The sequence below is a fragment of the Chlamydotis macqueenii genome, chromosome 12 (assembly GCF_036417535.1).
Source record: "Chlamydotis macqueenii isolate bChlMac1 chromosome 12, bChlMac1.mat, whole genome shotgun sequence".
In the NCBI taxonomy this organism is placed as follows: Eukaryota; Metazoa; Chordata; class Aves; order Otidiformes; family Otididae; genus Chlamydotis; species Chlamydotis macqueenii.
The window spans coordinates 2,563,546-2,814,104 of record NC_141567.1 but is presented as its reverse complement, the minus strand read 5'-3'; the positions used below and the strand labels follow the sequence as shown (position 1 = coordinate 2,814,104).

General features: G+C 42.8%; 2 protein-coding genes, 1 long non-coding RNA gene and 1 other non-coding gene across 4 annotated transcripts; 2 read left to right on the top strand and 2 right to left on the bottom strand.

Annotated features, from left to right (window-relative positions):
- Positions 1 to 16,849: 16,849 nt before the first annotated feature.
- TRNAQ-CUG (transfer RNA glutamine (anticodon CUG)) lies at positions 16,850 to 16,921 on the bottom strand. Its single transcript has one exon. It is a non-coding gene; the product is annotated as a tRNA-Gln (tRNA).
- Positions 16,922 to 17,161: 240 nt separating this feature from the next.
- Positions 17,162 to 35,884, top strand: RAB11A (RAB11A, member RAS oncogene family). Its single transcript, XM_086756929.1, has 5 exons — positions 17,162 to 17,300; positions 25,185 to 25,380; positions 26,322 to 26,515; positions 27,504 to 27,584; positions 34,156 to 35,884. The coding sequence occupies exons 1-5, from the start codon at positions 17,261 to 17,263 to the stop codon at positions 34,293 to 34,295; spliced, it is 651 nt and encodes a 216-aa protein (XP_086613055.1). The 5' UTR covers positions 17,162 to 17,260; the 3' UTR covers positions 34,296 to 35,884.
- Positions 35,885 to 38,388: 2,504 nt separating this feature from the next.
- MEGF11 (multiple EGF like domains 11) lies at positions 38,389 to 242,156 on the bottom strand. The gene is made up of 26 exons (XM_086756994.1): positions 242,081 to 242,156; positions 237,998 to 238,121; positions 235,398 to 235,499; positions 233,903 to 234,003; positions 215,204 to 215,296; positions 164,040 to 164,114; positions 136,568 to 136,814; positions 134,822 to 134,942; positions 130,261 to 130,397; positions 125,855 to 126,067; positions 116,176 to 116,350; positions 96,736 to 96,856; positions 95,050 to 95,213; positions 94,542 to 94,644; positions 80,912 to 81,058; positions 78,104 to 78,238; positions 73,902 to 74,030; positions 71,493 to 71,621; positions 70,658 to 70,786; positions 68,045 to 68,173; positions 67,667 to 67,900; positions 60,915 to 61,033; positions 53,722 to 53,788; positions 48,014 to 48,070; positions 41,461 to 41,667; positions 38,389 to 40,930 (listed from the first exon to the last, which is right to left on the bottom strand). Exons 2-26 carry the CDS (start codon positions 238,111 to 238,113, stop codon positions 40,770 to 40,772), a joined length of 3,411 nt encoding a protein of 1,136 aa, XP_086613120.1. The 5' UTR covers positions 238,114 to 238,121; positions 242,081 to 242,156; the 3' UTR covers positions 38,389 to 40,769.
- On the top strand, positions 42,361 to 54,711 carry LOC147599214 (uncharacterized). The gene is made up of 3 exons (XR_015259859.1): positions 42,361 to 42,439; positions 44,874 to 45,223; positions 51,664 to 54,711. It is a non-coding gene; the product is annotated as an uncharacterized LOC147599214 (long non-coding RNA).
- Positions 242,157 to 250,559: the final 8,403 nt, after the last annotated feature.

Sequence of the window (250,559 nt, the reverse complement as noted above, 5' to 3'; positions counted from 1 at the left end):
GCTCCTTTTTCATGTAGACATCATTTTTAGGCTTCAGCATTAACATCCAAGATTAATGGGTCTCTTCCTACTGCTAAGAGTATTGTTTCAGCTGTCTGTAAACTGAGGCAAAATCACTGCATTGATGTATGAATATATGTATGAATATTTCACCTCTCAGAGTTTAGGTTCATAACCATTAAAATACTCTTGACTATTTCCAATGGAAACTTTAATTTCACAGAAACATAATTCTTAAACATTCTGTGGCAGTTTTCATACTTTTCAGCTTGTGTCATAGGTAAAACTTTGTGTAGACGTCTTTGATTTGCTGTTAATTTATAGCCCGACCTGTTTATTTCCCTCCACCGTTTCTGTCCTTCTAGGACTTATCTGCATTTAATTACATCTTGTGTCAATGTCAACAAATCACAGTCAGGGATGTGGATCTCACCCTGCAAGGCCTGATACAAACACCAAACAAAATAGTTTCTGCCCAGTCCTACCATCGCAGCTAACAGTGCTTATCTCTGTCCTGTCTTTCTTGTTCTTACCTCTCCCCCTCCTTCCCACCCTATTCCTTCAAGCCTCCTCTGCTTTCTCTCCGTGACCTACCTGCTGCTCGTGCGCTCTCTTGGCTGTGGCACACTTTCTTCCCCACCAGCACATTTAATTGCAATGTGCCATTTCATTATTAGCTTGTCACCACCTCTATCGAGTCACCTTTCCTGACCTATCTAGCCACGGAGCTTTCCTGCACAGCTTGTCATCAGTTTTCCACATTAAGGCTTTAGAGCCATGTGCGAAAGGGTCTACGAAAAATAATGACTATCGTGCTGTATTCATTTCTGAATAAAGAGCAGCATCAGTGAATAGTGTTACTGTAGAGGCAGAGACAGATTTACTGTGTGCCCAGCTCCTGCAGGCTCATTGCACAGAAATCTGTCTGTGTGTCAGTCAAACAAAGCCTTTCCCCTCATGGGGACTTGAGGGATCTCTGGGCCGTGCTCTCTGTGCGCGTATGGAGATGGACCCCAAGATCGTGAAGTCAACAGAAGTCTTCCTATTAATTCCAGTCAGTGTTGGATCAGATTCTTGTTATGCATAGCAAGTTAATTAAACAAGTTAATGACTGCAGGTGGGCAGGCATCAGGCATGCTTAATGTGGTATTCTGCTGCCTCTCAAGTGCAGGGTGGAGCACTGTCAGCCAGATTTAGCCTCCCCAGGAGTGCGGCCAGGGAGACGTGCAGCATTTCTATGGACTGGCAGCCACAGAACCATTTTTTCCCATGTTGCAACCCCAAATTTCTAGCTTGTGGCACTCCAGTCATTGTCAAAGTATGGTTTAACTTATTTTAAGTTCATTTTACACATGGGTAAACTCAAGCAAGGCAGAGGACAAGTGGCAGATGGTCAGTGACAGAGCCAGGAATGGAATGGAGAACTTCCCTGTCTCAGGACATGGTTTTAACAGACTTTGTCCCAGGACTGTGAGATTTGAGTACTTACTGCTCATAAGGCTTCAACAGTGCTCAAAAAAAAAAAAAAAAAAAAAAAAGCATAGCTATTACTATTCACAGTATTTCCTGGCAGAGACTGGCTTTCATAGGCAAAACTATTTCAGATTCTTAAGTGTGCAATTTGGGGCTTCATCTGTTCACTTTCTTACCAATTTTATTCCTTTTGAACTCTCTTGGCTGTGCTGTGTGTGCTGCTCATTTATGTCTACGGGGGGGAAGAACGAGGCTCCAGAAGAACCCAATAAAACATCTTTCAAATAGACACAGCATATCTGTAACCTTGGTAAAAATAACTGTAAAGATAATGATAATGGATAATTATAAGCCATGTAACTGGTGAAACGACACTATGCATTTCAGAGGATAAATTGCCTTACCCTGTCCAGTAACCCACTTTACGGTACAGTAATGGATCTGTGCCTGGAGGGTTATGCAAGGCAATGGATCCTTTGGCAAACTGGAATCACATTGGAAATGAAGCAACATACATCTTTGTGGGGTTTTTTTATATATGCATATAAGAAAATCTGGAACTCATCCCTTTTGACATAAAGAGACCATCCCTGCTTGAACTGAATAAATTCTAGGACAGATGATGAAATAATAAAGTTTTAAAATATTATGATGCAGCACTACAACAGTGCAGTTACCCTTCCTTTTACTGCTTCAAGTATAGTATTTCTGAAAAGCTTTTGGCACTCCAGGGAAACTACTGATTATAAATTATAAAAGAGGCAATAGAATATCATGCATATATGGAAAAAAAAAAAAAAAAGAGGTTTCAGAGCCTTCTCTAGATAAAGAACTTACTGAAGCAGCAAAAAAATTGGGAAATGAAGCGAACATAGGGCCTGATCCAAAGGCTACGACCCCAGCAGAAGCATTGCAGGGGGTTCGTTAGGCATCAGAGTCATGCATGTCATGAGTTACAACTCACAAAATGCAAATAAAGAATATTACTGTATTTGAGTAAGGATAAAGTCTAATGGCAGTGTCTAGGTATTCCACTTGGATAAAATGAGCAGATTTTTTCTCTGGCAGGTAGACTTTCTCAGCAAGGATTTATTGCCAATATTTATGTGAGAGCTTGTAGTCCCAAAAGCACAGAAATGCTGGGAAACAAAAAGAAAAGAAAATGTATCCGAAGAGGAGACCCAGATGTTTCCTAGTCGTTTCTATAAATAAAAATCTGATGCAAACTCATTATCATTTCACTTTTCAGTGCTGATGTGCTTCCTCAGGATTTCAGAGCGTACATCTGAGAATTTAGACTGTGCATCATAAAATTTCCCTCAGCAAATGCTAAAACTATTCACAAGGCATTGCAGCAACTATCAAACGTCGAATGAGATGAGACCCACTGGATGGCCATTGGTATTAATCAGTGAGAAAACGGTTAACATCGTGCTTTGCTATGTTGCTGTGGGTAGGGGTATCGAGCAAGCGATGCCATACCTCTTCTCCTGTTGTTAGCAGGCAAATAAATATGGACGGCTGGAGCATATTTCTGGAATGGCTCTTCCTGTAGACAATGGAAGCTCCAAAACAAGTATTTGCAGCGGATTTTTTGAGAATGGGACGGCAGAAGGGTTTCTTGAGGATAGTCCAAGTCCTTACGCATGTACTAAACCCAACCTGTTGTCTGTTCCAGCACTAACCCGGTTTTAGGTATTGCTCTCATCAGTAAAGCAAGATAACAAAAGCTTCTCTTTGTGGAGTAATATCAGGAAGGAAATTATGCATGCAGATTCACTAGCAAAAATAACAGTCTCGGGCTGTAAATGTACGCACCGGTGCTGCTGTTTTGTCCCTGTTTTCAGCAGTCCCTGTACTCTCAGAGGTGAGAGTAAGGATTTAACTGCTATCGCTGCTGTTCACACATCAGCCTTACAGGTTCGATTTGAACTCATGCTCTTTGGCCCATCTGGAGGTGATTTCTGCAAATTGCAGTCTTTTCTCCGAGTCAGTCCAATTCATCACCCAAAGTCACACCACGTGATACTGTGGGTATCTTCTCTCACATCAGATAGAAAATGACTTTCCTTCACTGAAAATCTCAGTTCCTTGTTATTTGCACTTTATTTGTCTTCAAATCATGCCTAGGCCAAGTAATTGCATTCCACATATCTAAACGGTCCCCACAGTTTTGTCTGGCTAAGATCCTTGCTTCAGGCTCTAAACTCTTGTGTAGTCCTGCTCTTTAGAGTTTCTGTATTTTGTTCTAGAGATTGCTCATATCATGGTGGGTTGAGTGAAGTACATCTATCAGTTAACCACTTCTCAGGAGTACTATTAGGCTTAATTAATGTTTGTAGTCCACTATCGAGATTCTCAAGAGAAGCAGCTATCGAAGTGCAAAGGATTATAATTAATTTAAAGCTACCTCATTTTTGAGTAAATGGCTAACTACACTTAAGCTGAGATTCTCCAAGTAAAATGAATTTATCTGATTCTTAGACAAAAACATTCTGAAATCTGGGTTTCCATTTACTACTACCACTGTATGATGCATTTTGATTTTTATTGTCCTTCAGTATCCTTTGAGGTATCCAGGCCTAAAGCATCACTTGCTTTAGTTCAGAAAACACTGTCCAACATATGTAAGTCCGGTTAAAAGAAAACAAACCACCAAAATAACTAAACTAAAACTCAGAGACAATCCACATCACCATTTGCCTTTAATATAGAAAGTATTTGAACCATAAAGCCTGTAATTAATATTACAGAATAATTTCCATATTTATTTATAAGGCATCTCATTAACATAAATAGTTATTATCTGGAAGTAAAACCAGATCATTAAAATGCAGAAAACTGCCAAGCCAGATTGAGATCAGTCAAGATGTACCAAAGAGATTTGCTAGGCTCCCTGTTTGAAACTGTTCGGAGAGAAAAATCTCTGCTCTCGACAAGCTTAAACAGGACACCGCTTTGGAAATACAAGCGGTGCTTCATCCACATGACATCACCGAACAGAACAATTATTTTGTACGGTGAGAAAACATTGGGTCACTCATCTCACTAACTGTCATGGAGCGTTTCCAAGAAAATGCATCTGACACATCTGCACTGAAAATCTGACACAGATTATAGCTGATGTTCTCATAACACAGCTTTTCTGAAACTCTACAGCGTTTCAAAATACTTCTCAAAATAGTTCTGTCTTTCAAAATCCTTTCAATACTTACAGTACTTTAACTACTTTCAAAATTTTGCATCTAGTCTGAAAACACATTATGCAGAAAAGAAAAGGAAGAAAAAAATGGCACTTCCATGTTCCTGTTTGCAATCAGGATTAATCACTCCTCAACTATTAGCTAGAGAGTCACAAGGATTTAAAAATATGTCCTAGTTGACTAAAAGAATGCATCTCAGGCCCTGCTGTCAGTGCTTTTGCCATTCAAGATCCAGAGCATTCATTATTAGATTTTTTTTTCTAGGTAGAAATAAAACCACTATCTTTTAAAAGCTACAGAACATACTAAAAAAAATATTGCAGTCACCCTGTTAAGTCAGACCGCGTCTCTCCTTTTCCAGCGTAAGATACTTCTTTGAAGTGTAAGCCCACCAGAGGGAAGCGATACACCTACCCTGTTTGGACGATTTTCTTGCTAATTCCCAGAGAATGGAGGTTGGCTCCAGTGCTGAGTCATGAGGATTTCATCTCAATATAGATATTTTTAGTATCTGTTATTTTATCTCAGGTACTTTTAAAATCTGTATCCCTGCCCAAGTCCTCTCCTAATTATCTGAAATTCTTTTCTTCTGTAACTGCTTTGGAATGTTCACGTTTATTATTACAAATACAGGCCTTATTATATTGGGTCCTAATTATACTCATCTATCGATTTGGTTAGGTAAGAGTGTACTTGTTTAAAATGTGAGCAACCGCTGAGAGACAGAGGCAAACCAAAGTAACAACATTAAATCTCACCGGTGAGTCACCGCAAATGTAGGTCAGATCAAGCTTCTGCCCTTTTCTGAGCTCTCTGTGGATTTGGTCCAGCTTACCCGAAGGAGCCCCTAACCTCAACAGAGCCCTCCTGCAGTCAGAACTCCAACTTAGGTTTGTATTCCGTTGCCGTAATAGCACCACCACTTCAACACGGAAGTTCAGAGGAGATGATGAACGCTTTCTTAGCAACTGGTCCATGACCTGGAGCTGAAAAGGAGATGAGAGTGAACACAAACCAAAACACTGTGAGAGTAAAATACAACACCTACCTGTTTAACCCAAGCTGCCCCAAGTAATGCTATGGATCTGCTCCATCTCATCCGCTTAAGTCTCAAAATCAATGTGCTAACAGGAGAAGAGGGAGAGTGACATATCTGATCTGATTCATACCTGAGGGAGGCCGTCTGCAGCAACAGTAAGCAGCTGTATATAATGAGGTAAGCAGAGACAACTGTGGCTTAATTAAACTGCTTGATCGCCTCCTTGAAAAAAGTATGACCAAATGTTGATGCAATGGAAGTAATTCTCGTAACCAAGTTTGAATTTGACTTATAATGACAGTACAAAACTATCTTAATATACAGCAATTCTTTAAAAAATCACAGTCTGACTCTTAACACAAAAAAGAATACTTCCAGTATAAATAATGAGATTGGAGGAAATGTCCTTGGCAAGTCAATTTGTTCCATGCTGCTGATGGTTCCTCTTAGTGACAAGGATTTTTTTTTCAAGAAGGAAACAATGGAAAACAGATGCAAAAGCATTTACCAGAAGGCCAAGCAATGGCAGCTTTTCCAAAATGTTAAGTGTGCAGAGTAGGGTCAATTTAAAAGAGAATGAATTCTTTAAACTGAATTAATTTGACTACAACGAAGACCTGTTAAGGCATCTCATCCCTCCTGCCTCCTACTATGCTACCCCTTACAGCCTGAGTCTAAATACTGACCTCTGTTTTCAAATATTTCAACTGAAAAATCCCTTACCCAGTCATAGCACCACTATGTTGCTTTTAAAATATATTTACTGCATCCCTTTCAGGAACTCACTCAAAGAATTGTGCTCACCTCCTCCACATTCCCAGCTCATAAGGGTTTAATCCTCGGGTCCCCTTTTTTCCCCTTTTCCTCTTTCAGCTTTGTATTTCTTGTGGTGTTTTTGCAGATGCTTCAGGCAACATCCCAGCATTCATCAAACCCATCTTCTGCCTGCAAATCTGTCCTTTGCATAAAGCGTGTCCTTTGCATAACCATGTCTACCTCATATCTTAATTTTCAACAATTTCTCTCTTTTGCTTCATGTGTTGCCGTGTCATTGCTTGCCTTTGGGGAGAGGAAGGTGACTTCATTTTACGTCTACAGCTTTCATATGGAAGCTCATTTCCTCAAAAGAATATCCATACCTCCTTCCCCTGGAACCAGTCATCCCAAAGGGCTTAATTTCCTTCAAGGACGTGGGCCTTCATCTTGTAGTAGAACAGATTATAACCTTTTGTTTTCCACTGGAGTATCTATAACCATGTCTACCAGTGACAGGCCAAAGCTGTCACTTTTGGTTTGCAGTTTCAACATGAGTGGAGGAACTGTTCCAAAACCATGCTTTTCTGTGACTGTTAAAACCTTAAAGCAAAAATATCTGTGCTAGGATTTACGTAAAGTAAATTTCTTTAATTACTTTATTTCACAGAGGAAGAAGAACTCCTGTCTATTAAGCAATAAAGCCAGTTGCTCCGGATCTTGCCTGTACTGGGAATGCATATCAAGTTAAATGCATCAGTGTAAAAATCAGTCTCATTAAACTAGCTCAGAGCCCTAAAATAGACAGAATACTGTTTTAACACTTGCATATAATCGCTCATATTAAAGTTGTAATTTACAGGAGCTCATCATGAATATAAACAGGAATTAAAACAGCTGAGGTGCACCTAGATTACTCAACAAAAAATGTTTAGTGTAACTGATTTTTAAATTAACAGTTAAGAGCTCTCTTCTGTAGCATAGTCAAGGCCTCGGAGGAACACAGCTGGTTGGGATATACCACTCCTTATTTCATGGTGTACGAGAAACAGCATATCAGATGTGAACACACTGAGGTCAGACCAGCACCTTCACTCTGCCCATTATAAAAGGGATGGGAACTGAAATCGGTGAGGAATTTCACCGCAGAAATGTATCCCAGCAGATGCTAATTCACTTTATATTTTTTGAACCTAAAGTCTGCAACTAACATCAAGCACGGTGTAACATAAATACATCGCATGGACTCCTCTCTGCAACCATCCCCGCCGAAAGGGCAGGTCAAACTGGAAAGGATCCTGTGGAAGGTCCAATGAGCAAGAATTCATTCATGATATTGAAATTAATCCTTATAGAGCTGCAGTAATATAGTATTTCTTAAGTTATTTTGCACACTGTCATTTTCTTGTTGTGCAAGGGGAATGACTAATCTACGTACGGAAAAATTTGAGGGAGTTCTTAGAAACCGTAATATTTCGCTTGATCATTCATAACCAAATACGTAGAGAACTACTCACCCGATCGCTCTTGTGCGGCTTCTATTAGATCTCCATAGTTACACTTGGCATAACAAGTACAAAAACGAAGTGTCTTTGCGGGGCTGATAAGCAGACAGGAAGCAAGCGAACATCTGCTACAGCTTTAGATGGTTTTGCCTTCAGCGACCGCTGAAAAACTTCAGGCTCTGCATTCCACATAGCGCTTGCTTGGCCTTTGACACTAGCAGCTGTTCAACAGGAGACGTAAAATGTTATACCTACAGAAAAGGAAGTGCATTATTTTCTAAAGGAATATTGGGATATTTAATGGGATTTTTTAATTTCTATTTTCTGATCACTAGAAACACTGGATAGCAGACACTGCAGATGGAGTTACCTCCTGAAGGTCAACCACTTCCTATTTTACAATATTTTTTTTTCTAATGCTGTGTTTTCCTTTCCAAAACGGCTTTGTTTTGTTTTGTTTTGTTCTGTTTTAAACACCAAAAACAATTGCACCGTATACTGAATAGTCATTATAATCATCGTAATCGTTGTAAGGAAACCATGTGCTTCCCTGAATCAGGGCTGGGGCTTCCAGTCCAGGCAATCTGTCTTCTTGTAGCATAACAGCATTTCTATAGCACAGACAGCCAAGGAACAGAGTTATACAAAGTAAATACCAAACAATGTAGAGCAAACTATTTCTTTGTTTGAAGAAAGAGCTGTTGAACCTATTGTTTAAAAATGAGCTCAGCCATACAGGGTACGGAGGAAACCTCTGCTCCAGTTACTTCAGCAGTTCTCCCCCTACATCGTATTTTTATTTGCACGGAAAACTACTAACGGAGAATGAGTGACAGCAGCATAATTCTTGGAGTATTGAGGCCCATGCACTGTAAATGCAGCTTTATGTACTTCCTCTGAGATTGTAATTTTGCCTAGGAAGTTACAACAGTTGAGATGAAACCGGGTTTAGCCATATATGGTCCTTTGGGTCTGCCACAACGAAATGAAAATGGGTTTCAGAGTAACAGCGAGAATGATGAAGACACTACTCCAGAGTTATGTAAGTGTAACTGAGAAGAGAATTTTGCCCAGAAATTCTATATTCTGTGCTTTGGAGTCGTATGCGGCTTTTTATATGTTCTATTCTTAAACTGCAGATGGATGCTGTTTTGCCAGAAAATAAATGGAACACAAAGATGACTTCAAACATTTGCAGGAACCATGCTGACACTCAAAATAAAGAAACATCAAGTAACTTTCCTAGTGAGATCATAAAAGCAGAGCCACAGTGATCAAAGCAAGAAAATACGAGACTCTTACTCCATCCCTCATACAAGATGCTTTCTCTGTCTAGGACCAGGAGCTTACTTGGCACAGAGATGTTCCGATAATCCACAAATACAGTATATTACACGGATATTTTGGCAGTATTTAGTCAGTTAAATATGGGAATATCCACAAAGGCAGTTGATTTTAACTCTTGAAACTGGCAAATGACTGACTCAGGTTATTATTATTTAATAATAATAACAATAATAATAAAAATAATAACAATAATAATAATAATAATAATAGTGATTGCAGTAGCATACTCATTTTGGTAGAGCCCTACTATACTCCTGAATACTCTCCAGAAACACAGAACAGCAGATTGCATTTGCTCTAAAGAGTGTACTCTCAAACAGATAAGAAAAAACAAGATGAAAAATTTGCACTAGTGGCAAATATCTTAATAATTCTGTGATTTTTGGAGGGGCTTTTGGAGGGGTATTAAGCCAAAAGGAGCAGCTGGGCATGAAAACAGGCTATATAAAGCAGGAATGGCTGCATTATTTGCACAATAATAATGCTATTATATTCTAGATTTCACAGGGAACTGAATTTAAAAAACTGTATTCATATTAGAATAATTAAATATCTGTCTTGAACTGTGTGCATATTACATCTAACCAGCTTGGAAACAGGCCAAAACTTGAAGCAATTTTTAGAACTGCAGAATCAATATGTCAATTCCCATTAATTTACTGTCGAAGGAAACAAATGTGTACCTGTCTGAAGCGTATGTGTTCCCTGCAGAGACGTCCTAAAATAGGCACCTTCTGTCTGCCTTCCCTCCCTGTGCCCTCCAAACATCAAAAACCAGGGTCAGAATAGGGGGAACCTGGTCTGGCTCCAAAATCTAATTAAGCCGGTTTTAGTAACCCAGTATCCTGGCCAAGTTATGTGCAAACTCTTGGCCAAATCCAAGCTATCCCAAACTCTACCCTACCCACTGTGCCGAGTTCCTTGTTGCTCCCCTGGTGCTCCAGTCCCTCCACAAAACATCTTCACTCCAGGGCTGAGAACATCTAGGCAAGCTGAGACGGACCTCCTTTCAGTCTATCAAAGCCATAAGCTGGAATTCTGCACAGTGCTAAGATGATATTAATGACTAATCGTCATCGAGAGTGCATTGTAAACCAGCCAGAATTCTTGTTCAATCCAAGCTCCGTAAAATGTGCTGCGCTCCAGACATCTCGCACATCTTGTTCACTGCGCAGCTGGCTACTGAGAAAAATCTTCTCCCAGAAGGTTTGCTCAAGCACACGGAACACATTTTTAGCATCCCAAAGGTGCGTGTACTCACAGAGCTGAGACTGCAACCTGTCTGGCAGCAGTTTTCCGGAGAAAGGAGCTGGAAAGAGGCAATGGGTGATGAGATTAGCACCCTACGGAAGGAGACTCCTGCTTGGAATATCAACACATCTTTTCAGTCTCTCTCATTGTGACTGTTTGTGCTTTCATTGAATTTTCAGTTTGCTTCTAAAGCTACGGGACCAGATGGCTCCCATGCATAATGCACTGAATCATGGCAAGGCTTGAGGTGTTTGTTACGTGTAACAGCAAACGCGCGCGCTGGACCAGGTTAACCCCTTCCGCAGTCAGCATATGGCGCACACTGCGTGTGGATGGTTCTGCAGCAGGTATCCATACATACAGACAGCTGGAGGATCGCAGTATCTTTTCTTCTTGCAGGTTGTCGGGAGAATGACTGCCATACCTTCCACACAAACAGCAAGAAGTAGAGGCAGCGCGGTAACACACGGCAGGGGACAGATGCTAGGTACTTCCCGCGATGCGCAATGCCTGATGGCAAGGAATCCTGATGGGCCAAGGGCAGGAGGCTCTCGTTCCCCCTCTGATTTCCCCCTGCGGCTTGCAATTAAGCTGGTGCTGACACTTTGCCCAGTGCCTGTTTGCACAGCCGATAGCCGTGGGCAGTACTTCTGGCCATGAAGCACCTAGCGAAAAGGAGATAACCTCATTGTTTGAGAGCAACTTTGCCTCTGGCCTTTCTTAAATAGAAAACAAACCTAATTTTCTCCTCACTCGCCTCATGTAGATCTGGGGTAAATTCAAGACGCGGCACCCCTAGAAACTAGAATGAATGGGAGGGATGTTTGCAAATGCGACAGTGACGGCTCAGCGGAGGGCGAGGCTGTTGGGTTTATACAGAATTTGTGCTTCAGTGACAGGACCATAGAAATCACCCTTTAGCCGTCCCTCGCTGATATATCGCAAATACCCATTTCTGAGCACTGAAAGACACTGAAATAATGAAAGATGGTTTTTGGATACCTAGGAGACGGCTGTTTCAGAGAAGTCGAGATTGCCATTCTTGTACTCGGTGCAAGTAACAGATCCCAAGGCAGCTGAGGGATGTCCCAAACATGACCTGATACAGTCTGTGTGCTCTGGGCTGTGCAACAAAGGAGCAGCCAAGCAGCTGGCAGCTTTCCGATGGCCACACGCCACCCCAAGTATTTTCCAGGATGAGAAAATTATCCTTTGGCTATTTTTCAGCCAGCTTTTCTTACTATGTATTTGACATGCCCTCCGTGTTCGGAGTGACAGGACGCCTCGCGAGCGGGTGCCGTGCTGGGCTTTGCAGACGGGCGCGAGCGCTGGCAGGGACTGGAGCCGTGACCAGGAATGTCAGAACTGCAGCCTGTGCAGAGCGGCTCTGATGAAGGTTAACGCGCGTTGCCACCACCTTTGAGGTCAGCGTTGGGCTCGCTTTAGCAGTCCTATAAATAGATGCCCAAGGTTGACTTAGAAGGGGATTTGGCTTTGATGCATCTTGTTTAGCGCTCCCAAGAGAGGAAGGCAGATTCTTTTCCTTTCTCTCTTCCAACCTCTACCCTTGAGTTGGTCTCTGTGGGAAACATTAGCGGCATTTGCCAAAAGAGCTGCCACTGTGAGCCAGACGTCCTGCTGTGTCGCACAAACCATACGTACATGTTTCTTCAACCTGCAAACCCCGACCTAGTTCCACTAAGGACTCAAACTCATTTGTCACTGGCAAAACCAGGGAAAAAACCCAAAGCAATCTTGAGCCTAATTGCTTGAAAACAGTAGGACACCTTGTGGATTTATGGGGAATATCTTCGGGATCATGAGCAACATTTTTTATTTTCTTGGCTAAACCAACTATGAACCTATTTATAGAGGAACCATCGCAATATCAAGGTTTCTATTAATAAATTAATCTGGTTATAGCTGTTACAGCCTACAGTTTGCCTGAAGAAGTTATTTCACCCTATTAAAAAAACAATGAGTATTGTCTGAATGCCTTGAAGAAAAAAAATAAATATGGGGAACTGGATGGTTCCCAAGGTCTGGGAACAGGAGGAAGGGTATTCTGCCAGATCAAAGCTATCCCAGTTGTTCCATCTGACAGCTCTCTAATGATCTTAACGAGCAAAGTTTTATAGTCTCAGCCTGGCTCCCCAGATAATTGTACAGCTTCACAACAAGCACCGCCACGCTGAGCACAGCCAGCCAGCTCCCTTCGTTGTTTCAGCAGTGAATGAATTGGCCACAGAAATCAAACTGCCTTCTTCATTCCCTAGGGCTGATCTTTTGAGTCCAAATTAGAAGATGATGGGACATGTGATAATGCTTGCACTGCTGTTGTTGACATTGTATTTGTCTGGTAGCATCACTCCTATTAAAAAGGCCAACATCAGGCAGATTTTGGCCCTAGATAGGAAATAAAACCCTGTGGCAGGGTGTAGTAAGAGGAAGAAGATCTTGAGCCATGTCTCAGAAATTCTATCTTGGCCAGCAGCTGTCCTGGAGCTGCCAGTATTATCTTGCTAACCTGTCTCTGGAGGCAGCGGACACAGACAAGGAGACCCGTGTCGAGTCCAAAATGGACGCAGGAAACTGATGACTTCATTTTGACAGTCATAGCAAGAAACACCAAGTCATCAAGTTGGTTGCATTCAATTCCTGTTCCCAAGGTGTGCTGAAAACCTTCCTTCCTTTCTGCTTACCGTAATATTGGAGTAGCGAAAAAATGACTCCAGATGACGGTTAATTTTTCTAGAGCTGCTCAATGCTGCAGAGAACAGCAAAACCAGGATGAGGTTTCATTTTGGATAGATCCCTGTTCAGATCCAGGTCCTTTTTTATTCCAAGTCCAGGCTTAGGAAAGAAAAGGCTGATTTATAGAAAATAATTTTGATTGGGTCCATGTCTTCTTATATATTCTTTTCTGCTTAGAGCTGTAGAACTAGAAAAATAATATAGCAGATGCTGGAATTCAAACGAGTTATCAACAGAAAAATTCCTATTGACTCCACACATTTTTATTACTCATACCTCTGGCATGGAATTACCTGAAAAATAGAACTCCTTATATACCGTAGACTCTGTAATTTGGCCCAGGGTTTTAAAAAGAGCATTTTTTTCCCCATGGATTGATTTTATACTTTTTTTTTTTCTGACTGACATGTCAAACTGGGGGTACTGAGTGCTAAGACTATGCTTTTCTCTAATTTAGCAGCTAGATTGGAAAGCTTGAATTATCTCTGCATAATTGCAATGATTCATGGATTGTTAGAAAATTGCAAAGTATTGATTGGATTTCCCCCTTAGGAAATATTTCTCCTCTGATAAAACAGAGTAGGTTTTGGGGCTTTGCTTTTGTCCTTCCTGCCTTCTGCTGCAGGGAAGCCACTGGCTCCTTTCATCTGGGAAACGGGAATTTGGGTCAACAGCCACTCAAGGACAATTTTGAATTATCGCGATGTACAATTCCAAATCTTTCCCAGGGCTTTGCTAAGAGATGGGCTTTGCAAAGTGTGACAGGGAATTCAGAGCCAGAAAAGCTAGGACCCGCAGCAAATCCTGGCCATCCCTTTTTCACATTCTTCTGTTTCTGTATCAAATCCAACTGGTGGATTCTGCAAAGAGACTTTGACCTTGTTGTGGGAACACTACAGCCATCAAAGATAGTGGCAAATTTTCCGCTTTATTGGCCAAGATTTCTCTCGGGGTCTCAGGAGCCAGTGGCAGGAGGGAAATGGAAGAATGAAGCGAGAATCAGGCGTGGGGAGAGCCTGATGCACAGCGCCTGGGGCTGAGCAGCTCAGAGCTGGTAGCTCTGACATACATCTGCACATTCATGGTGCTGCTGAGGCAGAAGCTGGGGCCTTTTTGGCAGCTGCTGTATGAATTTCCAGGACAGAACCATAAATATGCAGTTATGAGTGTGACCTCTGCTTCTTCTCTTCACTAAATTGAACATCCAAGGGCCAGCTGAGTGTCGTTCCTTGTCTCTGCTCCAGTTGCTTGGAACGTGCTGCCTCCACAAACGGTTGTGCCTAAGTACCAACTGAAGAATTACGAGAGCCCGCTAATTCAAGGTTTGCCATGAATTTAGTGTTCCCACAAGGATGACACTAATGGCAATTAATGCAGCAGGAATGCCGGTGCTGAATGACTGTTGTCCCATTAAAAGCTGTCCGTCCCAGAGCGCACAGTCCTCTGTTATTTCAGGCCTGACCTCTGCTTTTTGGCCGTGTTTCAGATGCACGGGAGGTGTCCCAGGCCATCCCGTAACTACAGCAGCACGCTTGGGAGGGGACACAGAAAGAGCAGAGCAGCCAAAACCAGCCTGTGCTGACAGCGATGTTTCCTGAGGGTTTGTATATCCTCATCTGGGCCTTGCCTAAACAGGAACAAAATTAATCTAGGACTGAGCAGAACGTAAGACTTCAATTTCTGGAGCTCCTTGCTAGTCCAGTGCTATCATCATGCCCTGCTGTCGGTTGACTCCTCTGTAGATTCAGAGTTCTTTCTGCTGTTTCTCCGCACCGTGAAGAACCTGATTATAAACGATCAAATGCATTTAAACGGGCTTGCCTAGAAATAACCCCCGCTGCTGCTCATATACATGGCAATCTGCAGAAATTTTCACGTTACAGTGCACGATTGGTGAAAATGGCTCCGCTTCCTAACGTCTTGTTGAAGTTCAACAAGCAATAGCGGGTATAGCAATGTAAGGACGGTGATTTTCAGCTCAGCTAAAAAAGGCATTGTTCTCACTTTGTGCCCTAAAGTCTTGCGTAGGACAAGCAAGTTCCAGAGGAAGAACATCTGCAGTTTGGAGCAAGAGGAAGTAATGCTTACACGTATGAAGAATGTAAAGAAAGGGTGTCTCCAGGCTCACAAGCAAAATCCAAAACACAAAAAGGAGAACAACTCTTACAGAAGGATAACTAAAACTACTTCATCTCTGTTATTTTTTTAGAATTAATAGCATCTCTGGAAGATGAAACCAAGCCTGAGAAACATCAACTGAAAGTTAATTGTTTTTTAACAGCAATTGATAGTTTTTTAACAACAAAGTTCAATGGAGAACTAGAAATAGGATGTGAGAAGGAAACCTTAACTGCAGAGCTCTAAATATACGCCGGCCTCTGCACACACAAGTGTCCATTATCGATTTGGACGCACTACTCAATGCAGCAGGATTGAGAAGGGCGGCAGGAGCAGGACGAGGATTTTTAGTCTCAAGTTTTGGGTGTTACTGAGTCTGTCTGGAGTTAAAGAAGACGAATTCAAAGACGACGCAGCCTCTCTCCTACAGACCTCGGCGCTACACTACCGGAGTGCTCCCTGCTCCTGCGAGGTCTGGCCTTGCGATGCCCTTATGGGACCAGCACACGCAATGGTTCCCATGGGGAGTAATTCTTCCTGGGGATGCGATGCCCTGAATGCCGGTTTTGTGCACCTGTAAGAAGCCGGAGGTACATGGTCTGCCAGGGCACGCTGGAGGCTGGTGGCAGGACATGGGGCGAGCCCAGACGCCGATGCGCCGACCTCACCCGTGTGCTCCCAGAGAGCCTCCGCTGGCAGCGTCGCACTCCTGTGGTGTGACACATCGTGGTCACACATCGCGCGTCTTTGTTATTAGTGCTTTGTTTTCTCCACTCAGAAGCTCTGAGGCAGCGTGAACTATTTATTTTTAAACGCAGAGAATCACGTTATGGTTCGTTATCGTTCCAGCAGATGGTAACTGATGCACAGCGCTGCTGCCGATGCCCGGGGGTTACTTTCCACACGCAGAAATGATAGCACAGCCGCTGACTGCAGAGATGGCAAACATACTGCTGCTGCTAACGGCAAGCTGGTGGAAAAAGAGCAGTTTTAAAGGCTTTGGTTTAATGATCTGGACACAAGCGCTATTTTTATCCTCTTCTATTTAGGTCTCAAGCCTGCGCCAAGGGAGGCCGATGACAAAGCTGGTGTCTCCCGCGGCACAGGGGCAGATGAGGGGGGCACGCTTTTGGGAAGGGAGAAGAGGGGTGGGCAGTGGCCTCCATGCTCATGGCCTCTGCACCTTGTGAGCTGAAAGAGCTTCTTGGCGTCTCAAACACCTCCACCATGAGCTCCATCGGCTTCGCATGCCCCTCTGGGCCTGGTTCACAGCATGGATCGGTGAGACACGAGGGGCTCCCCGGCAACACACCCCAAACTGCAGTGCGGCCGCGGGCAGCTCTGTAATTGGCCGTGATTTGGGCAGAGGAGGTTGGGAAAAAAAAAAAAAAAAGACAAAAAGAACCAGGTTCCACCGAGATTTGAACTCGGATCGCTGGATTCAGAGTCCAGAGTGCTAACCATTACACCATGGAACCGCTCTGCAGCCACCTCCGCCGGCCGGCACTAGGTCCTTCCCGCCGCCCACTCCGCTCTCGCGAACCCCGTTCCCGTGGCCGTGACACCCGGGTGGGCGAGCGGAGGTAGGCGCGCGTGGGTGTCCGGGCGGGATAGCCCACGCACCGCGCCCTGCCGCCGGCACTGTCCCTTTAAAACCGGAGCGGCGTCTCTGCCCCGGAAGGAGTTTGCGGCGCCGCGGCGCTGCCCCGGAAGTACCTGTCCGTGGGCGGGCAGAGCGCGGAGGGCGGAAGCGCTGCGGCGGCTGCAGGGAGGGGTCCGGTTCCCGCTCCCAGTCCTCGGCCTCGGCGCACCCCACCATGGGCACCCGCGACGACGAGTACGACTATCTCTTCAAAGGTAACGGCCGCGCGTCTCGGCCCCGCCGCAACGGAGGGGTCACCTTCCGCAGGGGGTCCCGGCTTGGGCGGGGAGCGGCCTCCGGACGGCGGGACCCTCCGCGGGGGATGGGGGGGGTGCGCTCCCCGCCGCCTCGGCCGGCCCCCGCCCCGCCGCCGCTTCCCTCGCAGCCCCGGGGAAAGGGGCCCGGGCCCACGGGCGGGTCCCGGTTGCTCCCTCGGGAGAACCGCGGGACGGTGGCGGGGTGGGGGGGGGGGCTCCGAGCAGCCCCGCGTCGGCCTTGCCGGTGTGGGGCGGGGGCATCGCCAAGCCCTGCTCGGATGTTTCTGGAGCCTGGTGGCCGGGGGTGTCCTGGGCCTCGCTGTTCTGACCTCGAAATGTCCGATTTGGGCCGGTTTTCGTGGCGGGATCTGGCCTGTCTGTGTCTCGGGCAAGGCTTTTGCTTGAAGAGGCTGAGGCGGCGGCCGGGCTGCTGGGCCGGCGAGCAGAGATCAGCAGTGAGGATGCCCGCGGCTGGTGAGGGCTGCTTCCTTTTCCAGCTCTTCAGTAGAACTGTAAAATAAATGAGTTATGCTTAGTGTCGCTACATGATGCAGCTAATTTGATAAAGCAGTGTTATTTGCCGCCTTCTGTGCTGCGAACCCTTCACGAGCGGTGAAGGTAACTCCTGTTTTACACCCGCTCCCGCCCTGGCACCTCATGCGGCACCCAGCAGAGAAGGACAGGAACACCTTGTTTTCCAGGCCCCACGCCCCTGCAGTCAGCCACACAGCAGAGAGCTGGGTTAAAACGTTGCGGGCTGCAGCTAACTGCTGGGTTTTCAGTGCCCGTGGAGGTAAAACGCCAGCCTGCCGGAAAGGTTCACCCGGCACGCTGTGAAACGCGTACGCGGTGCTGATGTTTTGAAGTCGACTGTCCAATTTTTAAAACCCGACTGCAAAAGCAAGCAGAGTGTTGTGAAAGCCAGTTGTTTATTGCGATATGTTATTGTAAATTTGAATTTAGGATTTAGAGCATTGCTGGTTGTGTTGTGATGATAAGACTCAGTACTTGTCATCATGAAACTCAGGTGAACAGTCATGGTTTTTTCTGTACCCTTAAGCTCCTGTAATAACTTTGAGGAATTACTTTTTTTTTGTTCCTTGTTTTATCCAACTGCCATGTAGAAAGTGGCATTATCTCTGGCTATAAATCAGTCATCTGTGACTGATACTAAAATCAAATCAGCAAGTACCAGGAAGGGCCTCTCGTCTCAGCCTGGAGCATTGGCAGGGCCCTTGCTGACCACGGTTTAACCACATCAAGCAACCTTGTAGGTACTTATGTGTACAAGTTATCAAAACCATTGCATTGCTCGTACTTGTTCATACAGTTCTGTCAGTGTGCTTAGAATTAATATTTTAGCTGTGAAGGCCTGGGAATATCAGTGACACAGAGCTTGGCAGAGGCCCTGTCTTTTATTAGACCTCCTTCCTTATATGATTGGGAAAGTAAAGAGTTGAGATCCAGTTATATAGAAAAGTTCAAAGCTAGTTTAATTGGTTGCCCTTCCTAAAGCTTTTTCTGTTTAGACTGTTGGGAGTGCAGGGAGTGGTAGGAAAATGGTGGCGTGAAGATGAGTGGTTCAGGTTTTGCAAAGCTGAAGTGGACTGCAGGAAGTTGATGCAATGTCACGTAACTGGGATTAATGTGGCAGCTGAAATAACAAATGCGGAGTGATACAAATTGTGGAAACTTCTGTAACTTCCCAAAGGTGATGGTGGTTCTAAACAAGCTGTCGCCGATGTGGAATGATCTTGAAATTATTGTGAGTAGGTCTCTGAAATGAATGTCTCCATACAGGAGACAAGAAGAAGGTAAAAACTCTTGGAGAAGGAAATGAGAAGTCAAGTGGAACATCAAGCTGATGTTTGAATCCAAGACACGAGCATCTTGGGGACTGAGGGGAAATGTAGGCAGGAGAGCCATACGCATTTTGAAAGGGATATTGTACAACTAAAAAGGTGGAGAAAGGCATCAAAATAATCAGAAGAGACCTAATGGATTCCGATCCCTTATACTGAAATGATGTGCAACTTCATGAAAACGAAAACAATGGGTGATACGTGCAAAGAGGGAAAGTATCTACAGTTTGTCATCATTTCTCTGGGTGTCTGTAATGCTGCTTTTGTCGAGCAGCAGGCAAAACCAAAAGGATCCAAAATCTCACCGAATGTGTATGCAAATTTTGGAGTGGTGCATTGCCATAAATGCTATAAATGGATCTGAAAGACTGCACACATTTATAGAGGAGGAAAAATGCCTGTTTGAGCGTTTCAGCGTGGTGCTTACAAGGGCAAGTCTGAAGGTATTGCTTGTTTGAAGATGCAGGGGCTTGCTAGGGCAAAGTTCAGCCTGTTCGTTCTGTGGCACGTAGCGTTTCTCAGCCAGTCAGACTGCGTGTTGGTCTCTAAGGCCACTGAACCCAGTAGGACAGTTCTTCTGGGTTTAGGAACTTGGTAGGTTGGTGGGACTGAGCTCAGAGTTTGACTTGATTTTAAATAATTGAGTGATACTCTCTAGTCTAGCTGGTTTACTACTCTTGAGGTCTGTTTGTGTTTCAGACCTCTGGTTTTGTCCTGTCAGCCACTGACAGCAGCTGCACGTCAAAATCTCAAAATCTGGCTCTGCTGGTGGGTGTAAGCTGAGCCCACCTATGCTGCTGTAGGAAGTCACCATCCCTGTTACAAAGTACTCCTCTCCTGACTCTGTTGCAGCACTTCAGCATGTGCTAAAGCCCAAGCCTAGCCTGTAAAAAGACAATTTTTGGTAAATTCTTCTTGTCCAGCTAGACTTATCTTTGGATTCTTCCATACTTTTTGGTTTTAGCTGAGAGCAGGGCCTACTGTTCCCAGCACTGCACTTGAGGAAACACAAGACCTATTCTACCCAGTTTGTAGAAGTCTTGCTGCAGTTTTAATGGGAGTAAAAATATAATGCTGATATAAGGATATTACTTTGTTACTTAGTAAATTAAGCCTGGCTTAAATGCAGGAACTTTCACCTCTTTTTTTTTAATTAACGTGATTGCAGTAGATGAGTAGTTACAAAAGTACCCCTCGCTCATAGAAGATGTCTTCTGTGTTTTCTGTGGACAAAGCTCAAGAGGATTATATCTGTACCTTGACCGTCTGGAACTCTGGATTTGGGGTCAGACTTCTCATTTCGGAATGTGGACCGGACTTGCGGTGACATTCAGCTTATTTCTTGGGGAAAAACTCCAGTTTCAGCTGTCTGCTTCCTACTTGGCATCATGTTCATTTCTCCAGCTTTTCCCTTTGATATTGAAGAGATGCTCTGAAACTGAACAAACTTGTTGGTTTGGGTTTTAGAAAATGTGTATTTTCTTGTGTGTTTTGTTTAGAAAAATTTGTAGGGAAAAGTGGTTGTATGACACCTTGATTTTTACAACAATAGCAAGCCCTGTGTGTTAGATGTGGAGGCACTTCTGTGCTGTAGTAAACCTGCTCGTGTAGCCATTTTACTCCAGAGGCGTTGGAGGCCCAGCTCTGCGTTACACGTGTACATACGGGTAACGAACGACCCCTACTCCAGAGCGCCTTTGAGATGCCAGTTCTCACTGTGACAGGGAACGGGTGAATAAAACAGGGCAAAGATGAGGAGGTACCTTGATATAAGACCTGGTCGTGTTAGTGTTATCACCAGCTACCTGCAAGGTGTAGCTCATCTTATTTGCGTTTTCTTTAAATGCCAACTGAAGTGGGCAAGAAGAGGTGTTCATCAGCAGGTTCTTCTGGGGGCCATGAAGATGTGTCCAGGCTCTTTATTGATTTGCCTCTTGATAGCAGAGTTCAATGCAGAGACGAGTGCTTTCAGACACTGTAACCCCTTAGTGCTGGTGTACTTGTTTTAAATTGTGGAATATGCGACGTGGAATAAGTTCTGCCATAGAAAATAGAAGCTAGTGGTGCTGGACTTCTGTTTTCAGCCTGATTAGGTTGTCAATAACATTATCCATGAGACAGTTGAAATCTTAATATAATACTTTAATGAAGTTAAGAGGTTTAACAGAAATAAAAATAGGGTGAGTGAGCTGGAATGTTGGTGAAAAATTAATAATTCTTTCTTGACGTAGTTCTCTAAATTGCTTTTCATGCAGCTTAGGAAATTGAATTCTTATTTTGGTCTTCTACAGAAATAAAACTGGAATTACAGAATGAAATTTATACAGTAGCAAAACCTTTGGGGTGGTAATGCTGTAGGTAGTCAAATGCATTGATTTAAAGCACGTGGTTGCAAGTATTGAACTGGCAGATCACAAAACCAGTAAGAATGATCTGCCTAGTAGTAGTCACCTGGGAGATCACCTCAATGACTTTCTGGATGTGTCAATACAAATCTCCTCTGCTTGCCAAGCTTTCTAAGGTGCTGCTCCTGTAAGGGAGGTGCTGGTCCAAAGAATGTTATTGATGGAGGTTTTCAGGAATGGGTCTTGTGGCTGAACTTGCTTAAATGTGTCCTCCAGATGTTCCTCCTTCCAGCGCTGATGTAGTAAAGGAATTTGCTGATGATACAAATTTGGGTGGTACAGGAGAAAGTCAGAGCCCAGCACTGGAGGGGCTGTGTGCTGATGAGGACTGCCATCCTCCAAATGAAGTGGGATTCCCGGTGTAAGGTTTTATGCCTGGCAACTCCTAGGAATTTGGTAAAGTAAGAGCTTGACCACTGAAAGCTAGAACACTGAGGTCTGACTGCTGGCAGGCTGAGCCACGAAAGTGATATGGTCAGGAGAAGATAATTCCAGCTCAAGGTGTGCCTACTAGAGATGGAAATATTAAAGTCCCTGAATACATCACAGGGAGGTCTCACCTAGAATAATGTGTGCAGTTCTCACTGTGTGGAAGGGAAATTGGCAAACTCATAGGGAAGATATTTGAGGAAATCAACAGTCTGTCTGTAAGGAAACGTTTGAGAGACTGGCCTATTTAGCTGGTAGAACAAAGCTGAGAGAAGATGCGATTGCTTTCTGTAAATACCCCAGCATAGACACCTCTGGGAGAAGAAACTAATAAGCTAATGGACAATGCTGGCACGTGAACACTGCCATCAGCTGACTGCTAATTTCTTCTGAAAATTAGAAGGCAATTTCTAACCATTAGGAGTGAGTTTCTGGAAGAAAAGCCTAATAAAAGTCTGTGTGCAGGAACAATTAGCCTTAACATGGGACTAGATAGCGTCATTTCCCTCCCAGAAACTGTTTGCCTGGGATAGATAGAATGGGACGCAGCCATCCAGGGTCATTCCTACTGTATTTCTATGCTAAGAATATAACACATGGGAACATGGTGTGTAGTAGGAAAGATAAAAATGAGGTGGCTTGATAAGGAAAGCAAAATTAAAATGAATAATGCAGTCTGAGTGGCTGTTAAAGCTGTTTCAGTTCATAATTGTATTCAAAGAGCAATACTTGCTCAGGCTGGTAGAAATGCAGAAAGTGTGAGGAGTCTTGGGCACCTGCTGACATTTCAAGCTGTTCTTGTGTCTGTGTTTGAGAGGAGCTGCAGTGGCCCAATTAAGTAGAGGAAATAGCTGACTTCAAGGAGGAAAGCCTAATATTTTCCTCTTTTAATTGGGATGTATTAATCTGGTGCTGGAAACCATTCAGAACATAAGCAGCATGGGATTCAGACAAGGTAAGGAAAAAACCTGGCAGAGGAATTAAAATGATCAGTCTGTTGTTAAATGACTTAAAGCTGTGCTTTGAAATATGCACTGAGCAACAAAATTCTGTTTGGAGGGAATGCTTAACAGGTATATGATGCATCCTGGTGGGAAAAGGAAACTGTGTGCGTGGATTGCTTTTCCTGTTTAGAGAAGCTTTGGCCACTGCCAAAGCTAGTGCTGGGTGACAGCAGGACTGACGTGTGCAAAGAGAGCTGAGAACTTTTGCCGCCTGGGAACTCGTTGTTTGTAATACGTCCCAGTGAATACAAGTATGAAAACGTGGCCTAAGCTTGCCAGAATAGTACTGAAGAGCTTATTTGCCGATGGAAAAGGAAAGCCATGGCAGTTTGCCGAGGGGTGATGATGCAGTTAGGTGCTGTGTCCACTGCACAAAGTGTATGATGGTTTAACATCCTCTGTGCCAGCGAAGCTGTTCGGCTGTGTCAGGGCAGCCGGCGCTGAACAGTGCTGACCTGTCACCTAGGAAAGCAGAATCCCATTTATATTCACCGTACGTGCTTGCCACCTACCTGCACTTGTGTTCTTCGTAAACAGAAGTGGCTAACAGACCACTCTGCTTCATGCAGCTTCTGTAGCTTGGCTGGCTGTGTGCTGAGTCAGCTGGCAGAGGGAGCTGGGAAGATGTTTATTTTGATGAAGTGTTCTCTCCAAGGCTGTGTTTGAAGCTAGCATTTGCTGCAATTTTCATTTTATGGAGGGCAGTTAAAAGGCGCTGCTCTGCCCTTCCAGTCGGAAAATCCCATTTATCAGAATTGTTTTGCGTTATTTAAATAGGAGATGGTGTCCGGTGGGCTGCGGGGTGGTGCCGTGGCAGATGGGAGTATTTGCGCTGCTAGACTGAGACTCGGTGGGGGGGTTTCTCGTGTGACTGAAGTGTGTGCTGCACTCGTTCCTCTGTTGTACCACACAGAATCTTTTAACACTGTCGTGCAGTGTCTTAACTGTGAAATGATGTATGTTAGTGAGCAAGTATTTCTGGTTTTTTGTAAAAACAAGCATAGCTACATTTTTTTTTTTTTGTCACCCAAGCATGCGCTTTTTTGCTTTGACTGGCCTTGATTCACTGCTGAACTTTAAGATTATTAGCCATTCTTCTCAAGGATCTCACTGGTCCTCTTTTTCCTCCATTTCCTTCTGCAACCAGTTCAGTCCCTTATCTTCGTTAAGGGCATGAGATCATCCTGAGAGGCTCCTGGTGCTGTGACTCAGGGGTGTGAATGTGTTTCATCCAGTGGTCTGCATCTTGGTAGGGAGTTTTAAGTTACACCTAAACTTACACCTTTCAACTCAGCGTTACAGGGCATTGCAGCAAATCCTTGTGACGCTTTTCTTCCTGTAGGAACTGGACTTTAAACCTTCTGTCAGTCTCTTGTCAAGCATAGCTGAAGCCTTCCAGTTAGTTTGCTTGGCACTGGTGCTGTGATGAATCAGGCTGAGCCGGGGAAGGGGGAGTGGATAGTGGTTCTAATTCTGAGGGCCAGCAATACCCTGGCAGCATTTTAGAGTCAGGCTGTGGCCGAAAGTGAGTTGCAGCAGCAGTAAGGGGCTGTGGAAGGGCAGAGTGCTGTGGCTCGGCTAACATTTTTAAACTGTCCATCAGGGTGATGGTGGTTTTTTGGGTTTGGTGGTTCTTTTTTTTTTCCATTCACAAATTTTTCTACCCCGGTGAGGAACCTTTCTTCTGCAAAGGTGTGAAGAGTGCAACATGCAGGCAAAGTCTGCTGCCTGCCCTGTATTTTCTACTTTTTTAGCAAAAACTATTTCAGTTGCATGGTGAGGTGGTTCTTGTTTTTTAGCTGTAGTGTTGTTACAGGAATGTGAAATCCAAACTGTCTCTGACTTTTGCAGTGACAACCATGTATATTCTTCCTGGAGGAGGAATGTTTTTCCATGTTGGGTAAAGGAGACTGAAATGTAACAAGTAAAACACCAGTCTAATGTGTTCAAACTGCTGGTGAATGTGGCAGCTCTGGTTCTCTAGAAATGCCAAGACTTGAACAGTAGACTGATGACAAGGGCGGTGGTTTTGCCATTTTTTTCCCTCATGCTTCATTCTGGAAAATAAATGTTTATTGCAGGTGATTGTCAATGTATTGCCTACATCTAGAATCTGATTCTCATGTCATTTTTGTCTTGTAGTGGTACTTATTGGAGACTCTGGAGTAGGCAAGAGTAACCTTCTGTCTCGATTCACTCGCAATGAGTTTAACTTGGAAAGCAAAAGCACCATTGGAGTAGAGTTTGCAACAAGAAGCATTCAAGTTGATGGGAAGACAATAAAGGCTCAGATATGGGACACAGCAGGGCAGGAGCGATACCGAGCTATAACATCAGCGTAAGTGATAGCTTGTATGGCTGAGGGTAATTTTGGGCCCTTCCGATTCTGCAGAAATTGCAAACAAGAGGTGTTTGTGTTTTATCGTGTAATATCCATGACCTATGGTGGAAGGAAGCTTAAATATTAATCAGCCCAGAAACTCGATATAGTGTGTCCCTGCACAAACTGATTTACTTCTCATGACACCTAGCTGGAGGCACTTCAAGCCTAGAATGCTTGAAGAGAGAATGCTTGAGAGACTCATTTCAATGCAAGCAATTGATAAAGGAATATCAGCGTTCACGGAGGTTTTATCAGTGGTAACCTAAGACCAGAAACTCTCCTGTAGCAGCAAGAAAAGGCTGTTCACTTTGCGTGCTTATTTAATTGGAAAAAACCAGCATAGCAAAAGCTGGATTTAAGTAAAGCTGGAGGCAATTGTGGGGTGGGAGAACACAGCCTGTTTCTTTTTGAATGCGTTACTGTGCTTCTCTCTGGTCTGAGAGGAGACCAGCTGTGGTGTTTTGTAAAGGGAATAGATGAGGCTGACATTTTTATGATCCAGTGAGTCATTCTAAAGTCTATCGCTATGGGCCGTGCCCATACTGCACCCACAGTGATGGGTGGGGGAGGTTTTTCAGGAGTGGATCAGAGGTTGAAGGTGACAGTAGCTTCAGAGATTTCAGAGTTTCATTTTTGGGATGCAGGCTTCTCCCCACAAGCGTGGGGCTTGGCTTACCCCATAGACTTCAAGCCGTCCTGGCTGCTCTGATGGTCCTGTGGCATAACCCGAGTCTGGATGCTCTGCTTCACTGCTTCAAGTCCCACGTAGCCTGCTTCTGGATATTTTTTATGTATAGCTATCTTAGTAATAGCTATTTCCCATTATTGCACAGTAACTTGTCACTTTTAATCATGATGTGTCTTGCTGGTTCTCTAACACGTCTCTTCACCCACAGGTACTATCGCGGAGCTGTAGGGGCGTTATTGGTGTATGACATTGCTAAGCACCTTACTTACGAGAATGTAGAGCGATGGTTGAAAGAGCTGAGAGACCACGCTGACAGCAATATTGTAATCATGCTTGTGGGAAACAAGAGTGACTTGCGCCACCTGAGAGCAGTCCCTACAGATGAGGCCAGAGCTTTTGCAGGTTAGTGAACTCAAAATAATTTCCTGATGCTAACTGTCTGGGGATCTGCCTGCCTGATCTTAGACACATGACTGTGCTGGTAGGAGGAAAAACAGTGCTGCTGGTGATGTTCCTCAGTGTCACATACTGGTGTTTGTCTCTTTTTAATTCAGTCAAAAAGGACGCTGTGTAGAACATGCACACTGATGTGGTTTCAAGAACCAGCCAGAGGCACTTGAAGATTTTAAATCAGATTTATTCTCTTGCCTATGTATTCTTTTTCTCGCCGAAACTGTGCCTGTGGCTTTAGGTTGGAGTTTCTTGTGTGGTGGTAGCTTTGTACCTTTGTATTGCCTTCTTTGTACCAACTGATCTGCAGCCCTACACAGATGCCCGTGGCTGAACGGATTTTCATTAAACTGGCTTTCTGACTCTTGTTACATAATTAAGATCTGAGAAAAATAATTCTAGCTTCTGTAAATCTAGCCTTGTTTTAGGCCAAATTTCTTTCATCCAGGAGTGTCGCTGGGTTTCTTACATTAAGGCTTGCTGTAGCTGCATTTGCAGGGTTTATGGCCAGTGAGGATCCCTGCCTGCAGGCGGAGGACTGTCATTCCCCCACAGGACTTGTGCTGTTAAATAAGCTTCCATGACATACTAGCAGGTGGGAGGTGGAGAAAATTGATGAGGTTAAAGAAGATTCCAAGAGCTTCCTTACACAGTTCTTGAAAGTACAACAAATTTTGACTTTCAGGGATGCAGGAAGATGCGGCCCCAAGTAAAGCAGCACTCGACTAATCCCAGTGCTTGGGGATGAGTGCGAATTCTAATGTTGGTGTTGGGATGGTGTTACTTTCAGATCACATAAGGGGGGAAAACCCACAACTTCTTATACTTTTTCTTGATACCCATGTGTCTCATCACAAATACAATCTGGTACAGAAGTTCTTCCAGATGGGAAACAGATATGTGGTGTACCCCTCTAATTATAGCATTTCTGTCCACACAGAGAAGAATGGTTTGTCATTTATTGAGACGTCTGCTTTAGACTCTACAAATGTGGAAGCAGCTTTCCAGACTATTCTGACAGGTGAGTCATCTAGTGCTTTGTGTTTCGAGGGGGAAGGGCAGGAGGCTGCTCAGATATGATGCAAATAGGCATTTCCTTGTCTGTAAAGTGTTTTAAAAATTTTGCTATTTAATCATTCTTCACACTCAGAAGATTTGGAGTCTGGTTTTGAAGTGTCACAGTTGAAAGGCCAGCCTTGAACTCAGGAATGAATCCTTGTTCTCTTTGATCTGCCCCAGGTTTCTAGTCAGCCTAGTTTATGTTTCAGATTCCCATGTGTGTATGGATAGGGAGTGCCCACAGGAGAGCATTCTCTCATGCAGGCATCAAGTTCAAACAGCCATAGTTTATCAGAGGAGAAGTCAATTTAGTTTTTTTTTTTCCATCTTTAACAGTGACCATAGCAGTTGCCAAGGGGAAAGGAATGAAAGGGTAGAGATCATTCCTTTGAACAATGCCTGTAGTCTGGGACTAGTGACTCCTGAGCTGCAGGGTAGTCACTCTTACTGCATTTAATAGTCCTGGCTGGACTTCTGGTCTTTGTAACATATGATGTCAGTGAGTGCCGCATTTTTTTTATGCTCTGTGGATAAAAGTACTTCCTTTTTGTTTAGACACGTTTTAGATAGGCAAAACTTGCCAACAGTCTAAGACCTTCAACTTGGAACTACCTGGGGGACCGTAACTTAGCCATGGATATAAAGGATGGGGTAGGAATTCACAGATTGTTGTGGAAATGACTAGCTGCCAGCTAATTTAGACATTATTTTAAAACACACACCAAAAAGAACTTGGTAGCCATACTGGAACATGCAGGTGAGGAGACAGCTAGGAAATTATTTACTGTAATAAAAGTATGAATTCTGTCACGCTTTCTTGAAATGCTTTATGAACACCCTAGCAGTGGAGAAAGAGAGTTGTTAGGCTGCTGGAGTATTATCTGCCTGTGTCCATCTGTTTCTTGCCTTATCCTGGTAAAAGGCCTCTGACAGGTTCTGGTTCTCTTGTGTTTTTTGCAGTGGGTTCCTAAGCAGTAGTGCTCCTGTCCGTATGCTAGCAAGAAAGGAAATGTGTCCGTGTTAGATGAATCAGTGGTGCGTGGGGATGCTTTTCACCTCGCTGCTCTGTGCAATGCTGGGACTAGAACTGGAGTTCCTTTCCTCTTCAGCTGAATAATGTGGTTCCCTTTTAACTTCAGCGTAGTCATTTGGTTGTCATTTAACATTGCACAAATGTAAAAAAACAAAAAAAGAAGAGAGAAGTTATCTTAGCTTCTACATTTACTCCCTACATGACTCACTGCCAATGCCATCAGGGGGTGAATGGCAAAGGAGTGGCTGAATGTGATGGTATCTGGGATGCCTGCTGGATTTCCTGTTTTCTTCACCTACCTAAAGGCATTCCTGTCAAAAATGTTCATGAACTTGAACATGAATTTTTCAGGAGAAAAACATTTTTATTGCTTGGTTGTAGCTGCTAAAACCCCCTTCCTTCATGCTTGGTAGCCCCTCTCCTCTCAGGAGCACCTAGACTGAACTTCGAGGTCAGATTCTGGCCAAATGTACTGTGTAGTGTAGAGCAACTTTGGTGCCTGCGCTTTCAGTTTTCAGAGGGGATCAGGGCTCTCAGATGAAGGTTAGTTAATTAACTTTCATACTGCTTCAGCACCAGCACTAATAAAACAGAACTGGAAATATATTAGACATTGTTTATACCCTCACAGCGTGGCTGTCAGGCAGCCATAGCCAATGTAAACTGGTCACCTCGTTGCCCCCATCTCCTCTTAGGCTGTTTTGTTCTGTAACGGTGATGGCTGAAGAGGTGGAAAGTTTGCTGCGTGCCCTGGGCTGCTGCCTTACTTCCCCGCAGCTGTGTGACACTCGGAGGATATACTGCCGTTGCCATGGGGAAGCAGTTCACCTCTTGGGCACAGTCTAGGCTGTTTCTTTATCTCTCCTCACATGCTTCCAACAGTACCTTTTATTTCAGAAGTTATTTTGGATTCTAATTCACAGAGGTTTGACTGTTTGTTTTTTTTCCTAGTTAAATTTTGCTGTGAGAGAGCAGTCTGTAATGGGAGAACAAGCGATTAAAACTTGCCCTTGGTGGACTCTGACAGATTGTTGAGGCTGTTGCTTTTCCACAAATGTCGATGTTCCCCACATGTTGCTCTGACAGTGCTTTGGGTAAAGAGCTCTTAGGTATGCGGACAGGATCCTTGTTCAGGAGGGGGTGGTTCAACTATGCTGGAAGAAACACTTCTGCTGATTAGTGGGCATGTGGCTCGCTCCAGACGGGAGCTCTGTTTCAGGGAGATAAAGATGAAGTAAATAATGCATTAGCAGCAGGTTGGCTCCATCTCGGCTGTGACTGGCATGCTAAGGACAAATGTTCTGCCAATAAACTTCTTGATAACATTTCACAGCTGGCTTTTTCTGTTAATGATTTGCTTTGAAGGAAAGAGGGGAGCAGTCATCTGAGGAATGTGGTTTTCAGAGTGACCCTGTAGAATCGTGGCTAGCTTGTATTTGGCAAGGCTGCCTCCAAGCATAGTGCCTGCGGGTGGAATGCTGGCTGTGCTTTGATGAAGGAGGTTGGTAAAGCCAACGGGCTTTGCCACAGGCTGCAAGCGGAGGTGGCTGACAGAAGAAGGGGCAGGGCATGCTGCTGCACCAGCTCTGCTAGTATTTACCGCGCTGGGAACTGCACCGCAGAGACATCCCAGGCTGCTGCCGATGCTTTTCACACAGCTGCCTAGATGTCTCCTGAACAGGCCGTCACAGCTAAGATCTGAGGCAAAGCTCCTTTCTTCTCCAGCCCTACTGAAGCTGTCTGGTTGGGGCAGCGTTGGGAACCTGTAAGAGTACTTCCCTTGGAGGTCTAGCAGGATCCACGTTAAGCTTCTCCACACCTAGATTCTCAGATTAAGCCACTTTGAATAGATGGCTTTGGGCATGGGAAATAGGAATCCATTACAGTTGGCACAGCCTAAGTGAGTGTGTGATTTGCTGCTACAGGTGGAAGAAGAGGCAGAAAGCTTTTCTTTCCTCTCTCTGTACTATAGATGACTTCTAGAGATGGGGTATATCTTACATCTAGCGGGCTTCCTGCCTGCTGTGGATACCGGATGAGGTTTTGGGGACCTTTTCCTTCTGTGGTTTAGAGTAGTGGTCTACTGTTGTAGATGTCTTGATATTGTAGATGTACAGTGTCCAAATTCTCCTGTTGCAAGATGTCTAGACTTTCAAGGACTGATTGTTGTGCACACAAAGCTGCTTTGTATCATCTGGCAAATAGGAGAGACTGGTATTATAATCCTGTCCACTCTGAGCATTCACAGCAGGGTAAAGCATCCTTAAAGTGGAGTCTGCCTCCGTTCCCTGCCTGGCTCTGTGCTGTCTCTGTTCCTGTACTGCAGTGTCATCTCTAAGGAATCCCATCTCCAAGGAAACAGCATCAGAGAGCATTAATGTCAAAAAATGTAGGGATTTCCTCTTCTGTTAGCTCTGTACACCTGAAAAATCAATGAAACACTAGCGTGGGCTGAGCAGACAAGGACTGGACAAGCTCCTCTTAGGCAGCCGTGTCACTTTGCCCCAGCCCTCTTACAGTGCAAGGCCTGTCTCCCACAGTTACCAATTATGCAGTGATGCATTCTGCTGAATGTGCTCTTAATAAGGTCTCATTCAGTTACTGAGCAGAGCATAAAGTGCAGCGTCTTCATTAAAAAACACGTGTCTTCATTAGCCTGGCGTTCCTCCGCGCAGGCTGGTTTCAGCGCAGGCTTTGCCGCTGGGCATTTTGCCCCAGGGAGAGCAGATTTGTGCTGTTCCCACCTCCCCTTTCGCACCAGCACAGCTGTGTGTGGTGAAGGAGTGTGCAGCTGATCCAGGGAAAGGCAAATTTTAGCCATTTAGGCTTTCATCAAGGACAGTTTGCTGTGGCTGCCCAAAGGCTCGCACTGCAGAGGAGGGAGAAGCGGCAGCGAGCAACAAATTTGAGGTTGCTGGAAGTTGATTCAAGCAGCGCAACTGCTAAATATCCTTGCAGGACTGCTGGGGAGGCCGTGGGAGCGGGGATCAGGGAAATACTGTCCTGGAGTCGGAAGGGATAGACCCTTTATCAGCAGAGAAATCAGTGCTGTTAAGATTGTTTTTTAAGGCTTCGGGGCTGTTTAGTGAAGATGTTTGCTGTAAGATGAGGGTGTTAGAGAGAGGGCACCCTGCTGCTTGGTGAAGGAAGTGTGTGACAGCTTGTGTTGGTGACTAGTATGAACTTGTTCAGGAAGCTCTCTGGAAAACTGAGATTTGCTCTTGCCGAAGGTGCTAATAGAGAGTTTCCAGTAACGAAGGTGGCAAGAGCCTCCTATTGAATAGGAACGGGCAGAATTTTGCAACTGGAGGTAAACTGGCTGTCCACCCTGAGCTGGGGCAGGGTAGTGGAGCAGAAAACTTCTCCTGAAGAATGCAGAGCAGATCTCTTCCAGCTGTGCTCCTTCCACCCTGCACACAGGGACTCTGCGGAGCCTTGCCGAGTGGCCTGCCGCAGGGCGAAGCTGATCTTTATCTGCCGATTCCCACATCGGTTGTAGGTGGCTTTAAAGACCTGATTTCATGAGATTCTTTAACTTGTGAAATTGTTTGTGTGTAAGACTGTTGGAAAGAAGAGTGAACTCAAGAAAGGGTGAAGTCAGAAAATCCTTTTACACGTGCAGCTCGTTTGGTTGCCTCAGTGACTTGATCTGTAACTGAATGCGTACATAAAATCCATTTTTCTGAGCAGTTTAGCCCTATCTGAGTCTGAGCTGTCAGTCTGGAGGCCCAACAGGCAGATTCTTTCAAAGTGCCACTTGCATTTGTTAACGTTGCTTGTACAGCCATCGCTACAGTGCAGTATCTACGTGAGGGATTTTTATTTTGCCAGCAGTCCCGTGGGTGCGTGCAGCCCTGCTCTTACTTGTCCTGGGGAGCGCTTGGCCTCTGTTTATGTTGGCAGGGTAAATCAGTGCAGGCTTGTTCCATCAAGGGCGAGGTTTTCAAGCCTTGTTGGTCAGGGACCAACCTTCAATGCCATCTTTTCCTGTTGTCGTAAAACCCCTTGGCTGCAGAGAGGGCTTCTCTGCGCAAGATTGCTTGATTTCCAGTCCTGAAATGATGTCAGGATGTGCACTAAGCAGCAGCTCATTAAAATTCTGAGCAAAGGCTACTCACTAATGACAAATTCCAGGTGAAAAAGATGTGTCTTGGTTTTGGGTGAGGTGAGGTGTGTGTTTGGGCAGTCATTATCCAGCTGATAAGAGACATCAGACCTCAGAAATAACTCTGGACCTTTGCTTTGGGTTGCCAGTTGTGAGCTGTGCTCTTCCCTGCTTGCTTTGCAGGAGGTGTGAAGTGCACCCTCGTGTTCTGCTGTGTGGTTTTATCTGAAACCTGAGGGCAGGGCAGTGAGCTGGAGCATGCAAATGGGGTGTGGGCATCAACTCCCTTCTCTCAGGGCTCTGCTCCTCGGCAGCGCTGGTGTCGTTGTTGCCAGCACGCTTTTCTGTTCTGCAAAGCAGAAGATGTCATGGTGTCATTTCAGGGTTGGCTTTTTGCTGAATCTGAAACATTTAAAAACTTTTGTTAAACTGAGGTTTTTTAAAAAAAAAACCCAAACAAATCTTTAATGGTTTAAAACTCGAATTTGCGAGTGAGTTCCCCATGTTCTATTTTTGGTAGCCTTTATTTCCTTTCCAGGGGTGAAGTGCTACACATGCTGTACTCTTTCTTCTGTGCAGCTGAATTAAGAGCTCTTGTAGCTACTCTGAGTTTATGTACAGCACGGGCAATCAGCCACCAACGAATCCCAGGAAAGTGGGCAAGGCTTTTGGTGCAGGCGTGCAGCATTCCCCAGGTGGCAGCATGCTGGGGAAGGCCCAGGAGTTTAACCCGCACTCTCCGATTTATGCTGGAATTTTTTCATCTGGAGTCCGTATTTCTTCTCTGTAGCGTCAAAGCTTAGCTGCACTAACACAGTGACTTCTGCAAAGGGCTTGGGTGCTGCTTAAGGGGCGGGGTCTCCCCTTTTGGGCCCCAATATTCAACCTTTTCTGAAGATGTAAAACCGCTGGGATGATAGACGAGCTATTGGATGTGATAGCCATGCTGAGAGAGAAGAAACTGCCCTTGCAATCCTATCAGAGAGAGAAATTTGGAGTGGTTCTTTTAAATCCTGCTGTTGTCTGCGGCTACATCGACAAACATGTCACTGCTGTCCCCAGAGCCTTGGGAACCATCAGAAGGAATTAATGGGGTACATAGTTTCTGTTTCCTAGCAAAAAATATTGTGAATTCCATCCATTTACGAACTCTTATCTCAAGGGGAGTAAAACAGTTGTTAAAAATTTAATTTATTTTTCAAAAATATAAATATTTTATTTTCTGAATATAGAAAACATCACAAATGAACTTCTTGTGAATGCTTCTGCTCGTTACCTATGTTTCCAAAACTTTGGGAAATCTTCATCTATTTGATGCCTGGTTTCCCCCAGACTTAACTTCTGATGGTGTTTTGCTGATGTATGTGTAATGACTGGCTCTTTCTCATCTTCCAGAGATCTATCGTATTGTTTCCCAGAAGCAAATGTCCGACAGACGTGAAAACGATATGTCTCCAAGCAACAACGTGGTTCCCATTCACGTCCCTCCAACCACTGAAAACAAACCAAAGATGCAGTGCTGTCAGAATATATAGAATCCTTCATTCTTTCCTAAAAAGCTGTGTATATTCCCCAGGTCCAAGATTTAAATATATTTGTAATTCTTGTGGTTACTTTCTTGTGTTTAGTTACTGCTTATTCCTTCTGAACTTCTCCATGTCTTAAACACTTTGATTTCAGTGTTTATAATCTGTTGCTTCTATGTGGCTGCAGTATTTTCCCAACACCGACTTGTCGGTTTGGGTTCAGTAAATTGTTTGGAACTGATCTGATCTCTTTCCGACATGATGCCCGCTAGTCAGAGCACAGACCCCTTTAGTGAGCACTCGAAGACGTTATTCTGCTTCTCGCAAAACAGTTACTGTCAGGTTAACTAGGAAAATATCTCTGGGCAGGATAATCTTTCCTTGTCTGAAGGTGTTGTATGCTGCATCTAAAGCTTGATGGGATGCCCGTTGCTCTGAAGTGCAATTTTAATGTAAGTTAAATGTCTTTGGCTACATCTTCAGATTGTCAAGTTAAGGATTTTTTAAAATAGAATATTAGTGGGGAGAAAAGATAATTTCTTGCGAACAAGCAGCGGAGTGCTTGCTACCTGTGAATGAGCTGTAGTGGTTTGGCACCTGCTGCAGAGGAGGTTGTGCTGTGAGGCAGAGCTGCTGGGAGGCTGGCCGGGGACACTGGTGGGGCTCTGTGTGAGATGCCTCTTGTGAGGAAAGCAAAGGCACGAGCTGTGTGACTGATGAAGGGTCACTAGTGCTGGAACCTGCAGCATGGTTTTGTGCTGCCTGGGACTTGGTCTCCACAGTGCTGGTGGTATCAGGATTTGAGGATTTTTTTTTTTTTTTTTTTTTTCCCATGGTACACAGACTTGAAGGGTGTTGTCATGTATTACATATCACATGATTAATACACGCCACGTATGTTAATATATTCAAATGCTTGAGTTGATGAATCAATAACTTTCACAACCTGGTCTTAGTTTTCAGTTTGGTTTCATCTGGTATTCTTAAATTATTCCAGTGGTTTGGTATATGTTCTGTAACAAAAACATCTGGAGTGGTTTTCTTACTGGATGCCTTCCTTCTGTGGTCACAGATCATCTGTTCGATTCGCTCGTTCAGGGATACGTGAACTGTGCCTTCTGTCACTGCACTCCCTGCACATCACTCAACGTGTGCTGTTCCCAGACACGTCATTAGGACTGAGATTTGGGGGCACAGGCACTGAATTCCTGTAGTGTTTAAAAGAACTGTTTGTTGTATAAATGCCTGCAGCTGTTGATACAATGCAGCGATCGTGGGGGACGTTTCTCAAACTCTGATATGACCCACTTGGAACACTCGGATCTGGGTAGGCGCTACCAGCTGCGTTTCGTACCCAATCTTTCTGTCTTGCGGTGCTCATGATGTGTAAGGCACACGGAAGGCATTGCTGTAGTCGGTCACTTGGTTTTTTAAAATCCATTTCTCCTCCTAGTATTAGTTCTGAAGATGCTATTTTGATCTGTTTGTAAATTACTTTGTATTTTATGCATGTACTGTACTTTGATTCATTATTTTTTTAGATTCATTTAAAATATATTCATCCATGATTCTAATAAAGAATTACAGGGGACGACTCAGTATGGTGTTGGGTGCACTTTTTGGGAGAACTGGGATTTGATCGGAGGAGTTTTTACTTACTGGAAGCTATTAAGCTGCTTGGAATAGGCTGTGAGCAGACACTGAAGTGGAAGTGCCCCCAGAAAAGGAACTGAAAGAGTTGTGTAACACAGTTGCTGCCTTCACTGAGACCAGGCCTGCAGCTTTTTGGGGCTGTTGCAGTTCATAGCCATGACAGTTTGGCAGCTTCAGGAAGCTTTTACGCCCTGAAAGGTCAGTGGGTCCGCTCTAGTCAAATCCCTCACTGGCTTTTACAAACTTGGGCTTTCTTCCACATTGCCGCCAGTAAGAAAATCCTGTGGGGCAGGAAACTACTGCGTTCTACAGGAAATAATTTAAGCTTTGTGATCCCATGTTGGTGTCCTGCTGGAGAGGTGGTGCACAGGAGCTGGATGGCCAGTGAGTGCCACGTGCTGTGTCCCTGGGAGCAGTTGCCCACACTGTGCGTGGGGCGGCGCTGCTGGCTCTGGGGATAATTTACAAAATTTAGGGCCTTCTGACATGGCAGGAGGGTCTGAGGATGAGGTGTAAGACTGGGCCCTTGCTTTCTGCAGAAGTTCTTGCAGAACTTTCTCTGAGCAGACTGGAGCACGTTTTGCAATTAACCAGATTACCAGGGCAGCCAAGTTCTAAATTTGTCAACTGGAAATGCAGGATGAGTTTCACTTTGCTTCCTTTTCTGACTCATGTAACCAGGCAGCTCGACTCAGCTGTCACATCAGGTTTGGGTTTCGCAGGGTTTTACGTGAAAAGCTTCCTTCTGCAGCAAATGCAAAGCGAATGAAGCCTGTGGGAGCACAGATCGCTGTGAGAGGCCAAGGCTGCCTCTGCCCCACGCAGAGTTTACATGTGTGCGTGTGCTTCTTCCTGTGCCTCGCAACAGAAGTGCTGTGTTCACGTCCCGGGTAGCTGTGAAATGGCTGCATGTGCTGTCAGGCAAAGTAAGAACTTTAATTTTTATTTTTCCCCACCAGAACTTTAAAATTAATAATCATAAAGCAGCCCTGAGACAGAAATGCTGTGCAGAAACTGGTGGTGTACTTAGGAACTGCTGCAACATGGATCATGAAATTTTCATGCTATAGTTTGCAAAGCCTTCATAAGCCATCGACTTCTAAAGCAAAACCAAGTGGTGTAGGTACACAGACGTGACTCTTACCTGTTAAAGCCTTTGCCCCATGTGCTCTGGTCTGGTACTGCTTTTTACTGGCTCAGCACCACGGTGCTGCGGATCCTGGGCGGATCCCCGCTGGCCCTGGGCTGTGACGCTCCTGGGATGAGAAGGTACTTCACTGAGTGCTTTGGGAGAGACAATGCAAGACACTATTCCGTCTGAACACCGGCCCAACCGGGCACTGTTCCTGTTCAGCTGCTGCTGAATCATTCTCTCCTGTAGCTGGCATTGCTTCTGGACTGAAGAGACAACTGATTATAACAGATACGGCTTCTGGGCCCTGAAATGAGCTTTCTGAGTTTCCGGGAACTCCGTACAGCGCTGCGAAATTGGCTTTACTTGCCTAAAGCTTCAGCTGTTATTTACATATTTGAAAGTCCCAACCTTAACAATTACGAAGCTGTTCAAGTGTCAGTGGTTCTTGTGCTTGATGGGAGCCGAGGTTCTGACTCTGAAGCAGAAAGGACATGGAATTGTTCTGATTTAAAGACATTTTTATTAAGCTAGAGTGGCTTATTCTATCAGTTCAAACCTGATGAATTTCCAGACTTCAATAGCTTAAGTGTGGCTTGTCAAATACGATTACATGCTGGGCTTTAGTCAACAAGCTTTTTAGAAATATGAAGCACAAGTATTGAAAAAGCTTCACCGTGTGGCAGTCCACTGCATTGTCTGGGAGTCATCAATTCTGAAGGTGTTTCTGCTGCGCTCGTGGTTTAGCGATGAGGCTCCCTGGGAGGGGTCAGACCTGTGGAGACAGCTGCCCTGTGCCCGGTCTCATCACTGCTGGGTGTAACATGGTGACAGTGCTGGCCTGGGTCCTCCAGCGCCCAGCTGAAGGCACCACCCTCTGGTGTCGCTGAACGCTGTCATGGCACTCGCCGAAACGCATCGTGTGAAAATCAGGAGTGACCTGGTGCTGGCACTTGCCCCAGGTGCTCTCGGTAGGCGTGCAGGAATTTGTCCGCCCGGGTTGGCGCGTCACCGGGGTCTCTCGCTCAGACCCACGGAGGTCAAACTGCTGGGGAACGAGAGCTGCCAGGGGAGCTGTGCATGTACAGAGCCAGTTACGTTTGTTTTAAAGCTGAGCCTTACTTGAAATTAATTCCAAATTACAGCCTGAATTACAGCATTATGCTTTCTGAGAAATCCTCCAACTTCTGGCTTGTAAGCCTGACACTCGGGTGTTTTTTTTTGTTGAGGGCGACAGCCCCTTCGTGGCCAGCCCCGTCGCCTGGAGAACTCGGACTGGAGGTTTGAGGCTGCAAATGAGTACATTTGAGAAGTACACACTGAGAGAAATTCAATTTATTTTGTACAAGGTAGAATACCTTTGCACAATGAACAAATATATTACAAATCTGTCTTGCCTTAAAAAAGTATTGCCGTTTTGGTGCCTACTTCCTAAGCTAATGCTAATATACAAGAAGTATTTTTTTGTTGGTTTTTGTTTCTTTGTTTTTCCTGTTAAGCTCTATGCACTCATTGCATTTGGTTTGAAAATTCAGCTGTGAAAAAAAAAAAACCCAACCAAACAACCGAGCACATCTCTGCTCTCTGGAGTCTCATTGCAAACGTCACAGCAACACACACACAAACACTGGTCAGGCCGGCAGCTGGGGCTGCTTGTGCTGGGTGTCAAGGTCTCCAACAAGAGTGTTCCTTATTGAACTGCCTTTCCCTTGGTATTTTTGAGGTAAATCTTTCTATTAACGTACATAAAATATATTTCTACTGGCCCTACAAAATAATTGTCTACTTACATCTCGAATAAGGCTTTCCTGGAAAATAAAATTGCTATTGCTGATCAGTCGTTGCCCCCATGCACGCATGCAGCATTCATGGAACTACTTATGCCTTATCCTGCGACGTGGGAACCTGCTGCTCTGGGAGCCTGGGGGATCGCCGGGCTCCGCTCGGCTGTCTTGCTGCAAAACTCCTGGTTTCCACAGAGGGGTTCAGAGCCAACCCGACCGCTCAGCGGGGTGCCGGCTCCTCCAGCAGCGCATCGCTGGGGCTGCCTGTGCCCTGGCGCAAGTGTGTTGCGGGCGCAAGCCGTGGGGTGCCACGTGGGCTGCCGGTGGCTTGGTACCACCGTGCCAGGGGCTTCGATCCCTGAGGCAAGGGCTGGGCCCATCTGCGGGGCCACGGGCTGGGCCCCACCACGGTGCTCCCGGTGATCCAAGGCGTGGTCTGGCTCGGAGCTGGGATCAGGCTGCTGCCTCCATGCTGGAAGGCTCCTCTTCCCAGTTCCCTAGACCCGCAGGTTACGTGAGTGATCATGCGCTGAGCAAACTGACTGGTTCTGGTTTTGTTCTCTTCTATTTCCATCAGACTGGCGAATGTGCAACAGATCTTTTTATATATATATATTTAAAAGGTGATCAACTTGCTACTTCCACGTTTGCCTAATAAAATTACATACTTAGAATCAATAGTACTTCATGCTCAAAATCTACAAGGAACTGCTTAACGGCAAGTATTCTACTTTCTAGGTCAACAAAGATTACCAAAAAAAAAAACAAAACAAAAAACCACCAAACCAAATCATGGTGACTTAAGTAAGTCCCAAACTTTACCATGGGCCAGGCCCTTGATAATTGCTTCACAAACAGCTGCTGAAAAAGAAAACTCAGTTTCAGCCCAATTTAATGACACTTCAGGTAGAATCGTCACCGGATAAAGTTGCACTACATGGTAATGCACATCAAATGGAAGGGTGTGAGAAATGGCATGCTGTAAAGTGAATCGCGATGAGATGGGTTGTGAAGATGGGCTAGAGAAGCCGGCGTGTCGTAGCTTTAGGAAGGGAAACCCAGCCAGGGTCGGTCTGCGCCAGTTTACACCGCCCGACAGATCTGGTGGATTTAGCTAACAAAACAGAAGCTGTATAAGGACAATTAAAGCCTCTCTGTGCCAATCAAAGTATTTTATAGCTTGTTAAACGTGCGGTAAGCTGGGTGTGAGACTCATTGTTGACACTCAAGTCATTAGCAAAGATCAGTGGACGTTTGCCAAGATGGTACATTTTAAAAACTGCGTAGAATGTGTCTGTGTTCATATTCCTCTACTGAAATGCCCTGGTACTGAATATAAAGATGAACATCGGTGCTAATGCCCAAGTGTGATCTGCACAGGTTGCACATGGTGATGGCAGTAAATGAGGTTTCCAGACGATGAAATGACAAGTTTCCCTGCTTTTGTTCAGAAAAATGTCCATTTCCATGACAAAGATGTAAAATATATTCTAGTGTATTCCTAGTCACCGTGTTCCTAACAGTAAAAGGTTTCTTGATGCAGTTGGTAGAAATGTACATCTATAAGTCCTTCTGCTTAGCAAGGTTTTGTGTTTTATTTTACAGCAAAGCCAGGGTTAGAATGCACGCCACGGAGAGTCTTTGCCTGGAGCACGCAGACACCTTCCTGGCGTGACGTACTCCAGTCGGGTGCGGAAGAGGTTCTCATTAGTTCCTGTTACCCATATAAAAATGTCTTTATAAATAACGTCATGCAGCAGCAGTTGGCCCAAGCTGATGTTGTGTTACGTTAGGTCCTTGCGTAAGACAATCAGAAGTCCTGTCAGCATCCTGCAGTGCAGAAAAGGATTGGCTTCTCTTTTGCTTCCTCGGAGTCTGTGTCTGCAGCACGGTGCACCAGCGAAGTTCATCCCTTTAAGACTGCTTGTCCCAAGATGGCCCATGCGTCGGGCTGTGCCTTACGGGGAGGAGGTCGTAGTGACTAGGAATGTGACTGTTCCTAGGCAGGTCGTATGGATTTTGGAGGTAACTGGCACTCCGACCACGGGCGTCTTGGACCACGCTGACAGTGGGCTCTGGGGAACCAAGGAAACTGGGTTATGGTAACCAGCAGCGCTCCCAAAACCAGTTACTCTGCTCACCTATTTTGTCACAAGCACAGAACATCCGTTTCCCACACCATCTCTTCCCCTCGCAGCATTACTGGCAGCGCACGGGGCAGACCAGGGGAAAACCACCAAACAGATCCAAGGGCAGGTAGTTCCCAAAGCCCTGCAGATAATGTCTTCAAAAAAACCGACGCTTCTGTGCTTTCAAAATCTTGCAGCCGGACTTTGCAGCAGTTTAAAAACGAGCATAAAGAGGGGCCTGCAGCCCTCATCCGTGGGGGTGGAGGAGCAATTCGGTGCTGCACCACGCTCATGCGCAGGACTTGGCTCCCCAAATCAACACCCCAATGCACAGGCCTTGTCCCCCAGCCCGCGCCTGCTGCACCGTGCCGACTCCACACTACTTGTGTCAGGAAAGGAAAAAAAAAAAAATACCAGCATCCACAATAAAACCACCTAAGCGTTGGAGTAGAGCCTCTGCCGCCTGCCCCACTTACCAACTTCATAAATGTTTTTGTTGGCTGTGGCTGAAGTTGGCATTTCTGAGTACGGGGAGTCCCTGTGGCCAGGCGATTTCATTTCCACGTAGCTGCTCTCGGAGTGTTTGCATGTCAGGATGGGGGGGTCTTTAATGGTGGCGTATGGGTTTTCACTGCTGTTCAGAGAACAAGTGCTGGAGCTGCACACAGATTCTTTCATATAATCTGCAAAACAAGAGCGGAGGGGGCGGTTAGAGTTGTTAGCTTGCTTAGGTTCATTAAAACCGAACCTCTGCAGGAAGGGGGGGGACAACAAGGGGGCAGGGGGTAAGGAAGAGCCTTGCGGCACCCAGCACAGACACCCGACGCTTGCGCTCGGGGTGCGTCCAGCCCATTGCATCCACAACTCACTAGCAGGAAAGAAATAAAAACCTGCTCGATACCGGAGCTTTTCCTGTAAAAGGTTCTAGTCATAATTTACTGCAATATTTAATTTGAGGTGGCAAACCTTTCCCTCCCTCCCCCAGATTCCTAAGGAGCTGCATTTGAGTCCTGCTCCCGCAGATGCATGCACGCAGCCGTGGCGAGCCAGCTCTGCGAGCAGGACCTGCTGCTGGTACTTGGCCAGCTACGGGGTGAGCGTCCCGGGGGCTTTGGTCAACATCAGCTGCCGCTTGTTTGAATGGAAAATATTTTCAGCAGGCGTAGAACTGCATCAGTGCAGCGTATGCGCGTATATCCCCGAGAGCTCCGGCCCAGCACCAGGAGAAACGCTGCTCTTCAAATTCCCTCTGCCATTAAGAGCGGGAGGAGGCTGCTCCTGCTCATGGGGAACGCTTGGGCCTCCGAGGGGGACAAGCCTCCGTCTGAGCCTCACTTTTACTTGGCGTTTTTGTTTTTTTTTTCTCCCATCGCTGTAGACGTCTACTGCTCCTCTCCCTTAGGCTGGAGAAAACAGGAGATGGTGACGGAGGAGGCGCTACACGGGGAGAACAAGGTTGGTGTGAGAGTTACAGCCACCGGTCTCCCCTGTGGGTCACCCTGGCTGGGGTGTGCCAGCCTTGCTTTAAAAATAATAATAATAATAGAAAAACAATAGAGAATAAATAGAGCTTAACAGTGACATTCAAGAACGTGCCATTGCTGCTGTGTGCATCCTGCTGGGCAGTGCCATTAATTTAGAATTAGAGCGATGCAATGAAAGATGAGGCATTTTCTTGTGCGGGGTTACAGTACAAAGGCAGATCCTGGTATATATGAAATACTCCCGGTGACACAGCGGGACTTGCAAAATAGCTGCAATCCCAGCTGCCCCCGCTATCTAGTATGGGAGACAAAAAGAGAAATTCAGGTTAAGAAATAGACAGACAACACGATATCGCTTCTCTGTTACAAACCTCGGCTCTGTGCCTGTCCGCCCCGGCCTGCTAACGTGCTTCTCAGGTCTGCGGCACCCTGCGGTGCAACGTCCCCTCCACCAGCTCCGGGGCTGTGCGGGGCTGTGTCCCTCAGCCCCCGTGCCTGGTGCCCTTCGTCTTGCCTCAGCTGGGGGACAGCACCGAGCTGGCATCCCAAGCAAGGTGTCAGGTCCTGCCCTGCAGCAAGCTATTGCATGTCTGTGCCCCAAATTCAGTGCTACGAGCAAATCTGGAGAGCTCTCAGGGGTAGTGAAAGCAGTTTGGTAGGAAGCTCCACGGCAAAGCAAACCAGCTGGACCATACTGGGACCATCAGGAACGTGAGGGCTGGTGGAGGCCCTGGCACCAGTGCAGTGTTTATTTAGAAATAAAATGAAGAGACTTTGTCTGACTTCAGCCTGGGTGAGATTAACAACGCCTTTGCTTCAAAGTGAAACACGTCTGTTTTGGTGGCTCACAGGAGACAGGAACCAAAGCAACACAACTACTCCCCAGCTGCTGGCAGCAGGGTTTGGCCCTCCAGCTTTACCAACCCCCTCCCAGTACAGGCAAGTCAGTGGAAAGCTGTCCCTCCTCTCCTTCTAATGGGCGATGGAGCAACCCTGCAACACCAGCGGCTTCCACACATCAACGAGCTCAGCATTAGTAGGTAGGGAGACAACAGACAAAGACTAACACATCCTATAATAAAATGAAAATCTTTAGGCTAAAACTACCAGTGCTGTGTGGACTGGGCCCCATTCTCCAGTCACTGGGAAGGTGACATGGGGGATCTGTCTCACGTGGGCAAGGAGCTGAAAGCTCCCGGCGCTGCCCAAGTGGACACCGGTGCAGGAGCACTCACGCTTCAGGGCCGTGGCTCCGGTGAGGGGGAAAGGCTCAGCCCTGAGGCTTTGATTTCATCCCTAGCCAAAGAAAGGCTCAGCTCCACCTGCCAGCAAGTTACAGCCGCTGGTGGCTACTGGGAGTAGTGCTCGTTAGGAGAGCCTGGGCAGCCTTTAATGAGCCAGCTCTAAATTTGGGGGTGAGGGGACAGGAGAACTGTCACAAACTTGCTGCTGTGCCTCAAGCCACGCTGCTGAGCAGATGCTCCTGGCGCAAAGGGCAGGAGCTCACAAAAGCTGGCAGCACCTCGTGTGGCTTCTGGCCCACACGAGGCCACGAGGGCAGAGCCAGCCTGGCATAGGCAAAAATCCCAGCACATCATATATTTTATTAAGTCCAGCTCAGCTACTTCTGTCTTCCTAAGCTAAAATCCACCTGCACCGCTCTGGGGCTGACACTGCCCCGCAGGCCGGTGTCCCTCGGGCCGCAGTCACAGTGCCAGCCCTTCCCTTCCCAGGGAGGCCGGGCGAAACGCCCCTCGGGCTGCCCAGACTCATTTGGCCTCTCCCAGGAATCGCCTTTTCCCAGAAGATATTGAGAAACAGCGCGCCTAAGAGCCAGTTCCCGCTGACGTAACTGGGAACGCTGTGTCTAGCTAAGGCTCAGACCCTTCGCTCTGGCTACGATCTAATTTACGGAGCACCAGCGTCTGTCTGGTGACGTGCTGTACACCAGGGAGCCGTTAGCCCACAAGGCACACGATGTGCAAGATGGCAGAGAATTTAACTCTACAGGACGTGGAAGCATCTGAGTTACTTTGTTATTAAGGTAATTTGGGGATAATTAAGAAGGCTGGCATCAATTGTCAAATTGCATTTCATGAATTAATTTAACTCAGAACAATCTTATTTAGGAATTCCCAGCCCGTTCACCCTGCAGGCCACGTGAGCTTTGGCGGTGCCACCCCGGTGTCCCCCGTGTCCCATGGGGTGGGCTCTCATGCAGGGGCAAAGCCCAGCCTGACCCGTGGCACTGCCACCAGCAGCACCAGTACGCGCTGTCAGCGCTTGATCAGCTGGACACGCTACAGAAATACGGGGAACAGGCTCTAATTTTGAAGTCCCTGTCTTCCGTGTTGCCTGGATACCACTCATCAGACCTTTGAAGGAGATTTTATTTTTGTTACCAGGGGCTGGCAATGTTCTTGTCCCTCCCACAGCCTGGTTCCTCTCTTTTGCCCTGAATATCCTCCGGCACGCTAATGACGAGCCTCAGTGCCTGCTGCCACGTTTGAAGTGCTAAGGAAATACGATGTGCACAGGTGAAACACGCTCTCCTGCTATTTAATCACATTGACGGGTGACGTTCGGTGCAGCGTGCCTTTCTGGCTGCTTCCAGGAGCCCGGCTAACCTTTGCTGCTGCCAGGCCCGTCTCAGAGCGGCAGCTCCCTGCCGCTCTTCAGTGTGACGCAGTTGTGAGGACGCGTTCCTGTACAACCAACAAATGAACCACACTGAACCAGGTCCCAGGTTCCTCAGGTGAGTGCATTCGTGTTCTGACCGCTCTGATTTTGCTGGGTAGCGTGCAAAGCAGAGGGTTTTTCTCCTTAAAATGTCAGTGCCTGAGGTCACATTGCTCCACCAGTGCATCAGCATTCATTAAAAAAAAAAAAAAACGCCCTAAAAAACCAGAAAAGGACTCAGCTGCCAATAAAAGCCTGGAAATGGTATCGCTGAACACGATGCACAGGGAAGAAACTGCTCTGAAAACCCTGTGACTGTTCAACTGCCGTCACCACGTGCCACGGGGCTCAGCTGGCACCCTGGCACCCAGCCCCTCGCTGCCCCGAAGGGTTCCCGTCAGACACTGCGAGGTGAGCAGTGAGTGTGAGTGACCCTGGCGAACACGAACGGGGCATCCCTGGGCCTGCAGAGCAGCACGGCCACTGCATTTCTGGAGGCAGGTAGCGAAAGGGACGTCCCTCTCCTGGCTGCCCTGCTCTGGGGACGGCCCCCAGCCCGGCCTGCGGGGAGCAGGGACTGCGGAGCTGGGGGCTCTGGTCTCCTCAGAGGAGAACTGCAAGAAGCTGGTGGCAGACCAGGTCCACCACAGCCTGAACTTGGCCTCAAGCCCCCAGACCCCCATGCCCTCTCGCAGGAATACATCCCGTGCAGCACTCTGGGCTGGGATCGGGAGCACCGAGCATGATTTTCAACTACAGGGCAGGTTTCTCCAGTCAGACCTAAGAGATCCTGATGGGAAAAGACATCCTCTTTAAAGCGCATAAAAGCAGATAAAAACAAAGCACCCGCCTGCCAGGTGTTTCTGCTGACAAAATCAGATTGTTTGGGACTGAAAGTTTCTTCTATGCGAATGGCCCAGCTTAGCAGAGCTTCCTCTCCATCGTTCAGATGAGCTGTGCGCTCAGCATCAGGCCCCTCACCCAGCTCCTCCCGGCAGGGCGCTCGTCCGGGACCGGGGCGCCCACGCTGCCGTCGGAGCCTCGCGGCTGCCCGAGCCAGGGAACCGACCTTCAGACTGGGCTGTAGGAAACCTTTCGCCGTCCAAGGGCAGACGCTTCTGAGAAATCTCAGCTGCTAGCTACCTGCAGGTTAGCTACCCAAAACCCGCGTTCGCATCCCCAGCGCCCTGCCTTGCTGGCTGAGCGGCCGCAGAGAACACAGCAACCCTCCCGACACGGCTCCTAGGCCTGATTGTCAATTCAGGAGGAGAGAAACACGTAAAGAAGATGGCTCAGATCCTAAATAATAAACAAAATACGTAGCAGCAGAAAATACATTTCACAGCTCACTGTTACTGCAGTTCCTCTCCTCTCGTTCACGCTGGTGCCCACGCTGCGTGACCGTGTACGGATGGGAACTCCTACTGCGTGTGTTCAAAGCAGCTTTTTAACTTTGTAAACACAGTAATTTAGTTTAATCTTGAAATTAATAGTTCCAAGTAAAAAGACCAACTAATGATACTATAATAAGATACTGTTTTCTGAAAAACGGAATAATTGAAGTAGCTGAAACCAGTGGATTGAGTGAAATACACACACAACCCTTTAAATATTTTGAATTTAGCTTTATCAAGAAGGATTTGGTCACGGATTATTGGTTCCCTTTGGTGATTCTGTGTGGCAAGGTGATGTTTTAGCAAATATTACATCACTGGATTTTGTAAACAGCAGCTACAAAGTGATTACTGCTAGTATGAGTGTTCTCTAGGCCTGGCTATAAGCTGGTCACTGCTTTTTAAGGGGAACAGCTTTCAATATTCCGTGTTCGTGCAGCGAAGGCTCTTGCTCTGTAACACCTCGGCCACAGCAGACTAGTGGGACCTTGAAGCCAGCTCTGTGGAGGTACCATTATCCCCATTACACAGCTGATACTGGCCAAGGACACTAGGGAAGAGGCTGGGCAGTGTCTGCCTCCTCGGCTGGTGGAGGGACATTCCCAGCTGGTGCTACGGCCACAACAGCCTTGGATTGAGATCAAGGCCCTCAGCCTGAGACCTGCCCATTCCGAATGAGACAGACTCCTCACTCCAGCTTCCGGACCACAAGTTCAGTTTGCCAAACCCCAGCCCAGTCAATCAGGAGCACACGGGGACCACTATGCCAAGCGGTCTTGTTTTCCATGCATAACTGGAATATTTTCAGTGTAAACCTGGAGGGCAACTGCAATCTAAAATCACTGGGCCTTGTGCTCATGACTCATCCATCCACGGTCCCTTTTCAGAACTGCCCTGGAGTCAAAGCCCATTAATTGCTTCGTGCCGGCATGACCAGTTAATGTACCAAGTGAGGTCTTTTCTCAAGCTCTGCTATAAATCTCTTGCAGTGAAGGCCACAGAGCAGGGTCAGCTTGTTTTCTCATGGCTTTGTTGAAGCTCAGGATGGCCAAGAGCCATACGGAGCTGTGCCTTAGCAGGCAAATGAACCAGTCTATCAGCAGCAACTGCCACCAGAAAGCCCTTGTAGGATGGCTGGTAGGTCCTAGAAGAGCTTCCCTGGCCAGACGGTCCCACTGCACCTCCTGTCCCTGCAGCAAAGCCCTCCCTTTTCGTCTCGTGCTGCTCGGCCGCGGCAGGAGCCTGCGGCCTTGTGAAGACTTGCATCCACAATTCACGGGCCCCAGACATCTGGCTCAGAGTCAGGAGCACTGCCAGCTGAGCCGTGCCGGCGTATTTTGTAGGTAATTGCTCTGGCCCTTTCTGCCTCGGCATGGCCGCTCGCCCGGGCGCTGGGGTCTCCTATCTCACCTCTTCTACGCCACCCTCCTCACACTCTCTGCCAGGGTGGCTGCAGGCACTGGATACCATACCTTTGAAGCTTTTTTCCATTATGTATGTGTTCTGACGTCTATCCATCCCACAAGCACCTGCATAAAAATGATATATAATGGAAAACAAATAAATATTTATGTAAATTGGATTGCTTTGACTACTGAGCAGCATATATTCTTTCCTCTAAATTGTACATCAAGGCCCTCATTTAGGGAGGCTCTTAAGCACATCCTCAGCTGTGAGCATGTGCTCAGCTTCAGCGGGGACTCCGTGCACACCTAAAATTATGCATATGCTGAAGAGCTTCCCTGGAAGGGAGGGCTTTCCCGAAGCAGGGTACTGCTCATTACCGAGAAAAGCGATCCATCAGAGGAACAGAAAAAGAATCATCTGCCAATACGTTCATTGCTGAAACACTGGGCTGGATTAGCAAAAGAAGTCCAAGCCATATTCTTTCAAATTGGAGTCTGCAGGTTATATTACATGACTGTGACTAATTTTAGGCTTTGTTTCATTCGTGGATAGCATGCTATTTAATTCACAGTCTTAGATTCCAAGGTGTGTGCAGTCTGTCTGAATTACCCCGTATGACTTTGCTTATGAACTTGCCCAGTTCAGTAACTGGCGTGACAACGGTCCCTGAGGGACTACAGTGGTCTGAAAATGAAAGCAGAGACACAACGCAAAGACTTCTGCCTGGTGTAACTCTGTAAGACCTTGCCACTCCTTACCGGGGCAGAGAGAGAAGGGGATGGGAACCTTTTCCGTTTGCACGACTGCAGGTTATCCCAGATATCAATCACAAGGAAAATCTAACGTAAACCTTCACATCCTTTTAACTGTAGAGCCTGGTATTTCTTACTGACTAGCAAAATCAACACCACTTTGGTTACTGAGAGAGAAATGTCTTTGTGGCTTACGGGATTCCCAGTCAATAACTAAGTTCCACTGGTCAAAGAGCCCCGCAAACAGCGCGTCGCAGGGGTCTCGCAGCTATTTGTTCGAGCACGTCCTCTGGTGTCTACAGAAAAAGCTGTCACCACCACTGGCAATGATGTACCAGTCCCTTTATCATGACAGCTTTTTTTTTTTTTTTGCTAAATAAGGAAAATCAGACAATAAATGTGTTACTGGCACATCAAAGGCAATTGGCATGGATTCTGCGTGTCCATCCCCGAGCCCAGGAGAAGGGCTGATGGTACACGGCCGGCGCTCTGTGGTGGGGCTCTCTCCCTTCTGGCCAAGAGTGACTCCCCAAACCATTTGAGCACCTTCTACTTTGTTTTCCATCACTTATCCTGAGCCGCTTCCCAGACTCAGCCCCCTGAAAGAAGATGCAGAGGGCACAGCGGACTGGGCAGTCTGGGCACAGTGGGGCCGCCCTTTCCCCTGACGGTACCAGCCGTGTGCTTTTTCCTCTCCTGTATTCTGCTAGGGCCGAGTCCTGAGCGAAGAGGACGGAGCTAATTCACACCTTGGCTCACATCCACAGGGCTGGTGCTCTCTTTCCCAGCAGTGGTGCTCCCAAAGGCCGTCCCTGGTGATCCCAGCTCCTCTTGCCAGGGCCCAGCAAGCCTCCAGGGCCAGGAATGCCCAGGCAGTGTCTGGGCCAGCTCCGCAGGCAAACAAGCAGGGTGGCTCCGGCAGGAAGCAGCTCACACCACACAGAGCAAGGCTGGCGTATAGGAAGGTGGTGAGCACAGAACGGGGGCTGTACGGTGACGGGGGCCATACCCACGAAGAGAGAGCAGCGGCAACCCAGGCGGGGTGGGGAGGTGCGTTGGACACAGCGTTGCTCGTGTCGTGCAACAGCAACACGGGAAGAGCCTCTGGCTTTGGAAAACCAGGATGCGTAACTTTGCTCAGGACCACGATCTAGGCTTTCCCAGTAACTTTAAAATATTGAGCAGCTACGTCTGAGTTAGAGACAAAGCAAGCAGCAAAAAACACAGGAGTGATCCTGCAGGACAGTGTCCTCATAACTGCTGGGGATTAATGAGATGGTTAGAACAAGGACCACGAAGAATAAGTGACTGAGCAAAACAGAGGTTATCCAGGGAACAGTTAGCTGTGCTCATTGCACGTTGTTGTACAAGAACGTCACATCTGTTCTGAGCATCCTCATCAGATCTTTGCAGAAATGTTCCCATTGCAGCTGGGAAGACCCGAAGGAAGGCTGGAGCCTTGGGGCTGCTGTGAAGACGCAGCAATAGCATCCTCGCAGCAGTATCATCCTCGCAGCAATAGCATCCAGCGCTTTCAGTGGCTCGGAGGGGAAGGACTCCACCTTCTGAGCATATTTCCTTAGCTCAGCTCCATGTGAGCTCCTGCCAGGACTACTGGACACGTCAGGCATGTCTGCAGGGCTTCTACAGCAGCAAGCGATCTCTGTGCCTGCTCTGAGTAAGCCCAGACTGGCTGTGAGACCCTCCCGGAGCGCAGGCGGCCGTATTAATACAGAGTTCGTCTGAGTGAACCTGACTTCTGGGTTTGAGCCGGGCGCCAAGGCAATCCTTGCCCCCACTGAGCTGCAAAACAGCACGCTGCCACACCCGAGCTCACTTCTCACTGCAGTGTAGCTGTAGGAAACTGAGAATCCTTCTTATGGGAGCATGGGCAAGAAAAGGTGGGACACAGCTGCTGGGAAAGGTACAGGTAGGGTTGGTGCTGCCTTGGGAGGACAACGCGACCCCCCAAAGCCCTTCTCAGCCCGTTCCCTGTAATTCTACTTTTAGTCGTCTTTTATGTCCGTTAAAATTCTGTGACCCATTTTTGTGTATGCATTGCATTCCTCAGGAGGTGAAATGAGTGATGGAGACATTCTTTTTTTAAACTGCAAAAGCAGTTAATGTGGAAAAGCCCTAAACAGGCCAGGAATCTTGCACTTCAGGAAAGTCTAGGTTTAAGTTTGAAGCGAAATTGTCTGCTGGGGTGAAATCGGAGTCTCGGCTGGAAATATTTTTCCACACCTCTTGGCTTTGAGAAAATGCAAAGTCAGCTCTGAACCAGGCATTGTGGCTTTGGTCCTCTGGAATAAACGCAGCTTTGAGTCACGCACGATGTGCTGCAAATCACACTTTAGTCTCTGCATTGAGGACCGCCGTTAAAAAACCATTTCAGATAAAACCATTTTTGTCTGCAGCTCCCTGTGCTCAGCGCTCAAGCTAATGAGCATAACAACCTTTCCTGAACTCAGGAGGTGGTTTAGGACTCTTGACTTGCTTGGAATAGGAGCTGTAAGCTGGACTCTGCAATTGCTTAATGCGGACTGGACTACGGCAGAGAGATTAGTCCCAGGGCAAACTATTCCGGTTCTGCAACAAGACAGGGAATAGAAAATGCAAAGCCAAACCATTCCTTGAAACCAGCAGCACTAGGCTGCATTGAACAGGTAGGGATACACAGCAAAAGTGACAAAGCCACCTCTTCTTGACACCACAGAGTCCCCAGAGTCTCAAGCAAGGTTTGTGTTGAGAAGCAAGGTTTTCCACTTGAGAAGAGTCCCTGAGCCCTTACACCCAGTCTGCGCACAGCCACGACCCTGAGCAGTGATGGTACGCTGCAGTTCAAAACACAAAAGGGGTCAGCCTGGGGCAGATCTGGACTGCATCCGACTTTGAGCAGAAATGCATTTTGTAGGTCAAAAAAAAAAAAAAAAAAGAATTAATAAAACTCCTTATGATTGCAGGTTTTCGAAGATGGAGCGTCTGAGTTAATTTTCACATGGATATTCTTACGATTTCCTTTCCACCAGCTAGAATTCCTATTTATGACACTTGCAATTTCTAACAAGCCTACAGACACTTTGTGAGCCTGACGCTGTTTCACATCTGGTTGGTCCTTTGGGATCAATGCCTCAGCCGCAGGAGCCGCTGGCTGAAGAACCAGGAAGGTGACCAGAAGAGCTGAGGGTTTTCCATCTGTTCCAAATTTCTCTTCAATTTCTCTAAGTCGTCTTCCCTGCCTCTAGCTCAAAACTTACACATCTGCTCTCTGTAATATTTCCTGGGCTCACAGCAGAGTTGTGCACTGCTATTTCAGCTGTGTTTAACTGAATCCAGCCATCGACGCTACTTGGCTGCTGTTCCACCACTACAGCGTCTGTGCCGTAAGAGCTGAGGCTGGCAGTGGGACGAGAAGGTGGTACATCCCTCTCACTCTTCCCTACTGCCATGCGTGATGTGGTTTGAAGGTCAAGATCCCCTCTGTGACCTTCTTAAGCTTATCTTAATTTGTTTACAATTCAAAATTGAAGTTTGCAAATAGAAGTGGAATCTGCAGCTTTTACTGCATGGAAGTAACACCATGAAATGAAAATATTCTAGTTTCATTTTAAAATGGCCTTGATCTGAACAAGAATTAAGTACTAAGAAAGTTAGCATAAGCAAGCATTAATTTTGGTACTGAAAGGGGAGAAAAAAAAATCTCATTTTTATCAGTTAGTGTGAAACAGACACTGTGAAAGAAACAAAGAAAAAAAAAAGAAAAAAGTGTCTGGGATGCAAAGCGCCATGGAAAACATTGTGACTGTTTTGCTGGCGACCACTTGACTAAACTATTTATCACTTCTACACCGTTCTGGCTGCAAAGGCATTTAGCATTGCTTCTGCTAGTAAAAGAAAATGCATGAATTGAGGACAAATGTGGCACACAGGGAGTTCAGGACACCGCAAGACAAAAGCAAATAAAGCAGCAAAGCAGTAAAATGAAAATTAACTTCATCTGGGGAGCGTTTGGAATCCTCACCTCCCCCAACTCTCCACCTTACGTACAGATAAGCACAACAGCGGTTCCGCAGCTTATGACAGAAAAGATTAATTAATGCCTGATAATGGAAAAGTCTTTGCACTGAAGCTCGCCAGCTTTGTGATTTTCCTGATGCAGGGTCGTCTTGATCGTTGGAGCAAGGCATGGTGTGCGACCAAACGAGCAGTGACAAGATGTGATGCCTGGTGCTGCCTCGTGTTAATTCCTTTGCCACGTGAGCTGTGAGACAGTTGACCTTAAAAATCCCATAATACCACTTAGGACTGCACTCTCCCTCACGCTGCGTATTTGCAGTAAGATATTCGTAATCCCAGTTCAGGAAGGCAAATGCTTTCTGCCACTGACAAGCTAAACTCCAAGTGCTCAGACAGGAAAACAAATAGCATGCCAAGCACTAAATCTGGAGAGGCTTTAAGATACGAGCTGCCAAAAACCCTGTTAAAACTGAAACCAGGGAGAATAAACTCAGAAAGGACAATTAAACTTCACTCTTGGCTTGTTTGCAGTGGCTGGTGGTTCAAAATTCCCTGAAAAACGGCCACTGGATGATTAACTGGGAGATAACAGGGTGTATCGCACGCTCCCGCTCCCGCCAGAGGCTCCACCGTTTTATCAAGATGCCAGTAGTTAGTGCTAAACTTTATAAAGCGTGAAAGAAAAAAATATATCCCTAATTTGAATTTTTAATGTTCTAAGTTAGTATTAAAAAAAACATTCATAGAGTAGATAGATAGTGATTCAACCGAGCAACCTAGGAGGGGTTACCAGAATGAGTATTGACTCTGCTTTCCCAGTCTGTGGCCTGTGGCAAAGGAAATAATTTTAAATTCTCCATCTTTCACTACTGGCAATTCTGACTGTGAAATAAAGACAACACCAATATTCTTCATTATTGTTAATGCCTTCATGAAAGGCTGATTTGGCTCTGGAATCGCTCTAAAGTCTACTAAAATGATTAAATGGTTTAAAAATTACTGACCTAGTTCATTCAGATAGCTGTAGGGTCTCCAGTCTGCAGTTTCTCTGTCAAGGATTTTGTTACTGAGCTGTTCAAAAAGTATGATAATGGGTTAATGCTGAAAGAAACAGACAGTTCCCACCCAAGACTTCAGCCCAACGATGTCATGAATAAAAATGGGAGATGACTATGACCTTGGCCTTGGCCTCGCCATTTCTGTGTGTGAATGTGACAGTTGTTCACTAGCATTGGGGAAAATCACAAAGGAAAGTCACTTCACCAAGCAATGAACACAAGCATGCTGGAAAACACAGAATTTCCTTGAGTAACCAGCAATCACGACTCGAACGCCCGTGGACATGGAGCGACATGCTGGCAGCTGCAAAACAACTCATGGAGATGGATGGGCCAAAACCTCCAACGTAAGCATGCAAGGAGCTGTTTGGTTTGCTAACACATCCGTATGTTTAGTGAAAAGAGATGGAATGGCTAAAAGATTTCTTTCAATTCAAGGAAAATAACATTGGCAATAACGAAGCGTAAAGCCGGGTACGCCGCCGGGGTGGCACCGTCTGGAGAAGGCTGTTGTTGTATCAGCCACCGGTGTCAACGTGCTCTTGGTTTTTCTGCCATTGGTAGGAGCCCCACCTGCGCTGCGTAACGCTTCAGCGCGATATCAAGAGGCAAGCGCAGCGTCTGCCTGAGGGATGGGGATTTTGGGGACCTGCAGTGAGCACCTCTTATTGCGCTCAGTGAAAGGAGAGGGGCTGCTGTTTTGGGGGTGCATGGCTCCACTAGACTGGGGCACCACAGCAAAAGTGGCTCTACAAAGCACATGGGGATCGGGCGAGTCCCAGCGAGGAGGGGCTGTGAATCACTGCACTCGCTAAAGCGGTCGAGTTTTCCGCCTCAATGTTTTCCCTTGAAAGCCACGCCTGGTCCTGAGGACACGTCAGTTCAAGAGCAAATCCCAACCCTGTTTCTGAAAAATTAAAGTTATGAAGCTACTGTCACTCTCCCGTGTCTGCTTCCAAACTGGAAAGCCTCCTGCCTCTGTTCCAGAGGGTTCACCTCCGCTATTTTACTGTATTTACAAGAAAATGCTTAACAATAAAGGAGGTTATACTTGAAACAAGGGATTCAAAATTACCACATTTCATTTTTCCTGATCTCTCATTAATTTTTGCTTAGCTTTCATAGCGGTTTTAAGACCTGGAACAAAAAATTCCAATAATGTGTTGAAGTCTATTGGGATATAAAATCCCAGCTGGCACCCAAAGGTATTTTCACCCCCCTCCCAGTCCCATTTAAGAGCCCTGAGGGCCACAGCCACCCCGCTCCAGGCTGTGGCAGCCCCGCATCGTCCTCGTGGCTGCAGAGCACCCGCTGTTCTGGACACGGAGGATGGCTTTGCAGGACACCTGGAGTCCCCCAGTGCGCCTGGAAAGAGCTGACAGCACACGCGGGACATGGCCCTATGCTCTCGGGACACGTAGTCCCACGTGTCCCCTGAGCGTGGGGTCACAAATACCTTTACATTGTGCTACTGGCTCAGCAAAGGTGCTGTGCAAAGAGATACCATGGTCAAAACCCTGTTCTGGAGAGATTTCCTTAAAGGAATCACAGCCGGATGGAGAGGGACAAGATGGCTGCCCCGGGGAGCGGCCAGGGACGCTGCTCCGTGCCACGTAACACGGACACAACCTCAGGGGCAGGGCAGTCACCAAGTGAAATGGCTTCGCCAGCTGACCCAGCTGCGAAGAGCACACCAGGACCTGCAAGGAGTGACAGCGTCACAGGAGGTGAGGAAACACAGTGGGAAGGAGAAATGCCTGTTCCAAGTGGGATGGAATGAGGAGGAGGGGATGGGACTGGGAAGCCATGCAACTCCTCTGCGGGCTCAGGGTCAGGACATCTCGGGCAGAAGTTCCTCTGCACACATGGCAATGGGGACCAGCAGCACCCTCCCAGCCAGGCAGACGTTCCGTGAGCAATCCCAAAGCTGGGTCACCGAGGATAACGCAGCAGAGCTCTGCAGCCTCTGCCTTATCTCCAGGGAAAGCATCTGCAAGTGCTCCTCTCTACCAGGAGCACACCCAAAACCTTGCCTTCGTTGACTAAACCCTGCTGATTGAATGCCATCGCTTCGGGATGCAGAAAGCGGTCTGAGGCGTTTTTACGCCACACGTCATCTACCTGACACAGGAGAAACCACGCTGTGAGCGCTGCACAGAGACAGGAGACAGCACAGACAGAAAAGGCTCTGCACACACACACACACGCTGGGCCTCTCTACAAGCAGTTGCACAGTATTTTCAGAGCTATTCAGTGAAGCTTTTACACAAACAGGTTTCATCCTTTGCAAAGCACGTAATTGTGCTCTGAGCGGGCTGAACTCCAGCCTGGAAGATTCAGGAGACAACAGCGCAAATACACCGACCACACATGCACACAGCGAGGGATGTGTGTGTACACGTATCCAGCTCTGTATAAAAGAATACAGACGGGCACGCACAGAGACAAAGAGAGATTGATGCTAGCACACTGAAAGGAGCCCAGTCCAAATCCATCTGAAACAGCCAGGCTCTGGCTGAAGGAGACCCTGTAGCTGAGCCGCCAGCACCGACCTTGACCCAGGCATTAATTCAGGGCGGGTCTGCGCCCCGTGCTGCGTGGGAAGCGGAGCCAGACGATCACACGGGTCCCCTGTGGCCCCACAGCCCATGAATCTCATGTCAGACAGCACCAGCGGTGCCGTGACAGCTCTGTCTAGTGCCCCGTCCTGTCTCTGTGTATTCCCGCTAAGGTAACGTGTCACCAGCTCATCAGGCACCCTCGCACCAGCCGCTCCCCTCAAGGACATGCCCGGAGCAGAGGGAAAGCTGATAAAGCTGTTTCCCTGCAATATTTCTAGAGCAATCACTGCCTGTGAGCAGCAGCTGTGACTGCACATCCTCGCTCCTCTCACAGCCTGCGCATCTGGCGTCTCCCCGTTGACAACCCGGGAGTCATTTCTCCATCGTTCAGCAGGTCCTGGTACTCCTCGAAAACCGGGAACATCAACGCTGACAGCAGATCCATGGTACGGACAGATGGGGCAGCCGGCGCAAACAAGCAACGGCAAGGCGATGGAAAGCAGACTGGGTTGATGCGGTCACAGAGGAAGGAAGCCGATGGTCCCGGCCCCTGGAAATCAGCGCAGCCCCGCTAACAGCACCGTCAGCTTTCATCCGTGGAGCCCACAGCTTTTTTCTTCATTTCAAAACTTGCAGCAATAACACGAGTGCTGATTTTTCAATCCAGCTGCACCACTTAGGTCACATTTATTACAGCCTTTGAGTTTCTATTAAAAGCCGTGTTTTTTGCAGGATTTATAAATCAGATCACAAACCTAAATTTGGCATGAAGAGCTATGGGCTAGAATTCATTTTTTATAATGAAATGATTTGAGGACATTTCTAAGTTTTTCCGAATGCAGTAATTACAAAGAAATGTGATTACAGCTGTCTCTTTGTGCTACTATCATTTATTAACACACTATAATTTGTTAACTTTTAGTTTTCAGATAGAATATACTTCAATTTTTAGTGTGAAACAAAATAGCTTTTTCTGGAGGAAAAAATACTTCCTAGTAAATTTATCCACTAAAAATCCCAGCCTGTAATTTTAGTGTTTTAGTTAAAACCACCTCATAGCTGGCAAATTTTCCTTTAAGACCAACGAGATAGCAGCATAAGTAAGGTGAAGTCATTGTCTGCCCATCTGAAACAGCTGTACAGATCGCAGTGCAACGTCATCGCCAACAAGCCATTTGTCAACGCTCGGGTTTTCTAAGAAGTCCATGGTGATCAGGCAGAAAAGCACTGGCAGGGACTCCCCATACCTTTGTCCTCCAGCACAGCAATTGATAAGATTTTTGCCATTAACTTCGCTGGCTCCTGACCTCAGGTTTCCCTGCTCCAAGCCCCTGTTTCTCAGTTTCAGATGGCCATCCTCAACACTCTGCAGCAATTCTGTGTTTGCAGTCTTTCGTGGGCAGGTTTTAGTCCAAGGTACTTTAATGACATTTTTTTTTTGTGGCTGAATTCCTTTTTATTAGCTGGGTGACATCCACTCAGACCATTTCCAGCGACCTCTGTTTTGCAGTTTCTGATTTTATGTGAAGTCTTTTGTAGAATTTAGAACTTCCTTTAATAGCTGTGAATCTGCTGGCTTTAAAAATTCAGGACAGCTCATAGCAATTGATTTTTATGATGTCTGTAGAAAGCAGCAACCCCTGGGCTCTAGCTGGGATGCTGCTCTTTGGTAGGGAGTGAGGGTGGAATTAAAAGCGAGGTGAGCATCCTCCATTTGCTTGTGACACATGCAGAGTATTCTTCACAAACATTTCCAGCCTGTTGTAAAAGGAGATCTATCCCTACATTCACGCACAAGTCAAAACTTCAAATGCAGAGCTGGCATTGAAGCACCGAGAGCGGTCCTGTGAACGGTCCCAACAAACTCCCTCTGAGCAAAGGATGGTCCTCAGCGCCTGCAGATCTGCTCTCTAGCTCAAGTAATGAGAGCTCTGATGTGAAAACACGGGTGTGAGGTCAGTGTGTATCTCCAGTTATCTGCCTTGGAAAACTTTGGTGCAGTAATTCTGTGGCACAGTGTCACTTGAGTTCCTGCATGATGCTGCTTGGTAACTTGCACCATTGTTATTATTTGCTGCTGCACGTGTCCTAATAAAGGACAAACCTACTTGTAGGAGCTCATAAGCAAAGGTCAAATTTTGGCTCCACTTGAACTGATAGTAAAATATCTACTGACTTCAAAGTTTTACCTTCAGGACACGTGTAGGGTCCTGAGCAAGTGGCCAAATGTCTGTGTGGCACAGGGGAAATGAGGTGAGATACCCAGGTCCTAGAATAGATGCAGGAAGGCTTGACGCCGCTCCCTTCCTATGACGACAGACCTGTCTCCTAAACCACAGTCCTCAGCGCATCGCTGGACCTTCTGCTATCAGCCATCCCTGCCCACCTTGCTTCCCCAGTGAAGTACCTGCTGTGCGCACTGGTAACAGCCGCAGGGTCAGCAAACGCAGCCAACGGCGCAGGACGGCTGCGCTCGGTGCCCCGCGGCTAGGCTGGCCCTCGCTGAGCCGGAACCGGGCTGGGAGGAAAGGGGAGGAAAACAGAAATAACGTGTGTACAGTCGGGTGAGACAAGAGAACAGGAAAATGGGTAGGAGAAAAAATAGAGAAGATAATAGAGTGGAGAGAACACCAAGGGAAGGGGAGAGAAAAGGCAGAATAAGAGACAGAAAGAGGACGAGAGGGCAGGGGGAGAATACGAGAGAGAAAGCCTTCTCAAACTGGGGCAGAGCTACCTCTCCCAGTTGGTCTGTCTGTCCCTTTGCCCACCTGCCTCTCTGAAAGGAGTGACAGAGGAATGGTTCCAGCCCATCGCCCAAGGCGATCTCCTTTGATACATCCATGCTCTGGCTCAGCACCTCAGAGATTCCTCTGCCATTTTTTTTCATCCCGCATCTGTGCTGGTTCCTTTGTGACCCCAGCTGGCACTAGAAAGAAACGAATCCTCCAAGTACAACTTGTGCACATTTCCCTGCAGAAAGTGGGAATGGCACCAGAAGAACCGATTTGGAAATGAAACTGGTTACGGCAGCCAGCAGAGCTTTATCTGCTCCTTTGTCTTACTTGGCTGCAGAACCGCGTAGACAGGCGCAGCGTATTTTTTCCCACCCTCAGCTATTCAGTACTGCAAAGCATTCTCATGAATAAGTAAGATGGTGGGAGGTCTAAAGGAAAATATCAGGCCATCTATTTTGATAAGTGCCCCGAAAATACCAGATCCATTTTTTTTTTTTTTTTCTTTTCTGAGTATCAGGACAACCCGCAGACCCACTACAGAGAGCCGGTACGACAGCAGGGTGAGCGGCTCCCAGCCTAGTCCAAATGCATCCCTTGGGTTTTAAAGCTTTTTAGCATCTTAATATTTGATATAGCTCTGTGACGAGATGGCACTGCAGGCTGGGAAACCAGGATAGGTGCTTGCTTTGACCTTTTCTGAATTAATTTAAATTACTGCAACAGGATTAGTGATCCAGACCCACATTCACGGTGTTCATCCTAGATTTGACATTTGATTTTTGAGTTTGCACTTTCAGTTTGGGGAGCAAAAATGCGTGATGCAAGGGGACCATCCGCATCGGAAAACTTATTTACACATCTGTCTAAACTTTTCTCCAAGAAATCTCTGGAGCCAGCCTTTTTATTACATTTTAATGAGATTTTCTCTTCATAACCAATAAATTACCTACAGGAGCACACATAGAAACATTTTTGCATACCCTGTCTCATACAATAGTGGGTTTTTTTTTTTTTGCATTAATCTTGCTCTCATGACTTCCCAGTTAGCAGAGCTACATTTGGGTTAAGGTGACACAGCCTGCAAATACCATCACTTTAAAAGCTGACAACCTTGATGAAAGCAATTGCATTTCCTTTTTCCTCTGCTGCCTACCCTCTGCCCCACCTTGGCTTATTGAGGCGCTAAAGGAAGAGCTCTCTTACCATGTACTGTACCTAAATCTATTGCTGAAGTGCAGAATTGAGTAACGGCGCTGTCCATGAACAGTCCTAGGGAAGGAGCAGCAACACGTGGTAAGTAAGGCACTCCCGGGTGCTCGAGCGGCACAGCCTGAATAGCTCTGCTGGAGAGCCGTGAGAGCAGAGCTCTCAGAATGCCCCTGGACAAGAGCAGTGCTCAGAAGCACCCTAGATACCTTCTTGTGTCTACGCGCTTGTCTGTGTCAGAAGGAAATTTGTGTGTCTACTGATCTGGGCAACAACGATATAGCAAAGTTAGATCACTAACAATGCTTCATTGATCTACTTTTGCTATATTAATGGATAATTACAATTATCTAGTTATTTATCTCTTCTGAGAAGCAAACATACCTTATAGCTGCTAAGACACCCATGCTTATTGACCCTAACAGGCAAGTGAACCCCAGTTACCACACCCGGCGATTACGGAGACACACACAAGGGGAAAGCAGAGCTTTTTGTGTCTGGCAGAGCTACCACGTCAGGAGCTGCTGCACTGGATTTTAAATAATGCTGGCAGACAACAGGACCCAACAGGCATTGCTTTGGTTGATTTCCTTGAACTGATAAGAACATTGCTAGGGTAGGGTGGGATAATATCTACCTTACTGGAGCTGTTTCCATCCAGATTACTGGTAAAGAAGCGTGGAGTCACACCACATGAGAGAGTGTGGTAGCTCGGATTGGAAAAACAATGTACACTGCCGCTACCTTGAGATACATCTGGGAAGAAAACAAGTCATCACAAAATACTTTGGAAGCCATAACGATTCTTAAGAAACTGAAAACATGCTAGAGACTATCTAGTTCAGAAAATTTTGTTAGAGTACTGGGTGTTCTAAAACGTCTCCAGATAAAATCTACCCTGCATTATCATGGTGTGAAGCTCTTGACTATCAGCATTAAGTGTAAGATAAAAAAGCAAAATATTTAATTAATACAGTGTTATTTTTTTGAAGATCTTAAAAAGGTAATTCCTGACAGTCCAGCTGCTTTGCAGGTAAGGGGAGAAACACGAAACTCAGGAAATGCACAGTCTCTTCTTTAGTTTAAACTCATGTAAGAGCTACTGGTGAGAATAACCCTCGGAGTTATGAAACAATTAATTACAACTTTTTTTTTGTTACCAAAAAGGTAGTTAATGTTAGGAATCAAGGTGCTATAACCATACCAAGGGGTCCAAAACATTTTGTGCAAAGGCTTAGGAAAAAAGAAAAGCAGCACTGAAAGGCAAACTTGGGCAGTCACATTGTCATGCTTAGAGATATTTTATCTGTTTCCTCACTTTAACCTAGGAACACATTTACCAAACAAAATAATTTGCCAAGAAAGACATCATATTGATACTGGCAGCTCTAATGAAAACATCAATCCCAGGCTGGTTCCAGCTTAATAACAAATTGATAAATATTTCAAAGTACCATCAAAAGAAAGGATGGAAAGTTTAATCTGAGGCAGCATCATTTGAACAGCCAAGCCCTGTAAGAAGTAAGTGAACGGGTTAGTTTTAAAAAACCATGGGCTTAAGGTCTAGGCAGAAAGGTTAGTTGTAGGAAACACCTCCGTAAGGAAAGGGCAGTGAAACGCTGGGATGTCCCCGTCACCGGAGATCGCTCATAGAGGCTGGCAGCAGGTGGGTGAGGAAGGACCGGGACCCGGCTGGCGCTGCGGGCGGGAGCAGGGCACCGGTCACCATCATCCATCACCCCGGCCCTCTGGTTTGCATTCCTGGGAAGATGCACTTTGCTTTGCTGACATCTTGTGGAGATCTCGATTCAGTTTAATTTACTGCAAAATATCCTGTTTCAAATAAGTGGTTTTATCTGCAGGGTGTCGATTATGTAAGTGCTGTGGCGCGCAGCTGAGAGAGGAAGCTGCACACGCATGTGCGCATCTGAGCAAGCATTTATTTTCTGCTGAGACACGAAGGGCAATTTTTGAGGTCAGCTCTGTTTTGTAGCAAGTGCAGAGCCTTTTAGTTTAGCTATTTTCTGAGGTTATTGCTAACAAGTTCTCTCCCATCAGGATGCGATTGCAGAACTAAAGTCTTTCCATTAAACTTCTTTTAGGCAGCCACTGCCCAGCACAGCAGCCGGGCTGCCGGGACTTTGCCGTCTCCCCTAACGATCGCTCTGTGATATTTGCAATAGAATTAATAAGAAACAGATCTCTCTCGGGGTCTGCAGAAGAGAACTGGGGCTGGAGCCCAAAGCCAGCGATCTGTGCCCATCACAAACACAGCCTTGAACCTGTGAGTGGGGAACTGGCAGCTCAGCGGGGGAGCAGAGCACGTCCGCCCTCCTCACAGCCTGCCATCCCGGCTAAATCCAGACACCTGAGTCCCTGTCTTTCTGCTCTGTGGTGAGTGCTGATGGCTGAGTCACATCAGCTCTCGGCTCTGCCTTCCCCCTTCCCGTACCTGCCGCGCCCTCGCCCAGCTGCGGGCGAGAAGGACCAGCCGAAGGACCGGGGGCGCGCTGCGCTGCCCTCGCTGCGAGATAAGGGGGCACATACCGGCGGCTACTGACGCATCGCGAGTTCACACCCAGCTTATCTGGCCGTGGCTTGTTTCGTGCACCCAAAAAGAGCTGAAAGAAAAGCCTACCAGACTGTCCAACTACTTAGTACTGTGCTGAATTAATAGACCTGAGCTCGTGCACAAGTCTGCATCACCAAAAATCTTTTCCTCCTTCATTGCATGCAGCACCATACACTCAGAATTACTCGTTCTCCACAGTTCCATTTGGTCGATACTTAAGTACCCACCCAGGCTGATTTACCTTGATAGCACAGTCCATTTTCTACACATTTATTCATGAAGCTCTTATAACTCATGGCTAGAAATACATCAAATTCAAATCTAATGCTATCCCATTAAGAAAAAAAAAAAGCCACCACCCAACAACCCACAAAAACCCTCTCTTCCCAAAGATGAGAATTTTATTCTGCTCTGAACAGTAAGCAAAGACTCGAATGCCTAAAAGAAAGGGAATGATTTAAATTAAAACAAAACAAAAAAAAACCCCGTTAACACGGGGAGATCAGCCCTGTGAGGGGATCCGTGACGGCAGAGTCCCGCCGTGAGCCCCGCAAGCCTGAGGCGGCGCTCCAGCGAAGACCCAGGAGGTGTGGATGGAGGCCAGGACGCTCTGCCACTTGAAAGAGCGAGCGGCTGCTCCGAGCCAGGGCTGCGAGGTGACGCCAAGAGTACCGGTCCCCACCCCGCAGCGGCAGCAGGACAGTGCAGCGTGGAAACAAGCACAAGGCCAGCCGCGAAAAAAGGGACCAAGCAAACAAGCGAGCACTCTGCAGTAAATACAAACCTAGGTGTCTCAAGCTACAAACCGGAACTGTTTTGTTTTCTTTTTGTGTGGATGTTCTCCACCCATCCAGAGTGTCAGTGGGGTGGCTGAGGACTCCAAGCAGGGGGGTTCACTCTGCCACCTCCTGCTACACATCGTCCGCAGGACCATTTCTGTAAACGTCTCATCTAGGCTGCAGGGTCCATGACACGCTGTTTGTATTGAGCTGTGCTTAGGTTTTGGCTCTCAGCGTAGGATTCACTCATACCAGAGAGTTCAGTAAGACCTCAAGCATCACTTCTGCCCATAGCCAAGTCTTTGTGAAAGCCCTAAAAAGAAATCTCTGCTGCTCTCCAGCACTACTGCACAGTTTTCTCTTCTGTCTCCATCTCCTCGAATTAAACAACCCGTGCTTTAAAGTCCTTTGGTAGATGCCATGTACCGTTCCCACGCTGGGGAGCACCATTTTGATTCCAGGCTTATTTGGGAACGTCTGTTCTCAGATCCATGTGCTGCGGTTAAGCTCTCCCAGTATGGGTGGTTTCTTTCCCACTGACTGCTGGGCAGAGCGTGTGTTTTGCTGCCACATCCTGCATCTACAAATGGGAAGGAGTCTGAGGGCTGCCCAGGGGGTTCCTCTTCCTTATAATCTCTCCCACACATATGCAGGGATTATCAGCATCAGAAGAGCTGAAGACGTAAAGACCAAAAATATCCTCCAGCAATAAATTAAGAGGCTGGAAGAAATTACTGCCTTCAGGAGCCAGGGATCTGCATTGTGTGACTGTATTCAGAATCAACACCACCACCGCCCTGACAAGAGTGAACAAGGGAAGTAACAACAGTGGAGGTTCAGGTAAGCCGCAATGTTGTGACCTATGAAGGGCTGGATACTGCAGTCGCTGTTCAGGTGGAATTCCTGCCAAAATTCATGGGTTTACATGGGATTATATTCATTGGACAAGTACGTCTGCATAGTATTCTGCCCTTAATCCACACACAAAACTCCAGGTGAAGGCCGAGATCCCTGTTACCTCTACGTGATACTGCTACTATCCTTCAGCATCCCCCGCAACGCACAAACACACACACGCACTCATCTACACGTGTTGTTCTTGCCACCCAACCGTGCTGTGAGTCTCTATTCCTTATCTGTGATCTCGTCTCTGCATCCATCTCCTCATTCTCTGCTGGGGCAGATGCACGTCAGCACCTTCTGCCGGCTTCCTGCTCTATGGAAGTGAGAGGCTGAAAACAGCCCTGGTAAGGCCAAAGCTGGGAAGGTTACTGATGGGCAGAAGGTTTCAGTAGGAGAACGTACTGGAGGACAGTCGGAATTTGGCAGGGAGCTTTCAGAAGCCCTTGTCTAGAACTTGTAAATGCCCTTCTACAACAAAGACCAAAACAATGCTGATACCTGCAGGCAATTTATAATGAGATGAAGATTGGCAGTGTGATTTCTATCTTAGTCTTCCTGTGCAAGCTCAGATAGCAGAGTTTTTCAATGGGGAGGAAGGAAGAAAACTGTTCATGTGACCTCCTGAAAGAGATGGCTGACCTCCCTCAGCTGCAGCTTCCCAAGTGATAAACTTTATATTGCTAAAAGGACTGCAGCAAAAAAGAGAAAGAAGAAAAAGGAAAGAAAAGGCCCAATGTCTGCATCCCCATCACTGACTGAGATGATCGGGAAGGAAACATTATCCAATTTCTTTCTAGACAAGTCCGTACAACACCACTGCTCTGGTGTTGTTTGGGATCGCAGGGACCTGGTACTTCACGGGTTTTACAAACTGAGCTGGCACAGAGCAGCAATGCCACAAGGGCAAGAATTAAATTCATTGTCATTGCCCAAGGACCAGAAGACATCCCAGGTTCAATGCAGCCGAGGGATGTGATTCCTCAGATATTTGGGCCATCCCCAAAATATTTTTTTTCCTCAAGTACTTAAGTATCCTGTGGCACCAGGAGCTCTGGGATAGGTGGCGGCTCCTGGAAGGAATGCGAAGAACATTGTACAGGGAGATGCAATGCCCACAAAGACATCACCGGCAAGGATACTCCTGGGCTACCACCTTCTCCAAATGTAATGGCTTTCTCTCTGTGGTCGAGGAGGAAAAGTCATCTGTCTATGTTAACTTCAAAGGATGAGAGTATTCTTTCTCAGCATTGGCCTTTTTTCAGACTTCTAGCAGAGTGTCAGACTGGGATACTATCAGGTCGATTGGGCAGTCTCCACTCCTTGTAAAATATGGAGAAAAAACCAACCGAGGGATTTTTGTTCCCTTGTCTGAAACAAGAAGCTGAATTACTCCAGTCAGGAGCTCCCAACCTCAGCAATATTCCTCTCCTTATCTTGAAATGTCTAAGTTGTGCCTCTTAAGCATGCTGTGTTACACATACATTAAGTAGAAAAGCACAGACATAAATGAGGTGTGGCAGGCTTTGTAAATAAATGGATAAAGTGCCAATATGAAAGAAATGGATCGCTGAAAAGTTCAGCACATTTTTCCATGCAGTGGCTGTGATCCGCTCTCTCGGAACTCAGAGCCTTGCTGCTGCCGAGGTGTGCCACAGTTGTCGTTTGCACATTCACGGTCTGGCTCTTCAAATGATGTTGAAATGACAAATTTCAGGCCAAACTGCTCTGGCAACTAGCCAAGGATCAGACAAGCCCTTCTCTGGCAACACTTGCATACATTTCTTACCCAAACAGACAGCTTAAGCAAGAGCCTGCAAAGCTAAAATTCAAAAATAAGAGGCAATGGGAGGAGGTCCAAGGTTGATATTCTTTTTTCCCCATCTTGTAGGTATCAGAAGAAGGAATGTTCTAGTACAGGCCTGAGTGGTCTAAACACACGCTTAGTCAATGGTCTTCAGCAGACAGCCCTGATGTGTGAAATGCCATTGCAGGAAACCATGGCCCTGATACGATGACAGAAGTCATGGTGCCATGAGAGGAGCTCCTTGATTAAGTCCCAGCTGGAGCCAGGCAGTAATATTGTTGGCTTGGTGGCAGAGGCTCCTTCCAGGTGCATCCCAGGCAGGGAAATCCATAACAAAGCTTCCGGCCGTGCCACGCCGAGACAGCACAGAAGCAAGGTCAGAGACAGCAACAAGCGGCTGGGCCTTGTGCATTTAGACTAGAAAGCAGAAAGAAAAAGGCAATGCAGGTAAAGCAGAGCTGCTAGGCCACGCTCTGCCTGTTTCAGGAGCTTGTATTTACTTGGACTTACAGTTTCAGCCACCTGAAGGGAAATGAAGAAGCAAAGTGCAGTTAGAGGGCAGCAAAACCCGAGGAGATCCCCACTAAAGACAGACTAGAGGAAACAAGAAGGAAGTAAAGCCGCTTCCTATCTGATATTTGCCATAGAGGAATGAAGAAGAATGACTGCGTTAAAAAGGAGAGCACATCCTCCAAAGCCTAGCCAAGCTGCCGAGAAAACCTGTCCTCCATAGCCGTAGCAGAAGACAGAAAGAAGCAAGAAATGTGATGTCAGCATGACGTTATTTTGATCTTAAAGAGCCTTCCTCTTCCTCTCTCCTGCTTTCATCAGCCCCTGTGAAGAAAACTCACACCAGCTGTCTAGACAAGAAGGACCGGTCTGCACTTAGAAGAAAGTGATGATGAATAGGACGCCTCAAATAAACTGCAACACAGACAAAAATAAAACCTTCTGGTGGAACCAGTCAATCCCATTCCTCAAGAAAAAAGTAATCTGCAGGTTTCACAAAGGGCAAAGTTCTTTGCACTGCAATAGGAATGGAACCAATTAAAAAAATGGAGTTGATGTATTCCATGCAGCATATTTCTTGCCTAGGTATATCCTGTATCATGCTAAATAAACTTTCATACATAAAGCAGCTTAAATCAGTTTTAAGTTATATTTGCTTTCCTATCCCTGTTAAGTGTTAAAAGATCACAGTATTCAGGGGAAGAGCAGAAGTGTCATTATTTTTGAGGTTCAATAACGCATGTTATACACCACAGAAGCTTCTATTTCCCCAACATACAGGAATACGAGTCTCTATTTGATTAACATAAAAAGACCCTTACCAGAAAGTGAGTAATCTGTATTAGTCATCCTCATGGCTGGAGTGTAAGAGACACTTGGCATGTCATGGCCCTTCTCCTTCTGTTTCCGTCGATACCACACAAACAGTGCCAGCAAGACCATAATAATTAGAAGGAGAATAATAATTCCAATGATTGCTCCCACTGAGTGCCTCTCTGATCCAAGAGCAGGGCTAATTTTAGTATAGGGGTTTAATTCTTCCATCATAAGGGCCGCTGTTAAAAGTAATTCATAACACACTGTAAATTGAGTCGTGCATTTCATTTTTGAATTTTTTTTTTTTTTTGTAAAGCAAATACATCATTGGAGGGAGAAAAAGAGAGGGAGATAGATATTTTACAGATAGAATTTCACTGTACCTTGATCACATCGGATTCCTTTGAAGCCTGGGCTGCAGTAGCAAGTACCTGTGACGTGGTCACACGTAGCGTTGTTCATGCATTCACACAGTTGTTTGCAACCGTAACCGAAGGTTCCTGGTGAGCACTCTGGGAAGCCAAAGAAAGAGACTGGAAAGAATTCTACTGGTTTTGGGAATGCGTGAAATGCTTGTCACGGAAAATTAATTAGAAAAGTCCCCCTGGTTCCGTGTCTCTAGGATAACACCCTGGTGTGAGATTATTATTATTTTAAAGCAGGAGATAAATGTATTTCATGTACAATTTGCAGTATTACTTATTAAGCTGTAATTTTCTGGAAAAGTCATACAAGACTTCCCAAAGATGAAACCAATAATACATACAGAGACTTTAAAAGGCTTGATACGTATTATGAGCGTACAGAATTCAACAGGGCATGAGCTCAGAAGCTGTAGACACAATGAAAGGGCACAGCATTCTCCACCAACTCTGCGTTTTTTTTTTCATGAAAGTAGTTGCAAAGAAAAGTTTTAATGTACCTTTCTATGAACACAATAGACTTTTACCAAACAAATCCCACATGCTTTCATACTTATCCCTACTAGTGCTGGAAGATGAATATAACATTGTAGGTGGAATTATGGAATTGAGCATCTGAATGGTTTGATTTGCTCTGTTTCTGTATTAGGATTCCTACCACAGAAGGAATTTCTCTCCTGTCTTTGTATTTCTATCAAAGACAAAATGATTGAATGTCCAGCTGAGAAATTTATTCACACAATTACCATGATGGGCTATTACAATAAATCTATAGGCAACTTACTATAATTCTTGAGGCACTATTCAATAATAAATTGAAAGAAACAACTTCTGTCACATCCTACTTATTTCTGTGCAGAAGACACGTTACTGAATGCATGCACACTTGCTATGATTCTTTGGAATATATATTGTTTCTTTTAAGACGTGACTTCTCGTATGTCATGGCAAATGCTTCGCATAGCGTGATGACACGTTCCCAATGTCAGGCTCTGAGTAACTTCTAGTAGCCACGATTTAATATTAAATAACAAACAGCAGCCAGTATCTGTGTAATGATTTGCAGCGAGTGTTAAAGTTGTATCTCTTTCTTTCATCTGCAGGTCCCCAAACAAGGAAAAATAAAATAATTACAATTAATCTTCATTCTGATATTAACCTCCAGCCTACTTAAAATGAATAAGGCCTAAATTTTTGGACTGCACCACAGAAATGAGGTCTGCATTTCATCTGCAATGTCGTGTGACTGCCCATTCAGCTGGATTTTGAGAAGGAAGGAGTCTTAATGAAGAGATACTTTTAGATTAAATAGTAAAAAAACCAGATGAATAAATCCATTTGTAGCTTGGATGGAAAAGAAAGCCTCAGGCTTTGTACAGAGGTCAAATTATAAATGTAACTGCTTGTATAAAATCTGCTATGATGCAGTTCTACTCTGGAACTTTTCAGTTCCCTGTTTTATTGATGGTTGCAGTACGGGTGTACGCAAATTCACAGTAAGTTGGCCACGTGCAGAGTTACAGTGGTGCCATATGTAATCCTCACACGGGCATGGAAATCTGCTCCTGAGACACAGGCTTTGCTGAACGCAAGTATGAGCAAAAAGAAAATATTTTACTAAATTTAGTTATATGTACAAATACTTTCATAAAGATCCACAGAGTAAGCTACAGTTAAGAAGCTTTCACTTGCAAATCTAGCAGCAATGTTACTGTATGACCTTACTGCCAAAAAAGGGAACAAAACCCTGTGGAATTAATGCCTTGGTAAGGTGAGAGATGGATTTCACCCTGCATTTAGAAATCTAGTCATTATGTGAGAATTTTCTTTTGATTTACTTTACTGGACAAACAAGTACTTATTCAACTACAGCACCTCCAATTTGTTCTTAAAGGAAGCCGTTTGGCACGACCTGCTAAACGTGCCAGCAAGACATTGACAACAATTACGGTAAAATATGCCAGCACCCTTGCCAGGTAATTGAAGTTCATTGTGAAACACTTGCTCACTACTCAAGGTAAACACAGAGCCTTCCAAAAATGGCAAGCAACTTTTTTTCTTTGATCTGTTTTCGTTGTAAAGGCGAATCTTTATTTGATCCACATCTATAGCTTAACTTATTCAAGAAAGCCCTGATATTCCTTGGAAGGCAGGGAGCAGAAAGGACTTCTTTATTTTAACGCTTTTGTCTTGCTTTGTGCCTAGGGAAACCCGATGCTTTCAACAACATCAGCAAGGCATGGTGCAGCTTGTGTTTTTCTGTTAATTAGGTACAAGCTGTTCGGGAAGGCTACCTCCAGTCAGGACTGAGTGCAGTGACTTGCTTTTATCTCGCCTAACTTTAGGCTGGGAACGGAAAGGCCTAATTTGCAGAGGATTCACTACATTTCTGTATGCTTCAACAGACTGTCCAGCTTTCCAAAGATGCCGTCTCCTCCCTACGGATTATAAAAGGTGCCTGGGGTTACTGTCTTGCTGACACCAACACCTCGTTTAAGAGCCTATTTCTGCAAAGAATTCTGAAATACACTCCTCCCCGGAGAAACAGAAACATGAAGTCATGGTGCCACTTACTTTGCTCGCATTGTTTGCCTGTAAATCCAGTCCTGCAGGTGCACTGGCCGGTGATGTGGTCACAGTCCGCGCCGTTCTGACACTGACAAACATTGGCGCAGTTTTTTCCGTAAAACGCAGCTGGGCAACCTTTCAGGAATCAGAATAAGGAAAGGCTAAGGAATAAGCTGAAACACAGACTCAGATGCGTTATCAGCACAAAATACGTAGGCCTGTAAATCTATGGATTTCCAGCCTCTGGATATTTAGTAACCTTTATTTGATCATCTAAACACAGAGATACTACGACAGCCAATTCTCTTGAAGTAGTGTTTCTCATATCTTACAGAATTGCCTCTTAAGTGTTGCAGAAGAACGAAAACTTGACCCATCTACACAAACTACATTTTCAAGACGTGAAAGAAGATGGCTAAACAGAAACTCTCTAAAATGCCAGAGATCAATGAATTACTTGCAAGTGAAAGAGCCTTCTTAAAAGGCTCACCAGAATTAGATCTCCTCTTTTGTACAGTGCCGATAATTTGGCGCTAGTAGGATGAGAAATATCAAACGTTTTCCTAAATCAGACCACATATACTGGGGCTTTAACAAGCAGGGGGACAGACTGTGCAAATTCTGACAATGAATCAATGACCTCAATGATCGGTCACTCGACTGCAAACACATAAAAAACGTTGAGAAGCTTCAGGACTGTTTTCTTTGGGGTGATGTGAAGTTATGACAATTAAGAAGCCGGCGGTTTAAGAGGGAAGACTGCAATGCTTGGAAGAGACACGAGGTAGCAGCACATACTTTGACAGATTCCCTGGCACAACAGTGTCTGGGAAAGGCTTACGCTGAGTGCAGTAGAGCCCCGTCCAACCATGAGCACATCTACATTCTCCATCGTAAGGGCTGCACATTGCTCCGTTGTGGCAGTTGCATGAATGAAAGCAATCAGGGCCCCAAAAACCAGTGGGACAAGCTATGAAAATAAAAAAGATTTGTCAGCTGACAAAAAAAGCAATGATCCTGCGTTAGTGCTGCAGAGGAACAACAATAAAGGGAGAACCTGCGAGACACCGGCAAAGGCAGAACTTCGCATTGCGGAGCTCGGCACGGCTGCAGTGACTCCCAGACAATGACCGGTTCTTCCAAGCCAACGACTGCTTTGCCAGCCCAGGTGCCAACCTGCAAGCTCACCCACGCTGTCAGCCCTGCCACAGTGGACTTCTTCCCTGTCTAAATCAGGAGACAGGACCAGGTCTTTGCTGAGACCCACTGAAACAGCGACCCTCGGCACTACGTTACTCTAAGTGCTCTAGCCGCTCTCCCTGCCTTATCTGTGAAGACAATTTAGACAGGGTTTTAAGATGTGGAGGTAATTTAATTTTCTTTTTGATATTCTGGAATTCTTGCATAATAAAACACAGCTATTCATGGTTTACTTTTGCTATGCAATCAGCTACTAAAATCACCACATTCATTTGAAGCATGGAGTGCTACTCAAATCACGTATAAATGTAAAGAAAACTTCTTACAGTATGAATTCCCATCGACAAAATCAGATTGCTTTTGTTGATGGAGCTAATATTAAATTAAAATCTCAGGTCTATTATATATTTCAACAAGTACAATATTAATACATTTTCAAAAGTTATTTTAAGCCTCCCTCCAAAAATGAATGCAGTAAGTTACAGTTATTAGTGCCAGACTAAAAGATCCAAAATGATGATAGCCCTTCAATGTAACGACTATATTTTTGCTGTAAAAAGCACTTTCCATCGCTTCCTGTTAAAGACATGAATTAATAAGGCATGGTTCCCAGGAAACCTGAAAGTACAGAAACCGTGCCTGTTTCCACGTATGCCATTGGCTCCGGTTCCGACGACAAATGCGCGTTTCTGGCATACGACAGACATCTCTCAAGCCAGAATGAATAGCAAAAAACCCCTGCCATGACGTAAATCAAACAAAGGGTCACTGAACTCACACAATGTAAAGCTGAACAGGGTTTGGCCTAAAGTATTCGTGCTGTAAGCAACCAGAAATACTTTTACAGCGCCTTTGTGAGCCAGAGCTGCGGGGTCTGTTAGCGTCTCCAGAACTGGCTCTGGAGCTGGAGCTAAAATTATCTCCTTTGCAGCCCCATCTCTCGGTCATTCCAGGTTAACTGGTGCGGAGGGAGGTCTGACCAGAATAGCTCAGAACCTCACTTGGGTACGCAAGGCCAGGTTCGACAGGAGCCAGGCACACGTTGGGAGATTCACACTTTCTTTACAAGAAGGTAATGGACGAAACAGTAAGGGTCCCACTTTGTTCATCCAAAATACAAAGCAGTTATCAGCAGGTCCTTCTGCCTGCTAAACAGGAAATCTGATGCTGCTGAACTGGCCTGTCTCACTCTCTAAGAAAAAACATCTTTTTTCAAGGTTAACAGAAACTAACAGTCATTTCCCAATTACACGGCTAAATATAATGAAGAATCTGTGGAGCTTTCTGTCATTTTTTTCTTTTTTTTTTTTTCTATTTTTGAGTGACAGCAATATTCTGCCTGTGGAAGACACACAATAAAAGCAAAATTACAGCCGTCTGTTTTTATCCGATTCCTACTTTATCACTTGAAGTTTAATATATTTTACTCTGGAATGCTGTCTAATATGCTAGTTGTATCCTGAATATGAAGTAACATTTCTGAATGATAGGATATTGCTTCCCTCTGTGATCTATCTTCAATTAAGGGATGCTCTCAGGAAATGACACTTTGGGATCAGCAAATGCCAATCTTCTACCTGGGCAATTTTCAAGAAGAAATCCTCCATCCCTCCAAGCCCACATTGACTTTTACAATTAAATTACATTTAATAGAAATATTTCAGCTGCCTAATTTCTTAATTCTGGTGGTCTGGTACATGAAAACATTTACTGGTTAATAATTTCTAATGTAATAGCTGAAAGAAAATGATTTCAATAAATAAATAAAAGACAATCCAGCTAGAAATTAAAAGGCAGCATGGAGCTTGCTTTTCTGATAGGAGCTTGTGACCTCCCTTTCCTGTAATAGAAGCAAATTCCAAATGCAGAAACTAATGCAAGCCAAAGCTAACTTAGTTTAATTAAAAGAAATAAGCTATAAAGAAAGTAAGGCACTGGCTGCTGTAATACTTCAGGGATTTCCCCAAAATCTGTCTTTAACTTTCAGAAAACACTGAACAGGAATACATGTTCTTTTAAAGCGGAGTTGAAAAAATTAAACTTTGCTTACTCTGAGAGCAGTCTGTCCCTATCCAGCCTGGAAAGCACTGGCACGATCCATCAATGGGATTGCATGTCCCGTTCTCCGTGCACTGGCAGACCTCGGCACAGTTCTTCCCGTATTTGCCACTGGGACAGACTGTGAAAATATAAGGCAGCTTACTGAAGACTCTTCATCATGAATGTGAGGAAGTCATAGGACTTAACATTTAGCAATTAGAGATAAAAGTAATTACAACATTTTTCTTGCTGAAGCCAAATGGGCAAAATTCTTCTGGAAAGAAAGAAAAGGCAGAAAGTATTCCAGTCAATTTTGTTTGCTTACACCCCAAGCATAAAAACAACAGGAAAAAGTCATTAAAAATCCATTTTTCTGCTGAAAAATGAATGTAATATAGTCAGAAGATTACTATTATTGAGGGGCATTATGGAAGGATGAAAAGAGGAGAGCGCAAAGAGGGGAAGGGGGTTATTGAGAGAGGAAGAGAACAGTAAGGCTGAGGACAATTCAGAGTGGTGGCAAACACAGGCGGCTGGGACTGAGCTGGGGACCTGGCCAAGGGGGTCTCTTGGTGCAAACCCTGAAATACAAACATGGTTCTGTGCTGGCTCAGAGGATGACAACCTCAATAATAAGAACAACAGAAGTAGGAAAGGAACATTTTAGGCTAAGTATCAGCAATGGGGACTCTTACTTTCAGGTCTGTCACTAGAACCTAACTCCCTTGTACTGTACAATGGATAACGACAGTAATAATGAACCAAAAGCTGCGGACCTCGCCCCCTGGTACGACGGCCTGACACACTAGCCATAGGTATTGTATTAGGAGGCCAGTGCCCATGAAACGGCTGGTGGCAGATACGCTTGCAAGAGGAGGCTGAAAGAGCTATAGTCCTTTCCCCTGCTATCCCACCAGCACCCCAAAATGCATCATGCCCCATGCGGCGCTGCAGCATTGGGTACGCTGGAGTACCTACCTCATCGCTGTCCTGATTCCTTCTGGATCAAACAGTGGTGAGAGAGGAAGGTGCCTTTACTACTAAACACACTAAGCTCTGCTGGAGACCACCTTTCAGCAAGGTTGGTGGGATCACAGATCCCACAGATTCAAATCATGCAAGTGGAGAGTGAAGGAGGAGCAAGACTGCCACTTCCCAAAGTATTTTTACCATATAAGTCTGGTGGAAAACTGCTCCCTCAAATAAAGCACATACCCAGCAGCTGAAATGCCATGCTTGTCTTTTGGCACCTGTCCCCCCGTTCCTCTCCAGTACCCCTTGCTGTAGTAAGCGTTCAGTTAGGCTGCAAATGTGCTTTCCAAAGATTATACATGTTTGGCCAAGAGCTGTTCAACAGATCTGCTGCATCCCAACAAAATCACTGTCTATTCCCGTTTGTCCACCTAGCTTACTCCTGAAGTTGGAAGAAAAGAAACTCTAAATTTTTTTCAGAGTCATCTTGTAACAGTCTAAGCACGGTGACATAAAACTAATAGACACGTAGATCTTCAACCTCCCACCAAATTATTGGAAATCTTTAACGTTAAAGTTGATGGAAAGCTCTGCTCAGTAATGAATGAAATATTTAATCTCTGTGCTCTTATTGGCTGTGTTCCCTGACAAAAACAGATGTACTTTCAAAACATGATAAAACATACAGTCCATCTTTGCAAAGAATGTAACAACTGGAACTGGACTTGTATCCTGGTAAATAATAGTGATGTCAAAAAAGTGATTAAGGCACTTCCTTGAATTATGCAACTGTTTTACCTCTTCAGCCACTCTCACTTTCTCATATGCAGTCTCTGCAGGTGACCTCAATCTATCCTGCCTGTGAATCAGCCACAGATTGAAATCCTGAGCGGTGACTCATTTGCTTTTACACAACATGCCATCCTCCACTCTTACTATGGCAGAAACCTAAGAACGTGCCTACTACGGTTTTCTGCAGACAGTTCTATACACTGTGGACTTATCTGTAGGAGTGGATAAAGTTGGTTTTGGCTTTCAAATTACGTGCTAAACAGAATAGTTCTCTAACTGAAAAGAGATAAAGCTAAACACAATATACAGACACAACAAAAATAACAATACACAGACACAAAGAGAAAGAGAGAGAAGGAAAGAAAAGCCCTCGTATGACAGAAAGAGTAAAAACTAAAGTGATCTGTTAGCCTAGGTTCTCATACATGCTACACCGTTATTCAGTTCCAATGCAGCATTTTTATTGCATCTTTAAGATGGAGATAGATAACATCACTGAAATGAAGGCTGGATTTTTTGTACATACAAAAAATAGTTCTCAAAAGACTTACTTAAAATAGGAGCTGATTTGCACAGCAACATGGAATACTAATGAATCAGGAAAAGATTTGTGATCCAAACACCGATGCTGACAAAGGCAACAGGTCGTACTTTAGACAAGAAATGTTTCAGTTCTACACACGGAGAGTGAGCAGAGGGGCTCCTGCCGTGTGAGCGCCTCTGGTCTCAGTGAAACAGTGTGATGCCACACAGAAGGATTACAAAACTCATCCTGCCAAAATGGTCCTGCTCATTAAATTAAGTGACCTGGCTGTGGATTGATACAGTGACTCTCGTGTAAAAAATGTGAGATGCAAATACAAGCACTTCTTAAAATGTCTCAAACATTTTTAAACAAAGCTGTAAGATAAGGACTAGTACTGCTTTCTTCAGGAGCAGCCTGATTGTACAACGCAGATAGCGATGTTAATTAGCTATAAAAGCTCTGAAGTGGGACTCCAGAAGTCCCTGCGGGATGTCAGGTGTGTTCTAGCAGTGATAACAAGTTATTATCAATCCATCTTACTACAAGATTGTGAAAGATATTCATAAAACAGCTGCTTAGTCATTTGCTGCTCAGAAGCCTTAGCACAACCATGGCAGCCTGTGCCATTTCAGAGGTCGCACAGCTCCTCACAGACCTGTGCTGCTGACGGAAGGACGTTCCTGCTGCTAGGAAAGAGATGGCACAAGGGGATGAAAATTCAAAAGCGAAATCTTTGTTTCACGTTTTTCTAATGGAACACATTAATTAGCATTTTTCTTTCTACAAAATAAAGTTACATGCTAACGCATTATGACAAACTGCAACACAAATTGATTTTAATTAGGACATGAATATTTTAAAATTAATTTGCTAGATAGATCAACATTTCAAAGTAAAACCAGAAGTGCTGAACATCTGAGCAAAAATAAAATAGTTTTCTTAAGAGGATAATTAGCCCAGCTTACGCTTTGAAATCTGGCTAACTTTTCACATAAAATGGACAAATTCACTGAAATACGTTCATTTTAATAAATTAATTGGTATAATGTTTAGTTGACTATACAGCACAGGAAAAAGAAAACATGGTTATACTTAATCTATGTTTAATGATTTTGCGTAAGTGCTGTCTGCAATTTCTAACTTACTGCAAAGCAAGTCATTAAAAAGCGTCAGTTCAATTTTTACTGGGATGGAGACTTCACAAGGGCAGTAGCCATTACAAATAATCTCTTTTAAATGTGTATGAAGAAAATACCCACAGTAGCATGCAGTAACTGAGACTCTGCAGAATACTCCAATGATTTTGCAGGCAGTTTTAGGATAAAACTGAAAATGAAGCCTGTGGTTAAAAGTGGACTGACTTTCAAAGGCACAGAAAGGTGATGGACATTAGGGGGAGTGGAAGCTGCTCTTCACCTGCGAAAATGAACGCACTTTCCCTGCCTCACTGCAAATATTTCTGTCTTCTGCACTTGTGTTTGCATTCTCATGATTTTAGCTATTCCCAGTCAGATCCTAGACAGCGTAAAGAAGGTTCCATGCATTAACTGGGTGTTTGGGCTTGTGGACCTGAGCTGGCCATTGCCTTGACTAGTACCTACACCTCCTGCTGAAAAAGAGCCATTTAGGATACGATAGGCTTAGCAGAAAGGAAAATGAAACCCTTGGATGGCCGATATATTTACAGGAGGTGTCTCATTCCATATTCATTCCAATACGGAGCAGTAGGTCTGTTTTATTTATGAAAGCAGGAGTACATCACATTTACAAAAGGGTGACTAAGTACCTATCTGCTTTTTCCCTCTGAAGTAAGGAATTTCTTGTGATCTAAACTGCTGAAACAAGGGAAAAAGGCAGGAACCTTGTGCTCGGTCTTGCTGCAAAGTGACAAACACAGAAACTTAGGAAAGGAGGCTCAGTACCTTGGTTGCAGAGAGCGCCGAAGAATCCAGGCAAGCAATCGCAGTGTCCCGACACGTGGTGACATGGCCCGCTGCTGTGCACACACTGAGGACACGGCTGGCCGCAGTGGTGTCCATAAAAGCCGGGGGGACAAACTGAAGACAAACCAAAATAAGCTGTTAGAGGTTTTCAGGTTTCTCATTGCTGAGAGCTTGACAATTCTCTCTCTGTCTTAATCTCAAACATATATTGCTTAATTGATAAAATCAATTTTGTGAACAGCTGAAATTATGAAGCCTGGTGGATTATTCCGTGTCTAATAACGTGTGAGCTCTGAGTAAAAACGCTCCTGTGGCTCAAACATTCACACCATCCTACCTCATGTAAGTCCTTGGCTATTTAATAATACAGCAGAGCTCTCGGCAGCCTCTCTCTCAAGACACTAATTTGAGTCTCTCTAGCCTGCTCCAGTTAAACTCTTTTACAAAACATGGGCGTTTAAGACGTTCAAGACCTCACAGCCCACTGGCAGATATGGTTAATAACATATATTCCAAAGCTTTTAAGACGGGTAGAAAGAGAAACACTCACACACAGGTACAGAGAACAGCAACTCAAAATGCCATTTCCTTTGGAAATTAAGCTGAGAAATCAGAGAAGATGTATTAGGAAACTCTTAATATTTTACTAAACAACTATGTCAAAAGCTGATTTCTAAACATGTTAGGTGAGCTACCTGTGTTCAACTGGGACAGTCAGTTTATACATGCCATTGCAGGAGCAGCATCCACCAGTGATGAACAGAATCTAAAAATGGTAATTACGGTAACAGCATACTAAATCACCTAATTTGCATCAGTAATCACACCGGATAGCTGAGTACACTTGTCTTGAACTGTGTGCTTAATTTGCTTAAAACCTGGATTGAAATTATTATAGAATTTGTACATAGGGTATAGTGCCAAGATTACAGCTCAGTATCACTTATAAATGCATACTGTCGCTTCGAAGCACATGTAGAATGAAAAACCATCCACTGTCCAAACATTCACTGTGATAGATAAGCACAAAGAAATGTTAAATCGCAGTAAGTAACTGTAAAAATGACTTTATATGTTTTTATTTTTACTCCTGTGATTCTCTGTTATATAGTCCTGGCTCAGTGGTTACTATATCATGTCCATTCTATTTTTTCACTGAATGAGAATTTTTCTCTTGGTTTGTACGTTCACAGAGAGTGTCAGGTTCTTACGCTACTGCAGATTTTCAGCTGGAACTTAGCTGACAGGTTTGTTGATGATGCACTAGCTATAAAACAACCTGGATCATTTCTAGAGACATTTCTGCAGGCCCAAGAGCAGTAAACTATCCCAGTGTCTCACGGAACCCTGATTTCACAGACAGAACAAGCTGGCTGAGTATCATCCTCAGTACTGCCCTTTACAGGCTAAATTCTGTTTCTAAATGAATTTCCAAGAGAAAAATGGGAATGATTCTGAGAGCAAACTTAGCAGGTCAAAGATACCTTCACCTACAGAGATGTCCTCTTCACAAGGAGGTCTTGAGCCTGAATCTTGCAGGAGAGGTGGGAGGGAGCTGAATTCCCTGGCCCCATATTCCAGAGAGGCATTTCAGCGACATGAGGCAACAGCAGAAGCATCCACAGAACCCCTCTGCTGTCACAGGCCAGTAGGGAGGAAGATTTCTCCCTACTAGGTCCTCAGCAAACGTCCTCAGGGAGCAGCCTGATCACCGGAGTGGCAAGCTGGGGACATGCTTTGTCCCTTGTAGCCTACATGCCATCAGCTGATAAAACTAAGCTGTTTTTTTTAGTCTCAGATAGGTCAGAAACTATTAACTTCCTCAAGTTTCGCACTTTTAGGTTTCAAATTTGTAAAACAATTTTTTCCCCAATTCCCTGAAGCTCTGAGCACCACATTTTGGCTTTAGAGAGAGGTTGTACAGCTATATAGATATGCTGAAGCACCTGGAAACTGGGGTTTAAAATGGAAATGCTTATAGGCCATTAACTACAGCAGTGCTAGAGGTCATCGTTATAACGACTTTAAATAAAAACTGTCAGCTACAGATTATTTTTAGAGATGAGTCTGTTCTTGTGTCAAGTGTAAGTGCTGAAATCAAAGGAGATGTATGAACTGGGCATGCAGAATGTCTTACAGGAAGAACAAAAGCTGCTGCAGAAAGGAGAGACAAATCCATTTCTTGTTTACACAGGAAGATGGTTGCGTGTAGGTTGGATCAGTGAATAAGGGTCCCTCAGGTGCAAAGGCAGCTTTCCAGTTAAAGCAAATGAGAGGATTTTTCTCTCCTCAGCACATTTTAGTGTGTAGCAGCAGAGCATCAGACAGGAGCTATTTCAGGCCACTACGTTTCTTTTGCCGGCATAAAAGAAAACATTGTCTTGTTATTTTGATAGGCAATGTTCATCCACTTGTCGTTACGTGACGGGTCATAGCTGACTCTCTTTAACAGGTATCCTATAGTTCACCACAACTTAACTGCAAATCTGTTTTTGCCCAGATCCTGCCAAGTTTGGTATGTAAAGATATTGCTCCTTCTCTCAGGTCACCTGTGAACTCCAGGTGCTGTGGAAGGCCAGAAGAAGAAACATACGGCACAACTCAGTGCAGCAGAGTCTTGACTTCTTGATCAAAAAGCATTTTTTTTTTTTTTTTTTTTTTTTAGATTAGCCTTTGCCCTTAGGAAGTAATTAGCTAAAGCAGCTTAGAAACCTGCCGCTCTGTCTGTCTGGTGTCTAGCATTTCTATTTGCTTTGCTTCTGCCACTCTATCTACAAAAAATCTTACTTCTCTGGCACAAAGCTCCTCTGTATCCCGGCGCACAGTCACAGGTGCCGTCCTCTGGGGAGCAGGATCCCCCATTCTCGCAGTTACAGGAGATGGAGCAGTTGGGTCCCCAGCGGCCCTGGGCGCACGTGTTGTCGCAGTGGACGCCTGCAGATGTAAAGGCACACGTTAGATTTCACCCAGCTGACTCTGCTCATCGATCAAAGAAATGTTTGGCTGGACTGCTACCTCACAGTACATCACAAAGCAAACGAGGGAGCCTGGAAAGGAAATAGCTATCTTTTTCATCTGCTTAATAAAGTGAAAATTAAGAAGATGCCAGGGAGGTGAATCCTGTAGGTGTTAGTGGGCTCCGCTTCAGTCCTTAGCACCATTAAAGAAACTCTGCATGTCATCTGAGAGATGAAGGTCAGGAATTACTTTAAAGTCACAAAATATCTCAAATAACTGGTCTGGAAATATGCAGTTGATTGAAGCCTGATTACATAACTATTGCGAACTTGAAGACTGAAAAAAGAAAAATCAGGGTTCTGCAAAAACAAGTCCAGTATTGGATTCTTGAACGTATGTCAGTCCAGTTCTATGTTGTGTGTTCACCTCCTGGCTTAAAGCACGGTGCTCTGGGTTATTGCGCACAAACCCCACATCCACCCAGAGCTCTCCCAGTCCTTTGTTAATGAACCGAGTTCTGATCCAGCAAGTGGCCGTATGTGGGCACGGGCTGCTCATTCGCATGTTAAACAGGGACTGAGACCTGCCAATCCAGCTCCCGGTGACTCCCAGGGTTGTTGTTTGATATTTACTGTTATGAAAAGCAAAGCCTGGAAACACTGAAAGAAGCGCACAGCCAGAAGGCTTAACATGAGACTCCTGGCATCGTTTCAACTAGTTTTGTTTTAAGTGGTGACTTTTAAAAACAACCTTGTGCCCTGGCTTGTCACTTATAAACGTAATCTAAGGATTTCATCCTGTGCGCCGTATATAAATGTAATCTAAGGATTTCATCCTGCGCACCATTATGTGTCCAAGGGGCTCTTACTCCACCGGGACAGGACAGTACCAATACCTGCAATTCGCAGAGCTATTTGCGTGATCAACAGCTCCTTGGATTGAAGAAAGGTTTGCAGGATCGTGAACTAAGAGAGACATTAAGCACTGCCAGCTGCAGGGAGTGGCATCAGCAGTAGCGCGCTGGAGATACTGATAACAACAGGAAAAAATGAATCACAGGTTGGCTTGAAAATTTCCCTGACAACATTACCACACTGGGTGCCTTAGAACCACGCCGCCAAGATTTGATGGTATACACGTGCCCTAGCCAGGCTTTCCACATGAAGATGTTCTTTATCACCCATGCACATGTCCCCGCTGCATAATGGGATAAATGCAGACAAGGGCTGCGGGAGCCCCGGCCAGAGGCTGGATTAGCGCATCGCTAAGGAGAAACACAATCCAAGTCATTTCCTCCACCTCCGATAACTTCATCTGGGTGCTACAGGTAATGGACTGCATTTGCGAAGCTGTGATCTGTACAGTCACCCAACTTGGAGGATTATTAAAGCAGCTAAAAGTCATTATAAACACACGGTGCAGTTTCAAGTTGGTTTTATAAATCTCTGAAGTTAATACAGTAAGAAATACTGCAGAGCCCAAATTTCCCTTTTCTGGAGATTAATCATATAATTATAATGTCCCTTCCTAGAAAACCTTAACCTAGTCTGGCAAAATTACAGTTTGAAATGGGGTTTTGTGGTAACACCTGAGCATAGCTTTATTTATAAAGAGGCATAGTCCATGCTGTAGAGCTTAATAAAAAACACATTAAAATATAGTAAAAACATAATATAAGCTCAATCTCTTAATAGCTAAGTATATCAATCTGAAAAAAAGGAATGCAAAAAGAGACAAGGAACATTTGTATTAGTAAAACAAAGAAAAACAATTATTTTAATACAGTCTTCCCTACTCCATCCTTGGATTCCTTAAATAGTAAATGCTTTGTGTGTGCATTTATGTAATATATCTACAGTACTCTGTAATTAAAAGGTCATACAACAAATTCTAAATAAATAAATTAATTTCATATTTATACATACATATGATCATTTATAGTTTTGAAAGCCTCAGTGTGAGCTCCCAGACAGGAAATTCAGACACAAATGTAGAAAACCGTCTATCTTTTCCTCCTGACTGCAGTATTAAAATTACAATTCTCTCATTGTGAATGGGCTATTTATAAATGGAGACAATTAAAGAGCATTATTTCTTGTCTCTTTTGGCAAAGGTTGGGGAAGAATGACATTGACTCCCTTCTCTTGAAAGGTAGCTGCATTAGAATGCCATGGCTGTTCTTTGCAGCAGCAAAGTCCTTCCTTTAGTAATGAATAATGAGGGATGTCTTCCCGCTCCTAACGAAGGCAATGAGTCATTGGGAAGCCGATTGTCGTAACGAAATGTAAAAAGGGGAAAAGGAAACCTTGTAGAAGACACTGATCCCCATTACAGCAGTTATTTATTTATAAATTTGCAGAAGACAACTGAGAAGGTGCTGCAATTGTTTTTTATTACTTTATATTACTCTAAGTTAATTCTCCTGGAAGACTTTATTTTTGGAGGCTCTTACACACATTGAATTGCAAATGTAAATGAGAAGTTAAAATTGCATCTGGACATGCATGTCTTGTGGAATTGTGCTAAAAAAAGCACCTTAATTTTACAGTTCCCTAACTTGACAGCGTATGAAGGGGGAGTCCATCCTTCCCAGCTACTTTACAACTAGAGCTAGTGAAGCAGCAAGCTTCTTTAACATAAAACTTTAATATTTACTTAGAAACTTCCTGATGAACATTTCTGATACGCAATTAATTTTCAATTTTTTCATCTCTGTATTATTTCATGTTACAACCACAGATTTCTAATTTATGACCGAATTCCTTGTTTCACGAGCCTGATGTAGAAATTAGAGAGACAACTATCAGAAGTCCTTAAAGCTGCGGGAAGCAGTTCTATACATAAACCCTATTGCCTAGACACCAGGAAATCATCTTACTGCCTGAGGCTGTGGTTCACGGTTGCAGATACTGGTATGAAATTACACTTCCAAGACCTTCTTAAACAACGTTCTGGGGGTGAATTGTAAATGAAATCCACGTAACTTACACAAAATTATGGTTCTCCACTGTACGTGGGCAAAGGCCATTTGCGCTCTCGTGCGGTAAGCCGGAGTCTGCTGTGGCTCTTAACTCAGCCTGTGAAACAGCAGCCACCAACCTCCGTGTCCTGGGGTAGATCTGAGGCGCTGGATTTCTGCTCTCCGGTAGGATTTCCGCTGCAGTCCTTTGGACTGCTCTGTACATGGCATTTAGCTGACAGTCCCAGAAGTGGCTTCACTCCCCCTTCCCCACACCATCTTCCTTTGCACACACAGTGGGCAGGAAAAACCAGTGCTAAACGCCTGAATTGCTGTTGTGTATGCTTGTGGAGAACACAATCACCTGGCATGAACTCACCAGAGCAGTCATGACTGCACTCATTTGAGGGACAACCACACAGGAGAGCTGTTCCAAGCCCTTTCTCCTTAAAGGCCCTTCCAATAGTTTACTCTCAAGTGGCAAAGCAATGGCTGTCTGGGGCGTTGAGGGCATCTGGCGTATCTCAAGCACAGACCTCCCGAGGGTGAACTAGCTGGGTTGTGCAAGGATGTTCCAACACAGAGCCGAAGACGATATCTTGATAAAGGAAATTGGCAGGGAGAGAGGTAGAGGAGGAAATGCATCTGGCAAGAGCACTGGCTAATGTAAACTCATCAAGTCACACACAATGTATGGTAATAATCTATATCACATATTGTAGCCCAGTTCTGCTGCACAGTGGCTAGAGTGGCTTCTGGTGATTTGATGTCATATAAGCTTGCGTCTGCCTTACATGGAGCCGTGTTAATTTTTACCAGATCAAGTGGGTTCTTTGTATTAAAATCTACAAATTGGGCTCTGAAAGACTCGGCTAACATCCACACAACCATTAGGAAAAGGAGCAAGAAAAAAAAAAAACCCAAGCCATACAACTGGGATGCAAGGCACCTATTGAAGAGCTACTTCATATACTGCTTCCATTACTAATCTTCAATGGAAGTTTGTCAAAGTAATGCAGATTTAGCACTGCCTGTAACTATATCACACTGAAGGACTTCGGAGGGTGAAATTCCTGAAAGGCAGGCATAAGTAGAATTCCCTTTCTTCCCTTTCCAGCTTACTTGTGTAATTGCACTCCTGCTTGGGGATTACGTCTCTAGCTCTTAATAAAGCCTGCTGTTGTTTTTCTGCCTTGTCTCTAGATAGTTGGAAACTAATACTCCAAACACAATAGAAGAGCAAAAATGGATGGAATAAATGAGAACCAGTGGCCTATTTTTGACCACGGCTATCCCCTTGATAGTAGCCTCTGCAGCAGGGCCTGCTTGCTGCCCAGCATCTAATTATTTTTCAGGGATGTAGGAATTTGATAAACTACAGGACGTAGCTCCCTTCCCCCCATGTAGTTTAATTTTACATCTACCAGTGTACAACTGTAATTATTTCTCTGAATAAGATCTTCAGCTTTTTTTTTTTTCCCCTCCAATAGTCACAATCTAAAGGCAGATGCAACATCAATTAGCAATGACAGGAATGATTTCAGCAGACATTTGAATCCAATACAAACATTGTGCTCTCCTCCACCTGTCTTTCAACATGACATGAAGTCATAATAATCTCTTATTTCTGGCGTTTGAATAGCTTTGGAAAGAACTGCTTTTTATGCAGAAACAGGCATTGGATTTATTCAGGCAATCCAGTGGAGGCCTGAAGTTTGGTGAGTCACGCTTGGCTTTGATCTGGAATGCTGGTAGCTTTTGTCTCTGGCACCAATTCCTGCTGGTGGTTTGTCTGCCTGTTGACACAGTACACAGTGGCAGATCCACAACAGTAGCAATACCGCTCCAGGAGTAGAAAATAGCCTAATGATTACAGCTGCAAGGTTAGTTTAGATAATTGCTTGCAGGAAGCGGGCCAGCAAGCACTTGGTCATACTGAAGAGAGGTGTGGGAATGCATCACTGAATGAGATCTCCAGCATGGATTGCTCCTTCCTGTGATGCCATCCCCCTGGTCTCCACCACGGAGGACTGTCTGGCCTGCGGCAATCCCTCCGGCAGCTGTAGCACACCTCCCACCTCAGCCCTGGAAGGGTTCCTAGGCACGCGGTCATCACGCCAGGGTCAGGGTCGGCGTCCCCTGAGGTCACCTGGACATCTTGCCTTGGCCTCCTAATTCATACATTTATTTCTGATAATGATTCCTATAATATGTCTCCTTTAACCTTATTCTCTTCTCGTCCCTCAGTACTTTTATTGCTGTTACACTTATGTTTTCCCTATAAATTCTATTTAAATCAGCTTTGTATTTCAGGTTGTATCAGCGTGCTTTCCTAAGTAGTGTAGTAGTATTTTGCTGCTTCAGTCTATAAAAGGCAAAAGAAAATTCAACGAGAACGTAAGAACTGTCCGATTAGCCCTGCATCAGCTGCTCAGGTGTTATGACAGCACACGAACAAGAGTTCATAAAGAATACTTGATGCTTTTCTATCAAGTTTTGCATCTTCATATTTATTCCTACCTGAGGCAAACCCTGAAGATTTGACTCGGATCCAGGCAGAAACACCACAGCACAATTCATGACAGCTCAGCATTTAAGGATGCTAAAGAACTAGAAAATCTGCTTGGAGAGGGCAGCAGATAGAAGCAAACATAAAGGGATCTCTCATAAAATTAAATGGAAACATTTAGAATTGATGGCTACTCATCCAGTCTGCAAATAAGCTATTTTTGTTTTTATATAGTGAAACTATTCGACAGACATTACAGCAGCCACATTCACTATGAACTTTTGTGGTGTTCTCAAAACGTTTTCTGAGGGTGTTGTTTTTTTTTTTTTTTCCAAATTGATGCAGTGGAGCCCCTCCTTACCTTGCTAAGCATTGTTCACTGTGGGCTTCAGAGGAGTACCTCCTGTAACAGCCCGGCCGTCTAAAGAAAAGCTCCAAGATCTGGTCCTAAGTAATGAAGAACAAGCCTTTCCCTGCAGCCAGTGAAAAATTCTAAATTGTCTCTTCTCTCATCATTGCATGGGCGATTTATGCACCCATTAATGTAAGTGTTTTTCTCAAAGTAATATACTTACAGCCTAATGCACCTCTGTGGAGCACTAATCGTACCCCTATTTTTAACCATCTAGAGAAAACTCCAGATATGAATCATCCAACTCAGAGAATTTATGCAATAAAAGCTTTCGAGGTAAGAGACCTACCTCACAAGAAATTGAGTAAGTCAAAATGTTTGCTAAAATTAAGGATCATCTGTTCCCTTTGCTACAGGATATTCTCCATGGTGCACTACTGCAGAAAGAAAAGTTACCACTAGCAGAAAGGGCACATCTTGAAGGAGAGGTCCAGAGGAGGCCATGAAGGTGATCAGAGGGCTGGAGCACCTCTTCTGTGAGGCCAGGCTGAGAGAGCTGGTGCTGTTCAGCCTGGAGAAGAGGAGGCTCTGGGGAGACCTTAGAGCGGCCTTCCAGTGCCTAGAGGGAGCCTACAGGAAAGACGGGGAGGGACTTTCAACAAGGGCAGGTAGTCATAGGACAACCGGCAATGGCTTTAAACCGGAAGAGGGTAGGTTTAGATGAGATATAAGGAAGAAATTCTCCCCTGTGAGGGAGGTGAGGCCCCGGCCCAGGTTGCCCAGAGGAGCTGTGGGTGCCCCATCCCTGGACGTGTCCAAGGCCAGGCTGGATGGGGCTCTGACCTGGTCTGCTGGGAGGTGTCCCTGCTAGGGCAGAGGGGTGGAACTGGATGAGTTTTTATGTCCCTTCCAACCCAAACCGTGCTATGATTCTATGATAAGAAAACAGTACTAAAGGGAGTCAAGTCCTACGCAGTCCTCCTTCACCTCTAGGATGCTTCCTTCCTACTACTTCTCAAACTCTGGACATGGTTCCAGGCCAGGAACAAGGAGAAACCTGGGAAAGATCCAAGCAAACCATCAGCAGGTAAGTGAGAAACTTGTAAGCAAGTGGGAAAAAATGTGTGGCTTTCCTCACTTTTAAACGTTCAACCCCCAAGCTAAGCCGTGAGCTAAGAACACAGCTTAGCAAGAGCTGTTATACAACTGAACGTGCACAAGCCTTTCACGTTCAATAACGTTGACTGGAATTCAACCTTTTCTGCTTTGCGTAGAATGGGAGGGAAGATGTTTACAACACTTGTCACCGCAAACACTTCCACCAATAACTTACATATACAACATTTTAGCTTGCTGGCTGCTTATTGAATGATCTTTCCTTTTTCTTCTTTCACACGCAGCACGCCAGCAGCCAGTATTTAGTCTGCTGAAACGTTCACAAATAATTTTTCACCGCTTCTCGCCCACATTTATTTATAGGTGATCGTATTGTACACCCAGCCAAGCTTATATATAGAACCCTTCCATATTAAAATGGAAAATGGTGGAATGTCTCTAGCATCACGTTTCATTTTTTTAGAACCCATTAAATTAGCATAATCCAGAATGCCATCACAGCTATATCTTTTCATATAAATTTAAAAGCTGTCCTTTAATAAGCAAAAATAAACACAAAGATAAATGAACTCATAGCTCTTCTGTGTTTATAAGACTAATACTGCAATGATTTGCATGCATGCTTAAGTTTAGCAGTAGGCCTACTGCACGTTCTAATTATAGTCTAAGGGTTTGATCCAACTCCCACTGAATCAGTGGCAAAAATCCAACAGATTTCAGGAAAGGTGAAATGTATACTAAATCTGGCGCAGGACAAACACAACTCAACCTCACTCAGATGAGAATCTGGAGCCCTCTAGATATCTGCCAAGGAATGCACAGACATAATTAACGTCAGGACATCAATGAAGTCTTTGATACAACCTCATAATTCATATTTTTTAAAATTAGCCCTATATCAGCAGGAACCATACTTAAAGGCTCCTGTCAAAGAGAGAATTTTTAAGCACAGCCTGACATTAAAATCTTATCAACTCACTTGAAATTAAGTCAATGAAAAATTAAAGCTAATTTCTAATAAGCTTATGTTACATTCATAGACTAAAGGGCACTTGTCGAATCCAGGCAGTAAGCATACCTTTTCATATGGAAAAGATTCTCCCATTTGAAAGGCAGAGGCCAGAAGAGAGGCTAAAATGCACCATTTTAGACTGACTCTAAAAATGTCTAGTTTTTCTGTCTGTTTAAAGCTAATGTAAGGATACAGAATAATCACAGAAATAAATTATTAATTTAAAAATCTGGGATAAGACTGCCAAAAGTGATAAGTGCAAAATATGGTTTCGATAATGGGATTAGACATGTAGAAAATGCATGTTTAATAGGAACCTACTATTGCTCCATTCTGATATTTCAGGCTTTGTGTCAGAAACCACAAGCATGTGAAAGTCTGATCTTAAAAAAAAAGCCAACCCACAACATTATGAATTCTAAAATACTGTGGCTCTCTTCAGCTAAAAACCTGTAGGTGCATAAAATAAGTCTTAGATTGTTTTTCTTATTTTAAAGATGCGTGGAAAAGTCAGCTACCAATTGTAGTATGCTCTTGGAGTTGATCTATTAACGACAATAGAATTATTTTGTCTTCAACCTAGTACAGCTGGCCCTGAGATTATAAACTTGATACTGCTGCAATGGCAGAAAAGCCATATTAATACAAACAAAATGCATTTTATGGGAAACTAAATGAAAATTTGTTTTTTTTTTCTGGAAAGATATACCACCTCTTTTGCAAAGAACTCAGAAAAAGCGACGTTAAAAATACCTTAAAGCTCACCGTCAAAGTGGTCACTGTTTCCTTAAAATTCAAAAAGGTCTTCCCTTGAGTAACAGGCTTATCAGTTTTACTGAATTAATGTGTCCGCAGGAGGGAAGAAACATGTTTCTGTGTTTGAGTGACAGTGCAGATGTCACCTGCAGCCTGCAAATTCTCACAAATGCGAAGTCTCATCCCTCAAAGCTCACCTTATCTGTGACCGGTCGGCGTTTCCCGACCCCATTAACTCCCTCATACAATCACCCACGGAAATCCCTACAACTCGAGACTACCACAGCTACTGTACAGTATTGCTGGACGTGAAAAGACACAATTAGGGTTTATGTTGCTGGCAACGTGTCAAAGTTACTGAGGCTGTAAAGGAGAGCGAAATACGTAGTTTGATTTCCCGTATGCAATGGCAAAGAGGGAGGCTGCTCTTACGAGACATGACTGAAGCCTGAAGGTGGAAAGTACCAACACCATAACAAGGTGTTTCTTCCTTACCAGCATATATTACTTTCAAACCTGCATTTGCTATCCTGACTAAGGAAAATCTATGAAGGGTTATTTATAACTATGGGGTGCACACTTCTATGTTTTCCATCTTACACCTTCAGTACCATCCTATTTTCCTCACACATTTTTGGGATGTTAAAATCCACTGAATAAACTTCAGCTTTGGGTATTCAGAAAAGCCACTGACTAAACTAGTTCAGTGGATAACTGAGATAGCATCACGACTGCGGCGTTCTATAAAAACCACAGCACGATACAAAAAACCCAGAAAGACAGAACCAAGATTTGGATAAGACAGCATTTCAGATTAAAGGAATTCAGATAAACAGGATTTTAACTGACCCTAACATTTGCAGGAATGGAATATATTCCCCTGCAGATCGCTTCCTATTTAATCCCACTGTAACATCTGAAAGGTTAACAAAATACACACTGCCACAATTAACTTGAAGCACATTGACTCATTACAGGGAGGAAATGAGCTTGCTGTGAATATCAGCCAGGCCTGCGGCTTTCCTTTCTGTAATCTGTTTGTGAGCGGGATGTCCGACTGCGAGAACGGACGGGCTCGGGGCTTCAAGACAGGATGAGCAATGGCTGCGTCTGGCTTCCCACGGAGTCCCGCTAACCGGGCTCAGGTCAAGCACAAGGGGAGCACCTCCAGCAATTAGAGGACAGGCCAGCAGCTATGACCAATTTAATTACTGAGGGTTGTACTGACTGAACCAACTCAAGGCTATGTAGTTATAACTAGTCGGTATCTGCGAGGAAGCCATTTCTGGTACGAACCATGCTGTCTGCAGCCACCCTGAGGAGAAAGGACCAGGCTGATGGGGTTTGCAGTTCAGCTTGCAAAGCCCAAATGGCACAGCTGGAGCTGTGCTTTCCAGAGCCATGCAGCACGACACCTAACAAAGGAATGTCGCCTCTCCATGTTCTACCTTGCTTCTGAGCCACCCAGCAAGGCTACCAGGGCAGCCAGTCCTTTTCTGTCCAGTTTCGGGTTAGTTATTAAGTAAGAGGAGCCTAAATTAAATTTACAACCTTATTGCCATCACTGAGCATCCAGGAGAGGAGGCTGCATCTGGGCAAGATGAGACTGATGCCTGATTTTCTAGGACCTGTTTGCAAAGGACTTCCAGGAAACACTCCACCACGCAGCTCTTCTGCGCTTCCATTCTCTCTGCAGATGCAGTATGCGCAAGATCCCTAATTAACCAAATGCAATTAGCACTGAAGCACTCCGTTTTCCAGCGTTTTCATTTTAACCTGAATGTACACAAGAGAACACCTTTTCCACAAATGACTAGTATGCTGGGAGCGTTAAGGTCTGTGTGTGCACACATACACGCACACATATCAATAGACATGAACATGTCCTCTTTTGATTTTGAGGGCACTATTTATTTTATACACATGAGGTTACGCGTACGCAGCACTGCTGCACGCTGGAGAACTCCATTCAGTGCAAGGCTGAGCCCTTATTGGTACTGCAGCTGACATTTCCTTCACGGGGAGGAAAATTCCGCTCTGCATCCACTAGCAGGTCACAGATCTGATTTTGGCCCACATGGGCCAAAACATGAAACAAGTTTCACTTCACTTGTAGCACAGGAGAGTCTTTTGCCAATGCGGTTTTGGTCCCAAGTACAAGCGCTATGCTTGCCATGCTACGTACAAAGCCATTTGTGATACAGCGTGCCTGCGTACCTGGTTGGGCAATTTTCAGTAATAACGACAGGGCGCAATCATTTTTTTTTCTTCTTTTCCCATTCTTCCTCCATGCTTCTACCATCTACCGGTCTCTGAAGGTTTATATCAGTAACATCTTGAAAATCACTTTAAAGAAAACGGGTTCAATCTTCCCTTTGATCTTTACATAGAACACTGACATCAAGAGGAAGTCCCACTTGTGGGATGAACATACAGAATATGCTGTTTCAGATGAAGGTTTGTGGCTATTAGGATCAGAAAGCCACGTGAATTCTCTGGCTGGTGTGAGTGGGCAGAAAAACCTTCAGATGTTCCATGATCCCGAACTTTTCTGATCTTTTTCAGGCCATGCCTAATTAGTACCAAATTCAGAAAGCAAAAATTTAAGCCTGAATTATTTATCACGTCTTATTTATAAAATGCACTGCAATACACATCATGGTGCAGTTCACAACAACTACAGATGCCATACTTTTAATAGGAAAATATAATTATCTAGCTGAAGAGTTTCTTAAATTACATACTTTCAAACTAGAATGAGCAGAATTTATCCTTGTGTCTGGTGCTAAGCCAAGTGGAAAAAAACATTGGAAGGAGAATTGACAAAACACATGTTGGCTCTGTCTGTCTATCGACATTTCCAGTGCGCACCTTACATGGCCCTGTCAACATCTCAACTGCAACCTGGTCTCGAATACTAACGTAATATTTTTGGCCCTGAAATGCGATCCTGAAGAAGGGAGCTCCCGAACCGCAGGGACACATTGAGGGATAAAGTGCTTAGTTGGCAGTAAGTCCCCTTCAAGTTAATATACATTTATCTTGCCCAATATGGAAATTCTAAAAGAAGGATATCACAGAAATCATTCTCACCTTTACTTGGAGTAATTTGTATCTGCACTGATGTGCACTTACAGATGTGCGTGGGAGTAAGCATAAAGTACTGCAAATGCCTTTGAGAAAAAGCCACACCTCTCGGTCTGCATTGCCTGCAAAGTACATTCTCTGCAGTTTCCTCTGGAATGCTACCTCCAGAAAGATGTGTAATGAACTTTTAGAGTGAGTGAGTATAAATACATCTCTTTAATTTATTGTACTTCTAAAAGCCATTTTCTCCCTTGAAGAAGCTCACAATGACTACAGGAAAGCCTACCAACTGTTTCTCTGACGATCATCAATAATGCACAGTAGAGTTTTAAAGCCTGATAGACAGATATATTGACAGTAAAGAGGCTCAAAGGAAGATGAATGCAGTCCAGTGAATGAAAAATGCAAGCTGGAGGAGGGGATATTAGTGAGCTTGTAAGATGGTTTTTCTTTGGGGAAAAATGCCCTTTTCAGGCATGCATGCCCAGTATCTTTGAAAAGTAGCTTTCTTATAAGCAGTGTGCAGAACTTCCTATTTTTGCATCTTATTTAATTATTAAACAATTTTTTTTTCCATTGTACATTCTAGGTGTAATTTCATTGCTTTTGCTTCATGCTTCTAGGAGCGGAGCTGCTGCGGTGATGTTCTCTCCATCAGAAACAGAAGGCATGCACTGGCTTAAGGCATAAACGAAGGGGTAAGGTGACAGTATCCCAAATGTTGGCTACCTGATCAGCCTGCTTTGCTCCACACATTCTTCCAACTTGTACTTGTTTGAAAATCAATTACATTTTCCAAATGAATTGCTGTTAATGTAAATATGTTTTGATTGTCAGTGCCACTGGTGGTTCTGCAGTTATGGGCAAAAAATAGAAGTTTATTTCCCTCCAGGGCTTCTACAGAAAGTTGAGGGAGATTAACCAGTATTTTAGGCAGCTAAGTGTGAAATACTGGTTGGGTCGATAACTTGCCCCCCACTGTTGTTACATTAGCTGTCAAAAGCTGGCAAAGAGACATATCAGTACGGAGTCAAGTGCAGGTCTGACGGTACTGGGATCTCCAGCCTGGACTGTCCAACTTCCCTGAATATTCCTCTCTGCCTCTGTGTAATCATGAGAACTCTGTCAAACCACCATTAATCGGCTCTCCATAAGTGCCCTTCTGTGTGACAAGAAGCATGGGGAAATGGGAAAAGCATAAAGACAACGTTTTGTGACAAAATTGGGTTTTGTACGACAGAGCCGCTGTAATGACTCTGAGCATTCAGAAAACACCTAGCTGCATCCCCAGGCACGATGGTCCCAGGATTCACCAGGCCACAACTGCGCCCCATGGAAAGGGCTATTCAAGGAGAAAAACTGCAGGATTTCCAGATGATCTGCATCCTTCCTGAGGATTCTTTTTATGGAAGGCTAACATCTGGCTCCAGGTTTGGAACCATCTTCAACTAATCTGAATACAAATTTAATGAATGCCAATTATTGTCACCATCATGAGTGACTTAAATATGGGAACGTTCAGCTGATCTTGTCTCATTCTATTATTTAAAAGTTTGCAGTCACAAGTCCAGTGCTATAACTGATGCAACAGCAAACCAAAACAACCCACCAACCCCCCCCAAAACACCAAAAAATCCCAAGGTTTACAAAAGCAATTGATAATTTTACCTGTCCAGCCCGCAAGACAGCAGCAGTAACCGGTGACAGGATCACACCCATCTGCGTGGCTACAGTCACAGCGTTCACTGCAATTAAGACCATATGTTCCATCCTTCCAAAAACAGAAATTAAAAAGTCTCTCAGTAATCAGTTTTTTTTTCTTCTAAAATGTGCAAAATCATCTATCACGTCCCCCTTAATGCTGAGTCACATTTTTTAAATTAACATACAAAGAAGATAGAAAACTCCGAGCCTAATATTTCTATATAGAACCAAATGAGGAATCACTTTAAAAATGGTGTTGAAGAAAATGCAGACAACACAGCAATACCTCTGATAAAATAAAATGCAAAGTGTAATATATCTACTTGACTGTTAGAACCCCAATCTGTTATTTACACATTATTTCCTTCAGATATCCATAGACAAAGTGAGATGCTGACCTACTGTACATTTGGAAGAGCTATGTGGACTATGGTTTTAAAGGGGGATGCCAGACCGTCCCAGTTGTACTTACCGGACACGGCTGGTCACAATACTCCCCTTGCCATCCAGGGGAGCAGAGACAAAAGCCATCAGCTGGCCTGCAGGCTGCTCCGTTTGTGCAGTAACATGTCTGGTTACAGTCAAGACCCCAACTTCCACTTGAACATGGAATAGAGCAATCCACTCCTTGCCACCCTAAAGAAACACATGAGAGAGACAGCATTTGGGATGTTTTCCTGAAAAAAGCAAGGCAGAGGCAGTAAGAAAGGCTTGCAAATTGCAGCTCTTTTCTTCTAGGACCAGTTTCCTCCTGATCTTGGTGTAAGTCAGTACTACCTTAGGGTCAAAGACTGACCCTTTGACTATGACCTCCCAGCTTCATCTACCGGCATCTCAACATACAGAAGGCCGTTACGGGTATCACTGTGCGGGCTGTTTACCAGGTTAAGGTATCCGATGCCTCTCTGGGAACTGCTCGGGCAGCAAGAGAGAGCGCAATACTGTCTGGCAGGCCGGAGACCTGCTCATCAGCAAGAATGCAAGAAACGTGCCACACCATGCTGCCTGTTACTTAATACTTTTTTTTTTTTTTGAGAATACTCTAATATAAAGAACCTATTACACCTAAAAAAAGACCAAGGCCATCATTTCTAACCATTAAGGCTCAAGTCTTAACTACTAGCCGCACAATGGCTTTCATTACGCTGCAGCTGTATGTAATGGAGTTGAGCAGTAACTCATGGTTTATACACCCTCATTAAATGAGGTTCTACAGTGATCCATTAATTCATGTTTGAAATGCCAGATTTTATGGTTATTTGCCTCATTTCTGTTTTAGGGCTTACTTATGCCACACAGGCATAGTTCATGTTGGTATTCTGGGGGAAGGCACCAGTACACCGGGAACATAAGAGACACTGTGCTATGGAGCAGTATAAGGTTTCTCAAGTGATTACCGGATGCATGGGTTATGCTCACTGCCAAGCACGTAAGGGAATGATGGACATTCGTGTGGGAAGAAAAGAGGTTAGTCTTGCAGAGACACTCCGGAGCACGCAAGACTTCTTGTTTCCCCGGATAAAAGAGAGCCGTATCCTACAACCACAGGAGACAGAGGATACCTGCACGTGGCAAGGCTGTCACAATGTCAGGGTACAGGGAGGATGGGGAATGGAGGATGGCAGCAAGGGCAGACCAGCCAAGGCCCATCTTGGCAAGGCTGAGACAGGCAGGCAGTCTGCAGGTCAGGGTCAGGCCTGGTGAGGACAACCAGGGCTGGGCACCGCGCAGTGCTACGGGCTGAAGAAAAGACAGCAGGCAGCCTCTGCTCCCTTGCCCAGTTGCGTCACTCTAGGCATGGAGGGGAGGACAGGGGCTTTTGAGTCCTGGAGAAACGGGGCAGCAAACTGATCGAGAAAAAATCCTGACAGTCTGGGGACTGCATTGCATTTCCTCTGGAGAGGAGCTGCAGCTCTGCCAGCACACTTAGTTCTGTGACCTGTTCCTGCAGCAGAGCTGTTAAGCCTGGCCCGTGTTCAGGGCAGAGACAAAACATACAGTCAGGCCCCTGTTGAGTTTTGGTGCTCGGGCAGGCTGTTGAATTACTGACAGGCACAAGAAAATAGTGGAGTTACTGACTGCACAGCTGTGCCACTTTAAAAGGGGAGAAGCACCGATGCCAAATTGCGGACAATTGTTAAATCTGAATTTTGTTTACCTTCTTTGCAATAGCACAGGCCATCCACAGGGGAACACGCACCATCATTTTTGCAATTACAAACTGATGAGCAATTGGTTCCGTAGGTTCCTGCCACGCAGGTAATGGTGCAGTCATCTCCCTGCAAACCAAAAAAAGTCAGAGTCAGCTAAAGAAATCTGAACTGCAGGAAATTCCCATCCCTGCACAGGGAGGCTTTCTCTTTCAAAACAGTGAACAGAGTGTTATGAGTCGATTGCTGAGTCTTCAGCACTTGAGCAGTCACGGCTGCTTCCCATGATTATGATGCAATTAGCGTTTTGATTGACCTGGAGGAAAGGGACAAGTTTCTGGCGTTCATTCAGCGGGAGGTGGGGAAGTTACAAAAACAAACCTCCTAGAACAGATGTTAGATCATTAAGCAAAACATCACTGACAAAACACTAATCACAAAATATACAGTCTGAAACCGTGCAAAGGTTGCTTTGCATTTCTTGGAAAATATAGTCTAAGAATAGGGTTGTTAAAAAGCTAAAGGATCTCATACGTGCTCATCTTCCACAGACTGGCAGAGAGGAAAACTACAAGGCAGGTGCATTAGACCTTTTTGACACGTAGCTGGTGCCTGCATTTGTTTTCAATTAATTTGCACAAGATTGTGACTCTGGGAAGAACGGCAAACAGGGAGCAATGTATATTTCAGAGGAGGAGGCACACAGAGCAGAACACAGAAAGAGACAGTCGCTGTCCTATTTCTGCTCCAGGTGTGGGGAAAGTGAGGGAAAGGAAAGTAAATACTTATACATGACAGAAATACAGAATATTTCAACAGTAAATTACAGTATGCTTTGTGCACTGGTTAGCTTGTGTGGCTGAAAGGAGAGACATAGTCCTTACTAACACCGTTCATCTGATACCACAAGGGAATTGCAATGTGAGCACAATTCCTTTAAACCTACTTAGTGACCCCCATAGTTGGGTCTACATATGTTAGCACATACAATGTATTTTTGCTCCTTTTTCTTTGTGTAGTCCTGACTTTCACATCACCTCCTAAATTTGCTTCTTCATTGAGTCAAACTTTAATAATTTAGTTCTGTGTCAGAGAAAGCTATCCTACTCCGAAGTTAAATAGTAACTACACTGCACAGAGTGACCTCTACCATAGCTCAGGGGAAAAGAGATTGGTCAAAGTATATTTTTGCACGTGAAAGTCTTCACCATTTGACAGGAGGATCCATTTATCAGGAGATAAATGCACAAAATGTCAGCTTCCCTATGCCACGGCAAGTACCTCCAGGAGCCTGGATATCACAGCATCAGGCACTGAGACAGTAAAAGGAAATATGAACAGATTTCTCAGCACCATAAGCCCCCATATGCTTGCTGTAGCAGTTCTGCCTAGCACAATATGACTCATCCTATTTCATATAAAAACTTTGGTTTAGGGGCAAGTAAAAGAAACGGTTAAAATACGTACCACTCAGAAGTAAATCCTACAAGTCTCTGATTTTTGAGTGAAAGCAGCATTTGTAAGAGATGCTATCTTTGACCTTGGTGGAGTAAAACAAGTTCCCCTGAAAAGGCTTGGCAGTAAAAGGTGCTGTCTTGACAGCCAGAAAATCTGAAGCATGCTGCCCCTCATTACCCTGCCAGCATGCCTACAGCATGAGCTACAGGAACCCAGAGCCGAGTGGGATGGCAGAGGGGCATTCCGTCTCCACACCTAATCAATCCTCTGCCTTTCTCCTGCGTCTGACAATTAGACAGCCAATTAGTGCCACTTAGAAAGCAGTATCTTGTGTGATTGAAACTCCCAACTCATTTCACGTACAACACAGAACTGCTGGTACTGCTAATAATTTCTATGGCAATTGACCTTATCTGGATTTGAACTAGTGATCTAGAAGTAAAAGAAAATTCCTTTGAAAAGGAAAGTAGAACAGAGTGCCATGGAGCTGAAACATCCCCTTGGGAACCAGATTGACCAAACCAGCTTCTGGGTCAGAGGTGGAGGCAGAAGGTGGATTTCCCTTTCCACAGCCGACTCTGTGACCGCGGATCAGCTCCTGGGACAGGGTCAGTTCTGTCCGGCCATGTGCACAATAGGCTGGCGCCAGTCACTGGTTTCCTGTAGACCCACTCTGCGTGGAGAGCAGACACAGCCACTTCGAATATTCCAAATAAAAGGTACTGTATACAAGCTAAACATCACGCCGTTCCCCCTTTATTCAACGTGCCTTTGAGTTCTGGCATTTAGTTTAACACTCTGCACCTCATGGACTAACAGAGGTTGGTCATTCTGGCTTTGCGCTTACTTTGCAAACAAACCTTAACTGAAAAAAATAACTGGCTTAATGAGATTTCTATCCCCAGGTTTGACAAGCAAGACCTTCAGAGCTCTCTGAGTGACAACTGCCAAATACACTTAACTTCTTAATTACATAAGAGGAAAATGCTCTTGAACTGTAGCACTGGCTCTAAGATTTTATTAATTATAAATGCACACCCCGTTATTAACATTTTGAACTTGCTTTGGGAGAATGACCTATGAAATTAAATGCATTCAGGTACTGTTAAAGATATGTAAATTCCACCTCCCTCTCACCACCTGCCCGAGTGAATAATGCCGCAGTACACGTCTATCCAGTTGTTAATGAGTTACACATTCTATTAAACTGATTTCAAATGTTGTGTATTGAATCTTCACTCTTGCAATATGGTACTTTAGATTTCTATCCTATTTAGTAAAATTAATCAACAGCTGTGCTCCTTATGTTGATTATTCTTTTTTCTATTAAGATCGGGAGGTTAATGAGAGTAGTGAAATGCCTAGATGTGGTATACAGGATGGGAAGGAGCAGCTAATTCAAGCAAACATATACCCCTGAAAATGTTAAAGCTATATTAAGAAATCCAGCTATAAATAACTTGGTATTTCACATCTCTATTTTCCAACTCAGAATGATCCATATGGACATCACAAACTTTCCAAAGGGCTTCATTCTCTTCATCGTTTTCACTTAGAAGGCCCAGTTTATCAAAACAGACCCCTGAAATCCATCCCACATATTATTTCCTAATTTCAGGGGTCAAATCTCTCTCTAACAATGGAAAACCCCTCTTTACGGGATGACCCCTCATACCTTTAAGTACTTCAGAAATACTAATTGTTGCTGAAATGAAATCACAGACCCTCCCAGCACCAGGAGAGGTTTGGGCATACAGTTCTTGTTGTTAATTCTGCCCTATGTATTGAGGGCTAGGTCCAAGGAACCAAGCTCCATTAGTAACTCAGGCTGCCAGCTCACATCCATCAGCATCAAATATTAATAGACTCACGGGGGCCAGAGCATACATCTTTCCGGATGGCAGTCAATAATATGTCTTGTTTCTGTTCAGGGAGAGGGGAAGATTTTCTTCCACCAAAATTATTATTGTACAATATTAGTAGAGCTTAAAGACACACTGCTGCCTCAGGTGTTAGCTGTGTTAACAAGCTCTGGACACCTTAGAAAGTGTTTTCCCTGGATTAATGTTGCCCTAACAGATTAGATTTCTTGTTTCTGTTAAAAATACATTCAAACCATAAACAACGACCAGCTCCCTTCAAAATTCTTTTCCGGTGTTAAATACAAAGATTTGTATTTATTCAATGCATTTTCAAAGGAAAAAAAAAAAGGAGTATCCCAGACTGTAAGGGGAGCTAACAAACCAGTGATGGTCAACAACACCCAGCAAAGTCTGCACCCACACCTGGTCTGCCTCAAAGTTTGACTATTTAAGGATGTGAAATTAAGGATTTCAGCAGTAACTACAATCTACAGGAATAAATTTGCTTTGGAGAGCTAAAGCTTGGTTCCACCGAAGTCAGTGGCAAAACAGAAAATCAATTTTTCAAGACCTCTGCAATGCAGAAGGCTAACAGGGCTGTTATTGAACTTGGCCTCAAGTTTGCATGATAAAAACCTATGTGACAGGTTTGTTTGAGTGTTCTCAAGGTTTAATCTGTCAAGGTGCTGAAAATCCTCAACTCCTGCACAGATTATTAGGGGAGACTGACAACACTGAAAAGCAACATATTTGAACCTTTGATAATCTGTAATGTGACTCCAACTAATCCGAGATTTTCTTTCCTCCTTCTCCCCCTCCTCACCTTTTTTTTTTGTGCCAGATGAATTAGAGGTGCAACACCTGTCACCAGCAACGGGGAAGCTCAATCCTCTGCGCTCAGAGCACAGTCATTAAACAGAGAGAAGGGCACGGCGCAGTGCCATATGCATGTAATGATAAACAGATCAGAAAGACAAAATGCAGGGGCTGTTTGCACCTGATGTCTGTGTGTCCAGATAAGCCGATCGGTATGGATTTAGTACATGAAAGTGTATATTGACATGTACACACCTTCTGTGGCACACCGGTGTGCCGGTACACAGTGTCTGCACACTGATGCAGATCACAGATACAGTTCTGTATATTTACTTATTTAATTGTGACATTTACAATTAACCCAAAGTGGTTCTCCACAAACATCCCCTCAAGGTAAACATATGGTATCCAGCAACACAAACTGTCAGAACAAACTAATTTCCCTAATGGTGTTCCAGTAGAAATTAACATGCTCTTCATAAACATATTAGCAGCAGCAGGAAACTTTGTACTTTTACTGGTCTTCTCCTCTACCCTAGACTCAAGCAATTTATTCATGACCTTACTACACAGCATCTTTAGTTTTCCAGACATAATAATGTCCTCTGGCAGAATTCCCTTCCCCTCTGGGTGCTACTAATTACTCCCTGCAGATCCTATTATTGGTGCTAATGATAAAATGCAGAAAAAAGGTTGGGGAAGGATCTTGTGCCCTATACAAGCCAAGCCATTCTGTTTGTAGGTATTTGTCATTATAAGAACTGACAAATGTTCCTTTACTCACTTTGTAACACTATGATATAGATGTATATCAAACTGTGGCACAGTGAAAATGGCACCCAAACCATGGACGACCTTATTCAGCCTCCTTTTCCCTTCGCCCTTTTCATGGGAGAAGATGGGAAAGAGCTTCCTTACATTTAAAAAGTGACTTTACAGCTCATGACTCATCCAAAGACACAAGCCTGAATGCCGAAGTCTTTCATTAAATCATAAAGCACTTCCAACAGCCATCTGCGAAGCTTTCCCCAATCTGCCCCTCTGAGCACACTGGACAAGGTGGACATGCCAGAAGGCCCGAGCACGGCTCCCTTTGGGAGCAGGAAGAACTTACTGCTTTGCTTCCTACAATCTTACAAAGATTTACCAACGTTTACAAAGGGATGTCAGCATTTTATTTCACCTCTGAGTTTGTGCTAATATGCTAATTCATACAGTAAATTCCACAGTAAATGCCAAGTTCAAAATTAGTCAGCCCGATAATAACTCTTAAAGTTGGTGTTTGATTAAAAGTGTTCAGCAAAACATGCACACAAACAAAATGGAAACTTGATTTGTTACAAAGACAGTAGTAAGTAAAATTATTATAATGTTAATTTTAAGTACTTGCAGTACTTTAATAAATATTATTTAATTTCATTTTACTGGTTACTGTGTTTTGTTACACAAAAGCAAACCTGGGGCACCGACTGTGAGGGGAGTAAAAGTTACCACAAAGTAACTGTTGTTTGCTCTTTTCCAAATTGTTTGTACAAAATCTGTCTGAACTCTGTGGATTCCTATTTTACAACCCCAAATATATTTGCCGCGGCCTGCTGCAGGCGTAACACATGCTACTCCCTCAGTAAGGCCACAGAAGGGCTTGGGCCAGATTCTCATTCCGGCCTGCTGGGCCCCTACAGCCTCTCATTCCCCCACCTCCGTTTTTCTGTTTCCCATTGCACAGCCTCACAATTGATCTGAGACACATTAACAGTATATTTGGGTTATTTTTATTCCAAAACCAGTAGTACTCAGCCTATGGTCCCTGGGCTGTAGGAGCTTCAGAGCAACAATTACCCATCCATCTTCCCAGAAGGGACGTTCTCCATCACACTGACCATGCACGCGGGAAGCCTTGGGCCACAGCTTCGGAAAGTCTTTGCCACCACTCCCTCGTCCTCCAGCATCTCAGCCCCAACATGCTTCATACATCCAGAAAGAACAATGCTCTGGCACAACAAAACTGATTATGAAGCGGAGCAGTACTCTCTAAGAGCAAAAGCAGCAAATTCTGGCTTTGTGACTTTTTTTTTTCTCCATTAAATCAAGTGAAAACAAATACAAATAAAACTTACATTTAAAAAATTGGATTTTGCATACTAAAACTCAGCAAACCTGAGTTGGATTTCTGACAGCGAGTGCTATAATCCTCCTCACCACCAGCGAATAGTTTTCTAGTCTGCACTAAAAATATGCCCAGTATCAGCCAGTTGTCTGCAATTAAAAAAATCTATTCCTACTGTTCAGCCACCTAAATATGAGCATTAAAAAAAAGATAATTCAATAAAGAGAGCAGGCAAGAGATCGCATCCTCTCCCCCACTTTCTGTAAATCAGTGTAGCACTATTACTGGCAAAAAAATCTAGACTAACTTTACAACACTTGAATATCTGCCTGGTTTAGTATTTAGGCCTTAACTGCAGAGCACTTTAGTGTCAGCGAGGCAATGAATACAGCATCATATAATTAAATGTATTCACAAAGAAAGTAGTGTGGAGAGTAAAAAAGATGATCATCAACCTCTGAACAAGATTTTTTTTTTTTATACAGTCAGCACTTTTCACCTAATAAAATATCACAGAACACATTTATCCAAAAATAGGAGATTGGATTTAGACTGGGTGAAACAACTCCTACATCATTTCCTCGGGACATTTCATCGGTGAGATGGCACATCATCCCTGAGAGAAGAGCCTCCCACGGCAGCCTGGAACGGAGTACAAGCACCGTAGCCACGCACAGGTCAGAAACCACGATGGAGGTGAGCGCTCAGCTAAACCGGATGGGTCTGCAGAGCTCGGCCAGCCCCAGCAGCTGGCTACACAGGGGCGAGATGTGAAAAACTCCCGATTCTGTTCACGGTGGAGCTGGGGAGATTGTTTATGGAGCAGATATTTCAGGTGGCAATGAAAACATCTATAATACATGGGGTTAGATTTAGCTAATGGGAAGACACATTGTCAAGGCAGGTCAATCGTGTCTGTACCAGGAGGATTACTAACACACATCATGGGGCCACCTGGAAAACCAAGTCCTCTGTTTAAAGCCATTTAAATCTGGAACAGAGTCACTTATTTATTCAGGTGAGGCAGGGAGCAAACTCTCAGAATATTTTAAACTTAACTCTGGGGAAGCTATAGAGTCTCAAACATCTGTGGGGCTCATTGCTGTTACCGTAATCGCCTTCATCAGCTACTGTTCTAATATGCTCCAAAGAACATGGCCATATCACAATTTAAAGTCCCAAACAGTAAAATGGCACACGTGTAACATGCGTTATTTCAAGTTAGTGGAAGTATTTACGTGCCTGAAAAGTATATGTTTGTTACATGTGCTCTTCATGGATGTGCTCAAGCTACTTGTGTCCAAACTGTGGGACAGAAGCTACTTAAGTATGTCCAAATACTAAACCACAGTCCTTGAATACTACTGGTAAAGACCAACAAAAAAGCTGTTTTCTTCTGCTTTTTCAGATGAAGGCATTAAATTGCAGTTATCACTATGGTAAAGGAAAGACTTTACCACACTATGGGCAGTTCCACCATTTTCTTTCCCAGATTTGAGCAGAATAGATCAGTGGCTAACAGAAGCCTAATCCATGTGGAAATATGGAGAAGACGTGCAGTGCAGTGCACTTCAGAGTGAGAATTCAGAGCTGGCTATGACAATTCTGCACCAGCTATTTTATGGGAGTATCTTTGTCTGGAAATTACAGATGGTTTCTGCTCTGTCTGCATAGCCTGAGTGGCACAGCCCAAGATCTACTTTGTAGAACAATTGTGGGCTCCTAACTTTTTTTGCTATAATAAATTTGGGCTCTGCCAGACAAGTTTGAAGAGTTCTGCAAAAAGGACATTATAGCTAAACCAGAAAATAAAAGGCATCATTTATGCTTTCAACCTCTATGACGTCCTCTGGCAAGAAGATCCACAGTTTAATTATAAATACAAAGGAGAAAAATTATCTTTATTTGTTTGCTTTAAATCCACTGCCTGATTTTTAATTGGGAAACTTCTTATACTGTGATAAATAGCAAATATGCATTCCTTCTTCCCCTTCCCCCATGGTGTAAGAAAGCGACCTCTCGCATACCTACCCTCGGTGACCTCTTTTCTAAGCAAAACCATCCCACTCTCTTATTCTCATTTTATGGGAGCCATTTCACAATTTAATTACACATTCTGTGAAAAGCACTATCTTTGTCCTTAAACCTGCTGTGCAATCATTTAATTGGTTGCCCCTTGTTCCTGCGTTATTAGAAATAGTAAATAACCATCCCTTGTTCACGTTCTATGCACCATCCACGGTTCCATAGATCTCTATCATATCCCTCCTCAGCCATCTGTTTTCTAAGCCCAGTTCTAGCTTATCAAGTCCCTCTTTGTATAGAAGCTATTCCGTATAAAAGATGATCTTTGTCACCATTCACTACTTCCATTATATCCTTTGTGAGCAGGAATCAGTCAAACCCCATGCAGTAATTTGAGATTTAGATATATTATGGATTTACACAATACTACAAAAATGGTTTTTCCATCCTCTTTTGTTCTCTTCCTGATCATTCTAACTACTCTATCTGGTGCTCTGGATTCGTTTGTTTTTTGACTGGTGCCGAGCACTCATTTGAGTTTTTCAGAAGATTATCCACTGTGATTGCCTGATCTCTTTCCCTGAATGGTAGGAATTAAATTAGAACTCACCTTTTGTGTATATTTACTTAACATTATTTTCTCGTCATCTGTTTCTCTACATTTTTGAACACTGAATTTCAACCTACCCAGTCATTCAGCAAAATGAAACCTTTCCCTAAAGTTGCTGCTATCTTTATATTTGACAATCCCAGTAGTTGTGCATTATTTGCAAACTTTCTTTTAGAATTTTTCTACAGCTGTACGATACAATTAAGGATAATGCCCAAGCATCGTCTCAAATCGAAATTTCCCTACCACGCACGCTGTCTGCACTCACCAGTGTGGTCACTTGCCAAACAAGCTCAGCACCTCAGTGCTTGCCTGAACTGTTCACACAGGCTGCACGGACTGTGTCCAGAAGGAGTTCAATGTGCCACACACAGCAAGTGTCCTCAGCTGGGCTCTTGCTAAGAGCACTGAAGTCACAGAAGCAGTAATGTGGATGGAAAATGCACAGGTACGGGGCTGATGATCCCAACACCTGTGGTTGACCTTGGTTCTGAGCTGCATAACCACATGTGAAAGGATCAAAGCAAAAAAAAAAAGCATCTAAAAAAGAAAATACATTTTATGAGATGAAAGGAAGAACATTCAATGTCAACTTTAAGCTAATGGGGTTTGCGACGTACCTTCTGAAAAGCTGGTAAATAACCTGGCAATCATACACAGGCAAATAAACTGATATCCCCTCCAAACTTTCACAGATTTTCCTAAAATCAAAGACCTAAAGCAAGAGAGTCCAAGATCTGGTAAAATTTCAGTTGCTGTTTGGCACAAGAAAACACACTAGGATTTTCCATTTATTTTGATTGTTCAATTGCAAAGGATAAAGACTTTTCCTTTGACAGTATAGTTAGAGAGAAAATAAAATACTAACCTGTGGCTTGAATTGTATACTTAGGTGGTTTTATTGAAGTCAGTTTGCAATTTGAACTACCAGGAGAGCCAGCGACCAACACTTTTATGCATAGGTCCACAGATAGCGTGGATAAAGATATACACATTCAGAAGCTTACTAGATGAAAAGAGACACTGCTATTGGCAAGCAGTTTATTCCTCTGCAAAATTCAGATCAAATAACTCAGACTGAACAGGATATTGAGCTCCATTGATTCTGAATGAGGCTATGGGAACGGAAATGCAATTTGACATAGCCACATCGCCAATTAAGGATAAAATACAGGAAATATGTCAACTAGCAGCAAAGGCAGAGGCATTCAGGCTTTCTACATGAAGTTGGTTCCTTTGGACCCACTTACAAGAACTTTGGAGTTATTCAGGTAAAAAAAACCGCAGCAGAGGCCAGAAGTAAAAGTAAATATAGGAAGAAAAGAGGAGAAGGCCTGGGACTTGCTCACAGTTTTTATCAAATTGTAGACACTGCGTGTAACTGAATAAGTTCTCATTAGTAGAGACAGTCACTGAGACAGACTCCACTCTCGTATATCTGGGATGATCCTACTGAAGCTAGCAGTTGTATTCAGGTAAACTTGGGCTGACAAAGTAGAATCTGAGCTGCCACAGACTATTTCTGGAGCTTGCACGTTGACAAGAGAGAAAGCAAACAAAATGAAATAGAAGTAGTTCATAAAAGGGTTTGAAAACTTCAATTGAATTCAAAGAAAGGGATGCTGTTTCCACAACTGAGGGAGACCCACTGTGTCTTGTGCATCCAGTGACCTTGTTAAATGCTCCAGTACAATAGTTCACCGCTCAAAAACGTACAACAAATGCCCTGAAGTGAGAGAAGACCCTTCATTATGGGCTCATGCAGCCAGGCGCTGACATGAACGCTGTCAGGGTTTAGGAAAACACAGGCTCCTAAACGCTGTGGCTGCCGGCGCTCCGGCAGAAATGTCTAATTGAGCGAGAGGAGCTCCGGGGGGAGAACACCACCAGGCCTAATAGGCAGCAAGCACCTGGTTCATTGATATAAAAATCAATAGGGGAGCAGCTTAGTCTGAAAGCCTGGGAATACACAGGTAGCCTACCCATAATGATCTTCCCCGTTGGGATCTGAGTGTTGGATATCTTCTCCTGTAATACAGCAGAGCCAGAAGAATCCACCTGGGAGTTGTTATTGAAATGCTGGTTTTAGCCCCCATGCCGTTTCTTTGCATTGAGGTGACGCTTGTTTCCTAGCCTACACGCGGCAGGGCCACCTCAGAGCAGATCAACTTTTCAGAAAGGCACCTGGCATTTAAGGAACACGCAGCACAATCTGGGTGCTTGCAATGCTTGTGAAGGGTGCTGTTCCGAAAGCTCTCAGTACCTGCGCTGTTTGTCCCCAGAAAAAGGCCTACAGGGACTTTGAAACGGATCACACAGCCACGCCACCAAGCTTGACCTGAAGCAATGATTTGTGAAGGTAAAATGGCTCAGTCTGCCAGCAGATTTGCCAGTCACTGCTGATAGAAATGGGGTTTGTGATGTACACAGTGATCCACAGGGAGCTGGACTGAGACCAAAGTCATTTCGTGCAGGCCACTGCACAGCCAAGAGAAGATAATTTTCAATCTGTACTAACCTGGCCTGGTTCAGACCTAGTAGCCTAGGGATGCAAAACTTTATAGTCTGTTATTAGTCCCAGTGGCCTACAAAAAAAAATAAAGTACAGCCATTTTACAGACATAAATACATACTTTTGTATATATAGAGAAGTGGATAAGAAAATTCAGAGGTCATCAGTGAAAAGAGATACCAAGATGCAATTCAGAAGTAGTTTTCTCCTGGTGTATGAATATGCAAAAATCCTGATAGGTGCAAATGATTCCTGACCAGCTCTATTTATGTGAGGAACGTACAAAAACATTGGGCATAAGACGTTTTGATTTTCGTTAACAAACTCAGGCCTACCAACACACAGCCCAGTGGACAGAAAAACTTCTGTAGAACTAGAAAGTCATATTCTTTCATTTCAAGAACGATTTTCCAGTTCACTCTTAATCTGTATGAAGCAGAGTGCTTTTTGTTGACCGCTTGTGAATTAATTTGTAAGTTTAGAAAAAATTATCAGATAAGTTTTCAGACTTATCTCCATCTCTAAGACACCAAGAAAAAGCAAGTTCGAAGGACAGTGCATTCCTCAGAGACCAGAAGCAGGAAAGGGAGATCTAGGATGCAGCCATAGTTAGTATGGAGGACCTGAGTTACTGTGACTAATTGTCTCACAATTAATAGCATTTTCATCTTTATTAACTTTTCCAATGCCACCTGAATATAATTTTTAACTTTTCCCATCATGGTTTCCCAAGGCATAGTTTTTAAAAAGTTATTTTAGTTGAATTTCCCATATCTGCCTTTCACATTACCCTCACACCTAAAACTCACATCAAAGAGACTGCATTTCCTTCTTGCTGACTTTGACAAAATGATCTCAAAACTGTTCAGAACACTTCAAAACTGCCAGGCCTTTTTGCTGGTTCTTCAGCTGCATCCCACCACTTTCTTTGTATCCAAGCAGGGACTTTCCCTCTTGCACTGCTTCCTGGATCACCAGTGATTGTCCTCCTTAGTTAGTTCTGCCTTTCTGTTGTCACGTCTCTTGACTTTGAGGGTAGCTGAGGAATTAGTCATGGCTACAGAGGGATATTCCCAAACATCTCAGAATGAAGTCTGTGAAGAACTTCTGAATAATTGAGGGGAAACAAAGGAAAAACCAATAAATAAGAAAGAGTTCAAAGGCTGGGAGCACGGGAATCAATTTCTTCTGTGTCATGACTTAATATTCAGTCTTTGTTCAGGCAAAATCCTTTCCCTTTTAGGGAACGTGATGCATGGTACTTTTAACCTGGTTATGCAAGGAGGGGAGTATGTGAATTTGAAGTCCATGAGCCCACCTGAGTGTCCTTTGCTAAAGCGTCGTAAGAGACCTGACAGAGAGACAGTGTTACTGCAGTGAGGTAGGAAAGGCCAGAGGACTAAGGATAAAAATCTGGGGAAAACAAGGCTCTTTTAGCTCGACTACTTATAGGACAACTTGTTTTACTTTTATTATTAATTAATAATTCACTTACTGCCAGCTACAGCCTATGCTCAGACCCACCTGCAAAGTATGGATGCCACTACTCTTAGCCATTCACAATGGTTTGGAGACATTGGATTATGAATATACATAGCAAACCAGCGAGAATAAAATGCATTTTCCTTGTGCATCTAGGTAATTCATGAGATGAGACTGGGCAAACTATTTCTGCTGCCTGTAATACTCCAGTTAATTGGACAACTGCTGTGCCAGAAAACCTTTTCCCCACCTACAGCAAGTAAAATTTATACTGGTGGTTGATAACAAGAACATCTTGATAAAATGGTTGAATTTATTTTATACCTATAACTGAAAAGGGCTCTTAACAAAGGGGGGTAACTGATATGCTCGGTAAATCAAGGATAAAAGGACACAGGCTCTATTGAAGATTTTTCCCCTCGTCTTTTCTTTTTAAACCTTTTGATGAGGTGCCCTGTTGCTCTGAGATGAGCTTCCACTGAAGTACTTTTGGAATTATCTCAAAGAGAAACGGATCATTTAAATGAGTTAAAGCCCCCAACACAGATCCACTATCTCCAACCTTAGGTTCATTTTTTACATTAAGAATTTTGTGAAATTTATAAAATAACTTTACTACTGAACCAGGGGCTTATAAGACAAAGAAGTCTCATTCATTTTTTTTCCTGCTCTCTTCTGAAATGGTGAAGAATGATATATTTAGAATAAAGATGAAAGGAAATATGTAAAAGAGAGGAAATATTCTGATAAACTTGTAGTTATCAACCTTGAGTGTTTAGAACACTCCTACAGGCAATGATTCTTCAAATTCCTCCAGACCTACCTGGGATTTCGGTCCTTCAGAGAAAATTCAATTGAAGATAAGATAAGGTGCTCCTTTCTTTTTATTTTAGACAACAGAGAGAATTTTAAAGGTGTAGGACAGGAGAGCAGACTTCAATTTTTTTTTTTTTTAATATGGAAGGAAAGATTGTGTTTTTTTCTCTCCTGTATGTTTTCTTCAGGGAACAAGAGATATTGTATGTGCCAGAAGGAAGCCAGTCATGGCTGGAATACTCAACAGACTGGACCTGTAAGTTCCTTATGACCTCTACAGGTACACAAAATGATAGTCCTCCTCATTTCTACGGAAGGGTAAATTGGTTGTTTTACTCATTAAGCAGGCACGGGGCAGACTAAGACTGGCCTGAGACTGTGCATGTGGGCGTTGTACTGACTGAGAGATTATCTGTTACAAAATCTGTTATACATTTGCTAGGATTTGAATAGGCTTACAGCACTGTAATATACATTTACCTTTACTAAGTGCTCAAGCTATGGTTCATTGTATGTTACGGGGGCTATCACGCCTGTGTGCAGGCATCTTCACGTAAACCTTGGAAGCAGTTTGTGCCCCTGTGGTACGAAAAGCATTGTGTTGAGAAACTCTGGCGTACCAGACAAAATCATGGACTTCGAGACTCAAATTAATCCTGTGCTTCAGTCCTTAAGTGCACAGACTCCCACTGAGCTCTGCCAGAGATATATACACATAAGCACTTAGATAAGGATATATTTGAAAAACTTTATTTTATTATGTTCTTAAAATGCAATTTTGATTCAACGTCAATGAAAGATGCAAATGGCTAGAGACGCACAGTTCTGGGATGTATCTTGGAAAGTCTTGGGGAATCCAAGCAACATTCCAAAAGCTGAAAAACTTTCTAGTAAGAGGCCGTCACTCCTATAGTTTCCATACTTTCCTGTACTGTGATTGGCTTGTATGGGATCTACCAATATAGTCAAGGAATAGAGAAATGTCAGAATGAATTCTTTCATTTTGTTGATGAAGTGCTAGCTTTGCTTGCCAGCATGCAGGGTTCAATAAAAGCAGACAAGTCTTCAAAAAATTGCAGCATAAATAGATGAACTCTTTAAAGTAATATAAGTTCTGTCATCTAGATGTGAAATATAGACCTAAGTGCCTGCCAAAGTAAAAGCTGACCGCACATTCCATAGATAAGTGTTAAAGTTTTCTCAGAGTGTCTTGGGCTGAGAAATGTTTTAACTACATCTCTCCTTGCCACAATGGACAGAATGAAAGCATTTGAAGTTAAATCCATTTTTCAAAGGAAGAAAACAAAGCATCCATAAAGAAACAAAGGCATATCACAGGATGAGGTCTCTACATAGTTCCCATTTTCAAGAAAGTTGCAATTAGCTGTGCAATGGAGAAGGTGAACTTGGTTCTATTTCAATAGCATTTATAATGATTACAGTAGCTGGAACGCTGATAGGTACGTGCAGGGGGTTGGTTTCAAGATTTCCTTGTGAGACAGAAGGTCAGGATTCCTGTAGTCTCCTGTCATATTTAATTCATATCCTCTGGCCTTCTTCACCACATTTATTGAATTACAGGAATAAAATTCAACGAACCAAAAAAAAAACCAACCAAAAAAAAAGAGGACAGTGCAAATCTCGATTTCTTTTCCATCCCTACTGCACAACTGACTTCAGTGGGCTTGTAAGAAAGCATCTTAAAGCAGAACTCGGAAGGAAGGGGAGGTACAAGTTACTATAAACCCTCTCCCCACTCCCATAATTACGTCCAAATAATTTACTGAAAGGAGTGACTATTTGCATGTGGGAGTAAGGATCCAATTTCTACCAGCCAAGAATCTCCCTCTATGCTTTTAAAGGCTAACCTTTGTGTATTCCCTGTGCGTGTTTATCAGATTTCTTCTTGCCATGAACGAGATGCAGCAGAATGGCTTTTCAAAACCATACTTCAGAAAAGCACCACTGGCAATTCATCGCGAGTGCTGAGAGGCAATCCTCAAATAAGTTAAAAATACTACTTTCAGGGAAGTGTCCTAATGATGTGCTTATCATGATGATTCCCTGCAATCATCTTAATTAAATGGATACAACCCTTTATCCTCCCTCCACCAGTGAGATGCAATAAGCAGAGAGATTCCAAGAGGCCCGCAGTGTGGACTCTGCTGCTGGAGCGCACGAGTAGCAGCTCAGATTTCTCCGCCACCTCTTCAGTCAAATCTACCCACAGTGCCCCCACTGTGGTTCAGGTACTCACAGTTAAAAGAGTGCAGTCTCCTGGTGTGAGCCCAGTTATATCAGCACCTCCTAAAACCAACCTGCACCAGTACCCAACAACATCTTTACAACAGCGTAATTTGCTTTTAAAGCTAGGTACATGCAAATCTGATTGTTGAGTCTGACGCAAACTATTCATCAAAAAGATGACAAAATATTTTGAAATTCTATCCAAAACTGCAAGCTCACCAATATTTAGCTTTGGCATTTGAATTTCTGGAAATGTCACAGCTAATAAATAATGTATTATTTTCTGAGCTAACGTACATTTTTATTTTTAAATGTGAATCTGCTTAACTTCCAAAAATTATGTGCTCTGCTCACATACCTGTCCACCTATGGGATGGCTGCCTTTCCACTTAATACATTTAATAAAGGTGACCAGATGCTTTGTGTTTTTAATGGCTTGTTCTGCATCCCAACAAAATGTCCCTGTTTTGGCTGCGATTGCAGATGATTCATTCTGAAACGCTGCCCAGCTGCCCTGACACAGCCGAGGCAGGGCACAGTTAGAAAACAAGCCATCTGTGCAAAAGAAGTGGGCTGGAGGAGTGCTTCGTCAGGAAAAGACTCATTTCTTGGTCACTGTTTTCTAGGGATCCAGTAACCCAAAATCCTATGGGTCCAACCTCTCTGCCTTTGCAGTTAGATCTCATTCCCTTCATATTATCTTCCTTCCTCCCTTACTTAGAAACCCTTCAGCCTGCTCTGCTATATAAGATCAAACATTTCTGTAAAATATAAGATGGTGATCCCACTTTCATTCTTTCCAATCACATGGCAAAATTCCTGACCCTGTAGCTGCATCAGCCAAGCTTCATGCTAGAAAAAGCAAGAGGGATTCATTTATGGCTTTTCTGAATAATTAGCTCTGCTCAGCTCTGTATTACCATCACTCTGTTGTCAGGGCTGCCAAAGGAGACATCCTGCATTCAGGAACAGTCGCACCACTTGCTTGCAGGCTAGCTGCATTCAAGGGCACAATTCTACCCGCAGGCAAAGCTCCCCACCACCTCAGCAAGAGGCAGGCACGCATTTTTTGAAAGCGAAGCCTGGTCCTGAGTGTGTCATTGAGATAAGCCATTTCAAACCTTGAGAGAGTTCTGGCCCCGTAGCATCTTTGGCGTGACGCGCGGGCTGCGTGGTGAGGCAGCGCTGACACCTTCTCCCTGCCCAGACGGAGCGTACGGCCAGAGCAGCTCGGCAGGACACCACCGTTCCGGGGTAGGAAGCAAAGGTTCCTGTCAAGTTTTCTTTACAGTCTATATTCTCTAGCATTTTAAAGAACCATTGCAATTCAAGTCATCTGGCATGCATACGAATGACAAATACGCTTCAGAGGCAATAAATTAGCAATTTCAAGGCTTTACTTCCCCTCATGGACTAATTGCCAGAGATTATAGTATATTATGAGAGAGCAATGATACTAATGCCTAAATATGCTTCAGTGATTATAGAGCTATCCCCAACAACCAAGCTGTTTAAATGTCAACGCAAGAAAGCTCTTTATTATGAAATTAAATATTATTTTGAAGCAACTTCCCAGGCTTCATGCCTGCAATAATACCGTCTTGGAGCAATATATATTGGACAAACTATGCTTTTTATAAAATATGTACACTAAATGGTCCCAAAATATTTTTGTGCTGCAAACTTGAACAGCATTCCTGATAAGAAATAGGATCTCGGTATCTTTTTATTTTGCACTTGTTACTAACATGCTGCTGCCTTCGTTCTTTCCTCCACTTCATATTAATACTTGTGTATCATCGCTGTATAGAGAAGATAAATTCTTGGTTTCTGTAAAAGTGAGGAATCAAACCTCAAAGCCCTTTTCTGCTTTTTTTTTTTTTTTATAACTCCAAGTACTAAGTGTCTTGCAGAGATGCTTTTGACAGTCCTACTCCTCACATCTAAATAAATCTGTTTATACCCAGCATTGAGAGAACCCCTGGAAATTAGACGAAGCTCCAACTTTCAGGTTCAGCTGTTGATGTGAAGCAGAGAACAAAAGTGTCTTTAAGCTGTAACTCCGGTTCCACAGCTCTGGAGATAACTGTTGGCGATCACAAGCTCAGGTGTGGATTTACAAGGGAGGGAGGCTAGAAAAGCTTTAGCACCTCACCAATCTCATATAGGACTTCCACCCTATGGATCTCGTCACACAGCTGTGCAGCCTTCCCCCAGCATATGGGGACAGCAGCATATGAACCTGAAGAATACCACGTTTTTTTTCCCTAGAAAACCCTAAACACTGCAGTGGGAGCTGATGGTAGGAGGTGGCTGCTCTGCTCTCCAGATCCAACATGCCATTCCCCTCACGATGTTTCTAAAGATTCTTGGTATGATGTCTACCATAATGCAAATAAAAGAGCTACAGCACGGTCAAAGATCACATCTCATGTTCCCTAGTATCCAAATATATTTATTAACCTCATTTTGAAGTTTTAACTTAAAATAATAGAGAGCAAAACTCATCTAGGAGGCTGCACATTTTAGTTGGCTGCTAAATGTCAGTGGAAGTTCTAAAAATATTGGGATTGTCTTTGAATCTGAAGCTTGATTTCTAGTAAACTTAGTAATTATATCTAGTAATTACTGTAATAGTATGGAGAATGTATAGATAGGCCTGTAGGCACAGATCATGTAAAATTAAGGACAGAAATTACAGAAAGACAACTGCTAATGAAGTAGTGGTGGAATTATATATATTTTTTTTCTTTAGGAAGTATTGTTTCTTAAACACAGCCTGCAGATCTCTTCCATGGTGTGCTCCTGAAGGAAAGAGGGGCTTCACACATGGATGACCAGGGACTTACTAACAAGAGTTCCACTGTGCCCAGCTGCAGCAGGACCAGACACCTGGATCCACATCCTAATACTTTCTGCTGCAACCTGGCAATTGTTAATTCTGAATTTTTGTTGTTTCACCTTGGCTGATTTCTTCAGCCACTTTGTACCTCAAGGTAATGCTTGTTTATCTCAGAATGTCTGAAGCTCTTTCTGGTGCTCAGGTAAAGACACCTGCTACATGTACTCAGAAAAGATATAAATTGCTCTATCATTTGTAACATTTTTAAAGATCTTAATCTATTAAAATCACAGCGTAACTGACAAGGAACATGCTGAAAGGCCATGAGAATTCTTTTGCTGCTCTTCCAGGCAGACAATGGTATGACATTTTTTGTTATTTTTTTTATTTCTTGACTTAGAATATACGATGGGAAACCATGTCTTTATCCTTGTAACAGTAATAAACTTACAATAAACAATAATAAACTTAGAATACTGATGTTAAGTAAATAATCAGAAGTAGTAAGTTGACACTACTGAAAGGAGAATTTTGTGGACTTATAATAGAACAAGGACAAATCACCTGCATTTGGCTATTGTTACGCAAATATTATTTGAAATCAGATTAAAATCCTCTAACTTTTTGCAGGCACCTTATAAAACGCCTCATTATTCCCAGCTCTCACTCACCATATATCCCGGTGCACACGTACACTTCCCTGTGATGCTGTCACAGTCTGCACCGTTCTGGCAAGGGCAGGGCAGCTGGCAGCCTTTGCCGTAGGATCCGGGGGGACAGGTTTCATTGCAGTAGAGTCCAGCCCAGCCAGCTTTGCAGCTACATTCTCCAGACAATGGATGACAGCTAATGAAGACAGACAGGCATTAATGAGATGTGGACATAAAAGAAAAATACGGTCTATAACCAGCAGTAGAACCTCTAATGCGCAGTGCCAGCCAGAGTCACACTAACAACAGAACAAACCTGAAAACTGCTCGGGATGGTGAACATAAGCAGCCATATAACTTCAGAAGTGAATAGGGAATATGGTGCTAAATACCAGCCTGGCACGCCATTTCCAAACATCTGGGAACTACAAAGCACTGGAAATTTTAAACTTCTGAAGATTTTGCTTTTCCATTCTCAAATCAATGTGACTTGGATTACTGACATGAACCACAACACAATTAATCCATACAGTTGTATGACATATATGTGCCATACTATTTCCCTGTAACACAGTCAGTTAAAGGTGTTCAATGTTAGGAGAAATTCCAATGGACGGAGGAACGCAATCAAGAGAGTTGTGAAGATAAACCCCGAGTCCCATGGCACAATATTCTGTCCTATCCTACTCTAGTTTGTGTTTTAAAAGCAAGTGCCACCTCAGCAAAACTTTTCAGCAGGGAGAGATAGAAGGGAAAGTACTTTGGAAGGGAAAAAAAAAAATCTATTTGGAAAAAGAGTTTTGCAGGGAACATTCAACCATAGAGAACAGAACTGATCACTGCCTGAAGCCTTGGGACTTACTTGGGGCTGCAGTGAACAGGAACCCTAGGACTAAATCTCAGCCGTGCATGGAAACAAGTCAAGTTTCCTTATGCTGAATAATGAGCATTGCTGCCCAGCATTAATCCTCTGGCTTTCATTCCTATTCAAACAATTCCACACTGTTGTGAGAGCACGCAGAGAGAAAAGCAGAAAGTCGTCATAGTTCAGCCCCGATCGGGACCAGACTACGCAGTCTCTCTCTCACTCCCCCCATCCTCCGAGAGAATAGGAGGAGATGATATAAGAAAAACAGCTCAAGCCTTGAGATAAGGACAGGGAGAAATCCTTAAAGTTACTGTTACAGGCAAAACAGTCCCAACTTGGGGAAAAGTATTCATTTTATTTCTAAAACTAGCAGGAGAATGAGACAGGGAACAAGACAACCTCCCCCTACCCCTCCCTCTTCCCGGGCCTAACATTATCTCTACTACCTTCCCTCCCGAGCGACACAGGGTTTTACGCCACTGTGTCATCGTCGGGGGAAGAACTCCTCGCATTCCTCCTCTGCTCCAGCGTGGGGTCCCTCCCACGGGCCACAGTCCTTTGTGAAACTGCTCCGGCGTGGGTCATCTCTTCCGCAGGGTGCAGTCTCTCCAGAACAGCTGTCCCAGCGGGCCCTCCACGGGCCACAGCCTCCCTCAGGCCTCCATCTGCTCTGGCGTGGGGTCCTCCACAGGCTGCAGGTGGATCTCTGCCCCTCCGTGGACCTCCATGGGCTGCAGGGGGACAACCTGCTCCACCATGATCGTCACCACAGGCTGCAGGGGAATCTTGGCCAGGAGCCGCATTACTCCTCCCCCTCCTTCTTCACTGCCCTTGGCGTCTGCAGCCGTTCCTCACAACAGGCTGGCAGACGCCTCTCAGGATCCTTTTTACATCTTATTCACTTCTCATCTCCTCTCCACTTCTTGCAGCTGGGCCAGGCCGAGTTGGGCCCAGTCGGCTGCCCCGCGGGAGGCCAGAGGGTGAGGCCTGCAAGGCCCACAAGGCTCGTGCCTCCCCCTCTCTGCCCCAACTCAGCTGCTTCACATTTTCTCCTCCTCTTTTTTCTGTTTTCCCATTCTTAAATACGTTATCGCAGAGGCGTTATCACAGGACATTCTGCTACCAATTGGCTTGGCCTTGGCCAGCAGCAGATCCACCCTAGGCCCGGCCGAGTCCACTGAACAAAGGGGAGCGACTTCCAGCAGTTTCCTACAGAAGCCACCACCTTAGGCCCCCCCTCACCCAACAAAACCAGAACAGAGAACCAAACCCAAAAGACCGGACAATGCCAGGTGTTGTAGTTTAGCCCCTAAAACTACAGAGTCTCTCCTCACTCCCTCTACCCTCCAGTAGGACAGAGAAGTAGTAAAGAAAAGGTGTCAAAACTCATGGGATGCGATAAAAACAGTTTAAGAGAACAACAGAGGAAAAGAAAACAGAGATGGAAAACAAAAACAATAATAAAATATACTTACACATAATTTACAGTACAACAGCTCACAGAGGATCCTGACACCCAGCTCCCTCCCAGGCAGCAAAACCAGCCCCTCCGCAGCGTCCCCACTTTATACCCTGAGCGCGACATCACATGGGCTCATTTGGGTAAGCGACCCCAGCTGTTGGCTAATTGGTAACCTGTCCCAGCTGGGTGCCCCCGCCACAGGGGCCACCAGCTCCAGCTCCTCTCCCAGCCCAGGTGAAAATTAACTCTGTCCTAGCTGGAACCAGGACGCTTGGTCCTTCTGCATCAGCTAGATAGAAGATTTACCCCTTTGTTCCTCTTACTACAGAACGGTTTATCTTTATTCACCATTTTATCTTCTATGAACAGAAAGAGCACCTCCCAGGTTTTCTTAGGGCACTAACTTCCCACAGCAGGAGAGCCATGCTGAGGCTGTGGCTGGGGGCTAGGAAAGGAGGGGAAGGCTGGAGATTTATTCAGTCCTGGTTTGAAGAGACAGGTTTCTGAGGGATGGAAAGGGAGAGCACAGGGGGGCGTCTAGTTTGGGGAAATGAGTGGTCAAAAGAGTGAGCAGGGGATGGAAAAGGAACCTGGACTTTGGAAAAGGACTCCATGTTGCCTGAGACCAGCTGGGAGAGCAAGGCTCCACCCGAGAGCTCGCTGTGCTCTGGGGGCCTCTGCGCCGCAAGGTTGTGCCACAACAGCACTGTCTAGCCCTCGGTGAGAGAGATGAGAAATAATACTGCTACAAATCAGGTCTTCTTTATTATTCTCAGAACAAGAAGGAATAGAGTTCTGCAAAGCAGCACCTCCCTATGGACCCGTCTCCTGGATTTTTCTCTCATAGAAACTATTTATTTTCCTTTACAACTGTTTATTACTATAGTTTAATATAGCAGACATGACTGAATGGGTTTCTTTGCACCAATAAAATTAATATTGTACATGTTAATTTTCAAGGTAACCCCATAAAACGTAATTTCCAGGTATGTTTCTGGCAACTACTGGTAGGAGAGGATACTCACATACTGTTGTGACAAAGAATAATCAAATTTTGTGAGTGTCATATGTTTCATGATAAATAGTGTTTTACTGACTAATTAAAACAATTCATCAGCTTAACAAACTACCATCCATGAAATTCTTCTGACAAAGCAGTCCCTGAAATTATGGTTGTTCACAGAGCACCTCTTAACATTCAGATGAAGATAATAAAAGCTCGTTTTTTCCCCCTCTGTGTCTATTAATCACTACCTAATAGGAGCAGAAAGCTAAACATTAAAGAAATATTTTAAAGTGGATTTTCTGTTTCTCTGTTTTCACTACTACTGCACATGTCGTACTATTCCATGAAAACTGCATCTGCTGGCTAAATTAAATCTTTCAAAGGTAATATATGATCATGGCAGTTTGAATCGCTCTGTGACAATTCAATTGAAAATACTATACTCCATAAGAACTTCTACTCCAAGGTTGCCTCCTTCATCAAAACAGACAGCTTTTTAGCATGGGATGTGAGCTATATATTAAGGACTAAAAATCATCCTAACATGCACTAAAATAAGAAGCAGAAATCAAACAGGCTTTGTAGAAGACTCTACAGGAGACAGGAGGCTTGGACTCCAAAGCAAGGTCCAGTAGAAGGTTGAGACCATATTCTGCCCTTCTAAAGCCTTGTCCACTCTCTTGTGAGGCTCTGAGCTAGGAAAAGTCCAATGCAGATGTTTGGGTCCCTGCACCCGTATAATCTTCCCGTTGAAGCAAGAACAATTTTGTTATCATCCTGAGTATGTCAGAGTTTTGTTCTTCTCCTAGACTTGTAGTCCTTCAGTGCTTTGAAATACTTATCTTACAGAGTGCTGGCATTGTAGGATTAGGAAAAATCCTCCGCATTAAATTCCAGACTTATGGTACCCACAACAACAGTTCTGGGTAGGCAGCAACACTTGGTGAATAGACTGTACATCAGGGGAAGGGAAACTTTTCCTCGACGGCAGCAGAATCAATCTTTCCAAAGCTTTCGGCAAGCGAAACATTAACGCACACCACAGCGTAACGGTAGCGTAACAAGCAAAAGGACCTCAAACCCCCACAGCCAGGTGTGAACGGAGATTGCAGGCTGTGTCTGGCCAGGGAACACAGGAGACTTGTCTCAGATAGAAAGAATGCAACGCCCTGAATCAAAACGACTTGTTTGACAATTAAGGTGCCCTGATGCAGTGTAAACTTGAAAATGGCTGAGATCGAGATGCTTAACCAAAATTCAGAAGACAGCTGTTCTCTTCCCAACCCAGTGAATCTTGGCCATGTAACTGACTCTTTCTGCTTTCATTTTTCCCATTTGTAAGAGGATGCCTTTCCTCCTTTGGAAACCCTTTTAAGCTCTGCAGCTGATATAACTGAATACTACTAATAGTATTTTTTTTTTCGTATTCTGGTATGTATGAGCTATTCCAGTAATTACAGTCATTAGAGTTCACACTGGATATATTGCAGCTCATGATGTAGAAATAGTGTATGTATGTTAAGAATGTTTCTCTGATATTGGCATTCTATGAAGTTTCACTCTGTTCAGCCTACGTACCCGGACAGATAACAATAGCTAGGAAATTCATCTGTCAGCCATCGAACCATCTATGCATCCAGATTGTCCCGTGAACTACAAGCCAGCTGCACTGAAGTTGAAAAGTTTGAGGCACTTAATGGCAAAGGTGTTAAGGCAAAGAACAGGAAACACAGCTAGCAATGTGAGTTATTTGTGTAATTCCTCCCTTCCTGTCCTGAATGCACCTCTCAAGGTCATGAGTCCATGGAACGTTTTGCCAGCACGGGTTACAGCATATGTAAGGCACTTCTTCATGCCACCAACAAACTGACATTAGAAACACAAACAATTCCTCTAGAGAAGGATCGCTGAAAGGATGGGTAAGAGAATGTGAGGTCTCCAAAAGGATCCCAAAAGGCAAACCCACCAACACCTGCTCTCCAACCACTTGCTGCAAGCAGGAATGGAACCTTACACTCCTGAAAGAGTCTGGAGGTATTATACATCAGTATTTTGCATTCAATCTTAACAACTTTTATTTCTTCAGATCTCTTGCACAGCAGGAAGGAATAGTGTGGAAAACCTAGAGTGAACGCAAGCAGCCAAGTGTTCCTCTGGCTGCAGGCCAGGTAGAGGTGGAAGCTGGAAGCTGTCCACAGCGCACAACATGGCATGGGAAGGAAACTGTGCCATGGCTCTCGCTGCAGTTTGGAAGCTCCTGTACAGTGCCTGGCTTTTGAGTCACATTTACAGCAATAAAAGACTTTTTTTTTTAAATTTACTAGCTGAGCTGAAAAAAAAAAAAAAGTCATTTTTGACCTTTAAATTTTTTAAGCATCTAATTTTGAGGAAATTCGAGGAAATCAGGTAATTTAACTTTCTTAAGACAAATTGGGAAAATAAATGCTTTAGACAGCACAGTCTGTTCCAAATTCTGAATTTGTTCTCCACACATCTTTCAGCCAAAACAACTTATGCCCAGTGAATTTCCTGACTTTCTGTTTATACACTAGCACCAGTCATCTCATCTTAATTAACAACAGCCCTAATCCTTATTTAACAGTATTTTCTGTCTTTTGGTGTCCATACTACATTCAGTTTCCCTCGCTAAAATGCTCTCTTGCTTTCAAAGAAGTAGCCACAATGAGTCTGTAGGGCCAGTACTTCAGCCCAGCACATTTGCAAAGCCATCCTCCTTCAAGCACATTATTGACTTAGCTCAAGGCAAAACTTCATGTAAGATCCACGGGGTTTGGTCCTTCCAAACGTTTGGGTGTTGAGGCAATAATTAGAGCCTCTGGAGGTCTACCCATTGCATTTGACTTTGCCACAGCAGGGAAGTGTCAAGGCTTAAGAGGTCTCGGTGTATTCCTTCCCTTCTCATGTCTCTGACCTGGGAAACACATTACCAAAGGCAGATGACTCCACATGCTGGCTCCACACCAGGGTTCGTGAAGGGTGGGTGGCTGAGACTATTCCAGCTATTCCTTTCCCTCTTGGCTTTTCAGAAGAGCAAGTCAGGACTGTGCCTTTCTCACTATTACAGACTGTCTTAACATGGGCTTTCTGCGTAGGGGAATTTTTTACAGGTCTACCCTTTCCTGTAGAAGGATGATCCAAGTCCTCAACACATTCTAAATTACCTAATTCTTGGGTTGTCCAAAATTCCTGCACAAAGTGCCTTTCAGTATGCTTTGATGCAGAAATTATTGGATGATGTTCTTCAGCCGTTACTATGCAGGAGGTTAGACTAGACAAGCACACTGGTCCCTTCGGACATTAAAACAGATAGATCTATGAAAATAGAAAAGCTGATTGTATGTTTCTTAATGTTCCTCCCCAACCTGCTCCTCAAAGCCTCCAGAACTTTCCATTCCAGGCAGCTCTCCAATAAATCAGATCAAATGAGTCAAAACCACTGACAGAAATAAGCAAGCTTCCCTCACCTTCTTTCACGTGTTTATAGAATTACCCTACACACTTAGGAACTGCAAAAAGCAGCAAACACTTTAAACTTCTTCTGGGGAACATAGATGGCTGTCAGTGAATGAATCACTTTGGAAGACCGTAGTTCCAGTAATGACAAGAATTCAGGGGAAGAATGGGAGGAAGTGGATGGGAAGAGAAGTGCTGTATGGGACTGGTTCAACCATCAGTAAAAAAAAAGAGAATATTCTTCCGAATGCCTTTGGAGAAGGTCATTTTCCATCAGCTCTGGCACTCCTCAGCTCAAAAATTGACAGCACTCCAAGGAGCTCATTGAAAAGTGGAAAGCTGAAATACCATGGATGAATGAAAGAACATTTACAGATCTACAGCTTGCTGATATCTCTTTGTTCCATAACAGCAGTGATAAGATGTAGGAAAAATGGAGATTTTATCAATGGAGGGACTAGACTCATTTATTAAGGAAATGGAGATACCATCTCAGCCGAGGATGCTGCAAGTGACGCTGCCGGAGCAGTGATGGGAGGGAAGGCATCAAAGGTACCTGCCAAACAGCAACCAGGGACAGGTCTGGCACACCGCGTGGAAGAATAGTCACATGCCCAGAAAAGAGCTGTGAGAGGATCCGATCCTCCACCTTTCTGAGCTCTCTCAAATTTGAGACCTCACCTTTCCTCACAGATGGATGGTGCTACTCTGTTCTTTCAGCAAGGAGCTTCTGGCAAACCCCTAGAGCATCCTCCAGGTAGTCCTTTGAGTAACCCAGGATGGACTCTTGCACCCTCAAACCCCCAACCTTCCCCCACTTAAAAGACTCTCCATGAATCGAGCAGTTAGCTGAGAAACAGCAGCTGAGCCCAGCCTTACCCGTGGCCCGCCGTCCTTCCACTCTATTCACACCTTTATGGGAAAATGGGCACACAAACAGGTTTCTGCAGGCTGGGAGAGGGGATGAAGACGCACTGTGTCAGCTACTGCCCAAGAGCATATTCTCACCCTCCAGTACACATGAAGAACAGCTTTCAGTGAGGAGCAGTTCACCTTGTATTTACCGCAGGTTTAAGTTGTGCGTGCTGGCAGTGTGACATGCAGGAATTTATACCTCAGCTCACTCTGCAGCAATTCTTGAGACATCCCCCATCCTCAGGACAACACCACATTAACCTTTTCTGTACAATGCTCAGCTTGTGCCATAGGGATGTTGTTTTTTGCAATGATTTCATGATACACAAAATAATCAGAAATGATAGAAGCCTGTTGTGCAGAGCTGCCTTTGAGGTGTCGACCACTTTGGATCCTCGCTGTCACACCCAGCAGAGCTAGAACTCCCTTTCTGCAGAGGGCTCACACCACTAGAATTACAAGGTTTTTAAATAATCCATTGTCAGCTCTGACTTTCAGTTAAGCAAAACCTCGCCACTCACAGCTGAACTTGAATTCACAAGAAAGATCACCTGTTTATTTCCAGGACTGAGACAAATAGAGCCTATCTCAAGCACACAAACAGATTTGCCTGGAGTGTTTGTGTGTGCGTACGTGTGCGCGTGCGGGCACACAAATTAGGCAGTATTGCTTGCATGCATAATTGAGGAGACTGTTTCTAGTTTAGCAGGCTGCAAGACTGCAAGGTAAGTTTGTCATCATCAGCAAGACAGTCAGGTCCCTACCTGTCTGGCTTAAAATTGAAGAATGTCCGAATCAAGGGCATATTTGCTTGGGCATCAATTATCCCCACCTCCCTCTGAAGCCTGCACAGTCCTGAATTGGCTATGAATGCTCATCAGTAACGGAGAGGAAAAGGAGGAAATGGAGTGGGAGCTGAGGGGCTCAGCATCTCGCAGGCGTGGTCAGAAAATGTGTGCGCCCCAGTCCAGCAGAACAGCTGAGGCCAGGGTGGCTTTGGTGCCCAGCTCTCTTTACTGCACGTGAGGGAGCAAGGAACCTCCAAATAGCAAATCCCACAGCCAGTAAACAAGGCAAGGAGTTACAAAAGGTAACAAATAGGACAAGAAGGAAGAGTTTTAAATTCTTCCTTTTTTGCAGAGTTTGGAAAACTTCTTCAAGCCCAAAATTGAAAAGTAAATTCAACCTATCCCGTGCTAGGTGCTCAGGTCTGTTCGTGGCTCTAACTCTTAGTAATGAGAACCTCAAGAATCAGATCCCAAAAAAAGCAAAAGGGAATAAAACATTGAAACTTGACCTTTTAAGTGAGGCTTATTCCATTTTAGGTATACCTCCCTGATATTTATTTTCCTGAATATTTCACACATGCACATACTGAATGAAGTGCAAAAATAGGCACCCATGAGAAGAGAAGAGATGTGTATTTTGACAATGTCGAATTTGTTACAGTTCCATAGACTGACTGGGGGATATTGATTTCAGTCTATTTATACATCTGCCTCAAGTGTTTTCAACAAGGTAATTTGCCACGAGACATAAACTGAAGCAAATTAGGTTTCATTTTGAAAGTCCCCTTGCTGTCTATAGATTTATCAAGAAAACTCATGTCATGAAAAGAGCCAAAATGATGGATTTGAGTAAATATATCTATACATTTTAAAATTCAATGGGTTATTACACATACATACGGGCACCATACGATAGTTCTTATGCCTAGAAGACTGCAATTACAGGATAAGGCTGTATGTCAGATTGTTTCAGATGTTTAGCAGTTAACAGACACATGCTTAGTGGCTGGCTGGACTGAGGCTTATAGTTCCAAATCTGAGGTCATTTAAATCAAAGGTTGCAATGCAGAGGAACTGTCTGTGTTCTTAATTAAAACTACAGAGAAAAAGGGAGTAGGTATAGTTAACTGAATTTTTCCCCAACGCTTTTATTTGACCTGCACTAGTATATAATATGATGTACATACCTGAGAGTGTTAGTAATATTGCAAGGACACCTCTTGTTGCATTTGAGCCCATAAAACCCTTCTGGACACATTCTTTCTTGGCAATAAATCCCTTTAAATCCAGGGTCGCACATGCACGCTCCATTTACGTGGTAACACTTGGCACCATTTTGGCAGTCACATCTTTGTGTGCACTGGAAGCCGTATGTCCCAACAGGACACTCTTCTTGACACCTGCAATGAAATACGTGAGACAGGATCCAATCAAACACTACAGTCTAGTCTGCTTACGACTTTTACACGGGAACGTTTTCATTAATGAATTAAGTATAAAACCATTGCTCATTTATTTAAGTAATACACTGTGAACTGATGATATCATTGGGGCCGATGATATCTTGGGCATGTAAATTGCTCTTAACTGAAAGCACATTAATCTCTGTCCAATTATATCCTGCAAAATTTGCATTAGTTAATATTACCTTAGTTAACAAAGTGCATTCTTGTTTCCTGGACCTTGACAATTCCATTCATCAACGATAACAAATTGATATGGAATAAGATGCTTTATTAAAAAAACCTCATCTATTTGCTTTCTCTTTATTACAGAAGGATTGTGAACCTTCTTTAAAAGCATACGGTCCTCTTAGTGATAATGAGGATTGAAAGGAAATGTGTTCTATTAAACAATATTCAGTAAAGTGTTCTCCAGCAACACAGAGTTTTACTTTCCCTCCATGTTCTCATTGCACCAGCTTTATACCAACCAGGAGAAAACACACCCCTTCGTCTTTTGTGTGTGTTCTGAGTAACTAAAGCTCAATTTCGCTTTTCTTCTCTTACTCCAGGGATGCTCAGTAGTGTAAAACCTCAAGACAAATCACTTTCACACTCCTTAGGGTAGTGTCTTCTCCAAAAATTGCCAACAGTTTTAGTATTTGCTACGCATAAAAAGGGAACCTGCAAACACTACACACAGATTGTTTTAAATTGCACCTTCCATGCACTGTTTAAAATATTTCCCTACTGGATACATTGTGAAATCTGCCCAAAAAGTCTGTTTCATTGTCCTGCAGAATCAGTTTAAGTGTTCATAATATTTCCTACTTTGAAAAGCTCAGCTAAGATCCTAAAGAAAGGAACTGATTCTGTGCTTGACATAATTCAGTGGTTTCAAAAGTTTCCAACGACTCAGTACGACAGTTTACATGATCCACCGTGAAATATAGAGATGCCTTTTCAATTAATAAAAAAAGAAACAGAAATCCAGAAAAGCCCAATTCCCTTATCGCATGGATGCCAGACATTGGAAATTGCCTATCAGCATTCATTTAATCCTGAGCATTGATTAAAGTGTATACTGTAAACTCAGTGGATAGAGGCAATTGTTAAATGTCTTTCTGCAGGTCATTTCACAGCTGGCAGGTGAGAGTTAATATAATGATCGGTAATAAAAGATTAATGTGTGATGCAAGGCAGGCAAAACTGCAATGAACACAGCCAGTACACAAAAAGAGCATTACCTTTGCAGCTTCAGATTATCATGTTTTACTGAAAGTAAATGAAAAAAGCAAAATGCCTGGCTAGGGATTTAATTAATCAACACCGTTGCTGGTTACATAACCCAAGTTTAGGAGTTCATGAGAGATTCAAAGAGAGAGGAGCCTGTGACAAACAGGAAGGGAAAGAGCCCGGAGAATCACCGGTGGCGCCGGCTGCTAGCCCTGCTGCTCTCAGGGTAGCCCAGCTGCAAAGGAAATAACCAGCAAAGAATGGGGAACATCAGGACTGAGGCACTTAAAGCAAATGAAACGCAATGAAGAAGAGATTAAGATGCCTTATGTCTCCATTGCTGGCTAGAGCTCTACTAGTTAGCAGGAGAGCGCTGTACTCAACGAGATGAACGCTTAGTCAATAGTGCACTATATCATTCTATATTTATAAAAGATGAAGCATTACCTAGCAAGGAGAAAAGCATCTGGAAATGAAATATTGACGACCTAATCCATTTACATAATTAGCCTTTTTCTACTAACAATTTAACCAACTTATTTATTTGGAGATCAAGCAGCTACCACTAATGAATTTTATACAAAGAATACTAATAATGACTCCTCTGGAACATACGAATAATCACAGCAGGAATTAGCTTTCTACTTAAACATCTTTCCTTTGCAACATATCAATCTAATGTGTCCATAGCACCATTAACAACCAGATACATTGTTCAATTAAATTACAAAATGAGCTGCTAAGCCCTAGTTATGTTTCTTGTTTAATTTACATCGCTTTCTGCCTATCTGGGGAGATTCGTATTATAACATCCACTGAACTTTAATATGTACTATAATTATTTGGGTTGGGATAGGATAATATGGCTGTCACCTGTAGAATTAATGGAAGCAATTTCACAAAATATTAAACCGAAGACAGGCTGCTTAACAGATGAACTTAGTACCTACACCTACATTTTTTCCAGATAATTTTTTTTCATGGAATAATGCTGTAACATTTTTTACGCTTTTCTGTTTGCTTGCTTTTGAAACAATGATCACCTTTATGTAGTGCAGATGAATATTAAAAGCCATCCGAAATAGAGTAACCTGGAGATCGTCATTCTGGCACTAAAAGACACAGGTACAAACACACCAAAAAGAAAGGGTCTGCCCATGCTGTTGTAACAAATGTGATATTTATTCTGTTGAGACTCAATCTTTAGGTCTAATGGCAGCATGGAAAACAAAGCTAGAACAGTATGTTCACTTTTCTTGTCAGCCACTGAGTTCTTAGACAACCCGTCCTCGGCTTCTAACTGTGCTTCTGCTATTGTTCCCTCCCAGTCTGCAAACCACACATTTACATGATGTATCCAGTCACAGCAGAGAGGTGGTGGTCCTTTCTCTGCTCTTGCTGCCGGAGTGTGTAAGTGCTGCAGGCAGTTCAGCCACTCCATCACTGCTCTTTCCCTGTGCCACACGCCTGTAGCAGAGCCAGCTCTTCTGCCGCACGTCCTCCGTTGCAGCGGGGGGCTATGTTGGCAGCTGAGCAAAGAAGCTGGCACAGCTGCAGGCTGCTGGCTGGGAGCTCCTGACAGCTCTGATGCTGTTGATTCACCTACAGCCAGAAATTGATCTAGGTCTCCAAACGAGGAGACCTAGAGACAGAGGGTCACCTTCCTGAGCCTGGCCAGCACTGGGGACAGCTTGCGATTGAAGTGTGGTCACCAGTGTAAGTGTCCAGGCTGCACAGTTGCTTCCTTTAGTGAAACTGTCTCCAAAAGGAGAGAAAGAGAAAGCTTTGGTTAGCAACAGCAACTGTATGCTACCCCATGGCCGAACCTACTGTCTCCAGATGCAGAATGGAGAACGGGAGACACACTGATGTCTTCTCCACTAAATTAATTCGGAACAATTAGTATTTCCATCATATTCAGCCACATGAAAATCCTGACATAATCTCCAGAGCCCCCTCCAACTACCACTGTTGATAAAATGGGAACAAAGAACTTCCATGTTTAATGAGAAAGAACATGGCCTTTGAACCCCAGCACAGTGCTGAGGGTTGGTCTGGTTGTGGGTAGAAAGACCTGCTGATTATACAGTGAAGCAAGAAATGAGAAATTCCAGTGAGTTTTGCTGCATAAAAGTATAATTGTAGTGTATGTCAGCATACTGACACAAGCTTGTTCTAGCTACTAAAAAAAGGGAAGATACAGGAGAAAGGACTTTAGCATAGCACACACTAGTGAGCTGTGCCCACAGTCTCTGGAAACCCTGGTGACACAGTCCAACCCCCAGTGAAAACTGGATATGAAAGCTTCTTAACTGCAGCTTTGCCACCACCACTAGCCCTGCTGGCAGGATTAGCTGGAGAGCGAAGCCAACACGTGTTAGAATCCCACCCTGACTTCGCTATGTAGTCATTCTGCTAAATCCATCACACCTTTGTAAAACAATATTGCCATCTTCTCTATTGATCTATGGGTGAAGGCTCCCAATTTTTAATTTTGAGAATTTATCACCCTTAGTTGGTGTCTGAGACAGATCAGTGCTGCAGAGGGGCTGAGGGAAACATAAAACTGCTGCATTGCTTACTCTTAGGATATTAATTTGTATAAATATAGTTCATTTACATATCTTGTAAACATGTAATGCTCCCTATTAAATTTATCACTGTAAATATCTAAATTAAATTTAATCCATTACATTTTTAAGTTATATTAAAAGAAACCTGTAAATGGAGAGCATTGCCAATAAAAAGCAATAATAGTGTCACATTTATAATGCTTGAACTGCTTCAGAAGGATGAACCTAATTGGAGCAATGGAAACGTAACACCATTTTTCAGAGAGTAAGAGTGTGCTAGAAAGGATGTAAGTACTCCCAGTTCGTGGTTAAAACTAAAGGCTTTGGGGGTTTGATGTTTACCTGTCTCCTATATAGCCAGCTGTACAGATGCATTTTCCTGTCACGGGATCACAGTGGCCTCCGTTGTGGCATGGACAGTCCTGACTGCAGTTAATCCCAAACGTTCCAGGAGGACACGGCTGTGCGCACACCAGCCCCTGGTGAGATTACAGAAAAAGCAATATTTCAGTCAACATTCATAATGCAATAAATTTCTATATGCAGCTTGGATATTTATTGTCCTTCGTGCTAAAACTAGATCTAAGTGTAGCAGCAATATTTTTTCTGTTTAAGATGGGCTAAAGAGAGTCTCAGAATTCTGCCACTGGAGTAAATGCCTGTCTGCCCCACCTCCAGAAGGGATTCTTCCCAGCACTGTACAGGCAGTGATGCTTCTTTTCTTTGGGTCTCCCCCATAAACCGCAGCTGGGGTGGCAGGATACCCATTGCTCCTTGAACAGATGCAGGAAGGCTTGGGAGACACTAAAGGTGATGAGAGAAGGTTACAAAGCTGCATACGTGGTGGTGGGTATTTCTGGTGAAATACAGAGTCAGAAACTCTCTGGGTTAGTGTCACAAAGTGAACATTTGAGAAGAGGGGGACTGTTGGAGAATTTATCTGCCAAACTCAGGTGGTTTTCCCCCAAGTATCACATAATGCCCCCTGCCAAGTATCAAGGCCTTACAGGGACATCCCTAGACTTCCTTAGAAGTTGTACAATTTTTTTTTTTTATGGGATAAACATAAAATCTGAAGCTGGCATCCAGCTGAGTAACTTTGGCCAAAACAAGGTTGGCAGTGCTGGGATCTGAAGATGGTGTCCTACAGTGGAAAATGTTTGGCAACTGCAGCAAGTGGTACTGCCATGCACAGTGCTCGCTGTTTGAAAGAAATGCTGTTTTTCTGTCCCTACTATTATTTTGGTTTAATCTCTCAGAAGTCTTTTATCCCTAAACAAGCCCCGGGGGCTCTGAGTTTTGAAGAAGCCACATACCAGACAAAACTTAGAGAAAACATACATAAACCAGCAAGACAATGGCTGCTTTCTCTCCTTGGGGCTCTCGCTCAACAGTCTGGGAAGTTCAGCAATATCAACATCCCCAAAGTGGAGAAGCTGCTCTTCAGTGTAATCATAAAACAGACACTCCGAGCCCTTCCTGACCAGTGAGAGGTGGCTCCTTGGCTGTACGACAGACAGGTTGGCCTCCGTTCAAGAACGTTCAGATTGCAGTGTTAAAAAACTGGTGTCTCTGGGCTTGAGTAATACACTACACTATATATCAGAAAATGTAAGTATCCATTTATCTTGATAATAAATACTTTCTGTCTTCACATCTCAAAAGCAACAGGATTTCTATCAACAAATGATGAGAAAGCAATACTCCGTGATGCATCCCCCCGGCGCCAAGAGAATCTTTAGGCATACTTTGTGCATTAATATGTACTGAAATACGTATCTAAAACATCCCTCTCTGGAGGATCAAATGTCAGAGCAAAGTTTGCTGCTGCTTACACATCTAATCAGTAAATTTCCCCCATCAGCACCTTTTTTAAGGCCCTGAGCTCATCAGCTTCTGCTTTTGACTTTGTTTGCTATGTGATTACCATTTTGTAGTATAGAAAAGATTTTTTTCTGCTCCATTTTCTCACACACTCCCATGTTTAAAATCCACAACAGAAAGGAAAACAGACAAAAATACAAATTGTAGTTGCTTCAGAAGGCCCAGAGGCAATGAGGAAGAAGCGATTAGCAGAACGTGTTGTGTTAAGATGGCACCATGACGCAGAGCCTTGAGAATGGGATCTGGGATGAAAGAAGGTGTGTTGCCGCTGACAAATGTTCTGTCACGTAAGGAAAGACTGCTGCTTTCCTAAGCACACAGATCTAGTCCTTCAAAAGTGTTTCTGAGAATTATTGTCAATGCTAAATTTAACTTTTCTCCCCACTTCCTGAGAATGCTTGGACAATTTAATACTGCAAATGAGAAAGATGTATAGAATTAAACCTGTAAATTGTTAACGATGCCCTAGAGCAGCCACCCACTAACTCCCACAGCCACAAAGACACAGAAGTGGAAAAAGCCCAGCATCGGAGTATGCTGGAAGCCACATTTTGTTGACTAGCTCAACAATACATGCTGTTAGCCATCATCCTCTTGGTGAAAAACCCATGGGACACTAAAATCTCACAGGACACAGTTTGTGTAACTTGTGCTTCTGCAAGAGTCTGCACTGGGTGGGAGGAAGCAGGAGAAAAGAAATATTACAAGTAATAAAAGAACCAGGCTTTGAAGATGGCAGATCCAAGGAAGAACCTAGGAACCCTAGAATTTCCTCCTCTTCAACTTATTGCCTCCCCTTGCAGATCCCCCAGACAGCCAAGCCCCTCAGGGAGCTGTGCTGCTGTTAATAAGCCTACCTTGGAAAGGATAAAAGCCTCGGCACATCCAGCAACAACAACATCCAAGTGGATTTGCACTTGTATAAATCCAGGGAGAATTCTCTCCTTACAACATGATGGTATATTCAGTACATACGTGCAGTCTCAAGCCTCAAAATCAGCAAGTAAAATTTCTGATGTCAAAGAAAGACTATCCATGGTGTGAAATAAAACGAATGCTGTCTAGCAATCCCATCTTGCTTGCTCGTTTGCAGCCCACTCATGTCTCACTTTCCAAAACATTCCAACCACCAAGAGTTAAAAACACAGCATGAATTTTTTTCTCTTTCTCTGTATATTGAATTACCAGCTTTTCATTAAAACCCTGGAGAGACCCTTTATACTTAAAATCTCAACATTTACAAGCTGAGTGCTTTTACTTATAATTTCAGTTTCTTTCCCTGGAATACTTGATCTCTCTCATCAATTTTCAGTTATGTTTGTTTCAAACATCAATTGTTAACTCTAGGGTTTCTCTGGGGACAGAGCAGCCAGCAACACAGTTTTCAGGAAAGTCTCTCTGGGCCACTAAAAATGCAGAGCAGAAACTCCAAGCTGCAAGGAACAGGGCAGAAGCGGGCCAAAACACACCACCACAGATGCTGTGCAGCCCAGTGCTGTGGTTCCTCTTTAGGGTCTATGCTGCATCCTAAAAACCTCTGAAAACTTCCTGCTCTGTTCTGATACTCTTATCTCTCTTTAGTGATTTTTTAACTTTGCAAAAAAAAAAAAGAAAAAACTGATAAAATACAGCTAAGGAAGAGTACAGTAAAACAACTCAGATCCTCAGAAATATTGGCATGCAGAAGATAAAGGGAGGTGAAAAAAACCAAACCTTAAAAGTAATATTTTTCTGTTAATCACTTTATCAATCTCTTCTTAGGGGCAGTGCCGGAATGGACTGGCAGACCCTCAGAAATATTTGAATTGCTTCTTGTGCATGTCAGTTCCAGTACTCTCTGGGAAAGAACCTTTGTGTCCACTAAATGCCAGTTGAGGGTCAGGTTTCTGAAAAGTTTTGCCTGCTTTGTCATTTGAAACAGAGTAACATCATCACCACCTTTGCCATGGCTGGCCAAGTGAGAGAGACTCTAATTGTCCAGTTAGAGAGAGATTTTCTGTACACAGCTTCCACTAAAAGCTATGTGCAGCAATGTTCTGCTCCCAGGTTGCTGCCTGAGAGCCCCCAGAACCTCATGGCTGGTCCTTTTCAAGTAGAAGCAGCTGTGCGGTCAATGGAGGCAGCACTTACTGTACTCATCTACAGGAACATAAACACCTGTCGCAGCCCTGAACTGTTTCAACAGGGGTAAGGTCCACATCAGAAGCCACAGCTGTATGATGATCTTCAGCGTCTTCCACATGTTAAACTAAAAAGTCGCAGTACTTGCATGCATTAAAATCCAGTGAGATTGCCAAGAGACTAATTGTCAGGTACAGGAAAAATGCCAGGAAATTTAGTACAGCTAAATGGTATGTAGGCCTGCGAGACTTGGCAAACCCCAAGAGAGTTAATTATTACATTATTGATAAAGCTGAGGACTTTAAAAATGTTTGGCCTTGCTTTCTTGACACAAAGGATTAAAGGTTAGGGCAATTCCCTCTCTCCAGTGGAACCCCTGAGGCAAGCAAATCTATTGCAATTAAAGGGAATTTTGTCTGAGTAAGGACCGGACACCAAACTGGTCTCTGTGTTCTATGCATAGTCCTGCTTTAACGACTGCCTGAGCCACGGAATTCCCCCGTCTTCTCCCTCTCCCTCTCTCCTGAAAGGAAAACAGGACAATGCTTTTGACAATGTGGAGCTGAGCTTTGAGCTTGCTGTCCCGTGTGAGGGCAGTGTCCAAGGGTGCAGGGAATATCCCAAAGAGCTGTAATTCAGAAATAATTTTTTTATTCTCTTCTCTCACACGGAAGTGTAATGAGCAGTCACTGCTTGGTTTACTGTTTAAGTCTGTGATGGTAGCTACTGGTGGTCTGTCTACGTGAGTGCTGCGCACACATAACAAAGCTGGTCCCAGTTTCAGAACTGTTAAAGCCTTGTTACAAGAAACAGCAGATACGCACCACAAGCACATAGCGAACAATTAACTTCATATTCCAACCTCTAAATGAGGGATGAGCATGAACAAACTACACACCATCCATCCAGCAGGACAGGAGCACTCTCCAGTGATGTGGTGGCAGACTCCGCCGTTCTGGCAAGGGCAGCGCAGTTCACACTGAGCTCCGTGACTGCCTGGGGGACAGCGCTCTTCACAACTTTGTGGAGAGAGGAGAAACACAAAACAAAGAGATCATTGAAAATAACTTATAGGAAACAGTAAATGAGGAAAATCCACAACACAGGTCATCATGGGAGTCTATGCAAATCATGAAACCTCAGTAAGGCTCAGCTGGCATTACCAATTAGCCAAGATTTCTTTTATTTCTGCTGGGGTTATTTATGTGCCATGGATCCAGTTCTGTAGAGCACACACCAAATTCCACCCATCTCAACAGGACAACTCATACCCACTAAGACAGCCCAGGAAAGTAAGAGTTGCAGGATGAAGCCCTCAGTATGAATTATGTGACATGGCAATAAAAGAAGCTGCAAATAGAATAAAAGGATGGGATTAAAATGCTTGAAATTTCTCCAGTCACTACTGCATGTTAGCATCTGCAGTGTATAATGGCCTGGCAAGAACTCAGCAACATTTAAAGGCTATTTAAGCTTGCTGGTCTCTCTCAGTACTCACGGGGCGCCAGTGTAAGGCCAGTCCCTGCAAAAACCAGCATCTCCTACATTTGCACATCGGTGCTTTTCAGCATCACCTCTTCCTCTAATCCCAGGTTCTGACACTACAGTAGGTTCTTCCCCTAACTGACTATCCTCTGATGAGGATGTTCGTACCACACACCAGCGGTTGGCCCTGCAAGTACCTACTGATGAGAAATGACATACTAACGTCAACAGGACCACTCCTAACAGTGAGCGCTGCCAGGACTGAGGTCACAAGTCTATGAGGAAATCAGGTGCTAAGTGAAATATTCAAAAGGCATATAACTTATTTACGAGGGTTAATATTGTCTTTATTTTTTACCCTCCTCTTCATGCAGGTCAACAAATAATATTAGGCTGCAAAAGTATTAAGTCAGTTGTAGTAGATCTCCAACCAAATTCAGTGACGAAATTCTCTTTTTCCCTTAAATAATTTTGAAAAACATAATTACTTCTGAAACTACTGAAAGATCTCTAATGAGAATTGATGTTACACTGTGGGCAATTTTAAACAAGGAACTATTGCTTGCTGTCCTAAAATTAATATGAAGATTTTGTGAATCCTACTGGTAAATTTTCAGTGTGGCGGATGGGGATTTAGCTCCATGATTCTCGTTAAAGTTAATAGGAGTCACACTGCTAAATCCCTGCTCACTATGCTAAAAATTTACCCCCTAGATAGTAAGCTGATATAGTTAACAGTAATGCTTCCTCAGTTAGATTGAAAGTCAAATAAATCGGGGATGGTGAGTCTCATTTGATACTGCCCTGGACTGCTAATGGGTTGAATGTCCAATTGCTTATAAAAACTCAACCGTAATTTGGATTGTATTCACATACTGAAATTAGGCACAGGTACAGTTGTTGTACAAGCTGGAGAATACAATGGATTTTTACGTTCACTTTAGCACTAAATTTTGTTTTATTATGCAGACAGGTATAATTACCAGTAAAAGAGATTTCCTTTATTTAGTCTCTCTGAAATTTTGCTACCTGATTTCTACAAAGGAAAGCGAACAATATAGAGATTGCGTACATTTTGCCAATTACCCATTGCATTAGAAGTGGTCAAAGCAAGGCTGTTAAATGATGCAGAATAAAATAAACCTGTCATTTTACTTACAATACCCCCGTGTATCCGGGAGCGCAGTGACATTCTCCCGTTTTATGGTCGCAGGTAGCTCCGTTGTGACACTGGCACTGGAACTGGCAGCCCTTGCCGTAGCTCCCCGGGTCGCAGAGCTCTTCGCAGCGCCAGCCGCGGTAGCCGTCGGCGCAGACGCAGGCGCCCGTGATGGGGTTGCAGAGGGCCTCGTTCCGACACTGGCAGCGGTTGCTGCAGTGGGGTCCCCAGTGCTCGCTGTCGCAACCTGGAGAACACGCAGTCGTTTACCGAGACGATTAGGGAAGCGCATCGCCGGCGTCTCCTCCAGCCTTACGCTGAGGCTGGCAGCCGGGCAGACGCACTGTTAATACCAGAACTTTCTAAAGGGCCCTCGAACTTTCCAAAACTGCCCCCCTGATCCAGCAGTGTATTTTAGCATGCAGGGAGACAACAGCGCTGGTATGAGACCTAAATTTGAGGACTTGTTTAACACCCTTATTGGATCAGGACCTAAATCTTTTAATATCCTGTTTCTTAGTGCTCTTAGATAGCTGGAAGGAATGAATTTATAGTGGAATTAGATGCAGAGGATCACATCCTGACTGCAGCATAGTTAATGGCAGGTGGTACTGCCAAGCAAATCCTGTACATTTAATAATGTCATCAAATATTGTTTCTTTGCACTGTTCTCATAAGATAATAAATGCGATAATCTAAGGAAGGCTTCCTCCTTTGGTGCTGCTTTTTTTTTGTTGTTGTTGTTGTTTTTTTTTTTCTGGAGTGAAGAGATGGTAGGGAAGAAAAGAACACTGGAGACGAGATTTCACGAGGCTGCTGAAACCAGACTTAGGGCTGAAGGTATAGATTGTGTAAGTCGGGTAATTTCTGCGCTAGTAACAGGATGTACCGGCAGCACAGAAGGGCCTCAGGTCAGAGGTTCCCTACAGAACGCACAGCGAGAACCCTGCACATGACAATCCTGCTTGATCCCGTCTCCTTGTTTGTGGATCACATGCAGGATGAGGGAGAAAAGGCAGCATTACAGAGACAGCTCCATCCTGATTTGCTATAGAAACCACAATCAGGACCTGCAAACCACCTGTTTAAGATGTATGCAACTAAAAGCTCAGAGCAAACCCCAAAGGTTACGGCTTCCTCAGTAAACGGCCAGCAGAAACCCAAGGATTTCTCCAGTAGTCCCACCCTCCGCTCAGCAGCCCTTCAATACAGCTATGTCAAGGGTGAAGGAAATCCCCATTCTGCTCAGAACAGAGTTGCTGGCAGAATCCCTGGGAAAGGCGCAGTTACAGATCGTTGTCCAGGTACAGCTGGGTGTGCTCGGAGAGCTGGATTCCATTATGCCAACAACAATTCTACCGGTGTAAAACTCACTGCTGTGCAGGAAACGTGTGTGATCCAGCCACAGAGCTGGCTTCACAGACTCTTTTATTTGCAAACACGTAAACTGATCCCCAGGTGACACTCACTGCTCCTCAGGCCTGGATCAGGCCTGGACTCAGCAAGGCAAATGTAAAGCTCACGTAAGCCTGAAGCTCTCGTCCTAGAAATTTCACAGCCCTCTCCTTCTGCGGTACATGGCTATAAACCCACACTGGAGGATCAGATCTACCAGTTAATTTGGGCACCTTTTTGTCCTTCGCATTGATCAGTCTGAGGATACTCGGCAGAAAAAGAAGAGCAAGAGATCATACTCAACTAATGCTGCTGATTATCAATTTACAAACTTGTGTCTCTTGAGCAACAGCGTTAAAGGCCAAAATAAACCCATGAGAAGACGATTCCAGGTCTCCAGAAGGATCTGCACGTGCAAGGGGATGGTTTTGTGTCCTGCAGAACGTGGAGTGTGCAACACACTCCTGTGCATAACCCTGCTCGTGCTCACACAAGGTATTTTATTGCTTTACCTCATTTTTCCCACAGCTGTAAACAGGGATGGTAGTCCCTCACTAACACCGCTGGGAGCCGAGCAAACAAAATCTTACTCTTTATAAGTCTTAAATTATTACTGAGGATCTGTGGAAAGAGAAGATCTATCTTTATTTCTCATAGACACTCACTAAGACTCTAAGCCTTCTGGGGCAAGGAGCAAATCTGCTGGAGCTGATGGAGTGTCCCAGCAATTTCCGTTCCAGAAACACTGATTTCTTTTCCGCAGAACTTGAACATCAAGGGATGCAGTTCTGCACCTCCACACAGGGTACAAATCTGAACCACCCAAGCAGGGCTGACAACCCTTTGCACGGGAAGTGGAAAGCAGGAATCAAACTCAATCCTGCCAGCTTCCGGGACTTAATTCCTGCCTTACACCTCCCATTGAAGCCCTGACTGCCAGACTGCTCTGGGCTGATATAATTCCAGCTGCAATTAATTTGCTTAATATGAATAAATAACACTCATTAGAAGATGTGACTTATATCCTTCGTCTTCCACGTCTCAGGTGAGTGCTCCAGTCATCAGATTTGTCTGCTTGGTTTGTGTTTTTCACTTTGAAAGAAAGTGAAGGAGAAAGCAAACCTTTTATAGGAAAAGGAAAACCTTTTATGTAAATAAATTATTTAAGTACTTATTTACTATTGGTATTTGGTGACATGCTTGCTTTCTCCCTGTACCAAACCTCACTCCACAACCCAGCCAAAGGGAAGAACAAAATGCTGAAGAGCTGAAATTCCTCTGACTGGTTTTTATGTAAAATCATAAAAAAACCAAATCAACCAGCTGACAGTTAGACAGATTTTTTCCGAAGGCTTCTAAGTACAAGGCATCAGTGAGCACACATTGCAACACTCAGAATGTTTAGCCCAAAGTAGCTAGCCAAAATGTTTTAATTATCTATGAAATAAAACAGCTTGGCATAGCAGATAGCTACTAAGAATGTGAATTTCGTGGGGATTTATTAGGGAGAGGACATAAAAATGAGGATTAAAGTACATCTGAATGCTTATGGAAGACACGGAAATAAACAGAATTACAAAAAGTTGGGGCTTGTACCGTGTCTCATTTACAATGCCTGATAGGGCCTTTGCACTTGCTACGCTCCTTTTCATGTTCCTAAAACCACTAGCAGGTTTTGGCTACAGTTCTCTAAATGGTTTGAAACTGGAGTCACAGTGTGTGTGTGTGTAACCAAGAGAACACCGTATGTGGTCACATGCAAGGTGACCATCCCGTTGTCTCTCTAGTGACAGGATCGTATATACACTACGACAAGTTGGCCTCTTCTAGATTTAAGTGTTTACCTCAGATGGCAAAGATTTTCCGCTTTTAGCTTACAGTTCAAGCCCTGTATGTGTCACAATGAGCAGAGCCATTTCCTGCAGTATCAATTAATCCACTGCTCATTAATTGTAAAGAGAATTGAGTGAAATTCATTGGCAATGTGTTAGCGTAAAATTTGTGACAATGAAATATCATCCTCACCTGATTTTACACTGCAGTAATCTCTCATGAAAATAAGATCTTGGTTGCTCGATGTTTATAAATTCCTGTTGGTGTTCTTTTCCCTTTTCCTTTAAGTCCCATATTGTAGTGACAGACTGTGGAGTTGCAAGTAAATTCTTTACCCAGGAGACTTCATTGGGACATTATGCAATATTTATATTGTGATAACTCATAGATCTGCACTGGGGTAACTTCTGTACCTTTACAAAGGCAGGCAGATAGGGAGTTGGTAAGTTAAATCCACGTACTTATTCAAACAAGTAATTCCACTGAGCTCAACCGGGCCACTCGTGTGTGAGACTGCTCGAGTGCGTAACTAGCTATGGGATTGTGGTCTAGAAGTTCCCGCTAGAAAATTAAAAAATAGAAGAAACCAAAGACTTCAGCAACCAAGACGTATTTTTCCTATGTACATCAGTGTGGCAAATCCTAGCTGGTGTGTTACAGTGATTCCAGCTCCTGAGATGCAGAGCAAAGCAGCCTCAGAGCCGTGGAAGCCCACTGCACTTCAGGATCGTTAGCACCGCTTCTCCTGTGGGCACAGAGAGGCCTTTGTGAAATACAACCCGAGCCTGGCAGTCTAATCTTGCTCTTGTTGATAGCCTCTATGTGTTACCGTAATAGAGATAAATAATAATAGCAGCAACGTGTGAACAGAGAGCTGATTAAAGCTTACACAAGAGCTACACTGTAAATGCATATGCCATTAAAAGTGTCAAAATGATACAGAGACCTTAACTATACCATCAATAAGAAAAGCAACCTGAGAGTAGTGATGTCAGGGAGGTACAAATGCTCCCTTTAGACCGCACGTGTGGATGCCAGTGCCACGAGAGATGGGTCGGAAATAGCTAGCGCTCTCCTGGGAGATGCTACATCAAAGGGAGCTGCCATATTTCAGGTCACGCGCTAACATTCCCTGGCAAACGTGCTAACTTAGTCACTTTTTCTCCTTCAAAAATATGACTAGAGATTAATTGCCACCAATAAAAATGAATATAACTCTGTAAAGGATGATGCTGGGTGCCTAAGCATAATTACAGTTGTCTGCATACAGCAGTATGACAGGTGAAGGATTCATCCCTGGGTGGAAAGCTTGCTCAACACAGCACAAAGTCTTTTCTTCTTCCCTGCATTCCTACCCCCACCGCGCAGCCTCAGTGGCTCGTTGAAGTGAAGGCTAATTGCAGCAGGCTCTGCTGCTACAGTCATGCACGACATCCTGTTCCCAGTTCTATCCTCTTAAACACACAACAAGGACACACTGGAAGTGCTGCTTCACCCCCAAATGGCTCGTTTCCCCTCTAGGAACAATTAGTGAATCGCTGTGTCCTGGGTCAACAGAGCCACCCAGTATCTGGTGCAGCAGCACAAGTCGGAGAACAGTGGAGCAAACACACAAGCTTGAAAATTTAGCAGATAAATAAAAGGACTCCCAAGGAAGGGATGGCATTTATCAAGTGACTTATCCCAACAAGAGAGTCAAAAATGCTCTCCCGGTGCTTCTCCATCACCGCAGATACACTATTAATATGAAAACAGCACCTTCTGTCACAGCAGCACCAGAATCTGTGGTCTTGAGGCCTATGTTTATTTTGTTCTCATCAGAGAAGCCTGCAGGTGTCTCTTTATACAGCCAGGGACCAGGCCTCTGTTCTAGGTGCGCAAAGTCAGCAGGACATTCACAAGCACTCTGCAGAAGGCATAGCTGAAAAAAAATCAAGTGGTTGCCTTCCTTAGCCTAAGGACTTAGGACCATAATTGGCTGATGGTGATCTTCAATTAATCCACGCTTTAAGGGAACTTTCTGCAAGTTGGCTCAGCTAATGCGAAGCAGGCAAAGAAACAGCAAAGGCTAAAACATACGTCTGGGTGTAGTGAATAAAAAATTAAAATAATCAATGAGCTTTTTATTCCCTGCACTTAGCCCAACAGGAAAATTATAGTCCCTGTATTGAGCTGATGGCTACTCACTGTACAAACACGATTCATTCTGGCCCAGTTCAACACCTCTGGAACCAGAAGCCGAGCCTGTAATAGGTTCGAAGCGAGGTCCACGAAGAGGGAATCCCCCTACAATGACCGTTCACACCACTGGGTCTGGCTCTGAGCAGCGCTGAGTCCCTCGCGTGCTGGCACTGTAGGTAATACCAACACAATCCTAAAGGCACGAGCCAGTGTATTGAAAAATCACTCGCTGATCTGCTTGATTCTAACCCAAAAAACCTGTTTGTCTTACAAGACTGTTTACCCTCAGAATTTCTAACACATGTTTATGCATGATGGCTGTCCTCAAAATAACCCAGATTTTCAGAAATTCCCTTCAGAAATGCTCTTACAAATGGTTAGAGACCAACGCTATAACTCTGTGACGTCAGAACAAGGAAACGTCATCCATACCAGAGGCACACTAGTGGGTACAGGCAGATTAGGCCACGCTGCTCAAACTGCAGCTGATTTTCTTCTTCATAAGCGTATCAAGATACTGACAATCTACCATGCAACAACATGTCTTGCTCAGCTCTTACAAATGAGAGAGGTCTATCTGTCAAAGCAACAAATAGGTTGGATTTCTGTGAATAAATATTTTCTTGAGGGACAATGAAGTTAACAACAGATTTCAAGAAATAACCCTGCTCCAAATAGAATTTAGATTATCTGAAGTGTGTCACAGGCAGGTAGTTGGTAGCATTGTTCATTTTGCACTCTAAGATGCTTTGTCCAGTCCCCAACAACTTCGCTGTTACGTAGAATTCACCATCTCCAGTTTCAGCTTCAGACTGACTCAGTCTATTCGTTTGAGGAACAGAGGAAAGGGAATTGTATTTTAAATCAGTAAGCTAAAGCAGTAGGTTTTGCTTGTTAAGGTACGTTTTTTTGTCCTTTCCCCTAACAAGCTGGGACACCTTCCACGTACAGAGCCTGGAATCCGGCTGAGCGCTGTCCCACACCCAGAGTGTGCGCGTGTATCCCCAGTGAAAATCCGCCCGTACCTGATCAAACTACAAAAAAATGCAATTTGCAGACGCTCAGTGCCACCTCTGGATAATTCATTACCTACATCCCTCAAAGATTTAATCTGTATTAAAAGCAATCTGCAATTAAAGGCTTCAGGGGCCTAGCAGGACTTCTCTTACAATTGTTCCTAGTAGCTGCCGTGGGCCATCGGCTGTCCAACCTCCATGTAGTGAGTGGTCCATGGAGAGGGCGACAGGCTTTTACTCCTAGTCCATTACGTATACGTCAGATGGTCCACGCTGATGAACTGTCTGTCTATCAGCTTGATAACATTCTTGAAGGGATTTTTCATATTCTGCATTTGCTTTTTAAGGAAAATCAAACAAACTAGGGAACATCACACAGAAATGAGGCATTTGACTTATGAAGTTGGTGTCACAAAAATAAGAAATGTCAGATTAAAGGTTGGAAGTGCAGCAGTAATTCAGTACTTGAGCCTATGAATGACGATATTTTCTTCAATGATGTGAGCACAGGCTACTGTTTACATGCCATGGCACTTTCTGTCTTCTGAGCCTGTAGCTTTGCAGTCCTAAGGTTCCTGAACATGGCTTTCTGTGCAGCGGTGTATGCACTAGCGTTTTATCTCCAGTGCCAGACTTTCAGTCACAGCAAACACAACTATAATGAAGAAAATGCCGGTCTCAATGTTTATGTCTCTAAGACTGCCCAGAGAATATACTTTGCATAAGTAAATATGCATTTTTAAGACTGCCCACCCAAGTGGCAAAAACCTGAGGTTAATCTGAGGCTGGCAGAACTTGCAGTCAATCTCATTTTCCAAGTTTATAGATTAGTCTTCAGCAGATAGAAAGGGAAAGATGGGAAGGGAAAAATAGCTGATTTTTCCCAAAATGGATAGATTATTACTCACAGGAGGAAATTAATCTAATTTTGTGTTTCAGTTGTTTTTTTTTTTTCCTAAGAGACAAGAGAACAGCTTTTCATCTTTCAGGAAAGATTGTACTGATTCTTTCTGAAGTTTGTTGTCTGAATCAGATAGGAAACATGTGGCTGCTTCAGGTTCTGATTTAATCTCAGATGATGATCTCATTAGTCATTGACTCTCCAACACGTGGTACCTAATTCAATCACAGCACTTCAGAGACCCTGCAATTTGTTTAGTATCCTCTGAGGAAACATTTTCTTCCCAAAGTAATCCTTGTTTAAAGAACATTCCTACAGTATTCTGTAGAATGCTTAGAACAGTTACCTAGTTGTACATTTTTATTTTAGATAAACGAAAACAAAATCACTCTAAGTCAAAGAAAAGTTGAGAATTTGAATGTCAGCCTCGTCAGATCCCATAATGAACTCAATATATTTTGGAAGCATCAAAATGGGAGAAACAACTTCTACTCCTGACAGATATCAAAGTGTTGTGTTTTCAGAATTTCCATCATGAGCTATTTTGACAGAGGCTTCAAAAGAAGTGAAAATTAGAACATAAAAAAATCTGAGAATATTTCCTCTTTCGTTTTGTAGAAATTACTGCTCAGAGTAATGAGCCTTTAACTCTACTGACACTCTAGGTGTTACAAGGAGTTTAAAATCATGAAACGCTTCATAAGGGAGCAACAACATTCTATACAACACTGGCAGCTTGTCTTCTCGTTATAGTTTTTTTTTTAGAGAAGATGCTGCATTCTTTAAAATGTTTTTTTAGTGTCATCTTAATGGGAGGCAAAGTCTGTTCTTTAATTAGAATTTTACAGTGGTGAATTACAAAATACATGGGCAGACTATCAAGAGTCTAATAAAACTAAATGAAGATACTATATTTTCTCTGTATGAAACCCAGCAGCCTTTGCTCTGGCAAAACTTCCATCAATACATTATTATTGTCTAGGACAGGTTTGTAATAATAAGATCTGCAAGTAACTTACTTCCAAATGCTGTCTTCCAACTGGGTAAAACATTATCTCTCTTTCTCCCTCTCTCTCTCTCTCCATCTATAATGGACTTTAGATATTTTCACTGAGTACATAATGAAATTTTCCTGTAATGCCTCTGCACAGAAGCACTACAAGTTTTGCCTGCAAGAAGGTGTAGAAACACATTTGGATATGCCTAAATCATGGCAGGACAGGTATAGAGGAAGAAACCTCAACCTTCAACCTTCAGAAGGATTGAGCCTTCAACCATCAAGTGCTGGAGAGGCCACCAGAGGGGCCCAGGGGTGGCAGCAGCAGCGCTGCTCCAAGGAGACTCAAAGAAAACTATGCAGAAAGAGAGGGAGACCTTTGTCCCTGGAGATTAAGATCTGTTGATACAACATCTGCACCTGGTGTGAAACAGTTCAAAGACTTAAAAAAAGCTATGTCCAAGTATTCACATACGGCTACTTGCTGTTCTAAGTACTGTACGGTCTTTAGCTGAGTGCCTAGCAAAGCTGAGTTGTAGGAGCAGAAACAAACCCTCCTCCCCTTCTCATTCCATTGACACCAGTTGACTCTGGTCCAGTTCAGAGCAGATCGATAGGGCTAGTCCGGCGACTGTAGTAGGCTAGCCATGCTGGATGCCCTTCAGCTGCATCCTCATCAAGTTCCTTGCAGATGGGCAGGAGAGCATTGTTCATCACCTAAGGAATCCACCATGCTGAAAGGAATCTGATCCCACCACTGAAGTCACCTTTCCGCCTTCTGTGACTGCAGAGCGGTGCTAACTGCAGAGGATCGACTGGGATCAACCCCCTCTGGCAAAGCTCTCGGGGAGATGTGCTCTGCTCTTTATTTTTCACAGCACATAAACCGAGCATCGGAAGGTCACCCTGCTGATGTTTTGCCAGATATGCAATATACCTTTATTTGCAGTTAAAGCAGTGCTTAAAGAAGAAGAGCTTCTTGTCACTAAAACAGCGAGTGCTAGCGAGCGTGTTCCTTCTCATTCTCATTCAGGCACAGGGATGTGTTTGTCCCTTCACCTTCGAATGTGTAGGTCAGCATGCAAATGGACATGAGCAAAAAGATTGGCCGACCGGTGGATAAAATGGTGCTATCAAGATAAGCATATGGAAGAAATGCCATAGCCAGCCAGCTTCCAATTATACTGTAAAGCCTCACCTTCAAGGGGACGCACAAGCACATCCCTCATGCATAACATGACACACAGTACTGACTCATCAGTCATTTTTTAAGGTGGTCAATAAGCAATTTATTTTATTGCATTGATATTGAAATCCAAAGTAAACACTGTGGATTGTAGGGTTTGCTTTTATTTCCAACAGTGTAGCTATAGAGTAAAAAGAACCGGTTCTTTCCCTCTGCCACAGCCCCATCCTAATGTCTACTACACGTGCACTGCTCTCCAGCCAAATATCAGCTTAAAGGATGTTCTGCCCCAGTAACAGAATCTAGGAAAAAGTTTACCTTCTCTAGTGTGAATTCTGTTACTTAAGGACTTCAGGAGAGAATCAGAGCAGCAGAAGGTCTGGTGGCCTTTGAAATAGGGGTGTCTTTTATATCTAACAGAGTTCAAAGGCTTACAAAAAGCTATGTGCAGGGTCTGCACAAGATACGTGCTGTTCTCTTTTCTTCTAGGCATACTTGAATCTTCACATGGCTCTTTCATGTTACCTAATGTCTTCAAGATATCTTAAATACACTGCTGTCTTTCTCTTACAAACCATTAATAGTAATGTCCCTTGCAGGCACATAAAAAGAAAGTTTTTTTTAAAAAAAAGTCTTGCCCTGTGTAACTCAGCAAAAACTAGAATGTTCACTCATCAAAACCACATTGTGAGACTCAGCACAGCCTCGCAAAACCTTTCTTATATTTACCAACACAAAATAGCAAGTCCGAAACTGTTGGGGAAAAAAAAGTAAAACCAGGGAAATACTAAAATATTATACCCTCTTTTCCCTGCACTCAGGCACTGAGACATGGGATGTTCTGTTAATAAAGAGGTAGACAAGTGCTGTGTGGCTTAAATGCCAGGAGTCAAGGCGTGGATAGCTCTAAGTAGGTCGTGGGTGGTGGAGGACACACGCCCCAGCACGAGGAGTTTTATGCAGTAAAACCCCAGTGTCCCTAACGCGGCTCCTCAGACTGCAACGCTGCTGCAGCTCTCCTGCACCACTTGTTTAAGATGCTAATGCTGAGAGAGCAAAGCAGCCCCAGGTCTCACAACCTGATACAGCAGTTTATACTCACGTTACCGCCAGCAACAAAATGCACAAGAACCAAGTGCCGAGCAGAAAAGAAAGAAGACACCACTGCCTGTCCCCTTATGGCTTCCTCTACATACTGGTTTCATTCTGGAGAGCGAGGCAGGAAGATAAAGTCTTGTCTCATAAATTATTGAGATTGGATGTCTAAACTTTGATATTTTATTTTGACTTCTGAACACGTTCAAACGTTCACAGAAACATAAATTAAAGCCAATTTCTAATCCAGAAGTTGCTCTAAACTGGGAAATGAAACTTTTTGTTATGATGTTAAAAACAGATAATTCTTAAACTGTTTTACATTTTGAAAAACAGGATGATCACAACTGTTCATCCTCACAATCGGTTATGGGTTTGCTGAACTGAAATGTTTGACAAAATCACAGCCATATGGGAGGCAGCGCTCTCAGAACAGTTTCACCCACTGCGGATTGCTGCATCAAGCCATCAAATGTCAGGCAAGCAGAAAACAGTAAATCATCACGCCACATGTTTTTTCCTCATTGTTTACAAACAATGCCTTAGTGCCTCCAGCGTTATCAGTGGGTCAGCTCCAAAGAAAATGTTCACAGCAGCTGAAGTTCCCGGCTCTGCTGCGTCAGCTCTTGGGGGTTCAGCGTCACCTTTAGCGGCCTGAGAAAGTGCCTCTGTGACACAGCGTTCTCTCTGGATTAATGTAATTTTTCTCTTTTTTAGTGACAACTGCCACTGAAAAGTAAAAAGCAAAACAGACATACGTGATTTCCTGGCTGGATGGCAGCACGGAAGCGAATGGGATTTTGCTGGAAGAGAACACAGCATCTGTGCATTAACGGTTTTAAATGCCAGATTCCCTATCGGGTTCGGATCTCTACATTTTCCTGGTGGCAGCAGAGCCATATTTTAAAACTCCAGAGGAAAAAAAGAGACGTTTTCAGATGAGACCATCATTGAAATTGTCCACTGACCATGCTGTATGGTGCCTATCACAAGTATCTTGGACTCAGTCCAGTGCCCTTGCAGTCAAGGGATCCCTTCTACTGACTGCAATGGTCTTTGACAGGGGTTAAGTCAGTGCCACCTGCAAAATGACATTGATGCCACAACTTCTAGGTTTCCTTTGCTAAGCAAGGTTCCCTGCTCACTGCTGAATATCTGACCAGAGCAAACACCGCATGCACACACCAAACAGCAAACAATCGATGAGAAGAAGATGACACGACCCCCAAGGAGACCGTTTTCCTTGCTGACAAACAGGAATCACCCAGGGAAATGTCGAACATCACTTGATGCTTGTGTAGCTTGAGTAGTAGATGGTGATTTAGGAATGCTGCTGATACAGAGACACAAATCTGATGACACAGGAAATTAGCATCCGTTCGTCTCCCCCTCCCTCTTCAGAAGAATTTACTAAATATAGCTCACCCTTTAAATATTTAAGGATATCTGCAGAATGTTGTTGTTTTTGAAATGGTTCTTTCCTGACTGGATTTTCCTCATCAGGCTTAGTAATCAAGTTGTTTTATTTGGAATGGGTGATTATCAATTGAGTAATTAATTATTCAGAGTACATTAATAAATGAAAGTCAAAGTATGCCAGTATGATTAAAAAAATGACAATATACAACAATTTGGGTTCTAAATTGTGCAGTAAGGTCAAAATGTGTCCGTGTTTTGCACATTTAATAGAATTGCCTCCATCATCAAAGTCCTGTACAAACACTGACTAATCCTCACGGTCCATTTATGAGCTGGAAAATATATTTTATCACCATTTCATAGAAGGGAAATGAGACAGTCAAATTACATTAAACTGCAAAGCTACCCAGAAACTAAGTGGTAGGACTGAGATAGAACAGCTCCAAGTTCTAAACTCTAAATTTATGCTATAAATACTTTATAGTATATTTCTTCACTGCATTTATAATTCTTTGCTGAATTGAACATATGAAAAACGATTCTTTTATGTATACAGAGATTAATTTGTGCAGTATTTTTCTGTGTCACATCAATAATAGGGTTTAAAAAGTGTAAACTTGGTATGAACAACAAACAAGAAGCCAGGTAAGAATCCCCTACGCACCCGTGGTGGCGACGTCACCAGTGAAAGCCCCCGCTACCCTTGGCCTCCCTGCTACTGGTAATGGGAAAGGCTGGCCAGAAATCACAGGGCTGCCTGCTTCCATCACCCCTCTGACTGCACACTGGATACAACCTTAATAAATGCTTATTCAGCATAATGAGGTTCTAATTAACGATGGCTAAAACAGTAATCACGTCTTCATTTTCTCTAACTGCCATTCCCCGAGCTCCCAGAGTCAGAGCAAGGCAGAGGCTGACACGCGGAGGAAAAGGGCATTTCCTCGCCCAGGGCCTTCCCGGCCTGTGTGAGGCCTACTGCCTCGCAGTGGAAAACCACAGAAGAGAAACTGAAGAAAATCTTAAAATCTTTCATTTACACAAACGATATATAGCAATTCCATAAAAAGGCTCAATTTCATACAATTCTCTCTCCTGGTTTTACAGCTCCCAGCGCGACCATTCTCTTTAAGGGAAGGCAGGATTCTCCGGTCACTATTTGTTTCCCTGTATTTTCTTCTCTCACCGTTACCACTGACATCGGTTTTTACAGACTGTGCCGATCTCCTCCCTCACTCGGGCCCTAACAAAACAAACCCCACAGTAATTTACACAAGATTTGCTGCAAGACTTCCCACAGACTGCACTGAGACCTGCCATGTCCTGTTTCCCTGTTGATTGCCAGGGTCGTAGAGTTGGAATTTTTACAAGGCCAGAGATCCAAAAGGCAGGAAAACTACACATATAGAGACTCTTGGAACTTCTTCAAATATTTGTTAATTAAAATCGTTAAATGTAAAAAGAATTAAGTTCCTGTTGTACCAGGAGGACCTGTCCTTACCGAGACCTCATAGCTAGCAAAGTTTAAATGCTTTATTGTTCTGCAACTCACATAAATGCAGACTCCTCTCTTTGGCACATCCTTAATTTCTGTCAAACTAAAAGAATTCTAACGTTTTTCTGTCAGAGAGCTGGAGTAAAATTTGAAGAAAGCTTAAAAAAACCTCTACTGTTGACTCATTTCACTCATTCCTAGGCAGATCTGAAAGAAGGAAGGCATGAAAAGCAACATCATGAGCCCAAAAATTATCCTCGATTCTTGAAAGGCACACAGCAAATTAAACTGGGGGATCAGTATTAAGGTAATGGAAATCATTGGGTCTATGCACTTAAAAGATTAAGAAGGTGACTTCCCACTGAGACTTGAGAACACAGGTGCACATAATTTTAAATATCTGCATTTTTAACCTTTTAAATTTGCTAGCAAAGCAAGGAAGTTGTTGAGGAACTGCAATAAACACGGCAATTCAATCAGCTTCTTCCAGACCGTACCTCACAACTTTCCAGTTCTTTAACCCAACAGTCCTGTTCTCTTCTCTTTCCCCTAGGAATTGCAAGAGGACCTGTGTAATACAGCTGAAGCCAACTTTTTAATAGCAATCTGGAAAAGGATTCAATTTTTAAAAATCTGTATCAGTTTCTGTACAATTTTTAAATACAGGGCTCCTCAATCAATGGGTGGTAACATAGTTTTTTTAAAGTTTCTAAAGCATATCAGAGATGAACAGAGATTTCAAGGTGTTACTTTTGCCTGCTTCAGTTAAGTGACTTCAGGCTGACTCTCAGACCTACAGACTCTTAAAACAATTATAACCTCATAATGCAAATACTCTGAATTTCATTAAAAATCAAAACACCACTTGACTGCGAAGCAACAAGCACATTTTATGCATAAGCTAACTCCATCTCCTAAGGCTCTGAAAAAATAGTAATTGTACCTCATCATAGCTACCCCCAGAAAGATAACCTTGCCATCGATTTCCCCCTGCCCTCCAATTACAGGCGAACCACCGTGATGTTTACATCTTACTTACGACAACGAGAGCCAGTTGCGGAGGAGGGCCACCACGCTGACAGCCGCTCTGTACACATCACAAATATTACAACAAATGCTTATAAAGCAGACATGCCAATTAAAACCCTGATCCACAGCCCACTGAAATGAAAGCAAGCGACACCACTTGTTTTCCCAATGCAGCCTTATAACTCAATTTATCTTCAGATTTGTTCTGGCAACAGACCGGCTAGCTGCCACCCACAAAATATTGCCAGGTTGAATCTCGGTAAAAAAGATGTGAAACTCTCACTCCAAGTCCTTGGTTTTTTTCAAGCCTCAATTTTTGTAACATTTTCCGTGTGGAAAATCTTTATTCCATCCCCTTCAGAGCACAGCTCACCCTGCGCGTAGCCACCAGCCTTCTTCCTCGCAGGTTCTGGCTGCTTGAGTACCTCCACCTGATTTTACACTATTTACGCTAGCGCTGTCAAATTCTTGATTGATGCCAAGGTTTTACAGCTTAATTTTAAGGCACTCAACAGCTGTGCTCAGATATATCTGAAAGATGCTCCATGCCATCCATATGTTCTCAATCGTCTGAGGTCAATCTGGCAGCTCGCTCAGCCCGCCTGAGGTACGGCCGTAATTCTTTGGAATCAGGGCCTTCAACAACTCTGCTTTTCCTGATTCTTGTGCAAACCACTCGATCTGTCTTGGCATTTACCCTAAAGACATTTTTATTTGCTGTTAGTTTTGACTGTTCTTGGAAATACGCTTCAAGTGAAATACTGTTATTGTAAAACACCTTAAGAACCAGGTTTAGGTCTAGAAAAACTATGTTAATTTGATCATATTAATCTTTTTCACTAGCACATCTGGCAATGACACTTCGATAATTAGCACTGATCTAAATAATACAGCAGTTAAATCTACAGACCAGTTAATTTTTACTTCAAAATAAAGGAGTGCTCAGTTCTGTTTTCCTATCAGCATTTCACCACCCCATTAAAGAAGAAAATATTTCCTGTTTTACAAAGGACCTTAGCAAAATTTAATTTATAGCAATCATATTCAAATAGCTGAAGGCTTTTTTCCCCTCTAAATATTTTAAGTTAGACATAGTGGAGCAGTTAAGATTTTTATTAGGTTTTGATCTTGCATTTTGTGAAGATTGGAGGAATTATTTTTTACTGAGATGGATTTCCCAGGTTATCAACTGCCTACTGCACTCTAACATAGGGAAAGGTATTCCTGAGAAAAATAAGGAGATTAAAAATATAGCAATAAAGGTGCCAGAGCTTACACAAATAATGTCCATTACAATTCACAGTGGGCTAATGAAAAGCCATTGTGCAACATGTGGAAAGCACGCTGTGACATTAGGAACTGCCAGAGAGCATGATGGCAGAAACAACCGCAAAGCCGCTCTCCGGGGAATACTTGCACACTCTGTTCTTAAACCTCACTGGTGCGTACAAATTTTTGAGAAAAGCTCTAAGTCATTCATTTTGTATAGCCGGTGTTAAAAATCTGCCATTTATAAGTCAGCATCAATAAAAAGCAAAACTAAATGCCTGAGATAGCCCCAAAATAAACAGAGTCGAGGTTTATGTTTGTATCCCAGACTGGCTAAGGACTATTTCCAGGCTAATTGCCTTAGGTCACTTTATTACACATTTTTCTACCGGTAAGGTTTTCCACATACAAGGGACTGACTCTTTTGAGCGACCAAATCATCACAAGTTTGATATAATTCGGAAACTAGCTTACCACCAATGACTCCTAAAAGCACATTACATTATACAGCATCTCCAGACACCAGTCACACGTTTGCCCTCACCAGTCGTCCTTTCTGCCCTCAGATCTGTCACAGGTGTGAACGCTCTGAGAAAACATTTGGCTGTAGGTTGAGCAAACCACAGGAGTACGTGGACCCAACGCATTCCTGCACTTTGATGCTGCTCTCCTCTACTGAATGGGTGCAAGCGGAACAGGAGAAAGAAAATCTGTGATGGGAAGTATTAGATGGAGAAAAGAAAATCACTAACACTAGGAGGAAAGAAGAAGAAAATGTATGTATGGAAAGAATAAAGAGATAAATAGATTAAAAGAAAGAAAATAAAAACCGCATAAAATCCAGCAATAACAGAGAGGAAAATAAACAGCTGCAACATTCCTGCTGCCCTTGCAAAGAACGTTCCCAAGGACGCCCTGCTTTGGTGTCCCACATAATGTGTCCCTGAAAATAATGAAGGTCACTGGCATATTATAGGAAGTAGCCAGCAATGAGTAGCCCATTACAGCCACCCAGAAATGATCAATTTGTTGATCCTTGTTAACCAAAACCAGAAAACAACACGGTAAGGGAATGGGCTACATCTTGCTCCCCAAGGCTTTCATTCCCCCGCTGCTTCCTCGCCCCGGCGACACGCAGAGGACGCTCGTGTAGGCAGGGCATAATGACTGACAAAGAACTGCTTCTTGCACAAACAACATTAATGACTGATTTCCTGGGAGCTGCATTAGCAGGGTTTTATAAGTCAAGTTTTAAAACTGAGGACGGCATTAAAAAAAGTGACAAATGCCACTCGGTCACGTCCATGTTGTCACACTTACTGAGGCCTCTGGAGAGGGTGTCAAAGAAATAAGGTGAATTTCTTTTTTTGCTTAATTTGTGTCAATTGATTTCCTATTTTTAATTAATAATTCTAATTATGATGCAGCAAATTTACCCAACAGACACAACTAGTTTAATCAGCATGTATTGATTGGAACAGTAGAATTATCCCAATGTTCCTGACACCATTGATTTTCTGTTGCGCGACTGTAAGAAAACACAAGCTGGACTGCCTCTGTTGTCAGCTCGCCGCGCCGATGATCCCGAAGCTAGGAATTGGCACTCCTGACCTCAGAAACAAAAACACAGACATTATCTACTACTTCAGCACTTCAGAGATGGGATCTGGTGATCAAGTTACGACACAAATAAGGGGGGTTAGTCAAAGCAAGGAAAATAAAGCTGGTAGACACTGATTTGAAGAAGAAAGCAAATGGTAAGACAGCAGTTAGAAAAGTCTTTGTAAAACTGAGCTAAATCATTTGCTTTAACTTCCCAATGTGTACTCATTTTGGAGAGCTCCCAAACCTCTACATTTTAAGCATATGCTTAAATATCTGTGGTATGCACTTCAGTACTTCTTTGAAACCGAGTCCTGCATTTTTCCCTATTTTTTCTCAATAGCTCACCTACAAAGGTGCTCATAGGAGCAGCAGTGAATAAGCCATTGACACCTGTTCACATACCACCAGTGCTCACTCTAATGTCACCATACAACTGTCCCCATCAGCATCCCACCATTGCTGGCTCCAGTAGTGCGCTAGGGGTGACAAAGAAAAGGGAGAACATGGCGAAGGCGCAGCGTGACCCAAGCTACTACTTAGCCCTTCTGCTAGAGCCACTGAGACCTCTTGCAATTCTCTCTCTGCTCATCAAGCTCCAAATTCTGCAGAAATGATGCAAAAAGCTGCCTACAGTGGCACAAAGAATATTTCACCATTTGCAATTTGAATGCTCCAGCTTTGGAAGTGTGCAAATGCTTTGCAGTGAGCCTGCTCTCCAGTGTGCCCCACACACCCCACCAGGGACCTCCGCCCCGCCGAACAATGTCAGGGCGCAAAGGCACGGCCCGTCAAACGCAACGGAATGAGCAGCCCTGGTTTACTGGTGTGGAGCAAATAATAGTTCTCACCTATGAGTGCCTCATTTGTAGTAACGAAATCAAAAGCCTCAGAATCCAGAGGAAAACGGCAACTTCTTCCCAGCAGCACAGAACGTGCACGTATAGTGACACTGTAACCAAAATGAGTTTGAACTAAACCTCTGGAACCAAGCTGTTCCCAGGTTTGTACACAAATATGCAATGAGATCTGAATGCTGAGGCAAATGCCGTTACTAAACGGAAAAGAAAAAACAATGTGGGTGCTACTGCCTGAATGCAACGGGAAGGCAGGGACATGTCACATCGTTCACCGTGAGGAACTCAGGTCAAGCGTTCTCTTGCCTGGAGTGGACGGGGGAACAGCCTGGGACTGGAACCAGGTTTTTTAGAGAGATGAGAAATGGAAAGCATGATTTTTAATCTGCTTGTTTCATTGCAGAGCTAATCATCATCTCGCAGAGGATAATTTACCGAGTTTCCCCTTATTTGGTTTTTCACAATAGTTCACAACGCAAGCAGATTTAGCAGAAAAGCTGCTGAGGTAGTGGTGAAATCACCAGTAATAGAAAAAATACAATTTTTTCTGTAGTGGTTAATTCATATTAAACATTTTCTGTTTGTGCTTACTCAAACTATAACGTGTCAGTAATAACCATGCGATTATACTAGTTAGCTTTTTGGCTAAAATATTTGGAACAGTAGAACTGATAGATAATAACAGTGAGAGCTATTTGTTCCCTGCCAAACCTGCAGTAAGGCATGCCTGCCTGCAGAGTGATGTCTTTTTAAGCACACAGAAAGATAAGCAGTACACATCATACACTTTGAATAACGAGAAAGATTTCCTATGGCCAGCATTTCAGAAGTGGAAACAGACTGTGGTTTGATACAAACCATATCTATTTATGTAAAATGGGATTTTAATTGAAGCTACTTATCCCTGTGATATAAACGAGGCAATGAAAAATGATTGATGCTCTCTGGTAATTATTGTTATAACACCTTGCAAACTACAACAAAAAAGTCTTTCATGTACATAATGGCTGTTTAAATTTTAATAAGAGACAGAACTGCACTTCAGTAGGCAAAATATTAATGCTACATTTTGTGCCATATTTATATTTAAATACAAACAATATTTAACTGAAAAATCAGAATACATGAGGAATGCTGGGTGGATTTATTTAAGTGATAAATAGGTCTGTTCTGGAAACAGACAAAAGAAAGTAAAAAATGCATTAGCTAGTTATTTTTCGTGGTGGGAAAGCACAAGCATGACACAGCATAAACTCATTGTCTCCCCAAGTATAAAAAGTGCAGTAAGTAGGATGCAAATATATACAGTCTCATAGTACTCACTGTTGCTGCTTCTTTATTGCTACCTAACAGCAAAGGTTAAGAGTGCAAAACCAGTTTCTGTTTGTTATTATACAGAATGAACGGCAATATAAATTCTTAATAATTGTTATACCTATGGGGGAACTAAAGCAATGCGGTTCATTTCAATGAAATGAAGGTTGGGCACTAAAGCCTTTCTTCTCTTCCTCTCCAGCCACGGAACAACGCCCCAGCAGAACGTGAAAACACAGCGGTTCTCTCCATCATGGCTATATCAGACTTTCCGGAAAACCGAGCAGCCAATCCAGCTCAAAGCGGCAGTTAGAGAGTACAAGACTTGAACAGTGCAGAGACACCAAAGCAACGGCCCTGTTACAGATAAGTCTTCTAAAGACAGACAAAACCGCAGAGAAGAGTCTGTCTATACGATCAGCTACTGCGTCATTTGTCAGAAAAGAAATGTCTAGGCTATCTTGAAAAAAATGCCAGGAAGTTGCTTGTAACAGAGGACTGTATTGAATAAAAGACCAAAGCAATCAAGACCTTCTGCGGTTATAATCTCATTTGTGCATTGACAGTGTTTCAGTCAATAGACTGTTATACACTGGCCAAGAGTTGTATTGCAAAAATGTTTGGGCCATCATATCAAATTTCATAGCTGATGCCCTGCAAGGTCAGAGAGTGGAATCATTATTCTTAATAGCGTGATTGATGAAGCCATAAATCCAGCAAAACCAAATTCTACTTTGGTGTCTCCTATAAAGAAAAATGAAAAAAAAAATCCAATTCGTATGTATCATCATTTCTCGCAACCAGATCACATTGCATCAGAAAAATCAGTGGCCTTCTCTGCATATAAAGCATGATCTCACTTTTATTGCAATCAACCGCAAGTTCTCACTCTCTCTCAGGGAAGCAGGGGAGAATGAAGGGGAACGGCCAGGTTTTGCAGGGGTTGGTTCATAATTCCACGCAATTCCAGATGCACGTTAGCACATCCTGGATGTTGCTATTGGACCAAGCAAATGCAAAAGCAGAAGAGGAAGCTTAGCTTATTCTCCCCCGTTTTACCAGCTGCAGCTCAATCTGTGCAGCGAGAGCTTTGCAGCCTATATGTTTAACAGGTACCTGCATGGAGGTGGGGTCAGCGCGGCACGCAGCACGGGTCAGACTCTGTCCCTCAGGGATGTCACTCCCAAAGATGTGTTTTCTTTGTGGAGCCTCCCAGTGCACCTGAATCAAGTATCAGAAACTGAACGAAAGCCTCAAATCACGGCATTTGGTTTGGGTTTGTGTTATAAACCTACCGCATTGAGGAATAACGGAGAGAGCAGTGCTGTTGGCCAGGGAACAGGAGTTGCTGGTCTTCAACTACAACAGGAACTCATTGCTCTGCACATTTCTGTAGCGCATTGCAGGCTTCAGCGTATAATTGAACTGTCTGGCTTTTGAGTCCTGTTGCATTGTAAATGCAATATTAATGAACCATACTGAGCTTCCCTAAACAATCACAGGGATACAAACTTAAAACCCCAAACCCTAACTGTCCTAACCCAGCTTTATTTAGCCACCAAAATAGAGGGAAAATACCAGAAGTAGAAGACATTAACAAATTGTGAGACATGGATCAAGGGCATTTTTCATAAATCCCCGATTTGATCAGTTCAATATACATCCCTCTTATACACCAGTAATCACCTGGATAGGGGGTTTAGCAACTAACTCTAATTATAGAGATGTTGAGCAGTGATTTTTTTGAAAGTGAGAGTTAAGCTGAGGAGAGCTGCTTGACTAGAAGCCAGTGTGCTCAATCAATTAAACCATCAGAAGAATCAGACCGAGGGGGGACTGTGTATGCGAGGCTGATCATTAGTACAACTGAACTGTCACCTCAGCGTAGGCTGGAACGTGGCCGCAGAAGCAGATTGATGGATGAATTTTGCTCAGCAGAGAGAAGCCCACAGTGAATTGCTGATAAGATCTCAAAATAAATCTTGCAATATTACAAGGCAAGGTGGAACGGCAGCCTCTGCAGCCTTGCTGTGGCTCACAAGCTAAGCAGGTCCTCCTGTCTCCGTAGCCTCAGGGGCTCTCCTGGTCTGAAAGAAGTTCTTCTCTCCATGTTTCTGGGATGTTTGCACAGTGCTAGTGAGGTGTTATACAGCAGCTCATGAAAACTGGGAGTGAGTTAACAAGCCCAGAAAGATTTGGATGAGTTTGTGTGACTCAAAGATGCTGATTTCAGCTGTAACTTCTTTTTCTAGAAGACAACTTAATGTCTGCCAATTAGAGGAAAGGGAGACTCCGACTGGAACCACTGCAATCCCAGGCAAAAAGGCAATGGAGGGATGGAAGGGTTATAAGGATTAAGCTGTCTGACCAGTTGGTTTCTGGGTTCATAGAGGCTGTGATAACTATTGACCTGCAGAGTACATAAAAAGAGGAGATGGATGTCAGACAGCTCACTAATAAAGGTTTCTTCACTGTGTTTAGCTATTTAAGTCCTCGGTGTACAGGGACATTTTGGTTCAGGCCCCTTCAGTAGACAAGCGACAAAGAAACCACCACTCCTCTTGGCACACATAGCCAAACCCTGAAGAGAGAGTGGAAAATTCATTGTGAATTCCATAGGTGCCCACAAAGTCCTAAGAAAGAGGAGGTCTGGACTGCTGTCATCATCCTCTGGCTTGCAAGCTAATGTCATGTGGCCCTGGCATCAAAAATTGGTGTATAATTCATGAGAAGATATGTGAACTTCCTTCATTCCTCACTTCGAAAGGAAGTCTGTGTTATAAGAGGCACTAGGCTCGTTCCCCACTGTTACATAACCAAGGGAACGGCCTTACAAACGATTATAAAAATCTTCATTTAACTCCTGTGGGAGCTCAAAGACTCACAGATCCACACTATTCTGAAAAGGCATGAGCTGAGAGAGTTGAGATGTCTCTTTTTGTCATTTTCCTGCACACAGATGTTTATTGGAATAGGACATCCAAACGGGGAGATTTTTTTCCCCCACAGCTGTGTCCTAGATAAGATTTACACCGGATTATTTCTGCCCGGCACGGACAAAGCTCCCACATGCCCCTTAACAGTACAGTGCATTCCAATTAAAACTGTGGGCAGTGAGTTGCCTTTTTATAGTGTGTAAAATCCATAACCCAAAGCCATTTATACAGCTGCCCACCAAACCTCACACCCCTTTAAAGGCATGGCAAGATCTGCCCCAAACCATTGTACTATTACTGTTCCGAGAGTTTTCAGTATTGGTGATAGATGGCCAGCCTGAGAGCAGGAGGAAGAGCATCTCTTAACTTATCCACGACGCTGGAGATGACACAAGGAGTACAAGAATAAAAGTCCTCACATTTATGTGTCTCCCTTAGGGAGCATCCTAAGCTGCAAGGAAAGAGAATGGTTTGTGGCATGCAGATGCACAGGGCTGCAAAGCCCAATGTAAATCTCACAAAATAAATTAAAATCTTTCCACTGACCTAAGCTGGCTCTCTGTTATAACCAAAACATTGAACTGAATTCAGATGCAGGAAAATGAGATGCCAATTTTTTTTCTGGAAATCATGCTGGACTCCCTTCTGCTCTTCTGGGGTCTTAAAGCATTTGCGCCTCCTCTCATGCTGCCCTCTCGCCTCTGAGGGATGCCTCATCCGCAGAAAAGGCATCGCATTTGTTCTTCATCACTTCTCTCCTCAGAAATTCTCCGATGCCGCAGCAGATGAGAAACCTGGCAGCGGGGAGGCAGCAGGTGTGCCGAAGGCTGCTCTCATCATCCCTCACGCCAACCACTCTGCCTCACGAGTTATAACTGCATCGGCAAACCACACAGGGTACGGGCCGATCTTGGCACGTGACAGCCCAGAACTCTTGACCGTATCACGCTGTTAGGCCAGCACGAAACAGTGTTTCCTCAAATCATGTCCAGGTGCCACACAAGGGTTAGCAGGGCCTGGGGACTAATCCCAGTAGGAAGGTGGGATGCAGCCAGTTTCTCTGAGTGAATGCTAGATTTGAGCTGGATGGACATGGCCAAGGCTGTGCCAGTTAACCCTGGGGTCAGAAAATCACCTGGCCCAGTGTCGTACCTACTGGTTCCTTGGATCCCTTTGTTCAGCAAACCCTAACTGGCACCTCTCGCCTTGTCCCCAGACCTTCCCGTTCCCCGAGTCTAGGTTAGCCACGCGACTACAACAAGCACAAGCCTTGATCCTATCGAGACAAATTCCACCATTCCTCTCTAAATGTTAAAACAATTCCTCAGATGGTTTAGATCACCGTAGGAATGCTGGGTCCTCATCAATACTTGCCACTCTGCCACGTCACCTGTCGTTCACAAATTTTATCTGCAGCGATTTTATATTTACTTCTAGATCATTAATGTAAATATTGATAGGGGTGAGTCGAATACCAGAAGCCCACCAAAATACATTTGATTATTATTCCGCATTGAGAGCTGCTTTTTGAGATCTGTTCTTTAGCTCATATTAAGGTTTTGATGCATGTTATTGATACTTGTATAGCGCTAATGTTTTATTCAGAATATCCTTCAGAACTGAATCAAACACATTACAAAAATTCATTATATTTGCACAGCTACCCTTATTAAACTAGCAACCAAATCTGTGATCTCATCAAAGAAGGAAATCAGGTTTGTGTAGAACGACCAATTTCCTGTGAAAATCTAACCCTCATTTTAATTCCTATCTCTTAATATTTCATTGATTGAATCCAGTGACCACCCTAATTTATTGTTTTTCCTCCTGGAGTTAACGTCTTGTCCAAAATCTGCTCAGGATTGTGAAAACACACAAGGTGTCATTTGTTTTTTATTAAAGACATTTTCCAAAATTAGAGGGCACTCCAGAGGAAGAAGTCTGAGAACTTGCGACAGAGGCATCCAGAACAGTGGCTTAGTTGCTGGGCTGGCACATCAAGAAAGCCCAGGGGGAAGAAGGAATATCTGAGTCATCCTCCAAACTCTCCCTTTGCCAAGCACAAACCAGGGAGCAATAGGGAATTGCTCACACGCTGCTTCAGCACCGGCGGAGACTAATTTCCAGTTGCGTATGGTCACACAGCGTCCTGCTCCACAGCGGGGCCGGTGGGGAGGGACAGGCAGAGCCCCCGGCTCCCAGGGCCGGGCAGGAGTTAACGGTGTAGCTTACCGATGTCTGAATTAGCAGCAAAGTCGCTATGGCTTTTTTCTCTAGCTCACTCACCCTCCATCCCTTTTTCACAATATGATTAAGATGTAAGCTGCTTAGATTCATTTTTAATATCTCCTGACCAAAAGTGGAAGCTTAAATATCATGTAAGAAATGACTGATATCAAAGAGAGAGAAGGAAGAACAAATAGTTTAATTTGCTTCTTGACTTTCTTGGCTTGGGATTTTGAAGCAGATGTTCATGTGAAAACACACAAAAAAAAAAAACGCACCTTCACTGGAAAAGCCCAGTCAGCAGGGAGTCAAACAGGAGGATGTGTGATGTTTCACATGTTCACTTTAAGGCATAACCCGAGAGAAACGGCCCATTGCAGCAAATACCACCAACCTTCCACACCGCTTGCCAGCAAGAACCTTCCCGTCCTCCCGAACTGGTTCCAAGGCAGGCAGTGCGTTAAACTGCCTGGAAAGAGCGAACCACCTCGCCTCACTATTGCCCAGGAATAGAACTGGCAGGAACACAGGCACAGGCTGAGAGCTTTCAAAGGTAATCCCACCCTGTTCCCTTCAACCATGGAATTGTCACAGATGGACATTCTCATTGATCCTAGCATTTTATATGGCTTTATGACTTTTAAAATGCTCTTTATATATTTAGTCTCCACTTCTTCTACAAGAACCTCGGGAAGACCTCCAGAAAGACTTGCCGACTGTGATGGAGATGGAAGAGGAAGGGGAAGTAGACTATGAATACTAACATGTAAAAAGACTTAAGGTTTGGATATAAATCTGGGATGCTTGATCCCACAGCAAGACGGCTCTTGAACTCATACCGTGTCAAAGCCTCTTCACGTAAGCATGGCCAGAGATCCAGACCACACATGCCTGAGTTACACACGTGCATATAACACATCCTCATGGATTCCACAGGGACATTGCCAAACAGTTCTCTCTCTGGCTGTATTTCTGTGGATGACAAAATGTGGGGTGGGGACTTCCGTATCTCCTAGGCTTCAGGTATCCCTCGTGTGGCTATGTCCTTGGACCTCAGAGAGGTCTAGGCACAGCAATTGCACTGTGAAACACCTCTTCCGTGCTCACCTCTAAATATGTTCTGGCTTATATGGGAAATGAAAACAGTTTAAAACCTCTCTCAGTGCTCAGCCTTCTGTTGGGAGGTCAGAATTCGCTAGGCATTAACTGACCATAAGCTGAGTGCAAAACCTGGCCCTTCACACAAAGGGATATTTTTGGCATCGGGCCCAGGTAAGAATTAAAACCCAATTGCCTGAATTTAATCAGTTGGTATTAGTTGGCAGTGCAAGAAGTCTTTATGCGGGTATTTATTTGTCCCAGCAATACCAAGAATATTGGAATTTATATCCAGGAGATAAGAGAGCACCTTGTCACTCAGGCACAGCTAACAAGGGAATCGCTGTTCGGAAGAGACATGTAAATGCCAAATTCTTACTCTGGTTATTATTGTAAATTCCATTTTTACAACCTCTCATTTTTAAGATGGTCTCTTAATTGATTTTTAATTACACTTTTCAATGACATTTAACTCCACGTGCTTTGTAAATATACCCACACATATGACAAAATACATTAAAGGAGCAAACACCGACACAGTAGAAGTACTGTCGTCACAGACTGCGCTAAGGAGAAGTTCTAGTGCTCTCATTAGGTGTTTGGCATAAGGAAGCGAGATCAGATTTGTCCTGGGTGTAAGCGGGTGCAGTTACACCACAGGCAGCTGATGCCAGCCAAGTTGGTCTTCAGAGAATTAACGATGCGCATCACCGACCCATCAGGACAGAGGTGCTCGACTCCTTCCCGGCAGCCGTCGAGATGTAACAGGAAGGTACGTAAAACAGTCACGGCAGGGTCACCGGCTCAACCGGCCAGAGCGATTCAAAGCAACTCCTAATCCACCCCAGCACAAACCAGCTGGGGAGTCAACGGCTGCTGAAAACAATGTACGATAACATTTTTCACTTATAGAGTGTGTGTTACTTATTACAAGGGGCAAAACACAATGCCAAAGTATTATTTAAACCATAAAACCCACAGAGATTCTTTAACAAATGAGTCACAGCTATCTAACTTGTAGATCAAGACAGCACACCCAACCTTAGGAAAGATAAGTGAGAAAAATTGAGTGATAACTTCCAAGTCTGAGCCCTGAGAGATTACCCAGTTGAAATCAGGCCAGGACATACTGACCAAGCACTGGTTTAACATAAAGTTCCACAAGGTCTTTAGAGGTCAGAAGAAGTCAGGACATCTCCTTTCCCTCAGCAACGCAACGATAGAGAAAAGCAGAAGGCAATGCATCTCGCGTCTCCAGTGCGGTGCTCGGAGGCGTCACACAGCACAGCCTGAGCACGGGGCAGGACCGCAGCACACGCTGCAGCATTAAAAGACACAGCACTATAAATTGCATCCATCCAGCTGCCTAAAACACCGCTTTGAGATGGGTTTAAAAAGTTAACTCGGTTAAAAGTAACAAATGGCAAAATCCTGGGAAGCCTGAAGCACTGTATGAAACTACTCAATTCCTTTGAGTTTCTGGCTCAGCATCCCTCAGGTTTGGGGCTCAAAGGATTACATGCCATTCAGGAGAGAAACCATGCACAGGGAAAGGCTGGAACCAGCACCCTCACATCCCACCACTCAAGGCTCCCTACATTAGATTTGTTGGAAACCACTCACTGTTGGAGATGCTGATCCCACCAGTCTCTGCCAGTGTGGTGCTGTGCTCCCCCGGCCCTTCAGAGGCAGCCCTTTCTGGCACGGAATGGGGAGAAAAAGGGAGGAGATGAAAGGAAGGAAGGAAAGGAGACATGGGAGGGTAAAAGAAGGGAAAGGGAGCATCTGTAACCGAACTCTTCCAAAAGCTCCTTACACACACACACACTGAGCATACATGGGGCCCGTGGGTGACAGCTCTGCACGGCTCCTGACCAGCTCCAGGTCTGGCGTGAAGAAGCTGTTCCACACACACAGGTTCACGCGAGGGCTCCGGAGCAGGCAGGCACCCAGTTTTGCAGGCTGTCCTTAAACTGCAGGCACAGGCAGCTGGAAATTTCAACAACTCTGCACTACAAAAATTATTTTCCTCTTTCTCTTCCATTGACAATGCCTCTTTTTATTGAAAAAAATACGATTTCTGACTGAAAAATTCTATTTTTTTTAATAATAAGTCACTATTTTTCTGCCAAAAGTGATTTTTTTTCCCAAAAATCCAATTCCCCATGGAAAGAACACTATGACAAAATTTGTAAATGAGTGTTATTGACAAATTTTATGGAAAATCAAAACTATAACTTGAAAATTTCCACTTCCTGTGCAGTTTTTAAAGACTCAGGAGGATAACAACAGGTGAAGGCCTGCACGCTTTTCACTCAATTTGTATTTGCTTCCAATTCACATGTACCTTTTCCACGGACAGGATGTCACACTGTTATTAGCAAGACTGCAATTTCATTAACGGTTACAGAAGCACTGGAAAACACTGGCAAAACAGAATTTAGTATTTATCCAATTCCCAAGCTGAACAATTACGGCAGAGGCGTAGTGCTTTTGTGGTGGAAGGACCTGATTGCTTTACGTTGTAGAACCCATAAAAACCACAGGACTGGGGAATGGCTGTATTGATCTTGGGTAAGATTCGCTCCTGTGCAGAGATCCAGCACAAGCCAGTATATCACCGAAATCTGAAGCCCCATACTGGGGAATAAAGTGGCACGCAAATCACGCATTATTGTTACAGTAATGCTTTGTTCCTAAATATCGCTACTCTGGAGAACACTACAAAATGCTTTCGGAGAGAAGGAAATTCATCCCCATCCTGCAAACGGGGAGACGGAGGCAATGGCAGGAGAAGGGCCTTGCCCAAGGTCACCCAGCAGGGAAGCAGAAGAGCTGGGCTGCATCCAGATGCCGGAGCAGAGATCCGTCCTCTGCCCATCGCCCTCCTACCCGGTACAAACATGCAGTCCATGACAGCTTTTGCCCCACAGAATCTCTTCTCTGAAAGGCCTCCAGTAAAGTGGGCTTGCACAATGGGGGCTGAGTGTTCATCACAAACCGCATTCATTAATTCATGCCATTTAATTGAATTTCATTGAAACTTGATTTAATTAGGTGTGTGTACGTTCTGCATAGATGACTAACGCTTTTTTAATTTTTTTTCCTGTGGATATGTATTTTACATGCTCTTTTTTTCTTTCAGCAGCAGCTTTTGCTCACCTGCACTTCTTCCTCTGGGATCTGAGGAGCAGAATATAGCTAGCATCCCTTTCCACCCTTTAACGAAACTGGGGTTCGGATTACTGTCATAACGTGAAGACTGGTAAAACATCTTTGCTGACAGCTTTAAAACTTCCAAAACACAGAAATCAAGCAAAAATGAACTGGAAATCTCAGAGGCAGATTTCAGTAGGCAGCAACACACACTCGATTCATTAACTCACTCTGGGAAAATGCAAGCGCTGCATTGCATGTGTCCCAAACCCTTCGGAGCAAGGAAGGTGTTTGTTAACAGGCTTTTGGGGGAAAACCCAAACCAAGTTGCAGTGCATGCTGCACTTCTGTGTCTCAGCAAAAGCTGGTTGTAAAATAGAATAAACTGTGGATATACTTTAGGGAAGAACAAGTAGAGTTTAAGATCAATCCATTCCTGAACTGGTGCTGATGCTGAAAATAGCAATGGGAAAACAATCCTGCTAAGGTTTCTTGCACCAAGGATAAGAATCCTTCCCTCATCACAAGTTGGCCCTCTTGTTTTCTGGGGAAGTGAGTACATCATTGCGCTGGGGATCCAACAATCCTTTGTTGTTTCTTTTTAAGTAAACATATATGCACCTCTGCATATGAATGGTTACTTAATTTTATTTGGCCATAAAGTGCTCAGGTGGCCATTTAAACTTGTAATTCCTTACCTAATTGTACAGGAATGTTCACGTACAAATTGCAATTATAAGTGCACACTTATTGCGCGTGTATAATCTTTGTTTTACCATTCTTAATTGTGAAAACAAAAAAAAAGTATCAAAACACAAGTGGACTGTTGGATTCTGTTTTGCAAAGTGCCTGCTCTGAGGCTGAACACTAATAAAGATACCAGCCCAAGAAAATTCAGCTTGGTGCTGTGAACAGTTCAAGCAAGCTAATGCAGACCCAACCTTGCTTTCCCAGTCCTTGCACATTCAGAATCCCACTGGTTCCCATTTTACTGTGCGCGTGGCCACAAGACAAACTGAACAGCAAACCTTTGAAAGGATTTTGGAATTCAGGTTGGCCTAACAGCAGGGAATAGTGAGAAACCCACTTCTCTTCAGACGGATGAAGTGACAGGAATGCAAGGTAGACTGAAAATAATCAATTTGTCATGACCACTAAAAGTGAGCTGAAGCTTATGTTTTCATTTCTGATACCTGAACTGGCAAAGCACTTCAGAAGCTGACATTTATTGATCATGTAGGCTCAAAACAATACTGGTGAAGTTCAGAGCCCATGCAGGCAAAAGACAAGCATTAACAATAGGAAAGTTCCTAAAATTTTGACAGCAGAAAACAATGAGAAATAAATTCCATTTACAGACTTGGCATGTGTATGCAAATCATATAGCCACTTTGACCAGCAAGAAAGGGTTGGGATTTTGCTATTCCATGGCTTTTTCTTACCTGTCAGATCACCATTTTGAGATGCAGAGTGGATGTTGTGCCTGTTAATGTCACTGGCCTCAATCATCCCATCCTTAATCAAGCAGAAATCCCTGCGGCTTTGCCCAGACAAGAATTACAGACTTAGTTATAGGTCTTCTGGCGCAAATTCCACCCCTGCCGCCTCCCTGCCACAATAAAACTCCTAAACCCCTTTGGATCATTACTTCTACAACTTGCCAGAGGGCATGGGAGTGCAGCATTTATGGGCCTGCTTTCTGTTTTTATCAAGACTTGAGGCTTCATCCAGTGACTGTACTGGCCAACACACAGCGAGAGCAATACCCTACACCAGACGCGGGGCTGGCAGGGATTACCTGACCCAGGACAAATCACTCACTCCACCAACTCTGCCCCTATGCGAAACGACAACTCGCTGGTCCTTGTTCAGCCATTGCCAGTATGTCCTTTTTTAGAACACATAAATAATTTTCCTTTATGGTGTAAAAAGGTTAGCAGGACTGTTTATTCTAACCTCTGGAATATGTATTCAATTCTTAATTTGCATCTATGTCTTTTAATTATATCAATAGTGGTGTCTGTCTTTGTAGTGGTAATTGGAAACTGATATAAAATCAAGACACACCAGAAATCATTAAGCATTGAAGTGACTGGAGTTGTTTTTCACAGCATTTATCAACTCACTGCTTGTTTTTCAGAATTAAATTTCCAGCCCAATTCTCTTTTTAACATACAATATTAGGTGAAAATATTAAATATGTTCAATGGCAGACGATGGCTATTTATCAGACAAGCACAATAAAAGCCACATCCCGCTAAATCCTCAGCCTGCAATTCACCAAACTACATAACTCAGCGTTAGATGGGAAGGAACACACCTCTGGGAGATTTTGTGCAGAAAGAATCTTTTAAAAATTGCCATAGCCTGGATGTGAACATATGGGAGACCGATGCAAAGAAACCCATGTTGCTGACGGTGTCCCTCACAGTACACGAAGGAAGGAGTACACGCAGCGAGAGAGGAGGGGAGGATGCAGATAATTCTGTTCCAAGCACAGATAATGTGAGCTCTCCAGACAGACATACTAGTTGAATTTGTTTCTTAAAATGAGATTATTTGTAGGCAAACATATACACAAATGAGATTACGTGTAGGTGGAGAAGGGAAGGAGACCAAAACTGCTTTCCAGGAGGGGCCAGCCGTCATTTTCAAGAAGAGGCAATAGGAAAAAGAGGGTAGGGCGACTGCATTTTTCAGGGACTTGGCCAAAAGAGCAGCACTGTGCCAGAATGATAAGTCTGCGATTGCACTGGAGAAAAGGAGATCCAGACGGCACCTGAGACCACGGGTTCTGAGCCAGAGGGCAGCTTGCACATTCATGTGTGTGTAAAGAGGCGCAGACATTAACAGACATGAAAAGTCTTCTCAAAAGAGAAAGAGAAGGAAAAGGAGCAATCCAGGCAAAAGCAAAAGTAGCTCCTGAATGGCACCAACAGCTTCTGATTTAGGAAATGCCTCTAAGGGGAAGGGTGTAAGTCGAAGATAATATCTATTTCTCCATCTATCTACACACACATACACCTTCACAACCACAGATAACTGAAGATAGACAGCCATGAGTGCAACAAACACACAGCGGCGTGCATGCAGACACGTACATGCATATATAAAGACACATAAACATAGAGGCTATAAAAATGTGTATTACATATATATCCAGAAATAACGACTGGTGAGGTGCGTTCGTAGGTGCAAGCGAGGGCTGCTTTCAGGATGGGGCTTCAGCCCCCAGGGTGGTCCATGGGAGCTGCTGCGCATCAAAACCGATCGGGACAGCTGAAATCATTCTCCATGGAAATCCATGCAAACATTTTGATAGTGGCAAATGCCGTACATCATTAGAGTTCTTTACTCAAGGTGCACGTCATGCTTTGTTTATCATCTTTCAATAGGCAATAATAATCAAATAATAAATGGGGAAAAATACGGGTTTTGTTGTCTTTGTTCAAATTTCTCAGCGTGAGAGAGCAACATGTGTCTAATTTTTTGTATATCCTTGAACAGCCTGAAATGACAGATTGCCCATAATCTGTTAGAAAATCTCAGTGCCAGAACATGACAATAGATAGCACCATGGAGCGTCTTGGTTATCGCAAAGGGAAGAATTTCACGCTAACCAATAGCTAAAGGGTGACCCAGTTCGGAGAGGCCTGGAGAGAGATACATTGCTGGTGGCTCCAACCATGTGTGGCTACACGCAGGCACAGTTAAAAGGCAGATTAATAGGCAGTCAGGTGTGAGGAAAAAAGCCAAGGAGCCCTACTGTGGAACACAAGGCATTTATTCTGTTTTGTAAAGCACTTTATGAATTAACCTAGGCTGGTCTTTTTTAAACAGTGAGCATCCAAAGATTCACACCAGCGTTTCTCCCGCCTGATCTGTATTCCAAAACAGTACCGCGCACATAAATCTCAGTGTTGTTTTTTACTGGAGAGTAAAAGGGAAGAAAGAAAAGCTGCCGTTAAATCAATAGCCTGCATTGCACAGCACAGTATATGAAAGTAATGGTGCTGTGCTTATCATTTGTGCTGCCACCAACTAATTGCTCTAACTTCACTTCATTATTCTCTGTAATACGGTTACAACAACAGAGGATGACAAATAAGCACTGTTCCCTTTCTGCCGGCCAGTCTTCACTCGCAGGGCGAGCTCTCATTCAAAAGCATCTATGTGGATGAATAAGATTCACCAGATTACACATTGACTTTAAAGGTTTAACACCAGCAGTGATGGAGAGCCGCCTTAGGAAATACTTTCACAGGTAGACTTTTGGGATCTGGCACAAAAAAAGTCTTTACTGCCGCTTTTGTGCCCACCACAGTCTCTCTTAGCTCTCTCTGCATTTAAGTCAGCGATGCTGGCAGACAGAAAATCTGATTGCTAAGAAATGTTTAACATGCTTTGTGTCTTCCCTGAATCAGGTCTTCCAGTCATTCACACACCAAAGAGGTGGTCTGGCTCTTTTGATGTTAAATTAGGTACAGTCACTAATAAAACTGCCCACACTGATTATCAAGCAGAATCAGGCAAAGAATATTATGGATAAGAAAAAAAGAATTTGGGCTCTCGTAAGAACGGATAAAAGTAATTGATCATTAATGTGTGTCCTAGTTAAAGAAAATCCTTTGTGGCAGAAAAAAAAAGAGGAACTGTAGAAAATCTGAATGAAACATCCAATGCCCACATTACGGCCGCCTGGTCTCTGGCGGCGTTCAGAAGGGGAAGAGAAGCTTCCCAGTCCTCATCTGTTGCTTCTAAATTCTCTGCAAGAGACCAGTTTTCCTCACTGGACGTAAAGGATGTGCACAGTATCAGAAGGAAGGAGAGAACGGGGAAGCCTTCCTTACGAAGTCTTTATGCTAATGATCCTCAGAAATGTCAGTGCTGCTATGCAAAGTCACGCGGACTTTGTGAGACGCAGCAATGAAAACTCAGATGCTTCACTAATCAAATGAATGCACTTACTAATTACATTTTTAAATCCCATGGTAGCCTCACATGTAAGCATCTCACAAGTCAGCATTTACCCTAGGCATACACAAGACTCACAGTTATCACTAGTATTCGTCTACACCAAGACAGAATTGCATTAAGGCATGCTATGCATAGTTAAAGACACTCACAGGTGAAGAAACATTTAAAAAGCATAACAAAGAAAAATGTTGCTGAACCATTTCTTTTCCAAACCAAATTCGAGGTGACTAATTGCCCAGTATGTACTGGTATGCCAGCCATTCCATAACAATGGCTGCGAGGCAGTTTCCATTCTTATCCCACGCTGGGCTCTCCTTCATTTTTCGAACTACTCTGGAGATTTTGTTTTTTTCTTTTCTTTTGTTTTAGGGAGGTAAGATGCCCTTTTTGTTCTCTGCTTGGTTACAAACTAGTTATGATCAAGACTCTCTCTCAGAAAACAGTCCTACGTAAGTGTCCATAATTACGTGTAAACCACCTCTAAATATTTCAGGACCACAACAGCACATAGAAGTAAAACTAAACAAGGCCATGAATCAATGTCTCATTTGTATTATTTCAAATGCTCTGCTAGCTAATGATGTTGTGAATTGTTTTATGATTATTATAACCTCTCTGATAGTTAAATCAATCAAATAATCATCGCTGTAGCTCATTAAATATACATCTCCAGAAAGATGGCACTTCCCCTGCATACTACTAAGGAAAACCAATATTTCCCCGTTACATACGTGATTAGTTAGTCTTAATGTTCTAGAAATGTGGTGAAATAGTGCCTTGGAGGTAATAGTTAAATATTTTTGCATTTGTTTACAGAGTTTCTATTTTTCTTAGAGAGAAAGAACCATAAATTCCACTGCACACCGTTACGTAGCCGATGGCATGTACTGACTGCGGTATGTTACTCAACACTGCATTTACATACACTTCTAGAAATTCATCCAGCACTTTTGCTTTCACAACTGTACTGTATCACACTGCTTTAGCTTTTTAATTTTATTAAACCAGTCTTTCAGAAGCTTTTCTACACCTGTGTGGATACCAGCTTTTCTGCGAACAGCATTAAAAGGAACTACTTGTCTTAGCACTGCATTGACATTATCATGGTAAATTGCTCTAAAACATCACTTGTAACTGTAATATTAGCACAATAAAATGTTTTAAATTTGCCTGCTGTGTCTCAGAAATTGCCTTGATGTTGAATTACTTCTCATAGTACATTAAAAATTATTCTAATAGTTGTCAGGAGCAGTGATGGACATTTTGTTCTCCCAAACGAAGGGAGATTGCAGCTCCAAGGACACAGGCAGTTTATTAAATTTCATAACTCTTGTCTTTCAGGTAGGTGATGTAGAAGACTTATACCTATATATCAATTACCCGTTTATTGTACTAATAGCTTGTAGAATTACAGCATCTGCAAGCTGCAGTTTTATGCAAAACTCAAGATCAAGGCTTCCCATGCAGTGATTCCCATTACTGCTTAATAAAGATGAATGCAACCCAGTGTTGCTCAGAAAGACCGTTAACTAAATGAAGAAAGCAGTTCAGTGAATGTGGAATCTGTACAGCAGCCAAGTCGAACTCCCTCTTAGAACTCAGAGATGCAACATTTAGGCAGCTGCCCAAGAAAGGAAAGAGGAGAAAAACCAAGTCTGCATACATTTTTATTTCTCGCTGACTATAAGCGCAGGGTTACAGAATCTAACTAAATTCTTGATTTCTTTATATGTGCTGTTCCAGGCTCTTTAACCCATGTATTCTTGATTATGTTAAATGCATTATGATAACTTTGCAGCCGGGGATACAACACATTCCCACTAAATTTCAGTGTGATGCAGTCCAAAGTGAAAACAAGATAAAAAGAATTCCGAAGGTGAGAACTCAGTGGAGTTTCATAATCCTCAGCATGTGTACAGAGGAGAGGCAGAGATCCAAATGACCTGGACAAATCCACATAAAGTTTTTCAGAAAACAGAAATGAATTCCTGAAGTGATCACTCCATCAACACATGCGATTGTATCTCCACCTCTCCCACTCTTCACTTCTGCTTGTAGAAGACGACTTGCATAATAAGTAGAAGCTGCATTTGCAATGTACTATTTTTTGAGCCTTCAGGATGAACACTGTTCAACTTGACTACCTGGTGGATATATTTAATAATGTATCAAAAAAACCTGTATGCTGTGTCTGATTCTAAGAAGGGAAACAAGGAATGACAGGCTCTAAACGTTAGGTTGTTACACAACTTTCAAAATGTAAAGGGCTGAACACTAATGTAAGCTCTGCATTGCACCGTCAAAGTAGAGAAACTGGCGTGCAGGTGTGTTCCAAATTTGACCCATCACTCTGGCATGCGATGGTAAAGATGCTGGCTTGGAAAGGAAGTTACATTTGGTAACCAAAAGTGAAATTCTGGCCAAACTGAAGCAACAAGCACATCGTTGAGCAGGCCTCCTAAACCAGACTTTCAAACAGTCACTCACGAGGAGCAAGCAAAGAAACGTAGAAGATGACAATAGGCCACTTTATGTACATCTGTATGAGAGCCAATAAATTTTGATCAAGGACCTTCTGTAAATTCAGAAATGGAAGTCTGAGCTGTCAGTACTGGTCAGCCACAGAAAAACCCCATGCTTTACGCAGTAGAGATCAAGAAGGTGACAAAGTCAGGCCTAATCAAATGTGGCGTGGATCAAAGTGCCAATATTTAATGCTAATAGATTTATCACAGTGAACTCTTTTATCAGTAGGGACACCACCACTCACTGGTTTGGAAGACATACAGTTACTGGCAGATTCGCCAGAAAACTGACAGGCAGAGAAGCCATTAACTGTAAACTCATGAAAGTCTAGGCGTGTTGTAAGCAGCAAATCAGAAAAGAAAAACTAAGAAAAAAGTATCCAAGTAGTTCTTCAGGACCCTGTTTCTAAACTAGAGATGTATTTCATACAGCCTAATAATTGCCCAGTATAATAATTCTACAATTTAAACTGTTGATAACACTTTTCACTTAAAACAGGGTTAAACCTGTACATTTTTGAAACAATGTCCTTAAATCATAGGTCATTTGTCCCCAATAATCGATGTGTGACATCACTCATGCCAATATTAAACGCACGGTCACAGGTAACACCACACTATTTATTGCCACATTATGTTACAGAGTCCAAGTGCAAAACACACAAAAAGTCAAGGAGCTGAAGCCTGTTAGTTATGTTCATTCTCTCAAGTATGGCGATATTTCATTGTACCCCTTAACAGAGAAATCTCTTCTGCATCTCAACTGCTGCCTGGCAGTCTGGATCAGAAAGATGTGGGTGATCCATTCCTGTAGCTGAGATCGCACCCTGCCTGCAAGTGCCTCACCAGATGGCCAGCATATGGCATTTTCCCCTCGGTAACATCCTTTTTCCTCCCTGCATCTGGAACTCAAGTAGGAAAATACTTATGTTGTTTCCTATAGTGCTGAAGGTAGGGATGTATCCTCAGCTACCGCACGGCGCAGCCACCCATGTCTACACAGTATCGTGCTTGAAGTGGAGACAGATCTGAATTTGGGATGCTGCTTTCACTCCCTCGCAGTCTGTTGATTCACCAGTCAGGTAACTGCTGTCACTTTGATCAAGAATTTCTACAAAACAATTGCTTATTTGATCTCAGGTGCTTAAAGTGTTGCTTATTCTATTTCAGTGCTGCTTTGAAACGGGCTTTTAACATTCATGGCTTCCATCCTACGATGCCTCTATTAGTTGACCAAAAGGTTTTCTTGACCCCAGGTAAAACTTCTGGAGCTCTTCCTGCCTATTGTCCCCCCATTAATCACGGTCCCACCGAAGTCTGGAGCTGACGCCGTGTCTGAACAGAAAACACTGAGCCATCCAGTAGGTTACTGGTGGCCTTCCAGTGAGTCCTGTGAAGGACCAGTGCTCCACACAAGATCACAAGCGTGAGCTGATGAGATTGCAGTCACTTTATTGTCTCCCTGCTCTGAGCACCAAAGAACGTAATAGGTTTTTAAAAATCCTGTGTTTGCATTAACTGATAATGTGTTCTGGCTGGAATGACTTTTTTATTGTAACGTTTTAGCAACAGCTTCAGAGCTTTGAAAAGGCATCATTTTAATATGCATAGTGTTCACCTCCTCCAATAGCTGGTACTTCTGGGCTCTTTTCATAAGACTTAAAAAAGTTCCTGGTAGTATTTTAGGGGTTCATTTCCAAGTGTTTCCAATTTCTTTTGAAAACAACATCCCAAAATCACCAATCATTCTGGAGCCTGCACTATGAAGACGGCTTGGCAAACAGTGAATTCAGATGTGCTGCCTTAAAAGTGACCGTCACTTTTTAAACTGGCCACAGCTGTGGAGGGGAATCATAGAATAGAATCATAGAATGGTTTGGGTTGGAAGAGACCTTCAAAGCCCACCCAGTCCAGCCCCCTGCAAGGAGCAGGGACATCTCCAACCAGCTCAGGTTGCTCAGAGCCCTGTCCAACCTGGCCTTGAATGTTTCCAGAGATCGGGCAGCCAGCACCTCTCTGGGCAACCTGCACCAGTGTTCTACAACCCTCATTGTAAAAAATTTTTTCCTAATATCTAATCTAAGTCTAACTCCCTCTAGATGGGAAGCTCCATCTAACCCAGGGAACAGAAGCTGTGATATGCAGATGATCGCTTACTTGCTTCACGTCTATAATAAAAATTAGTTGCAGAAGAGAATCTCCAAAAGCCAAAAGCCCTTCATATCAGGAACTGAAATCTTATTTTCAGAAGTGATGGAAAGCCTAAAAGCTGAAGTATCACTGCCTGTAAGTGTCTAAGATGTTTATGCTGCAGCTCATTAGCTGTATCTCTGCTGGTGTAATTAGGTCGCTCTGGCACTGCTGGCAGCACGCATGGGGCATGAACAAACACCGCTGACTGCCAGGCCACTCGAGGAGAAACTTCCAGACAGTTTCTTACTGTTCCATCTGCATTACTACAAATATCTGTTTGAATCTGGTTTGTTTATGTGTACTTGTACTGTGACCACATGCACAGATAGACAAATCCTACATCCACTTTCAAAGTGCAATTTAAGAATTTTTGAGAATTTCACCCCCAGTTATCCTTTGTTAATGTCTCTAGATAAGGTCAAATACCTCTTCCACTTTTACAAATTTGTAATACTTTCTTTTCTCTCCAGACCAATTTTGGTTTGTTTACAAACAATTAGCTTCAAGGAGTTACGCCAGAGTAACACTGATGAGTGATCAGAATAAAAACCAGAGGGAATTGCCTGTGTGTGTTCTCATCCATACCATTCTCCCATTCTCTCCTTTTCCCTTTTCTCCTAGTTATCCCTCCTAGGCACCTTCCAAATCCCTTTACTGGGTTTAGAATTTAACCAAGAAGCAACGAACTCACAGACCTCTCCCTTCATTACTAGAGCATCGTAATAGGACCTTGCTTTACTCACAAATAGTATTTCATCACAGAATCAAACTTATTCCTGGGGAGGAGTATAGTGTCTAGATCTTTATTTACAGATAAGAAATGATCATTTGCAATGAACTATTTTAAAATCATTTTAACAATGTCAACACCAGCACCTCTATGCAACCAGCACACACACATACTCTGAGTAAGAGAAGGAATGCAAATCCGTTTCTGAGGTCATCCCACAAAACCACCTCTGCCCACTAGCGAGGCTGCAGAAGTCCCTGCCTCCACCTCTTCAAAACTACGCTGAGGGGAAAAATCGCCCTGTGAACACCTACGGGGTTTCGATAGGCACAGAGAATCAGAACTGTCAGCTTTCTGCATTGCGGGAAGAGAAACTCTTGGATTGTTAACGGCCTAAACAACAGATCACCTCAGAGACTCAGTAAACTGCTGGCTAAAATACCTTATAGTCATGGTATTTTGCATATTCAAAAGTACAACAATATCTAGAGAGCTTGATTTGCTTTAAGACATTTAAGATTCCTCTGATCTTTATTCAGAAGGACCGCCAGCATACCTAAATAAAATTTACATTTACATTTGCCAGGATATGGAAAATTGTCTCAAGAATACGAATTTAAACTCCACAAAACTTACGTAAAATATTTTTCCTGTAAATCTGTCTAAAATAGACAATTTGGCAGTATAGGGTGAAGGGTTTATTTGCATGCACTTCAGATGACCCACTTAATTCACACCTGGCTTTTCTACACCACTTATACATTCATCTCAAAGCCACATAACGGAAAACCTTCAGACCATCTACTTTGTCTTGCAGGGCAGCTGAAGTCTCTTAAGGAACAATGACCAGGTGCCATATTCCACTATCATTCCATAAAGGAATTCCCACTGAAGTAAATGGGATCTCACATTAAAAAAAACATTGTTGGATATGTCTCAAAGCAATATATTTTGTCCAACCATAGGTTACACTTTTGGTCATGGACATGAGTTCTCATTCCTGTTGACAATTTTTACATACCTAATTAATTCCCTGAGCTCTCTATTAAAACTTCATGCAGAGTCTAGCCACAGTCTAGAGGTGGCTTTTTTTCTGGAGAAAATTCAACCTATTTGATATATGTTTTATCACTTTTTAATAAAACAGGAACTAATCTTGACATCTCAGTCAACAGGCATTTCATCCAAGAAGAACAGGATAAGGGTGACAGGATTTGATGGAACGTAGTGGAGAGCTTGCATGCCAAGACAGTGTTGTTGTACAAAAGCAAAGCCAAACTTGCTTCATATTAATCTATGCAATAAGCTAAGCAGAACTCCTGAAGGATAAATGAACATGTAAGACACAGTGATACAATTGTCTACTATTGATGACGATTTAGACTGTGAATAAAGCCAGAAAGCCTGCTGTCTGGGTCCCCAGGCTCCTTTGCTCCCAAATAAAGTGTGCTCTGCATGGGGACGCTCAGGCATTTCGCACACAATTGCCAGGCTTTTCAAAAGTTGCTATAATGACAGCACTTATTCCAGCCAGACACTTACCCATATGCTTGAATTTAAACGTGCTTAAAACTATTTCTATTCAGCAAAGCATGCGATTAACTGTAAGCTTTGTTGAACCGGGTTTGAATAAGTAGGCAACGTAAGCAAGGAGATGGACACAAAAGCGACCACAGAGCTGGAATCCGACAAAGCTAAGCAGGGTCAGGTCTCAGGGGCCCGGGGGAACGGGATGCCAGCCAACGCAGACCGTCCCCAGCAACACCACCGGCTGGGTTTCACACAAACGGCACAATGGCCATGAAGAGTTACAATCTGTTGGTTTAATGCTCTGACTTAGCGTGGCCAGCTGCTCTGCAGGCAGCAGTTCCGAACTGTAAACAGAACCGTAGGGCCAGGCCTGAAGGACTACTAAACATGCTTGAAAGAGGATTTGAAATGCAAGCTTGGCTCCTCTTGGTGTGAATCTTCCCCTCGCCCCCTTGTCCCATTTCCCTCTCATCTGCTTGTTCATGAGTGGTTCATCTCTGATTTCAGAGAAGGACATGTCAGCTGAAACGGGTTTAAGTCCTGACTCAGGGTTTATAGCGGTTTCCCCTTGAATCCAAGGAAGATCCCCTTTCATGTTCAGATGGGCTTCAAAGCATGTTTGTGATGATAACTTTTTTGGCAACATTCCTTCTGGGAAGTCCAGGTGACACCGGAGCCGAGCCAGGGCCTGGCAGAGTCCTTGTGAACTTCCCAAGGAGTCTGGTTAGCTGGCCTGTCAGCCTGGGCCGGGGACACGAACAGGGCCAGGGACAGACTGGATGCTCCAGTTTCAGAAGTTGCTGCAGTGTGAAAGAGGCTCTGGCTTTTGCATTTCCTTGCAAGGAACAAAGAAGAGAAGCATAAAATCTTTCACTCAGTTGCTAAAGTCTTCATTGTTGCAAAGATAAAGTCGCTGGATAGGAGATGGAGCCATTTAGCAATTAACTGACATCTTAAAAAACAATTCTTTTGCAACATTCAAGCAACTCTTTTTATTGTCTAGTTAATGGTAGCACTTACTGAAGCTAATTTTATGTGTAATAAAACTTCATTACTACCCCTTCTGAGAGAAGGGGTGCAGAGGACAATTGGAATAAGAAACATACGGTTTCTTATACTTTACTGGTCATACATATGTATATGACACATCACAGGTATCTGCTTGCTTTTTTCCCCTCTTTCCTTCTTTTTCTGTCTCTGCAACCGCTGTACTCTTTCATGTCAGAGGTTACCTATCAAATTCCGATCTTCTTTATTTTTCCAATCACAAATCAATGATGAGGACAACAGAAGGTTAGATCCCTTCCAAAAATAGCACTGATGTTGCTGTTTCCTTATTCAAGGTCTGGTGAGCCGCTCTCGGGCAGAGACTCCTAAGCAGCACATCCCAAATCAGCCAAACCGGGGGCTTGCTGACCCCATCAGCGCGCTGCAGCCGAGGAAAGATGGATTAACCGGCTGCCCCAGCCGCCCCCTCCAGCCTTCGGGTACTGTCAGAGTAGCAGTCGGTGTGAAGATGGAAGGAAAATGAAGGTTGATGGGGAAGCAGTGTCACAGTGAAAGGTGACAAGATGACATGGCTTTTAACTCTTCTTCAGTCAACGGAGTTTTTCATCTAGCCCATCTCAATTCTAGTGGAGCTGGTTTTCCTATCAGTCATAGTTATTAGCTTAATAACGGTTATATTCAGGCAGAGAAAAAGTGGACAGATTGGTATTTCATATGGTATAGATTTAAAAGCATAAGACTGAGATTTTATAAAGAAGTCACAGATTTGCAGAGTACACATTATTTTCTAACACAAAGAAAGAAGAGAGCAACAAACTCGGTCTGGCTCTGCATAAAAATCTTTAAAGAAAGCATGAGGACTTCTTCAGTGAGAAAATTTCAGTCTGTATCAGATCACTGCATAATTTAGGTGCTTTTCACGGCTGTTCTGCCAGCCTCACCTTGCAGCAAACAAAGCCAGTTTCCAGAGGTGAAGAGCTGCAGGCGAGTCGCTATAGGTTCAGGCTTTAAAAAGTTGTCCATTGCCGCTGCTGAGACGACATCAATTGGCACCTACGGAGAATCTGCTTGTATCACTTCTCTGTAGGCTCGAGCAAAAGTAGCTGGACTGTGCGGAAGAGGCACTTATTAAAATACAAACACTTCTCTCACAAAGAAAGATCATCCAGAAAGTGCTGGCAAAGTATATTTTGTTCTTTCCTTTTCCTACTTGTTCTAGGAGGAGAAGCCAAACCCTGCTGTCACTCGCAATGCTGCAAACAAAGCAAGTTGGTGTAAATCGCCAAAACTCCATCTGGGGTGGAAGGTGCTATTTTACACCAAGCAAGGATCCGAGCCGCTAGCGAATTCTACCGGTGTTGCTCAGCTATAACCCAAAGGAGGATTTTTCTCTGTGTCTTTTGATTCTGTAGAAGTTGAAGCAATTTTATGAATACGTTTAACAATGAGCACCCCAGGGACAGCTTGGTAAACCAAGCAAGAGAGAGAAGAAAGAAATTATAGATCTGTTTTTCAGACATTACAGCGTGTGCTCAACGCAGTGATCATGTCTTTATGCACGCCGTATCCTCACCGTGACAGGGGAATAGACACCTACGTTACTGCAGAAGTCAAAGGCACTGAATGGAGAAGTGATTTTTAAAAACTTGCAATTTGGACCCAATTGTTTTCCATTCTTTGTAATTACTTTAACTTTCAACATCAGCTTTTTCTTGTGAGTAATTCAGCAAGCAATCAATTTCCCCTTTTCCTAGGAGAGATTCTGTCTGAGTTTAACTTCCGAAAAAAATGCTATGTGACAGGATATTTCAGACATGTGTTCCTCATCTGAAAACAGCTTTATTCATTATTTTAGCTGCAGGTATAACCTGTATCTACCTCCATCTAACTTTCCACAGACAGGTAAATTTACCATGTAAGTGGTAGTGATATCCTTCAAAAAACAAGGAGGGAACTCAAGAATCCCAGCTTTTCACTGTGATATACAGAACTTTCTCCTAATCACGGGATGGCTTAAGATATAAAATCTTATGTAGAAATCATTGGAAAGCAATTGCAAACTATTTTAGGCAGGCACCACTACTATCTCAGTGATCTTCACTGGTGGATTCATGACGACTTCAGTATCTGTAGTAATTCTAGTAAAATGATGCTGCATGCCTTTGGAACATCTTTGGGAGACACACTTGTTCTAAAAGCATGTGGCACATAAAGGCTGTGGGGCAGAACAGCACAGAAGTGTGAAAGCACTCAGCTGGGGCAGCCAGAGGATTGGGTTTCATGCCAAACTCACCCTGTTAGCATCTTTTAGACCATGTAGGACTGGATGTTCCCTCTTGCTAAGTCGGTGCAGTCTTACAGCATTTGCTTTGCTTTAATCACATGCATATGCATATGTAAACTTGGCCTAGGATGTGCTAAATGCTTTTCTAAATATGGATGAACTTCTGAATTGCAGCCTTACCACAGTCACATTCCCACCTTTGTGAAATGTAAGAAGCAGTGGGAGGTGGTTTTCACTTTGCAGTATCATAAAAACACAATGTTGAAACTGGCTTCGAGCCTATTGTACGGGAAATGATCTGAGAGCCCAGCATTTCAAGAGAAGTGGCTGACCTACTGTGAAATATGAGTAATGTCCCACATTTCATGCCTTGGTCTGCCCATCAGAAGGCCTTCTCTGAGCTTTAACTATTGTTTTTATATTTCTTCAGTATTTTCAGATGAAAGGCGCTAATGTCCCAAACATCATTATTAACCAAAATTCATTGCATAGCTGAAATATCTAAGAGCCTGATGCTATCTGAGACATACTGAGAATTGTATTACTTCACAAAGTAAAGTAACTGTATTACACTTTAGAAAGAAGCTCAACATTTATATAGCTAAAAGAATGATTTAAAAATACATTTTTAATTTTAAATTAGACTTTTTAATCAAAGTGGTGGATTGCAGCAGCTACACCAAACCTAAACGCGTGACGCATATCCTAGTAAGGATATTCTTTAAACAGATGAGCAAAGTTTCACGCTGAAAAATGTCTTTACAATTATAAGTGCCTTCTATAAGTACAAATTAGAAAGAAAACCTTCTTAGGAATGAGAATTTAAAGTATATTCTTTGCACCAAAGGGTGCTGATTTTTTCCTCTTTTTTAGTCCTCTGTATTTGCTGGATATTTAGAGCCCCTCTAGTAAGTGCATTTACGAATTTACTCTCAACTGTTCTGGTTTTCTGACTTTTGGAGGGGGTCAATACTTTTTTTTTTTCTGTATAAGCTTCCAGTAAGGTAGAGAAAAGAATCTTACCCAATGATCACTAGAGAGATGCACATGGTGTGGCAGAGTCACTGCTGACATGGATGCGTTTGTGCTGTATAAGGTCTATTTGTCTCCTCAGTTTCACTTCCAGCTATGAAAATTGTAGAAGGTTGGAGGTTTTGTTCACTCTCAGTGATTTCATACATTTTTACATCACTACTGACTGTGCGTTATTGGTTTATGAAGACCTTAAAACCTCAGGAGATGACTTGATTATGGCAGTACAAACTTTTGCCAACCTAAATATCTACAGGCACAAGCACGTTTAACTCTACAGATTGGCTTTGCGACAGGTGTAGCAGTACAGCCAGCAACACAAGCAAACGGACACTCACCCTCTCCAGTTTTGACCCAATCCGGTGCCCTTGGAACTCAACAGAAACCCTGCAGTAAGCTGGTACAGGGAGAGACACAGAAAAAGCCCACCAAGAAAGAATGAACTTCACTATTCAGATATGTGGTCCATATGGCACTGCCTACCAGTGCATTGTCTATTGGCTGACTGTTACATACTCCATGACAGGTAAGAGAATTAACTGTTCTACGAGACCCCACACACACCTAAGCATCCACTGATTTCCAGCACTGGACTGGATCCTTCACCTCCCTTTCTGTTTTTTTTCCTGACTGTTTCATTTTCTTTATTCTTGCCTCTGTGTCACCAAGCATTTGTTTGCATGCACCAAGAAGAAATGATTGAGCTGTTACTCTGGAATGCCAGGGCTAAAGAACATGAACTCTGTTTTGCAGTGCGTCTTCCTAGTTCACGCAGCTGCTGTGATGATTAATTAGCTAATGCTATGAAATACTCCGCACATGAAGGTGTATAGCCGTATAAACACAGGAATCCATTAATTATTGTTATATGATGTCAAGCAGAGGCCGAGGCAGCTAATAGAACAAAACTCCAGTATGTACTTCCAAATACGGAGCAAAATTCACCAGATAAGATCAAATTTTCCATTTAATATCTTCACTAAATCTATTCAAATTCATCTATGCTGGGAAACTGCATAGAACAGTTTTGCAACCGGACCACTGTCTTCCAAACGCTGGCTTTAAAATTGCTGTTTTCCTCTGAGCAAAACTTAGCTGATCCAGATAGCTCAACATTTATCATCCTAGTAGTCTCTTTCAAAATCATAATTGCTGAAACATTAAAGATTTCTATACTATGCTAATAGAAAGATGGTAAGCTGGTGTAGGCATCTGTTTCTTGATAATAATTATCACAGTAATTAAGTTTTGCCATAGCTGTTAAAATAAGAATCCAGTTTTGACATTTATAACAGCGGCATTATAAAAAGCTGAACTCAGAATTATCTCTTTATCATACGACTAAAACAATTACAGATGTTCTGTTGATGTATGCTGTGGTCCTCTTCTCAGCACAATAATTATCTTTTAATGAGTCTACATTAATGTAAATTGGATTCATCAGGAAATAAATTTCACAATGAATGTGAGGCACTCTACAGGTAACCTTTCATGAAAGCAAAGCAAATACTAATCTTGATCAATTGTGGACCAGAGATTTCCTTTCACGTTTGAGACAAGTTAAAAAATCCAGGTGGATCACACTGTTTCTTTGTGTTCTAGGCAACTTCAAGGTTTCATGGAAACAAATTGAATTTGTCACTTTTGTAAAATTTCCCTTTGGTAAAGGATAGATAATAACGCACGTTTTACCTCAGTTCCTACTTCTATCATGCCCTTACTCACTTCAAAGAGTCATTGGTGCCATGGTACAAGCAGTGGGAGTCTCAGTGCCAAAAGCTGCCACTCGTGGTTACTCCAGCCAGTGTTCTAGGAATATCTGCTGCACTCCGTACGGATTCTGCCGTGTTCTTAAAAGGCTTGAGTTCTCTAAAAATCAGGCTTCGCTGAATAATAAATAATAATTAAAAAGTCTTATGGATATGAAAAAATATGACATCATGGATATACCACAAGTATATTCTGGTGCTCAAAGTCACTTGACAATTTTAAACAAGCCAGGTTTAACAAACCTCCGTAGAGAAAATCCAAGTGTAGGTCCCTGCCTAACGATAGTCTTCAAACTGTATTTCCTGTTTTAATTGCAGTGGAGTTAGAAGATGATCAGTTTGCAAACCAGTCAGTTTCAAAGCATCTAAAACTCAGTTTTGAACGATGTCCTGTTGCTCTTAGAAAAACTGTTATGGCCAATTGGTAAATAGCAAACTAATTGTTAAAAGCAAAAATCCATCTTTTGTTCCTAAAGCTGATTCACTATTAAAACAGTGAGCTGGAGAACGAGGAATGGCCACCGATGGCGTCCTTCAGTAGTCTGGCTTTTGGCTCAACAGCTGCCTAATGTTGACAACCAAATACATAATACATCAATTCTGGGAGAGGCTGGATAGTTTTTGCTATTAAGATTTCAACCTGAGACCATAATCAGTAACTTGTATAGACAAGAAAGTGTGACTACTGTGATTCACCTGGATGGAACATGATTCTATCCAGTTTTCTAAAACTCTTTTGTATTCGTCATCCTAAAAAAAAAAGCTACTGAAGGGAAAGACACAGTTAAAGGTAAAGCTGAATTTGTAACAGACTATGGGAGGGAAGGAACTCCCTAAGGATTTGGCTTGGGGTAGAAAAACCTTTGCTCAAATTGTGAAAAGCTGAGTGTCCTGATTGCTCCCCCAGTTGCTAATAAAGGAAAGGGTAAGATGAGGAAATTCATCTTACCGTTAGTCGAGTTCTCCTGCGTCACTGGGCTAAGCGTGATACACACAGAGCCAAAATGCAGTCTCTGCCACAGAGGTGACTATCCAAGAAGCCGAGGTGTGAAGGCAACCTGCCCTACAGTACACAAGCTGCTTCCTAAACTTCAGACATCAAGAGCACTGCTGCACCTAATATTAAGCCTGTGTAGATTCATGCAGCTTCTACTGAAGCACCTGCACGTCAACCAAGAAATTTTGAGAGCATGTGTGTATACACACCAGCAGGCCATAACGCGGCCGCACTTCTTGTCTAAGTCAAGAGGCAACAGATGGCTCAAACCAAAGAGAACCAAGGGGAACAGGGAGATGATCCCAGTCAGTGACAGGCATACCAGTACACCACATACAGAACTGACATCGAGCTTTGTGTGGGCCTTATCCCTGTGCCAGAAGCAGACAAAAGGACTATGTGTTACCTCAGGTCTATTTTGAGGACTGAGATGTGATTTCATAGGTACACAGGCCTTTGGTAGAGAATTATTTTCTCTCACATCAGAATATTTAAAATAATATTCACTCAATTAGGGTGACTGCATCAGCTATTTTTCCCCCTGCATAAAATGGCCCACCGAAATTCATCAGGACAGATATACTGAAATGCATGCAAATTGTGTACATACATTCACACTCTCACAGATATGGCAGAAGTCTCCATTAAAAAAACATTCACTTTCTTACTGCAGCATCCGTCTGCGGATCCTAAATGTCAATATTATCCCCAGTGAGAGGAGAAAGGTGGCTGAAAGGTTGGTGGGTTTAGAAAGCTAATTGCCATCCGTAAATTGGAGTTACGAACACACCATGCCTTCTGCAGCAGCGCGGCACAGGAACACCGCAGTTTTCAGTTGAGCTGCTGGACCCAGAATTTACAGAGACACGTGTTGTGCTGCCAGGATCATCACAGGAAATGAATTCATGTTAATGAGAAGGTACATCAGTAGATTAAAAGAATATTATTTACAATTTATTAATAATAGACCCTTTGAAATAAAATGGAGAAAAATCCCAGTGTAAAACTGACTTCTACAGATCATTCCCTGCTTTCATCACTAGGACTTAGGCAATAAAATATGAGTGCCCGGCACTAGAAGACAAGCTTTAAGTGATTTCTTTGTAAGATGTCACAAATAAGAACCAACACTCTATTTGAAGCAGCAGTGATCACCAATTTGACTCCATATGGCATTTTTGTTGCACATCAAAAATGGGTGTTAGTCAGAAACTCCCTCCTCCAGCTCTAATGCTAGGAAAAACTGAACGTTTTCTTTGGCACTAGGACGATAGAGCGAATGGGGCAGTTCGAAGGTTACACGTCAGATTTTCACTGACTCCCACCTGTGCCTCTGCGGACAAAACAAAGCCACAGAAGCGCACTATTCTATATCCAATGTGAGTATGCCGTTCCCTTTAAACACAGCCCTTTACCAAACCAGTTTCACCAGGATGTTTAATTGGAATTAATCTCGGAACTTCGACACTTTCTAATATGTCACTCCTGCTTTTAAAGCTTGGCTTTTTGAGTAGACTGCCAATAAATAAGTGATTTTTCCACCAGCAGGTTACCTCTTGAAGACAGTTTTCTATGGATGAAGGGAGAAGGATGTGTTGACAGTCACAGATACCAAGACCATATGCTGCCTAATCTCATCTCGAGCACATACTCTGAACCCCATGAAATCTATGTGATATTTAAATGTATCTACACTACACAACTCCAGATCCGTCCAGTCTCTTGCTCCATATTCTTGCTCCACAAATACATCCCCTTTGCTTGGTGTTCTACAGAATTAGATCCCGGGGGTAGGTATTTACGACAATTTGCCTCGTGGTTTCAGTGGACCTGCTGAGATTTTCCTAACTCCGGCTGAGATCAGAGTTTTGATTTATCCTCTGCAACATTATATAAAATCATTCTAACAAGTTCTACCTTGTCTTACTGTGCTGAAAAGAGGCTGAACTGAAAGCACTACCAATGCAAGATCTCTGGTGTAAAAGATCTCTTTTGTTTTCTTCTTGAAATATGATTGATATTGTCACTGTGTGTCTGTGCACGCCTGCCTGCCTGTCTCCCATCCTCACTAGGAACCTGGTTTAATCCACTGGCCAATTTCAACAGCCTTTGGCAGACTGGTGGAATATCCAAAAACACTGCCGTTCTCAGGCTGCAGATAGCCAATGAGACCGAAAAGAGTGATTTGATTACTGCCCTAAGGAAAAAACCTCACTTTTTAAGCATCAAAGGATGCATATGGGACTAATTAGTTGGAGGCAAAGGTTTTAAATTCTGTCTCCTGAAAATATGATGCCTACCACAACAAAGTGCCAGTTCTGACTGGGGCTGCAAAACACTACAGTAAATATTAATATCGACGTGTCTGTCTTCGTCTACAGACAAGGAATAGCAGAGGTGTGGTATCATTTAATAAAACAGCCTTTCTATAATTACAGAGAGATCACTGCTACGAGTGCAGCCCAGACACCAAATCTGTCTTTTGCCTCTACTGAGATTACAAGTGTGACAAGTGTGATTTGGAGAAACACACCATGATGTTAAAATTTCATGCTCAGTTTGCCATGCTTACAATCCGGCAACAGGAAAAAAAAGCCTTCAACTGGTAAATGGAGTAAATTTGCTATGGAAATCACCAAAAGAAGATAAATACAGAGTCCTGCAATGTCATTTTTACAGTCAATTTTCTCTCTGTAACTGAGGTTTATATCAAAAGAAGGGAAATTACATAAATATTTCATCTGGACTGTAATAGTACTAAATTAAGTGCCCTAGAGATGATTTATATAATGTAGATAGGCTGTCAGTGTCAAATATGAGAATTACTGTAAGGCTGAAACAAAATCCTCCCTAATTCATGTACAGTAGTGAGAGCTTATGCAATTTTCAAGTAAACATTTTTAACAGACATTTGAAACAGTTTCAGCAGTGTGTTGGAACGATATAATAGTTCTTGCTGCCCATACAGAGTCTTTCTTGTGAGAAAACCTGCGGCACTTTCCTATGAATCTCACATCCACACCAGGTCCGTGGTCAGATATGGTCGGCAGAGCAGAGGGAAGTTTCTCCCAGTCATGAGAGTCAACAATTTGCTCCAGCTACCAGAGACATTCCCTCACAAACCAAGGTACTGCGTATACATGCCTCAGGACCCATATCTTGTCCACCAGACACGCAGCAGGGAGTTCAGCCACTCAGTTCCTCTGCCACCAAAGAAAAGTCATGTTTGCTTCCTTGACGGGATTCTGAGTTAAAGGCAGAGGGAAAAGGTGGATTTTTCTCTTTGACTTACTCCCAAATTATACCTCTGTTGGAAGAATGGGAATGAAAATCTCCTTGCAGATCCTTACCAGATATGTTCCACTTGGTGAAGACACCACCAGACGTAAATGTGTTAAAGCCAGTGCCTCCTGTCCCTGCGAAGGGACATAGTGGGCTATGAAGGGACAGCAGCCGAAGTTCTCCCTGAGGTGGTCTCATGGGAGTTAAACTCTTGCTTGTGGACAGTGAATCGGGGCCCTAGAGCTGCCCGCCTATCCAATTCCTCAAAGCAGTCTGGAAGTGGAAACACAGCTGGCCTTTCCCAGAGACGCACTGCTCTAGGGTGCTGTGGGGCCATGCCGAGGAGGGAGGTTTTCCTGGATACTCTTACGGCTGTTAACTCACCCAGTGAAAATCAGATCAGCTGCAAAGCTAGGTAGTCTCCCTTCAGCGGACAGGACTGCAACGTATTCAATCACTGTTCAGCAGGAAAGGTAAGGAGCTCTGCAACCCGTGGTCACAGAAGCAGCAGCAGAAAAAGCCCTTCCTACAGCCTATGGCTCACCATGTTCTTCTACATTCTTAAGGAACATCTAAAACATCTTTCCCCTATTAGCTAATATTGCAGTAGTGGCAGATGCACAATAAATAATACATTATACAACTGTACTTCAAAGGCCTGAATAGTGCAAGTGTAGTATCTTTCTTAGATTCAGTTTATTTAATGCTTTCCATAAAAAGGGCATCTTATATTTATTTATTTATTTTCCAACGGAGTGCTTTGACGGTGCGCCGTTCCAGTTTCCATTCTACTGCTTGGTGACCTGGCTGGTCCAGCAAGTGCAAAGGCCATTTGAGAAATAAAATGGATAGAAATACAGTTATTAACCAACACAGCTTACTGAAAATGGGCATGCGGCACAGGGCCAAGCCCCAAGGAAAGGAAAAAAGTCATGACATTTCTAGGAACGCCACCGGAGGCTATGTGGCAAACCTCTGAATAATGAGATGAGAAGATAAAATGAATGTGGTTTGGGTAGGCTGAGGGGTTAAAAAAACATAAACCCCCATCTGAGAAGGGAAACTTCCACAGGACTTAACTGCGCAACCAGGTTTTAAAGGAGTTCTCACAAAACTCCTCTGTTTCCATTCATTTTGTCTTCTACCCAGATCTTTTCTAAAGTAACATCTCAGGACCATGCTGTATGCCAGAGGGAAGGGTGGAAGGCAAAATACCAAAGCCTCACAAAGGAGCTGCAGGGAGGAGGCGCAGGCCATCTCAAAGTGAACTACTGAAAAGGGACATCCCAAGGCCACCAAGCCCTGCCCACGTCTATCACTGGGAGCACTGGCAAAGAATGACACTTCCCAGAGCAGTGACCTGGATTGGATGGGTTGAATCCCTCCCTAGGGGCTGCACTTGACATTACAAACCAGCCCATGAAGTGAAATTATCCCGTGACAGGACATTTAACTCATAAGCAAATAACCTGGGCGATGACCGCCCCATGCCTGACTCTAATTTTAGAGCGGCGCCACGCCTCGAGCAAGGCGTGCAGTTGTTCTTGCCATCAGGTGCACATCACCGCAGTAATTGTTTCTTCAACATCAGTCCCGAGGTGCAACACGCAACCGATGCTGGAGCGCAGCCCCTGCACCGCCTGCTGTGAGAGAACATTCCTAAACAACCAGCTGCAATTACAGATGAATAACAATTTCAAATTAACAGCCAACTGACTTTTAAAATCTCATCCCTACCAGACCATCACATATTCAAAAGCTCTTGGAGGTTTATATATATATATACACATACAGACAAAAATTGATTCCAATATTTAAACAAGTTAATCGGCTCACAATTTTAATGCACAGTAAATTTTCTTTACTGTATCAACTGTACACTGCAATGGAGATTACATTAAGGATGCTGTAGCAAAGCGTAGGCCACAGTTTACAATAGATTTATAAGTACTGTATGGACATGTTTGTCTTTTCCTTTATTTCCTCATAAGCAATGCCATTACGGCTGCCATAATTCTTATTTACTCGACTTCTAGGCTGCCGGCAATAGCATAAAAATAGATTGTGAGAATTTATGTCATACATGCATCATAAGAAGGCAAAAAAAGAGTACAGGTAAGATTTATTTAGGTTTAGAGCCATGTTCTTTATATTCATTTTCATGCTAACCCTGTTCCCTCAACCAGAGAAGTTGTCACCTCGCTTCCCAAGAGGCTGAGGACCTGCAGTTCCCACCAAGCCAAACAGGAACTGCACTGGAACTGTCTGTCTAACTTTGGGCTCAGTTTTGATACAGAAATTGGAAGACAACACGCATAAATTCCCACAGGAACACTGTTGTCTTCCCAGTATATTCACGCCCAAAACTGAGGAGCTCATTTCTAATTCAAAATGCACTGTGTGTGACAAGAGATCTCCTTTCAGCTTCACACAGAGGAGTTCATCCAACAGCACCTAGAGAAACCAGCACTGATTCTGAGAGAGGACCAACTAATGCATTGCTAAGGTCATTGGAACTGCACAAGGGTGGGATCTGGACACCAGAGCTGAAATAACAATATTTCAAGCGCCATTTCACAAGAATAATATCACATGGTTTTGTTCTACTTGTGAGGAAGTCTTGCAAGGATAGAATTTAATTATTACCTCTTTTCAAGGGTGTCTATTTTCAAAGGCAACGTCTGTTTTCACACTTGGCAGGTGAAAAGATGTGCACTCCCAACACGCTAGTGAGTACTGCTTGTACTTTTCCCAGTGCTGCAGAGAGGCCCTCCGTAGAGGTCTACAGAACCTTGGTCAGTTGTGCCAGGTGCCAACGTACAAAACCTGAGCCATCGTTCCACCCGCTTTTCCTTTCATGCGCACCTTTGTTCGTTGAGTGACAAACCAGGAAATATTCATTACCTTCATGTTCTGGGATGTTTGCTTTAAGAGGACTTTCCTCCCACCTATTACAAATGCTCATAAATCCAGAGTGAAATATTCAATAAAAAAGGGAAGATTTGCAGTTACAGAGAAGAGCTCAAATAAAGTTCATGTTTTCTAAGTAATGCAGCTTTCAATTACCATACCCTTTTTAAACTGTGAAAGATGTAATGTTAATCAAACATGTAATTTGCAAGTGTTTTTCTTTAGTAAATGTCATGTACAAGTAGATATTTAGGATGTAATGCAAAAAGTAATTGCAGTTGGATAACTTTCCATGGTAATATTTATTTACATTAGAGCAGACATGAGTATTCCTGCAAGAGGAAACGAATATTGTGCACAAAATCCTAACCCCACTAAAGTCAATTCCAAAACTCCCATTGCCTACCAGGACTGGAATGTCTCGCTTTATTTAATCCAGTACGTTAACTAATCCCTTTCCTCCTTCTTCTTAAATAAGAGTTAAAAATGGAGTTAGCATAATGGAGCTCCATGGATGAAATGTTCAGCCTCTCTCCAAGGCAAAAAATACCAACTGTTAATGATGAAAAGAGCCTGAAAACCAGGACAGTGGTGAAGTCAGACATGAACTGGGAACGCAGAGGTACCATTCCAGCAGTTTCCATTCCAGGCTCCAGTTTGGGGACTGTAAGTGTATCATGCCACCTTTCCGGGTCCCAGGTGACAAATTCCCACAATAAAGCTTTCATGGGAGCTTATTCCTCTTCTGTTCAGGCACCTACATCAGGATGAGAGCACCCAGAAACTTCTGTTGGGTCATTCCAGCCCAGATATCTAAACTGTTGTTGGACCAGATGACCTTTAAAGGTCCCTTCCAACTCTAATTATTCTACAATTCTATAACTCTAGGTCAGTCCTGATCTTGCTTCCACTGCTACCAGGTGTAAATAATCACGAACTGTTTTATAAAGCTAATAGCCAAATTCAGTTTTACAAAAAAAAATATATTTTCCACTTTTAATAAAAGAGTGTTCTTTACATACACCAGCTAGAAACTAACTGCTTTATCTATCATGCAGGGGTCAACAGGAGAGCATTTCAATCTGGAATGCTGACCGACAGCAATGCCTATCAAGAGAACTGGGAAACTGTCAACAAGATGAGGAATTGGATGCCACTGGTAGAAAACAATCTTTACATTCATGGGAAGAGGTTTCATAATGGGACATCCTGCACTGTGATCTGCAGACTCTCAAACAGCCCAGAGAGGTCAACTCTGGCTGAGTTAATAGTTAAAAAGTAACTGTGAAGTCCTAAATAGAGACTTTCATCAGAAAACAAATGTTCTTTCAGAAATTCTTTGCCAATGGCACATTTCAAACGTCTGCAACATCCTCTTAGGAAGAGTAAAGGCTCTGTTCTGCTTTCTGCAGTTATATACACATCTCCCCAGCATCCCCTCCTTTGCCCTTCCCATATATTTTCCTAGAAGACACGTGCAGTTTATTAGCTACAGAGCAGCCAGGAAACAAAGAGCATCCAAGATGGACAATTGAATCCTGGATGTGGGGGCCAAAGTTCACTTGAGTGCCCGTCCCACACACAGGGGAAGAAGGGTTCCTCTTCTGGCATGCATTGCATATGGCAGAACGACGTAAACCCCACCTGGACCACGTATCTCAAATTGTATTTGGCGAGTAGGAAGCAGCTCCAACAGTGCACACACGACGTGGTTGGCTTGCTAGTACATGTTACGTGGTTCATGCTGATACTTTCATATAAATAAACTGAACATTTTTTCCTTAACTTACGACAACCTATAGAATTCATGGCAAGGCAACATTTGCAGTGAACCCATCAGCCAGCAATTTGCCTCCACTTGTTCGTGTTTACAAAGCATTTTCCACTCTTTCCTTTGCCTGGAAAATTGGTTATTTTATCAAAGAAAGTTATCAGCTTCCTTTAGTGCTATCTACCTTAGATAAACACATGTCATATTTTACCCCATTTTTCATTTACTTCTAAGCATTTGATTCCCTTATTTCCTTCAAAATGTACTCTATGATGTTTATATTACTGAGATTGGAAAAACAGGCCTCAAGCTGTGTGTGCTATTTTTCCACCCTTTTAAACGTAACAACTATGGTTGATTTTCTTCAAGCATATGATCCTGTGACCAGTCAATGAACCGCCACAACGGAAGGAGACTGTGCAGAGATAGGCAAAGGCTACATGTCCTTGAGACTCGGGGATCAATGAGCGAGTGACCGACCACCGCGACTCCAATGAAGCTGAACTTCTCTCAATGAAAAGGGAATCGGAGGGCAGCCTTTGCTCTAGATCAACCGGCTCTATCAGCTGAGTGGATCAGCCACCCGTGCAACTACGTTTCCCTAAGTTAATCAAAAGAATGCAAATATCTGTCTTCCTGAGTTAGCACCAGCATGGGGAGTGGATACCTAGCTCAATTCTACACGGAGTACAAAAAATGAACAATGAGAAGAGAACTTTGAAGAGAGCAACGAGCTTGAGGTGATTTCAACCCACATACTCCTTCCCAGCAACTGGGGATGCAGGGTGTCATGATGGCAAACACACTATGGAGACCAGGAATGAAATTCGTGTTTGTATTATGATTCAGTCGTATTCTGCAATTGCTACACTCCGCTAAGTGTAATTTGTACCTGCACTGTAATTTAAGTGCACTGCGGTATCACTCTGCTAAATCAAAACGCCATGTAGCTTCAGAGAAGTAAACTGCATTAGGCATTAAACCCCCACACGTGCAACATCTGCAAGAACCCGATCAGCATACTGGACTCTGCCAAATCCCCCTTTCACCTTGGGAAGATCTATTACCAAATCCTTGCTCTCAGGTCCGATTTCATATGCCATTCTTTCAGAACACGGCTGGCAGATTATCTGGCTTCTCTTACGTGGGAGTACTAATGTCTTCCCATTTTGCTCCTACCTCAGTTGTGGTTATTTCTTTCCCCTTTACTCCTTTGCTTTTCGACCTCGCATTCATCATTCCTGCAGAGAACTGGAAAGACGATCTGTCTAGTTTTGGCGACACCAGTGTCCTACTCCATTTCCACTAAAGCAGGGCTGTCCCATCCTTCTCTTTTCTCTTTCTACCTCCACAGCTGTCTTGCGTTTTAATAGCCTGTGCCAGGCATAACTCAGCTTGACTTTTGGCAAATCTCACTTTATCCCCAACATATCCTGACTTCTAAGACATAATTCTGTCTGCTGTTCAGTTCCTTTTTCTATTCTTTACAGATCTCCACTTATTTCTACTCTTTTCTTCTGAAAACTAACAAGAAATCAGCTCTAGGGTCTCCAGCTACAAGTTTCTGCCTCTTCAGCTTAAGTTGCTGATTCCTGAGATATTTTTTAGAACCTGGACTTCAAGGCATCTATCATTCTAAATGTCCTGGGTGTTCCAGGCCAAAAGACATTCCAAATGAATTTCTTCAGTTCTGAATGTTTGTTTTATAGAGTTGTGATTTTTTTTTCTAAAAATCCCTTGGATTTAAATGAACCAAATGGTCATTTATTCTGTCTTCATTATCTACCAATACTACATCTGAAAGAGCATTTTCCTGGTTCAGTAATCTGTTGGCAGGAACATCTACTATTGCAGTAACACTTGTTCTCCAAAATATATCAGAGAAATTAAAGCCTGGAAATGATTCAAGCCCTAGATGTATTTCTCTCTGTAGTAACATTTGACAGGCCTCTACATACAGCCAAGTCGAGTGCTAAACCTGCAAAGCAGATTCCTAGCACATCACCACTCCAAACTTTTAGCACCCCTTCCTGCAGTGATTTTGACCTAAACAGATGTTGATGTGCCTTTACTATCTTTTATTTCTCTTAAGACGATCGTAACCCTACAGCATAATACTACCCTGTCAGCTTAACTGTCTTTTATATCTCAACTGCAATAAAGTGGTTCCGTGCAGTTTATAATGATATAATTACAGAATTTTGTACAAGAGTCTGTGCTTTCACAAACAATGTCTATTTGCACACAACATGTGATAAAACCTTTAAAATTACAAACCGAGCAAGAACTGAAGGAGCCTTGCTTGCTAAGTGTTTGGGACCTCAAACAACAGCTCTAAGCAGTGTGAATTTCTCATCAACAGAAAGAACTGAGCAGATCCGTGGGTGCAACTAAATCACACCGGCTTTTCCAGGCTGAAAAATTTAACTCTAAATTTCTCAAGAAAGGAAAAAGTGATTTGCCTCATTGGGTCCTTCCAGCTCTCCTTTTCGTCTCCAAAACCCCGTCCGGTGCAGAGAGGGGACTGGCTCTATCTCATTGGTTATGGCAGTTTTCCTAAAGACCTCGTGCTTATTTCCCGTATTATATGACCAGACTCAAACCCATCACACCAGCAGTGCGAAGGCAGCTCCACCACGCCTGGAGAGAGGGGCACCCACTTCATTCACCCGGCAGGCGTACAGCTACTGCCTCGCAGCAAGAGTTCGCAGCACGCACCTGGTTGAGGGTCTTAACCTGGCATTGACTTAGCAGAATCATCTGAAAGGAGGTTTTTAACTTTGGTCAACCGAGGACAACATCCATGAGAATGTTTTGATCCAATTAGATCAAATTTATATGATTGCATAGTGCAACAGTTTATAAACACGGCAGGAAAGAAGATCCTCTTTTTGTGAATGCCAGTAAAACATTTCCATTAAGCCTGCAGGAGATTTGCATGCACATGAAATACAAGATCAATCTACCACAGAGTTTTGACATACAAGGACTTTATGTTTCTGCTTTGGCTGATGTTTAGCATGCTGCAGTGCAGCAAATAGAAAAGTGTAGTTGAGCTGTCATGTAAGATAATTGATTTTGACAAGACTACAAGTTAATTCATCACTATTTTGCAACTTATTTGGAAATTCTTTGCAGCAATGTCCCAGAGGACAGCATGTAATCGCTTGTAAACTGAAATTAGGTCCAGAGTTAAATATCATTAAATCTCAGGTACAGCCAGAGCTCAGCATGTGACTACTAATGCGTTACCTTCCCTATTACATCAAGGACACAACTGTAGCAAAGGTTATGAAGATTATTGCTCAAGTTGCAAATTGCTTATAACTAGAGAATTAAGTTGGGATAAATTTCCAGGCAGCCTACAAATGGGTGTAAGAGAAAAGCCTCTGAATGGACACCTCAAAATCACTAATGTCCCCATGCACTCACATTTCCTTCATTGCTCTCACACGCACACACAAAAACCCTAAGTGGAATCTTATAAAGAGGATTATTAAAGCTCATCTTTGTACTAATATAACCAAATTAAATCACCACTCAGATTAGCCATTCCAATGTTTTATTATAATAGGGAATGAAGGATGGGTAGATATTTTAAAACTGTATTGCGAAGACCATATTGTTTGACAGTTTTATCTGAGACCGTTAAATATTAATTGCTGAACAAAAGGGTGCATTAAAAAATCATGTTGGATACAAATAATTCAACTCCCTGCAACTAGACAGAATATTTGCATATGCACCTCCTCTCAAGCCATAGCTAGTGATCTCACTTTGGCGAGGTTTTGGCAGTAATTTCTACCAGAGTGAAGGCACAAGTGTTAGCATCAGACTTAGGTGTTAAAGTTGAGGTAGGTCACAGTCAAAACACAACAGACAGCTTTGTAATGGCCATGTTAAGTGGTGCCCCTCAACAATTCTAGACATTTCAGCCTGAGACCACTGTCTGTTTAGGACCTTTCGGGCTGACAGGAAAGGTATCACACATCAACAGATGCTGCTGCTACTATAGAGGCTGCTTCCTGGGACTCCCCACCTATGTAAAGAACGTGCTGGTTGCTCTCTGTCTTGGAGTGATGCAGCCCCTCGATCAGCTGAAGAAACAGTCAGAGCTGCTTGAGAGTGGGTGTCATTTATGAAGTACCTGTGTCCTGAAACGGCTGTGGGGAGCACGCTCTTCACACCCTTCAGTGCTATACAAAGTAGGTTGCAGAACCTACCAGCTCTTACTCCCCGAGGCATGAACTCTACAAGTGGCAAACAGACCTGTCCATACGTATTTTGATCTCTGACATGAAATGTAAACTGCTTTGCCAGGAATTAAATTGAGGCTCTTCACCAAAATCCATTTTGTTTTCAAATAGACAGTACATTACAGTCAGAACTCCTTAATTTCACTAATTACTTTTTAATGATCATAACCAAACAAAAGACACTGGGTAGGTGCCATGTGCCAGGAGACTCAGTGCAGTGTATGGTCAGAGTCAGAAAACTAATCATCCCACCTGTTCTCAAAACCTGCCAGCATCCCAGATTGGTTCGGGTTCAATTTCTGAAGAAAGGGAGACTCTGTTCATTCTAATTAGGCTTTTGGAGCAGGGACACCTGTACTGAAAGGCTATCTGCAAGTAGGCTCAGATGGTGACTATGATGCTTTTCAGCCATAATCACTGATTTTGCAGAAACAGTCCTCTGCCCATTATTAGAACTGAAGCAAAACCAAATTCTCTTGCTTTACAAACTCTTATTTCCTAAATTTTAGAAAATGCCTCATAAACCTTTACATATGTCTCTTTTTTCCCCTCTCTTCTCCTCTCCTCACTTAAAGTTAAAATATAGAAGTATATTGCTGAAGTCCCCTGGGGGCTCAGCCTGGCATCCTTTGCAATTGTTGAATTCACACAACACAGATTATAAAAAATAAGTGCTTCTGGTTGCCTGTCTCTGGTTTCCACTATTACGTGAGAGGGAGACCACAATGTGACAGCGGTGGCACACTTGGCAGTTCCCACTGAAATAGTGTCTCAGCTAAGAAAGTAACCACGCTGGATAGATGTTCCTTCGATGCACAGCCTGAAAAGGTAGACTGTCATTTTGAAATGCATTAAAGGAATCTTTCTGTGATATAAAGTGGTGGTGTAGAGTCATAGCCAGGCTACCTAAGCAGCACCAGAGCAGCCTAGGGAAGCCAGGGAATAATAGAGAACTCGAGGCACTAAAATCCTGCTGCTGCTCTGCTTGAGAGCCATTTTGTTGCTCTGTTGCCACATCTTACTGCGGGTAAAACAGTAGGCAGCTCCTTGAAACCCACTTTACTCTCTCTCCGGTGGATAACGTAATCAGGAAGGCAACTCGCCGTGCGGAGCTGCAAGCTCAGGAGGCCTCTAAACAAGCAAGCTTGTGGCCTCCGACTTCTGTAAGGCAGAGCAGCGGTGAGAGAAAGGGTATCCAGCAGTTCCCACCCAGGAGTCAGGTGGCATTCAGGGCAACAAGGGAAGAAAGTAAAGAAAAAGAATGGATAAAAGCAGAGAGGAAAAAAAAAATGAGATGGAAGGGAGACAATAAGAGACAGAAAGAACAAAGCATGGGGACAAAAGGCAGTCAGAGCCTGGGTCCAGCACAAAAGATTCTCTCTTAACTTCAGCTGGCTGCAGTAGTAGAATCTCCTGACCAGGATGTAGTAGCGATTGGCGATGCTAACCATGCCTCAACTGAAATACCAATTCCATTCCCAATACGGTACTCAGGAAAAAACTTGGCCTGCTTTCTGGCCTGTATTTATCTGAGAGACAAAAAAGTTCTAGTACTGTGAGATTGCTCACTGTGAGTTAGTTTCTTTAATGAGATACAAGACTGCACTCTACTACTACAACAAAGGCACCGATTCATGTTTAATGTGTCCTGAGAATCACTGTGTTGAAAGCCTGACATAAAAGGGTGGATGAGTCAGGAGAAACCAGAAAGCTTCATTTAACCTGCCAGTCTGTATTTACCATTAACTGCAGATGTCCCTTTGTTAACATCAGGGGGCCACATGGAAAGCGTTCCGATAGGAGGGACTTCGGACCTTGAAAAGCCTGGCAGCACCACCACCCAGGTGCTACACAGGTTGTCCCTTACGCAGAACATGAAACAACCCCAACTACACAGAAGATTAATTTCTGGGATCAATTGCTGGGAACAGTGCAGGCAGCAAAGGACAAGGAGGAAGCCCTTTGCCTCGTGGTTCTGAAATACAGCTTCACTCACGATCCTTTCGGCCAAGGCTAGTTATGCATTGATGTTTACATACTTAGATGAAAATGGAATAACCAACACAAATCTGTTTCTTTCTCTTAAAAACAAAACAAATAACACAAGTGTAACTTTCTCTGTACTATACATTTTTTTTTTAAAAGCTTTTACATGTTTACAGAGCTCTAGTAGCCTTGTAACGCTGACCTGCTGTGCAGGTTTTGTCCTTCTATCGTATCAAACTACCAAATACCTGCAATTCGTTTCAGAGCTGTGCTCTGCGCTAGGAAGTTAATGTACTGATTAATTTACCTAATTACAGTTACAAAAAAAACAATCCTGCAACTGAGGCCAGTCTGTTCACTTACTTAAAATGCAATTACACACAGCCACTGCACAGACAGAATCAGATGCTAGATATCTGAGGACTGGGCCATAAAAAATCTTTAAACATTTCTTCTGGTTATGTTTCTGTTTTTCAAGTCTGCCTCTTCTGAAATATCAGAAAGTAGTTTGACATTTAATTTCCATTTCCGTATTGAAACTAGGAAAATACGTGGCTCTAGAGGAAGACACTGAGAGAGAAGTAAATACAAGCTAATCAGCCATGGCGTTCCTGGATGGTAACGAACATGTTTCCTATGTGCAGCGTACAGGGGAAGCAAAGTTCAGTTTCTGTGCAGAGAGCTCACATTAGATCAATTAACCACTGAAATCTCATTTAGGAGCTGGAGCTGAGGTCTATTTTGAGATCTTCAATTAAAGGTAAGTGGTAATTCTCCTCACAAAGGACTGGGCACAACTGTAAATGTCCAACACACAGGCTTCCGTTGACAAAGTAATTTTTTCACAAAGGTGCTGTCTCCCAGATAGAGGTATCCTTCTTGAATTGCGTTTTATTGGAAGTATAAGAAGAAATTCTCAGTGATGAAGAAAACCAGGATTTTTAACCTAATTTACTATGATTTTAACTTGCCTTCTTGAACATTTTGAAGCTCTGAATTTCATAGACAAGAAACATGACTCATGTACCTGTGCTGATCGTTGCTTATTTTATTAACAAGGTACCCAGTTTCCGTAAAGAAATGTGGAAACTTTGTGTTGTGCAAGAAGCACAGAAAGCATCACGGAAAATGATACTGACAGCGTCAGAACATCTCCTGATGAAGACTAGCACCCAGCTCTGACACAGAGCTTTAGCATTTCTGTTTAACTTCCTCTACTGCTATTCCTGTTTTTTAACGTGCGAAAGCCTTACAGAAAAGGTACAATTTGGACTTTTATCTGCAGCAGAGCACTGTGTGGCAGCTTTTAACTGAAAATCAGGAGTGAAGCCATCCTGCATCCTAATTTGAGGAACCGTCTGGTTAAAAGACAAGTGGAAGGAGTGTCTTCTCAAAAGGAAGTCTTGTTATTGGACGAGAAACAATTAACTGTTTTGACTTTTCACAGAAAAAGTGAATATTGAAAATCAGAAATTTTCCCCTCTACTCTTCAACTTGAGAAAAACATTTAAATTTGAGAAACAGTTTGGTTAGTCCAAAATTCCTGTTTCAACTCAGAGCCTTATTTACTCCTGAGTTAAGATGGCATACGTTTGATAAAAATATAAGCATCCAGTCTAACAAAGTTCTGATAGTATTATCAATGATCTTGGTATCACTGGCAAGTAATGTAATAAAACAGTTAAGGAGTTTTCTCCTGAAAAATTCAAAAGGGAGGAAGAACTGTCACATAAATTGATATCAAGAGAAGACAGGATGTTCTTTACTGGAAGGCTTACTTAAGTCTCCTTCTGTAATCAGACCAGAAGACATTTCTGATCAGGGTAGTTATACCTAGTATAAAGAAACAACTCAGAAATGTTAAATACTGAGTTTAAACATCTGACAAGGGCTGAGTTTCTGTTATCATTTACATGAATCCAGACTAATTCCACTTGTGTAGTTCTGTGTTAATAGAACTGTGATCAAAATGTGATCCAATGCTCTCCCAAGATGCAACATGTCCTTTACAACAACAAAGCAAATGAAGCAAAAGAGAATTAAAAAAACATTGATCTTGCAGATACCAAACCAAGTTGGGATAAATATTAGAGCTGATGATTTCCTTTCCATTATCCACAATGTGTTTTTCCCCACAAAGAAGCGGTTTAATACCATCTATCACTCATATAATGGATGAAGCGTGAAAGATGCCTGCAAGCAAGTTAGCAGCTTGGCTGTGCCTCAATTTGTCATAGTCATACGCAAAGAAAAAATGCACCTCCTAATACATTCAAACATGTTGCATCCTGGAAGAACAACCCAACATCTGGACATCTATAATATACACTGCAACATCATGACTGCATGTCAAAGTAATTAATTAACATCATTTCTTTCTGCCAGATAGAACACATGCATCCACTACAGAACACACAACATTTGATCTGACTAAAGTAATGAGAACGTCCATTTCTTCTGTAGCAGTTTTCAACTAGAAACTCTACTATCCCACACAAAGGAGACTGGGCTTACATTTTTATAAAACAGTAAACAAAATACAAAGAAGGAAAAGGCTGTGCTCAGAATGACACAGCAGTCCAGAAACAGCATTGGGAATGGCGCCTAAATTCTGTAAGGAATTCTAGTATTGTTGGATTTACTGGTACCCCAAATCCATCCTGCCAAGAGAATTTCCACGGCATTTCAGGAGTTCAGAATGAGAATAACCACATCATTCTTTGGATAGGCTCACCACAATGAAGTTCTGCCATGGGTTTTCATAATTCTCTGACCTGCTGCTTATATATTCTATGTTTTCTATCACATCTAGCAACTCAGTAAGCCCCTTGCTCTGATTCAGAGATCACTAAAGTTACAGGAATAAAATAATTCATAGAACTGTACAACAGTTGAGGTGGAAAGGACCCTTGGAGATCATCTAGTCCAACCCCCCTGCTCAAAGCTGGGTAAGCCAGAACAGGTTGCCAAAGACTGCGTCCAGCTGAATTTTGTATATCTACAAGGACAGACTCCACAATCTCTCCAAGCAACCTATTCCAGTATTTAATCATCCTCACAGGAAAAGAGAGTTTTTTAATGCTGAAATGGAACTTCTTCTCTTTCAGTGCTCTCAGTAAGCTGTGAATCTGAGCACTCTGAAGAGGCCTGGCATCAGCTGCTGAGGATGAAAGATGGTGAGACTGTCTTACTGGTCTCACAGAGCAGTGGTCCCTGAGAAATCCAGAACTGGGCTCTACGAACAGGCTAAATAATAAGACCCTCTTCCCAATACACTTCTGAACAAGCTCTGACAAAAGTAATTCTTCACCTGATGCTGAAAGTAAATTCATTGGGATCTGTCCTGAAATTCCTATTCCAAGATGTATCATAATCCCACCAGATCTGGACGAAAGAGGTACCACCCTTTACCAGTATCCCCAAACTGGAATCTGGCAAATTCCAGTGGCTGGAATTTATCGTAGAAGATGGAAACAATATTTGCAGAAATGCATGTATTTTCTTTCTGCTTCCCAGTTGAACTAGACACTATGTAATTGGGAAGCACTAATGGACAGGGAAGCACTAAAAGACAGGCTAAAGTTGATGACAACACAAAAGTTATTCTAAATTCCTAAGAATTCACCAAGCTTACAGTCATGTCTCCCCATCTCCCATCCCAGCAGCAAACCTTGTAATCTTCATGGAAAAACGGATCTTCCACGCAAATCCTCACGTCCTTCTGCAAACCCACCTCCTTCTGCAGATTGCTTTTAGGCTTTGATATTTATTTAGGGAACTACCACTGCAATCTAAGTAAGTGAGACAGGTTATCAGACTTTGGTCCTTGGCTAAAAACCCTCCTGCAATCAATTTTCATGATTTACTAATACTGCCACATAATTAGAACACTGCAACTCTGCACAAAGGGTTCATAAAGGTGAGATTTAAGCAGAGTGGGAAGTGTAGGATACCTTACCTCTATCACTACCACAAATGTCCGTTGTTTTATGTTTTAGCCGTTTCTGTTAAAATTTGAATTTTGCAGGCTAATTTCACCCAATCTACCCTCCACTTGATGCACATGCTTTTAAGAATTCTGGACAGGCCTTCTATAGTCCAGCAGTCTCTGGCCTTTACATCAATAGGCACTGTATGACAGGCAGAAAAGCTACTGAAAATGATGAACTGCAGAGACTTTTTTGTAGAATGACCACCCTCCAAGATCAAAGAATGAGTGTTTTATCTCCCTTCTTTCTGGCTGATGCCCACAAAGATCTCCCTGATATAAAATACTCTCAGTAATAAAACAGACATCATTTCTAGAGGGCATTTACTGTTCCTAATGGGGCTTAAATCCTCCTTGCACAACACACACCAAAGCTAGGAGAGTGGTTAAAGCTTATTATTCCAAAGTAGCTGTGGATGGGAACCTTTCTCACACACTTTCCCTTTTTCACCTGTCTTCATTGAAGTCCCTGCAGTTCTTTAAGCGTAAGTCTATGTGTAGCAGTACATTTCTTTTTATTTTACTCCATAATCCAGAGACTCAACATGCATTGTTATTATCTGATTCTACTCATCTTTTAGGTCACTGATTGTATTTCATGAGTTCGTGCCACTACAAGGAGAGTGACACCCATATCTATGACACTTGGGTCTCTTCCCATTTTCCCTGACAAATGGCCTTCATCATGCTTTCTTGAACAAGATCCAGGTCTTTTGAACTCTAATTTTCACTCCCAAACGTTCAAATATTCTGCTGGGTTAACACAGGCATGTTTAATAAATAAAATCCTGCGGTTTCTCTGCACTGAATCAGGTCTTTTTGAGCAGTAAGGAAATGACTGGAGGATGTGCTTGTTATAGACCACACAGTCAAGACAATCAAATGGTATAAGGAAGGGTTAAGACCGAAGGTGTAAAGTATTTTCATGAGTACAGCAATACAAGTGAACTTTTGACTGCAGAAATTTTCCTTAACGTGCAAAATTTATTGTATTTCACCTAACATTTTTGTCAGTGGCAAAAAACCAACTGACTATTGAAAATTGCACTTTCTTTGCTTGCACTACCCTTCCAGGCCAAGAAAAGGCAGTTCTGGCAGCTGAATGCACTATAACTTCCAGCATCACACTTCAATACAGCGTGTTTAAACACTAAACAGTGTTTACTGAAGCTCCAGTGCTGATGACTGCTATAGAATAGATGTTTACATCCTTTCATAAACACTTACATGGGTTTCTTTGCTGGCACCAAAAAAAAGACAAATGCTACTTTAACCGAAGGATTTCACCTCTAAATCCTTCTTCTGTCAGGTTATCACCGCTGGTTTGCAAGCATTAGATTCTCTCTCACTTTACTAAATTGTTTGCATGATAAAAAGACATTATTTCAACATCTCAGCTTTTCCCACTCAGGGCAATTCCTGGCATGTTGAGGTTTGCCTTCCCTTTATCATTACTGTTCCTTTTTTTCCTCTCAGATTCACTGTAATCTTCGCTCTCATTGCCCTGGCTCTGGCATCTCCCACCGCCATTCTACCCCCTCTCCTTCACCTTCTTATTTTGACAAAATCTGTCATTTCTACTTGGTAGAACTGGCCAGCAACTGTCTGCTCACAAGTCTGAAATTCTTGGTGCCTCACATGCACCAGTGTTCATTTTGCAAAAACTGAATTCAGCTATTTATTGTCTTCAGTCCAGTTATCCGAGCTCCTTTCCTACTCCCAGCTGCTTCTGGCTGTCATATCATCTTGCTTATTCTTCCACTTTTCCCCCCAGATTCCTTCTGTGTCACGTCTCAATCTTTATTTTGCACAGTTTTTTATTCCATGCTTCCTTGCATATCGCCTTCCCCCCGCTCTTCTCAGATTTGGCCTCTGTTCGTAACTGTATGTTTGCACTCAGTGGTTACGCTACAACAATCTCCGCTGGAGTGTCAGGTATGATGCTAGCACACCATCTGCCCATTTATTCCTTTGGTCACAACACAGTTCCTCATTTTGTATGCTTTTCCTTACAGATAACTACGGGCCCTCCGTATTCCCTGCCAAAGCGAGATTAGCAGCGAGAGCAAAACGCTCACCTGCGAGCAGCGGTGTGAAGACTCCGTTCTGCAAAACCCTGGCTTTACACTCAGATATGCACTTGTTAAGTCCTCTGCTATTTTATTATTTCCCTCCACATCACTGAGGCAGACAAGCTGTCAACAAGCATCCATTCCATTGGGGAAACGAGCTGTCGTGTGGCAAACTCTTTTTCAGGGTTTTATAAGGACTACAGATAAGTGCAGGGTATCATCTGAGGGGTCTAGGAGGGATTTTCACGAGTGTAATTTAGCAGAACAGGATTTCTCAGAGAAAGTTCTCCTGAAAATATTTCACTTCAAAAGTATGCTGTTGTACTTCCAATAGCACAAACACTGGGTAAGACAAAGAAAACAACTCCCTGAAACTTTCCCATGTTGCACATCGTGAGTTAAGGTCACCACGGCCTTCTCTTGGCACTGAGAAGCTACTAGAAACGCAAGCGATTGTAAGGCTATGGCAAAAAAAAACCCCAAAGAAAATGTTAACCGAAGTTTTACCTGTAAAATGGCACACTTACCTCTAGCTTTGGCTCTAAAAGAGGTCTCTTATTCATACACAAGTATTTTATTGACATGGAAATAACGTTTAAAACCATAAATAACCAAATGATTCAATATGCTGTCACACACCCATTAGGCGATGGAGCAAACCAGCATTATCCTTCTCTCGTTTTAAACTGTCATGTTGCATCACTTCTGCACGCTCTTCTGCAGATCTGATCATCGCATCTCTAAAGTTAGTAAAGCTGCCTCCAGGCTATATTTTAAATGCAACCCACCCAAGACACCAGGGCCAGCCACACTCATCTTTAGCAAAGATATTAATTGATGGCTGAGCTCTCACCAGCACCATGCAGTCTGCCGTCCTTTTCCAGCTCAGATATGGGCCCAGTTAATCCACGCGATGAATATACTCAGCTCCCATGGAAATCAAAAAGAAATAAGGACTCCTCACTTTGTGGAGGCTTCTCTAAGATCACACAAAATCAGGGTGAAGTCTGAGGAAAAATTTTAGCATGAAACACTTTCCTTTAGCAAAGGCACTGCCTACGTCAAACACCAGGTCGGCGAGCAGGCGTAGGAAGGGACGGGACACAAACGATATGAGCTTCATTTTCAGAAAACTGCTCAGTACAGCAGCCAAAGTATAGCTAAAGGACACCCAACTGCTACTTTTTGAAAGAAAGTATTTTAGTATCTTTGTACGTAGATGCTGGAATTTACAGCTAAACAAAGAAACAATCGCTAACAAGGAAAGCCGCGTAGCTACGTGCTTTCTCCCCGTAACCTTTCCTCCCATGCTTGGTCATACTCACCGACGCTGTTTGAATGAATTTACTGACTCTGCCTCGGCTGTCGGGTATCAGAACACAAGAAGCTTTGTATCTAACGCTGGGTGATGAATGACTGCTCTTTTCTAGCAGATTTTACCTGCTGGGGGCCTGAGGTAAATTTCAAGTCTTATTTCTGAATGAAACCTTTTGTTTCCATTTTTGACTTCAACCTCTAATCACTGCCCATAACATAGTGTCGTAACTAGGAAGAACAGAATCTTTTGAAAAACCTTAAGAGCACTGAACGGGGCAGTAGGGCCTTTCCCAGTCATAGCACACGTCTTCGGAGATCGTTATTCATAATCCAGAAAGGACTATGCAGGCCTGAGGTTTCCCCAGGTTTAGGTACCTGAAAAAGCTCCCAGGGGATTTTCTGACACCGTTGTGTTGGACAGTGAGAGGAGCTCTGCCCTGTCCAAGCTCTCCTTGAAACACCTCACCATACCTAATACGGACACATGTTTAGAAGCTTTGCCAAGGAGCACTATACTCTTTTTTCCTGTTTGTTAGCTAGTAAAAACCTGGGAATACTTTAGAGTGGGTGCCCACATGTGAGATTTTTGCCTACACTTTGAGAGAGGGAATTCTGCTCTTTTGTCCAAGTGACAGCTCTTCAGTGACCAGGCCATAAAATTATATACATGGTACTTTTAAATTGATCTAAAGTCTGTTCATTTGTGTAGTGCACATTTAAAGCCACATTATTGTAAGATGCTCCAGCAATGAAATTTAGCATTAGCAATTCAGTTCATTAAAAAGAGTATTTTAGTAGGTTCTTTCTTTTATAGCTATTACCCTGTCTAAAGTGAGAAAAATCTCAGTCAAATTAATAAAACTAACAACTCATCACACATACACTGCCTTTCTATGAAGTCTCTTTTGCTCTTACCAGTTTGGCAGCCAAGGAAAGATGTGCGTGAGCCAAATTCCCCCTCGTATAACCACACAAAACCTGCACGGGAATGCATGTAGCCCATTCAGAACAAGTAACCATGGTTTCCTTTACTGAAAATTATCCTTAAACTATAAAGTCTTAGTCAACTGTCAGGCTATTCCTCAGAGAAGAGAACAGCTATATTATACAGTTCCCTTCCAGATGTGGCAGGTGTGCTCAACATTCAGCGGGGCTCTGCTTTGGGAGGGCAGGCTACTCTTCGTTACAAACACCTCATCAACACAATTGTCTTGCTTTGGTAGAGAACTTCCATGCATAACCTTGTTTGCTCCCAAAGATCCAGCCCCATCCCTCTTCTCTGTGATCTAAACATCTTTTCATGTTTACTTTTGAAGCATCAGTCCCCGATACACTGCCCTAGTGACAGGCAATAAGTAAATTTCATACAACACGGTTTGCCCACAGCCTCCCTCATCTTCGGTTTTCAGCATGAATTCAGGGTTGGATTCAGAGCGCCGGTAGACTGATTTTCCAGAGACATCCAGCATGTACAATTACCTAATAATCTGGTTACAAGGAACACAGAATTTCCATATTGCTCATATAGAGCTCATGGGGGGTCTGGAGGGTGGGTAAATGCGAGGCGATGTGCCCAGAGAGCCGTTAGATCTTAAACTTGTCCTCTCACCTCCCGTGTGTCAGCTGTGTGTCTTAAAGCAATGTGTATGTATGACTATATCAAAGTTATAGTTATACAATTGTTGGTTATTAATTACAGAACATACAGAATTTCCAATGTGTCATTCAGCTGGATGCTATCTAGATTAGGGAAGACAACATTCTGTAGGTCTTTTATTCCCAGTAAACGCTCAAGGACCAGAGCAGTACCAGCATGTCCGTTGACCACTGCAACTGACCACATAAATCCCACCAGCCCCAGTCTGGATCCACGCAGTCACTTTCTTTACAATAATGTAGAGAGAAGGTCTGTGTACATAGAAAGGCTAGATCAAGAGAAAGGGAAAGACTACAAAATGGTGTTGCTACCTCAGGCCAACTTAGAAGACAAACTTTTAGCATCAGCTACTACCCTGGGTACAAATGGGAAGTATGCTTTTAACAGATCATCGGAATTTTATACGAATATTCACTGCAGCATGTAACTGGCTATGGGCTTACCTCTTAAACCAAAGCAAACATGGAAAGAACTGGATGCTTCAACAGAGGAGACGATTGTGGAAATATTGTAATAATTACATATAATTGTGCAGACTGATAACATTTTACTTTTTTTAAAAAACCTTTATTAGACAACTGGAGGCCTGTTACACTACACACCCAAATTATTTTCTTATCACATCTGTATCCTCCGGTACTCACCTATGAGGGAGGTCAAAACATCACCTCTGTCTAGAACCAAGGAGCACGTTCAGACCACTGACCTGCCTATCGCCTCTGCTCTGCAGGAGGCCTGGCATTGGGCTTGAGCCTCTCTTTCTTGGTAGAGGTGAAGCTGACAGTGGTTTTAGTTCACTGAAAGAAGTACCTGCCGTTCCTCAGCCTGGATGACACTCAGTAACTCTTGGTCTTTAAATGAGATCCTCCCCAATCTGATTTTCCCCCCTCACCTCTTAAGTTCTCATTCAGGTAATGACTAAAGGATTTATCTAAAATAACACAGCTTGTTCATTACTGACTTTAAAAGGACTATTCATATGCATGAAGTACATTGCTAGATCAAGTCTGAAGAGCAACAGCACGCATTAGAAGACAGAACTCCAGGGACTGGAGCACACAGAGTCAGGTCAGCTCAGCCAGCTCTTCAAAATCGTTCAAAGGAGGCAGACTCCAAGGAGGGCTGGGACTGCTGGGGGGAAACGATCCATCACTGCCTTGGCTTTAGACACAAGCAGCTGATTTAAGGAAGGAAGTCCTTTCCCACACTTTGACAGGGAAGATGAAGATCACAGTGGAAAGTAAAAGGACACAAGGTCTCAAATTTCTATTTTTCACTCAGTTTATAGTATGGGACTTAGGACAACTGATCTATTCTTTGCCAATGAATCACACAGAAGTGGTGTAGAAAGCAATTTCTCCTCAAAGTAAATCTGGGGCCTGCTTTTCCTTTCCCTGTTGCCTTTTGCTGAGCCCAGTTACTGAGGGAAAAGCCAAGGCTAATACAGCTCTCATACCTTTCCATAAGCTTGCAGCACCCCAGAATAGTTAACTCATGACAGCTTAGAGGATACTATCATATCTCTCACAGAGTGAGGAGAAATTGCCATAAAAAAAAAAAACCTGACTAGATATTAACAATTTCAGCAGGAGACAAAATATTGCCACTGAAAGAAAAAAAACCGATGGATTAGCCCAGATTAATGCAGCCAAATTATCTGTGTAAAAATACATACAGGACATGCTGCTGTGCTACTAACTGTGCCGAACAGCAGCTTGTGTTTACATTTTTATTCCCTGGTTACAGGCTGTCCTGCGTAGGCTGGGCCCATGAAGATATGCTGCGACAGAAACTGCTTAACACATGCAACCTGGGTACGCAAGCCCAAGTGCGTGGGCCCAGCATCCAGCAGAGGCAAAAATTAAACACAAGCTGTTTACCTGATTACACCGGTTCAGCAGTGGTTATGGGGAGCTGGATATTTTTTAAGTTTAAGGAAGAGCAGAGACAGAAATCAATTCCACTCTGTAATTGCTACAGAAAGATCCCTACGAGCCTCACTGGAGCTTGTTTTTACACATTTGCATCTCTTTGCATGATGTAGTTGCCACTGAGTCTGCAAATCACATCAAAATTAAGCTGCAATTTGAGCTTGCCTTAAGTGAAAAGTGTATTAAAACTTTAAAGTCCACAAGCAATGGATATGAAATTTTGCTAAAGCATTAAATAAGCCTGGATGCAAATAGAAGTTTCACAACTTTAAAGAGATCTTTGGAAACTGCATCTAAACTCAACAGCTGGAGTGATAATTGAAATATACGGGCATTGGTGGGACAGAAACATTGTACCTGGTTCTGCCACCTTACTTGGCACGTAGATACAACAGCCACTGTGACAGAAACCCACCGCATAGACAAATTCCCACAAAAGAAACACAGATGTCCTTCAGGGACAGGCCCTGAATCTAAGTAGTGGCCCCCTATCAGTCTGGAACAGCTGGGCACCTTTTTGCCCCTCTTTGGTGGACCTTGGTAGTCTCCCACTCAATCCTATCCTAAAAACCCGAGGACAAAAAATTAACTAACGACTCCAGCAAATAAGTTCCTGACATTAGGCTGAATTTTGGTTTAGCCTGTATTCACAAACCAGCAATCTTTCCTCTGAATTTTATTTATTCTTCAGAAATAGTTCAAAACATTTTCAGAACATGGAAGCCAAAATCAAGCCTGAAAAACACCACAGACTCACTTTAAAATATTCTATTTTTCTCCTGAGATTTCTACTGTTGCTTTCCATAGCTTGTCAAGCAGCCCCTCTTCAGATTTAGCAAAGTATCTGCAGTTCTCATTCATCACAAGTCTCAGAGCTGAAGCACTCCAGCTGCTCTAGGGCTCTACCCTTAAATGTGATCTTGCTGTGATGCTACACTTGCCTGTTGTTACGACCTTGGCTATTTTTGACAGAGAGAGAAAAGTGAAACAGGTTCTTGCTCTTAATGACAGTTTGTACAGAACAGCCTTTCCAAAGAAAATGATGTTATCCATATGTGTACGTTACCGAGCAGCCTATGCCAGACAGCAATATTATCATCTCTCTCTCCGAGGTGACACAGCATGAAGAAAGATGATTTGACATTATTATGCCAACGTCTCTTTCATTACATTTTGGGCAAGTACTATATTTTCTCCTGAAACTAATAGCAAAGCAAACATTTTCAAAACCACTTTATTTTTTCATTACCTGCTGTTTGTTTACTTTGAAATTTCTCAAACTGCCACACACAACTTTGGAAGGTCCTTGCTTTTAACTTGGGGCTCTCGCTCTGAACTTTCTTTGTCCTACCTGTTTTCCATCGTTTTGTGAATCCCCTTCTAACCACAAAGCTTCCTGTCAACTCCCCCACAATGAAAAATGCTCATGAGAGTAACTGTGCTCTTCAATAATATTGCCTGAGGAGTTTTAGTGTTTTTAAAGAAACACCACCTTATTCCTTACAGACCTGATGAACTCAATGAGAGCTTTGTTTAGATTTCACCGAGGTCTTTTCACCTGTTTCTTCAAAACTGACTCAGCAACATCCTCAAACACCTACTTAACTTAAAGCAGATGAAAAGTCCTGTTCATATGTCAAGTTAAGGATAAGCTTAAGTGCTTTGTTGGATTGGGGCCTAACGGCTTGCAAATACAGATGGCTTTTATCAAGACCCAGAAGAGGCCAGGTAACCACCAACAGTCAATTATATTCCTACCAGAACTTCGAGCCAGTACATCATACTGTTTGAAGTTAATTGCTTTGAAATAATTGGACAGGTGAGCAGGTAAGTTCACACAGAGCATTTGCAATTTTCCTTTGTATTCAAAAAACCAACAGTGCAGACTGCATGGACAAAACGGGCATGATTTCAGTAAAACAGGTTAAAAGGGAAGGGGAAAGGGATGAGGTTTTTAAAAGACTTTTCCTTTTAATTTTTAGCATCATTAAAACCTTGAAAACATTTTATTCAAGAGCTTCTTTAGTTAATACCTCATTACTTCTCTTTTTACCGTTATGGTAATCAAGCCTTAATATATTGCAGCTTTATAGCATGAAATCAAGGCGAGGCCTGCGGGCATCGACAGATGTACAGCAGCATGCAGTAAAACACAGGTATAGAGGCATGCAGAGCTGAATATGGCACAGGGCTTTTGTTTAATTGTTTAGCAATTCATCTGAAGTTATTTTAACCTTGACAACAGATGAACTCTAACACGTACCATGATTAGTCACCGGGAAGCTGCACCGAATAGCAAGTTTTGTGTTTGTTTTCTTACAGGCTGAGTTTTAGGAAAGCACAAAACAAAGTCTGAGAAAGATGGTTAAATCATTTGGATGATTACAGGCTATAGCTGTAACTATTCAAAAGACTTAACTGAGTATATTCTAGCCAAGGGAGAACGGTAACACTGGGAAACTGCATTTAACACCAAAACCTTGCCTCCCCATAGGAAATCTGTGCTCGGTGTGAGAATTCATACCTTCTTCTGGCACAGGAAGTCTTTGAGGCGCACCAAAAAAGAAAAACATTTGGATCTGACTTCTGGTTTTGAAGTGACACTTGGGCCTTGTGCTGGAGCTCTGCTTATGGTTGAATTTCACCCATCAAACCAAATGAAAGTTACATATAACTTTTACAAAGTTATAATGGTCTCATCTGCAGCGTGTTGAAATACTATCTCAAAAAGAGCGAGTGTCCCTAGATCTTTTCCAAGTAAACGACAACAGACGACCTCCAGTCTCAGGTAGGTTCCACTTCTCAGCTTTGTTTTCAGGAGAGATCATTCAGGAAACAATTACGGCTCCTGGGAGATTTTCTAAATTTAAAGGGAGTGTTTTGGCTAGCAATCCATTTCCCAGTAAAACAGTTTCAAACAGCCAACATTAAAAGCAATATGCCCGTGACTTAATAAAACCACCGCTACTGAGGACCATAGAGGAAACGACGGCCCCACGGGGAGCAGGGTGGCACGCACACAGCCAACAGCTTGGGTTTATCCAGAGCACAGCCTTACAGGGGCAGCCATTGAGAAACGTCCAACAAATGATATTTGTCAACGCAACCTTCATAGCAGCTACCCAATAGTAATGAAGTAATAGGAAGAAAGCAGGCACAGGTAATACATCATTCCAGTAGAAGTGAAAAACGTTTCCACGTTATTACTGGATAACAGTAAGACATGACTCAATATGTGGATCATCAATGTATCTGAAAATGCCGGTTAACCTCAGTTAGGCAAAGGCTCCCAGCTTCTCTCTTCTCTCTTGGAAACACTCAGAGTAACAGCTGATATCTGAACAGAGTATTCAGCTGATATCTGTTCTCTACCTTTTAATTTAAACAAAGCCTCCTAACAATGAAGAGGCCAGTCATCCAAATTTCTAGTGCCGAGCATGAAGGTGAGCGGCTCTCTCAGCCGCAGTGAAAGCCTACGTCTGTGAGGCCGTTCACACTAACACGCAGTACACTGGACGGTGCTTGTCAGACCAGACCTTGACAAGAATGCACGTTGCCCGGCATATAACAAATGGAATGAACGACAATGGGCACTATAGTCCAGCGAACACACTAATTATATTAATAAAATGAAAGCTTAAATTTTGAAGCTAATCCTGGGCTATCATTTATAAAAGTTAACAGGGCATATTTAATTTAGGAATTGGCTAACGCTTCTCTTTCCACTGCTGAAACCTCATAAATGAAATATACTGGATTGCTGCCCAGTGCGGAAATAAAAGTTATGAATAATGTTTCTATCTCAATCATTGTCAGTGTTTTAATATTCCTAATTACTTTAAAAAGCTAAATATTCAATATAGGAAAAACCTTCTTTTTCTTTTTATCTTCACTTGCAAGATGAGTGCAATTTAATAAGAGTCACTGGGTAGTTTCAGTCCACGAGACCATTCTGTACTTTGACTTCTTATCCCTTCCTCTTCATTTTTACAAAGAACGGCATGCTTGCTACTCTGTGTTTGCACATGTGTATAAATGTATACATCTACATGTGTATGTCCATGGTGTCACAGTATTTTTTAAAAACTATTATTTTTAACTTCTTTAAGTGCACGTGCACTGTATAAACACTCACTGGTTTTTAGGTTAAACATGTCTATTACTGAAAATAACCAAAGGATAAAATGAATTCCTGAGAGTCTATACAATATTTTACAATTGAAGGTACTATTTTCCTTTTTAAAAATATTGTTACAGATAGATATTCAGTATGTTATGCCGCCCAATTTTTCCCTTGTCTACATGTCAGGTAATGCCAAATGGTTGCTTCAAACCCCAAAGCACGGCCTTTCTGTCCTTCCTCCCTGCTCTCTCCCTATTGCCTTTTCTGCTGTCACTGAGGAGACATCACCACAGCTGCAGAAAAAGCACCAGTAACTTGAGCCGAGAAGGGTCTGTCCCATTGACTTCAGCCTCTGGAGGAGTTCGTCCCCAGTCACTTTTAACTCCTATTCTCTTCTAACGCCTCCCTTCATAGGTCCCTTTTCTGTTACCTCTTTGCCTGGTAATAATGCCTTTTTTTGTAAGATTCCAATCAATTTGGGAGAAAGGGAGGAAGTAACAGCAAAATGAAACGTTCGTTCAGTAAATGACTCTGTGCAGCTTTCTTGATGTAGCTTTATTTACTCGCCTGATGCACAAATAGACTTCATTTAACAAGCTTATTTCTGTTATGTCAATAACGTATTGGGCCTGTGTTGTGTAACACCTCTGATGTTTGTACTGGAAAGAACACTAGCTGTTTCGTTCCAGCATGAACTAATCACATAGACTTAAACTTATCATTACCAATTAAGAGAGTTTGACATACACAGCTTCCCCAGCTGGGAGAATTGAAAGCCTCAAGTGTGAATTAATTGCCTAGCAAAAGGTGCAGAGCTCCCACCTCTACCTCTGCAGTGTGGATCATTTCAGGCATGGATTTCAGGTCAGAATCTGGCCTGCATGAGAAGTCAATGGCAAAACACCCACCAGCTTCAACAGGACAAGGATTCTGCCTAGAGGGAGTGCTTTCCAAACGACACCAAGTACTCCACAAAGTATTTAATGAAGAATGTGTTATAGTAAAGATTTAAGAGAGAAAAATTTCACAATAGAGCTATATTATCTATATTGGTATCCTAACAAGGGGACTGAAAGCATTAAGAGCACCCTCCACTGCATTTAATATTTCTTTGTAGAAACAAGCAAAAAAAGCTGAAAGTCATTATCATAGGAAAGGGTATCATCAAACATGAATTGCTGCAAAATAACCAATGGACAACCTTCATTTTTCCACTTCAAGCATCCAAGTTCTAAGGCCACTGCTTTATTTAAGGTCATATATCTTGATGATATTTTTCTAAGCTTTACTCACCACTAGAGCAATCGGTACCTCCCCATCCTGGTTCACAGTGACAAGTGTCAGGAGAGACACATCTTCCATGCACACACTCCTCTGTGCAGAGCGCTGTTAGGAAGAAACAATACACAGCATTGTAAACACATTAAGGGGTTGGTAAACATACACTGAAGTGTGCCTTAGAGAGCAATATTTTGTTTAAAAAATATTAAACAAAGTGAACACACAAAAAAGAATTGCTTGCAAGATTTAATTAATACTAAGTGACTAAAATAAAATATAGGGCTCTTGACAGCGATAAACTCATTTGTCACTTCAGCTTTTTGTAATGAAGAACTCTTAGCAGTACAAATTACTTTGGTTAGCAGTTTTGCTTCATAATAAAATTTTAACCAAACCGACACTTATTATTATTCTATTACACAATATCAGCTTCTTACATTGCACTCAAGTTGCCACTTTCATAAGACAAAATGGAGGTCAGTTTTGGAAGTATATTAAGATCCAAAATAGATTTGTAAAAAATAGCTCAGGAAGTTATTTTACTACATGTTGCAATAGCTGGAAGTGCAACCTTGTCCTTCCAAGGTCACCAAGGTTTCTATAACTGGTTCTATGTCTTGTTTGTCCGCTGTTGGGTTATTGGAAGTTCAATATCCTCAAGGTTCAAACTACGAAAAATTAGTTGGTTTTACTGTCTCACTTGCCAGTTGACTAGAGATATACATGAAAGATTCTCCTTTTCTTCTCCCCAAGTAGGACTAGCTCATGATTTTAAGAGTTTTCTTTTCCTGTGCTGCTTTGGTGTCTGACTTACTTTCCCGTGTATGCCGGTATGCCCACCACATACAAAAAAAGCCTTGAACAATACCGAATAACTACTTTAAAGGCTGAACTTTACTGCTTACTACCTTATCTCCATTTTACCACTTAGGACATTGCCAAAAACCCAGTGTGTCCGTGATTCAAACTGGGTGGTTAAGTTTAAGATGGTTAGTCTAATTTCCATCTAGACTAACACGTATGAGTTATTAACGAATATGATGTAGTGGCAATGAGATCACTATATTAATATATATACACATTATATGTAATATCTATCATATATAACCTATGTCTGTATATCCTGTGGGTTTTTTATATCAGATGAGAAACATGGATATTGTGCTTACTTAACCAAGAACTGGCTGAAGCTGGACTACAAAAGACTTATTCCAAGATAAAGATTAATTAATTTCTGTCTAAAACAAGGCCAGCAGGTCTTGCTGTACTGAAAACCAGGCTGAACTACCCAATTCATTTTAAATCAGCCAATGAACCTTCTTAAAGTTGCACTGGACCTGCATACGAAACACCCTGTCAGCTCCCAGGTGCCTCATGGGCCAAGTGTTTTCCATCAACGTCTTGTACATTTGAACAATTCCTGCTGTACTTGACATTCTGTTTGGATTACCAGACTGGATCACATCTTGAATGTGCACTCAGGCTGGCATCAAAGTCGATGGAAATATTTTGCTGTCTATTCTGTGGTTGCGTCACGGCAGACCAAAGCTACTAAGCTATTCACAACGTCTTTAAATCCAATTTCAAATCACAAGTGAGCTCTGAATAATCCTATGGGACAAATCTTCCTGCTCTTTATCCATCAGATCACATGTGACCAGTGTTGCCGCGTTATAACCACTGCAAGATCCTTCTAGATTAGTCAATTCCTGCCTAGGTTCACTGCATGTCAAAAGAACAATTTATTCTTATTTCATATCTTGTGTTTAGACAGTATTGCAGGGGGCATGAAATATTGATGGCTAATTCTCCAGTCACTAATTGTATTCATCTTTTGTGCATTTATTTCACTTGAGTTAGGGTTTCTAAAGACAGTGAGGCATCCTAGTCTACAGCTGTAAGACAAAATTCGAGACAGGGTATTAGAAAAAGAGGATTTTCCAATAAAGAAATACACATCTTCATGCAATCACTTAAAAAAGGCTGGTTATCTATGACAAGAAGTCCACATATAGAACAGCCACAAAGTTATAATTTGTTTTCAAAAGTACAGTGCACTAAAAGATACACGATATGGCGGGATAGGGATACTTTGAAAATTCTGCCCATAGCTTTATCTAATAACATGATTCTCATAGACGTAACTCTTACGTATTAGTTTTGCAAAAGGTATGGAAATCAAAACTGAGATTTTTTTTCTGTTCTGTGTATGGAAATGTACATTGATAAACCATTCTCACACGTAAAACAAGCAACTTTTTTATCTGTTTAACTAGGCCAAGTTCTCAAGTCAAGGCATAATTTGCGAGCAAGAAGGCTGATGGTGGACTATTTCTTTGCTCTTCCAGGTAACAAAACTGGTCATTACTGGTCTAAACTTAGCCGATTTAGCCACACAAACATATCACACCGTAACTATGTTAACATAAATATGAAATAATAATGACTAATGAAGCTAATAAAGTCTACTTAATCACTTGTCAATGGACAGAAGTGCTGAATTCTGTAGTAGTCCTCCAGTTCCTTGGGAAGAGTGCTATGTGAGACCTTCAAACAAGACTCAAGTCATTCCTCATTCTAAGGCAATCAGGGGTACGAAAAATAATGTAAAAAAAAGTACTATAGAGAGCTGCATCTTTGGTTTTAGGTGTTTTGAAGTCCCACATAGATGCAGATGACAACATTTAATGAGCAATTAAAGAGTAAGGTAAGGATACTCCTTGGAACTGTGGGTTCTCTCACGTCTGGTTGATGAACTTGCTAAAGAAGCAGCTACAAGCTCACGAGCACATAGTCTTTTAAATCTGTGAAATTACACAGGAGCAATCCCCTACGTGGGGGTAACAGAAATCTCCCCTTTTTGAAAGGGGAAGCTTTGACAGAAGCCATTTTATTCAAGGAGGCAAATAATCACCCTCCTGCACTGTCGGATTTGAATCGGGCCTATAGAGGTCCAAATAAAGGTCATATTAGGGTACAACTCTAAAGTTTTACCATAGCAAATAAAATTTTGAATTTCCCCTATAAAATGCAAGTCTTGCCTTGCTTTAATCTTTAGAATTTAAATTAATTTTTCATTCTATTAACATTCAACATAATAGGATACAACGGTCCCCAAGGCATTCTTCATAATACACTTTGTACAGTGGTTTGCAAATGATCTTACTAGTTAATGGAACTATAAAAATTACTTGCACATAAAGGTCAAGAAAAATAAAGATAAGTATATACTGTCTGACACTGTCCTGTTCAACATTCAGCTAAAGGCCCCTGGAGTAAAGAAAACTTGTACTAATGCAAAAAATATCATTCCTCCCAGTGTAACAGCCCAAAGCAGTCCAACCTTTGGAATTCCAAACTTTTTATGCCTGCATTTTCCCTCGACCAATTCTCTTGAGCAATCCAGCACCTCATTGATCAGTTTATTATTAGCATTCTTGGCAAGAGTTTAAGATCAGTTTGTAGGTTGATTCAGCCTGGTAATAAAATGACCTACATCAAAGCCCTGCCAAAATGCCATCTTTGCAGCAATGCGTTCAGCATGAGTTATGTGGCCGTATTCAAGGTCACACAGCAACTGCTCCTTATCACGGAATAAAGTCAACAAACCAGTTCCATAACAACTCATCTGATGCTTATCGCTTGCTTTATAATTACAAACAGTGCTTTTTTAACATATAAGGTCAATCCTCAGGGAAATAGACCTAAAAGATTAAACTTTTTTCACAGCTGAAATGCCTGCATAGATTTCTCTAACACTAGCACTTCTTTTTTAATTGTCCTGAATTTCAATTTAGATATGTTAAATGGGTTGTCTATGTCTCCTGTCTACAAAGGTATGAAACAGCCAGGCTATTGTTATTGAGGGGTACACTGCTAAGGGAGCAGACTCTTCTGCTACTCTGTCTTCCTTGGTGCTGCACTCCTCTGTATGGACCCAAACCATGACTTTGCAGGGTTTAACTCTGCTGCACCACGCTGCTCATCACTACATTATCAACCTATTGACTCAACACACCTAACAACCGCCACAGCTACCTTCTTGCCTTCTTACCCCCTTCCTAGAGGTGAAAGTGCATTTAGAGAAGAGTTTCATTCTAGGGGAAGAAGTATGGAGTGCTTTAGCTTGGGAAAGTTTTGTTAGCTTGCCCAAAAATATAACTTGTGTATTTATCTCACAAAAAGCAGAATCAGACAAGTGTGTCTTGTGCTTGCGATGGAATGTGGTAACATTTGCAGTCGTCCTTTGAACCTGGAGGAGTTCACAGCCACTGACCCAGCAAGTTCCATCTCCCTTCAGCTTCAGCTGGTGAGACTTTGTTGTGCCAGACAAGCAAAATATCTTCAAAACAAAGACCAGTATAATTACAAAGTCTAAAGGAACGCAGCATAGAAAGCAGAAAACAGACTTCACAAACTGCACTCATTCACAGCAGCGCGTGCCGCTGAAGAGACGTGCTGGAGCGTTCTGCGCAAGCTGGAGTTTCCTAGGCTCCGCAGGCTTTCTGCCCGGGGACAGTAGTGCAGCCAAGAGGTGACAGAAAGCACAAATTACTGTGGGTGATACATTATAATAACGGAAAACATCGCTAAATGAAGATACAGATGCTACTATACGAGCGCATAGACACAACGAGAAATCCAGGCACTCTCCTAGAACTACACAGAATGAACTGGGCTGTTCCGACCGCACACGTGGCAAAAGGACACTGCCCCATGGCTGTGAGTTCTTCAAAGTAGTTTCCTTTTCTCTGACCTACTTTAGTCAGTCTCTGCTAGTTTTTCTAGCACTCTACACTGATCTCACCCAAACTATGACCAATTTTGTTATTTGCTGTGAACCAAAGGTAGATCTATATTTTTTCTATATGTTGCTAGCATTTTAACTTCAGCTCATCTGACCAGTTTGCACCATGCTTTACAGTTGTTGGACTACAAAAAAAACCCCAGAAATTTAATGAAAAAAGTGATGTTTTCCTTCACTATTTATTATGTGTCCCTAGAATGATTTGGGCCATTGTAGCATATTCCTCCAGTCCCTCATGTCTCTTTTAGGAAAAATAATATTTTTGCCAGGTGAAATAGCAGTTATCTCATGGCCAGTGATTTCAGATAATGCAGAGAGGACAAAGAAGATGAAAAAAAGATTAAAAAGGTGCTTGCCCTTTATCCATTCACTCAGGGCCACTCTGGTGCTGCCATCCTAATACGCTGGCCTGGATCCAAGTTGTGCTGAGTCTAAGATATTAGCTTCATTAGATAAGCCTGTAGTCAGCTTTTGGCTAGATTCTCTTCAAATGTGCTTGGAAAAGGCAGGCTTGATAGTAGAAGAAAGATGACTACAGCTAATGCATTTAGGTAGGTTTTCCTCATTCTTAGATTATTGCTTATTTGTGGAACGGAAGATTCCCCCTCTAAATCACTGACTTTCCATCAGGTATCATGCTGATTAGATGGTTTCCTGCATAATTGTTTCAATGAAGTGGGATAATAGTTCTTTGCATTGCCTAATGTCTATTTCTGTGGTCATCACTCAGGACACATCCATTAATTTACCACCTTGGCTAGCACTTTAATGCAGGGTTTAACAACTTTAAGAGATGAAGATATGAAGAAATCTCAAAGCTGGGGCTTTGAGGACTAATAAGAAGGTGAACGCAGGAACTCCAACATTCCTGTCACGGCCGAGTGTCCCAGGCAGATGACATGGACTAGTGCACTGGTCCTGGAAGAATTCCAGCCAGACCTCGGTGTTTCAGACTCTCAGGTCGCTCACAGTTTCCTGATTTCTGGAGGATCTGGAACTGATGAGAATCTACTTTAGTCCATGTTGCAATCTACTGCCTGCTGCTGGCCTTACTCTGGGGAGTGGTTCAGGAAGTAAACTGTGCTGGGCGAAGGTCAAGGCAGAGAAGAGATAGCCACTTTTTCTGTGTGCCCTGAGAAAAGCAAAACTGGTGGAACATTTTTTGGAATTGCAGTCTGGTTGGTTCTGAGGAAAAGCACACCTGGAGCAGCACAACCTTGTGACAGGAATGGCAGTGACCATAAAACAGCGTCAGTGACAGAAATAGAGGAGGTTAGAGCCCTGCAAAAGGAGAGGTCGATGGAGCCACACATTTAACGGACTCCCTGTGTCATTTTGATGCCCCATTGGCTTAATCTGCACTGGTAGAGAGAGGGAATGGGAGATAGTAGTTACCATTTAATAATGCCTGAACGAGAGCTGAAAAGCAGCCTCCTTGGAGCAGCAAATGTCAAAAGAGCAGAAGTGGGGTCAGCAAGCTTCACCACTTTGTATCTTTGGCTGTGCGAATAACAGAAGAGCTTGGCGTACTTCAAAGCATAGAAACGGAATTGTGGGGAGGCACTGCAGCACGCTGAGCACTGAAGTGCATCTGCCCTGCAAAGTGGACAGGTTATGAGGCTGAGTAAAAGCAATTCTGATCCATCAGTCTGTAGATAAAGTCACAACTGAGCTCCAGCTAGTTGCAACAGCATGAGAGGGTTAAGAACCTAGGTGTCGACACTAGGCAAATTCTGCGATGGAGATAAAGCATCTGCCTAGTGCCTGATTTCAACAGATTCATGAGTAACACTACATATAAAAAGAAGACCTCAGACCAGCGTCAGAGATGACAGTCCACACAGTGATGTCTCTTACTCACCCACAGTGTTCCTGAGATCAGAAGACAGAAGCACCTGGGCTTGCTTTGTGGGCCGAAGAGAGAAATTCCACCTCCGGCTGAAATCCTGATCGCTCTAAGGTAAGGTACACCCTCAGATTACACACCCATAGAGAACTCTCTGGAGATCAGCAAAATACTGATAGTTTAAACTGATTTTATGCATTTTCTGCCATTGTTTCACCTAGAAATAATCATTGCTTTCTACCATGTTGAGACAAAAGTCTTATGCTGAGATCAATTCTGCTGATCAATGTTCTAATACAATATTATTCTGTGGGATAATTTTCAGCATTTAACTTTTTCTGGTAAACGATTTCCCATTGCCTCACTGCAGGGTTCAAAACAATCATTATCACTAGCTCAAACTCTTAATGAGGTTAAAAGAGATCCTGAATCAGCAGATGAGAAGCTATGACCCAGGAAAGCTTTTCCCCTCCTGTGCCCTCTGTCTACTCCTTCCATTTTGGTAAATTGACCAACTCTTTCCAGCAATTTGTAGAAAATACATTTTCACTAGTTAATTTTCTACTGGAACTTGATTAATCCAACCAGCAAACTTCATGACAATTTGTCTGCATATTGTGCTTTATACTGCACCTTTAGAAGGAGCATTACTAATTTTTTCTAAATAATGTTGAAATATTCACATCTCCTCTTATGCAGCCTTTCACTCTATGATCCAGCAGACCTCACTCCACCAAAATGAAATGCAGTCAAATATTTGCCAGCACGACGAATGGAAAACGAGCTGCCAGTTGCAAAGTACAAAGTTAGAAATCAGCTAAAAGTGGGAAGACAGAAGTAAACAAACATTTCCATCACAAAAAGACTGGAGGAACATGCAGCCCTACAAATGAGGAAGGTGATAACTACGTTAGAGATGCACAGGTAAGTGCTTGTGGCACACGTGGCAGACCTGTATGAAACCTCCCAGTTGTGAGATGGCATTTCCAGCCGAGTGAACCTCACTATGGAAATGTCTCCAGTGTATTAGTACTGCCTTGCTCCCCACCACAGCTGCCTCCGCCTTCTTGCTATGACTGTTTCGCTCACATAGACCAAGAACTTACGGGGTCCAACACTGGCTGCTTATCACTGTTTGATTTAAGCAGTGATAGAGGAAGCATATAGGACATCAAAGAAAATGAACTATTATTAAAAAAAAAAAATATTTATAACAAGGGCAAGTTTCTGAGAGGTGCTACAGCGGACAGTGAGAGCCATGAGCAGGATTTTCCCTGAACAGTTCAGTAAAATAACCAAGCCATCTTGCCTTGTTCTCTGGAAATGACCTCAAAATTGCAGCACTTGCATCTTTTGCTACAGGTTACCCACTCAGGGCATTAAGTGAATTTCTTTGTGTACGAATTCCACCATATTACTGTTCCTGTGAAATATTTTGGATCTAGTAGCATTGCTACATGTCCGTAGTGCTCTGATTACTGACTTGCCCTGAATTGTGGGTCTCACGCCAAGAAAATTCTATTTTCTGTCAGCAAATGACACAGCTCCGCCGCCGATTGATTTTCAAAGGCAGAAAGTACGTGCTGTGTGTAAGAGTGAGGGCGGGTGCATGAAAAATGTTGTTCCTAAAAGACCAAAAGTAGATAGATCAAGACATCTGGACTGCATGATACTTCTGGCTATCTTTGCTGAGCAATGCAACACCTATAAAACTAAATTACGCCAATTCTCCTAGATAAATTTTAGTCCTGGAGCACATTGAATAAACTATTGATTTTTCAAACAAAATCTTTCTTCATTCTCATTCCAAATTTCATCAAGCCAAGCTAACAAAAATCTTTTCTTTGTTTCTCACCAAAATAGGATGAATATGGACAAATTTCTAAAGGCAAACCTGTCATTGAGGCCAGGCTGTTAGATGGCATGGGCCCTGGAGGGCCAACGCATTTCAGATTCCATTTCAGATCAAGCCACACGCTGCAAATGAAGGTCACCCTGATGAAATCAAGGACTGAAGTATAGTCTGTTTGAAGATCATGTTAATGTATAAGCTACACTAACATTACTGGGGATGGAATATTTAAATGCAGATATTTTTCGCTTTCCTCACATTTCAAAAGGAACCATAGCAATGTGTTTCAGAGCAATATACCAAAGAGAACTGCAAAAAAGACCCCAGGAAACAAACTTTTGTACAATTATGGGGGCTGATTCTCTTCTCAAGCCACTTGTTCAAACTGTCTGTAACCAACTCTAGATTGCAGGAGGTCAGCTGATTTAGGATCAAGTTCAATTTCTTAGTAATGTCTAAGTGCCAGAGAAACTTCCTGCTAATGAGAGATGGTAAAATGTGCTTTCCAATTCCTGTGATCCGCTCTGTTGCCTGAAAATAGAAGGGGGGAGCTGGAAATAAAAACTTTTACCTACACTGTCAGAAGCTATTGAAGATGCCTACCCTTGACTGTTAGGTAACTGTCAAATAGCATTTGCATAAACAAAACTATTACATAGTATTTGGTGAAAAAAGGATAATTTTGGATGCTTTTAGTAATGTTTTTAAAAGGAATTCTATATGAACTGTAAATTTTCCTAAAATATGACACCTGGGAATGCAGATGTAGTGATACCAGATCCGAAGGTACGTACCAGTGACTTCCATCAGCAGAGCTTGTGTATGCACTACGCTGCTCTAACTGAAAGTCTCCTTTTGTTGCTTGCTCTACTAATACCAGGTTTAACTTCTTTACAAGTATGTTTATAACATGTTTCATACAGAGTTTCTTATTTTTAACGAGGAAAAGAAATCTCCTTATTTGACTCACTTTACATACTTCAGTTGTAAGCATTTTCAAGTAAGGCTGTCTTTCAGTGGTTTTGCATACAGATTTCTAGGCATTACAGTAATAAATCACGGTATTCAGAAAGGAAAAATCTTGATAAAAAGATGGAAAGCTTTGGGATTAAATAGATTGAAAGTATCTCTTGGCCCACTGCATCAGAGAAAGTGAGGTTTGCAAAAGTGAATCCTTATGTTAGAAATACTGAGCTTAAGAGAAATTATTAAAAAATGTTTTGTGAGCAAATCTGCAATGGACTGAAGTTTCACGAAAAATTTCTCTGGGGAGCCTTAAAACCCCTTTATTAAAGGGAAAGGCATGTGCAACAATACACAAATATAAAGTGAAATGCTGTAATCCTGTAACAGGAAGAAAAAGGTAATGTCTACGTAAACAGTCAAAGAATACCTGCTTTTAGAGGAAGTAGCCAAGCCTGGTTAGAAGAGCTGTCTCTGATGAGCCTTCTGGATACTTGATTAACACTCTTACGCTGTACTATGGTATTAAGTGTTAACAGACGCTTGTCAAGCTATCAGGTGATACCATCATCTTTCACTGAGAACAATTAAGGAACCAAAAATTAACGCTGATTTGCCAACTGACTCTATTATAAACATAAAATTGCCATCCATGCGCACTTCGGACACCCTTAGTTCACTCCTACCAGCCATTTTGCCTTCTCACAGTCTTTTATTTTTTGCCCCATGAAGAACTCATGCCATTTTGCTTCACTATCGCTCTCTTCTCTAAAGTAACTCATGCAAATGTCTCAGGAAAGTGCTTTGCTGTATCAAGCTACAGAAAGAATCAGTACCTCCGTACGAAAGCACACCTCACTCTGCAGATCTGTTGCTACTTCAACAGCAACAGCTGACACTTATTATTCCTGAGGTGTTAACACTACTTAGAAAAGGTGTTGTAGATCCACAGTTCTCAGCCAAGCTGATGGAAACTGAAGCATCCAACACCTCTGAAAGCCAGGCTCCTGATGCAAAGGTATGGTTTCAATAGCAAGAAGTTAATACTTTTCTGAAGTCCCATAGTCCTCTTCTGCACGATCTGGCATATTAATACCTTTATACTTTGGTCTAAATGATCTATGCTTCAGTGTTGTAAGTACTTTTTATTTGAATATATGTGATCCCTTTCTACAAATTTTGAAGAACTGTTTCACAACAGACTAGTATCTGTTTGCATTAAGCCACCGAGTAGCTGGCCTATTTTTATAGGCCATCACACATTCATCATAAACGGGTACAGTTGCAAAAGCAATCTGAAATCCATGGAATAATATATCTTTATCCTACCATGAGACATGAAACACATGCCACACAAGACAATGCTAACTGGGAACAGAGGGAATGACAACCTCTTTAAATTCCCACACAGTAAACCCACTCCCAGCTATTACCCAGTATTTGAGAAACCAGCATCAACAAACACAAATAGTTTGGTAAGGTATTTCATACGGCAGGCTCATGTCTTATTCCTAGTGTGAATGTCAGTGGCATTTTAAAGAGGAACTGCTAAAAGAATGTAACAGTTACAGACACATGTTCCAAAAGTTCACATAAAAGAAACGTACGTTAGGCACAGGAGGATGCTGAAAGCAGTATACTTAGGCCTAACACGCAGATCTTGGGCCAAATTAAATCTGCCAAGTGCCTCCAGCCAGCCTCATTCCTGTGACAGAGGAGAGGGGGAATAGCTGAACTATAAGTAAATGCACCCAGGTAGCCAAATGCCTCCTCCTGCCTGCACAGGTTGACGTATTTAGGGCATCCACGGCTGTTGCTATAAATGGCTGAGAGCAGAGGGTGGCAGGAGCAAGGCTCACAAACCCGCAGTCAGCCCAGACAACTGCCAGCACACTGGCTTTCCCTTTCCAAGGCTGTGAAATGAATGAAAAATATTGAAAAGGGTGGTTCACATCAGCTATGAAAGTAGTGTCCTGCCACTATTGAAACCAAGAGGTGGAAAGACCATAAAAAAAAACCAACAAAAACATAAGGAGATTTCATGAGGATCATATTGATGTTTTATTAACTACAATATGGCTGGAGGTACTGTGCTGGGTTTGGCTGGGACGGAGTTAGTTTTCTTCATAGCAGCTTGGGTGGTGCTGTGTTTTAGATCTGTGACCAAAACAATGGGGATAATTCCAACATTTTAACTATTGCTGAACAGCGTTTGTACAGCATCAAGGCTTTCTCTGTTTCTCATGCTGCTGCTCCCTCACCAGTGAATAGACTGGAGGTGCACAGGAAGGTGGGAGAGGACACAAGAGGGCAGATGACCCAAACTAACCCAAGTAACCATTACAATGCCATGCTGCTCAGCATAAAAAGAGAGAGGAGGGGCTTTCGGGAGATTCCCCACCTGTTGCTCAGTAACTGGCTGGTATCAGTCCATCCATGGGAGGTGGTGAGTGACTGCCTTTACATCACTTGTTCTGTTTCTCTCTTCTTTCACTTCTCTTTCGCTTATTAAACATTTTTTAATCTTGACCCACAAATTTTCTTTTACTCTTCCTCACCTCTTTCCTTGTCCCACCAGGGAAAGTGAGTGAGCAGGTACTGGGGTTAACCCACCACACTGTGCCATGCTATTTGTATTCCACGCACTTCAGACATTCTTGGAGAGATACTGATTCATTTTCATGCAATTGTATAAGATGGTTAGAAATGAGGGGCGACTGGCACTTACACCTGGCACAGGTTGCAGTAGCTCTTTTTTTTTTTCAGACAACAAGGAATCTGCCCCAGAACAGTCCCCCACATCTGACTGATGGCTTCCCAGACATCCAGAGTTAATGTGTGACTATGACCCCGAAACCGGTCAGGAGAAGGTCACAGCCAGAAGAAACTACAATGGAAAAGAAGTGGAAAAAGATGCTATCTCTAATTCTTTTTCTGTTCATCAGAAGCTCTTTTTAAACACCATGTAGATTTAGGTAACTTCTTTTTCTCTCCCCCCTCCCCCCCCCAACTACTAGGCTTTAAAACTTCTTCAGAGCACAAGGGAAGTATATTTATTAAAGGGGAGAATGATGTAAAGGAGTGGTCAAGAAAACAATTTAATTTTAAACATGTGTTTCATTTCACAGATCCGTCTCCTGTCTGACCCTATTGATTTCTATAGGTTAACCTAGCTCATCACGTCTGGACTACTAACGAACTTCAAACTCTTTTGGAGGAAAAAAAAAAAATCTTCTGGAGTTCTGTGCCTTCTTAATTCGATAAGTGGAAAGCGTCCTGTATGTATACGTCCTCAAAAGCAGTTCACTCGTATATGGGATGGACAGGATCTTGGTTTTGTAAGTCTAAGAAAGTGAATGGCTACCAGCAACACAGGAAGGGTTGAGCCATAAAGCTGTTGTGGGTTAGCACCGGTGCCCCCCACGCCATTCTACATCAGTGCAAACTAGCATCAACAACACTGAAGCGTGCTAAAGCAGGAGAAAGAAGAGGATTTTGAAAGGGAATCAAGACACTAAGGAAGATGTGGAAGCAAGGATGAAGTAACTGAAGATGGCCATTCAAACACATCTGTGCTGATGTGTTGGGGACCAACCTGTCTTTGCTAAAAGGGGCAAATCAATGGACTAAACTTTGCACAGCTCTTGCTTTTAATTCAACAATTAACTCACATCTAGGATTCTTGTGCCTTTTTTTTAAACCCACTGAAGTTCCCAGGCATCCAGGCCATTAGCATGAATACCATGAGTAGCTCTGGATCCAGTGCCTCCTTGTGTCTACATTCCCAGTGTTCTTTTATACTGATCCAACTGTGATTGCCTAAAGCAGCAAGAAAAGCTTTTTTACTGCAACACTGCAACAGTCTAAATCTTTTTCTAACTATAATACCTGCATAATTTTTCCTCTGCTATTAAGCCCCTTGAGACATTATATAGCTTCAGCATACCCTCCTTTTCGACTTCACACTATTTGCATTCCTTTGTATGAACACTTTGTTTCTCCTCCTCTTGCATTTCTTCCAGAAGTCCTTCCATTATTTCATTATACTCCCCACCAGCATCTTTGCAAAGCCGTCAGCATCCATAAGTTGACTGCAAATATAAAATGATGGATGGGAGATGAGAATTGATTTTTTCACCTTCCCATCAAAGAGTTCTCTCCATTATCTTCAGGCTAAATAGCAACCCAGTGTCTTCATCTACGCCACAAAATGAACTGACCTACTCTAAGGCTGGTCTCCCTCTTCCGATCCGCATACGCCTGCCTCCCAAGGTGCTCAGGATGAATAAACAAAGGCCACTACTGCTTGCAGAGCTATGGCCTGCTCCACCGTGTTCTGTGCAATGGTGTATTAGACACTGGTACACGGCTCCTAGGTTACACTCCGCAGTATGGCAGCAGAAGTTGAACGCAGATAACCAGTTCTGTTGCGTGTTCCTTCTGTATGTTTCCTGTCAACTCCACCTGCTCACTCAACGGAAAAGAAGGATTCCTCTTGGTCACCACACAGTGGTGAGAATGTTGCTGCCACTGTGATTATGACTATCAGAAGCAGAATTTCTTAATTCCTGTGCAAGTTTCCCTCTGATGGGAACACAGGACCCAAATTATTTTCCCCATATTCTTCACTGGAAAAAGATGTATGAAGTCATCTCAAATGCATGTAAAAGGAGAAATTTCAAAGCATTCTTCCTGTCATTTCACCTCTATAATTAATAATGCTCTATGTGGAACGGCCTTCTACACCATTTTCTTGTACTCATGCATCCCAAATCAGAAAGAGAAAAAGGATGTCTCCTGATACAAGGTATCTATGTACTGCTATATCATTTCCCTTAATTTATGTTGCATTATTGATGTACAGAATGTCATACTTGAATAATGTAATAGTAAGGCTCTTAGAGAAAGCACTAGCACCAGCTTTAATGTGTGTCTATAAAGATAAGAAAAACGTATTTCCTAATTCCAGCAGTTTTCAAACAATATATTTTCAAGTTACAGGAATGCTGAGGAGCAATTTAAAACTGAGGTGAGAAGCAGGGGACAACATTTCTTCTAAAATGTTAATGAGCTACTGCCTTACAAAGTGAAAATAATCAACAAATCTGACATATGAACAAACATTATGAATATTCAGGAAGTTTAAGCCGCTGATTCAACATTTTCTAGGAGTGTACAACTTTTGCACTGATCACACAGGCTATTATTTTTCTTTTCATTGTAAGTACACTCTGCTGCGGTGTCGGTGTGTTGTTGTAACATAGGCATTGAATCGCAAGTATTGTAATTCAGCCAGATGGCAGGAAGCTTTGGAATTGTTCCTCCTATGGTACAGATGTTTAACAATCCAGCCATATGGCTCCAATAAGGCAGCCTTCTCAAAGATTACATAAACTCCACTAGACAAGCAGCCTTGTAAATCTGAGTGCAATCCTGGGGTATGATTGTTCATATTGCTACCAGATAAAAGCATATATCGTACTATGAAGCTGGCATATCTATTGGAACTACAAAAATTATGAAACATTATTTTAAATCCTGAAAATCATCAGGTCTGAAATTTGCATAATTTCACCAAGTCGGCTATTAAAAGAACATTCCTCATCTGGTTTTCAAGTTCATTAAAGGTGCCAGACATAGGCTAGCTTAAAACATGAGTAAATAACCACACGCAAACAGTAATGTCCCTAACCTCTGGCCTGAGCGAACTACCACTCCAGGTGACAAATTGAGATTCAACCAGCGAGACCAACAATTTCTCCATAAAAAGATTTGTCAAAGTCAAGGAGCCCTGATGATGGTTGTGGCATTGTGATGTGGAAAACTGAATGCTGAGAAACACTCTGAGATCAATAATATCTTGGCCAAGAAAGGAAAGATTGACCATGAAATGGTCAATCTATAACTCTACTGAATTTTGGCAGGTTTGAATGACAGATAAATGGCAGCAAACAAGATTGTTAAATCACTAATCCTGTCATTATTATATCCTGTCACATTGCATAGATTTATACATTAGAAAAAGAGGGTAAGGTATGAGACTGAAAAATAAAACTGTTAAAAGCTGAAATATCTCAATCTATGAAGAAAAGGTCAATTCTCAACTTTGTGTTTCATGGTGGTTTTTTGCAGCCAAAACGTCAGTTACAAGTAGATGCTGCTTGCCGTCCCATCTTCCTTTCCTCTGATGCTTGGGTCTCTGACCCTTTGTTACCTAGAAGAAATGTCTCTTTTCTATAAATCTGTTGTGCAAGCACAAGATTAAAATGGACAGACTGAACAAAGCATGGGTCTCTCAGACAAAAATGTATCCATTTAGTACACAGAGGATTCTTCCACCCGACATGTTCTTAAAGGAAAGTATTCAATTACCATCTAAGCAGAGGGTAAAAATCACGAAAGAGCCATGTAATATTCCTTCTCTTTTTTTTTCAGTATTCAGAGATGCTTTATCTACCGCAGACACTAATCCAAGCGACATAATTTAGAAACATCCTTACAGAAACCTTGAAAGGCCGTTGAACCCTGTGGTTGTTTAAAAAAAGATTTTCTGCAGTTTATGCATTTGCTCTGCCAAAAGCTTACCTTAGCATACAAAGTACAGTGAATGATAGTTGCTTTGATTTACTACCCAGACTATGCTGTTTGTTTTCGGGGACAGCTCAGTGAAAAGCTGTGTCAGGTACAAGAACATTCAGAGAAGGGGAATTGTTTTGCAAAACTACCAGAATGGTAGCAACCATTTTTAAGACATCAGTGGGAAAAAAATGCAGATGTGCATTTGCAGCATTTTTCAGGTGATATTTTTTGAATATCATTACAACCCCCAAATATTCCAAGCCCTTTATAGGCACAAAGACAATCTCATACCCGAAAACTGTTCAGCCTAAGTACTACTGGGCTGGCCAGATGTACAACTTAGCAGTCAGCAATTTAAATTATTTGACCCTGTGCCTGCATGCCACATTTTATGCGGCAGCAGCACGAATATATCTCAAAAAGCCAAAGTAGACACCAGAGTGGCAGAGCAAGAAGCACTAGGTTAACCTGATTATTTAGAACTGAGAGTAGTTTTCATTAGACCTAATCCATTTAGTAAGTCCCAACAGGACGACAAAGATAAAAACATGTATCTGACATTCCTTTAAAAAATAGTAAATGGGAAGGGAAAACATTACAACAGCAGCTGAAAGCCTTCACTCCTGCTTTAAAATCCAAGAAATGGTCATTAATAGAGATTTAAACTCAGCCTTCTCTAGTCTAAACATGTCACCGTTAATTACAAAGCTATTTAACTTTTGCAAGAAATAAAGACTGCTATTAATGAAAGAAGAACCAATTAGCCTTTAATCTACACTCTGTTTTTTAATCAAACTTTCTTTCGATCACCAGACTCACTGCAGGATGTATTCTCTCCTCCCCATGTTGTAGTGGCTGCCACGATTGCTAATGGAAAAGATTCGGAAGTGCTGGCTGAGCGGGGAGAACATCTCTGCAGAGCCGGAGCTTCCTTCCCGTTCATGTCAGCGGGGCTTAGTGGAAGCACGCTCATCTCAAACCATGCCATCCTGTGACAGCACAGGCAAGTGGAATGATTTTGATGGTGGCTCCTGAACCCTCTCTTGTGGTAGCTGCCATTAAAGGAGCTGGCATTGAAAACTTCTAGAGGAATGCGGGACGGGGTTACTAGACTGTCTTGCTAGGAAACAGCAGAAAATAGCAGTTTCGAGAAATATGCCTGGCAGCAGCAGAACTCTTGAGTATTAATACGAACAAAAAAGTACTTTAAAACAAATGCTAATATCCTCAAATAATGAGAAAGCCTGTGGAGATCTCCTGTTGATGCAACCAGTATGGCAATTAAAAATTAAAAAAAAAAATTAAAAGTAAATAGATTGCAGAAAGAAAGTGCAAATAAGTATGTTCTGTGCCAGACAGGATTTTGAGTCACAAAATTCAAGTCAGTAACAGAAGTATTTGGAACAATTGCTAAAACTATACCGACACTTGATAGATTTAAAGGTAAGTTCATACTTAACATAGCAAGGATTTTAGCAAAGACAATAGGTTACATTAAATGTTTTCCGGGAGTCGAGTAACAGCACTTCACGCTTCAAAAGGCCAAATTATTACTGTCTCCGTAAACTAAGACTAATTCTAATGCCTTATCTCAAAGGGCTGGTAATTTTTTCACCGTCCAAAGCCCCTTCAAAGTAACTGTTTGGCATAAAGGTCATTTAAAATGAGACTGGGGTCTGTTCTTGTTTTTGAGGTGCTCATACGTTACAATATAAGTGCAATATAGGTACTCACATAGAAACACAAACAGAAGTAGAGAAAAACAGCTTCAAAGCACTGTGTCAAGATATTTAAAGTTAGCTGGATAATTATATCATTTTCACATTTAAATTATTGTATGCCATTCTAAACATGTCAATAACATTTGGATTCTGATGCTGATCAAAACCTTCTTGTGTTTTTCTTGTGTCATAATCCCCTTCTAACACGATGTAGACAAGAGATGCTCGGCTCCACTCTCCTTTTGAGCAAAGTGTAGCAAATACATTGTATCTCAGAATACTTAGAAAGCTGCAATACTGAAAACATGCGACAGTAACGTACAGGACATTTTCAATTAACAAAGCTCTTAGGTGTTGCCGAAAGATCCATTTCGCTTTTTGTCCCACTCAGACTCACCTAACACACTCCAGAGCTTTTTATTTACTTAAAAAGTGCAATTAGGACAAAATTCTTCTGACATTTGTGAAAATTTAAAAAGGGCAAACTTATTACCAGGAACCACACGAAACACAATCAGATTTAAACTCTTCTTACCTGGAGCAAGAACTTTCAAAGTTAAGGGGCAGAAACTCTATGCTGCTTCTTAAACTACGTAATAGTTTAATTCCTGAGAATGCTCTCAGTTCCCCACATTCTTTACCATTAGTGTATACTTGCCTAAATTACTCCCCAAAGTAAGGTCTGATTCGAGAAAGCACTCAGGAACTTGATTAACTCCCTCTCCAATGATTTCAGCAAAATTTTGCTTAGGTGTTTGAAACGCATACACCTGAAATGACCTGAAGTGTTCTGTATCTGCAGTTGCGACTGAGATCAGTGGGACCCGATGGTTCTGGGCAGCTCTGAAAATCAGCCCTTAATACGCGATACATCTTTAATTTGTCTACAGTCCTCCAAAAATTACTTTTAATTGTTACGTCTGAATCAAAACTCTATACATACGTATACAGTAGTTTCCACTTTCGTAATACCCAGGGCAGCACTGAGATCTTCGCCGATACATAGTTCTTAGTCCTCTTCGATACGCTGTTTTATAACTTATCCTAAATTGCAAGACAGAAAGCCACTTGACAATATTGAAAATCAATGCCTACTGTCGGAATTATATTTGTGTTAAATTACAGTAAGGATAGCATTCAATAATTATTTTAAAATGCATGAAAGCTTTTGATATTAAAAGCCACAATAAAAATAAATCAATACTTATTTTGAAACTTGAAATATAACTTCTACTATAAACACAGTACCCATGACAGTCAATCACTGTAGCCCTTCCTAGGACTGCTATCTTAAAACATTTCTGCAGTCTTAAAGCAAGGGAAGGAGTTTCTTCAAGAATAAATGATTCATTTCTGCATATCAGCAAGGTCAGCTATCATCAATGGAATGAACAGCATCTTCCACAGAGGCCACTGTGTCACCGCAATGGAAACTGCTCTTGATGCTCAAAATGTGAAGTTAACCCCAAGGGATTTCTTCTTACTTGTTAACCCTCCCAAGGCACTAATGCCTTGCAAAATGACACGGTCCCAGTTCAGTATTTAAAGTATGTTTTCCCCACCACAATATGTAGTCCACAGAAACTAAAAGGTGTTAAGCATTCTGTAGCTTTTCTAGATTTATTCATAGAATTAGGAATGATAACCTATTAGAAACGGAATATTTAACAGAGAATATTTAACAGGGAACAGTCCAGAAAGCTCTGCATCCCTGTTCAATTTCAGACATTGTAACACAGAAGGCAAAAAAGCCAAATCCCACAGTCAGACTGGGATAGTGCTGAACAACCTCTCTGCTCATGAATGCATGAAAGAAAAGGTACCAATTAGCTTGCTAAAACTCCCCTGAGAGACTGTGAATATTAGCGGATGTTTATTAGTATACTCTTCTACTTGGGATCAGAAGGAATATAACAGTGATATCTTGCAGCCTGGGAGAAATTACCTATTTAGTATCAGCTTTCACTCAGTGCTAGAAATGGACCCATGCTCATTTGACCTGATTTTTAATACAAATTTAGATGCAATATTTCAAATATGGACCCAAGTTCATTTACAGTTATCACTAACCCTCAAGTGCCTGACTCTTCAAGACTTAGGAGCTGCAGGGACTTCCCACCATAAACTGATTACTGGGAAAAGACAGTTAGTCCTGTTTGGTCTTCCAATAAACATTTCCAATCACACGGCAGGGCGAACGGCAAGGATACATACTCCTGAATGGCCTCATAAGAGACTGACTTCTACTGATCTCACTCAAATTTCATGCAAAAATTTCGCTACTTCAATCCATGTCCTAGAATGCCAAACACCCTGGCTATTGTACTAAAATACATCCGTACATATCTGTATTAGCGTACCACAAAAACTTGGATAAATGAAAACCTATGAGAGGAGACAAAAAGGCAAAGTAAAACTAAAATATCTGTCAATCTTACCTGTGTCTCGTGCACTTGAACCAGTTCAGTATGTCAGTACATCTTGTGTAATAGATCTGATCAAAGGGATGAGCGTAAGATTCCTGTACTGTCACAGCGTAGCTAGGAGGAGACAAAGAAAGAAAGGGAAAAGCTGTTTGTTGCAATGTGATAACCTTCAGTTCCCTGTATATGCTACTCATCTAACTCCAGTACAAAAAAAAAATAATTAAGTCAATAATCTTAGAAACTTCGGGCATTATCAAAAACCAGAAAAGGGTTCTTCTTGAAAATGTTGGAAATCCTTCTAACTCAGGCTCCATAACTGAAACAGGCATAGACATTTAAATTCGAGTAATAAACCACTCCCTTCTGGAAAAGAAACAGATGTAACTAAAAATTCATGGTAGTTTAGAATGGGGAAAGGGCATTTGGTTAACTTGACAGTGCAAATTTTAAAATAAAGGAAAGCAACACATTTTTCAAGTGTCTCAGCTGCCTTCCTGCCTAGAACTGTTAATTTTTGCTCATATTCCACAATGCTAATAAGAGCTCATATTAACTTAGCTCCGTTGTACTTTGCCTGCATGATGGGATGCTCACACTTCATTTTATGATGGAGCAGCATCTTTACCTCAAATACCGGGTGCACCAATCAAATAGGATCATTGGTGTTTATTTTTCTGCTGCACAGAATTAATCCGTTTCATTTGTAGCAGAAATAACCTCAGACCTATCAGAAAATTGTAACATGAGTTAACTGGTTTCTAGATTTGGGACACTTTGACATATAGCTAGAATGGAATTCCTCCCTTTTGTACAAATTAATGGATATAAAGAAAAACTGGGCAAATTGATTAGAAAACACAGCTCTCTAACAACACTATGAATTCAGCAATCTCCTTCCCAAAACACTACTTATTCATGCAACAGATACCATATTAATTACTCTGATTATATTGAATCTCTCACATAAGACAGGACCACAAATCTCATTAACGTGTTAGTCTCAGTCATTTTAGAATGTTGTATTGCCCTACAGTAAGTGTGTGCACTGCTTAAGAGACTAATAATCGCAGGTTCTGATCTGGAAACAAGCTCTGCTCAATCAGATCTGCAATATCTTTGGAGAACGATGCAGAAATCATTCCAGGCAGGGTCAAGACCCAGGAATTAGATCCTCCAAGTCATTCATTATATCGATTGTCTTAACTGCCCAAGTGAATTCCTGCTCATCAATGGGACTGCTCATGTGATTAAGCCCTGCGAGATTGCGCCTGTAAGGGAATACCAAAATATTTGCTTGGAGGGTGTGACTGGCTTGAAATCGAAGACTGGACTATTACTGCCCTGCTTCTCATGGCCCTTCGAGACAAGCCAAGATTCCACTAGATGTTGCTTTTGCCCTCTGCCACAATCTGGTGGGTTTGACAAAGTTTCTACTTCTACTAATGCCAAAATGTAAAATATTTACGTTGCTCACTATTAATGTAAAACAGTAACACTCACAAGTCTTGATTATTATTTTATGATCCCATTTGTTATCCAACAATTGCCCTAACAATCTTCTCCCTTTGATTTATTAACATCTAAGTAACAAAGTCATCTTGGTTAGTACAACCAATCAATTTTGGTATTTAATTTTTGTTTCTCCTTGATTGGGCCTCTAGGTTGCTGACTTTCTTCAGACAAAATCAATATTTTATTCCTGTGCTCTGAATGCACTTCACCTCAGCATACAGACTGCAAAATCCTTTTCCCGTACAGCCTTTGCTTTGCAGCTGCATTACCTACAAACAGTTAATTCTCTAATTAAGCCCTCTAAAATCAAAACATTGTACCATTAAAGTATAATTCCACTTGTGCTCGTGTTAAGGGGTTCCTTTAGATAAAGTGTACAGTAATTCATATTTGTGTGAAACTAAAGCACAGAACAGAAGTGGAAATTTAGCAAGTTAAACTTAAGAGTACAGGAACTTTAGCCTCTGCAAACAGACCCTGCGTGAATGTGAACCCTATCAAAGCTAGGGGGCTTCTAGGTACTCATAAAAACTGTCCTGCACAGATCCTCTTTTAGGACTAGGACACTGTAACAATAGAGAGAACAAGAATTACCAGGGCCTTTAATGCTCAGTGCTTTCATGCAGATACTCTTTGATGCTGACATGAATGTGACCAATACAGCCACAAAGTTCAGGATATACAGAATAAGCCTGCATGTTGCAGCAGGAAGGGCTTAAAACTTAGTCCAAGTCTCTAAAAGTCTTTCTTGACAACAACCAGAAAAAAGCTGAACAGGACAAGGCCACCATTTCTCTGTCTGTCTGTGATGAATCACAATACGCCTGTGCAGTCCTCTAGCTGAAACTATGGAGGAGCTTTCCAGAGCACAGCTGAGCAGACAGGTACACAAGGGTAGGTGGTCTACAGCTCCAACTTTAGAACCAATTCTTTGGGATGATCCAAACCCTCAAAGGCACTCAGAACTACTACTTCTGTCATGCAAATTCACGTTTTCTGTGAGGCAAGGTGGTATTTAGCAAATTATGGCTCTTATTTTGCCTTTTAAATGTAAAAGTCTGAAACAGTAAAAAAAAAAAAAATTACATGCTATACATTACCTTTCCCAATGACTGCAAACATTTGGATCATCTGGATTTAGGGACAGAGCAGTTTTGAGCAGAAAAGAAAGAATAAGCCCTTTTAGAATCCACTTGAGCAGCATATGCGCCACCATTGTTGTATCTAAATAAAGAAAAGAAAGTATAGCCATTAAAGACAATTTTGAAGAAAACATTCTTCTAGGTCTTTTCTTCCTTGCTTTTGTGCCAATCCAAATATTGTGGAGTTATTTACAAACTGCAATAATCGAAAAAGCAATCAAGTAAACAATAACACTTTTTTAAAAGTGCAAATGCATTCTAAAAGGAATTTATACACTTAAACCAACTAAACTAGATGAATTTGATAATTAAACTATCCAAGACATTGATAATCCCAATGATACTTCCAAAGAACATTTCTGATACTGATCACTCTTATGGCTGGCCATCTCCACCGACAAAAAAAAAAATAAGTAAGGTATTAAAACAGTCTATTCTCCCATCATCAACCTATAGGCAAATTGAAGAACACCCAAATACCCTCTTTGATTTATTTAAATGGGTTTTACAAGTGTTAATATAGTGGGCTAGAACTGAGACATATGCTTGTTACGTGACAGAAGGAAAATCAATTCACTTTCCAACCCTTAGATGGGGAATCGCGTAGAATGACCGAGGTCAATGTATTGCGTCATGTTATGCAGAACACTAAACTTGAAATAAAAATACTTGCATTGTACTTGGAAACAGATTGTATAAAATTCACTAGGTGTGGTCTCTTCATCATCCTGCAGTTCATCTGTTAAATGTGCAGACTTCTACTTACTTACTGCTTACTTGGGGCTCTGAAACCAAAGTTGTGTTTGCCTAGTGGTCCTCAATATCATCAGTCAAAAATACAAAATAGACAGGAAATATGAAGTTGCTTTTAAATGTAACTGCAGCAGAGGTGTTAATCTGTTAAACATTAAGTCAGCAAAAAATATTTTTACATATCCATTTCAGGCATTTATATAATCATATAATCCACCATACAAATCAAAAGTCCCATAAATTTTTCCTGGCAACAAGACTGCCCTAAAAATAGATTGAATCTTCATACGATCATCTAAAAAACACATGGCTCACTGCCTCGTGGTCCAGAACAGCAAAAGGGATGTTAAGGGCTTCGCTCTGCATGGCACTGATATACAGCCCAGCATAAAGAAGCCATCACAAAGCAGAATGAACAGGAGAAGGATGGCCAGGAAAGCTGATCTGAAATTACCTCCTGATTCAAAGCCTTCTACGCTAGTTCAAGGACACTCATGGCCTTTAGTGGATTCAAAGTCAAGATCCCAAGGGGAGTAATAGCTCATCTTTTAAATTATTCCTAGAGCTCTGCTAAACCCAAAGATAGGTCTTAAGCCATGAAGTCATATTAATGTTAATTAACATGATTTAATGTTAATGTTCCTCATGAAATGGATTTAAGCCTATGAGTGACCATTCTCTACCTGCAAGCTGTTTCAAGGTCCCATGGCAACAATGCAAAAGCTTACTCTGGAAATTAAGAGGGCTGAGGAGAAAAGAACATGAGAGAGAGTTCTGTTTATCAAAAAGACGTTTGCTACGCTTGTCCTAGACGCTGCCTCGCCACAGAGGAAAAGTGTCTTGACAGCTGCCCTGCAAGTGCTTATGGGACAACAGGTCAACAAATTTAATGTTCAAAACCTGAGAGGTTGTTTGAGAGTAGAACTGAACTTTATTTTAACACAACACGTATCAATGGATGTAAACTACCCGAGGATCAGGATCGACAAAATGACAGACAGCCCTTCAGCACAAGTATCTTCACAAGATGCCGTTAAGCTCTTACAATAGCTACCATTTGAACAAAACCACATTGCACAGGACAAGTTCTCCTGAGCACTGTATTCATAGGTTGCAATTTCCCTGCTTTGTTCATTCTCTACACCTTTGGCAGATGGCAACACTGACCAAACAGGACTAGAGGAATGCCCGCTTCTGATCAACAGAAATGGTCACAGCAAAAGCAAGGCAAAACTGCATAAGGAAATAGAATCTTAAGAGAGAGGTTTCTTAAATCAAAACATAGTCCCATGCTCAGTTTGTTAACTTCTTGAGAACATCAACAGCCTGAGTTTATCCCTAAACTAATTACAGGTTGAAAGACAGTCTGACTTCTACCTAACGAGAGGGAGCTTTTCCACAGTCAGCTAAAGCAGCCCTAGAGTTGAATTCTGTAGCTCTCAGAGTTCTCTATTTGTTCTTAGGAAAACAACAGATCAGTTTAGTTCTTAAACCAAACAAGCACCAAAGAATTATTTCTAATCCTTAACAGCACACAGAATATTTGTTTACAATGTATTTGAAAGAGGTTCAAATTTGTTTTCTAAAGTTTTAATGCTGGTGCTATTCTATTATCCGTCTATAAATGAATTGCTTTGTGCAATTAATTTTCTAACTTTTTAAGTCAGATCATGTATCAGAAGCATTCAACTCTCCAAATACAGCAGAACCTCATTCATCTCAAGTGTCTCTCTAACTCAGATGAAACATTTCACTTTGATCACTGTTAATAGAAAAGACCTCATACCAAAATGGAATGGTTGCTACTACAAAATTCAGAATAAAACTCTAAAAATAGGAGCACATATATTAAAAACCAACATTAAAAAAAAACAGTAATGACATCTAATACAGGGGGTTTTTTCAGCTTTTATTGCTCAGCATAATATCTACTAGATTCCTGCATTGTGTTTAATGTTTGGAACATATTCTCCAAGGAGGCAGCATCAGGCTTTCAGGGGAACAATATTTGTAACTTCATTAAAAATATAGCCAAATTATATAAGCATTTCCAGATCCTGCCACTGCCACTCTCACAAGGACAGGCAGCTTTTCGAGCTTAACAAAAAAATAAATGACATATGTCTTCTGTGCAATCCCTAACTTTTTGTCTCTCCAGGCTTGTTTTTTCTTTTTAGGAGTGAAAGAAGTCAATTTAGGTACAATCCATCAAGAAAGAGCATCTTTCAATCCAAAATACAATCTGGTGATTTTTCACAAGGTCCTCACTCTCTGTTAATTACAACTGATGAGGTCAGGTATCTGTTACTCATTAAGCCATTTTCACATACCTTGCTCCTTTTTGAATAAATTTCAGTACTTCACCTACAATATTGATACAGAATGCTGGTTGCATCAGAAAAGAAGGGAAACACACTTTCACTATTAAGCCCCAAATCTTAGCTACAGAAAAACTAGTAGGTGGCAAGTAATTGATTTATTTGTCTGAGGATTCACTTTGTAAAACTCTTTGTTGAGGAAACTGTGCTGGTGTCTGCAAAGAGACCAGAAGATGGAGATGATCATTCAAATCAGACGAAGTACGTGAGTGTGGACAAAAGTTGGTCATTACTCTGTTCTGCAGCTTATACAGCCCAAGCTGAGGATGACAGCAGCCCATAAGATTGGGACCTACATGCAAAGAAAATAAGACCCCAAAGAATCCCTGCTGGGTGAAGCAAGTATCCTCCAATGCTTTCCCTAGGTGTTGAGGACCTGGCTTTGGTAATATCCTTGTGAAAGAGGACTAGTGTATGCTTTAAGTGTCTGGGGGGAAAAAAGAAAAACAAAACCAAAACCACAGATGAGATTTCTCCTCTGCTTCTTTGGTTGACAGACTAGAAAATTCAACTAAACATGACCATTAGAGAATTTCCTGTTCTGGGGCAGAAGTGGTGAAACATTTCATTTTGACATTTCTGTCATAAAACATTTCATAACATGACTTTGACATTAAATTCAAACAGAATTTCCAGTCCATACAAAATTCTAAATTGAATGCTTTTGTCTCAATTTGGGTGAAATGAGTTCTAAACCAGGTAAAAAGCTAATTTGGTGTCCAGCTGTAATTACGGAAAACATTTACAGAAGTGTCTTTCACTAGCATGAATATTCTTGAATCATTCTATACTTTTGAAGACCATTCATTCAGGTGTCTAAATGTTTATGCAGTCGATTAACTCAGCCTGAATTGTTCCCACAAACTTCCATGCAATGCATTTAACAAAGAGCCATGTTAAAAAGTCTTACCTCAAAGCGCTAAAAATTCCTAATGAATCCTGTTTTTTAGAGGCTATCAGCACGTGAAGACACACAGCCCATTAACAGGACAGCAGAAGAAAAGTCTTGGCCCTGTGAGAAGTCAATCAGAAAACAGAAAACATACTGGGTCAAAGAAAGCATGTTTGGGGAAGTGGAAAGAAATTAAGACAGAAAGGAGACAAACCATTCTAAATAATGACATATCATAAGGTAATTGTGCTACATCAGACCAAAGACCATTATCCTGCTTTCAGCCAACAGCAAGTACCTAGGAGAGAGCGCAGGAAGATGGCTGACAGTAACACATCCCTTCTACACCCTTCCAGCCCCCAGCAACTCGCAACCTTGTGACTTCCTCAGCCACAAGTGGTACCTTTGTGTTTAAGAGCATTCGATGCATTCTATTCCAAAAATTTGTCTAACAATTTCTGATCTGTTAAAACATAAATCTCACTCCCTTAAATTTAAATGTACTGTCAGCAACATCCAGTGATGGTCTCACATCTTAGCCATGTACTGTGTGAAACACTTCCTTTGTTTTTCTGTCTGCCTCCTCAAGTTCATTTGACGCTTCCTTGCTCCTCTGTTAGAAAACAATCATTGCTTCTCAGACTTTCTCTCCTATCATTTCCTATCATACAATCAACATTTTTTTTTACATATAGACTTTTTCTTCTGTTATATGCCAACAAGAAAGCTCAGTTTCTTTCAGAAAGTTTGATGAAAGACATTGCAAAAGCATTCTGGAAATCTAACTGGATCGCCTTGATCCATGTGTTTACTCCAAAGAGCTTTAACAATTTATGAAGCCTTTACAAAGCCATGTCGATTCTTCATAAATGTATTATATTTATCAAGAAGTTCCTAATTCTCTTCTTAATTATAGTTTCCACCAAGTAGGAAAATCTAGGTGCATCAAAATTAAAATGTATTCTAGTATTTGTATGTGAGTGATTAAGGAAAATGCAAGAGAATAGTTAAGCTAGAAAAGAAAAAGTTGGATTTCACTGAAGAAGCATTAAAGTGACGGAGTGTTTGCTGATTACACTATTTTAGTCTCTAAGTAGTAGCAAGCTTCCAACAAGCTGCCCTCTGTGGCATTCCTCCTTCTCATCCCATCTGAAATTTTCATGATAGTTTAGGCAAGGGATCATTTAAACACACACTGTGTTTGGCTCTACATCAGATTTTGTTAGAAACAAGCTGTTATGAAAGCTAAATGAGGCCATGAGTTTCAAAACTGATCAGGATTTTTTGGATGCCTCCATTTATGATTAATAACTTGAGATACCATGAAAGGACTGAATAATACGCAGAGCTCAGAATGCATGCTAAGAAACAGGTTGCTTTAATTTGGTCAGTCAAGAGCTAAGCCCCTCAAACACCCCAGTCACCTCTAAAAATTGTTGCCATGACCAACAAAAATATTGCCAATGCCAAGTTGTGGATTTGTTTTGTTTTTAATGACAATTTAAAGCTGTTTTAAAGAGATAAACACTTCCAGGAAGATTCAGGTACTGAATACAAAAGCACTGACAATACGATTCTTATCATCTGAGTACGGAGCAAATCAGGTGATAGAAGAACAGGCAGAAACTCCAGACTACGCACTGTGTTGGTGGATGCCCTCTACTGAGATCTGACATGATTAATGCAGGAAGCCAGTAGACAAGAAGCTGCCTCTGTTAACAAAAGATGATATTTCAGTTAACAGGGTCTATTTAAGCCGCTGGGAGTCATTGTACCAGGAGTAAATTATTATCCCTTACATGCTTCACAAAATAACTGGTCTATAATTTGTGCTACAAAACCCACGCTGTCAGTCACGCATTCAGCTTCTCCACGTTCTCCTTAAGAACTGCTCTCTTTCAGGTTTGTGTGCACCTCTGCCTGTGATTTCAAACAGGCAGTTCCACAGCTGGAAACACCTGGAGTAGATACAGACACCACCACTATTCACAGATATCCCTGACACCATTTCCAGACACAAGTCTCCTGTCACCTGGAGGTGACATAGCCATGGGGAGGAACAGAGATGACCAGGGCAGCACAACTGCTTTTGGCTTTCAGCAGGTTTCCTTGCAGAATCCTGCGAAGGCTCACAGGCTCATGGCACAGGACCAGTTTGTACCATTACGGTCCTTCAAGAAGCCAATCCCAGCAGTGGCACAAGCTAGGAGCAGACTGAGTTTATACAACCGAGACAAGCTTGTCCCAGCTTTGTCCTTCTAGCCATAAGGGTAATCCCAATAAATGTAAACAGGAACCTTGCCTTCTCAGGATAAAACTATTCTATGCTCTCTATGAAAGCTAACCATGCTCCGCTGCCGTTCAACCAAAGTTCATGGTGGAACGTACGGTAAATGTTGGGAATGAAACAAATTAAAAAACTATATGGTATTTTCTGTAATAAACATAACTTGGGAAATAAAAGAATGAAAGCAAAATTTAGAGATTTTCACTGTTTATGCAGAAGGAAAAGTGTGAAGAGCTGCATCCTGAGTTCTCTTTGCGTAGTCTCAGCAGCAGCCACCTCTGCTACATTATTCAGTGAAGGAGGTGCCGTTCAGTACAAATAAAGGAACCAGTCCCACTTCCCAGGATGTAATTTAGAGGCTTTCTTTAAAAGACTGGATAAATGCACTGGTGTCCTAACTGCTCGAGTACCCTCATGACTCTCTCTCTTATTCTTTGAACCACAGTTGCGTGGCGTGACACGGGGTTAGCAAAGTGGGCTAGACTGAGGCAGCTCAAATTCCACCCAAGTTCTGCATCCAGTATTTTCTGTAGGCTAGCTCTGAGCCTTCAGAGGCACCTAACCACCATACAACACGGGGCTTCGAAACGTCAGGTGAAGGTTAGGACATACGAATTCTCCAAGTCTCGGTTTCTTCCACAGGAAACAGGGGAAGAGGACTGACCAACCCGCCAGGTGCTTTAAGAATAAGCATGATACAAACTGAAAAGTGACTAGATACTGATACAATAAACACACTTGGCATCATCCACCCACTGCATGAGATCAACATCAACACACAAAGAAATGCAGACACTCTCACTTTGTCACTACTTACACAAACTCAATATCCACGCATGCTTGTGCAAACATAAGTACCAGGCCAAAAACCTATTTTTTATTACAATACTAAATTTTCCTTAAATAACTGAACAATCAATAGTCCAGTAGAAATATAATGAAAATATTACATTAACAACACCTAAAAACATTGCTGAAACGGTGCCCAAATTCAGATAATTGCTGGCTCCTTTTCAGAAAGGTCAGCTTGGAGAAAATATTATCTGTGATTTTCTGCCCGTAATTTTGTACTTTTACTCAACTACCAGTGTAAAATTGGAAGCCAGCCCTTTGAACATTTGGCCCTTTAAGTTATTAATCCAAACTCAAGTCCTCTGAAACGTTAGCGTTCCTTGGTGCCTAAGCCCTGAATGGATCTTCCAAGCCCTGCCAGTTGGGACAGAGAGATGACTGACGTTCCACCAGCACTTTCTGCCAAAAGCCAGTCGGCGTTGGCAGGCTTCAAAGGCAAATTTGGGTACCCTGCCGTATTTCAACAGAAGACGACCTCCTGCAAGCTAAGAAATCCTCCTGGGGCAGTCATATCTGAACCCTCTCAATTAAAACACGGGAAACAAGGAAAGCCAGAAAGAGCCACTTTATGTGTTTGCCTGCTGAACCCTCCCAGCCTGATCTCACCATCCGACCGCTGCCGGAAGGGGATGTACCAATCCCAGTCCTTCTGCATAAGGGAATTTTAAAGCAGCTGAAATTGTGTGGAGAGTCACATTCTTTACTGGTTTAACAGGATATTTATGTTCACTGTCCCATGCACATTTCAGATATTCCCTCACATACATTACTTCAGAAGAGAAAGTAAGCTGACACACATTAGAGAGCTGATCTCCCAAGAGCTCAAGTTAGCTTGCTTACATATAACCACCCACTTAATTCATGTTCAAGATGTCAAACAATTACAACATATGCTTCCTTAGACACTTAGAGCAACAAAGACCTTGTATCCCCAGAACACCCAGGATAAATAAAGCAACCTAAGTGTTACAGGCATGCCCAGATGAAGAATATTATGTTTCTAAGCATTTTGCTAAAAAAAAAAAAAAAAAAAAAAAAAAAACCAAACCAACCATTTATTCCAACAAAATTTTTTCACAGCATTTAAAGAGTTCACATGAAGTTGATCTGAAATTGGGAGTAGCAAGCGATGAAATATAAGGATGTTCAACATATACGCAGTGAAATAAATTAAGTACGATTCTGTGAAAGTGCTGTGAAAGTCAGAAAAAAAAAGCATTGTTTGAAAATGTAGAATATCCTTTACGGTTATATTTCTAAAAATTACTTCTGTTTGTCAAGAAAAAATTGCCCCCTTCTTTTTGTATTCATTTATCTCAGCAGAAAATAAAATCAAACAAACAGCAAAAAAAAAAGTCCCAAGTACAGTGAACAGCTGAGCCAGGGACAAATTAAGTAACACAGATTGATGGCTGTTGATCTACAGCAGTACTATCACATCCCCATGCTACAACTCATATTTCATTTAGAGGCCTGTCTCTTCTTTTCCAAAAACAGTGCAGTATTTATGGGAGAAGGCTGATTTGCAAGCCTTGGAGCTGCACTGAGAATCCAGATTCAGTTTTTCCAATTTGGCTTTAAAGTTGGTGAATGCCTTGAACTTTGAAGAAGTAACCCAAATAAAATGAAACCGTACACTGGAATAAAATGAACACTAAAACTAAACATGTATTTTCAAGAAATACTGCAGGCAGGGCAAAGCTTTTTATCTTCAGTTTCTTCATAAGACAGTAAGGAAATAACGTTTGCTTCCTCTGCATCTGTACCTTTGCTAACCCCACCGGTCCAACAGCATGTATCTTCAGCTGTTCTCTGGGTCTCCCCGGTGTTTCACCCTCCCTGGCAATCTCTGTTACAACAGCACTCAGATGTTCTCTTCTTGCACTCAATTTCCTTCTTGGGCTCTTGAAATCTTAATCTAATTTTTTTTTTAAATTCATAGCTATTAAAAACATTGATTTGCCCATACAGAATATAATTTTTTCTACGAATGTCTGCTAAATATAAAATAAATGTTAAATCAATTTTTAGCTTTCTAATAGCTTAAGAATTAGAGCAGCCACTTAAAAATTGCCAATTTCATTTGAAATATGAGAGGTTTCCTCAGAAGCTGCAATAACCCTTTGTGCTTTCCTGTGCTTCTTGCGGGGCATATCTGGAACACTGGAGGAATGGTATTTGGTTCAATCATGCCAAAGCTAAAAGCCCAAAGTTAGGAGTCCATGTAATTTATCTGATTTTTAGAGCATGCACAAATCTCCATCTATCTGAGAATCAGGCCGGTTACGTCAGTGCCTCGAAACGGCTATAAGCTCTTAGGTTTAGGAATCCAACACGGAAAACAGGCTGACTACATCTGCCCTTCTCTAGGGCAGAAAGCTGATGGAGGTGGTCATGCTGCATGAACGAGGTCTTTGCAATTCCTGCTGGCCACTGCTATGAGGGGACATGCTGCAGAGTTACTGTTTCATAACTACCCACCAGCTGGTCACACGTCGTGCTGGTAAGAAGGCACCTAACTGAAGTGCTTAAAGCTAGTCTCCCAAACACCTCCAGGGGAACCTCCAGATGCATACGAAAACATGAGGTCAGGTTTATGTCCTAGCAAAGGCCTAACTCCACATCAAGGCAAGGCTCAGGCACACACCAAATCCCTTTCTGTGCCTTGATTCCCTGTGAACCCAGGAGTAAAGCAGAGAGGAGGAGCACTGTGCCTAAAGGGTTGACTGCAGGGCTCAGGAATGCAGACCACTTCAAGAAGCAAAATAACTCTGCAGTCTTGACCACCCACCACTGACTGTAGACCTTCAAGCTATTTAACCAAAGACAGGCACCATGAGTAGTCTTCATTCAGCTGCAGAGCGGTCCCCAACTGCGCCTTCACCGAGATGGGTCTAAACTGCTTGAGACGAGCAACAGCAGCATCTGCAAATGCTCTTTCAAAACATCCAAGTCTTACACTTCTGTGCTTGTTTTCACCTCTGTGCAGAGCAGAGAGAAGAGCAGACCACGGTCAAAAATTCCCAGCAGATCCAGTCAGTCTCCCAGAATATCCTCACCTTTACAGAAACCATCACATACACTGTTAGAGTAATAACTGGAGAGATAAATGAGAACATGACCCCAGCCTTATTTAATTTTACATCACTATGCAGAGCTCTTGACTCTGCTGTCTCCATGACCCACTTTATCTAGTGTTTATTTCATTTTTTTTCCAGGAACTTGTTCATTAAGGATAAAAGCACCTGGCTTACAGTAACAGGGCACTGTGCAAAATATCTGTCATAAAGCCGAGAGAGGAACATTCATAAATATATCAGACAGAGTAAACCCACAAAGAACTAAGGGGCTGCGGAGGAGTATCTTAGGTAGAATGAAGGCAAAGAAGATGTAAGGGCCAAAATCTCGACCGGTGTAAATGGCTGAACTCCACTGAGTTCACTGTGCCAACTTTTACCTGTTGAGAATTTGATTCTACCAGCTCAGTCATCAGATACAGATGCTACTGGAGCTACTCCGGTTAGAGTTAGTGTTTTCTTTCTGGCTGAAAAACAGTAGCTAGAAAAACCACCACAGAGAAAACTAGATCTGAATAACCGGTGCATGGACCTACCTCAGCTTCCTTTTCCCCCTCCTCATAAATTTGTCACCAAATACTTATTTATCTACTTTGAGAAAAGAGGTTAATGAAAATTATTAAAGAGAGCCCATTTATGGGGTAATTTTAGGGCTTGACTTCCATTACTTCACAGACATACTAATGAAGTTTTTTTCTACAAGTTAAGGCAAGTACAGTTTTCTCTCTGTATTCTTCCTTCATCAGCATCACACACGTACCATCTGCAAAGTCCTCGTACCAAGCCCTCTCCATAGCTTGCTCTCTGATCCGCAGCACTGAGACGGTTGAGAACACTTCCCCATGAGTGCTTTAGTAACTCCTCTGCAGAAGCATAAAACTTGGAGCTTAAAAGTTGCCTATACATCTTTAACTTCATGTAACGTAAGCTTAATGCAGCTTACTCTGTGCTGAGATTATCTGAGCAAATACCACTTACATGTACCCTGCTAAACAAAACCAAACGTACCAACAGCCCTCCTGTCCACAAAATAGGCACACAAGGTAACAGCTGGCTGCAAACAAGGGAGTTCGCCATTCTCCTCTCCTCTCCTATCAGGTACAATCTTCAGCACCGTAAAGAAAGCACAAGCTTTGAGACTCCTGTATTGGTTAGCACCAAACTTGTGGAAAACTTGTATTTGTAAGCATGAGCTAATATTGGCCTCCCCTTCCAGAGTACAGCATTAATGATGGTCTTCTAAGCTCCCCACAGACTGCTCACCTCCTTCCATCTGCCCCAGTTCTTTTGGCACATGCTGTGAGTCCTATTTCCCTCCCCAGCCATTTTTCTGACCTTCCAAGTTTTGTTATCTCACACACTGCTGTCCAAACCCCACTCCTAATAACCCTATTTAAAACTGTATGGGGACTTCTTCCCAAGATCAACAGCCACTTTCCACTTCTCCTCCACAAAACTCATTTCAGGCAATTGCATCTCTATTTGTTTAAACTGCAACTCAACTAAGTTCATCTCCAAGGGAACGTGTACAGTCTCTAGGCTCTTAGCATCTGCTGGGACTCCAGGTATGCCATGTGTTGCAGGGTAAAGCATCAAGATCTTGTAATTTGGTGATTCATCCTTTACCACAGAAGAAACAAGTTTTCTCTGTGCATGAAAATGTTTAAACTTTAAGTTCAGGAACAGTGGAAGCAAGATTGGTGATTGTAAACTCTCTTCTTGCCACTCACTAGAACCTTACTAGCCTGCACACGACCCCTCTATCCTAACCACCTCTTCCTCCTATCTTTCATCACACATAGCACTGCTTCCTTTCATGGCATTCCTTTCTTCAAATATGGAGAAGCTAAACTATAGCTTACCTCTTCCTAAACCAACATTTTACATTATTTATTACTGTTATACCTGTGACATACAAAGTTGAAGATATTTAACAGATATGTACGGGCCAACTCCCTGGGGCAGAATAATCCCTGTCCAATTAAACAACAGCCAGCCATAAGGATAAATGCATAAATACAGCACAAAAATATTTGAATAAATCATCGGTTACTGTTTTATTCCCTGGAGTATTCAAATAACTCCTGAATTGCTCCTTTCACTGATTCTTCAAGGCTGTGTTGATATTACACCTTGCAATATCCTTTGCATTTTCTGCCAAATGGACAAGAAGATACAGCACGCACTGGCTTTCTTCCATGTGAAGATGGAACACAGAGCTCGAATTTCCCTACAACACTCATGCTTCCAGGCTTGCCATTGCTGCTCAGTTCTGAATCCC

What these genes read in the sequence shown, in the direction of transcription:
- MEGF11 (XM_086756994.1), bottom strand. Translation starts at nt 238,113, where the DNA reads ATGGTGGCGCATATGCTGCTCAAGTGGATTCTAAAAGGGCTTATTCTT. An exon ending in GTTTGCAGTCATTGGGAAAG is followed by an intron (nt 235,500 to 237,997) that starts GTAATGTATAGC and finishes GTCTCCTCCTAG; the next exon opens with CTACGCTGTGACAGTACAGG. An exon ending in CAAAAACATTTATGAAGTTG is followed by an intron (nt 40,931 to 41,460) that starts GTAAGTGGGGCA and finishes TTGGTTCCCCAG; the next exon opens with AGCCCACTGTCAGCGTGGTC.
- RAB11A (XM_086756929.1), top strand. Translation starts at nt 17,261, where the DNA reads ATGGGCACCCGCGACGACGAGTACGACTATCTCTTCAAAG. An exon ending in TACCGAGCTATAACATCAGC is followed by an intron (nt 25,381 to 26,321) that starts GTAAGTGATAGC and finishes CTTCACCCACAG; the next exon opens with GTACTATCGCGGAGCTGTAG. An exon ending in TTTCCAGACTATTCTGACAG is followed by an intron (nt 27,585 to 34,155) that starts GTGAGTCATCTA and finishes CTCATCTTCCAG; the next exon opens with AGATCTATCGTATTGTTTCC.